General features: G+C 50.4%; 8 protein-coding genes, 2 long non-coding RNA genes and 1 other non-coding gene across 14 annotated transcripts; 2 read left to right on the top strand and 9 right to left on the bottom strand.

Annotated features, from left to right (window-relative positions):
• Nucleotides 1-4,146: 4,146 nt before the first annotated feature.
• GPN2 (GPN-loop GTPase 2) lies at nucleotides 4,147-15,462 on the bottom strand. Its single transcript, XM_014854961.3, has 5 exons — nucleotides 15,052-15,462; nucleotides 14,321-14,477; nucleotides 11,767-11,927; nucleotides 10,040-10,170; nucleotides 4,147-6,701 (listed from the first exon to the last, which is right to left on the bottom strand). Exons 1-5 carry the CDS (start codon nucleotides 15,460-15,462, stop codon nucleotides 6,629-6,631), a joined length of 933 nt encoding a protein of 310 aa, XP_014710447.1. The 3' UTR covers nucleotides 4,147-6,628.
• An 860-nt stretch (nucleotides 15,463-16,322) lies between these two features.
• Nucleotides 16,323-23,281, bottom strand: GPATCH3 (G-patch domain containing 3). The gene is made up of 7 exons (XM_070510628.1): nucleotides 22,706-23,281; nucleotides 20,868-21,292; nucleotides 18,689-18,863; nucleotides 18,290-18,349; nucleotides 17,574-17,695; nucleotides 17,314-17,441; nucleotides 16,323-16,539 (listed from the first exon to the last, which is right to left on the bottom strand). Exons 1-7 carry the CDS (start codon nucleotides 23,145-23,147, stop codon nucleotides 16,323-16,325), a joined length of 1,569 nt encoding a protein of 522 aa, XP_070366729.1. The 5' UTR covers nucleotides 23,148-23,281.
• Nucleotides 23,282-25,438: 2,157 nt separating this feature from the next.
• Nucleotides 25,439-31,550, bottom strand: LOC139045341 (uncharacterized). The gene is made up of 3 exons (XR_011503528.1): nucleotides 31,217-31,550; nucleotides 27,979-30,869; nucleotides 25,439-27,240 (listed from the first exon to the last, which is right to left on the bottom strand). It is a non-coding gene; the product is annotated as an uncharacterized lncRNA (long non-coding RNA).
• A 4,354-nt stretch (nucleotides 31,551-35,904) lies between these two features.
• NR0B2 (nuclear receptor subfamily 0 group B member 2) lies at nucleotides 35,905-38,423 on the bottom strand. The gene is made up of 2 exons (XM_014854958.3): nucleotides 37,829-38,423; nucleotides 35,905-36,929 (listed from the first exon to the last, which is right to left on the bottom strand). Exons 1-2 carry the CDS (start codon nucleotides 38,367-38,369, stop codon nucleotides 36,631-36,633), a joined length of 840 nt encoding a protein of 279 aa, XP_014710444.1. The 5' UTR covers nucleotides 38,370-38,423; the 3' UTR covers nucleotides 35,905-36,630.
• Nucleotides 38,424-40,483: 2,060 nt separating this feature from the next.
• On the bottom strand, nucleotides 40,484-48,027 carry LOC106839908 (uncharacterized). The gene is made up of 4 exons (XR_011503527.1): nucleotides 47,885-48,027; nucleotides 47,065-47,184; nucleotides 44,381-44,549; nucleotides 40,484-42,593 (listed from the first exon to the last, which is right to left on the bottom strand). It is a non-coding gene; the product is annotated as an uncharacterized protein (transcript).
• A 67-nt stretch (nucleotides 48,028-48,094) lies between these two features.
• Nucleotides 48,095-60,740, top strand: NUDC (nuclear distribution C, dynein complex regulator). Of its 2 annotated transcripts, XM_014854957.3 has the most exons (9): nucleotides 48,095-48,353; nucleotides 50,639-50,716; nucleotides 57,294-57,497; nucleotides 57,587-57,652; nucleotides 58,443-58,562; nucleotides 58,637-58,831; nucleotides 59,711-59,794; nucleotides 59,889-60,007; nucleotides 60,470-60,740. In XM_014854957.3, exons 1-9 carry the CDS (start codon nucleotides 48,273-48,275, stop codon nucleotides 60,519-60,521), a joined length of 999 nt encoding a protein of 332 aa, XP_014710443.1. In that variant the 5' UTR covers nucleotides 48,095-48,272; the 3' UTR covers nucleotides 60,522-60,740. The 2 variants fall into 2 exon arrangements, with proteins under 2 accessions (XP_014710443.1, XP_070366728.1); XM_070510627.1 differs by lacking the exons at nucleotides 48,095-48,353; nucleotides 50,639-50,716 and adding an exon at nucleotides 56,639-56,802.
• On the bottom strand, nucleotides 60,738-71,042 carry KDF1 (keratinocyte differentiation factor 1). Of its 2 annotated transcripts, none has more exons than XM_014854956.3 (4): nucleotides 70,649-71,042; nucleotides 64,389-65,459; nucleotides 63,870-63,944; nucleotides 60,738-63,316 (listed from the first exon to the last, which is right to left on the bottom strand). In XM_014854956.3, the coding sequence occupies exons 2-4, from the start codon at nucleotides 65,425-65,427 to the stop codon at nucleotides 63,234-63,236; spliced, it is 1,197 nt and encodes a 398-aa protein (XP_014710442.1). In that variant the 5' UTR covers nucleotides 65,428-65,459; nucleotides 70,649-71,042; the 3' UTR covers nucleotides 60,738-63,233. The 2 variants fall into 2 exon arrangements, with proteins under 2 accessions (XP_014710442.1, XP_014710441.1); XM_014854955.3 differs by having other exon boundaries at nucleotides 70,588-70,675.
• A 21,725-nt stretch (nucleotides 71,043-92,767) lies between these two features.
• Nucleotides 92,768-98,899, top strand: TRNP1 (TMF1 regulated nuclear protein 1). 2 transcript variants are annotated; one of them, XM_044770127.2, is made up of 3 exons: nucleotides 92,768-93,754; nucleotides 97,885-98,039; nucleotides 98,119-98,899. In XM_044770127.2, exon 1 carries the CDS (start codon nucleotides 92,922-92,924, stop codon nucleotides 93,594-93,596), a length of 675 nt encoding a protein of 224 aa, XP_044626062.1. In that variant the 5' UTR covers nucleotides 92,768-92,921; the 3' UTR covers nucleotides 93,597-93,754; nucleotides 97,885-98,039; nucleotides 98,119-98,899. The 2 variants fall into 2 exon arrangements, with proteins under 2 accessions (XP_044626062.1, XP_044626061.1); XM_044770126.2 differs by lacking the exon at nucleotides 97,885-98,039.
• Nucleotides 98,900-102,309: 3,410 nt separating this feature from the next.
• TENT5B (terminal nucleotidyltransferase 5B) lies at nucleotides 102,310-109,476 on the bottom strand. Its single transcript, XM_014854954.3, has 2 exons — nucleotides 108,984-109,476; nucleotides 102,310-104,220 (listed from the first exon to the last, which is right to left on the bottom strand). Exons 1-2 carry the CDS (start codon nucleotides 109,242-109,244, stop codon nucleotides 103,201-103,203), a joined length of 1,281 nt encoding a protein of 426 aa, XP_014710440.2. The 5' UTR covers nucleotides 109,245-109,476; the 3' UTR covers nucleotides 102,310-103,200.
• Nucleotides 109,477-128,779: 19,303 nt separating this feature from the next.
• Nucleotides 128,780-138,234, bottom strand: LOC123285760 (uncharacterized). Its single transcript, XR_011503526.1, has 3 exons — nucleotides 138,117-138,234; nucleotides 135,088-135,213; nucleotides 128,780-129,881 (listed from the first exon to the last, which is right to left on the bottom strand). It is a non-coding gene; the product is annotated as an uncharacterized lncRNA (long non-coding RNA).
• Nucleotides 138,235-165,864: 27,630 nt separating this feature from the next.
• SLC9A1 (solute carrier family 9 member A1) lies at nucleotides 165,865-214,869 on the bottom strand. The gene is made up of 12 exons (XM_044770129.2): nucleotides 213,756-214,869; nucleotides 178,685-179,145; nucleotides 175,376-175,626; nucleotides 174,205-174,422; nucleotides 172,973-173,175; nucleotides 171,295-171,384; nucleotides 170,746-170,816; nucleotides 170,455-170,628; nucleotides 170,070-170,184; nucleotides 169,813-169,914; nucleotides 168,370-168,442; nucleotides 165,865-167,729 (listed from the first exon to the last, which is right to left on the bottom strand). The coding sequence occupies exons 1-12, from the start codon at nucleotides 214,102-214,104 to the stop codon at nucleotides 167,392-167,394; spliced, it is 2,445 nt and encodes an 814-aa protein (XP_044626064.1). The 5' UTR covers nucleotides 214,105-214,869; the 3' UTR covers nucleotides 165,865-167,391.
• Nucleotides 214,870-216,716: the final 1,847 nt, after the last annotated feature.

Genomic DNA, 216,716 nt, shown 5'->3' with positions numbered 1-216,716 from the left:
TGGGTTTCAAGGTTCCAAACCAGGCAGACTCTGGGCTAGGCCAAGTGACTTCCCCTGGGCTTTGGAAGTGACCCGGTTTCTCTTACCAGACAGGTCTGGTGACTTTCTCTTAATGGGGTAGGTCCTGGGAAAAGAACTTCTTTCTTTTCTCTCAGCCTCTGACTTTTGCCTACTCCCTCTACACCACCCATGGGTGCCCTATATGGGGAAAGAAATGAGCTACCCTGAGGTAGTATGTTGGTGTTGACACATTTCAAAAGCAGATGCTGTGGACTGGCATATCACCAAGTCAGACGGTTAGATGTGAGCTGACTTAGCCACCAGCTCCTGACCATAAAGGTCCCAGACTTTTTTCTATGATCAGATATCTATATCAGATATCTATATCAGATATATCAGATTTATATATCAGATATCTATATATCATGTATATATATATATATATATATATATATATATATATGTAAATCTCTCTAAAGCTTTTAACTGTTAACTAGGATGGGGTCTCAGTGAGCAATTTTGCCATCTTTTCCTGGCCTAAATTTGACATTTAAAAATTTTCAGTCCTACGGCTAATGGGTATGGAATTTCTTTTGGGGTGATAAATGTTCTGGATTTACATAGTGGTGATAGTCACACAACTTTGAGACTATACTAAAAAACCACTGAACTGTACGCTTTAGAAGGATGAATTTTATGGTATGTGAATGTCTCAATTTAAATCTTTTTTTTTTTTAAGGAAGATTAGCCCTGAGCTAACTACTGCCAATCCTCCTCTTTTTGCTGAGGAAAACTGGCCCTGAGCTAACATCCATGCCCATCTTCCTCTACTTTTTTTATATGAGGGAAGCCTAGCACAGCATGGGTTTTACCAAGTGGTGCTATGTCTACATCTGGCATCCGAAACGGCGAACCCCGGACCACTGAGAAGTGGAATGTGTGAACTTAACCAGTGCGCCACCAGGCCGGCCCCTTATTTTCATTTATTTTTATTTTTTTAAAGATTTTATTTTTTTCCTTTTTCTCCCCAAAGCCCCCTGGTACATAGTTATATATTCTTCGTTGTGGATCCTTCTAGTTGTGGCATGTGGGACGCTGCCTCAGCGTGGTTTGATGAGCAGTGCCATGTCCACGCCGAGGATTCGAACCAATGAAACACTGGGCCTCCTGCAGCGGAGCGTGCAAACTTAACCACTCAGTCACGGGGCCAGCCCCGGCCCCTTAGTTTTAAAAACATCTTTCCAAATGCCTGGCAACCAGGTTTAGTGTGAGGTCCTCTATTGTGGAAATGGAAATACAGCTGCTTCTAGGATGAGGCAGGGGTGTCTGGACAGAGATTGGACTCACAAAGATTCAAGTAAGCCCAGCACTATCCTTATTGCACTGCCAGATTATCCCCCAGGAAACGGAGGCCCAGGGCTTGCAAAGATCTTCCTCTCCCAAGAATTTGAGTGGTATGGGGAATATGTGCAATCTAAAATTTTTTGGAGAAAAAAATCTTCTTCTTTCTCTTATATGTCGCTACTTCAAGAGAGCAGAGTCCAAATTGGCTCTGTAGATCCACAGGAGTAGGTGATGGAGGGCAAGGCCTTGGGGCAAGGTGCCTTCTCAGAACCCTAGGGAGGCCAAGGCATTGGGGTCAGGCAGACCACTGTGGCTCCTTCCAGAAAGGCAAGATACTGCTAGACACACACACACATCCAATGTCTAAATATCCAATGCCTGAAAAGGACAACCCGATTTCAGAGGCTTGCACCAAAATTGCTCTTCTGACCAACAGTACCCTTCCTGCTTCTTCCTAGAGAACAGAGTACAGTAACGATAGCAGCTGGCATGCTGCTATGTGCCAGGCTGTTTCATACCTTAGTCCTCACTGCAATACATATTATCCTCTTTGTTTTGCATATGAGGAGACTGAGGCTCAGAGCAGCTAAATAACCTAATAAGTGAGGTTATACAACTACTTACATGCCCCAAGGAGTGGAATGGGTCTGACTCCACGGCCTCTGATTTTTAAACTACAGCAGCTGTTTTCAAACTGTTCGGAGGGTTCCCTAGAAGCTGCCATGGGGCAGGAGCCCAGTGGTCAGGGTTTCCCCTATTTCTACACACGTTGGCTAAAATAGCCACATATATGTCTGTTTTGTATATTGGAGTTTCATGAGTTAAAAATAAGTTTGAAAAGAACCACATTATGCTATGCTGCCCTGCTCCTATCTTGGACTTTCTAAGAATCAAGAACGTCTTCTTACTCTACTCTCAGCCTAACATACCCCCACCCCAGGGCTTGGCAGAAAGGAATTGTCTTAAATGAGAAAAGACTGTGTTGTGGACCAATTTCCTGGCTCGTTCACCAAGTTAAGTTTTCCTAAACCTGGTTACGGCCTTTGTTCCTTTTCAGTTCTCCACCCTGTTTATAGGGTCTACCCCACCCCCCACCTCTGCTGTGTGTGTGGTGTGAGGAAGGCAGGTTTCTGCAGACTAGATCACCCTCCTCTCAGAACTGCCCCCCAACACTACCTACCCACTGAGTCAGGATCTAGGAATGTCTGTGGGGGCAGCAGACAGGTAGGTCACCCTGGGGGTGTCAGAGGCTGATTCATCTCTCATCTCCACCCAATCTTCTCCCTACTGCTCTCTGGGATATTTAACTCTTCATCTGTCTAAAGATAAAAGGAAAATCTCAGACTCGGAAAGCATGGAGTCTTCAATCTGTGGCTAGGGACAGTATTTAATACATCAGATGATGCTATTCAATAAATATTTGTTGAAAGAGAAGGAAGGAAGGAAAGGAGGAAGACAGACACATTTTCCCCCTTTCTTCCTCTAGAAGTTAACCTGAAATTCCTTGTCTGCCTGTAAAGGGAACTGATTTTTAAAAAGTGCAGAATAAATTATGTCACAACTGGTATGACATGAGTTGGGAGAAATCTGACCTATGTCTCAATATTCCTTCTTTGCTGTTTCTATTATTCCACAAAGCAATGTGGAGACTCCAGGATTACTTATAGGAAGAGGTGACAGTCCAATGTTAAGGGGAGCTGTATTTGCAGAGCAAGCACACTGCTTGAGAGTTTATGTTTATTTGGGATGGATTGAAGAGGCGTCTCATCTCCCTCTACAATTGCTTCAGGGTTTTGGATGGGGAGAAAAAATTAAAACTTCGCTCTATATTCTAGGGTGGAGCATTTTACCGATATAGTTGCGCCCCAGTCCATCCCCTCAGTCTTAAGCCACCTGGACACCTGGGCTTCTGGGGCTGTCCAAAGTTGGCTCCCTGGCAGGAAATGGGGGACGCAGTGGGTTGGAAATGACACATATGGCTTGCCCTATCCTCAGCAGGCCCGATGCTATTGAGATATGTGCTAATCTGGGACTCTTCATTCTAAAGGGGACAGGAAGAGGAGGTGTGCAGCCCAGACCAGGCTCAGTAAGGGCTCCACATACAGGGGCAAGAGAGAAGGAAAGCGAAGGAAAAGGAGGGGGCTACTCAGCTTGCTAGAGAATTTCCGTCCTGGAGTCTGGGGCAGTTGGGCCTCTCTTTCCAAAAACAGGGTGGGCCTCAGTAGTGCTGGAATGGGTCGGAAGTCACTCCCCTCCCCCTCTCAGGAGCCTTGAGAAAGGGCAGAGAATCTCTAAGATCGACCTTTCCACAGACCTAATGGGATCAGGCTTCCTATTCTCAGCCAACTGTGGGTGAGCATTGCTAATTCAGAAACAGCTGAGAGCAGACTGGCTGTGCTTCAGCTCTGCGGGCTTTAGGGCGTCACCCTCACTCCTAAGCCTCTTGTCTGGGCTGGAAGCCTTTCCAGTTAGCTGTGGGCGCTGATAAGTCCCAAATGCTTTCTTCCAATTGTTGGGGTTCCCCAATTCAGAGCCAGGAAACACATACACCCTAATGTCAGTGGTTAGCAGAGATGACCAAGAAGGTCCTTTCTAAGACAGAGATGGTTTCTTCCCTCTAGAAGTTGTTCACGATTGCAAAGTGGTGTCTGGAAGTGAGATAAGCACTATCAGACAGCATCCATGAAATGGAAAGTGGCACTTTTCTGGAAGGTATTTTGGCAATATGAATCCAGAAAGTGGAAAACGTTGGCTACTTCATTTCTACGATTTTATCACGAAAGTCAGAGACTCAGACAAAGATTTAGGTACAAACATGTTAATCACAGCATTATTTACAATAGTAAAAAACTGGTAATAACTTATAGACTAACCATGGGAGTTGGGAAATGTAAATAATGTTATAGCCATACCATGGAATAGCATCATGTCGACATTACAAAGGCCTTTATATATTTATAATTACATGAAACAGTGTTAACTGGAAAACAGGTTACAAAGAAATTATAACACATCCCACTTACATAAATGCTAGCTATCCTTGTGTATGTATAGAAAAATAAGACTGAAATACACAAAATACACTTATAGTTGGATAATTTATTATAGATATATTTTTGATTATTTCTGTGTTGTGGGATTATGAGTGACTTTTTTTTATTTTCTAAGTTTTTTACTTTTCTATTTTTATCAGAAAAGAAAGAAAAATCTTAGGATGGTTGCCATATGCCAGCCACATTGGAAGATGGTCTTTCTCTCACCCTACACATTTCACGCTGAGCAGACCTTACCTGGAATCCAGAGGTCTCCTCCTTTCTGCATTGTGCTGTCCCCTCCCCAGTGTGACAGGGGAATAGGAAGTCATTTTGCTATTAGTGGGAGGTAGACAGAAGCTACATTTACTGGAGGAGAAAACACCCTTGCTGTCACACCAAGGCCTGAAAATAAAGTTCTGGATTATTCCCATCCTACTCCACTCATGACTGCAGAGAATAAATACTGAGGTGCTTGGATATGAGGCCATAAAGTTCTCAATGACGCCTGCCTTCCATCTGGTTTGCTGTGGTGAGAGCTGGCGTCTCTGTGATGGGGTAAGCATCAAAACTCATGACCACAGCTACTGGTACTATTTTCAAAAGCACAGCACCCACCTTCACACCCTAACTGATGAGGGATTCGTCCAGCAGCCTGGATGTCAGGATTCCTGGGCTCTAGGCCCCACAGGTGACTCATAGCCAGCCCCAGGCTGTGCCTCCTGGCCTCAGTTTCCCTGGCTTGCTGTGTTGATACTCTCCACCTACTGTACAGGGTGTTAATAGGGGTGAGGTGCTTTGAACTCAGATGAAAGAGGCTGAGGAAACAGCACCCGGTTATTAACCCCTGTATGGCCAGGCGTGGGAGCGGAGGTCGGCTGCTTTCATACTCTTCCAGCCACAGGAGCCTCCTTACAGTCCCTCATTCTTCCACCGTCTGCTTTGGCTGCCAAAACTGGAAACCAAAGCTCAGTCACCCCCATCTCAATGTCACTTCAGAATAGATTTTCCTAAAATGAATTCTCCAACTGCCCAAACCACCAGTAACCTATCTTCCCTTGATTTATGATTCAGTAACATTCTACAGGTATCTAAATTCTTTCTTCCAGTTGTGTACAAATGCTGTGGGAGAAGTGCTGTGACTTTCCACCACTAAGTATTCGCAATTAACAAGTCAGCAAAGTGGACGATGACAAAGACAGGCTGAACGAAGTTCAAATTCTTCATCTTTCTATTTCCTCAAGTAAAGTGGGGCTTCGTAATATTCCCCATCTTGTGTGTCTCTCTAGGAGTTGCTGTGAGAACCACGAGGATCATGTGTGTAGAAACACTTTATAAAATGCCAAGCTTTTTGCGTGTGTTAACAGGACCCAGTGTCTGCAAATCAGACTTCTGGCACAATGGCCATCATCCCCTTCTGCCTTCCGGGTACAACTGCCAAAAAATAAGCCTAGGATGCCACCTATTGGTTGAAAATACAAATTACACTTAACCAGTTGCAAGAAGAGCAAAGGAAGCATACACCAGTATTTCCCAACTTCAGGCCATCAGGATTTTTGCCACACCCCTCAAAATGTCATATTATATACTTAATATTTTTCTTTAAACAACTCACTTTGTATAAATTATTTCATTTTTAAAGTAAACTCTTAATCACTACTATAAATGGAAAACAAGTTTACACTTGCAAAAAGTAGAATAAATCCATGAAATAAATACAATGAAAACAGAACATTAAGATCTAGCTAGGAAGGACTGCCTGTGAAAGCTCAGGCTTGAAGCTCACTGTTAAAAGTGAAGATCAACAAAAGCACATGACTGGAGACTGAGAGTCTGTCAGTCCTCTAGTATGATCTTGTGCTTTGAGGGAAACACTGCCCTGTATGAAGAAATAGGATTCTTCTGAGGGAAGGTCACATTTCCTTGTTCTGCCCCAACTCTCTGGGTGTGGATGGTTGAAGAAAGTTTGGAAGCCACAAAAAGTAGAAAATAAACTCTTGTATTGTAGCACATTCCATCAGAGCCCAAGCAGGGCCAGTGCTGAATTCCTGGCAGCAGTGCCCAGAGCTCATGAGCACTGAGGGTGTAGAGGGCACTCTGCTCTGGGCCATGTCTGGCTTTTGGCCAGAAGTCCTCTGCAAGGCTGAGTGCTCTCGGATCTGCAGCCTGCTGAGCTGTCTGCTGCTGGCTGGGAGCTGCCACTTTCCCCAGTGCTGGGTTATGTGTCTTGTTTTCCACAACCCAGCCTGTTGCTACAGCTGCATGGCTTCCTGCTCCACTGACTGATCTGAGGGTGCCAGGTACTTCTCCTGGATGCCCAGGGTGCTGAGGGAGGGTGCGTCAAGGTTGATAGCAAAGCAAGGACAGGGAACTGGTCTGGGCAGGATCTAACTTTTATTTATTTTATTTTATTGTTTTTTAAGGTTGGCACCTGAGCTAACAACTGTTGCCAATCTTTTTGGTTTTTTTCCTGCTTTTTTCTCCCCAAATCCCCCCAGTACATAGTTGTATATTTTAGTTGTAGGTCCTTCTAGTTGCGGCATGTGGGACACCGCCTCAACATGGCCTAATGAGCGGTGCCATGTCCGTGCCCAGGATCCGAACCCTGGGCCGCCAAAGCAGAGCACGCAAACCCAACCACTAGGCCACGGATCTAACCTTTATGGATGTGCCCACTCCAACAATGTCTGGTAGATTCCCTTCATCCCTCTCCCTTCCTCATAATTACAGCTTAGGCAACAGGACCCATTTGGGTCTGAGAAGCCCCTCTGAGCATCCAGACCCAAATGTTCCTGTATTTGCCTGTTTCCCACAATGCTGAGGATCAAAAGACCAGACAGTGCTCTATATTATAGCACATGCTCTAGAGCCAGACCATGGGGGTTTAAATCTTGATTTTGCCACTTCCTTTTTCTCATCTGTAAAAATAAGAGTTGTGAGGACCAAATGAGACAATACAAAATGCTTAGCACAGCACCTGGCACACACTAGGTGCTCAGTAAGTGTTTGTGACTTTTCTTCTGCCCAGGGAGGGAAATCACGGGAGCCCAAAGAAAACGACTAATTTTTGTGTGGGCCACAGGGTGCCTTCTACTTCTCTCGGGACAGGAGGAAAGTGGAGCAGGAAGGACACAAATCAGATTCACGAAGGAAAGGACCGTGACACTGCTGAAGGAGCCCTGTGAGGCTGGCTGGCCTGAGGTCTGGGTGTGCGGTCTGACTAGAAGATGGGGGTTACCATGGCAAGGCTGGCCACCATGGCTGTTCTGCTAGATGACTCCAGCGTCAGAAATTGAGATCCTACAACCGGGGAGACCAAGGTTTGAACTATTCTTCCAACACATCTGGGGAGAGGGACCTTGGACCTGTCACTCTTAGAGCCCCAACTGCCTCATCTATAAAAGGGGACTGAATGAGAATTAAATGAGATCCTGCAAGTGACGTACCTAACCCACCAAAAGATGTTCAGGTTACGGACCTTTCTTTACCATTTCTTATGGATCCATCTATCAAAATCCATCTCACCGCTGCTCAAACTGACTCTGAACCCATGCTCCCTCGCCTTCACTTTTCCTCAGGAGCTAATGCCCCGTTCCTGTGCAAGTTGGCCCTGAGGATCACTCAGGACCAGTGGAATCCATCTTGCTTGACATGCAACAATCTCAAATCCGCCTTGCCTCTGGCCTGAAGCCCGCGTTCCTGAGCAGAGCCCATGAAACCCTGCATTCTATCTCTACTCATCTGTCTCGCACTTCTGGTTCCCCAGGCAGCCCTGTCCTGCCCAGAAGTCATGCCATTCTACTTGCAACCCCTCAGACAAGTCTTAACCTTGAACCCCCTCACCTTTGTAAATACTGTTCTTTTTGCCCTGATTCCCTTTCTCTCTTAATCAGCCTGGCTAACCCTCCTTTAAGAGGGTGCAACTCAAGTGCTACCGCCTCTATGAAGCTTTCCTTACCCACTCCCTCCTCAGCAGAGCTGACTTTTCTCTTCTTTCTACCAATCCCTATTGTCTTATACATAGAGTGAGGCTGAACCTTAAGGGAACTAGGTGGGGCGAGGGGCAGAATCTAAAATCAGCACAAATGTATATGGTTACAAATATCCTTGAAAATTCCTCAACTCATTTATTAAATACAGTATACATGGTTTTATGAATAGAATCCTGTATACTATGAATGAATGCATAAAGTAACATACAGTGTGCAAAATATCAGCACTATTAAAACTGCCCTTCCCTTTCTGCTGAGCACATGCAGTTGAATTTGCCAACATTAACTGAATGTGTAAGGCAGTTCCTCAACCCCTTCATCAGGCACCGCACACTCTTCTGCCATCATTTATAACTTGTCTGTTCCCCTGTGAGCTTTTGTTTCCCACATGTGAAAGGGCCTGACACAAATCACTAAGTGCTGGCTGGAATTATTTTCCTCCATACCCCAGACTCTGGAGCCCCCCTTGTCTCCAGGATCCTGTGTAGATGCCAAATCTCTGAAACCGGCCTAGAGGGCCTGGACTTTCCTGTCCTGCCTCACATGTGGCCTCTGTGATCCGAGGGACACGTGGCCTTAGCTCCACCCACCCGGGTCACTAAGCCAGCTCCAGTTCGGAAGGTCTGAAGGTCTGCCTCCTGAACAGCTCTGGTTGTCCCATGGCCCCCTCAAACACAGCACATGTGCCAGCTTGCACCCCCTTCCACCCATGTGACAAACCTGCCCCCTTGTCTCTGTTTTCTTGCCTCAGTGATTAGCACAACCACTCATACTACTGCCTAAGCTAGAAACCTGGGAGTCTGAATTCTGCTCCATCTATCCCAAAACTATCTGGTCACCAACTCTGCTAGTCTATCTCCTTAATATTTTTCCAATCTACACTCTTTCTATTCTCACTACCATGTTCCTCCCTTCTCACCTAGAGACTGTAAAAACCCTCCTGCCCTTAATCATATCCTTTAAATGCATTTTCCACACTTGGAGGAGCTTTTCAAAAATGTGTTTCTGGGGCCAGCCCTGGTGGCCTAGTGGTTAAGTTCAGCACGCTCTACTTTGGTGGCCCAGGTTTGGTTCCCAGGTGTGGACCTACACTGCTCTGTTAGTGGCCATGCTGAGCTGGTGGCCCACATACTAAAATATAGAAGACTGGCATGGATGTTAGCTCAGGGCAAATCTTCCTCACCAAAAAAAAAAACACAACAAAAAACCCCAAAAAAACACATCTGATTGTGTCACAACCTGCTCAACAATACTCTGCTGGTTCCCACTGCCCACCTATGAGCTCAAGTCCACAATCCTTAGCGGGGCACTCAAGCCCTCCATCGCCAGCCCTGTTTACTTCCCTTATATACCTGCATCTCTCTTTCCCCTTCACACTCAAGACACCAGGCAATTGAAACTGAACCCGTCGCATCTCTCTCAAATGACCAATGCCCTTTTATTTCTGGGCCTCTGTATTTGTTGCTCTTTCTGATCAATATCCTCCCTTGCCCTCAGGTACAACCAACCCTGAAGACTTCTAAGGGACCAGCCTTTGCAGATGAAAGACAGTCACCAGGGAGCACAACTGTTCAACATGAAATCAGTCATCTACAAGGGTAGATGTGGCCACTCCTAAACCCCAAGTCTCCCCCTCTTGGCTGTGGCTGGGAGGCTAGAGAGCAAGGATACGAGGAGAAATGGAAGTCAGCTCCCATTGCAGCAGACATCATGGCCTCCAGGCTTCGCTGCTCTTGGACCCCAAAGCAGTAGCCATTGGCTTTATCCACAGCCTGCAGGACCTGCTGGATACTCTCCTTGTCCTAGGTGGGGAGGAGAAAAACAGCTCTGTGAGTGAAACAGAGGTATGTGGAATTGAGGTTGTACCAAACTGCTTTTAGTCTCCAAACAGCTCCCTGATCTTGCCTCATGAAGCCTCTGTGCATGCAGCTTCCTTGGCCTGGAGTAGTTCTCCATGTCCTTTAGGGCCTGGCTACATCCTACCCTTCCTGACCCCCTGTCCCCCAACCACACATCAGAACAGATAAGCTCTTCTATGCACACCCATTGTCCCCTGGGTTTATCCCTATTGTAGCCGTGATCCTACTATCTCACTAACTATTATTAAGTTATTAACTCATCTGCCTCCCCGACTCGACTCTGTACCCTCTGAGGTCAGAGACTCATTTGTCGAGGTAGCCCCAGTGCCCGCCACGGAACTTTGCTAACAGCAGGCACCCAATAAATATGCATGTAACCTCTTTGCTCATCCACATCAAAGTGATAAGAACAGTCCATATCTCACACAATGGGAAGAAGACAACAAAATAATGTATGGACAGTTCTTGGCACAGTGCCCAGCAGAGAAAGCCTTCAAAAAATGGTAGTAGTTGGGGCCGGCCCCATGGCTGAGTGGTTGGGTTCACATGCTCCACTTCGGCGGCCCAGGGTTTCACCGGTTCGGATCCTGGGCGCGGACATGGCACCACTCATCAGGCCGTGCTGAACATCCCACATTCCACAACTAGAAGGACCCACAACTGAAAATATGCAACTATGTATTGGGGGATTTTGGGGAGAAAAAAGAAAAATAAAATCTTAGCAAAAAAAAGAAATGGTAGTTGTTATGATTAATATTACAGAATTCATTCTTTCATTTTAGAGGAGAAAAGTGTGGCATTAAAAAGGGAAGAGGGGCTGGCCCGGTGGTGCAGTGGTTAAGTTCGCACATTCCGCTTCTTGGCGGCCCGGGGTTCGCCGGTTTGGATCCCAGGTGTGGACATGGCACTGCTTGGCACGCCACGCTGTGGTAGGCATCCCACATAGAAGGTGGAGGAGGATGGGCACAGATGTTGGCTCGGGGCCGGACTTCCTCAGCAAAAAGAGGAGGACTGGCAGTAGTTAGCTCAGGGCTAAGCTTCCTCAAAAAAAAAAAAAAAAAAGGGAAGAGACAAGTTTGCTCCAGTCCACCCACTGCAGAAAGGACTCTAACATGCACCTGCGTCTCCCAGGTTACCCTCGCAGGATGCAAGGTGGGAGGCACAAGGGTTGGGTACTAGTTTGCAAAGTCAACAGGCAGTTGCCTATCTTAAAGGAACCTGAGAGACTTGTCCCTGGCCTTGATCAAGTCCCTTGCTGGTGACTTTCTGAACTCATTCATTTCCACACTGAGGAGGGAACATGTGTAGAGAGAACCCAGCAATACAGAATAGGTAAGGCCAAATTGTGGTCCACCTTCCTTACTGGAATCCTGCCCACCAGAGCTCCTGGTCCTGAAACCAAGGGGACCCAATGATAGTCAAGCCCAGGAGAAAGACCACTGTTTGAGCCCACAAAGCCTCCCGTAGCCTTGGCTTGGTGAGTTCCCAGGTACTGTCAGAGCCTGCAGCCAAAGGAAGAGGCCTCTTAGTCCCCAGTACCTGGATGTTGAGAGGGATGAAGGAGACCAGGCTGTAGTCTTCGATGAGCTGTACCAGTTTCTCATTGAGTTGACGGTAGTGGCGGAAGAAAGGGTCAGAAGCCAGGTGGTCAAGCAGGTAGGAGAGGTCTAGGACCTCTGTGTAGTAGTCCAGGTTGAAGGCTAAGGAGAGAAACCGATGCTCAGGAGCAGCTGGCATGAGGCTAAAGACCTGAAGACAGAGACCATATTTTCCTTCTTTCTTCTTTTGCCTTCATTCACTCATTCATTCAACAAATATTTTTTGAGACGGTGAAATGAAGTTACTAAGAAGAAAATACTTGATTCTGCCATTTACTAGCTATATGGGCAGGTACCCACCTCATGGGGCTCTTGTGAGGATTAAATGCTATAAACCCCAGTGCCTGATACAGAGAAGTCCTTGACCAATGGTAGTAAACAATGATATCGAACATGTAGCAAGAACACTGCTGGGTCCCCACCTTATGAAGCTCAGCCAGGCAGTACCCCCAGGACCTGGCACACACACTGTAAAGACTCTGTAAATGCTGGTCATATTGAATGAACGCTACATTCTAGCAGGGTGGCCTCTTGGGTAAATCACTTTCCCTTTCTGGGCCAGTTCCTTCTTAACATAAAACGAGGAGACCCAGACTAGATGACTCAGAGGTTCCTGACTCAGTTCTATGAATACAAACTTCCCACTAAAAACCGAAAGTTGGCCTCTCTGCACTGTCAATTTCTGCCTGGGAAACTCAAGTGGGTGGGCTACTCAGCAGGTCTGTTCCAAAGTGAGGGCATCAGGCTGTCAGAGATCAACTCACTTCCTGCCTCCTGTGTTCTTATCAGCTCTAATTAGAAACTGACATCCTGGGGCCAGCCTTGTGGCCGAGTGGTTAAGTTCACACGCTCCGCTTCGGTGGCCCAGGGTTTCGCTGGTTTGGATCCTGGGCGCAGACATGGCACCGCTCATCATGCTGAGGCAGTGTCCCACATGCCACAACTAGAAGGACCCACACCTAAAAATATACAACTATGTACCGGGGGGCTTTGGGGAGAAAAATGAAAAATAAAATCTCTAAAAAAAAGAAAGAAAGAAAGAAAGAAAGAAACTGACATCCTGTACCTACAAGGAAGAATGTCCTGGGCATTCCAACAAACTTCTTGGATTGCCTGACGGGTACACTTCTCCCTAAGAACTAAGAAACTGAGCCAGGCACACTTGGGTTTAGATTTCGTCTCAGCTAACACATCAGCTGTGTGACTGACCTTGGACTATTCAGGTAATGTCTCTGGGCCTCAACTGCCTCATCTGGTTTACATCTCAGGCTCCTGCGAGGATGACTGGCAAGAGTCAGAGCTGGAAACGTCGAGGACCACCATGTAGCCATCTGGGCTGGAGGCTGTGAAGGGGGACAGGGGCTTGGGAGGACTGCACATCTGGACCTAGATAAAATGGGGCTTCTGGGCTTGTCAAGAGATGGACCAGAACTTTGGGCTGACACGGCCCCTCCAAGTCCTGACTGGCAGCCAGTTGGCCTCTTTGGACAAGTCTCCTGTCATGTTACTCTCCCAACAACCTCCCTCCTGCTCACTGCTGGTCATTTCTGCTTTTCTTTTCTAGGTTCCTTTGTGGCTGGAGATGCTATTTAGGGAACTGATGCTCCCAGCTCAGCAAAGCACTAATTTTGCATGAAAAAATGCTGGCCATTGGGCCCCTAGGCAACTCTCCTGCCTTGCACCAGCCTGATTCCCCCTCAGTCTTCCTCACTCAACAAATGGCATCCTTATCTGTCCACTGGCTCAGTCAGAAACCTGAGAGTCATCCTTAATTCCTGTCTCCTCACCCAATCCACAAACAAATCCTATTTCTTGAGTAAGTTTTCAATCTATCTACTTCTCCTCATTTCCACTATGACTGCTTGGGCTGCTGCAAAAACCTAAAGGATCTCTGTTTTCATTCTTACCCCTTTTAATTCATTCTCCACAAAGCAGCCAGAATGACTTTTTCAGTTCATGCTATTCTCTTGCTTAATATTCATCAATGGTTTTCCTCTGTCTTTCAACAGTACAGGTTCTGGCCCCCACCCACCTCTCTGACCTCATTTCCTACCACCCTTCCCCTGCCCACTAACTCAGCTACTTTGGGTTCCACCCCGCCCCTGCCTTTTCCTTGAACCCAGAAAGCTCTTTCCCTAAGGGCCTTTACCTCTACTGGTCCCTCTGCCTAGAATAGTTCTCCTGGCTCCTTCTAACCATTTGGGTCTTAGCTCAGACGGCATTGCTCACTCCCCTGACTCCCAACCACTCACTGTGCCATCACTTTCATTCCTTTGTAATACATATCACCATCTGTAGCTCCGTTGTCCCCCAAACCCAGAACAGTATCTGGCACAGAATGGCACAAAATAAATGGGCAAGGGTCAGGAACTATCTGTGGCTACTATCACCAGGCCATGCATGGTCCCTGGAGGCTGCATCCTTCAGCTGAGATCTCTGCTTCACTCCGCCCAGCCACTGCCCTGTCCTTGTCTGCCCAGAACAGGAGCTCTTACCCAGCTTCCCATAGTGCTCAATGAGGTCCATCTTGGAGAGAACGTTGACGTGCGGCAGCTCCACGTGCAGCATGGTGGCCAGGGAGGTACACAGTACTGAAATGAACTTGGCTGGGTCTGTGCAGTAGTGAGAATCCACGAGATGGACGGCAGTCAGCTGGGAAGCGAAGAAGAGACAAGGTGAGAGTGGCCTGGAGAGGCAGGGAACATCAGGGCCTATGTCTCCCCCATCACACTGGAGACTTCCGAGGACAGAGTGCAAGCTTTCCCCATTAGTTGCCTCCTGCTTCTGTTTCATAGCCGCACTCATTTCTTTCTCCCAAGAGATGATGGGACATTTTTTTCTTACAACATGCCTTGCACTGAGCCTCCCAGTGGGCAAGCGGTTCAATTCCCACTGCACCTGACTCTATTCTTTCACTTATTTTTGCCCATCAAGTCACAACAATCATCATGCCACTTTCCACATAACCCTTTCCATACTTCTCATAATCCCAAATTGGATACTAGCACGTCCATTTTACAGATGAGAACACTGAGGTTCAGAGAAATAACCTGATTTACCCAAGACCACACAGCGAGTCAGTAGCAGAGGCAGAATTCAAATTCACACCTGTTTTACTCCAAAGCGACTCAACCCTACCTCGCTGTGTGACTTGGGGCCGTGGCATCTGTTCTCTCTGTCTCAGTTCCTCCACCTGCAAAATGGGCCTACCAGACCCAAGACGCACCCTGAGGTCCCACTGTGCCATCTGCGAGAAGATGCTGCGCAGGGCGCCGTGATGCGTGCAGAGCTCCACCTGGCCAGGGCAGTCAAAGAGGAAGTAGTGGCCGCGGAGGGGGTCGAGCTTGGCTCGCAGCCAGTCTAGGTTGGCCTCCAGGTACTCCATGCAGTAGAGCAGGCCGCCGTTGGGCCCCAGCCGCAGCGCGTCCATCACGTCACTCAGCCCCACCAGCTCGCCCACGTCCACGGCGCACTCGTACGGCAGCCCCTCGTTAGCCGGGTCCAGGTTCACCACCGCCACGCGCCGGCCCAGCGCGCGCAGGAACTCACTCATGCCCAGGCAGTACGTGGTCTTCCCCGAGCCCGGCGGGCCGATGACCACCTGCCCGAAGGCCGTGGTCGGAGCGGCCCCCGCCATGGGCGGCACGCGGACCCACGCGAGTTCAGCGGGGAAACGGTGGGCAGCAACACGCAAGCCGAGTGCGAGGGACTTCCGGGGGGCCGGCAGCGAGGCCCGGGGTCGCCTAAGAAGGAACAGCTAGAACCGGAGCGACGCGAGAAGGACGGACCCGATACTGAAGGGACCAGGACCGACTTCCGGACGACGCCGGAAACGAAGTCCCGCCCCCGCAGTGCCGACGCGGGCGGCCGCCGAGGGGCGTGGCACCGCGGGACTCCCCCAGAGAGGGAGGGGCCAGATGTGGGGACCTTCTCCTGGGATTTCCTCGACTTTCCTCCCGGCCCAAAACAGAAGAGACAGAAAAACCCAGTCAAACCTTTACTCTCCCGTTAGGTCGCAGACCCGACCACCTCCCGCGGACTCTCCGGACGCAGCCGGGTAAGGGTAGAGGCGTGGGAGGTCACGCCCCAAGACCGTCTCTTCCCAGCCCCACAAACCCTCTCCTCTCCCAGGTCTCTTCCTCCCACTTTCTGGCCTTCATAGTGACCCGCCAATGAAGGTTGTGCTGATAGCCTCAGTCAGTCCAGCCTTTCAAGGTACTGGGGGAGGCAACGGGCAGGTCTAAACAGGAACTAAGGTTAGGAGACCAAGGAGGAGAGGTCATTAAGCCCTAATATCAAAAGGGAGGAGGATAGCGGGGCTTTTTGTAAAAACACCCTTGAGGTAGAGAGCCTGAAGGCAAGTTCAGAACAAAGCACCCTGAACAAGTTGTGCAGATTGCTACTCCCAGAGTTCTTTCTACTCCGGAGGGAGTCCCGGCAGGGGGCTGCCACTGCAGCTATGAGTGACCCTGACTAAGGAAGCCCCTGAATCTGTCATCACTCGGGCTCTGAGTTGGTGTCCAAGGCACAGCTGGAACCTCTCACAAAGGCCATGTCTGTCCGAAGCTTCATGCTGGTGGGTGGCTGGCGGCGGAGCAGCAGCTCCCCCTGGTCCTGGGGTAGGGGTTCATCGTAGATGGTGGAGATGAGCCCCAAGCCGATTCCGCGGGGCCTCTTCAGTTGCACAAATGGCTGTAGCTTCTCTCCATGATACCTGGATTACAAAGGGTTCTCAGTGAGAGGGCTACTCTCTCTCAAACCCCAGTGAAGGGGTTGGGAAAGAACAGGGAAGTAGCTACTACATACTTGGTTTGTCTCAAAGACAGAGCTTTAAATCTGGATCTTTGCTCTCCAGCCCCCTTATCTATCCATTGACAGTGCCAGCAACCAGGAACCTCACATACTGCTTTCATTTCATTTATTTATTTATTTATTTTTGAGGAAGATTAGCCCTGAGCTAACATCTGCTGCCAGTCCTCCTCTTCTTGCTGAGGAAGACTGGCCCTGAGCTAACATCCGTGCCCATCTTCCTCTACTTTATATGTAGGACGTCTACCACAGCCTGGCTTGCCAAGCGGTGGCATGTCCGCACTCGGGATCCGAACCAGCTAACCGGGGCCGCAGAAGAAGAATGTGTGAACTTAACCACTGCGCCACCCAGCCGGCCCCTGCTTTCATTTTAAATAGAACACAACGTTTAGAACAACTGTCACCACTCTGTGACTCACAGTCACTCCCTAATGGCAATCATCAAGTTCAAACTCCCAAGACTAGGGAGAATGACTCCCTCAGGAAATCCATGGTCCTCTTAAGCCTTGGGGCTTGGTCTAAAAAAATATTAGTGCCAGACCTACTTTTTCTTTCTAACTCTGCTTTGAAGTTCATCCCCTGAGTCCCTAGCACCAATCCCAAAACCAGAGGGAAGGGGGAAAGAGTACAGCTGAAAGGCTAGCCTGAGCCCCAAGGGAAGTCCCTCAGCCATACTCACCCCAATCCACGCTTGCATCTGGGGTGCTGGCCGTCACTATCCAAGGCCTCGGGCACCCCTGAGCCCCGGCTTCCCAGACCCTGGCCCTCAGCCCAGCCCTGCTGCTCCATCACCTTTCGCCCAATGCCCTGCAGAGGAAAGGGAGAAGACTCAAGAGATGGGGCTCCTGCAGGGGTGGGGGGTAGAGGGAAGAAGAGAAGGAATGGGGGTAGAGAAGGAAAAGAGATGGGTCAATGGGCTGGACAATGGACAGTGCTCACCTTGGTGTGGCGCTCAAAGGTGCCCACCTGGCGTTCGACGACAGAGCCGTCCTCCTGGCCATCACGGAGTCTCTGTTCCAGACGCATCTGGACAGAGTCTCGAGCATCCTTGTCTCCAGCATCTGAGGAAGCAGAGCCCAGTTTGCAGAAGGGTCTCTCTCAGCAGAAGCGGGGAAAATCAGGTTTCTAAGACCTCCTCACAAGATTTACGTATTCATCTTTACTGTAGTTTATGACTTTATTATTATCTCTCTCATTAGACTGGGTGCTCCCCAAGAGTAGGAACCATGGCTCTCCCATCTTACAGATAAGGAAATTGTGGTGCAGAAAAATCATAGAGCCAACAAATGACAGAATTAGAACCCAGGTCTTCCCCTCCCACCCCACCCCAACTCAGGTCATTTTTGACTCCAGAATCTAAACTCTTAACCAGAGCATGAACTCCTGCCCCTCCCACTCTACTAGAGCCTGCCTAGCAGAACCAGAGCTCCCTGAGGGCTGTCCCCAGTGAACCTTCACAAAGAGAGGGACAAGGCTCTGCCCACAACCAGCACTCAATGCACTCAACTAGAGATTTCTAAGGGGAATGTTCTCAGTGGGCTACGCTAAGGGAACCGGTCCCCTGTCTCAGCCTCTGCTAAGTAGGTCTGGTGAAGTGTCACTGCAAGTCCGGGCACCACTTCCACCTCCCCGTACTGCAAACCCTGGCCCAGTACCTCTGTCGTAGTACACACTCATGTCCACATCCCAGTCATCGGCTGTCTGTTCATCAAAGTCTGCAGAAACGAAAGCATCAGGCAGAGTGAGCTAAGGACTCAGTTCTGTTGAGAGTTAAATCTGGGCTTAGGCATATGTTCTACAACTTGGGGCTTTTGATTGTATTTTTAAGTCTCCTCTGGGAGGGTCATTCAGAATTTACAGGAGGGCATTTTCTCTGCACTCCACTGATCCCCCTCCCCTAAAAAGGATGACTGGTCTTTCATATACAATCAAGGTAAGTCTCTTCCCTAGCCCTTTATTCGGACTCACTGCCAGGGAACCCACCACGTGGAACAGAAAGCCCTCAGCGAATGCAGCCAGCATCACTCCTGCCCTTGCCTGGGTGCCAGCATTACCTCCTTCTTCCTCCTGCCAGAACTGGGCATCAGTGTAGAACACCAGGCCGGAGCCACCCTTCTCCCACTTGAGCTCGATCTCCTCCTCAAAGAGCCGCTCCGTGGTACGCTCCTGCCCGGTCACGTCCTCATGCAGTGCTTCATGCCGCTCCCACTCCTCACCCCGGTCATCGTCCTGAGAGAAGGTGGGGAGAGGTGACCTGCCTGTCTAGCTTCCTGACCTCATGCCCACAAGGAGGACAGCTCAGGGCACAGGAGGCCTGTGAGATGGGCCCTCAGCTCCACTCCTCCAAATTTCTCTGAGAAGCAGCACATATTTGGCCCTCGAGGCCTTAACCAACACATCTCTGCATCCCGTTTCTCAACATACTTGGTTCCTTCTCCTTATAAGCCTGATTCACTCTTATCTCCTTGCTTTTGGCCATGTTGTTCCCCCTGCCTGCAATATCTTCCCTCCTCTCCCACCACCTTCTCTTGTTCACTTGGTTAAATTCTTCCTCATCCCTCAAGTTCTACAGCCTACATGAAGCCCCCCCACACTAAGGCCCACAGCACTCTCGCTGGTCTCTGAACTTCTCAGTGCTAATCACATTGTTGAGGCCTTTGTATGGGATGTCACAAAGAAAGAAGGGACAAGAACTAATACCTATTGTCTACTGTGCGTCAGGCCCTTCACATAACTCAGCTCCTTTAATCACCCCAACAACTTGTGAGGTACTATTATTCTCATTCTACAGATGAAGAAACCTGGGTTCAGGGGCCAGCCCAGGGGCGCAGCAGTTAAGTGCACACGTTCCACTTCGGCAGCCCGGGGTTTGCTGGTTCAGATCCCAGGTGCGGACATGCCACCGCTTGGCAAGCCAGGCGGTGGCAGGCGTCCCACATATCACGTAGAGGAAGATGGGCACGGATGTTAGCTCAGGGCCAGTCTTCCTCAGCAACAAGAGGTGGATTGGCAGCACATGTTAGCTCAGGGCTAATCTTCCTCAAAAAAAAAAAAAGAAGCAGAAACCTGGGTTCAGAGGAGTAAAGAGATTTGCTCAAGACAGTCCACCAAGAGAGTGGCAGAGCTAGCATTACAACCCAGTTTGCCACATGCTGGTTCTCTCTCTGTTCAGGGAGATTTAAGGCTCTTTGAGGGCAGGAAATGAGTTTCAGAATGTCTTTGGAATCCTGCGCCAGCCCCTATGTTTACTCCTGCTTGACTGGACTTGTCAAATGATAGGATGACTCTTGGCTTGAAATCCTGGGGGCCCCGTCCTGTTTAAACTTCAAGAGCCCTAAGAAATCACTGCTGCAAAGCAGGTATTGAAGAAAAGTCAGGACAGCACCAGACTAAGGTTGTGGTCCAGATGTGTTAGCAACTCTTGGCCGGGAGCTTTGAAGACATAGGTGAATTACTTTTTACCCAATGTATACATAAAAAAAGTTTCCCAACAAATCACATCTCTCCTGATTTTATGGATGAACAACCAGGTATGGGGAAACAGGTGGAAGAAATGTTTACAGCCATGAGTTGCTGAACGGGGATACACCCTGAGAAACGTGTCATTAGGTGATTTTGTCATTGTATAAACATCACAGAATGTACTGGCACAAACCTAGATGGTATAGCCTACTACACACCCAGGCTATATGGTACTAATCTTAGGGGACCACTCTTGTATATGTGGTCCCTTGTTGACTGAAATGTCCTTATGTGGCTCCTGACTATATTTCACTGATAGAGTGGAGGCTAGTGTTCAATCCACAGACTCAAAGTCAAAAAATAGAAGGGACTTCTCAGCCACATAATGAAAGCACACAGAGGTTAGACAAGCAGTGAAGAGGACTGGATTCACATCCCAGCGCGGCCTCTACTTTCTTAGATTATCTTATCTCATGGTTGGCAGATTTTCATCTATGAAAAAGACCTTCCTTACATTCCTTCTAAAGGAATGAAAAGAAGACCCCTTTGAGAATCTTCTGATAAAAGTTCTGGCCCCTCTCCCCAAAGAAAAATGCATATTTGCACGTGCTAATGCAGTTTTACATCCTATGTCAGGGAGTTTTAACTCTTTGGAACTCTCCTGGGGACCCCAGGTTTAGAACTCTTGTAATATACAATTGAAGAGTGGTATTATTAATACTTTGGCCTCTCTAAGTTGCCAGCAAGGACAGGGTGGCTCACTGTACTCACATCATCTGAGTGTGACTCTTCTTCCTCCTCCTTTTCCCCTTCCTCCTCAGGCTCTCCACGGGGGCTGGCTGGTATGTCTGCCAGGCAGGTTCCCTGGGGTATTTCCTCACCCTCGGCGGTATACACAAGTTCTTCCTGCTCTACAGTCTCTGAATCCTCATACCTGAAGGGTACATTGCCATAGCGCCGGGAGGAACCTGTCTTAGGGAACTGGAGCTGCAGCTGGGTGATGATCCGAGGGGGTAGGCGGCAGGCCCGGATCAACTCCAAAAAAACCCCCAGGGGAGTTCCCACATTCCCATTGGGCATCAGCACTGGTGGGTTCAGCTCTGGCAGTTGCCTCAGGTCGGCCAGAGTGAAGGCTTCACTCTTGGCCTTCCGACTCTGCAGTTCCTTCCGGGTCTTGAAGGGAAAGGAGCCCAAACCTTGGGAAGCAAGAGAAAAGAATGGCTCTTCAAACCCAGAAGCCTCCGCCAACACTTGAGCCAGAAATTGGTCAAGGTTTAAATCCTTTAGCTTAATGCTGTTCCTGCCTTTCACACTTCTCCAGAGCCCCTTCTTCCAGTCCCTGACTAGAGCACCTAGTAATTTCATGCTATTTCTCATCATCTCAGCTGAGCACACAAGTTTCTTCCGGATCTGGTTCTTACAACCTTTTCATTCTCAACTGCCATCAACCCTCACCCCCTGCACACTCTTGTACCACGTGCTCCAACCACAGCAAACAATTTAACATGCCCTGAAAGTTTCATGGGCTTTCACATCTCTCTGTGTCTTTGAAAATGCCATTACTTTGAACACTATTCTTCCCTACAAATTCCTGTTTATCTTTCAAGATCCCGATGACATGCCACATTTCCTGATCCCTCTAGGAAATGGGTTTCTCCCTCTGTCATCTCACAGCACTTGGTGAAAAAGAGAATAGGCTCTGGAGCAAAATGCCTGGGTTTGTATGGTGACTCTGCCACTTACTAGCTCTGTAACCTTGGGCAAGTAACGTAACTTCTGCATCCCTCAGTTTCCTCCCTATAAAATGGGTAAGAATAGCTCCTACCTTATAGGACTGTTGTAAGGAGTCAATAAGGAAATGAAAAGCTTAGAACAGTGCCTAGTAGATACATAGGAAGTGCTTATAAATGTTAACAATTAGAATGGCATCTCTGTGACAATTACCTCTTTACAAATCTGTCGTCTTCTCTGGATTCTGAGCACAGACTGTCCAACTGTTCTCTGCATGTAAGCTAGAGTCACACTAGGTCTAGCAATACAAGCTAGATTTGTTGAAAGAATGAATGAAGAGGGCTCTGCACTGTTTCCTGTTCTCCATCAAAGTGATTTCCCATGAAAATGGGAGTTCTGAGAAAAGATAAAGTCTCTTCATTTGCACCTTGCTAAGAGAGAAGTGAGTGGGGAGCAATAAAGAGAGTGCAATAAAGACAGACAATAAGACTACACGAAATCGGAATATAATGATGTACACCTGAAATTTATATAATGTTATAAACCAATGTTACCGCAATTAAAAAAAAAGACAATAAGAGTTTTAGAAACTTGATTTCCTATTTTCCCTTTGTGTCAGTGCAAAATGAACCCCTCAGATAGACAAAAGAGTCTCAGACGGGATCTAATAAAGTTGGAAAATAGACCATCATCCGAATAGGCCTCTTTTTGGTTTGTTTTTCCCTGAGGTAAACTAACGTGCAAGTTGAGCCTGAAGCTCTATCCATAAATGTCCTAAACTCCTAAAGAGTCGTAAGCAGAGACGTGACTTATTATCATCCCTCAGGAGAGGTGCCTCTGTTCCAGGGCCCGGAGGCCCAGTCTATCATCTTTCTCACCCGTAGCTGATGCCTCAGTAGGTAGCCGAAGTCTGCGGATGAAACAACGACCGGGCAACCAAGTCCCCTGAGAATCCAGCCAACGGCGGCCGGAGTACATGCGAAGAAGCCTCTGGGCTTGAGCCGCCCCCGGTACCGAGATGACGCAGCAGCAGGTGCGGGTCTGGGCGGGAGCCGAGTCCCGAGTGGAGAGAGCGCGGGCATCGGTGACTGAAGTCTCAGCGAGAACCTGGCCGGTAGGAGTTAGAGCAGAGTCAGGAGCAGCCTGGGGAGGGGCCCGCTCAGGCCGATGCCGGTAGTGGAAACAGAGGAAGCCACAGCCGCGCTGTTCCCGAAATTGGCTAAAGTAGCTCCGTAGCTGGGCCGAGCGCAACTCCGAAGGGATACCGCTCACTATTAAGTAAACTGGCGCTTCCTTCTCTGCCTCGCTGGGCACCGCCATCTTGGATTATCACATGATCAGCTGGAACCAATTCTCGCGAGAACAGCGCGAGCAGCCCCGAGTTGTCTGTGTTGCAATAGTACTTTTTAACCCGCAGGTAGTCCGCTGGGAGTCTGAATGTGGAAATGGGAGCTGGGGAGGTCTGGGAGAAGTCGTTCCAGTCCCTTTCCCACAGAGAGAAGTCGGCGATAATGGAAAAACTCACCTGAGAAATGGGGTTACAGAGTTTTCATAAGGCTCTAGTGAGGATCTAATTAGAAGCCTGCGGGAGGGGCAGTTTTTAAGATTTTTACTTGTTGGGGCTCTCCTAAATCTAATCTCAGTTCTTTCTCAGTTCAGAGCCTTTCAGTCGTTCATCCATTTATTTTTACAAAACATATTGGTGAACTCCCACAAACTAGTAAGAAAAAGATAAACAATCCAATTGAAAAGTGGGCCGAAGACACTTCACAGAAGAGAAAAAAGTCCAATTAACAATGAAAGATGCTCAATCTCATTAATAATCAAGGAAATGCAGTGAGACCCACTTCACATCCACCAGATTGGCAAACATTTTGAAGTCCTCAAAAGTTGGTGACGATGTGGAGCGACTGGAGCTCCCAAATACCGTTGATAGAAGTGTAAACTGGTACTTGGGGAAACAATTCGGCATCACCCAGTAGTGTGAAACTACACTTACCTTTTGACCCAGCAATTCCACTTCTGGGTATCTACTTTAAAGAAATTCTTGCATGCGTTTATCAGGAAATGTATTGACAATGTTGACCTTTACCTAAGCCCTGTGATCCTGAAAAACAGCCAAAGTTAGGAAACGCCTCCCGCCTTTGGTGTTCTGGAACACAGATTATTGTAAAGAAACACACTCCGTGATATGACTTAGATAAAACTTATGGGTGCCCCCTTGTTTACCTATGACAAGGCTAGACACAGACTTTAAATTCCACTTCTCTGCCTCAAAAACGCTTGGATGAATTGCTTGGCCCAATGATCATTCAGAACAAAATGCTTGTTAACCAAAGTTTGGTTAAGCTTTCTTTCCCCCAGTTCCCTGAACTTTGCATCCCTGGCCCCTGACTTGCGCCAGCACAAACCCCTCCTTAATAGCCCCTCCTGAGAACAGGCTGGCTTCAGGAGAAAATGTTCTCTGATCTCTCCCATCATGCCACTCCTGGTCATCCCACTTTCTCACACTCAACTCTTTTTGCCTAACCCTTGAGACACGTGCAGATCCTATGGTCAGAGCGTTCTCCCGTTGCAACAGCTTCCGTCTCCCTATTGCAATAGTTCCTTTCCTCCCTTGCAACAGTCATTTCAAATAAAGTCTCTCTTCACTAAGTCCAGATTTGCTTTTTATTTGACAGTATATACAAATATTCATAGCTGCAGTGTTTGTAAGAGAAAAAAATTGGCATTTAGTACTATTACTCAGGTACATGGAGTTGATTGAAAATAAGCAAGTCAGAAAACAGAATTATTCCATTTATATAAAGTTCAAAAATACAAACTAAAAAATATTTTTAGGGGTACATAAATAAGTATGCTTTAAAACCATAAAGAAAAGTAAAAAAATGATTAACCCAAAATTCAGGGTAGTCATTACCTTTGGGAAGAGGTGATAGATTTAGAAAGGACCTCAAAGTTGATGGTAATAATGATATATAGAACAATGATGAGGGTTTATTGTGCTGTTATTCTTTACGTATTTTTTATAAATATTTTGTTTTACTCACTATTTAACAAAAAAATCTTAAAAGAGAAAACATATCTCAAAAAGCAACAAAGGAAGTGGTTACTTTGTGGTGATCACAAATATACACCTATTTGAGAAATAAAAAAATAAAAACATGTCTAACAAGTGTCCGGGTAATTGTGGATAGGGACAATGTTATATCTGGATTTTAAAATCTGCTGATGAAACTGTAGATTGGTACAACCACTTTGGAAAACTCGCAAGATCTATCAAGTTGAGCACACATTCTACAAATCGGTAATTCCAGTTGTTATATAACAACACATCTGCAAGCCTCTGTGTACCAAAAGATGTGTGCAAGAATAATCCCAGCAATGTTATTTGATGATCCAAATGTTCATCAGCAGTATAATGCATAAATGAATTGTAGTATGATGGGATACTTTACAACAATGAAAATGAAAGGGCTACTGCTGCACAGAGCAACAGAATGAATCTCAGATGTAGTGTTGCCAGACCCTGGTTACCCGCCTGGGGCTCCGGGCTGAGAAAGTGGGTCCTTGGGCACCTGCAGGAACGAATTCAGATGAGAGTCACAGAATAAAGTGCAAAACAGTTTTATTAAGCAATTAAGCAAGACTTAGGTAAGGGAAAGGGACAGGCTGCAGAGAGCCTGGGCTGTCTCAGAAAGTAGAGAAAGCAGCCTTGAGCTGGGTTGAAGGGGAATTTTTATGGGACCTCGAAGGGAAGTGGCTGCAGCAGTTGGGGATTGGACTTCAGGATGTGATCAGCAGGTTGATTGGTTCTGGAACTGCATGCTCAGTTTGTGGTCCCTCTACAAACCGAGTAGTTTGCAGCAGGCATGGGTGGGCTACTGACTTGCCCTCAGTTACAGGATGTGTAGCCGACTTCAGGTGGATGTGGCTTCCTGTATGTGCAGACTTGTCTCACCTAGGGCCCCACCTAACCCTCCAAGACCCCTGTCTCATTCCCCTCCTCAGAGATTTTCACTCCCTTAACCTTAAGGGGTGTTGGGGGCCGGAGGTCAGGCTTCTGTAACTGCTTCAAGCTGAGGTGGGGCGTTGACCCTATTTACTGGAGGGAGTGGAAATCTCTGGCAGCCTGATCTAAGGGTCCCGGTGGTGGGCTAGGGGCACTGGGGGAGACCAGTTGAAATCCGTGCATGGCCATCAGCTCAACATGGAACCGTTTCAGACTGGAGGAGACAAATCTGACAAGAAGATTTAATAGGCAGGGACCAAAAAGAAGGAGAATGAGAATGGCTACCAGGGGTCCCAGAAAAAGAAGGAGCCAGGTAAGGATAGCCTCCTTTATTGTATTCCAGACAGAGGAGGCTGTGGTGTCTTTGCCAAACGAGTGGAGCCATTCAGTCTGTTTGAACATCTCCTTGATGTTTACCTCAACCTGGCCAGTAGTATTGATCCAAGTGAAGCAGGAGGTGTTGGTGACTGCACAGACTCCTCCGTGTTTCCCCAGCAGGTAATCCAGAGCCAAGTGGTTGCAGCGACCGCCCGGAGGCAGTTGGGCCATCCGGAGGCTACCTCATCCAATTGTTTTGATAGGTAGGCTACAGGCCTGGATATGGACCCCAGTCCCTGGGTTACGACAACCAGGGCCACCCCTTGCTTTTTAGCCACATGAAGTGTAAGAGGCTTTTTCAGATTCAGGAGGCCCAATCTGCAAAAAACAGGATGTGTGGCCAACTTCAGGCAGTTGTGGCTTCCTGTGTGTGCAGACTTCTCTCACCTAGGGCCCCACCTAACCAGCAAGATCCCTGTCTCATTCCCCACCTAAGAGAGGGGCTTGGCTGAGCCTTGTTTTGAGTTCCTGAAAGGACTTTTGGCCTTGGGGGTCCCAGTTTAGGGCTCTCTTTAATCCCCTTTTAAAGCCTCATATAGGGACTTGGTTATAAGACTAAACCCAGGGATCCAGATTTGACAAAACTCGGCCATTCCCAGGAATTCTCTAAGCTCTTTTTTTGCATGAGGCTTCTAGAAAGCGAGGAGGACCCCTTTTCTATTTACTATTAAGGCTCTGGATCCAGGGGTGAGGGTGTAGCTTAGGTACTGGACTTGTTGGGAGGAGATCTGGGCTTTCGTTGGAGAGGCTCGGTAGCCTCACTCCACCAGAAAATTTAGAACTTGGACTGAATTATTATTAGCATCCTCTTTGCTGTAGCTGGATAATAATAGGTCGTCCACGTACTGGAGAAGTGACCCATTGACCAATTGGAGGTCTCGCAACTCCTTGGCTAATGCTTTTCCAAAAAGATGGGGCCTATCTCTAAATCTCTGAGGAAGTACAGTCCAGGTGTATGGGTGGTGGCCTTGGTGTCAGGATCAGTCCACTCGAAGACAAAGAGGTACTGGGAGTCTGAGTGTACTAGGATGCAGAAGAAAGCAGCTTTAAGATCCAGTACAGTAAACCAAGAAGCATTTCCCAGAATCTGAGTTAAGAGGGTATAAGGGTTGGGGACAATGGGATGGATTGGGACCACGGCCTTATTTACTGCCCTTAAATCTTGTACAAACCAATAGTCTCCGTTGGGCTTTTGTATGGGAAGGAAGGAGGTGTTACAAGGAGACTGGCATGGTCTCAACAGGCCAAACTTCAGGAACTTAGTTACTAGGAGTTTTATTCCCTTTGGGGCCTCAGGCCTCAAAGGGTATTGCTTTTTCCAAGGGTAAAGGGTGTTGGGCTTTAAGGATATCTTTACTGGGGAAACATTAATGGCCCTTCACGGGGTCTCGGTGTCCCAGATGGATGGGTTGACTTTAGAGGCTATGTGCTCAGGGATTGAGATGGGTGTCCCTGTGGCACTCAGATGAAGGACCAAGAGCAAAGAGTTAGTCTCCTGGGGTGGACCCATCGTGATGTTGCTTCCCAGCTTAAACAGGAGGTCTCTTCCTAGTAGGGGAGTAGGGTGCTCAGGGAGGAAAAGAAGCCTGTGAACTACCATAGATAAGCCTATGAAGCAGGTAAGGGGTTGAGTAAATTTCCTGAGTCTCGTGTGACCATCTATCCCAGTTACGGGGCAAGAGTCGAGGGACAATGGACATGGAGCTTGGGTCAGGACAGAGTAGGTGGCTCCCCTACCCAATAAGAAAGAAACAGTCTTACCTGCCACGTCAAAGGTTACCCGAGGCTCCTGTGGTGTGATGACGAGCCGTTCAGCGGAAGCCTTAAGGGGTCTTGGACCCCATCAATCGTCTTCATGAGACAGTAGGATTCGGAATGTTCCCGGCCCTGGAGAGGACTGGGGGCAGTCCTTCCTCCAGTGGCCCACATGTCCACAGAGCAGACAAGGTGTGGTGGGCATGGACTTAGTCTGAGGACACTCCTGCTTTCAGTGTCTCTCCTGTCCACAGAGGCGACAGTTTCCTCGCTTAGAGCTCTGGCAAGGCAGTGGCTCTGACCAGGGCTTCCCTGGTGCTGCCCTTGCCTTAGGGTCTTTCACCTGGTAACCCTGACGTGGCTTGGCGCCCAAAGCTGCGGCCAACAATTGGACCTTATATTTAGTTCTCCAAGACTTCTCTGCCTCCTCTGCCCAGTCCTGATTGTTAAACACTCCGAAGGCCATGTCTATCAACTGATTCATGGGTGTCTGGGGTCCCAGAGCAGCTTTTTGAAATTTTCTCCTGATGTCTGGGGCTGACTGAGTTATGAAATGCATCTCTAACAGAGTCTCCCTTCAGGTGACTCAGGGGCAGTATTAGTATACTTCTTTAAACCTTCTACCAATCTCTGGTGAAACAGGTGGGATTTTTGTTTTTTCCTTGGGTTATCTCCCGGATCCTGTCATAACTGATGGGTTTCACTACAGGCTTTTCATCTCTTCAATCAAACAAGTAATGCGGCGGTTTCTCCTTTCTAGGTCTCTACTTCCTTTCTGGTAATTCCAATGGGGGTCCTGATCTGGAACAGATTCACCTCCCACTCAGTGGACAAGATGTCCAGGGCCATGGGCTGCCTGTGAGTCGGCATATTGCCAGGCTGATCTGCGGATTCTTTGTTTTTCTTCCACCGTGCAACAGGTGGATAAGATGACATGTATGTCAGCCCAGGTTAGGCTGAACAAGAGAGTTAGACCCTCAAATTCTTTAACAAAGTGGGAGGGATCCTCTGAAAATCTACCAAGCTTGTCTCAGCAGGCAGTTAGGTCAGCCATGGAGAAGGGCACATGGACCCGCGTAATTTCTCCCTTGGGATTAGGGACCTCATGCAAGGAGAGGACTTCACCTTCTCCAGGCTGGTAGGTAGTCCCGCTGTGCGTGGTTCCTGCAGAACTACTTGCACTACTGGGGCTATAAGGTGGGGGATGTGAGGGTCCCCCCCGAGAGTCAGACGATGTGGGGGACTCGAGAGGGACCAAAGGTTCCCTCCTGGTTGGGGGTGGGGGTCATCTAGTATGTCTGGCTCACCAGGTGGAGTAGTTATGACCACACATACCGGGGATGTGGCCCTCAATCCAAGGTTTTGGTAGAGGGCCATGAAGGCTTGTACAAATGGGATCTCATTCCATTTTCCTTGTTTCTTACAGAGGAGATCCAATTGTAGAATGGTATTATAGCTTAGGAAGCCATTTAGGGGTCAGAACTCCCAGTCCCCCAACTTACATTGGGGCCCTGCTGTCTTTCAGAAAAATATGAGTTTTCTTTTTGTTAGACCATCTGCTTTAAATTGGTCCCAGTGACCCAAGAGACACCTCAGTGGGGAGTCCCTTGGGATGCTCTCGGTGGCCCCCATGTTTGGTTAGGGTGTCCAGAGGAGACAGGGGTTCTATAGGCTCCTATTGGTGTCCCGGTTCCCGTTCCCACTGCCAGCCCCCTTTCTGATCTTGGTGGCACAGGAGGGAGAGGTGAGCCCACTCCTGAAGGGTGAAAGGGGCTTTTAGTTGGAAAGACTGGAGGTAGGTGTGGATGAGAAAGAGTTGGCTGGATCTGTGAAAAACTCAGATGTCAGGATGTCTGATCTGGCTGAAGAGGTGTTTCAGTAAGCAAGAGAATTTGGTAGGAGAATTGCGAGGTGTCTTGAGACAGCTGCTGTTTTGGCAAAGGCAGCAGTGATGTCCCTGTGGACACTGGAGATCAGAGAGATCCGGGTATGGGAGAAGCGGCTCAGGGTTAGCATAGTGTGGCGCCAGGGACTGGAGGAAAAAGGACCCTTGTTCCCAGGCAGAGTGTGTGTCAAGGAGAGAAGGAAGAGAATGTCCCTTAAGATGAGCAGAGCGAATTAGTTTTACCACTTGTTGAAAGTCCCAGGCCTGGATGTGTGCACTAGGTATGCAGGAGGTGGTGGTAATAAGAAAGAAACAGATTTTCCAAGTCCCGATTACTCCAACCTCTTCTTAAGCAGTGCTGGAGTAAACCACTGAGAGGCCGATATTAATGGGGTTGGCTCAGGTAGCAGAAGGCATATACCTCAGGACAGGCAAGACCTGGGCAGCGGGCGTAAGCACTGTTGCAGAGAAAATAAGGAAATGAGTGGCAGAGAACACAGGGAGGGCTGAGCTGGAGAACAGCTTGGAGCAATCCCGGAGTTTGCCCTAGTTGGAGAGCCCAACAGATGCCCAGGGTGTCAAAGAGGGAGAGGTGTAAGGAGGCCTGATTGTGGGTGATCTATATACCAAAAAAGAGAAGCTGCTGCAGGATGGGAATGTGTGTGCTTTACTGGGTTCCTGCTCGTGGCGTGAAAGTTTTCTTGTGGCTGGCAGGGGCTAAAACCTAACCCCATCCTGTGACCAGCTTATTCTGTCACAGGTGACTTCTTTTAGGTGGCGAGCACCCTTTTAGGTGGCCTTTAACTGCTTGACCTGTGCCCACCCTGTTTGCAGCTTTTGTCCTTTTATCAGACCAGGAAAGGAAATAGGGGAGAAGGAGAGAGACAGAGACAGAGATTAGTTAGTGGTCGCCGCCTCTCTCCAGGGTTGCCTGTACACCGCTGCCATCCGGGTCACCCAGGCGACGATCGGTTAAGTCCCATTGGCAGTGGCTCTGTTTCAGTGGACGCGACTGGAAAGGATAGACAAAACGTGGGAAAGAGAGATCCAGAGAGAGAGATGAAAAGACTTTACACTGTCCTATCCCAAAGGGACTCTGCCCTGCCCGGGGGGGGGGGGGGGGGGGGGGGGCGTGTCACAGGGAGATCCTGGATCCTCTCTGCAAGTAGGTTAGTTTTCCCAAAGGCACATGTGGCCCTTTCGGGAGCAAGAAAACCTGACCGAGTAGGGATCGTCACCCCAGGCCGGGGTTGGAAGGGTGAAGTAATCCCTCCCTCCCAACCAAGAAGTGAGACAAAGGAAAACGGAGGGAAAGTATAGCGGGAAAGTGCTGAGGGACTCCAGAAGAGGCTCACTCACCCGTCGTTGAACCGAAAGTAGACCGAACTATGCTGCTGGCAGACTTCTAGAGATTTTTTTTTCTTTGAGGGTGATGAGTTATCTCTGAGGTCCCCATGATGAGGTCCCATCTGGGTCACCAGAAAGATGTCGCTGGGCCAGGTACCTCACCTGCGGCCCCTGGCTAAGAAAGTGGTTCCTTGGGCACCCACAGGAATGAATTTAGAATGAATTCTGTGAGAGCCACAGAATAAAGTGCAAAACAGTTTTGTTAAGCAATTAAGCAAGACTTAGGTAAGGGAAAGGGACAGGCTGCAGAGAGCCTGGGCTGTCTCAGAAAGTAGAGAAAGCAGCCTTGAGCTGGGTTGAAGGGGACTTTTTATGGGACCTCGAAGGGAAGTGGTCAAAGCAGGGTATTGGACCTCAGGATGTGATCAGCAGGTTGATTGGTTCTGGAACTGCATGCTCAGTTTGTGGTCCCTCTACAAACCGAGTAGTTTGCAGCAGGCATGGGTGGGCTACTGACTTGCCCTCAGTTACAGGATGTGTAGCCGACTTCAGGTGGATGTGGCTTCCTGTATGTGCAGACTTGTCTCACCTAGGGCCCCACCTAACCCTCCAAGACCCCTGTCTCAATAGTATTAAGTGAAAGAAGACAAACACAAAACTGTACATGCTATATGATTCCATTTATATAAAGTTTGACAAGCAATCTCATTTATGATGTTGGAAACAAGAGGCAGTGGTGCCTTTTGGGAAGGAGGGAGAGGGTAGTGATGAGGAGGGTTTCTGGGGTGTTGTTAATGCTCTATTTCTTGAGTAGGGTGGTGGTTACAGGGATGTATTCATTTTGTGATAATTCATTGAGCTGTACATGTATGATTTGTGTACTTCTCTGTACAACATATGCAAAAGGGTTAGTTAAAACTATATTTTTAAAAATCTGAAAATTGAAAAATAAGTGCTTTAGAGCAAACAATGTGGACCAAAATACAGATGATGTGCTCTGGAAAAGCTGTTAGATGACCCAAGAAGTTATGCACTTATGATGGGACACAATTGCCATTTGTGGGACTAAATTACCAGAACCTTCATGATGTGTGATCTGTAGTAGACTCTCAGTAAATTGTCATTGATGGGATGACTATTCCTGGCACTAACATGGGGATAAGGTGCTGGCATGTGGCTGGAACTCTCTCAAGGGAAAGTGGGGCCACTTCCCTGGGGGAACACACAGGCCAGATTTCTCATCAAAAACTTGAACCCAAAGGTAACCAAGACTCCATTTTCACTCTACTTCTACCTTACAATGGGTTGGGGAGGAGAAGTAATGTAGGTGTTGTGATTATTCTCCCGTTTATTGTCCCCGACCTTTAAAGACTCAAGAGAGCATAGTATTTAACAGTGTAGGCCCTAAATTCGGACCACCTGAGTTCAAATCCTGACTCAACTGCTTATTAACTATGTAACCTTAAGCAAGTTACTTAAACTCTCTGTGCTTTGGTTTCTTCATCTATAAAATGGAGATAATGGTAATACTTCCAGCACAGAGTTGTTGTGAGAATTAAATGGCATAATTCATGTACAGTGTTTACAGCATAGCTTTCAATAAATGTTAACTGGTTATTGTTTAGCAGTACCCAGAATGACCAGCCAGGAATGGGTGGTCCCTTTTATTCACTCTGATTCCCTTGAGACCTTAGCCTTGTCGCCTCCACCAGTTTCACTGGGATTGCCTTTCTCTGCTGTCTTGTTCTGTGACGTGGTCCCTGTCTACCTCTCTAGGCCCATCTCTTGCTGACCTGGGCCCCAGTTGCCCCAGACCACTTGCAGTTAAACACCCTTGCTCTCTGACACCCCTGTGCCTTTGCATCCATCAGTCCTTCTGTCTGGAATGCCCATCCCTTGGTTTGCCTGGCAAACCCCTATTCATTCTCTTTAGCAGTCTCTTTAGCATTCTCAAAGCAGTCACCACTTGGCTGAAGCATTTTTCCCACCCTCAGCCAGATTTAATCACTTCATCTTCTGAGCCCCTGCTGCCTGTTGTACGTCCGTCTATCGTGGTTCAGATCACTCTGTGTTACAATTATCTATGTGTCTCTTTCTCTTATACAGACAGGCTGTTCGATGAAGGCAGGGACAGTATCTTATTTGTTATGTGCCCCTTGGTATCCAGCACAGTGTCTGGTACAAGTGGACGTCAAGAGAGATGTTGAATGGGGGCATGAATGGAACGGTGGATGGTGGGTGACGGCTTTTTGCCAGCATCATCGATTCTAGGATACGTGACTGCCTCAAGGGCAGGGTGTGTCAGCACAGAGCACAGCACATGTCAGTGGCCTGACTGCTTAATAAGCAATCAGTGATTTGGCTAATGAGGGTAGAGATAATGATGATAATAAAATGGTACCCGAGGCTGACCCAGAGCCATAGCCATTTTCTTGCTTTCTAGTGAGTCACCCAGGCTAGGCCTGAGGACAGGGATCATGGCTGAGAGGTAGATGGTCAGTAAATAGTGGCTGAGCTGGCTCCAGACAGCCTGATCCTCGCCATGACTCACTCCAGCCTGTGCTGGTGGTGAGAGTTCAGCCTTCACAGTCACATGGGACTGAGTTCAAATCCTAGCACAGATAGTGATCAGTCCAGACCTTGAGTAAATTGCATACCCTGTCTGAGCCAGTTTCCTCCTCTTACCACCTCTGGCTGATGAGACACAGGTCCCATTCCTAAGATTCTGATAATGGAGACATAATACCCCACCTTTGGAAAGCCTGAACTCTCATGGAGAAAACATTATTGCCCTAACTACGTTGTACTCTAATTCTCTTTAGTTTTGCTAGATTTGTCTTTATGTTCCTTGAAGAAGGCTTGGGTAGGGCACAGAGAATGATGCAAGAGATACAGATGAGAAAGAGACAGAAGTGTAGTCCCGGACCAGGGGGAGGGATAGGGAAGAAATTTGCAAGGGAGCAAGGTAGGGCTGATAAGGGAAGCTATGTGGATGATAGAAACATTAGATAAGTTGAGGGAAAAGGCTGGGGTGGGTAGTGGAGAGGAGCCTTTCTAATGGCTGTTCAGGGTTGGAGGAGAGGAGGGGTGAGAGGCAGGAAGACTCTGTCTGAGGGTTCAGAGAGGTGAAGGGTAAACTAATGGGGGCAGTTAGTGAAGGGACATAAAAGATAGAATGACCTGAAATCTCTGAGTCTGCTGGATTTGGCTCCTATGGGGAGATAAGGTGTCTGCTCTTGAAAGAGTTACCTCATACGTCTGCAAGGCGAGATGGGACGGTGTGTGCCAAGGTGCTGGGAAGGGCAGGGCACGGAGAGGTGCCTGGGGGCCTGAGGTGGTCTGGTGCTGGGGGTTTTGGTGGGGAGTGAGGGAGTGGAGGGATGCAAGGCTTATTCTGGGCTCTAAAGGATGCTTCTATTTAGGGGTTTGATTAGATCCCGGATGGGGGGATTTGGTGAGCAGAGCATGGTCTGTCTGAGAGGAGGGTAGATATTGGGGTCACCATGGGGAAAGAGGGTGACTGGTTAGCTGAGACCTCAAATACCAGGCAGTGCAGTTTGGCCTGGATTTGCAGGCTCTGCGTAGACCCTGAAGATGTGCAGACACAGATCTACCTACTCAGGAGGCCACTTTTCCTTTTACTGTGACATACAGAAGATGGAAAACATGCCCTGGTGTGAGGGTGTCCCCTTGGGCACAGGGAAGTCTATGTGAACATCGGCTTGGGTGTGTGTCTCTGTTGTGTGAGTGTGTTTGGGTTCACTGTATGTCACTGAGTGAGAGTATCTGGGCTGTTCATTTCTGTGCCGTGTGTGGGTGGATGGAGGGTCTGTTTTATGAGTCTGTGTGTAGGTGTGTCTGAGTTGTATGTTTTAGTGTGTGTATGAGAGAGTGGTAGGTCTGAGTTGCATGTGTCTTTGTTATGGGGTCCGAGCTGTGTGTTTCTGTCTCATTCTGGATGTCTGAGTGGTGAGTGGGTGATTGGGTAAGGGAATGGGGTGCCCTTGCTGCTAGCACTGGGTCCCATAATGGGTACCTGTCCATTTCAACTGTGGTCCCTATCCTGGGGGCCTTGGAGAGAGGCCTGAATGATGTCTCCTAGACTGTTGTCCCTGAGTGAATGACCTCTCATTGAGCAATAATTAACTTGGCCCCCGTGAGAAGAATCCAAACTGTGGTGATGAAGGGGGTGGGGCCTGGTCGGATGGCTTTATTGCTAGAGAAAGGAGGAGGCCTAAAAGGGGGTCCTGGAGGCACGTGTGTTGTTATCATTCCCTCCTGCCTACCCTGCAGCTGAGTCACCCTGACCTGGGGGATATTCAGAATATTTAACAAACGGTGAGGCAGAGACATCAACCAATCAGAACAGACACAAGCCAGGCACTGAATGGAGCAGCCCTGGAGGGCTTGGCATCACCTCTCTAGTTGCTGGACAATAGGAATGGATTCCGGGAGAAGGGCTGCGACAGAGGGGCAGTGGGAGGGAGCTCTGGGGAGCTCAGGGCAGTGGCTGTCAACTAACTCTCATGAAGATGTTTCAGACTTTACCAGCTGGTGTAGCAGCTGAAACTGGGCCTGGCTTAGCCTCCAAGTAGCTGCCCTGGGTCCCTTGCCCCCTCCCGTTGGGAGAACAATAGACCATCCTCTTCTGTGGGCTGCAAGAATGGGGGAAGTGAATGATCCCAAACTGCAGAAATTCCAATGACCTTGTCTATTTCAATTTGGGAATGGGCTGTTTCATTTTCCTTACTGGCTGTGACCCGACTCTCACTGAGAGGAAGCCCGGGGCAGGAGCTGAGGGAGAGGTCAGTGGGGGATTTAGGGGCAGGGAGAGACACAGCCTGTCCCCAAAGATAAAGGCAAGGAGGTGAGGGGGTCCTGAACTGATACTGTCCCCTGGATTCAGGCCTGTACAAAATAAATCTCATCCCCAGAAATGAAATCATTATGCCATTCTGAAAAATTAATATCCCAGTTTCCCGAGGCCTGGCTCCTGCACCCCTTATGGTTCCTTCCTCTCAGGCTCCCTCTGATAGGGACAGGGTGGGTCCTGGAGGTAAGAGATGGTCCCTTCCTCATGCACAAACTACAGTGTCAGGCTCCAAGTGTGTCACAACTTTTATTACAAAAATCAATAACTTAAGTCAGTTTTGTACAAAGTCCGTAGGATTCCTGGCCTGATGAGCACTCTAAGCTTTCATCCCCATCCCAGGAGGGTACAGGAGTCATGGCCCAGAGGCTCTGGGACCACCAATGGCTGGCCAGACAGCTGGAACACTATGTCCAAACTGAGGGAAGCCAAGATGGGGTATGGCTGAGTGGCTGGGTCAGAGCCAGCTTGTGCCTGGGGAGCCAAGTGCTGTCTGTACAGGTTTGTTTGCCTTCTCTGGGAGCATTGGGTGACCCTTGGGGACAGCCAGGCCAAATCAGTGCTGCCAGCATCTGCCCACCCTACACCTGCTCTCTGCTTGGGCTGGAGCAGGTTGGCTCAGCAAAAGCATGTCCTCGAGGAGGCCAGCGATGTCAATGTCTCCAATGATAGGGCGAAAGAAGAGGTCCCCAAGCAGACTGGGTGGAATGGATTTGAGGGTGGAGGCCGTGAGGAGGACCCGGGCCAAGCGGCCTTGGCCTGCTGGGCACCAGGGCTCCAGGACCTCACACAATGCCTGATGAGCCTCCTGCTGCAGATGCCCGATGTGGGAGGAGGCGTGGAGGCCTGGCACGTCTGTGGGCAGAGAAGGTGAAGAGGGCTGGTGAGTACCCCACTCCCAGACACCACAGGGCAAGACTGGTCAAGACCTGAGGCTTCCATCTTGGCCTTTGAGGCCCCATTACTACCTCCTCCATTTATTTATTTATGTTATTCATCCATCCATTTATGGAGATGCAGTAGAGTAATGATTAAGAGGCAGGCTGCCTGGGTTTGAATCCCATGCTGTATGACATTGGGCAAGTTACTTAATCTCTGTGCCTCAGTTTCCTCATCTGTCAAATGGGGATAGTAATAGTACCAATCTCCTAGATTTGTTAGGAGGTTTAAATGAGCTAGTATATATAAAACCCTTAGAATTGGACCTAACATATGGTGTTATAGGAGTATCAGCTACTATTTTTATAATTAATTACTATAATTTACACATTCCATGAGGGCCCTTTGGTGAAGAATTCTCATCTAGAAGCTCTCCAGATTACAAAGAATACTACCTCTATCTGTTGAGTCTCTCTTCTCCTACCCCACGCTCCTTCATCTTCATTCCTCTTTTCTATGTGGTCTTTCTGAACCCACAGAGTTTTACCTGTGACTGAGGCACAGCTGTGTCTGCCCATATTCCCCTCCCCCACTCCCACCTTCCCTGAGGGTCGGGCCAAATTTCTTGGGCAGAGTGGCAGGGCTAGTCTCTGGAGTGAGTAGACCTGAGTTCCCATCTGTGCTCTCCCCCTACCTGGCTGTGTGACTTTCAGCAAGTCACTTAGCCTCTCTGAGCCTCTTTCATGAGATAACTATTTGGTAATAATGAGAACTCAAAGAGATAACGGATGTCAAGCCTTTGGAAGTTGCCTTCCCTGGCTGGGCCCTGCTCCCCTCCTGCCTTGGTCCCCATCCAGGAGTGCCTAGGAGCTCACCAGGGTCGAAGAGGATGGTCCCTTTCAGGTAGGCATATTCCTTGGGGCCCAGTTCCAGGCTCCAGAAGGACTCCAGGCAGTACTGAAGCCACTGCACCGCAGCCAGCGAGGGCTGGGGCCGATCCAGCAGCTGGCCACTGCCTGCATGGCTGCTGGGCTCCTCCAGCAGGATCTTCTTGAGTATACTTGGAACCGGGGCCTCAGTCACCTCGAAGGTTACAGTGTCTTGGGCCAACCCAAGCAGGAAGAGGGGGGCCCAGCAGCCCCGCAGCAGCTGCCGCTGATCCTGGGGGTGCAGCTGGCAGAAAGGTGGCAAGTTCCTGAGGAAGACCACGGTCTTGGCCAGAACGTCCAAGGCCTCCCGGCAGGTGCGATTGGGAGCACACAGCTGGACGGGTCGGTGCTGCCTGCACAGGCAGTGGCCAGGGACTGGGGGCACAGAGGGCCTGGCCCTGAGGCTGGGGCTCAGAAGTGCATACAGAATGGCCGGGCGGCCTGTGGCACCCTGGCAGGGGCAGATCCCTGACTGGCTGGAGCTCATGGCTGAGGATCTGCTCCTCTTCCTCCCAGCTCTCCCGCCCTCTGCTCTGTGCTGTGGGTGCTATTTATATCTCCACTGGCGGGGAGGAGGGAACAGCCCAACAACCTTGACTCCAGAAGTCATGTTCATTGAAAAAAAAAAGAAACACACACTGACCCTGGCAGGACTAGTGGGGAACTGGCAGGGGAGGGGGCCTTGGGAGCTCCACGTGGCCCTGATATCACTTTAGTCAATGAAGTGGCCTGTGCAGGGCGTGGGGCTGCCTGCCTGCTGGCCCCGCTGCCCCTTATCGGATGACTCAAGTGGATAAACAGGGTCATTAACCCAGGCTGTACCAGGGCACCAAGGCCTCAGGTGCATAATCAGCAGGTGGCTGTGGCAAATGTCCCTATTGGTGCCTGCAGGACTCTTGCTAAGCTGGAAGCCAGCCCCAGAGCTGGACAAGCCTTGAACACAAGGCTCAACCTGGAAGTGCCTTATCACTGGCTTGTTTGCCTAACCTTGGGGCCCTGCTTTGTTGTTGGTAAGGAACAGGCTGCAGGGAAGGGAGCCAAGACCCCAGGGGGCTAGGAGGACTTTGTCCACTGTGCAGTCTAGGAGGCCCCCTTCCTGACTGCAGTTCTGGGGGCCCTGCAGAAATAAGGTCCTTTAGAACTCTCTCCCCAGTATGGATTCCTAGAGCTCCTGAAAGGACATATCAGCTGAGGAGACCTCGCAGAATGATAGTGAAATATGACTGCTGTTTATTGAACACCTACTCTGTGCCAGGCACTTTCCACTCTAACGTTCAGAGTTTCTCTATGGGGCAAGAGTCTTACTTTTTTGAGACTTAAAGAGGTGAAATGACATAGTCACCCACTAAGTCACCCCACTAAGAAGAGACAGAGCCCAGATCTGTCTGGCTCCACAGTCCTTGCTTGTTTCACTGGATCCACTGGCCCAATTGTGCAGCCAGAGCTGTGTGGCCTGGGTTTCCCAGAGCTGGTGAGTACCTGGGCCCCCACCTTGCTGCTGCCCGTTCTGCAGATGCTGCCCACTTATGATCTGAGTCAAAACGTTGCTCTGCCACCAGCCATATGTCTCCTCTGTCCTAGGCATCTGTCTCAGACGGTGGGGTGTGTGTTGTGAGAGCGGGTGACAAGGTCCTTGGCTGTGTCATATCCGTGGACCTTGGCAAGCCCAGCCTGGCAAGCCTTCTGCTACCACACTATTGGGCAGCTGTCACCATCCCTGGCATCTGCTCCTGGCTCTATCGCTTTCCAGTTGTGTGACCTTGGGCTGATCCTCAAATCTCTGTGGGCCTCAGGAGCTTGATCTGGGACAATAATGCCCGCCTATAGGGCTGCTGTGAGGACAAAGTGAGGTCTTGGATGTCAAATTCCAAGCAGTCTCCGGTATACAGTAGGAAGGCTTTGCTCCCACCTTCCCTCTGCCTAAGGAACTAAGCCCCAGTAGAAAACAGGCATGCATCTTTCATTTGATTGTCAATAATCTTAATCCTTGCATTTATAAAGTTCCTTTCATGTCCTTTTATCTCACTGAATTCTCACAGCGTTCCCTCAAAGGAGACTGGAGTAAGACCACCTGGATCCAAATCCTGCTTCATCGCTTTGCTGAGTGACCTTGGGCAACTCACTATATTTCGGTGCCTCAGTTTCCTCATGTTTAAAAGGGTGGTAAGAAAGGCCAGGGGCTGGCCTCGTGGCCGAGTGGTTAGGTTCACGCACTCTGCTGCAGGCGGCCCAGTGTTTTGTTGGTTCGAATCCTGGGCGTGGACATGGCACTGCTCATCAAACCATGCTGAGGCAGCGTCCCACATGCCACAACTAGAAGGACCCACAACAAAGAATATACAACTATGTACCGGGGGGCTTTGGGGAGAAAAAGGAGAAAAATAAAATCTTAAAAAAAAAAAGCCTCTCCTTTAAAGAAAAAAAAAAAGAAAGGCCAATAGTGGATATTGGTTTTATGGGGTATGAAGCTTATACAATTTGGAGGGCCTTCTTTAAGAATAGAAAATCAGGTATGAAAGTGAATACTTAAAATGAAAAAACAAATCTCTACAAATCATAAACTAAAATAAGCTGACAGAAAACACAAACATCACAAACCCAGGAAAATAACAAGGTACATTTACTGATCAATTGCCTAACAATATTTGCCTACATGTTTTAGCTGCACACTCTTTGCTCATCTCTTCCCATGTCAATGATACTTATTTTGAAACCATTACAAACACAGAAAGTTTACAGGTACAGTACAGGAAACTTGTTTAACCTTGAACCATTTGAGAGTAAATTTCCAACCTGAAGCTCCACAACCCCCAAATACTTTAGTGTGTAATTTCTACAAACAAGGACATTCTCCTATATAATCACAATACAGTGTATAACCATCAGCATCAGGAAATTAACGTGGAACAAAATCAGGAAATTTACAGCTAATCTCAGACCCTATTTAAGTTTCACCAAATGCTTCAGTGAGTGATGGTGGGAGGGCACAGTCCAGAATCTCACATTGCACTTCTTTATCATGTCTCTTTAGTCTTTGCCAGTCAGGAAAGCGTCCTTGGTCTTCCCTTGCCTTTCACGACCTTGGCACTTTTGGAGAATTGTTATTTTGTAGTATGGCTCTCAATTTGGGTTTGTCGGAGGCTCCCTTGTGATTACTCAGGCTACGCATCTTTAGCAGGAATATCACAGAAGTGATACTGTGTTCTTGATACATCCTATCAGGTAGCACACATTTCCATTTGTCCCATGGTTCACTTTGGTCACTTGATTAGGGTGATGTCTGCCAAGCTTCTCCACTATAGTTCATCTTTTCCCCTTTGTAATGAGTCAGTATTTTGTGAGAAGGTATTTTGAACCTTTGTATATATTCCTCCTCACACATTGAATGTATGTATGTATTTAGTTATGAACTCAACGTCTCCTGTTTTATTCAGTGGCTTGTAATCTGTTACTATCGTTATTTTGAGGCTAAGACTGTCACAGATTTGGCTAATAGGAACTCCTTCAAGCCAGCGTCTGTGTTTTTTTTGACACAGCCCATCATTCTTTGAACATCCTTTGTTTTCTGGTATAACAAGATATCACTTCAAAGCCCCTGGAATCAACCAGTACTCCAAGAAGCTACAATAGCATTTAAAAACCATAACTTGCACACTAGAATCATCTTTAGAAACCAAGATTGGCTCATTGCTGTTAGGGTGTCACTACTCCCAGGCCCTCCCAGAGCTAGGGAATGTGCACACACACACGCTTACATTTATATTTATTTCTATATCTATTTATACATAGTACTAAAAAACACGAGTTCAGATCATTATCTGCAGTTCTAAGCCACTAAAACGAGGTTCATTCTAGTTTTCGCCCTTTCTGTATTTATATCTCCTTTCTCTGACACTCGGAAATCTGGCTTCCATTATTCTTAATTCTTTTACTTATTGGATCAAGCCACCATTTGGAACCAATGTCCCATCTCCACTGCTGCCCGCTCCCCTGTGAGATGCCTCCCCACCCCGCTTGGGCTCTGATACCTGTGTCAGGCTGCCCCCTCCCACTCGGGGATACCCTCATCATTCTGCTAGGGCTCTGTCACTCCATGCCAGGTGGCTTCTCTGTGCAGACACCCTCCACACCCTGCTGGCACTCTAACTTCTGCTCTGGGCCACTGAGGCTCCTTCTCTCTTCTGACACATACTTGTACCTTGTTCTGCTAACAGTTTTAGGATTGAAATTTTCAGGAAGAGGAGAAAGTAGAGCTGTTAACAATTTTCAAAAATAAAATTCTACAGTGAGGATACAGTGAGATTCTACTGTGAGAATCTACAGTGAGAATTCTACAGTAAGAATTCAACAGCGAGAATGATTTTGTCTTTCCTCTTGCATGGTTGATCAAAAAAAAGTTTTTATTGGGGCTGGCCCCATAACCTAGAGGTTAAGTTCAGCACGCTCTGCTTCGGTGGCCTGGATTCAGTTCCCGGACGTGGACCCACACCACTTGTCAGCGGCCATGCTGTGCCAGCAACCCACATACAAAATAGAGGAAGATTGGCTCAGATGTTAGCTCAGGGTGAATCTTCCTTAGGAAAAAAAAAGTTCTATTCCTGATAGTCAGGATACATAAACGTGCCACTTCACACATAGATGTATTTGCTACTTGTAGTGCTGCTTATAGGTTTGTAGTAGGAATTTTGATAAATTCTACTTCGTGTAATTCCTATCAAAAAAGAAAAATATGCATAGGACATTTATAATTGCACATCCTGCATATTCCTTATAGAAGAGAACTTCCTTTTTGAGTTGGTGTCAATATGAAATGACAACTTCGTGATGACTGAAAGAATTTTGCACAGATTGGATTCTTGATCCACACAGATCCTTGTTTCTCCCCTACCACCCACATACTTCCAGGTATCCTGGGAATAATTCATACTGGGAAGTGGGTTAGAGCGGGAAGAAACAGTGCTCTTAACCAACTGTAGTTTAAAAATTTTATTTTTACAAATTAAAAAGAAAAACTATATACATGTTTGACCCTAAGAAGACATTGCTGGGCCTCTCCCAGGGCCTTGGATGGTCCCAGGCAAGTGCAAGGCCCCAGAATTCGAGCTTCATTAGCTTCACAGAAAATCTCCCTCTAATAGTGCCTTTCCTGGGTATTTGTGAGGCTCAAATGAGGTGTTTGTGAGAACACAAAGCACCTGGCACATAGCAAGTGCTCCATAAAAGAGGGCAATTGTCCCTATTATTGTTGCTGCTTTTACTCTCATTTCCTAGAAGAGGAGGTTGAGGAGGAGGAGACCCAGAGAAGGGAGCAGACTCCTCTGTGGGGGTCATGGTAAAGCTGGGTCCCTGGGTTTTAAATCTTGTGTTTTTTTTGCACTGTGGGGAACTGTGTTTTCTGAGCCCCATGTGTGACCTGAAGGCCAGGGTGCTAGTCCTGAAGGCCTTGGAGGGGGAGGAAAGGCCTCAGCTGGGATCTCTATAGCCTAGAGCCTGACTGCGGCCATTCACTCAGAAAAATACGATGTCTCTGTGGGAGAAGATGGTCCATCAGCTGCCCTCTGTCCAGGCCTAAAGTCTAAAGGGGAAGACAAAGGTCATCCTCAGGAGTCCCCAGTCTGAAGGGGAGACACAGCCCTGCCCTTGGGAACCCTGAATCTAATTGGGGTGACACAGGCCAGCCCTGAGGAGGCTCCATTCTGAGGACGGAGTGACAACCCCACTCTCAGTAGCTCTAACAGGGGAGCCAGGATGCCACATCAGTGGTGGGCAGGAATGCTAAAATGGAGCGGTGGGCTGAGCAGCTTGAATTTGGAAGGCTTTCTGGAGAAGTTCATGACAATCCTCTCCCGTCTGTACAGCACTCTATGGTTTACAAAGTACTTTCACAAAAATTATTTCGGTTAATCCTCATGCAACAAGGAGACGAGGGTGTTACTGTCCAAGCAGGAACAGCAAACGTCATCATCCTGAGAATGATGACAGCAACATTTCCTGAGCACCTGCTGTGTGTCGGGCACTGGGCTGGGCATTATCTGCAAAATTCAAGGGCACCCTACAAGATAATGTATGTGAAAATGCTCTGCAATCCTATGACCAGGGTGCACGTGTTTGCTCTTGTGTACTGAGGTCTCAAACTAATTGAGGGGGCAGCTGGGAGATCCTGGGGTGCAGGGGGCCTGGGTTAAGTATTGGAACTGGGAGTCAGAGAGCCAGTACTAGGCACCTTCTCATTCCCTGAACACATCATGCACCTTTGTGCCTCCCAGCTTTTGTCCATTCTGTTCCCCAGCATGGGATGCCATTCCCTTACCCTGTCTGCTTGGGAAGCTCCTGGTCACCCTTCATGGTCTAGCTCAAACATCACTGCTCTAGCACAGGCTTCCCATCCTCCCATCTCTGCCTCTTTGGAAGAATAAATTGATCCCTCCCTGAGTTTCCCAGTCACTTAGTCCACACCCCTTACAGGGTGCTTAGCATGTGGTGCAATCACCCACTTACCTGCCATTGGTGGTGTTCAAATGTAGATGGGATCAGAGGTCCTTAGGGGAGGCTGATTGGTCACCAAGAGGCCTTCCAGGGTGACATTTATTATCTTAGTGAATTCACCAGGGTCCAGGATCAGGCCTTGGTTTCTCAGGGAGGCGTCACATCAAACAAGCGTCTGGGACTGATGTATAAAATCAGAATGCCAATTCAGGGAGGCAGAACTCTAAGGTGAAGTGGGTAAGTCTGCAGGCTCTGGAGTTGGGCTTCATGGGTTTGAATCCTGGCTCTACCCTTTCAGCTGTGTGACCTCGGGCACAAGACTTCACTTCTCTGTCCCTGTTTTCTCATCTCCCAAATGGGGACAATAACATAGGAGCACTATTTTAAGTCAAATAATGTTTGTAAAATGTTTGGTACAGTACTGGACACTTAATAAGAAGTCAATAAATTTTACCAATATTTATTGATAAGTTATATAATAAGATTCAATAGTATCAGGCAAAGACCATTTGTTCATTCCCCAAATAGTTATTGAGATTCTACAACATTTGAGACTCTGAGCTGAATGCTTGGATGAACCAGACAAGTGCTATCTTTCATGAAGTTTATATTCCAGTGATAGGATATGGATGTAGAACCAAAATTTCTTCTTTTTCTTTTTTTTTGCTGAGGAAGATTAGCCCTGAGCTAACATCTGTGCCAATCTTCCTCCACGTTATATATGGGTTGCCACCACAGCATGGCTGATGAGTGGTCTAGGTCTGTGCCGGGATCTGAACCTGTGAACCCAGGCCACTGAAGTGGAGCATGCCAAACTCAACCACTATGTCATGCGGCCGGCCTCAAGAACCAAAATTTCTTGATCACATATTTCAGTTGTAGTAAGTAACTACAGAGGATGAGCACAAGGCACTTTGAAAGCAAAAATCAAGGAGATGGAGGATTACTCTGTATATCAGGGTCGTAAAGGCCCCACAGAGGAAGGGACATTTGGGTTGACACTTGATGGATGAAATGGAGTTGGCTGCCAAAGGCCTAGGAACTAGGACAGGGCATTTGAGGAAGTGAAATCAGCCCGTCAGGAGGGAGCCTGGTGAGTGAAGGCAAGTGTGGGACAAGATGAGGCTGGAGAAGTGGGCAGGGCCTTGATGGTGTTACTCCTGAGAGGCCATGGTTGGGAATTTGGAATTTATCCTGAATGCAATGGCAATCCATGAAGGGCTACTTTTAAGCAAGGGAGTAACAAGACCTGGCTTATCCTTTAGAAGGATTGCTCTGGCTGCTGGGTGGAGGATGGACTACAAAGGGCCAAAAAAGGAGATAAGGAGACCAGCTAGGAAGCTGTGGGAGTAGTCTGAGCAAGAGATGATGCTGGAGTAGTAACGGCACCTTGCTTCACATGGCAAGGTGAGAGGGGACAGACTCAGGATATATTGTGGAGGAGCCCTGACAGTACTTACCAATGGATTAGATGAGACTAGATTTTGGCTTGTGCAAACAGGTACATGAGTGGAGGTTTGGGCTTTGGCAAATTGCTGCTTAAAGGAGCCATTTAACTCAATGGGGATGACTTTGGGAAGAATTAATTTGTGTGTGCGTGGGGAGTATTAATGTTGGCCACGTTAGTTTTCTTTTAAGTAATAATTCTTGAATATAATCAAATATCTAGTCAGAGTTCAAATTTCAAATTGTCTCATAAAGTCAAATTTTTTATTGTGGTGGAATATATATAACATTAAATTTACCATTTAACCATTCTTTAGTGTATAGTTCAGTGGCATTAAATACATTCACATTGTTGTGCAGCCATCACAACCATCCTCCACCAGAACTTTTTCATCTTCCCAAAGCCAGGTGAGTTTTGAGATATCTGTTCAGGAGGTAGGTGGATAGATGTACCTGGAGCTCAGGAGAGGTCTGGGCTAGAGATGCCATGAGATCACCTACAGAGAAGGTGCAGAGGGAGAGGAAAAGAGGAGAGAGCAAAGGACGGAGCCCCCAACATTTACAAGTCTGGGTAGGACAGGATGTGAGAAGGTGTTAGTGAGGGGGGAAGAAAACCAGGGAAGAGTGGTGACACAGAAGCTCCATTAGTTTGCTAGGGCTGCCATAACAAAATACCATAGCCTGTGGGACTTCAACAACAGAAATTAATTTTCTCACAGTTCTGGAGGCTGGAAGTCCAAGATCAAGGCGCTGGCAGGTTTGCTTTCTCCTGAGGCCTCTCTCTTTGGGTTGCAGACAGCTGCCTCGCACGGCCTTTCTTCTGTGCTCACAAATCCCTGGTGGCTCTTCCTCTTCTCATAAGGACACTAGTCATATTGGATTAGGGCCCCACCCTTATGAATTCATTTAACCTTATTTACCTCTTTAAATGGCCCTATCTCCAAAAAGAGCCACATTGGGGGTTAAGGCTTCAACTTACAAATTTTGGGGGAACACAGTTCTGTCCATAACAGAAGCCTAAGAAAAAAATTGTTTCCAGGAGGAAGAAGGGGTCTACTGTGTCAAATGCAGCTGAGAAGTTGAGTAAGATAACAGTGGTCCTTTGACCTTGGTCAGAGTCTTTTTTTTTTTTTTAGGAAGATTAGCTCTGAGCTAACATCTGCCACCAATCCTCCTCTTTTTGCTGAGGAAGACTGGTCTGAGCTAACATCCGTGCCCATCTTCCTCTACTTTATATGTGGGACACTTACCATAGCATGGCTTGCCAAGTGGTGCCATGTCCGCCCAGGATCCAAACTGGCGAAGCCTGGGTTGCCAAAGCGGAACGTGTGAACTTAACCACTGCACCACCAGGACGGCCCCATCAGAGTCTTTAAGAAAAGATTAATTAGAGTAAATTGAGGAGAGATGGAAGGTGAGGAAGTGGAGAAACAAGCATAGCAATCTTTTCAAACTTTGTTGAGAATGAGAACTGAAAACTGGGATGGTAGGAGGAGCAAGTAGGGGCACAAAATAGTAAAAAAAAAAAAAAAAAAAAGTGACATTAAAGCTTGTTTGTAAATTGAAGAGAATGATCCAGGAGAAATCTGTGATGCAGGAGATTAAAAAAAGAAAATCACAAGAGTAGAATCCCTGAAAAGACAAAGATGATGGAATTCACTACAAAAGGGGAGGGCTTGGCTTTAGATAGCTGGGACCTGTCCCCCACATTACCAGGAGTCCAATACAGTACTCATCACATAATTAGCGGGGCCCAGTGCAAAATGAAAATGTGGGTCTCTTGTTCAAAAATTATTAAGAATTTCAGGACTGCAGCAGAAGAGCATTAAACCAAGCACAGAGCCCTTCTAAGCACGGGGCCCGGGCCACAGCACAGTTTGTATGCCCAACAAGCCGGCCTCGGTCCAGTCTGTGATGCTGACATTGCTAGGCTGTCCTTTGGGGCAAGTGTCTTCTCTCGGGCCTCTACTGCCTCATGAACGGATTGGAAGAGATGACTAAGGACACTTTCAGCTTCACCGTTCTACAAACTGAGAGCTCACTCTTAGGGAGCAGGAACAAAGTTTATACCTTTGTAACTTCCAATCCCGCCAGATTTGAGCCCACGGCTTTCTAGAAGGCTCTAAAGCATCCGGTGACCATAGCAACTCACGCCAAACTCCGGAGCCCTCGGCTCCTCCCACAGCTCCACGGATACGCTCGTTGATTGGCTCAGCACATCGACCAATGGCCGGTGAAGCGGGCTGTTTGCCGCGCGGTCAATGGCCGCTGGCCGGGAGGGAGGCGGGAAGAGAGGGCGAAAGGCGGAGCTGGGCGGCGGCGCGCGTGCGTGTTTCCGGCTCCGCTGCGGAAGGCGGAGGACCGGAGCCGTTGGGCCGGACGCGACCCGCAGGAGCAGGGAGAACGCGGGACGCGAGTGCAGAGCTCAGATCTCGGAGCGTGCCTAGTGGCCGGCGCGATGGGCGGAGAGCAGGAGGAGGAGCGGTTCGATGGCATGTTGCTGGCCATGGCGCAGCAGCACGAGGGCGGCGTACAGGAGGTAACGGCCCGCGCGGCGTCGGCCCGGCCTCGTCCGGCGGCGCCCGCCCACTCGGGCGGCCCTAGCCACGCTCCCTTCGCCCTAATCTGCCTTCGAGGGCCGAGATCCATTCCTGGGCCTCGCAGGCTTCTGGGATCCTGCCACGTTCTCACCGCACTCCAGCTTCCGGTCTGGGTTCCGCGCTGCACGTTTTGCATCCTTAGTATCAGTCTTGGGCCCCCGGCGCCCCTCAGTAGTAGTTCCTGTCTTAGCAACTCTGGCGTCCCTGAACCCGCCCCTGAAAAAACCTCAGAGCCTTAGGACACACACCCGGCCCCCTGTCCTTCCGGCTGTTTCCCCTCTCATGGCCGCCCCCGAAGAGCGTCCCTTACGACGAACCATCCCAGACATTGGGATTTGCATCTACCAAGACTTGGAGCGAACCGAAGAATGTGTGCAGTGTCTGGGGGGGTGGTGGGGGGGGGTGGGGCATGATGTTAGCACGTGGTCTTTTTAGGCCTTGAATGGGGGAATGGGAGCCTCAGTTCACACTTAGTTTCTACTACCTACCAGCTTGGGACCTCTCCACATCTCCAAGCTCTAGTTTCTTTGTCTTTGAGACAGAGCTAGAGATCCGTATTTCTTGAGTCTTTTTAGGACAGTAGTCTCTTGAAAAACAGTGAGGAATTCTCGGTAATCAGGTGTGTTCGTTCAACAAGTGTTTGTTGAGTGATTGATGTGTACCAGACACTGGACCCGGTGTCTGGGGAGACAGACATGAGCAGAAACGTGTCCTTGCCCTCATGGAGCTTACGAAGGGCTTTTCAAAAGCATAATTCATGCATAGTGACCAGACACTATAATATACATAGTGTGTGAATGGTAATGACCAACCGGTATAGATTCTGGAGTTGGTTTTTTGGATCAGAAACATAGAAGGTTATAGATAGAAAAGCCTATCAAGATAAGTCTAGAACTGTCATTCTATAAAGAATTGAAGGAATTTTCCCAAGATCATCCAATAGTCTCCTGACGTAGAGGGGACCGGACTCCTTAGGCCAGCATGCTTTCTACAGTCAATTGCTGATTCTGTGTCTTGCTGGGGACAAGTTTTTTTTTTTTTTTTTTTTTTAAAAATTATTTTATTGAGGTCATAATGCTTTATAACGTGAAATTTCAGGTGTACATTATTATTTGTGAGTTTCTGTATAGACTGCATCGTGCTCATCACCAATAGTCTAATTTTTATTGGGGACAAGTTTTTATTGAGCTTTTTATTCCCATGCTCTCACTCAGGTATCTGTGGTGAACGAGGACTCCTAAGCCCTTTAGGGTGGGAAGAGTGTTACTAATTTGCAAGTGTGAAAGGCTCCCTCTTCTATCCCCCTAAATTGTTGACACAAAACTGGGTTTGGGAGTGAGTTCATTTTTGAGTCAATTGAAAAAGTGTCTAGAAGCAGGAATTCAAACCATTGAGAGAGAAGTTCTAGCATCAGATTTAGAACCACTCACTTGGGCAAAGAAAAAGGTTTATATATGCTAACCCTAGGTCACCACTACATCTTTTCATTCAGCACAGATTCTACTGAGCACGTACTCTGAGCCAGATCAGGTGCCAGGCAGTGGGGGAGTAGACAGAATAAGCCTACATGTGAGGAGTTCCCTCTCTGGCAGGGGGTCTCTTGCTTTGGGCCAGATACTGCTAAGGGCATCACCTCCATTACCTTGTCAGATCCGCACAAGATCCCTAGAAATAGGTCCTGCTGCTATTCTTGTTTTACAGAGTTAAGAAACTTCCCCAAGGTCGCAGGGCTGATGTTCATCAGTCTGGTACTCAAACTCATGCTCTCCACCGCTTGGCTACACTGGTACCCAGCCAGAGTTAGTTGGTCTTAACCTTTGAAGTGGCTTCATTTGCCCCCCTCCTCCCAGCTCTGCCCTAGTAATTCAGCCAGTGCCCCTCTCAATGGGCGTTTTACTATCTGGAGAGGAAAGCTGGACCCAGGTGTTTCAAGCCCTGGATGCAGAGGAGTGGTCCACATCCTCAGGCTGCTTCTAGTGAAACACACACATACAAACAAGAAGTGAGAAATCTTCCTTTCAGGCGATGTAGATAAAGTTAGGTTAGGCTTTCTGGCCGAAGTGACTAAAGTAGGGGCTGTTGGGGAGGATGTTTCTTCACTTGGGAGTTGGGAGGCTCAGGGGTGAAACAGTCACGTCCCAAGTTTCTCCCTAGGCTTCTATGCAGTTGAGGGGCTCCGAATATGACATCTCTACAGCATCGTTCTTTGTCTTCTGTCTTTTAGCTTGTGAACACTTTCTTCAGCTTCCTTAGACGCAAAACGGACTTTTTCGTTGGAGGAGAAGAGGGAATGGCAGAGAAGGTGAGTTTTGGGAGCCACTGTCCCTTGGGCAGCTCTGTTTTTTCAGAAGAAAAGCTCACCTGGCCTTTCTTTGGCATAATGGTAACCTTCGGCAGAAGCAGAATGCTGGGGGTGAGGAGTGGGGAAGGGAAGCAAGCTGCATTTATTGAAGCCCCTCCTCCTGCTATGTCTTTATCTACCGTGTTTTCCATGACCCTTTAGAAGTTTGAGAGGGGCAGGTGTTACTATCCCCATTTTACAAACGAGTAACTGGCTCAGGGGTGTTTGGCACTTTGTCCCAAGTCTTGAGCTGAGTTGTGGGAGAGCCAGGGTTGGAAGAGCCTATTGTAAAACTGCCTTTTGGCCCTGAAACCAGGATTCTTGGTTCCTTTTCCATTGAGGTGGTTTTATCTGATTACCTAGCTGGGAGATGAGAGTGGGAAAATGTTAGAAATTAAGCTTAGAAGACAGAAATACAGGAAAGCTCAAAGCCAGCCAATCCCAGTCTTGCCAGATGCTGTGATCCAATGTTCAAGGATTTGGGAATGGTGTTTTGTGGTACAGGTTCTGAGACCTTGAACTTCCTTCTGTGTACATAGGTTGTAATTACATTTTGTCTGTGTGTGTGAGAGGAAGATTCACCCTGAGCTAACATCTGTTGCCAATCCTCCTCTTCTTTCTTTTTTTTTTTTGGCTTGAGGAAGATTAACCCTGAGCTAATATCTGCCACTCTTCCTCCACTTTGTACGTGGGATGCCTCTACAGCATGGCTGACGGGTAGAGTAGGTCTGTACCTGGGATCCGAACCTGTGAACCCAGGTCGCTGAAGCGGAGTACACAGAACTTTAATCACTTGGCCGTGGGACCAGCCCTATAATTACATTTTTGAAGATTGGTAAATCATGAAGGTGTTACTTCACTGAACTATGATTTTATTTTATTTATTTATTTTTTGGTGAGGAAGATTGGCCCTGAGCTAACATCTATTGCCAATCCTCCTCTTTTTGCATGAGGGAGATTGTCTCTGAGCTAACATCTGTACCAATCTTCCTCCATTTTATATGTGGGATGCCACCACAGCATGGCTTGTTGAGCAGTGTGCAGGTCCGTGCCCAGGATCCAAACCTGGGAATCCCGGGCCACTGAAGTGGAGCACACAAACTCAACCACTATGCCACTAGGCTGGCCCCTAAACTGTGATTTTTATAACTTGAGATTTGTTTTCACTTAAACATAGTAAACATAGAGAAACAGTCACAAAAAGGAGACATTTTGCAAACCTGCTTTCTGTGGCTTTGGGGTCCAAGAAGTTGGTATGCTGTATGGTATGGTTGGTATGCTGTATGGTATGGTTGGTATGTCTGACGATCTGAGGCTACTGTGTCATAGACACATCAGCCTGGGAGTAGGAGTCTCAGGTTCTTGGTCTAACTGTGTGGCCGCCTTGATTTCCTACCAATTCTCTGGTCCTTTTAGTCTTCACATCTGTAAAATGGAAGAAGGTGGTTCACTGACCCGTAGGACCCCTTCTGGCTCAAATATTCTTTCTGTATTAGCATTAGCACCTCCTGTTTTTCTGTGAGCCAGACTACCTTATACTTATACTACCTTATACTTATATCAGCAGTCATCATTCATTCATTCAACGAATATTTGTTGAACACTTAACACTTTGCCTGTGGTAGGTACTCAGCCATGCCCTTTGGGATTACCGAGGTGAATACAGACATGGTCTTTGTTTTCATGCACCTTACAGGGTAGCACACCCCTAAAAAAAACAATGAAGAAGTCATGAATGTTAGGGCAGAAGCCCTGGGAACAAAATGATGGCGATTAACCTAAGTTGGGGACTCAAGGAAGACTTCATGAGGAAGTGATCCTTGAGGTGTGAAGGATGAGTAAGGTAGCTGGAAGAAGAGAGAGAGATGAATAATAAGAAGTGGTGTCAGGGCTGGCCCTGTGGCATAGTGGTTAAGTTCAGTGTGCTCCACTTTGGTGGCCCAGGTTCCTGGGTTCAAATCCTTAGTGTAGACCTACACCACTTGTCAGCCATGCTGTGGTGGCAACTCACATACAGTATAGAGGAAGATTGGCACAGATGTTAGCTCAGGGCTAATATTCTTGAAGCAGAAAAAGAGGAAGATTGGGAGCAGATGTTAGCTCAGGGTGAATCTTCCTCAGCAAAAAAAAAAAAAATGCAGTGTCTCAGAAGCATCTTGGGGATGATGGTAGCTGCCATATATTGGATGTTGCTGGTCCCTTCGTAGACCTGGTCATGCTCTTTGGCTGTTTGTTTTCTTAGTCAGTTCTTTCCCAGGAAGTTGGTCACTCTCAGGGAGGCAGAAACCTGTCCAGCCTTCCCACCTGATCTCTAGTTGTAACACAGCAACTCCTTTGTGTTGAGTACCTACCGTGTGCAGGGCCACCAGATACATCATTTCCAAGTGCAGCGGTTAAGAGCAAGGGCTCTGGAGTCCATGGAGCAGATGTGAGTTCGAATCCTGGTCTCCCCCAACTTCCAGCTTGACAGCTGTGTGGTATTGGGTGAATCACTTGCTCTCAGCCTCATCTTTCGTACCTGTAAGGGGGATAATCCTTCCCTCAAGGGGCTGTTGTGAGGATAAAAAGAGGCGATGTAGATGAAGTGTCTGGCATATGAGAATACAAGTTCATGATCCCTTTTTTGAACCTCTTGGGGCCAGATATGTTTTGGGATTTAGAATTCTTTGGATTTTAGGAGGCACTGCAGTGCATATACCGTACATTACATACAATACTCCAATCCAGGGGTCAAGAGCAGCATCCTGTAATGAAACATTAATATTTCTGCAGAGAAACATCTATCAGTAGTCATACCAAGAGGGATATATGAAGACTAATACCTTCATGCTACAAACTTATGAGGTACAAAAACACTTTTAAAGCCAGCCGTGATGGCTTAGGGGTTAAAGTTCAGCACTCACAGCTTTGGCAGCCCAGGTTCATTTCCCAGTCGTGGAACCACGGCACCACCTGTCAGTTGCCTTGCTGTGGCAGCAGCTCACATAGAAGAACTAGAATGACTTACAACTAGGAAATACAACCATGCGCTGGGGCTTTGGGGAGGAAAAAAAAGATTGGCAACAGATCTTAGCTCAGGGTGAATCTTTCCCTGCGAAAAGCAAAATAAAACACACTTTACAGACTTTTAGTTTTTATGGCTTTTGGGGCTAGGAATTATGATAAGGGATTGTGGATGTGAGTAAAACCATAATGTTCAAATCAGTATGTTATTGACATAGAAAGAGACGAATGGACCAGTGATGCAGAATAGAAAACCCAGAAAAAGTCTCGCGTATGTGAGGATTTAATATGTGTCTAATGTGGTCATTCAGTTCAGTAGGCAGAGGATGATTTAGTAAGTCATGTTGCTACAACTGGCTATTTGTCTATAAAAAACCAGAAGTGTACTATGTGTTTTACTCATATGTAAGAATAAATTGCAGATCAAGAAGAGTCTTGTAAGGAAAGCTGGAAAACTATATATAATGTTTGTTTGGAGGAGGCCTTGCAAGATTAGAAATGTGGAAACTATAAAAGAAAAGGTAGCTGTTTGCTTCTTCAAACATTGAAAACTCATGTATGGTAAAAGAGACCTAATGACATATAAAGTCAATTGAAAAACAATAGAGTTGGAAAAAATGTGCAATGCAGAGGACAGGTAAAATCTAATAGCTAATTTAATATTTATTTAATATTAATTTAATATAAATAGCTAATGTAATATTCAAGAACTCTTGTAAGTTGACCAGAAAAGGATAAACAGAAAAATGGGCAAGTCCCAGAAGAGCAAATCGAAACAGCGTGTGAAAAGATGCTCAAATTCACTAGTAATCAAGGGAATGTAGGAGAGCAAAATAGTGAGGTGCCCTTTTTTTCCTGTCAAACTGACAAAATGTAAAAAAAACCCACTGCTTACAGGGGTGTAGAAAAAAAGATACTCTTTAGACATTGCTGGTAAAAGTGAATTATTTAGCTCTTTAAAAACTTACTACTCATCATCACTAATCAGAGAAATGCAAATCAAAACCACAGTGAGATATCACCTCGCTCTCATTAGTATGGCTTCTGTCAAAAAACCCAGAAAACACCAAGTGTTGGAGAGGATGTGGAGAAATTGGAATGCTTGTGCACTGTTGGTGGGAATGTAAAATGGTGCAGCTGCTGTGGAGAATAGTATGGTGCTTCCTCAAAAAGTAGAAAATAGAATCACCATATGAGCCAGCAATCTCACTTCTGGGTATATTTCCAAAAGAACTGAAAGTAGAGTCTTGAAGAGAGGGTTGTACCCCTGTGTTCATAAGCACCACTATTCACAATAGCTAAAAGGTGGAAGCAACTCAATCGTCCGTTGACTCAGATGAGTAAACAAAATGTTGTATATACATATAATGGAATATTATTCAGCCTTTTAAAGGAAGACAGACACAAAAAAGAGCACATATTGCATGATTCCACTTACATGAAGTTTTAGAACAGGAGTGTGTCATCTCTCAGATGTGTTGGGGCTCTGCCCCACCCCCCCAGTGGTCAGGTTCATGACCTCATGCCTTTGGATTCCCCTTACATAGCTCTCCGGGTCTTCCCTGGCCAGGCTGGTGGGAACCACTCTTTACTCCCCTGTCACCCAGCCTAGGTCAGGGAAAGCCTGTGTTTAGGTATGCCCACCGAGCAGTCTGGGGCCTGTCTTCTAGAACTGGCCCAGCCCTCCTCACCCGGTCACCACCCTGCTGGGCTGTGGTTCCCAAAGACGTGTCCAGTGGTAGCCTGCTGGTTGGGACCTCGTAGGCTACAGACCCTCAGGGGTGTCTGCCTGGGACTGGGCCTGGGTAAAGCTGGTGGGAGGAGACTGGGAGGAGGTGTCAGAGGCCACTGTGATTGGATTTGACTCTGTCTGGTGGTTCAGCTGTGCCCTCACGTTACCTCCAGGAGCTGGGAAGGAACAGGACAAATGGGATGTAACATGATTCACTGGAGCTGGGAGAGGGTAGGGCACTGCTCCCGCCTCCCTTTGGCCACTGGTTGGCAAAGGGCTTGAGTTCAAGGTCTTCCTGATTAGGTACTTGGGACCAAGGCCCTGTGGTGAAACAGCTTCTGCTGGTGTAATTGTCTCATGATTGATTCTTTCTATTGACAGCAGAATGGCCTTCAGGTGGCCCATTTCTGTCTCACACACACCCCATTTTGTTAACTCATTTGGTTTAGGGGGTGTTTTTGATGCCATTTAACCTTGCAGGGTATGGAGCTACTGCAGTGTGGCATGAGGTTAGGAGTTTGGGGGTAGCAGGAGGAATTGGCATCAAATGAATGAGAAGCCACAGGGCATTTGGTAGAACCTTAGGTCTGGGAGCCCCTGGGTGGCCTCAGTGACCCTGAGCCCCATGTGGGCCCCTCACCTCTTGCAGACCCCTCCCCACTCCAGCCCTGGCTCAGAGATCCTTAAAAGATGGCTTATTGACCACTGATCACTTGGTGGGTACCTTATGAGACGTCCTCCAGGTGTGGGGGTCAACAAAAGAGTTGGGTTTTCTAAGTTGAGTATGTTCCTGGGCCTGCTGAAGGTGAAGAGGTGAAACTCAAGAGACACTTCAGCTGGTCCCGGAGGATAAGTAGGAGTTTGCCAGGTGTTCTGGGAGTAGGGACAAGCACATTCTAGGCAAAGAATAGCTTACGCAAGACTGCTTTTAGAAATAATAAAATGGAAGCACAGAGACATGACTTCAGGGTCATCACACAGGTAGAAGGAGTAGGCCAGGAACTCAAATCTAGGTATGACTCTTAAGTATGCATGAGAATTGGCCGGGGACTTGTTAAAGATACAAATTGCAGCCCCGCCCCTGCCCCCATCCCCCGCCTTGGGTAGCAGGGAGGCCAGCCAGCAGGATGTGGGTTGGAAGGTATAGTGGGAGAGAAAGATTTGAAATTGATAGGTCGCAGGCTGAGCAGAGGAAGAGACTAGTCTCTTCCCTCAAGAAAGCGCTCTCTGGTTTCCTGCAAATGTGGCAGTTCTGAGCATGGTGCTGTGTGCTGCATGGCTGGGGCTGCGGTCAGGAGACAGGTACACACAGGTAAGGGAGATCAGTCAGGGGAGCAGGTCAGTGTGGGCCTGCGAGCTGAAGAAACACTTCTCAGAGAGGCTGAGGCTAGAGTTCCACTTCTAACAGCCTCACTCTGTAGTGAAGGACTTTCAGAGCACTTACTGTTCGATCTTCACATTGATGAGGAATCTGAGGCTCTTACAGGTTAAGTAATTTGCCCAAAATTCAATAGCTAGTGTGTGACAAAGCCTGGATTAGATCTCAAGTTGTCCAACTTCAGTGTTCGCACTTAGTCACTACACTGTGATTTTTTTTAAAGTAACCACTGTTTATTGAGGCAGGTACTTTGCAGGTATTCTCATTACAACTCCATGAGATGGGTGTGTATTACTCCTATTTTATAGATGAGGAAACTGAGGTTCTGAGTGCAGTGCCTTACCAGATCGAGATGGGACTGGACTCCAGGCCTTGGGACGCTGTCCCCTGCCCTGATGCCTCATCACCTTCTCTTCCTTCCCCAGCTCATCACACAGACCTTCAGCCACCATAACCAGCTGGCACAGAAGGCTCGACGGGAGAAGAGAGCTCGGCAGGAGACTGAGCGGCGGGAGAAGGCAGAGCGAGCAGCCAGGCTGGCCAAGGAGGCCAAGTCAGAGACCTCTGGGCCCCAGATCAAGGAGCTGACGGATGAGGAGGCAGAGAGGCTGCAGCTGGAGATTGACCAGGTAAGAGTGGGCTTCCTTCCCCTGCCCCCGACTCCCATTGGCACTGGAAATGGGAACCCTCTTTCCAACTGCTGTGCCCTTTGCCACAGAAAAAAGATGCAGAGAATCAGGAGGCCCAGCTCAAGAATGGCAGCCTTGGCTCATCAGGGAAGCAGGTGAGATGGGCTTGGGGTGCTCGGGATTAGCTGGGGGCTTGGGAACTTCCGGGGACTCTGCAGCCTTTCCCTTTCTCTGGAATGCCCTCTCCTATACAGCCCCCTGCCCCCCCAGCTTTGAGGATCCTCTCCATACTTCAAGATCCTACTCAGAGACACTGGACCAAAGGATCTGGGTTAAAAAACCCAAAACCCACTGGCCTTAAGCCTTGGCAGGAAAGCCTAAAAGCCAGAGAGGGTTGTGCCAGTACAGGTACCAGTCTGGTGGGCTGGGGTCTGTGGGCCCCGCCTGGCCGTTTATGGCGGACTACTCTGACACATCTGGAGGGCGTGCCCCACAGGGCTCCTCCCACTGACTCAAGTCCAGCTTCCCAAGCAATCCTTGGGACATTTATTTAACTCTCCACAGGGTCTGGTCTGATACTAGGGGTCTCAACTCTGTAGACACAGAAAAAGGATATTGATCATTTGGCAGCCTGGTTTTATTTTAGGACAACCCTGCTCACGGCCACTTTGTGACCTGCTCTGTGCTGGGCTTTCTTCCAGAGTTCCTTGACTTGGACCCCCAGCTGGATCTCATGGGTCTCTGACTGTCACAGTCCCCTAGCTGGGTCCATTGTCATAGGCTATAACAGTCCGAGCTCCTCTCAGGCAGAGATCAGAGCCAGGTTTAACCACTGGCTCCCATCGAGTGGCGGAGACCAGGTCCTTTTCATTTTGTGGCTCTCTGCCCAGTGGGGTTCAGTCTGTTTTTGTGAAGTAAGTAGCTGAGCTCCCCAACTGTGAGCAGGAGGCGGAGGAGGACGAAGAAGAGGAAGACGAGAAAGATAAAGGGAAACTGAAGCCCAACCTTGGCAACGGGGCAGACCTGCCCAATTACCGCTGGACCCAGACCTTATCAGAGCTGGATGTGAGTGGCAAGGGCCGGGGCGAAGGTTAGGGAGCCAGCCTGGGGCCCCTCCTGACTGCCCCTGCTCCATGCAGCTGGCAGTGCCCTTCCGTGTGAACTTCCGGCTGAAGGGGAAGGACGTGGTGGTGGATATCCAGCGGCGGCACCTCCGGGTGGGGCTCAAGGGACAGCCAGCGATCATTGACGGGGAGCTCTACAACGAGGTGAAGGTGGAAGAGAGCTCGTGGCTCATTGAAGATGGCAAGGTGGTGACGGTGCATCTGGAGAAGGTATGAGAGCCCTGGCCTCCTGGCCTGTATCTTGATGGAGGAAGAGGGGAGGGCGTCTGCTCATCACTTGGGGACCATGCTGGGGGCATATCTTATTTAATCCCCACAACAAGACTTTTTAAAGTAGGTCTGTCCCATTTTAGAGTCAGGAAAAGGGCAGCTCAGAGATTGCCCAGGCTCCTGCCTTTAGGAAGGAGTAGAGTCAGGATCAAAACAGTCTTTGGTACCAAACCCTCTTCGTTTCCATTATATTTGTACATGCATTCACTTCAGCAGATGTCTGAATACCTACTATGTGCCAGAGACTGTTCTAAGTGCTGGGGAGAGAACAATGAACAAAACGTACAAAACTCTGTGCCCTGAGGAAGCCTACATTTTCTCCCTCACAGAGAGATGGGACAAGGACACCAGTAAATAAATGTGGTCTCTGAGGTGCCAAGGGTCCAAGGAAGGCTCCCTGTAGCACAGGAGGCCCATCCCAGCCTAGCTGACGGCGGGGCTGCCTCTCTCTCATCCCTCCATGCCTGTGCATTTGCTTTTCCTTCCAACTGGCATGTCCTTCCTTGCTTTTTAATTAGGTATCTGACCTGTCACTTCAGGCCCAGCCCAGGTGTCACTCTAACTTCTCTCCCTCCATCCTGGGTGAATATGTTCCTCTGCACTTTATGTTTCCCCTTATGCTGATCTGCACTGTCCCCCAGCTCCTGGGGAGAGCAGAGGTCCTTACTCGTCTGTACCCCAGGTTCCAGCATAGGCCTGCTTGGGTCACCGCTGCAGGACGTGGATGGGAGAGAATTTGGTTCTGGAAGGGTTGGCAGTTGTTCCTGGGGCAGAGTGAGCTACCTCCGATCCCCCAGTGGTTCTCTTTCTTCCTCAAAGATCAACAAGATGGAATGGTGGAGCCGCTTGGTGTCCAGTGATCCTGAGATTAATACCAAGAAGATCAACCCTGAGAACTCCAAGGTGAGCCCTGCCTGGTTGGGGGAGCTTCAGCTGGGAGGTGAGGGGCCTAGGAGGCCCCAGAGCTTCACCCATCCCTGTCACTGCCTGCCCCCAGCTATCAGACCTGGATAGTGAGACCCGCAGCATGGTGGAAAAGATGATGTATGACCAGAGACAGAAGTCCATGGGGCTGCCCACCTCGGATGAGCAGAAAAAACAGGAGATTCTGAAGAAGTGAGCAGTTTGGGGCAGGGGTAGGGGGGTGGGTTTGGGGACATTGAGTATTGGAGGGCTTGGACCTGGGTGACAACAGCAAGTGGGTCACTGAGCAGGACACAAGGAGCTGCCCTGCCCCTTCCAGGATGAGCCAGCCAAGTTTATGGCTTTATAGCCTTGGCTGGCCTACCCTAATCAGTTGCTGAGGTCATCTTGAGGGCAAGGCCACCTCAGGGTAGGAGGGAAGAGGCAACAGGCGGTCATTGCCACCTACAGGAAAACAGTGCCAGTATTGGCACCTCATCTTGCAGCCTCGGGCGCAAATGGGCCTGAGACCCTGGGGCCCCACCCCTGCCCAGCCTGGCTCCAGGTGCTCAGGGTTCTAAAGAGATTAGACCTCACATGGAGGGGCTGGGAGGAAGGGACTAACTTTGAGGGAGAGGGACAGCCTGTTTGACCTTCTTCCTGTTCCGTCTCCAGGTTCATGGATCAGCATCCAGAGATGGATTTTTCCAAGGCCAAATTCAACTAGCCCGTATTGGCCTCCCTGAACTCTTGATCCTGAGTCCCCGACCATCCACCTTCCTTTCTCACCCTTCCCTGCGACTTGGGGGCTTCAGGGCTGACGCAGGCATGGGACTGGCCCAGGCACACAGGTCCCAAGGCATCATGGGAGAAGGGCTGGGGCCTTGAGGGGTCTTGCCCTCCTCAGTTGGCTTCCTGTTACACATTAAAACTATTTACCCAGGTCTCCCTGTGTCCTCTCTTCCCTCTCGCTTTTCCCTGGGGGATAGGCCTCTTATGGCTGCTGCAGGGATCTAGGGGCTTGGCAGTTAGCCCAGACTCCGCCATGTGACCTAGTGCAGGTCTTTGCCCCTCTATGGGGCCGTTTCTCATTACTTAAAGAGAAGATTGAAACAAGACTTAGTCTGTTATGATTCTGAGCAAAGGTGAGCTTTTCTGGCTACAAGGACCAGAACATATGTCAGATTCTCAAAGGGGCCCGTGACTCAGCAAAGCGTAAGACCAGCTGGACTTGATTCCAGTTTCCTCTGAGAAAACTTCCCCCTGTGGTGGGTCTCTTCTCTGGCCCTGGATCAAGTGTTTCTAAAACTACATACTCTTGTTTCCTTGGAGCAGAGGGCAGCAAAGGCTAGGGGTCTGCCCAGGCCTCACACCTGCTGTGTGTGGTACAGGGTCCTGGCTGGGAGGCAGGGTAAAGTCCACTGGGGCCCTATTGCTTCTGCCTCTGACCTGGAACTCCGCAGATTTTAGGGCTTCTCACAGTCAGCTGTGGAGGCAGTGCCAGGGCTAGAGAAGAGCTTGCCTCAGCCCCAGGGCTGACCTCTGCCGCACTTTGGCCAGAGTGGAGGTCAATGAAAGCAGGGGCCACAGAGGTTATGGTTACAGCCAGAATGGCTAGATTGACTTGCCCAGAGTTCTCTGCTCTGTGGGCTGAGTGCAGCCCCTGAATTTCTGGAACACAGCATGTCCTTTCAGCATTTCAGAACAATTTGTTTAAGGCCTTAGAGAGGCTATGTAGTACCTAGCCTTGTCTGTTTTCCAAAATTGATAAAACTTTTTTTTTGGAAATGCTGGTAGTGATCTAAAAGGCTGAGTTTGGGAAAGGGTGCTGTAGAGCCAAGGCAAGGGTGGAGGGACTATGGTACCACTCTCCTACTCTGTCCAGAGACATTCCTGGGCTGCAGCACCCTGTGGTCATTTTCCCTCTTGGAGAGACCTTGACCTGGACGACAGCAGAGCCTAAGGAAAGGGGCCAGTTTTATCACTGGTGCTGGGCCCTATGGTCCTAGCCCCAAGGGACCATCCTGTGTGTCCAATAGGAAAGTGGGTAAGACAGTTTGTTTAGTTGTCACCTTCCAAAAGTTGCCCATGGGGAGAATAAAAAGGGCTATGGGGCCTGCGGGTGAGGTGGGAGCAGAAAGGGGATCCTGGACACCTTCCAGCTTGTTCATCAGTCAAGAATGGGCTAGTGGGCCTCCTCTGGCCTCACTGCTGAGAGAGGACTGACAGACATTCCCGTGTGAGAGGAGTAGCTAAGTAGGATCTTTCTAAATGCAGCTGAGCTCCAGTGTCCAAACAATGGGACCCTGCTTCTGTGCCAAGCAGGTCAACCCACCAGCTTGGGGGCAGAATTGCCAAGAGGCCAGTTTCCAGGTCCAGAGCCACAGTTCCTAGTTGTGTGACCCACTAAGTTCCTTGACCCCTCTGAGCCCTAGCCTCCCACTCTGTGAAAGAAGAGTGACCCCATGGCAGGGTTCTTGGGAAGGCTAAGAGAACAGTGAACCACAGGGCTGTAAGCACCAGGCAGAGAGGTGGAGGGAGCAGCAGGTCTGAGGCTGGGTGGGGGCGGACAAGTGCTCAGGGCTTTGGGGAAACAGTGGGGATGGCAGAAGCAGGCCAGCCTGCAGGCAGGGAACTGGGGCAGCAGGGGGACTCCAGACCAGCCTGCCCAGAAGAACCTCACAAAGTCAGAAACCACTTGTTAGACCTTTCTCAGGTACAGACACTGTGCTTGGCTCTACCTCCTGGAACTCACAGTGAACCTAAGAGGTGTGCATGATCGCTCTCATTTATGCCTTCTGACAACACTAAGCCAGGCTGGACACTCTATTGTGTCTCCTGCTCCAGGCAGCAGTCAGGCAAATGGGACAGAAAGGACAATATCAGCCGAGATGACCAGGCAGACATCTGTTACCTTTGTACTTGCAACTATGGTCATGTTAGCACGTAGAACATCAGCCAAGAACGAAACTGCTCAACAGAACATAACGTGGAGTGGGCCCTGCCTGCCCCCCAACCCAATCCATTTAAGACAAGCTTCTTTTAGCTGTCACCCCCTTGTCCCATCCTGGGGAAGAGGAATTTTGCATGATTGGTTATGGGGTGTATGTTATGGGTAGCATGTTTTGGGGGAAGTAAAGTTGGGATTCAATCCCAGAAGGTAACTCCTAAGTCTTTGCTTTCTATGATCCAGGCCGCCTGGGCAGGAAGGAACGGCCTAGGCAGAGGTCAGGCCAGCTGGGGATCCAGGGGATGTGGGCACCATGGCCCAGTGAAATGCACATGGTCCAGGAACCAGTCAGCCAAAGTGGGAGGAGCCAGAGTGGGTATTGCTTCTGGGCTCACAGCCAGCCTTCCCCAAAGGGGTCCTGGTCCCCCTCTTCATGCTGTAGGCTGTGCTTCTCTCAGAAGGGGTTGCGGCCACTGGGCCCAGCAGGGGTTAGCAGTACACCTGGAGCAGGGGTGCCCCTGACGAGTCTGTGTCGGTGCCCTGGAAGGACGAGTCATGGCTGGTTGGGTATCCTGAGGGGGAAGGGAGGAGGAAACAGAGGCTCAGAGAGGGGAAGAGGCTCATCCAGGTCCATGGGCAGGGAGAAGCCTGCTGAGAAGGAGCAGAGCAGGACTTGAGCCTGGGTTAGTCTGATCCTGGGTGGGTGACCCACTCAGTTTCTTGACCTCTCTGAGCCCCAGCACTGCTCTCTATAAAAAGGTAATGACCCCACTCCCAGGGGCTTGTGAAAGCCAAGAAGACAGCAGCAGAAACCACACAAGGTGCCTTTTCAGCACCAGCAGATGGCCTCCCGCCCTTCACTTTCCTCCCCAGTGACCTGGGCTTAGAGGCCAGTTCTGGGCAACTGCCCCCTGATGGTTCACGGGCAGCCCCCTGAATCTTTCCAAATGGAAATCTTTAAGCCAGCTTGTGGGACTGGGATGAGGTCTGTGGCTGCCCAGGCTTCTCGTCCCTTTCTGATCCCATCCTCACCCACCCCAGGAGGAAGCTGGGAGAGGGGTATGTGGGGGGCCCCTAGGACAGCTCCCTCTCCTCTCCGCACTCCTCATCAGGTCAGGACCAAACCTGGGGCTCCATAAGGCCTCAGCTTTCTGGCGATGGCATCTGCAGTTGTCTCCTGGGAGATCTGCACTGTGAGTTCTAGGGAGGGAACATGAGGGGGGCCAGTGGTCATTATCACATCCTTTCAACCCTACTCCCCACTTCTGCCCCCAGCCCAATGAGGGAGGGGCCACTTATCCCAGGGCTGGGCTAGAGAAATAATGTTTAAAACAAAGACAGAGACAACTTGTGTTTGTGTGTGTGTGTGCGTGTGGTGAGGTTTTAGTTAGGCCAGGACAGAGGTCCAAATTCATAAGGGTTCCTGGGTCCTGTTAACCAGGCTGGCCTGGAAACTCCTCTGGCAGGTGGTAGCAGGGGATAGAAGGAGCCTATCTAGGGCATGCAGAGGAGTTGAGGAAAAGGAGGAGGAAGAGCAGGGCCTAGCTGAGGGGTGGACCCACAGTAGCCAAAGACCCCAGTGCAACCCTCCCTTGGCTAGAGCCTCCTCCACTTTGCCCCTCAGCCCTATGGGGCCCAACCTACCATCCTGGCTGAGCCCTGAGCCCACCATGGTCTCATGGCCACTGTCAGGAGCAGCAGCAGCTGAGGCAGCAGCCCGGGTTGAGCGCCCCTCTGTGGTCTGCGGGCGGGTGCGACTCTTTCGGGTACTGATGCGAATGATGCCGCGTACCAGGCGGCCTTCAGCATCCTGCTCATCCAGGTGGTAGTCCTGGGTGATGCTGCTGATAAGGTCCGAGATCTTACTGGTCTTCTCCAGGAACACCGTGTCTGATGTGCACTTGGCTAGCTCATCGATCTGGTGTACGCTGAAAAGCTCTGTTAGCTTCTTGAAGATGAGCACATCAATCTCCCGGCTCGACATGGAGCCACTACCTATCTCAGGCAGGTCCAGGTCCGACTCGTGGAAGGAGTAGTACTCCTCGGAGCCTCGGGGGCTGCTGGCAAGGGTGCTAGGCAGGCTGTGCCGCATGGGTGGGGGCTCAGCCAGTGGCTCCTTGCAGCAGGAGTCCACATCAGGGGCCGGGGAGGTGGCTGGGCGGTAGCGATATACAGGGATGCCTTTGAGCTTGACGTCAGGGTAGCTGAAGCTGCTACCCATGGTTGTCTTGAGCCGCTGGCCATCCCGCCGGCTGGGAGGTGCATGGTCGGGGCTGGGGGGCACTCCATTGTGCTCCTTGGCCCAGCTGGCTTCAGCAGCCCCCTCAGGGGAGTCCCCAGCAGACAAGCAGGGGCTGCAGCCCCGCACACAGGCTCCACAGCGCTGGAGGCAACCCCGGCAGTGGCGGAAGCAAAAGGCGGCCCGGCACCAGTCCCACACCCAGGGTCGCCAAAGCAGGCAGCAGGCTGGGGGCTCGGCAGCAGGCTCAGCAGAGCCAGAGATGAAGGTAAGGCTCTCAGGCCCATGGTGGCCAGGGTCCTTAGGGTCTGGCCTACGGGTGCGGCGGCTTGGTGGAGGCTGGGATGGCTCATCATATGTCTCCAGGCACAGCTCTGCTGGCCGCTCCCAGGGTCCCAAGCGTGGGGGCCCAGATGATGGGCGGGGGTGTCCAGGGCGGGGCATGGCTCATTGCATGGTTTGCTGCAGCCAGGCACCTGTCAGGGAGAGGCCAGGAAGGAGTCAGGTTTAGATGTCAGGGGCAAGCTCTTGCGCTGACCTGAGGAGCTTCAGACCTGGTTTCTGAGAGGCCTGTGATGTGGTCAGCCCAAGAATGCCCCGGAACCCTCATCCAGTGTTCCCTCCCTCCCAAAAGAAGAAGTACTCTCTGTGGTCTAACCTACATGTCAAAACCTCCTTGGACTTCACATCCATTGAGTTGGCTACTATTGAAAAAAACAGAAAATGACAAGCTTTAGAGACAATGTGGAAAAGCTGGAAGCCTTGTGCATTGCTGTGGGAATGTAAAATGGTACAGCTGCTGTGGAAAACAGTATGGTGCTTCCTCAAAAAATTAAACATAGAATTAAAAAGGACTGAAAACAGGGACTTGAAGATATTTGTACAGCATGTTCACAGCAGCATTATTCACAATAGGCAAAAGGTGGAAACAACCCAAATGTCCATTGACAAATGAATAAACAAAATAGGCAATGTACATACAGTGGAATATTATTTAGCCCTAAAAATGAAATTGATCAAGCTACAACAATAGATGAGCCTTGAAGACATTATGCTAAGTGAAATAAGCCTGATACAAAAGGACAAATATTGTATGGTCCCACTTCTATGAAATAACTAGAATAGCCAAATTCAGAGATAGAAAGTAGAATGGTGGTTGCCAGGGGCTGGGGGCAGGGGGAACGGGAAGTTAGTATTTAATGCGTAGAGTTCAAGTTTGGGAAGATGAAAAAGTTCCGGAGATGGGTGGTGGTGATGCTTACAAAACAATATGAATGTGTTTAATGCCACAGGACTGTATGGTTAAAATGACTTTTAAAAAAGTTAAAATGGTAAAATTTATGTTATATATATTTTACTACATAAAAAGGAAAATCTCCTGGGATCTCACTTTCTGGGGAATGGTCTGCCCCCCGTTTCTTCCCACTGTGGGTAAGCCCACCCAGCACAGAGCCTCTGAGGCTGTTCAACAAACGCCTTCCCATGTGACTTGCTGCAGAACCTGATCATTGCCACCTTTCCCTTCTTCCCTTCCTCCTTCAAATCAGACGTGAGACTGTAGCAGGTCCCCTGTCAATATGTCAGTGTGGCTCAGCTTTGCTCTCCTAGCAACATTTAACACCAACCACTGCTTTGCTTCCTTTGATTAGATAAGAAAGCCAAGCTACAAAATACATCTTCTTTCCCTTTTTGATTTGGTTACTAGCAAGCTCAGAGCTAAGACTTCATTCATTCCATAAACAATGAGCCTGGCCCTGTGTCAGGCACTGTAGAACCAAAGATGAAAGAACTACAGATCGTTCTTGTGATTCACACATGGTTTTGCAGAGAAAACAGATGCTTAAAAGCTCCTAAGATGGAACATGTAGGATATATGAGGCAATATGGGAATAAATAACTCCACCTCAGAGAGTCAAAGAACATTATGTACTGATGTATTTGGGAGGGTACTTGATCACATACAGGGGGTTGCTGGGCAGTAAGTATCCTTAGCCTAGATTTTCTGAGACACTGATCCCTTCTGATCCCTTATCTTTTTATCCCTGATTTAATGGCACTGGGATACTAGAACTGGTGATGTGTGAGGAACCTGGGACTGGGCATCATGATATCTGTGTTTTAGTCCCAGTTCTGGCCCTAGGAGGCACTGTGCCTTGGGCAAATCAATGCCACCTTCCTAAAGAGGGCTACCATCATCTCTCACACAGATACTGTCAAGGCCCCCATTCAGGCCACCTCCATTCCCTTCTACTTGCTGCAGCCAGTGAGAACTTAAAAAAAAAAAAACGAATCTGGAGAAACCTGGCAGACACCACTTTAATCAAATGATCAAAGTTGACATTACCAATAGTGGGACAATCTGACATCATGTGCCTGCTGATACTGTGCACGAAGGACACATCACTTATGAAGTATTACTGCCAAAATGCATAACCTGAGTGTCATCATGAGGGAATGGCAGACAAGCCCAAGTTGAGGGACACGACAACTAAATGCAAAGTGTGACCCTGGATTGGATCCTAGATCAAGAGGAAAAATTAGAAATTGGATAATTGGTGAAATTTAAAAATAGACTGTATAGGGGCCGGCCCAGTGGCACAGCGGTTAAGTGCACACATTCCGCTTCAGCGGCCCGGGGTTCGCCGGTTCGGATCCCGGGTGTGGACATGGCACTGCTTGGCACGTCATGCTGTGGTAGACATCCCCCATATAAAGTAGAGGAAGATGGGCATGGATGTTAGCTCAGGGCCAGTCTTCCTCAGCAAAAAGAGGAGGACTGGCAGATGTTAACTCAGGACTAATCTTCCTCAAAAAAAAATAGACTGTATATTATTTCATAGTATTATGTCAATGTTAAATTTCCTGAATTTGATTACTAGGGTTATATAAAGTAATGTTCTTACTGTTAGGAAATATACACTGAAGCATTTAGGGGTAAAGGAGCATCACGTCTGCAACCTAATCTCAAAAGGTTCCCCCCAAACCAGAAGGTCTATGTGTGCAGGGAGAGAAAGGGTGGGGGAAAGAATGTCAGCCATGGGGAGTGGGGATGAGGAGGATATAGGAATTCTTTAACTACTCCTGCAACTCTTCAACCCACCACCCCAGCCCCACTCAGCACTCCTTCTCCAAAGACCCTTCAGAACCCCAAGTCAGATAGGAGCCCCTCTCCCCACAGCCTTCTGCTGGGCTTTCTGGCAGCTGAATCAGCCTTGAACCCATTGTTGGAAGCTAAGCCTATATGACCCGGAGGGGCAGGAACTGTGTCTGATTGCTTCCTGCCTCAGCATCTAGAACAGGGTTGGGTACAGTGCTTCAGGGGACTGACACATTCTATGTGACCTCACAGTAGAGCCAGGACCATTGGGTGGAAAGAAAAAGGACTTAGGCTCTAGGCTGACCGGGGTGAGGCGTGGGGTGGGGAGCAGCAGTCTGAGGAGAGGAGGGGTAAAAATGCCCTCTCCAAAGGTGTGCAAACTGAAATTGCTATAGGCCCTCACAACCCAGAGAGGCAAGTGGTTAAAACCTCTGCCTTGGTTTGAGCAACGTAGGGGTGGGTATGGATTCATTCATTCAATCAATTAACAAATATTTACGGAGGGCCTACTGTGTGCTAGACACTATTCTAAATTCAGTGGATACAGTGGTAAAACAGACAAAATTCCCTGACCTCAGGAACTTGCACTCTAGTGAAAGTTAATGTTTGATGGCTTACATTGTTCTAAGTGCTTTAAATGTATTAAACCAATTAATTCTCACAACCCTATTTGTAGCCGTTATTATCAATATTGTTTTTATTATTACTATACTGAGGCACAGAGAGGTTAAATAAGTTGTCCAAAGCCATACATCTATTTGTACCCAAGCAGCCTGGCCCAGACTCTTATCCACTACCCCATCCCATCTATTACTTGGGAGGAAGGGGGAAGTCAAAGCTGCCAGCTGCCAGCTCCACAGACAAGCCTGTGCCTAAGGAGGGACCAAATAGGGAGCCTTGAGTCTTCCAGGCTCAGGCCTTGGATGAGGAGGGTGGATGCATCAACATTGTTTTAACCACACTGAGCCCTGGGGTCCCTGGGGTTTGTAAGAACATCAAGGGGTTACTGATGATAGCCTGGGTCACTGTCTCCTCCTCCGCCTTCAAGGTTTTAGGATTCACTACTATTCATTAAATTAATCCAACAACTATTTACTGAGCACCTACTATGTGCCCAGCACTGTGCTAAATGCTCGCGAAACAGCAGTGAATGGGCCAAAAACAGGCTCCAGCCCAAGAGGGCTTTTGCTTTTTTTTTTAACACTCACAATTGCCCTGTATTAGATCTGCACTTGACAGACCAGGAATCTGAAGCTTAGAGAGGTGAAGTGACTTGACCAGAGACATCTAGCAACGAAGGGACGGAGAAGGATTTGTACTGTGATCCTCCAGACTCCAGAGCCCCTGTACTTTGCTCTGTGCCACACATCTCGAAAGGGGGTGGGATGGAGGGAAGGGGAGCAAGACCTGGGATAAGGACAGCCCCTGGCCTCAGTTTCCCCCTCTCCTCTAGCCCCTGAACCCTCCTGAAGTCAAACTCAGCCTATTTTGTCCAGGCTGTATCTCCCCCTCACTGTTGCTGACCACTCCCCCACTTCCAAAATCTTAGGAACACTGGTCGCTTGGTTTGGTGATGTTCCTATTGTGGCCTGGGGCAAGACTCTTGGCCTCAGTTTTCTCATCTTTAACAAGTGGAGAAATGAGTATCTTCATGGGCCATCCTGGGGTTTAAATGAGATACGGCATGCAGGGGGCTTAGTGGGGTGCCTTGCACCTGGGAGTGGCTAGGTTACTGGGTGCCCCAAGACACTGCAGGTTAGCAGTCAGAAGGTCCCAGGCACCAGGCCCACCCTCCTGGAACTTCTCAGTGATGCCCTCCCCATCCCCGTTGTCCCAGAGAACACGCACAGTTAGGAGTACGTCTCCATACCGCCCCCTCCTCCCAAGGTCCCCAGGACAGGCCCAGCCGCACGAGCCTCTGCCCCACCCCCGTGCCCAGCCGAGTCTTGCACACCCGGCCGGGAGGGGCATCCCAGCCCTGCTCACGAAACAGCCGTCGGGTCTCGCGCCGGGCATCCGTGTACCCTTGACCTCCTGCCCTGAAAGGGGTAACCTGCGACTCCCGCATCCGCAAGCACCTAGTCCCGGGGACAAGGAAGAAACCAGACCCTGGCACTGCCCCTACACCAGCAATGTCCTCGGGGCAAGCACCACCCTCTCCAGCTGCAGGGGCCCTCTGCCCGCGGGCGGACCCAGCCTCTCTCCCGCCCTGATAGCTCCTCAGGGTGAGCACAGCCCACTCCTCAATCCCGACACTGCCCCCGGGCGAGCACGGCTCCCGCCCCAAGCCAGCGCAGCCCTACGGGCAAACCCGGCCCCCCCTCTGCCCGCCGGGCCCAGGCAGCCGCTCGGGCCGCTCCCTGGCCCGGCCCGCGCACCCCGGAAGCGGGAGGGTGGCTCCCGAGGAACTGGTCTCGGGACCCTCCCTCGCTCGGGCGTAGCCTCGGGGGTTTCTCCACACCGATGCCGCCCTGGTTCGCGCCCCCTCGGGCCCGCGCGGGGCTTACCTGTCCCGCCAGGTGAGCTGCCTCCAGCTCGGCCCCTCCCCCCGCCCCCCTCGCCTCTCACCTGGAGAGCAGGTGAGCGTCTCGCGGGAGCACTGCACGGGCCGCCGCTGGGGACACACTTCCTGCCTCCGCGAAGCGCCGCCGCCGCCGCGCACCTGGGCCGAGGCTCCGCCCCGGGCGCTGGGCGGGCACCGCGGCCAGGCTCGGGCTCTCGGCTCGCGGACTCCGAGAGCAGCGCTCGGCCTAGTGTGGGTTAAGTGAGGCCTGGCGAGCAGGTCGGACAGATGCTGCGGCACAGTCTCCTCTTCTGTTCAATGGACAGGTATCCTAGCGGTCTCTGAGCGCCTGGGCAGCGCTTACCAGGCCTTAAAGGCCCAGCTCACAGGGCATGTCTCCTGGGACGCCTTCCCTGACCCCTAGGCCTATCTGGTTTCTGTTATACAGAACAGTTCTCTGAACTTTATCATAATACTCAGCACACTGTTGTTTTCTTGTCATTTGTCTCCTCCTTTAGCCTCTGACCTTGAGGACAGTGTCAGGTCTCATTCCTGGTGCTCCCGGGGCCCAGCGCAGGACCTGGCCCACACTAGGTGCTCAGCAGAGTAGACCGCTGGCTCCGATTTCTTCCTTTCCCCTGAGGCAGAATTGGGGGCCAGGATCCTCTGCTTGCTGGTCCCTTCCCCTTCTCTGTTTGGGGAAATTTGCAGGGAAGACAAGTACCTCTGCCCTGGGGCCTGGGAGTGGGTGGAGGAGGGGGCTGGGCTGTGCGGTCCTGACAGACACATCCCGCATCAGCAGAAGTGACCAAAATGGACCATGATCACCACATCCCATGGGGTCTCTGCCACCTCATTGGGTGGCAAGAAGTTAGGGCTCAGACTGTCCTGGGTTCCCACTCCTCTTAATAACAATAATAGTGCCAATAAACAAGTGACTTAGGGAGTGTCTCCAGGAGCCATGCTAAACCCCTTACTTGCTTAGTATTATTTAATCTTTCCACTAGTCTGTGAGATGGGCCAGGTATTATCATTCCTATTTTACAGATGAGGTTTAGGAAAGGGAAATTACCTTCTCAGGCAATTGGCACAAACCAGTTTCGTGTGACTTTGGGCCAGCATTTTCCTTCTCTAAGCCTCATTTGTAGAAATGATAGTACCTCTCTCCAACTGGGAGAATTATCAGAGATAATGGATGCAAAGTGAGATAAGAGATGATTGGGGCAAGGACTGGTTAAGTGGGAAGAATTCAGTACTGCTTAGCTCCGTCCCCTTCCAGGTAAACCAAAGATACAGGACCTCCTGACCCCAACGCCGCTTTCAGCCTCCGTGCCCACCCCCCCAAGGAGATACTGCCGATTAGGACAGAACCCTTTTGGTCTGCCCTGTTTGGGTTGCCAAGCCCACCCCTTGCCCAGCCAGGGTGGGACACTTCTTGGAAGATGATTCCCACAGCAACTGGGGGATTTTGTTCCCTATCTCACCTCTCAGGGCACCATCATCTCATTCCACAGGTGCCCTACCATGTGTACACAGTAGGTGTTCAATTTCCACCAGAGACCCTCCGTGGCAGCCCTTCCCATCAAATCTTGTCTACCTTCTCACCTGGGGCAAGTGACACACTGTATCTTCATTTGGAGCTCAAAAAGTGAGTCACACTGTGTATAGTTGAACATCTGTGTACCCTAAGACCCAGCAAGTCCATTCCTGGGGTACAGGTACAAGATTGCACACATGCACCAGGTGACATGTGCAAGAAAAAGAATGAAAAACAGCAATATGGCTGGGTCATGGTGACATAATATTGAGCGAAAAAATGCAAGTCCCAGAAGAGTACATATGGAATGGTATCCTTTTTATAAAGTTCAAATACAGCTAGAACTATTATGTTTAGGCATAATATTGGGTTGAGCCATATGAAATTGCTGTTTTTTGACGTGTTTTGACTTATGAAAATGGCAAATTCATAACTTCTGTGTGAAAAAAACTTTTTTTTTAAAAGAGCAAGAGCATGAGGAACACAAAATTCAGAATAGTGATTACCTGGGAGTGGGGTGGGGGAGGGGTCAGGGATGGCGGGAGCCCATAAGTAGATTTAATTTTTAGTAATGTTCTGGTTCTTGAGTTGGATGGTATATTCAAGGACTTTCATTTTATCATGAATGAATAGATGAGAAAATAGAAATGTATGCTCTAACTAAATAATTAAGGGTACTGTTACTTGCAAAGTTTGCAAGGTAGCAAAAATATGAGAGTCTAGAGTCTTATTTAATTTTTCCCCATTTATTTATTCTTTTTTGAAAGATTAAAGTATAACTTATGCACAGTAAAATTCTACTTTTTAGGGTACAGTTCTGTTTTGAAAATTCATACAATTGCATAACCACCACCACAATCAAGATATAGTTCAGTTCCATCACCCCCCAAATACCCCTAATATCCCTGTAGTCAATCCCTCCCCTGAGCCCCAGCCCTTGGCAACCACTGATCTATTTTCTGTCTCCATAGTTTTGCTTTTTCCAGAACATGTTTCCAGAACTTGTAAAAGTGCCAAACTACACTGCAAAATTCTAGTTCTGTGGCACCTAAAATGCTGTAGATTAATAAGTAAGAACATGACGCCCGAAGCAGCTCAGAACTACTTTCTTTACCTAGAAAGAAAAAAAAGGAAGGAAGGAAACTAGGATCTCTGAACCTCTGGCCACATTTTGATGTGTGAGGGAACCTTTTTTTTAGAGCCCCAGCCCTGCCTCTCACCAGCTGTGTGGCCTTGGAGAAGCCACTTCTCTTCTCCCCATCTGTAAAATGGGCTTGATAATATTTCCTCCTCTAGAGTCCTTTGTGGGGTGTTTTGCAAAAGGCACAAGTTAGTTGTTGTAATCACAGCCACCCTGAAACCTCCTTCTCTGACCCTCTCCCTCTCATGCTTGAACACACTGGGTCCTGTTCCCAAGAGCCCTTCCTCCGGCCACAGTGCATATTGAAAAACTCCATCAAAAACCAATGACACTGTAGGTCTACACCCCAAAGAACTGAAAACAGGGATTCAAACGGATACTTAAATGCCAATATTAATTGCAGCATTATTCACAGCATTATTCGTGTCCGTCAACAAATGAAGGGATAAACAAAATATGGCATATACACACAATGGAATATTATTCAGCCATAAAAAGAATGAAGTTCTGATACATGCTACAACATAGTTGAAACTTGAAGACATTTTGCTAAGTGAAATAAGCCAGACACAAAAGGACAATTTTTTTTTTTTTGAGGAAGGCTAGCCCTGAGCTAACATCTGCCACCAATCCTCGTCTTTTTGGTGAGGAATACTGGCCCTGAGCTAACATCCATGCCCACCTTTCTCTACTTTATATGTGGGATGCCTGCCACAGCATGACTTGACAAGCGGTGCGTAGGTCTGCACCCAGGATCCGAACCGGCGAACCCCAGGCTGCCGAAGCAGAAGGTGCGAATTTAACTGCTGCACCAGTGGGCTGGCCCTATAAGGGATAAATATTGTGATTCCACTTATATTAAATATTTAGAGCAGACAAATTCATAGAGACGGAGATTAGAGGTTACCAGGTGCTGGAGAGCGAGGGGAATGGGGAGTTACTGCCTAATGGGTACAGAGTTTCAATTTGGAATATGAAAAATTTTGGAAGTAGATAATGACAGTGGTTGCACAACAGTGTGAATGTAATTAAATGCCACTGAATCGTACACTTAAAAATGGTCACAATGGCAAATTTTGTGTTTACATATATTTTTTGCCACAATTAAAAAAAAATTGATAGCCCTCTTGGAAACAAAACAAAGCACCTTATGGGTCCAGTATTCAGCGTAACAAAGGAAGGAGAGGTCTACCGGAGTGAATTTTCCAGATAACAACCCACCTCTCTTCTGTACTTCCCTTTACAGTTTACAGAGCAAACACTTTAACTTGGTCCTTACAGCAGCCCTGGAGGTAGGCATTGTCATATTCATTTTACAGATGGGGAAACTAAGGCACCTCAAGGTTAGGCCATTTGCCCAAGGCTGTGCTGTGAATGAGTCATGGAGCTGGGTGGGAACCCAGTCCTTCTGGCCCCCAGTACTGTGCTCCTTAATGTGCCCTCTTCCCCACGTTTAAGCTGTGTCTGGGCTTCTTTCTGAGCAGAAAGGCCTGCCTTTCTAACCAGAGCCACCTGAGCTCAGTTTTGCCTCTTGGCCACGACTGGAGCTGTTGTCCTGATCCTCTCCTTCCACCAGTGTTGCTCTGCTCTGACTTGTGTTTACTTTTCTGATCTCCTTCATCGGCCACTGTTCAGGTTCCTGGACTGGTGACAGACTGGAGGGAAGAAGGAAGGGTCAAGGATGTCTGGGGTTCTGGCTTGTGCTACTGGATGGATGGAGATGACAGAGGAGGGCAAATTTGGGGTGTAAAAGTATAAACTTGATGTTAGACCTGTTGAATTGGAAAACTTGTGAGACAGCCAAGAAATATCACGATTGTATATGGACGACATTCAGAGTGATATTTAGAAGTTGCAAGACCTGCAGCTTTGGGCATGGAGAGCAGCAGTGGGTCGTGGATCCATGGGTGTCTGCTGATTGCCTCTGGTGTGCTTCTCCCATAGGAGGCACTAGAGGGCAGCATGCAACAGTGGAAATTGCCAGAACTTTGGGGTCACGGGATCTGAGTTGGCGTCCCAGGTGCACTCCTGTTCAGCTGCAGCGTGAACTTCACCTCTTTGAACCTCAGCATTTCTAATCCAAAAACGGGTTTAATGTGAGGTACGATAGTACAATGGTTCAGAGTGTGAACCCTGGAGCCAGAGGGCCTGAATTTGCGCACCAACTCTGCCACTTACTGGCTGTGTGACTTCGGCCAAGTTATTGAACTTCTCTGTGCCTCAGACTCCTTGTCTATAAAGTGAAAGCAGTAATAGTTTCGTGTGATGATTACAACAGAGGCTGGCACATGGTAAGTGCTAAACAGATGTTAATTATTTTATTTTAACCCCTTCTTCCTGACCCTCTCTGACCCTTCAAGCCATTCTGGGGCTAGGACTCTCTGAGGCAAGCCCACTGCCTCTGAGAATAAGCAGGAGAACAAACACTACTGCTGACCATGACCACCTACTACTATGTGTTGGGTATATTAAGGGCCTTATTCCATTTAATCCTCACAATAACTCAGTGAATAGATCCCAAATCCCATTTTATAGCTGAGAAAGCAGAGGCTTGGAGATTTAAGCCACTTGCCCAAGGTCACACAACTAGTAAGTGGCAGAGTCCAGAGCTGAGTCCAAGTTCATTCTGTTCAGAGTCTGAGCTCTGTGTGGTGGCTTCTCTGGGTACCCCAGAAACTGGTGGTTGCCCCAGGCCTCTGCGGAATGGGGGGTTCTTCCCTCAAGAATTCCCTTCTATGGTCAGCTCCAATTCTGCCTACCGTCCCCTCTTTCCTGAATAGAATTTCCTGGAATGTTGAATGGAATAAATGGAATGGAACCAACTGAAAGAGAACCCTGTGGGGTGGAAGAGAACAGAATGGTGGAGGATGAGCAGAATTGGATTGTGGGAGTCGAGGCTGTCTCAGCTCCTCTGATTCGTCAGGTCTGTCTGTATAGGTCAGATAATGGGCCAGTGACCATTCAGAGTTGCCTCTCCCCTTTCCTTCATTGGCCAAAGGATAGTGTGTCCTGGAGGCTGAAGAGAACCAGGGGAGTCTGAGAGTTACCCTGGGCAGTGAGGGGCAGGTGAGCCGGGGTCTGGGCTAGGCCGATGACATGGATAGAGGTGCAGCTGGAGCCCTGGCATTCTAAGGAGCTGGACAGTAGGGGCTTCTGGAACTCTAGGTTGGGCAGTTGGGTGGGAGACCCCAGGTCCATCCACCTGACACTGAGGGATTCTTGGGGCTCCCTGGCTTAGCTAGCCTGGCGCCCAGTTACTGGGATTGGAGGGAGCTGCAGGCTGAGGAGACATCCTGTACCAGGTTGAGGCAGGGTCTGCTTCTTTGGGCCTGAATTTGGTTCCAAGCTCTAGTAGAAGTATTTCCTGCAGAATCCTTGTGCTGAAAGAACCTTCAACTCCTTCAGTTTACTGGTGAGGAAATGAGGCCACCAAAGGGAATAGCCTTAGCTGAGGTCACATAGTGACCTGGAGGAGGTGGACCTCTGCTCCTTCACCTTGCTTTGTGTGGTGTCAAGATAGGCCTGGGTTAAAATCCTGCCTTTTTACCACTTAGTGGCTTTTTTTTTTTTTTAAAGATTGGCACCTAGGCTAACAACTGTTGCCAATCTTCTTTTTTTTTTAAGGATTGGCACCTGGGCTAACAACTGTTGCCGATCTTTTTTTTTTTTTCCTGCTTTATCTCCCCAAACCCCCGCTGTACACAGTTGTATATCTTAGTTGCAGTTCCTTCTAGTTGTGGGATGTGGGACGCCACCTCAACGTGGCCTGACGAGCGGTGCCATGTCCACGCCCAGGATCTGAACCCTGGGCTGCCGCAGCAGAGTGCGAACTTAACCACTCGGCCACACAGCTGGCCCCCCTAGTGGCTTTGTGAGTTGGGCAAGCGACTTAGCCTCTCTGGGCTTTGGTTTCCACATCAGGAAAATCCATTTATTCATTCAGCCCTTCTCTTGCCTATCCTCCACCTCACCCCCAGTACTGCTCCCTCATTCTCTCTCTCTCTCTCTCTCACACACACACACACACACACACACACACACACACACACACACAGAGGCATGGACACACATTTCCAATGCTGCATCTTCTGGTCACTCACAAGGACCAGTAGACAGCTCTGGCTACTGAATACCGCCCCCACTTTCTGGTCCTCCCTGCCAGCCAATCTTAACCCCCTTTTAAGCCTTTCCAGAGAGCCCCAAGCTATAAAGTTTTATCTCTCAGTTAACTCAGAAAGCTGTCTGAGCCTGTCTGATGGCCTTGACTTCCTATGCTGCTTTCCCTGTCCCCAGATGGGAGCTCCCAGAGGGCAAAGTCAGGTGTGACTCCTCTCTGAGTCCCCAGCTCAGGGCAGGGTCTAAAGGCTACGGCTGGGGGTATTTGTGGAAGGAGTAAGTGAAAGAAGCCCCCAAAAGCCCTCCCCTTTCTCAGGAACCCTTGACCACCCACCACCTTCACCCTCCCAAACCATTGATGTGGCAGAAAGAGCCCTGGAGTGGGGGATCACACAGACCTAGGATGGAATCCCAGCCCCGCCTCTTCCTGACTGTGAACTGGGGGAATGACCTCGCTTCTCCAAGCCTCACTTTCTTCTTCTATAAGTAGCCTACCTCAGGAGGAGACATGTAAGACGGAAACTAAAAGACCTAGATAGAAAGACCTAGAGAAGGAGTCTTCTGGGCAGACTAAACAGTTAGTGTGAAGGCCCTGAGGTAGGAATAAGCTGGGCATGTTCAAGAAACAGAAGGGAAGCCAGTGTTGCTGGAGCGCAGTGAGCAAAGAGAGAGTGATCAGAGATGGGGATGGAGACACGGCAGGCACTGGACCACACAGGGCTTCCAAGGCTGACTGACTAAGGGTCTTGAGCAGGGGGTCGCTTGATCTGACCAATACCCCAACAGCTTCACTCTGGTCGCTGTATGGTGACTGCAGGAGGGTGAGAGTGGAGGCAGGGAGTCCAGTGAAGACCCTGTAGCAATAATCCAGGTGAGAGATGATGGTGGTCTGGACTAGGGTGGTGCCTGGGGACGTGGTGAGAAGTGGTTGGATGCATGATATATTCTGGTGCTGGATCCCACAGGACTGGATGTGGAGGACAAGGGAAGAGAGGACTCAGGATGTGCCTTGTTTTAATTATCTATTGCTGAGAAATAAACTACCCCAAAACTTAGTGCTTAAAACAACGATCATATATTATTTCTAAAAATTCTATAGTTTGGCCAGGGTCAACTGACCAGTTCTGCTGGTTTTGCCTGGGGTCAGTCACGTGTCTGCATTCAGCTTGGAGCAGTAGATGGAGCCGAATTACTGAGATGGCTTCTCCTCCCCAGGTGCCCCCTTCACCTGGCCTCTCATTCAGAAGTCTAGCTGACCTTCTTTACAGCGTGGCAGCTGGCTTCCAAGAGAATAGGCCCCAATGTGCAAGTGCCTATTGAGTCTCTGCTTGCTTCATGATTCTTGATGTCCCCTTGGTCAAAGCAAGTCATATAGCCAAGCCCAGAGTCGACAGGGGAGGGAACACACAAGGGCCCGGATATTGGAGGCCTGGTTCGTTGAGCCTGGCAGTGTAACAGTTTAGCATACTCCTCTGGGACTGTAGTCTGAAGAAATGGGTGAACTTCAAAGGTAGAGGGGAGAGGGCAGGGTTTGCTGGAGGTTGTGGGAGGGTGGTTCTGTGTCCTACTCCAGGACCTTCCAAGTGAGACACTGAGGAAGACAGCGGGCTTGGGAGAGCCAGCAGCAGTAGAGACACAAAGTCCCTGGCAAGTTTGGTGAGGCAGGAGTGGGGAAAGGGACGGGGTAGGAATCATGGCAGAGAAACTGAAAAGTCTCCAGGCCATTCTCTCACTCACCTGGCATCACTGCGACTCTACTCTGTGCCTCGTCCTGGTTTGAGCTGCAGACCCAGAGAGGAATAAGCCTTGGCATGTGACCTTGGGGAACTCACGGTGTGCACGGTAGACAGACCATACCCACAGGTACCAACACAGGGTGAGAGGTGACAGCGTAGTGCTGCAGTGGAAGGCTGTCCAGGGCCCTTTGGCATCCCAGGGGAGGGATTCCAGGAGTGGTCCCCAATGGAGGAGTACAGAAAAATAAATAGTTGGTCAGACAAGATGGAGGAGCTGGAGCAGGTAGCGGCCAGCCTGGGCCCCAGCCTGGGCCGGCTGCCTTCCCGCCCTAGCAGTGAAGGGGTAAAAGCAGACCCACAAGTGGCTCTGGGAAGACCATCTGCAGACATTATTCTTCCCATTTTATGGATGGTCAAACTGAAGCTCAGAGTGGGGAAGTCATTCTATCCAGATCTGGCTCCTCACATCCTGGGCTTCTTTCCACTCTGTTCAGTTCTTGCCAAAATCTAAGGGAAGGCAGGGGAGGGGAGGGCTCTCTCCTGGGCTCGCAGGGCTGCACCTAGAGCCTGGGGTGGGAGCTGCTGTGAGGTGCCCCTCCCTATGTCCTGGATTGGTGCCACCTCCCTTAAGGAAGGCAGAGCCCTGTGAAGAGACATAAAGGGAGGTGGTAACATGGACTGGGGATGGGCCATGACCCAGACTTGGAGCCCCAAGTCTGAGCACTGAACAGAGAACCCCAAACTTGCCCTCAGGCCCCCTCTATGGAGTCCAGCCCTCTTGACTGAGGGACCCCCCTACCTGAGGGAGTCAGGGGAACATAGGTGTGAGGGATGAAGGATGGAGGGGAACTGTGTAGAGGTCAGAGGTCAAGGCCAAGGGAGAACATGAGGTACCTCTGGCTAGATCTGGGCCAAGTTTCCTGTCAAGTGGGGAAGGGTGAGGGGTTGCCAGATTTAGCTCTGGGGGCTCAGGTGGGGGCATGGGAGGGAGGCTGGGAGCTTAGACCCTGGCCCAGTTCAGCCTCAGCCTATGTGACCTGGAGTTTGTCCCACTCTTCTAGGCCTGTGCTGAGGGTCCCCAGAACTCTGCCAAATGGAGCCACCAGCACAAGAGCTCAATAATCCATGAGCCAGCTGAGCTCTGGCCTCCCCTGGGAAGGAAGGGCAGCCCCACATCTGACCCAGCCAGAGCCCTCTGTTCCCTCCTCCCAGCTTGTCTGGGGGTGGGCTTGGGGACGGCTGCTGAGTCCAGGCCTCTAGGTCTCGGAGGGAGGGCGAGATGGAGGGAGGGGGAAGGGAGGTTCTGGCATCTGATGAACTCGCAGCAAAAGCCTCTTTTCCTTGGAACTACAGTGCTCTGTAGCAGGGCTGGAAGCCAGCTGGAGAGAGACTGGGGGCGGCGAGGGGGAGGGAGGTTGGGAGGAAGGGAAGGCAGAATCGGAGAAAGACTTGGAGAGGGAGGTGGAGTCAGACTTAGAGAGTCCGAAAGAGACAGAGGGGAGAAAAAAGCAGAAGCAGGTGTAGTGGGTATGAATATGGGTGCACACATTCAGGTAGGGAAGAAATAGGCTATTTTAAAAAATTCACTCAAGAGCCCTCATTCCATCTGTCTGGTGGGAAATCCAGTCTCCATCGTTATTTGGCTTTCTCAACCCATGACAGCCCTTAGAGTTGGGCCAAGGCCCAAAGGTGTTACAGAACCAGACACAGACAAGGTCCTTCAGTCTGGTCACCAAGCCTCCCTGGTCACCCCACCAGCATGATCCCATCAGGTCAGGAACCATGCCATTCAGTGCCAGCCATGCTTGGGGCATGGAATTTCTGATGACCTGGGAGCCACTCGATGTGGGGTCTAGTCTTCTGAATGCCACTTGTCCCCTTGAACCCAGGGCCTAGATCCATCCATTCTCTGGGATTGGGGAGTCTGAGCTGCCACCCCTACCCTGCATCTAAGAGGTTGGGGAAGAGCCTCCCACTCTGGTCCTTAGAAGTCCCACGCAGTTGTCTGTCCCACAGCTATACCCCTGTGTCCCTCTGGCCCCAGGCTGGGGATCTGTACCTTAGCAGATTCCCTGTTCCTCAGCATCTTACAGTCGAGTAGCTAGAACCAGCCCAGCAGTCCCCCTGGGATCTGGAGTCTTCAGACCCAGCTAGAGAGCCCCAGGGAGGATCTCCAGAACCCCTACCAGGCACCCCCGTGGTGGTGGGGGGATGGCAGACAGCCAGAGCATCCTGAGTGAGCAGGAGGGACTTGATCCAGAGCCAGACAGTCATTAAATTAGTCAATGAACATTTACGGTGTGCCTGCAGTGGGCCAGGCCCTACCCTGGTCTACATGACCGGTCCTTACACATTTTATTGTAAAAATCTTATTATGAAATATCTCATACATGTAGAAGAATATGCGTGTATACAAACATATAAAATATTTATACATATATCAAAGAGTAAAGATAAAATGAACACCCAGGCATCTAGTTTAATGGGACATTTCAGTCCCTTTGAAGCCCTCTGTATGGCTCTCCTCTGTTGCCTCCCCTTTCTTCATCCTCCCAGAGAAGAACACCATCCTGAAAATGGTGTTAATCCTTCCCTTAATGTTGTTAATCATTTAGGCTAATTTATCTGTTGGGCACAGAAAGCACAGCACCTAAAACCTACAATACTTTTAGGGGCCCACAAAAATGTTTTAATTTCTTTTTAAAATCAGAGATGATAGAATAAATAAACAGGAGAGAAGAGAGCAATTTTCCTTGCAGAATTCCAAATATATGTAGATACTCCCCCTTCCAGGAGGGGGCGCTTTATCAGGTTAATGGTGCTTTTTACCTAGTTTGCTAAGAATTTTTAACATAAAAGATTATTGAATTATCAAGATACATTTTCTGTCTAAATTGAAATGTCCACTTGGCTTTTCTCCTCTAGCATATTAATATGATTAATTATACTAGTAGATTTTCCCAATGTTGAATCAACCTTAAATCAACTCAAGTTGGTCCGTGAATTATTTTTTAAATACATTGCTAAATTTGCTTGCTAATATTTTGTTTAGGGCATTTACATCTATGTTCTTTTTTTTTTTTGGTGAGGAAAATTTGCCTGAGCTAATATCTGTGCCAATCTCCCTCTATTTTTTTTTTTTTTTTGTATGTGGGACGCTGCCACAACATGGCTCGATGAGCGGTATGTTTGTCCACACCTAGGCGTCAAACCTGCGAACCCAGGGCCACCAAAGCAGAGTGTATGAACTTAACCACTCTGCCACCAGGCCAGCCCCTACATCTATGTTCTTAAGTAATATTGTTCTGTAATTTTTCTTTCTCATACAGTCCTTGAGTGTTTTTGATATAAATTTTTATCCTTCCAGAAATTTGTCTATTTTACCTTTAAGTTTTTTGTCATAAAATTGTTTATAATTTTCTCCTATTATCTTTTAAATCTCTGCTACAGCTGTAGTTTGGTAGTGCAGTTCTCCAAACGTAACATTGTTTATTTGTGCCACCTCCCTTGTTTTTTTTCGTGGTCAGTCTTGCGAGGAGTTTCTCAATTTCTTTCCCGTGTCATTGAGGAATTAGATTCAGCTGGAAGTAAGAGACTCCACGCAGCAGCTCACTGCTCTGCCAACCCCAGAGTGAGGCCCTTGTCTTAAGGTCCTTGATGGCATCCACCACATCCACGTTTCTGACAGCAGCATAGAGAAAAGGAGAAAGAAAAGGGCAAAGGTTGTGGACCACTTCTCCCTGGCTGCTTAACATCGGAGTGCCCCAGCCTCACTTCTTGTTTCTCTCCTCTCCTCTGCCTTCTCTCATCCTATGGTCACCTCATCCACTTAAATACTGCATATGTGCTGAAAATTCCAAATTCACATCTGCAGCCTCGTCCTCTCTCCTGAGCTCCAGACACATAAATTCAACTGGCACTTAAAATTTCTGCTTGAATGTCTACTTAATAGGCATTCAAAATCAACATGGCCAAAATTTAACTCCCTAGAAAAGATAAATCCAACAAAATGCTGGAGCCCCAAATAGTCCCTTTCTTCTGAATGCTCCATGATTGCAGCTTGCAATTTGATTGCAGCTTGGCTTCCCCTCCCCAAATAGAACAGTCTGCGACTCCTAGCACTCCATCCTTTAATGGATCTCAACCAGCATTTTAAAAAAAAGAAAATCAAATAGCATAGAATAGATTATACCAGGAAATATCAATGTGCCACACCTGTAATTAGGATGAATATTGCTTGTGAAACTTTTATCTGTGTACTGGGTCCTGTTGTAAAATGTCTTATCATAGGTTGAAGTTAAAACATTTTGACTGGTCTATGTCTTGGTTTTCAACAGGTGCTTCAGGGCAAACACTGGCTCCAAGGCTCATTTCCTCCCAAGGAATTGCCCTTTCTTGTCATTTCTGGCCTCTCTTATTTCTCTTACTTTGTAGAAGCTCATTGATGCCTTACAAAAGATAATTTTTAAAATTTAACCATCTTTTTAGTTGTATATTTTATTTGTGGGTCCTTCTAGTTGTGGCATGTGGGATGCCGCCTCAACATGGCTTGATGAGTGGCGCCATGTCCGTGCCCAGGATCTGAACCAGTGAAACCCTGGGCCGCCAAAGCAGAGCGCAAGTGCCAAACCACTTGGCCACGGGGCGGCCCCCTAACCATCAGGGTTTCTTTGTTTTTTTTTTTTTTTTGAGAAAGATTAGCCCTGAGCTAACATCTGCTGCCAATCCTCCTCTTTTTGCTGAGGAAGACTGGCCCTGAGCTAACATCCGTGCCCATGTTCCTCTACTTTATATGTGGGATGCCTACCACAGCATGGCTTGCCAAGTGGTGCCGTGTCCGCACTGGGATTCGAACAGGTAAACCCCGGGCTGCCGAAGTGGAACGTGCAAACTTAACCTCTGCGCCACAGGGCGGGCCCCCAAACCATCGGTTTTAAAATGCTATATATGGAGAAGTGTTTCTCTGCTCTCCTCTTCTGCCATTTTGCTGGAAATGGAACTCTCTTCCTGTGGTTCTGTCCCATCTCATTCCATCACCACAGACATTATATTCCAGCTTCACTTGCCTCCCTTGTGTTCCCCAAATGCGCCAAACTCTCTTCTGCAAAGAATCTTTGTGCTTCCTGTTCCTTCCTGGATTGCTTTTCTCTGGCATTTCTAAGCCTGGTTCCTTTGCATCCTTCACGCCTTTTTCCTCAATCAGGATTTGTTCAGTTATAAGTGAAAGAAAACCCAGCTCAAAATAGCTTAAGGTAGGGCCAGCCTGGTGGCTGAGTGGTCAAGTTCATGCGCTCCGCTTCAGTGGCCCAGGGTTTCATGACTTCCACTCCTGGGTGCGGACATGGCACCGCTCATTAAGCCATGCTGAGGCAGCATCCCACGTGCCACAACTAGAAGGACCCACAACTAAAAATACACAACTATGTACCGGGGGAGCTTTGGGAGAAAAAAGAAAGATAAAATCTTAAAAAAAATAGCTTAAGGAAAAACAGGAGAATTTATTGGCTCACTTAACTGAAAAATCCAAGGGTAGCACTACCTTCAGATAGAGCAGGAGTCAGATGCTCAAGTGATTTCCTCACACATCAGGTCTCTGTTTCTGGGCTATCCTGCCAGGTAGCACGCAGGCACTTCTTTTGTTTATAATCTACGTGGTCAACAATTCCTGGGCAAAGAAAGTTTCTCTTTCCTGCTAGTTCTAGCAAACGTCCTAGTATTGAGTTTCATTGGTCAGGCCAGGATCACAAGCCCAGTCCTGGAAATGGACTGGGGTCAGCCCCACAAAAACCATGCATTGAGCACGTAGGAGAAGTGGTTCCCCCTAAAATGTAAAGGCATTGTTATCAAAAGTAGGACAAATGGATGATGCCCATTCCGTCATCCTGGACTTCTCTAAAGTACATCCCCTCGGTTACTCCCTATCGCATCACCCTGTTCACTTCCTTCACAGCACGTACGTGACCCGATCTGAAACGATCCCGTTGTGTTGATTTTTTATGGCCTTCCTCTCTGCCTCTGGATGGAGAGTGCTTGGGGGCAGGGACCTTGCCTGTCTTGATCCCCACAAGTGCTGTGTCCCCAGCACTTAGAACAGCATCTGGCACAAGCCTTAATAAAGGCTTGTGGCAGGAAGGAGCTTGCTGGAGAGCCCGTCCTCTCTTGCCTTCTTGAGAATCTCCCATTTGAGGTGATGGCTCCGTGCCAGACAGCATAGTTCCCTCTCTGCTGGATCGCTCCCAGCAGCCTACAAAGGTGCTCCTCGGGGCTCCCATCTCACAGAGCCCCTGTCAATCCCACTTTCTTGCAAGATACCACCCCTTTATCTGCATCTTTTCAAAACAAAACTTCACACAACAGTGGTCTACATTTGCCATGATTGCCTCCTCCCTCTCAATTTATGGTTCAGCCACTTCCTTGTTTTCCCCCTTTATCGCCAACCACCCATGTTCGGGTTCCTTGGCTGGTTCCTCCCCATCATCCTGACTTCTAAAAGTGGTGTCTCAGGCCTCTGTCCACTTCTCTTCTCTATTAACACTTTCTCCTGAGGCCATTCATCCTCAGGATAAAGTCCTGCGGCTTTAAGTACCATCTATACATTGATGACTCCCCAGATTTAAGTCTCCAGCCCTGACTCTCCAGTCCTGACTTCCAGAAGCATCTATATACCTGCCTACGTATCATGGATATCCAACTGGGGTGTTGTGAAATAATGGGAAATATGTGTATTAGTCTCTGCCCCCATCTCCTGTCTAATTTCCTAAATGATAGAAGCACTAGGAGCATCTTTTTTGGGGGGTGGGGTGAGGTGGAGATTAGCCCTGAGCTAACATCTGCTGCCAATCCTCCTCTTTTTGCTGAGGAAGACTGGCCCTGAGCTCACATCCATGCCCATCTTCCTCTACTTTATATGTGGGATGCCTGCCATAGAATCTAAGGAGGGGTCATGGGAACCTCTGATTTATAACCAAGCTGGACAGAAGTTGTGGGTAACCTGGAGACCTGCTACTTGCGATTGGGGTCTGAAGTGGGGAGCAGTCGTGTGGGAATGAACCCTTAACCTCTGTGGTCTGCGCTAGCTCCGGTTAGCGTCAGAATTGAACTGAATTGCAGGACACCCAGCTGGTGTCGGAGAATTGGTAGGTATGGGAAAAACACACACACATTTGGTGACCAGAAGTGTCAGAAGTGAAGTATTCTGTGAGTAGAGTATTCAAAATAGAGAAGAAAAACAGAAAATAGTTTCCAAAATCTGTCCAAACCAAAATTCTTTCCAAAAGTTTACCTATCCCCTATGCATGTAGACCTTTACTAGAAATATGTTTTTTCCTCTCTGTATCATATTTTTATTGAGTTTTGCCTTTCCATATAGACTGATACTCAATACACATGATTTTACGAGTTAGATATTCATTTTCCAGTGCACAGTAACTCCAACCATCTTATCTGAATGCTATGTAGATCCCAGTTATTTCAAATAATTTTTCCACCTTTAAAACTAAATGTACACCCTCTGTAAAGTATAATATTTCTTAGTTGGACTAAAAAATGGGGTGATATAATGGCCTATTACTGTAGATCCTTTTTGTTCTTATTTTTTTAATGAAGCGATTATCATTTAGGAAAAAAAACCTCCTGACCTTGATTTCTCCACTAAACCTGTGCCTCCCTTGGTCTTTCCCCTCTCAGTCAAGGGCACCCCAATCCGTCCTGCTGCTCCATCCGCAAACCCAGAGGGCATTCTCTCACCCCCACACTAATCCATCCACAAGTCCTCTCGGTTCACCACCAAATAAAAATCAAATCTATCCCCCCTCCCACCTCTTGCCATTACTCCTGGCCTAGCCACCGTCCTCTCTCAGCTGGATTACTGCAGTAATCTCCTAACTGCTCTCCCTCTTTCCCTCTTTCTCCCTTTCAGTTCATTCTCAACACAGCAAATAGCACGATCTTTTAAAAACAAATCAGATCACGTTGATCCCCTCTTAAACCTTTCAAATGCATCCCTTGCACTTAGAGTAAAATCCAAAATCCTCATCCTGGCCTCCAAGCCCAGCCTGCTCCTCTGACCTCAGGTCTCCCCATTTCCCTGCTGGCTTACCAGGCACCAAACACACTGATTTTTCTGTCTCGGGACCTTTGCACATACTATTTTTTCTGCTGGGAAATTTCTCTCTCCAATTCCACATGACTGACTCTTGCTCATCTTTCAGGTCTCAGCTTAAATGTCACCTCCTAAGGAGATGCCCTCCTCAGCTCCTCTTTCTATCATGTCACCAGTTTATTCCTTGCTCATGGTTTCTAAGAAAGCACTATGGCATTGTGGTTGAAAACTGGCTCTGGAGGCAGACTGCCTGAGTATTGAATCCCAGCTCAGTTACTCCTTGACTGTGTGACCTTGGCCACATTTACTTGACCACTCTGTCCTTCAGTGTCCTCATCTGTAAAATGGGTATGCTAATAATAGTACCTCATAGGATCAGTACCTGGTACAGAGTAAGCACTAAGTAAATAGTAGCAGGTATTTTATTATTCCTTCATGGCACATTTCTTAGGATTTAATTATTTTGATTTCTGAAATGTAAGCTTCGAGGGACAGGGCTTGTGCTGCTTTTATTTACTGCTGTGCCCCCTTGCTCCTGGCACAGTGGCTGGTACAGAGTAAGTGCTTAATTATGCTGTGGAATGAATGCATGAAAACAGACATGCTCTCACCCCTTTTGGAGCTTACAATCTAGAGATCACAGAGTCTTACCTTGTCCTACTTACCCTTTAACGCCTGGCCACTTTAGACATGTCAAAACCGGGACCCATGAAGGTTGGGGTGATTTGAGCAAAGCTTCAAGGGGGAAGGGGCATTACTCTTTCCAACTTCCAGAGACAAGTAAAATTTCTACTTGTCAGAAATGTGATGAAGTGCTGAAAGCATGTGGAACCTGCTACATCCATTGTGAACACAAGTCACAGCCTTTTATTCCAGGAATGATAACCAGGGCAAAATTTTCATCACAAGAGAAATTAAAAACAAAGAAAACCTGTGGGCTCTCCAGATGGAGCAGCAGGATGGACTGCAGTGCTGCTGACTGAGATGACGCTGCCACTGCTGTTATGTCTTCCTAGGAAAGATATCTAGTCCCCTGGCCAAATAATTGCCACCCCCTAAACATTTTGTTCATGCCCATTTAGGAATCCAGAGACCTCGTTTTACAAATGTAGGAACAGAAGCTTAGAGAGAAGGAACTTGCTCGAGTCCACATAATGAATTAAACCCAAGTCTACTTGTAGCACAAGATTTCTTTAAGCTCTGATTAATATAAAAGCTTTTAATATGAGAATGGAGTTCTCATGGAGGTGAGGAGGAGAGGGGAGAAGGAGGAGAAAGACTAGAAGGAAGAGGAAGAGTGTTGAACCAGGTGCCCATTGGCAGCCAGGGGCACTGACAGGCGTATGGGGCGACCAGAGACCTTGGGGGAAGGGCAGGGCAGTCTGCTGGGGAAAGAGGAGATGGAGGCTGGGGCTTAGTTAGGTTATTTTCAGAGCTGCTATCTTTGTCTGCATCTGCTGAATTATTAAACAACATTGCATCCTAGAGGGTGCCAGGCCAGGGTGCCAGGAAGAGACTGAAAGGGAGGGGTTAGATCTCTTAGCAAGACCTTGAGCCTTCTAGGCTGGGATAGAAGTAGACCCCTCAGGCCTTGACCTCCTGTCCCACCCCACTCTCAGCTGATGGAGAGATCCTGCTTTGGGCCACAGCCGCACACACCATTCCCTCTGTAAGGCTCCGTCTCCACTGGCTGCTGTCCTGGGAGGACAGGGCAGGTGATGGACAGGACTCTGGAACCACGGTCCCCCTGGGCTGCCTTTTCTTTTTCAGGGTCTCTGACTCAGACCACAGACAGATCTGACCAGTGTATGAGACGTTGGACAAATCCTTGCATCTTTCTGTGTCCTTGTGAATGCCACAGGTATTGGCAGTTCCATTTCTCAGACCCTGAAATTCACAGAGAAAAAGTGCGTTTCTCAGGGTTGCACAGCTAGGAAAGGACTGAGCTTCAATTCAGACTCATCTCTCTAATTCCAGATGTTTTCCTCTCTGTATCCTTTTTTATATTTTAAATATTTCCTCTCTTTCCCATCTTTCCTACAAAAGGAATGTATAACTTTTATAAAGATCAGAGGGGCCGGCCCCATGGCCAAGTGGTTGAGTTCGTGCACTCTGCTTTGGCAGCCCAGGGTTTTGCTGGTTCAGATCCTGGGCGTGGACATGGCCACATCAGGCCATGCTGAGGCAGCATCCCACATGCCACAGCTCGAAGGACCCACAACTAAAATATACAACTATGTAATGGGGGGGGTTTGGGGGAGAAAAAGCAGAAAAAAAAAAGATTGGCAACAGTTGTTAGCTCAGGTTCCAATCTTAGGAAAAAAAAGTAAAGGTCAGAAAAAAACAATAATCATTATCATTTAAAAATGTATTCCCTAATTCCAAATGTTGTGCTTCATGGGTTGGCTGTGCCCTATGAGTTGTCCGTGGCCCCCGTCCACTCCCGGAGTGCGGAGCTCAGGCCAATTAAGGAAGCCTGGAAGGAAGCTGGCAGATGCTAAACTTCTCTCACCTCTGGTCCTGTGCACACGATGTTCCCATCCTGAATCCTTCTCCCTTCCTGTCCCCCGACCATCTGTGCACCCCTCGCTTGGATTCATCCTTCAGGTCTCAGTTTAAATACCATCTCCTGCAAGGAAGTCTCCCCGATTGCCTCCCCACCCAGCTGGGCACAGTATCTGCTCTGTTCCCGTAGCCTCAGTGTTACCCCCATCCCTGGAGATACCTCACTGAACTGTCATTACTGTCTGTGTCCCCCTAGACTATGCGCTTCTCGAGGGCAGAGCCCCATCTGATCGTTGCTGTACCTCCAGCAGCCAGCCCAACAGAGGAGATAATGATCAAATTTGTTGAATGAGTGAAATAAAGAAAGAAGGAATAAATGAATGAATGGAGAAGGAGGCTTCTCCATTTGCATCAAGCTCTATCCTTGCATTATTTTTCCATTCAAACAAACGTTTATTGAGTGCCTCATGAGGCCAGGCACTCAACCACAGGAGATTCTAATGATAAGCAAAATCAATCAAGGGAGAGAGACTCTTAAATAACAATAAACAACTACATATATATCTGTAACTTGTGAGAAATGCCATCAAGGATAGAAACAGGGGACATACCAGAGAATAACAGGGAGCTGAGGGACGACTTTGGGATGGGTCAGATCTGTGTTTGAATTCTGCCTTGGCCACTTATCTGCTGTATGACCTTGGGCAAGCCTCTTCACTTCTGTGGGCTTTGGTTTCTCATCAGGAAAAGGCTGCTGATGCCCCTCTTTAGGTATTCTGTGAGGAAATAGAGAACATTCATCCATTCAGTGAAGATAGGTTGAGGGGCAGGTCCCGTGGATGAATGGTTAAGTTGGTGTACTCTGCTTCAGAGGCCCAGGGTTTCACGGGTTTGGATCCTGTGCGCGGACATGGTACCATTCATCAAGCTATGCTGAGGCGGGGTCCCAAATAGCAGAGCCAGAAGGACCCGCAACTAGAATATATAACTATGTACTGGGCGGCTTTGGGGAGAAGATGGAAAAAAAAAAAAAAGATTGGCAACAGATGTTAGCTCAGGGCCAATCTTTAAAAACCTAAAAGAAAAAAGAAGATTGAGTATCTCCTCCTATTCACAGAAATGACTTGCCCAAGGTCATCCAGTGCGTGTAGGATTTGAACTCGGATCTGGCTGGTTCTCTGGAGCTGGCTGATGGAGGGGGGGGGGGGCGGGCGGTGGTAAGTCCTGGTCTTGTTCCCCTTGATTCATCCCCCAGAAGCTGGGAGCAGTGATCTACCTGTTGCAGGCAAAACACCTGTCAGTCTCCCCACAGGAAAGGGAGGAGCTGGACTTCTGCACAGAGAAAGACACGAGGTTTGATGACACAAAGGAGACATTCAAAGGAATGACACCATTCAGCAGAGCTTCCTCCTTGTGGGGGGCAAGCTGGTAACTCCTGAGCCTCTGTCATCCCCATCGAGTCCCTCTGACTCCCTGAGTCCCCGTCCCTCTCACTGAGCCTCCCTTCTCCCCCTGTGAGCCTCCTCTAGCACCAACGCGTCCACTAACCCCTCCCCCTCACTGAGCCCATCACGTTCCTTCAGTGAACCCCTCTTCTTGCCCTCACTGAGCCCGTCCTCTGACTGAGCCACTCCCCTTCCCCGCCACTGAGCCTCCACTACTGCTCACTGCTCACCCTCCCACTCACTCCCGCATTCTAATTCCTCCTCCCTTCCTCTGCGCTGAGGCTGGCGCCCCCTCATGGACCTCTCCCTCCTCTGAGTCTCTTCTGAGAGCTCCCTCCCAGGAGCCGAGCTGTCTCGCCCACGAGTCCCCATCACTCAATCTAAGGCACCTGAAAGCACTTAGAGCACCTGGGGGGAGGGACTCCATCGTCCTCCTCCTCCACATCAAGGGAGTGCAGCTCCTCCATCAGTCTCCTTTTCAGGCTAGTCGCACTGACCACACCTTTGGCAAGTCCCCCTGAGCCCAGGGTTTGCTGCAGTTCTTCCCAGTCGGTCTCAGAGCTGGTTTCTGACCCTCCAGCCCCTGCCCCCGCCCACCACAGAGACTTCCCAACTCTGATGGCACCTTCCGTGGGATGGAAACTGAGGCAGGGCCATGGCTGCTGGGCCAGTGTTTGGAGGGTATGGCAGCGTCACTTCTGCTTTGAAGAAAATGGGCAGGGCTCAGTCCTATCAGTTTGCCAGGATGACTAAAGTCCTGTTACGGAGGGCCTCTCAGTGACAGTGAGGAGACCCAGGTATCTGAGCTCCCAGGGGGCATGAATGGCTGAGTTGGTCCCACTCAATGGTCCAGATTCAGCAACCGACTGGCCATGTGACCTCGGGCAAGGCACCACTGCACCTTCTGGGTCTGCTTACCCCCCTGTGCAAAGGGTATGGGGACACCTACTGGGAGGAGAAAACAGGAGCAGGGGCGTGGAAAGAACTGCACACCGCCGGGTCCGGGGCCCCTTTTGGGGGCCACCAACGTTTGCGAAAGCCGCGCTAGGCTCAGCGGCAGCGCTGTGGTTTGTTCTGCAAGCGAAGGGCCTGCCTGGCGGGCAACCAACGCGGCCAGATCTCCGCCGGGACGCCAGTCGCCCTTCTGGGTTAACCCCTCCACTGAGTCAGGGAGGTTGGAGAAGAGGTCCTAGCGAGGCTTGTGGCCCAGGAGACTACGCAGAACCGATTCGGCCAAGGGGCAGCGTGCGGTACGGGAAGGAGCACCGCGCAAGGAGTCAAGTCTCCTGAGTTTCTAGTTCAGACTCTCAATGTCACATAGTTTGGCCTCAGGCAAAATCTTCCTCCACCGAGAGCCCATGATTTCTAAGTAGCAGCTACCAGAGCTTATGACTCAGCGATCAGACCAGAGAAGATGCAGTCGTCTTCCTACCCCAAATTTGGAGCAAGGGGGATGAGGACCTGATGGCCTAGCAGGGCAAAGTGGGACGAAAGACCAAGGACCTGAACGGTTTGGGCGAGTCCTGAACGGGCGGGGTAGGGGAGGCGGGTTCCAGCATACTAGTCTCTGATAGGCTGTGCTGTCCATCGCTCGGCCTCGTGTTCTATAAGACGCACCGGCGGAAGGCACCGCGCTGGCGTAGGGGCTGCGGCCGCATCTCTCTCCGGTGCGCGGCGTCCATCCTCCATCGTGCCCCGCGCGGGGGTAGCCGGCGAGACCCGCGGACTGACCGCTGCAGACCGCCGGGGGGCGGGGGATGCCGGGCTGCCGCATCAGCGCCTGCGGCCCGGGGGCCCAGGAAGGGACGGCAGAGCCGGGGTCCCCACCGCCGCCGCCCCGGGAGCCCTTGTCGTCCCCTCAGCCCCCGCCCCCAACTCTGACCTTGCCCCCGACCCTGGCTCAGGCCTCGCCGCTGCCGGAGGCGGCCCCGGCGTCGGCGGTCTCTGCCGAAGGGCAGGAGCTGCAGCGCTGGCGCCAGGGCGCTAGTGGGGGTGCGGGGGGCACCGGCGGCCCGGGCGCGGCGGCAGCCGGGGCTGCGGGGCGCGCCCTGGAGCTGGCCGAAGCGCGGCGGCGACTGCTGGAGGTGGAGGGCCGCCGGCGCCTGGTGTCGGAGCTGGAGAGCCGCGTGCTGCAGCTGCACCGCGTCTTCCTGGCGGCCGAGCTGCGCCTGGCGCACCGCGCCGAGAGCCTGGGCCGCCTGGGCGGCGGTGTGGCGCAGGCCGAGCTCTACCTGGCGGCGCACGGGTCGCGCCTCAAGAAGGGCCAGCGCCGCGGCCGCCGCGCCCGCCCGCCCGCGCTGCTCGCCTCGGCGCTCGGCCTGGGCGGCTGCGTGCCCTGGGGCGCCGGGCGCCTGCGGCGAGGCCACGGCCCCGAGCCCGACTCGCCCTTCCGCCGAAGCCCTCCCCGCGGCCCCGCTTCTCCCCAGCGCTGACCTAGCGCCGGGACTCCTGACCACCCCGACAGGCCATCGCCAAGGTGCTGACCGACGGATTGAGGACACTGGCTGGATGTCACCGACGCGGATGGACGGACTGACCGACCACAGGAAGAGACAGTCGGGGGGCCGGGGGCCCAGTAAAGGAGGTTGAGGTGCGGTCTTAGGGGCTGGTGCATCCGCGGGGCGGGGTGGTGCAGGGGCCGGGTCTCCCTTCGCTGGGGCTTCTGGAATCTGCTGGGTCCCTAATACAGCGGTCCACTTTCTGCTGCCGCCTCCCCTAGATCACCTGGGGAGTGAGGTGGTACCACCAAGCCCCCGTTATAGAGTTGGACAAATTGAGCGTGGATCACAGCGTGGGGTTGGCGGCGAACTTTTACGAGTCGGAGTCTGCTGTATTGACGCAGCACCCCTAGCTTCATCTCCACCTGCCATGCCTCTCCTGGACCCTTGGGGCTGTAAGAAGAATCTTGCCCTTGAGGCTGCTGCGTTCCGGCACCGCCCAGCTCCACACCTTGGGGAGGACAGAATAATGAGGCCCTGGCCTGGGATGGGGGCTGGCACAGCGATGTACCACTGAGTTTTCCTCTCCTAAGCCCCCGTGTCTCATTTCGGGAGATGGAGACCCAGAAAGATTGAGGATTTATTCCCATCACATTTATACTTAGGTCCTTCCACTTCTAGGAGATGGATCTTTTCTCATACCCTCCTGTAGCTTGGCTAAGATAATCGGGGTGGGGTGTTTGGTAACTGCCTAAGGCCTCACCTGCTCTCCTAGGAGCCCCCCTCCCAGCCTGTGTCTAAGATGGCTCTGCAGGGATGGAGCCAGGTGACATTCTTTAACAGGCCCCAAGGGGGCAGGTATGTCGTGGGATGCTAGAAAGGGAGGCCTTAAAGGGCCAGACCTGTAATGAGATCAGCCTCTCTTCCAGCCACATGCCCTTCAGGCCCCCCATGCCCCTGCCCCCACTCAGCTGTGAGTGGCCTGGCTGCTGCTTTGCTGCTCACCAGCTGAGTTGACTGCAGCCTCACTTGTCAGTCTGTGAAGTGGGTGTCTTCACCTTCTGGAAGGGCTGTAGTGAGGTTAACACAGGGCAGAGCTCCGTCTTCTTCCCCTCTAAGTCATGGAATAATGTTTTACTCTCTTAAATCGCACCTCGAAAGAGGCACTGCTTTTACTGGTGGAGCCGGGAGCTAATTTAAAGGCCTCACTTTATGGAGTGGCAAGGTCACATGTCAGCAAGGGGCAGAGCTAGGTCCAGGGCCTGTATGTGTCCTTCCCATTGTGTCTCTTCCTTGCCCAGAGGCAGGGGCTAGAGAGAGCTGGTGTGCCTGTCTGCTGTGTGACCTAGAACAACTCTGCCCCTTCTTTGCGCTGGTTTCCTCAGTCCCTCTCTGAACAGAGCTGTCCCTCCTCATGTCAGGGCTTGGGGATGGGGAGAAGAGCGTAGGATGAGAACGTCAGAGTTATGGGAATCTGGTTTAATCCTGGAGTCCTGAGGATCAGGTGCTTTGCTCAAAGGCAGAGCCCCAGGGGCCCTCACCTGACCCTCTCCCACCAGCCCTTCCTCTCCCCAGGTAGGCCTTCGTGAACCCATTCTTCGCTGGGGAAGGGAGGTTCAAGAGGAGGTCTCAGGGGCTCTGAGAGAGCTTGGGGGCCAGGAGAGCAGTGAGGGGCCCTGGCATCCTCTGACCTGCCCAGAGAGGAGGTACTTCACTAAGCTACTTGGGTCATTTGGGGTCTAGAGGCCCAGAGAGGACAAAGACTTCCTGGAGGTGACACAGAGAGGAGCTCAGGCCACGGCGCTGGGCTGCAGCCAGGACTGTTTGCTTTCTGGATTACACGGGAGACGGCGCTTGGTCCAGAAAAGCTTTCAGCTAATGGTGTAAAGTGCTCTGTGCTGTCACAATTTTGTCTTTCCTTTCTCTGGGATTTATTGGTAATCAGCTTTGTCCTGATTTGGAGGGGGTGGGGGCGGTAGAGAATTAGAGATGGCTCTTGCTGGAGAAAGTGGCGATGTGTGTAGGAAATGGAGATTGGTCCCAGTGTCACAGGCAGCTCTGTCCCCTCCCTCCACTTCCATATGTCCCACTGCTTCTCACCAAGGGCCTTGGCCAGGGCACACAGCACTCAGTGACTTGAACTCCAGCTCTTGGTTCAGTGCTCTGCCCACTACCCCTCAGCCAACTAATAAAAGTCATCTTCTCACCTCTGCCTGGCCCACCCAGAGCCCCTTCTAGGAGGCTCCATTTTCTCAATGAATAAACTGATATCTACTCAGTGCAGGGCCTCCAGAAACGGCACTGAGTCAGAGGGTCTCTGCTTTTAAGACCTGGGCAGTTGATGTTGTTGGAGGGCTATTTTTAGGCCTTCACAAATAACTATAGCCCCTGGTCAGGAGACTGACCCTCCCCCCCCCCCATAACTTCCTGAACACTTTCTTGATGGCCCCCAGCCCTGGGGACTGGACAGAGTACAGGGGATCTTGAGGGACTTATGCACTGAGGACATTGATGGCCATCAGTGTGTGAATCTGGGATCTCAGCAAAGAGAAATGAAGAGAACAGGAGCCTTTCTCCAGGCCAGTGCCTGAGGCTGGGAGACCACTTTAGGCTTCTAATCTGGGACGTGCCCCTCCCCGGGAAAAACTTCTCTCTTTTGGCTGGCCCCAGCCAAGTGAGGGCGTCTCTGGGCGGCGCCACCAGAGGGCAGTGTGGGGCTGCATCCTGGGATGTGGGGGCGTGGCCTGGAGCAGGCTTTGTCCCCGCCCCCAAACAGCTCCTTACCCGGGCCTTGAGCTTTGAGGGTCTGGCAGAGAGAGCGAGTAGTGGAGGTCACTTAGAGAGGGGACACAAAGGAAGCCCTGGGGTTGGGCCGGGCCCTGGACCTCAGGGGAAAAGTACATCAGGAAAGACCTTCCTGGAAAGAGAGGTGGCCCTGTTGGTGGTCACTGTCTCAGTAAAAGCCCGCAGTCATTTCGCCCCTTTGGGTGTATTATATCGATAATTGATCACAACACCCCGTGCCGCCGCCTCCTGGGGACCAAGGTGGCTTCCTAGAGATTAGACTGAAGCAACAGGTGGAGGCTAGGGCGTTCCAAGCCTGCAGTGGGCAGTCTCTAGGAGGCTCCCTTCCCCTGACAGCCATATCCCTCCAGAAGCACGCAGGGGTCCCAGGCTTCTCAGAGCTGAAGGAGAGGCTGCCTGTTTTACAGCCAGCGGGGAGGAGGTACCTAGGAAAGCAAGGAGATCCTCAGGCCTATTTCCTGCACCCTGGCCAGGAATGATGGGGGAAGGGAATATTTGGTTCAGGAATAATATATTAACTACCTCCTCTGCCAGGCATTGTGCTAAGCACTCAACCCATTATCTGTTTCAGCCTTTCCAGCTATGCAAAATCCTCATTTCTGTGGTTGAGGAAACTGAGAGTCAGGGAGGGCAGGTGACTTGCCCAAGTACATAGAACCTTTAAGTGGAGGATCCCTTAAACATTAGGTTATATGGCTTTTCATTCATCAGGCTAATGAGGGCTCCATTTGGGGGGATTTCTGGGCTCTTTAAGTCTGGACACAGTGACCCCTGGTCCTTGGTTCTAGGGAAGGATGTGATGAGACACTGGAGGGATGGCAGAAGGTCCTCCCCACAAAGTCTGGGCACACCCCCAGAAGCTGGATCCCCATTCTGGTTGTCTGGGCTCCAGAGGGTGAGTGAGGCTGAGTCAGCACACTGGCTTCAGGCAAGGGCAGGCCAAGGATGCTCAGGGCCTGGACTTGCCTGGGAAGGCTCCCTCCTCTCCCTGCACACCTGGGCTGGAATGTTTGGTGCCAAGGAGAGCAGAGAGCATGGAATGGCAGAGGAGGAGGGTGACAGGCTCTGTGGTAGGGCAGAAAGTGCCCCTGACTTGGAATGGAGTCCTGGCCTGAAACTTCTCAGCTGGGTACCTTGGGCAAATGGCTTCCCTTCTCTGAGCCAGTTTCTTTTGTGTGTTTGTGTGTGTATGGGAGTTAGGGAAGAGATAACTTCTAAGTATTAAACGACAGGTCATACTAAGTGCCTAGCACATAGTGGAGATCTGTAAAGGTTTGATGGAGCCAATCTAGCTAGCCCAGGAGAGACTGCCAGGACAGAGTCCACGGTAGTGTGGGCCTTTGCTTCTCCAGAGCATCGCCATATCAGGAATCCCTGGAACGGTCTCCCTTCTCCCCACTACGGTCCCTGGGGAACTCCATAAGGGGAGAGGTGGAGGAGGGGGCAGGCTTTTCATCCCAGGAACATTCCATTCCAGCTGCTCAGACCAGTGGGGATCCCAGCCAAGGACAAAGGCCCAAGGGAACCTCTGCTTGCCCCAGGAGCCCACACCCCTTCCAGGGCAGGAGTCAGTGGAGCCCTGTTCCGTAATACCGCCCTACACCTTCTCTCCACAATAGGCCTCTTAAGGAGGTAGATGTTGAAGGGTTTGGGTGGGACTGGGTGGCTGTGGGAAAGAGGTAATTAAAGCTCTTGAAATTATTCTTTCCAGCTCCTCCCAGCTCCTCTGAGCCTTCACTCTGTGGATCTGGACTCCTGGATTCTGCTCCTTCCCTGAGCACCCGCTGCCGGGAGACTTCTCCAGTCTACCGGATACAACCTCGGAGCCCTCCTCACTCCCAGGAGCCCTTCACGTTACAGTGGCAAGGGGCTGGATTCTGGGGAAGTGGCCTGTACCGTGAATTTCTTTATATATGCCACATTTGACTTTGGCTGACGCTGTACAACTGGAAAGGTTATGACAGGACCCTGGGATGCCATCAGATGATTTAAGAGTGGCACAAACATTCCCAATGTGAAAGTGAAAAGAATTTCTTTTGAAAATGTAGTCATCATTCTTAAACAAGTCACAGGGCAGCTGGGGTCTCCACCCTGGTGGATGCAACTCCTTCTCAGTCTAACAGCGCTGGGAGGCCTGTGTGTGGCAAGACATTGGTCTGAGAAATCCCTTAGTTTCCCGACGCCTCTCCATGTGGGAGTGTGCCTGTGGAGTGTGCCTGTGGAGTGGGAGTGTGCCTCACAAAGATGATCAGCTGCTGGTTCCTGGGGGGGCACACGTTTCTCAGGAAGAGGTAGTGGCAACATAAAAATTCTAAGCAAAGTTTATATGAAAAAAGGAAGCATATTTATTCACATACCCTGATAGTAGAGGGAAGGGGGCCACATTTACTCACACACAACCCAGAACTTGTAGAATTATGCCAAATGAATGCACTCTGAATCAGTCCCCTGATTTACACATTCAGGAAGAATAAATTTCAATGTGAGACCAATGCATGTGGTTTTGAGGTTTACTTTGCAATGTCCCTGCCGCCTTTCCTTCGTGTGTCTGTCATGGCTCTTTAAGTTGGCAGTTGCTTGTTGTGTTTGGCAACCTGGGCCTGTTGCCTGATTTGCAGACTGCTCTCTCCCTGCATCTGGCTCAAAGCTGACCCTCTCCAGGAAGTCTTCTCCGATTAAGGATGTGATAAGGAAGCTGGGGGATGGGATTGCACGTGTGTGACTGTGTGACATGGAGAGAAGTTCTGTATGTTTGTGATAACATGGCAGCAGATGATCCATGGAGGATTGTGTGTGACTGTGCTGGTGACTGTATGGACCTGTTTCACAGTCAGGATCCTAGCAGGAGACAGGGAACACTCAAACTGGGAAGAGGTTTAAAAGGGGACTGTTTCCAAAGATGGGGGCTGGGTTTAAGAAACTAACAAGGGGGCCTGTGCAGTGGCATATCGGTTACATTCACATGCTCCGCTTTGGTGGCCCGCGGTTTGCCGGTTCAGATCCCGGGCACAGACATATGCACCACTTATCAAGCCATGATGTGGCAGGCGCCCCACATATTAAAAAATAGAGGAGAATGGGCACTGATGTTAGTTCAGGGCCACTGTTCCTCAGCAAAAAGAGGAGGATTGGAGGCAGATGTTAGCTCAGGGCTAATCTTCCTTGGAAAAAAAAAAGAAAGAAAGAAAAGAGACTAACAAGGGACCGTGCAGCTTTCTGGGGCTAGCAATAGTGGGAAGCCTTTACAACCACTGGGCCTGAAGGGAGGAGGGGAGGGGAGGTCACAGGGACCTAGAGAGTGCAGCTGTGTGGAGAGGACCCTTGACAGGTTGAGAAATATAGCCAACCATGGCAACTTGGTGTGGAGGGAGGAGGGGGAATAAATACCCCATTCTCTTCCTCCACTCCAGTCTCTGCTAGGGCCTCTCATTGGCTGAACCCAAAGGGAAGGCAGGGAACAAGGGAGCCATTGATGCATGGTCCATAGAGGTCAGCCTCCCCAGGGCACAGAGCATGGAGAAGGGCAGAGAGTGGGACTGAAGGAGCCACCACATCATGTAAATGTCTGGCGGTGTCTTCTGTTCCCCAAAGTTCACAACAATGTTTCTTCTCCCTCTGGAGCTCCCCCCACCCACTCTGGGTCCTAAGGGGTGGGTGGACTGCTCCTTGGAGAGCACTGTGGGGTTGGGGCCGAGGGGCCGGGGCTTTCCTCCCTCAGCCTTCCTCTCTCTGGCTCTGACTCCCACTTCTTGATTCCTGCCTGTCCTGGCGTCTTTGATGGCTGCAGGAATTGTCCATGAGAGAACAATGCCAGCCACTGAGTCAGTGTTTTTCTCACACCCGGAAACACTGCACCACTCCCAAACACACCCACAGACACACCTGCTGCCACCACAGGCCTCTGACATAGTCACCACAAGCCACGGCTGGTGTCAGATGTACATCAATAAAATGCACATCTTGGCACGCTGCTACACTCTGCCATGGTCATACCTAAAATGGCACATGTCACAGTAATACACACTCTTTCACTCTGTCACATACCAAACATGCCCTGTCACATATATGTACAGCAGACATACTGTCATACTCACCCATGTGAAATCAGAGTGTAGAGGTGGGCTGGTGCAGGGGTTACAGCAATGGCTGTGGAGTCAAACTGACTTCTTTGACTTCTCTGGCGTCAGTTTTCTTGTCCATAAAATGGAAATAATACTTGCTCTTCTCTCCGGGAGTTGTTGTGAGGATGAAATGAGAGGTAATGATCAGGAGGACCTTAGCAGAGTGCCTGGTCTGGAATAAAGCGCTCCAGAACTGGTAGCTGTCTTTGGGAGCTCCTGTCTCACACTCTCCCACTTCTCACACTCAGCACATGCGCCTGCACAAGGCCAGACACCCTCAGGCGCACGTGCCCTCCCGCAAACATGCCTGCCAGGAGCACGTGTACGCTAAAAGACAAGTTCCTTCTGCCCAGAAAGCTCTTTCCCCAGACGTCTGCATGGCTTGCTTCCCACTGCCTTTGTCTTTGTTTAATCAAAATTACCCTTTCAATGAGGTCCACCCTGATTTCTTCTTAAAGTTGCAAATCCCAGCACTTCCAATCTCTTAGCCTGTTCATATATTTTTAAGTATTGCTGACCTTCTAAGACAATATAATTTTCTGTCTGACCCATTAGGACATAATCTTCACGAGGATGGGCATCTTGGTCTTTTGTTTGCTGATGTGTTCCCAACCCCTAAAGGGATAGCTGGCACACGGAAGGCTGAATGCAGTGTATGCACACACATACCATGAGTTTCTGGCTTTCTCATCCTCTGAAACAAGCACATCCAGGTGAACCCGCTCCCCACCCCAAGCCTGTGTGCTTACACTGTGAGCATCTCCTTCATGCCCGAATCAGCAGCTGGGACAAACTGAGTTCCTCCTAGGACCCTAGTTGGGTGGGCATGGCCAGGGTGGGGATGGGGGACTATTTTCAGTCACCAAGCAAAGAATGCCTTTCCACTTGCCCTTCCAGCCATTTTGAGCCCAGCAAGGACCCAGTGAGCAGGCAAGGTGGCTGGACTCACCCAGGTGACTTGGGGCTTCCTCTGAGGCCTTGTTTTTTCCACCCTTGCTAGAACCATCAAAGCCAACACTTCAGAGGCCACTAATGAAGCTGCATATGTTAAGAGCTTTGCAATTCCTGGATCAAAGAGGCTGGGTAAACAGTGGGCAGCGACCAGGCCTGTGACTGGCTGATGCCCGGAGGGAACAGCTCCCTGAGGGCTTACAGCTGACATTCACTCCCAGACAGCCTGGTGTGGCCCCAGCTGGGTTTGGAAAGAGGAGACCCTGCCCCTCTGGGGGAGCTGCTTACAGCAAGCTGGTGTGTGCCCGTCAGCACTTGGGGGTAGGAGAGGGGGCAGAGGATTGAAGGAGCCTCTCCCAGCCAGGGAGGCCAAACCTGGGCTCTGGCGGACCCTAGAAGTCCCCCAGTCTCAGCTGCCACTACTGGAGGGATCTCCAGTCTGGATTCACGCCGCTTGTTCTCCACCTGCTTCCTGGGAAGGGATGGGGTGGGGTGGGCAGAGCTGGGGTCCAGCAGACCTCACCAGAATGTGAGGCCAGGTCCAGGGGCATTAGGACTCTAGGCAGGAAACATTGAAATATTTACTCTTTAGCAAGAGACTTGCTGAGGCAATGTGCAGGTGCAAGTCACACGTGTAGACATGAGCTCCTAGCACAGCTGTTGAGCTGGGGCTGGTGTTGAGGGAAGGCGGGGCATTACCCCAGCCCCAGCGCAGGACTCAGACACTAACCCCCCTCCCACAATCTAAGCCAGACTCAGGCTGGCAGAGGCAGCCACAGCCCCCACAGCCATGGAAGTTTCTTCTCCCAGGAGAAAGCATGGTGCTAGTCTCAGTGTAGACGATCTTTATTGGTAGGTGTTAAGAGTGCAAAATAGTAACAAATCCAGAAGGATGGGAAACGAGGCGGGGCACGGCTCCCCTCCCCCAAGTGAGGACTTTGTAACCAGGCTAGTGGGGTGGGAGCACTTGACTGTGGCCACTTTGAACCCAGCACCCCCCAAAGAACAAGCTCCCAGGCAAGGGAGGTCCTTACAACACAGGGGAAGGGAGCAACACCCCAGAAGGGGCATGAGCTGTGACCCACCCCAGGCCACTTTGCCCTTCACTGCACACCTTGACAGCTTGGGACAGGGGTATTATGGGCCTGGGCTAAACCTACCCCTCTCCAAAGCCAGGTATCTGCCTCATGCCTCAGATTCCCTCCTCCCAGTGATTAACCAGGTTGGACCACCAGGCCCTGTTACTGGCCCAGCCCGACCCAAAGTGAGTAGTTCCCATAACATACCACATTTTAGCCATTGTGTGGGCTGCAGGCTCTCGGAGTCTGCTGGGATCACTGCAGGCTGGCCCTAGCCAAGAAGACCCTTTCTAGGCCACAGAAATCAACCCAAGATGATGGGCATTGAGGCTACCACCCCAAACATGCTTTATCTCCTAAAGGCAATTGACCCTCAAGACAAACAGCCCTTGCACCATACAATCATGCTGGTCCAAAAGTGTGGTGCAATAACCGAAGGGTCCGTCTGCAAGAACTCCAGCTTGGCCTTATGCCCACAAGGGCCTCACTTAGGGGAGTCTGGTCTGTTCAGTTGAGGGCTCAACCCTGCAGCAGTGCTGGGCCACCTGGCACAGGATGCCTGTCTCTGGTCATGTCTTCCACCCACTCCTGAAGGCCCCACTCCATCCGGGGAGGCCCCATCCCTTCTGGCCAGGGTCTGAGTCAGTTACATGGCAGCCAGGTGGGATAGGAGTGGGCCCGGGCCAGCAGAGGCTGCACGGGGGTCACGTAGTAATTGACAGTGGCAGGCACAACCCCTTCGGTGCCTGGAGGGCGCCAGGCCAGAGCAGCTGCAGCAGCTGGGCCCTGCTCGGCCAACGCCTGGAGTGCCAGCATGGCGATGAGGTCCAGGGTCTGACGGCGCTCGTGGCTCATGAGACACACGGTGCTCTCGTTGACCACCCGGTGCAGTGTCACCAGGCAGGCATAGCGGCGAGCTGAGTCGGCCCCGCTAAAGTGGGCCTCCAGGTAGCGCTCCAGTGTGCGCTGTTGCTCCACCAGGTCTGGGAAGTCGATGAAGAAGCGAGAGCACATGTAACGTTGCAGGGCACGCACGTCAGTGCAGGGCTGCGGCCGGAAGCCCCGCACCAGGAGGTGGCAGTACTTGAGGAGGCCACCACCGCGGATCTCCTCAGGGCTGCGTGTGGCGATGACACGGTGCCGCAGGTGGGCCAGGGCCTCCTCGAAGTCCCCGTACAGGCTCTCACCTGTCACGGTTGGGTGGAAGGCCTCAGACATGGGTGTGGATGAGCACTGGCCAAAGAGCAGCAGGGAGTCCAGGATGATCTGGAAGGAGTCTACACTGAACTCGAACTGGCGCCTGACTGAGTCCACAAACTTGAGCTCCACGTTCTTGCCACTCTTATTGGACAACGAGATGAGGCTCCAGCGGTCCGTGTCCGTGCACACCTTCACCAGCTTTTGCACATACGCCTCCTTGAGTGTCAGTGGTGTGATCTTGGCCCGGCTCACGCCGGCTGGCAGGAAGTCCAGCAGGCAGGCCAGCACCACCTCCTTGGTCAGCTGGAAGGATGCCTCGCTGCGCAGGTCCACGCGGAACACCAGGTCCAGGTCCTTGTAGCCCAGGCCACTCTCCGGATGCAACACATGGCTGGCAGCTGAGCCGTGCAGTCGCACACCATGCACACGCAGTCCCTGTTCCTCCAGGCGGCTGCGGACAACCTATGGAGGGGACAACAGGAGGGAGAGGAGTCAGGAGCCTGGGCCCCCAGCGTCCACTGTGGGCTTCTATGTAACAATCACAGTAACATAACTCCTGTTAACCACTTACCAGCTGTCGTACTTTTGGAAACTCATTTAACTCTCTAAGCCTTGATTTCCTAAACTGGAGAGTGGCCCAGTTGGAGGAATGACTCAGAGAGACCAGCAATAGTGATAGCAAATAGACACATAGAATTTACTAAATGCCAAGTCCTGATCTAAGCATTTTATATATTAGGATATAAACTCACATAATTCTCACAATAACTCTATGAGATAGGTACTATCATTCCCATTTTACAGATGGCGAAATGAAAGCACAGAGGGGCCCAAGATCACACAGCTGGGAATGCAGAAACCATGTCTTAACTGCTGTGTTCTATTACCTGTCCAAAACTGCAAGTAAAATATGTAGTTTCATGCCAGGCATGATCCTAGCTGCTCAAATGTCTCAGGAATGTAACTGGCAGTTCACATTACTTTACTGCATTAACCCTCAACAACAAGCCTATCACTGAGTATTATTATCCCAATTTACAGATGAGAGACATGAGGCACAGAGAGGTTAAGAAACACATCCAAGGTCAGAGAGCAGCCAGGTGGAGACTAGAGTTCAGGTCAGTTGGATTTTCAAGTCCGTGCGTGCTCTTTTGATTATGACACTCATCTTAATTCATCTTTACAAGGACCCAGTGAGGCAAATATTATACTCATTTTACAGATGAAGAAACTGAGGCTTACCATGGTGAAACACCTAAGGCTCAGAGGGGAAGCCATTCAGAAATGGCAGGACTGGAAGTTAAAACCCAAACTGTTTCTGCTTTTGGGAGAGGAGATGGGTCAAGACCTCAGGAAGCCTCCCAGGCCACGTGGGCAGAGGTGTACAGGCCCCATCCGCCAGCACATGAGCATGATGGGAACCCACAAGTCATCTTGAACCCTTTTCTCTAGCCAGAGGTGTCTCCCTGGACCTAGGACCAGGTGGGGAGAAGAGAGGAGCTGCGCCCTGACATTCAGTTTTCTCAGCAACACAGAGAACTGCACACACCAACCCCGAAAGTGACCAGGCGGCATTCCTTGAGTGATTCCGCAGCCCCACCTTGCTGCAAAGTCAGCACCAGGCCGGGCTGCCCTCCTCGCCTCGCAGGGAATTACTGCAAAGAATGCACCGAAGTGCTGAGGAGGCAAGCTGTAGTGGGGCAATCCGAGGCGGGCGGCTCCTCCAGGAAGGCTTCCGGGAGGAGAACCCTGACTAGGAGAAGGTATTATCATGGCTATGGGGGGGGGGGGTAAACTATTGGCCCTCAGGAACGTGGGGGGGCAACAGGGGAGGGGGATATTCATTAGGCAACTATTGGGTGCCAGGCAGTGGACCTTCTCACCAGAATCTATGGGGGATAGATCTTTATGATCCCAAGTTACAGATGGGGAAACTGAGGCTCACAGGAGTGAAGTCACCTGTCCAAGATCACATAGAGGTGCCTTCAAATCCTGATGTGGCTGACTCCAAAGTCTATCCTCTTTCTACCGCACTGCTGTCCCAGGGTTCAGAAGAAGCAGAGGCCCGAAGCCGGGATTCCAATCCTCCTTCCCTTTCAAAATTTCAAAGTGAGGGTAACCCTCCAGTCACTGAAGCCAAGAGCCAGAGTAGTTGGGGAGCAGGAAGGTGAGCGCTGGGGATGCCTTGGTCAGACAGACAGGGGAGGCTGGAGTAAGGGGCCTGTTGCTGCCGTCCAGCCTGTGGGATTTCTAACCCACACCCTGGCAGCTGGCAGCTGTGCCTATGCAGGCCAAGGAGAGAAGTGGGCTTTGTCTCAAGGACCCTGCCAGACCCGCAGAGCAGTCTAGCCCCCTCCCCAAGGCCCATTACTGCTGACTGAGCCTTACTCAGTGCCAGCTCCTGCTCCCAGGCTAATGCCCACCCCAGGGCATGGCATCTGGCCTGGTGAGTCGGTAGCAGTACCCTTGTTAAACCACCTGCGTCAGGTTGTGGGGCCGGCTGCGTCAGCCAGCCAGAGGCTGTTGTCTCTTTCCCAGGTGTGAATACAGCCAGCTTGGCAGGCGGTCCCCAGATACCGCCACACCCAAGGACTGCAGGGCAGTGTGGAGCCTCCCGAATCAGACTTTCCAGCAACGGAGGGGATTGTGGCTACACCCTCCTTTCTCCTGTGCCAAGGCCCTCCTCAGAACCACTCTGTTCCCAGGCCACTGCTGAAACCAGCAGGGAGATCATAGGTGCTGTCAGCCAGCAGGCTTACAAAACTTGAATCCAGAGCTGCCTAATGCAGGCCCTCTGGCTGCAACTGGAGAGATCAGATTGTCTAATTCAATCCTCTGGGCCCAGAGAGGGCAAAGGATTTATCCAAGTTCACACAGCTAATAAGCATTTCAGTTTAATTAGAATCAGGCCTTCCAGAACTATGGGCAGGGGGGCCTCCTACAGGAGAGTGGGTCCCTCTAGCCCAGGTACAAGAAAGAACCGCATCTCTAGCTGTTCAGAGTGTTGCTGTAGGCGAAGTCTTGTGAGGGTAGAGAGGGAGAAAGACTGCAATTCTTGAACTGTGGAACAACTCAGCACTAGTGAGCAGCCCAAAGTCAACAACCAGCATCCTAAACACACACACACACACACAGCAGCCCCCGCCCCCCGCACACACACACACACACACACACACACACACAGCAGCCCCCGACCCCCGCACACACACACACATATCCAACAGTTTGTGAAGCTGCCAGCTGCAGATTCCTGTCAGGTTATTGACTTTCTTCCCTGTGGAGGCCACCGTGCAGACCAGGTGAAGGCAGCTGTGCCGTGGATTCTGGAACCAGAAAGTGTGTTGGAGAGCACTTCAACCCATCCCCATTGAACAGACGAGGACACTGGGCCCGGCAAGGGGAACTGACAACAGTCCAGGCCCTGAAGCCAGATGTCCTACCTCCCAGCCCAGATCTGAAGCCTCCGCTGCCCCTCCGCACCACAGCCGACAGCTCCCTGTTCTGTCACAGCTCCGAGCCTGGTCTAGGAGGATGTTGTACTATTAGCTGCATTGTAGAGTCAGCTCCTATTGACCTGCAACCTCCCTCACCTGGCTGGGAGCACCTGCAAGGCAGGGAGGCTGAGTCCAAGTGACGTCTATGCCCCTGGTGTCCTGAACGGGGCTTGTCACAGAGCAAGCACCAGTAAAGGTCCCTGGCCCTGTCAGGGACTTCCCCTCTGGGGCACCCCTTGTCCCTACAGAGGGGAACTGCCACACTAGGCTCCACCTCCTCCTCCTCCCATGCCTGAGACAGCAGTCCTGGAGGTACAGCAGTTGAGTCCCCAAGGTTGACCTGACTGCCCTGGAGAGAAAAGCATCAACTGGTTTCCTAATTACCCCATGACAACCAGCAGCCGGCAGCCGAGGAATGCCTCAGTGAGCACCACTGGGGCTGCGGGTGAGTCAGCCCTGGGGAATCTGCCCCCACTTCCTCCCATTCCTTGGGAGGGAGGGCGAGGTAATCCCCCAGCAAGCACCCCTCCCCCTCTGTGGAAGCTAAGGCAGCAGGAGGCAGGGGAACAGCCGGCTTCACCTAGCTTGTATGGCTACCTCCCCAGAAAGAAAGTCCATCTGCTGGCGGAAATATGTGGGAATTGTGGCTGGATTTTTCTGGTTTCTTCTATCAGAAGACTCCCCTAAGGCCTAGAAGTTGAGTCTGGGGAACTGGGGAAGGGGTGGGAAAACCTTGGGCTTGCAGCAGCTGGCTCCTGGGAAGACCCAAGATCCTCTGGGTTTGATTTTTACCTTTTTAGGTAATCTTAGGCAGCTCACTGCCCTCAGCGAGGCAGCTCTTGGGGCCTCAGCTTCCCCAGCTATAAAATGGGTACAATAATTACCAATAATCTCTAGTATTTCAGAGCATGACAGTGCCTGGGATATACAGGTGGAAGAGCAATTTTAGGGTTGCTGAGGGTCAGGTAAAGGGAAGTGGGAGTCTAAGGAAGAGGAGAGGGGTTGCCAGAATTCTCTTCTCCTGCTCCTCAGGCTTGGGGCCTGAGACGTGGGCCAGCCTTTGTTTCCAATCTTGGAGATGGGGAGAAACACCTAAACTGGACACCTGATGTTGCTTTTTGGCGTATGGGCATCAGGTCTGTCCTGGTGCTTAGTTAACCTCTGCCTGCCACAACCCTCAGGGGCTGAGAGTGGGGGAATCCTTGCTGGGATTTCTCGGCTTTTTCGCCCAGCCAGGCGGCTCTTGAGCCTAGGGCTGTGGGAACAAAAGACAGAGTCTGCCCCTAGAACCTCGAGAGAGGGAAGGGGTCCGGGGCGAGGCCCAGGGATGATGATTTGGGGCTGAAAAGAACTATTTTGGACTCTAGCATGAACACCAACCCACCCAGGGCTGCCTGGCATCTTTTCTCCTTACAGGTGGGGCTGTTCTCCCCCCTGCTACTGGATCCCTTCCCATTTTCCTCCCCTCTCCCAGCCAGGACCTGTGTGCACCGTCAAGGGGAATCAGGTCTCCCCAAGGGCGGGGACGGGAAAGTCAAGTCGGGAGAGATTATGAGGTGCAGGGAGAAGGGGTATGGTCTACCATCAATACTGTGCGACTTCGTTACAGTCCCTATCCCTCTCTGAGCCTCATTTCCCTAGCTGTCCAGCGAATTGAACAGACTCCGGGCACTTCTCAGCCACTAGAGCCTCAGAACAGAGGCCCCCGATCCCCGCCCAGCACCCTCTCACCTGCACGATCTGCCGGGGCTGGACGCTCAGCGTGGGGAAGTTGCCGCGCCCGTGAATGGGAATCGGCTCGCTCAGGAGCGCATCCAGCCGCTTCACCTGTGGCCAGCCCAGCCTATTCAGGTGCCGTCCGAGGGAGGCCGAGGAGGCCTCCGGGTCGGGGCCGCCGCCTGCCGGGGCGGCCGTGGCCACCGCCGAGGCCGCAGCTGTCCCCACCTGAGCAGCCGCCCGGTCCGCGTTCTCAGCTCCGCTCTCCGTCGGCATCGTTAGCCCGGCCCCTGGGCCCCGACGGCAGAAACCGTGGGGGTGGTGAAGGGGAGCAGGGCAGGGAGAGCGGCTGGGCCGGGGCCGGGGCCGGGGCCGGGGCCAAGGCGGGGGCGCAGGTACCGGACGGCAGCGACGGCGAGGCGAACCCAGGGAACACCTCCGGCGGCAACGACCAACCGACCCTAAAGCCTGTCGCCCCGGGCCCAGCCGACTCTTATAGGCCGCGGGCGACATGCCCATTGGTCCGGGCAGCTGTCACACAACGGGAACTCCCCGCCTCTCGACGCCCCTGCCATTGGCCAGCAGAGCTTTGCACGTGAGTTATTGGTCGCCAGGGAGATTCCGATTGGCTGGAAGGCACGCCCCTGCCCTGCCCTCCGTCTGAATTCCCTCCTTTGGTCCTTAAAGAACTTCTGCTCACAGTGATTGGCCTGGACGGAGGCAGGGCCTGGAATTAAGGGGACTGCGCCCTCCAGGGGCGAGCGAGAGGGAAGTGACCTGTGGAGTTTGTAGTGCAATCGAACTAAGAACTTCCAGAGTCTGATTTTTGGCTCTGGAAGGAATTTAAAAATCACCTGGCCTGGTCCTGATTATCTTCTATTTTCAGAAACTCAGAGAGATCGCGCCGCTTGTTCAGCTCCACAGAGCGTCCCCCCCCTGCTCTGCGCAATCTTCCAGGGTCGAGAAAAGGTGACAAACTGTCTACCGAGGTAGACACTTTTAAATGCACTTTCTCGATTGGCCCTTGCTAACCGCAGCCTGGCTAGCATTAATGTTCCAGTTTAGGGGAGGGGAAACCGGCTCAGAGAGGAGGGGTGACTCCCTCAAGGTCGTACAGCAAATGAGTCCAGGCCTTGGGGCTGAATCTGGGCTATTGAATCTGTAGGCGCATGCTCTTTCCATTACACCTGCACAGACCCAGGGCCTTTACCGGGCTGGAGGCTGGAGGCTGGAGGGAAGCTGGAACTGGGGGTTGGTATTCCTGACCCAGTGTCTCGGGCCATTCTGCAGCCCCTTCTGGAAGCAGCTTCCCGGGTGACCGGCGAAAGTCTTACCTGAAAGCCTCTTCTCAGCTTTCTCAGGTCCTGTGTGCCCTTAGACAAGTCGCTAAAACTCTCTGAGCCAGTTTCCTCATCTGCCCCAGAGAAGGTCAATAAATATTTTTAAAAATTCGATTTGATTATTCATATTTGTCAAAACATGTTCTATTGAAAGAATGTGTTTACATGTTTTTCTCTCCTGCTTTACAGAGTCTAGAGGGATGAGGCTTATTGTTACTTTCAATCTTTTTTTCTGATTTTAAATATGTGCTTGTAGCAAAATTTTATAAATTGAGTCTGTGTGATTCATCACTGTGAATATTCTCTCGTAAATTAAATATCATTTTCCTAACGCTCCCATTCTGTAAGATAGCTGGGCAAGGAGTTATATGCCCAATGTATGGAAAGAGAAACCAAGACCTAGAAATGGTAAATTACATTCCTAGGTCACCAGCTTACCTCTGACAGACCTCGGACTAGAACCCAGGAGCCTGACTCCCAGACTAGAGCAGCTGCTTCCTCTTTCTGGAGGCCAGCCCAAGCAAGATCCTGCCCTTGTCCCCTCCTTCCATCTTGTCTGGGATCAGGGGCTTCCAGGGAGGGGACCTGCTGCTTACTCCACTGCTTGGCTGTGTGACTTTGGGCAAGTCCCTTGCACTATCCTCAGTGCACTTGCTTGCTGTTTTGTTTTACCTTCTCTTTAAAGACAGGAAATAGATAAGAAACCTTCTTTGGCTGGGTTCAGAGTCTCCAAACCCTTGACCTACCACCTCCACATCCCAGCAGGGAAGGAAAAGAAAGGAAACTAACATTACCTGGATACCTACTATGTACCAGAACACTTTACATACGTGACCTCTAATTCCTAAAAATACACCTCAAGATGTGGGATCATTATCCTCAATTTACAATGAAGAAACCAAGGGTGGTCAAGTGACATGCCTAAGGTCATACAACCACTAATGGGCAGTGTGGGACTTGAATCCAGGTCTGCTGACTCCAGAGCTCTGTTTTTCAACTGCTCCTCTTGGAAGAGTTGGCACAGATCAGAGTTACCTGGTACCACCCATAAGATCCATCCATTCATTCATTCATCAACCAACACATCAACACTAAGCGCCTGCTGTGTACCAAGTGCTGGGCTAAACCCTGAGATATTACAGGTGAAGTCCCTGATCTTCTAGAACTGACATTCTACCATAGAAAGACAATAGTTGAGTAAACAAATAAATAAGACATTTCAGATAGTGCTAAGAAGAAAATAAAACAGGATAATGGGAGAGAGAACAACTCCATGTGCATTCGAGTGTGAAAAAGAGAGAACTACAGAGATCAATGTACATCATTAGATAGTGTGATCATGGAAGGCCTCCCTAAGGAGGTGATATTTCCATTGCATCTGCTGGATCCACTTCTGCCCTATCTCCCCGTGCTTTTCCCTGGACAGCCAGGGCAGCAAAGAAGGTGCCAGGCCACACATTTCTAGACCCCTGCAGGCCCGAGCTGGGAGGGCCTTTGACGATCATTTTGTTCACTCTCTTCCCACTTTAAGATGGGGAAACCGGGGTCCAGAAAGCAGGAGGGATTCACCCCAGGAAGACTGGCTCGGGCTGGAACTCCGCAGGGGCAGGCCTCGTGGGTGCGGCCTGGTGCTGTGCTCCACCCCTCCCCACTTGAATTAAGTTCTTTAAGGAAGGAAACTTAGACACCTCTTTTCCTCTCTCCTTCCTTCTGTCTGGGCCAGGAAGAGCAATCAGTGAATTCACGTGCTGTGAATCACCCTCTACTCCCAAAGATAATGGGTCCAATGTTTGCCCAATCATAGGACCTGAACGTCACTGTAATGGGGGTGGAGGTGACTTGGGGATGTACGAAGAGGAGAGAGAGCAGGGGTGTACCCAGCAGGATTTTTCATTTTCACCAACACCAACTTTTAATTGTCCCAGTGAATGGAGGGGAACAATGGCTGGGGTGCATCCTGAAGAGTCTGCCTGGCTGTCAAATGTTATATATAAACCTTTCCTGCCCTGTATAAGTTTCCCATCTTAATTTTGACTCCAGTTGATGTTAAAAAGGGAGCTTATCCTCTGTGATAACTGAGTTGCAGAGTCATGGGTAAGTCACTATCCCCATCTGGACTTGAGTTTCCTATTCTGTAAAATGGGAGTTAGGCCCTTCCATTCATACCTTCTATGATTTGAGGTGGTGGGAAGGGAGAAGTGGCCCTGGGGTGAGTCTTGGTCCCTACATCAGCCCCTCCTCAGCCCTGGGACTCCAGATAAGAGCATTCTGGGATCAACCCACATCATTGAGCACCCTGTGCCGGGAACCACACTAGGCACTTTCCACACAGTTTCTATTCAATTTTCAGAACATAATCTTTTGGCACAGGAGTGATCTCTCACTTTGAAAGAGAGGAAACTGAGACTCAGAGAAGCTAAGTAATTCGTGCAGGGCCCTACAGTTGGAGAGAGGGGCTTCACACCCAGGTCTGGCTGAATCGGAGGCCCACGCCCTACCCAGGGCCCTGCCTCCAAAGACGATGTGGTTTGTTCAGTTACACGCAGCTGATCCTCCCCTATAGAGAATCACCCACTCCCTCCTAGCCCCTCACGGCCAAGGTAATTTCCTGGACCTTGTCATTACCAATAATTGTGCCCCTACCCTTCCTAATTTCAACATCAAGTATCCCATCCTCTTCATATCACTTTCTGTCTTTTCTGCTCACTCCCGCTAGAACCCTGACTCCAATGGTTCCCTGACCCACGCGGACCTTCAACCCACTGCTCCTCCCCGCTTTTCCCCCACTGTTCCTCACCTCTCTCCTGTCCTGACTTTCCTCCTTAACCAGCTTAGATTCCATGGACTATCATTATAATTACTTCCTTGCATGTACCCTCAACCCCCTTGCTCCTCTCTCATTAAATTGCATTCACCTGGCAACACCACACCCTGGTTAATCCAACTCTGTGCTTGCACCCACACAGTTGACTGAAGCCAGAGAAAGACACAGCCCTGCTGACTGGTCTCACTTCAATGTCACACCCACCGTCCTCCAGGGGGCCCTTAGCGCTGTCTCCTACCATAGGACCCAGTCCTTACACTCTCCCACGGTCCTGTAGACAATTTCTCACCTTCTCCTCCTTCTTCAATCCCTGACAGCTCCTCCCCCAACCCCCTCTCAGCTGATGGCCTTGCTTCCTACTTCATTGAGAGAATAGAAGCAATCAAAGGAGAATTTCCGCAGACTCTCCAGACCTCCCCGGGGCTGTGCCTCATTTTGATCCTCCCTCCCGCTACCTTGGAGGAACCCTGCTTGCCCCTCTCTGCGGCTACCCCTCCACTTATACAACAGAGCCCCTGCCTCTGGCCTGCTCACGGACCTCACTCTGGTCATTTTCCCCTCTGTACTGGACCATTGCAATCAGCATTAAAACATAATTCCTTGAGCCAGCCCTGATGGCCTAGTGGTTAAAGTGCAGGGGACTCCATTTTGGCAGCCCAGGTTCGGTTCCTGGGTGCAGACCCACATCATTTGTCTGTCAGTAGCCGTGCTGCGGCAGCTGCAGCTCACAGAGAAGAGTTAGGAAAATTCCCAACACAACTATGTATTGGGGTTTTGGGGCAGGCGGGAAGAAGGAAAAAGGAGGAAGATTGGCAACAGATGTTAGCTTAGGGTGACTCTTCCCCTGCACAAAACAAAACAAAACACCCCATAATTTCTTGCATCTCAGAAAAACCCACAACAAAACCAAAAACCCTCTCTTGACCTCACATCTCCCTCCCCTCTGCCCCATTTCTCTACACAGCAAAACTCTGTGACAAGGTCTGCACTTGCTGCCTTCACTTGTCCTCTTCTCTCTTGAACACACTTCAGTCAGGATTTGTCCCCACCACTCGACCAAAACGGCTTTTGTCAGGGTCACCTGTGACTTTCGCATTGCTAAATCCAATCATCAGTTTTTCTGGTAATAGCCTCATTGAGATATAATTTACGTAACATACACTTCTCCCATATAAAGTGTACGATTCGATGATGTTTCGTACACTCACAGAGTTGTTCAACCAGCAGCATAACCACTTTTAGAACATTTTCATCACCCCCAAAAGAAACCCTGTACCCTTCAGCAGTCACTCCGCATTTTACCCCAACCCCTCAGCTCACAGCCCTAGGCCACTGCTAATCTACTTTCTGTCTCTATATAGATTGGCCTATTCTGGACGTTTCATAAAAACAGAATCATACAATATGTGGTCTTTTGTGCCTGGCTTCTTTTACTTAGTATAATGTTTTCAAGGTTCATCTACATTGTAGCATGTATTAGTATTTCATTTTTCCTTTTCTTTCTTTTTTTTTTTGCTAGGAAAGATTCACCCTGAGCTAACATCTGTTGCCAATCTTCCTTTTTTTTCCTCCCTAAAGCCCCAGTACATAGTTGTATATTCTAGTTGTAAGTCCTTCTAGCTCTTCTGTGTGAGCTGCCACCACAACATGGCTACTGACAGACGAGTGTTGAGATTCTGTGCCCGGGAACTGAACCCGGGCTGCCAAAGTGGAGCCTGCTGAACTTTAACCACTAGGCCATCAGGGCTGGCTCTCATTTTTTTCTTTATTGACAAATAATATTCCACAGATATATGGATATACCAGATTTTATTTGTCCATTCATCAGTTGATGGACATTTGGGTCATTTCCACTTTTTTCACTATTATGAATGCTGCTATGAATACTCATGTACAAGTATTTTTTTTCTTTTTTGTCAGAGCAGTTTTAGATTCACAGCAAAACTGATATGACGGTTCAGAGATTTCCCATATGGCCTCTGCTCTCACTTATGCATAGTCTCCCCCATTATCAATAAAATCGCACCACACTGGCACATTTGTTACAATTGATGAACCTGCACTCACACATCACAGTCACCCAAAGTCCGTAGTTCACATTACAGTTTACTCTTGGTGTTGTGCGTCTACAAGTTTTTGTGTGGATCAATGTTTTCATTTCTCTTGCACATATACCTAGGAGTGGAATTACTGCTCATAAGGTAACTTTACGTCTAACCATTTGAGGAACTGCCAGACTGTTTTCCAAAGCAGCTGCACCATTTTACATTCTCACCAGCAGTGTATACGGGTTCCAATTTCTCCACATCTTCACCAACACTTGTTCTTATCTGTCTTTTTGATTATACCCATCTTAGTGGGTGTGAAGTGGTATCTCACTGTGGTTTTGCTTTGTTTTGTTTTTGTTTTTCGTTTGGTGAGGAAGATTAGCCCTGAGCTAACATTTGTGCCAATCTTCCTCTACTTAGTGTGTGGGACGCCGCTACAGTAAGTATGGCTTGATGAGCCAGTCCGTGCCTGGGATCCAAACCTGCGAACCCTAGGCCACTGAATTGGAGCATGTGAACTTAACCACTATGCCACCAGGCCGGCTCCTGTGGTTTTGATTTGGATGTCTCTGGTGGCTAATGATGTTGAACATCTCTTCACGTGCTTATTGGCCATCTGTATCTTGGTGAAATGTCTATTCAAATCCTTTGCCCATTTTGTTTTTTTTTGAGGAAGATTAGCCCTGAGCTAACTACTGCCAGTCCTCCTCTTTTTGCTGAGGAAGCCTGGCCCTGAGCTAACATCGTGCCCATCTTCCTCTACTTTATATGTGGGACGCCTACCACAGCATGGCGTGCCAAGCGGTGCCGTGTCCACACCTGGGATCTGAACCGGCGAACCCCGGGCCACTGAGAAGCGGAACGTGTGAACTTAACCGCTGCGCCACCGGGCCGGTCCCAACTTTGCCATTTTTAATTGCATTATTTTTTAAATTATTGTTGAGTTCTGAGAGTTCTTTATATATTCTAGACACAAGTCCCTTATCAGATATACGATCTGCAAAATTTTCTTCCATTCTAATTGTCAATTCTCAATCCCTCTATTTTACTAGACTGATAAATTGCCTGCGACACAGCTGATCATCCCCTCCTCTTGGAAATGCTTTCTTCTCTTGTCTTCTAAGACATCTTGATGTTCTCATTTTTCTCCTATTTCACTGACTGCTATTTTGGGGTTTCCTTCTCATCCCCTGAACCTCTAAGCAGTGAAATGCCCAGGACTCACTCCCTGGTCTCTTCTCTCTTCCATCTACACTCACTCCCTTGGTGATTTCATCAGGCTTTAAATTCCACCTGTGTGCTGGCAAATCTCAAATGTCGATTTTCCAGTCCAGAGCTCTCTCTCGAACTCCAGGCTCATTGATCTAATTTCACTCAACAGCTCTACTTGCATGCTTATAATCTTCTCAAACTTTGCATGTCCACAGCTGAATTCTTGAAGTGAATTGCTCCTCCCACAGCAAAAGGAAACTTCCAGTTCTTGGGCTGAAAGCTGATCATGTTTCACTCCTTTTTCTCTCACATCCCACATCCAATTTGTCAGCAAAGCAAGTCCTGTTGGCCCTACCTTCAGAATTCAGACAGAATCCGACCCCATCTCACCCACACTCCAGCTTACTGCCACCGCCATGGCCATCGCCCGTCTCTCCCGGATTATTGGACCCTCCCCACTGGCCCTCCTGCTATCGCATTTGTCTCCTACAGTCTGTTTTCAATTCAGCAGCCAGAGTGATCCTTCTAAGACACAAGTCAGGTCATGTCATTTTAATGCCTCCACTGCACTTGGAGTAAAAGCCAATCCTTCGAGTCCCCACAAGGCTCCACCCAATCCCCACCTCCATCTCCTCCCGCTCTCCTCTCGCGCACTTGTTGCAGGCACACCGGCCTCCTTCATGTTCCTCTCCCACCTCAGGGCCTTTGCTGTTCTTCTTTCATCTGCCCACACAGTCTTCCCCTCGACAGCCACAGGGCTTCTCCTCCAGTTCCTCCAGCTCTTTTTCTGTAGGTCCTTTTCTCAGTGAGACCCCCTAACTATCAATTAGAATGGCTACCTCCCTCCCCACCCCGGCTCTCCTCTTCTCTGCTTTGTTGTTTCCATAGCACCCAACACCGTCTACACGTCATGTGTTCATTGCCTGGTTTCCTGTTGGAACAGAAGCTCCAGGAGGGCAGGGATTTTGTCTGTTTTGTTTTCTGTGTGCCTTGGCTTCTGGAACTGTGTTGACAATTACTCAGTGCTCAATAACTATTCGTGGGATGAGCGAAGGGATACTTGGGGAACGGAGGAAGGAGCACTGTTCTAGAAGCAGAACTTGCAGGGAGTGGCGCAATGTGGCCACAGCCAGATCCCTGAGGTGGGACTTTGAACTGAGTCCTCCCCAAGGTCATTAAAAGTTGCTTCCTGTTTTCCAGCTAAGGAAGCCCCGTGGAGTGGGAGCCAAAAGCTTGAGTTCCTGTTCCATCTCGGCCTCTTATTGGCTGTGTGCCCTGGGTGCAAATCACTCCTCTTCGCGAGCCTTGGTTCCTCATCTGTTCATTGGGGTGTCATCATCTTCTTGCAGGGCTGGCATAAAAGAGCCAGTGTGTGAGCGGCGCCCCCCCATGTAATCAGCACCCAGTGCACACTTGCTCCCCCCAGAAACAGTGCTAATTCAGAGCAAGTTTCAGACAGATGTGTTTTGGGGGGGAGGTGGGGAGGAAGGAGGAAGAGAGAGTGAGACCATAGAGGAAGACGAGGCCCTGGGAGAGAAGCAGGAGGGCTGAGGGCTGGACCCTGAAGGACCAGGAGAAGCGCCAGAGGCAGAGGGGTGAGCAGGAGACCCTCCGACCTCACTTGTCCCATCCCTGTCCCTGAGCTCTTTGGAGCCTGGCCAACCCCATGTGGAGGCAGGTGGAGATTGATGATTAAGCTCATTTCATGGGTGAGGAAACTGAGGTGAAGAAGGCGGCGATAGGTGTCTGTCTCTTCTTCCCCTGCCAGACTGGAAGCTCCTAGGGTTTAAAGTCTGCTCATTCAGACCCACCATTTCTGTCTCCTCAGGGCCAATGTCGCTGACTGAAAACAGGAGTGGGTGCTCATCGGTGGGCTCCCAGCCTCAGCACGCCCCACCCCCGCTTTTATAACAAATGTCTTGCAATACCGTCTTCCCTGTAATGGAATGCAAGTCGTAGGTAATATATCCTATCTATGCGCTCCTGATTTTGAAAAAGAAAATCAAGAGAATGCCCTAACTGAAACATAAAGAAGAAATAAAAGGAAAGTAGGAAAGTAATCTCTCTTTTCTTTCAGTCTGTAAATACGCAGGCAGATTCTCGTAGAACAGGGCTTCTCAACGGGAACGAGCATAGGAGTCACCTGAGATTTTGTTAAAATGCAGATTCTGAATCGGCGGGTCTGGGGAAGGACCGAGGGGCTGCATCTCTAACCGGCCCAGGTGTTGCCTAGCTGCTGCTCCGCAGGCGGAGGAGGGACGCATTCCGTTCCCTCGGCCCACGCACCGGCCCGCCCTGCAGGACTCTCCACCCAGAGCCGCCCCCTCCCCAGGTCCGAGCAAGGGGAAGCCCCGCTCGGGCCCCACCCTGAGCGCTGCCCACGAAAGCGCCCGCCCTGCTGCCCAGCCTCATTCCTAGCACCCATGTGGCTGGGCTCCCGCTGCCGAGACAGCACTTCCCACGGGAGGAGCCCGCCGAGGGGAATGGGCCGCGGGGGATGGAGAGTCCCCTCCCCGCCCCGGGAATTGACGTCCGAGGGGGCGGAGCCTCTGTGCCCCGGTCCTGCCAGCCCCACCCTCTTCCCTGTCGCAGCTTGTGTCAGCGCGCAGATCGCTTGCCCCGCCCGCCCTTGCATCCCCTTCTCCCATTCCTCTCTCATTCTCTTTGCCCTCAGTCTGGGCTAGGCCCCTGTAGAGGGCAGTCCAGATCAATCCAGCTGTTCCCTGTCGTGAAGAAACTCTCAGTCTAGGGTCCCGCAGACAAGCAAACAGACAGCTTTTATCTTTAAGCCGGTTTTCTGTCAAGGGAGGGGTGTGGGAAGGAACTCACTCCAGCCTTTTGGGTGCTAGTCAGGGAAGGCTTCCTGGAGGAGGCAGGAGCCCAGCAGGGCATGAAAGCTTTGGAGGGATGCCCTTGACAGCCCCTCTCTCCCAGAGTCCTGGGCCCAGCCAGAGCCTGCTAACTTGGGGCACCAGCTGGGGCATTGCTGCCATGAAGATTCCAGGGGACCCCGTTTTAGAGGCCAGGATAGAGGAAGGAGTCTTGTAGGAAAGAGAGGGCTGGATTTGGAGCCCAGCTTTGCCACTAACCTGTTGTGTGCCTCCCAGGGCAAGCCCTTTTCCTGTCTGGACCGCCACAAAGGGATGGCATCTGAGGATCCCTTAGGCCATTCCAGCTCAAAAGCCCGAGATTCCATGGTGGTCAATGAGGAAGATTTGTCCAACTCTGAGGTGGGGAGGCTCTGAGGAGGCCTCCCACCTGACAGGTAGGCCAGACCAGACTCTCTGGTCTCTGCTGGAAGGTAAATTCATAACAATGGCAGTAACAACTGCCCCTCCCTCCTATGAGGCCTGAACTCTACAGTTTACAAAGCACTCTTCTTGCCACCATCTCATTTGATCCTCACAAATTTGGCGTTATTGCCATTTGACAGATGAGAAAACTGAGGCCCAGAGAGGTGAGTCACCAGTACAAGGTCCCAGAACTAAGAGGACATCCCAGGACTGGAACCTGGTATCCCATACATGTTTTAGGAAAAGATTCCTGGGTCTCCTGGGTCTGAATTATCCAGAAAGTACAACCCGTCCAACCCTTGAACATGGGACCCTCAATTTCCATCGAGATCCTTAACTTTGGATATTAGAGCTAGAAGGTAAAATCTCTCACAACTGGGGAAACTGAGGCCCAGAGAGGGGAAGGGTCTTTCCCCAGCCCATAAGGTCCTGGCCTCCACCCCCTAGGCTCTCTGTTGAAGTTCTTGGGGCTTTCGCAGTTCCCTCTCCCCTTGGGGGCCTAGAGGCCTGTGTTTGGGGGACAGTGTGGAGGGAAGGTTTAGGGCAAGCATCCTTCAAATCAAAGAGGGAGCCCAGCAGGGGCGAGGAAGGGCCAGGGGCTTAGAAAGCATACTTTGTTTTAGGCCTTATTTCCTAAGATGAGGATGTGTCACTAAAGGAAGGAAGAGACTGGGGGGGGGGGGGCACTTAATTTGGTTTTATTTTTCTCTGATTTCTTCCCAGGTGGGAGCTTAAGCCCCAAATGCGGAGGTGAATGGTGCTGAGCCAACCCCACTCCAGGCCTGCTCCCCTTTTGGCTCAAGAGCCAGGCTTGTCATGACTCTGGGGCTGAGCCGGGGCCTGTGTCAGTGTACACCGAGATTGTGTTTTCTGTGGCCCCATCAGTGCCCAACCCAGAACCAAGGTGGGGCTCTGTCTGGGCCTGGGTGGAGATCCTTGTCACTGGGCTCAGGCCTCGTTTATAGCCAAGGTCAGGGCTCATCCTTGGGACCAGGAACAGGGAAAAGCAGCCCTTTGTCCCTCCCAGGACAGACTCAGCCTAGGATTCCAACTCCAGGAGGGTGAGTCAGGCAGCCTGGCTGTGGGCCCACAGGCCTTAAGCTCCTGGGCTGGAACAGAGGTTCTGGTGAAGGTGATGTCCCTGAGCTGATGCCCAGGGTCTCTCGTCCACCACTGGGTGTGTCTTGAGGGAAGATGACCTCCCAACTCCACTTATATCCCCCAACCAGACAACCTGCCCACCAGGACTCTAAGGACACAGTCAGCCGTCTCCTTCCATTGGCCCTGCTCCAGGCTCTGGAGCTTACAAAGGCAAGTGGTGGGAGTCAGGTTCTCTAACTGTCCTCAGGGCTCTGTCCAGAGATATGCTTGTGAACTGGCTAGCTGGGAAAAATAACCAAAAGCCCTCTGCTGTAGTTGATTTCAAGCTACCCATGTGATGTCACTGGTGTGAAGCTGAGAAGAGATTCACGGAATCAGCTCTCACAAGGAAGTAGGCGCCAGCTCCAGCACACCACCGGCTCTGTCCCAGGACAGTCCCATTGCCTTCCACTGGGCCCATGTAGGGGCTGGGGTCCTGCTAGCTCGAGAGGTCAGGGTGCCCTCGAGGATTTCCTATCCTGTCCTTGTGCCTGTGTATTGGTGAAGGTGATGGTGATTATGACTGTGGCCGTAGTTGACATTGTGATTGTGATGGCTGAGGCTTCAGCTGCTACCATTGGCCTCTTCTCAGTGACAGGGGAGGGGCCAGTCAAGGAAGTACCTCTGTCCCCCTAGGGAAACTGCCTGGAGGTGCCCAGGAGCATGAGAGTTGATTAGGACCTGGCTTCCTCAGGGCTGTGTCCTGGCTCTATCCAGGACACTGAAAACCTGATGTGGCCTAACAGACACATGTCCTGCCACTCTCCCCCTGTGCAGTGATGACCTAGCCTCACACCTCATTGAGGAAGCCCTCACCTTACCACCGCTGTGCACCTATCTGTGCTGTGCCCATCTTCCTCTTCCTGATTCATACCTGAGGACGAGTCCCTTCTCCTCTCAAAGCACAGCCCTCAGTGATTTTATTCCATTGCCTGGAATAAAATGCCAGTTCTTTACTCGGCTGACTTTAACCTCATCTCCTCCTCCCACCCCCAGCTCCTTATGCTCCAGCCTCACTGGCCATGTTTTTGTCCCATAAGCACAACAAGCTTGTTCCAGTCTCAGGATCTTGGAGCCCACAAACGCCCCAGATCTCTGCACGCCTTGGTGCTCATCCTCCCAGCTTCAGCTCAAAGAGTCCTTCCCTGACCTTCCCCTCTTAATGGGCTCCCCAGTTCCTCTCCATCTCATCCTCCTGGTGTTTCCTGCCCCACAGTTACCTTGTCTACCCACATGTTACTGGTTTGAACATCTTTCCACTAGATTGTAAGCTCCGTGGGGCAGGGACCTCATTCTCTGCTCTATCTGGTACCTAGTTGGAGCCAAATAAATGGATATGGAAAAATGAATAGATGCCTGTGCTTCTTTCCTCTTTGTTCTCCCTGGGCCATTGATAACATCTTGTTTGAATGTCCAGGCTTGGCTTCTGCTCTACATCAGGCCATAAAGGGAAGGGGCAGTGTCCCATCTACTTTTGGCCAAAGGGTGAAAAATGGACCAGTGTCCTCCAGGGGCCCTGTGGTGGTGGCAGCAGAAGTAGGTGAGTGATTGCAAGGGGCTTTGGGTCTGGCTGGTGTTGAAAGGTCCAGCTGCCTCCAACTTTGGTTTGGTTTTAATAAAGAAGGCAGCATCTCCTCTCAGCTTCTTTATTCCATTGTCACCACCAGGCTTCCTTACTGAGTGGGCTTTTGTTTTTTGGGACCCTTGCATCCAAACTCCCTTTCTCTTTAGGGGGAAGCCCCCACTGTGAGTCTTGATGGACATCATGGCCCCATCACCTCCTACTGAAGATGAAAGGGACCATAGACCCCTCCTTCCACTCCTGGCACACAGGACAGGGGCACACAACCTGGGCTTGGCCAAGAGGATGCTTCAGCCCAGGACTTTGAATCCTGAGTGAGTGAGGCAAAGATAGAAGGGTTTAGAATTCACTCAGAAAGGTGCCCCTTGGTAGCTTTGGTCAACGTGGTGCCTGATGGTGAAAGTTGTGTTCGGGTGTCTTGTGGTGGAGCTTGGTCTGTCCAGTGCTTTCGCTTCCTTGGTTCCTACCCTTTATCTGAGCTTGGATCTCCAAGCTTTATGTCCATTCTGGGAGCTCCCCATATCTTCCTTCTCTTCATAAGTCAGCCAGAATCAGATTCTATTGCTTGCACCTCAGAAATCTTGTTACCATCTACCTCCATCACCAGACATTGTCATTATCACCATTTCCATCAATCCCAAGCTCAAACGCCCATCAAACCAGCCCCATAGTCCTCACCAGACACCATCACCATCCCTGTCACCATATTTGTTACCTCAAGCACCAACTGCTTTAACCATCTTCAGGCTATCGAACTGTATTGTCAGAGTTCAGTGCAGGAAATGGAAGCCCCCTTGGTGTTTTTAGCAGGAAGGTATTTAATATAGGACAATCATTAGAGAGGCTGAATGAGGTAAGCCTCCAGGAATGACTCCCAGAACTAATATACAGAACTGAGTCGCCAAGAGAGCCTCTACCTCTGGAGCTGTGAATTCAAGAACACAACCCCAGAGCTTCAATCCAGGGATCAGGAAGCTGCATTTAAGAAGCCCCTACCACCACTTTCACCACTGCCACTGCCTCTGGGCAAGCGAGAAGCCGGAGACCTAGTTCTGGAATAGTGGAGACCCAATACTAGACTGATGCTGCCGCAAAACCTTGTGTTCCCACGACGTTGCTGGCTGGCAGAAACAGCCAAAAGGGGGCTAGAAATAATAATAGTGAACAGTAATAATAGCAGCAACAACCAATACTTCTATAATGCTTTTTATGTGCTAGGCACTGTTCTATGCTTATCCCTATTTCATAAATGAGAAAATGAAGCTGAGAAAGGATTGTGCCTCACTTTTCCTTCCTCAGCTTGCTCAAGTGGGTCTGAACTGGTGGAGCCTTTTCCACATGCGAATGCTGCCAGGGAGGGAAATGTAGTTGTTAGCTTTCCAACTTCCCCATCTAGGAAGGTAGATGGAGGCTGAGAGCGCCCAGCTGCAGGGTCTACCCCATAAATCATCACTACCACTGTTGCCTCTCCATCAGCACTATGATCTGCCACCATCGTTAACCATCAGCTTAACCACCATCAAGTCAATTACCAGCCTCGTCACCTCTTCCACCAACATCAAGATCTGACAGAGCCATCACCTTTTCCGTCACTTGACAACGTCACCATCAATGTCATTACCACCACTGCCATGATTATCCCCATTACCTCCATCCCCAGCGGCAGGGCGGTGTCCAGCGGCCAGTGAGGTCACTTCTTCGCCTTGGCACTCCCAGAGGTAATTGCTTAATGAGATGGTTGTGGCGCTGAGCTATTAGTTACCCTGCACAACTAGGAAATCTTCCCAGGCTCTGACGAGGTCTGACGAGGTGGGTGTGAGGGTCCAAGACAGACCTCTGGGAGGCCATTTTGTCCATCCCCCTGCCTCTGTGGTGGAGAAAAGCAAGACAGTATAGTGGTTAAGAGTACTGGTAGTCGGCTTAGGTCAGTTTAGGTGAGGGACTTCACCTTTCTGGGTCTCAGTTTCCTCCTCTGTAAAATGGGAACTATGAGAGCTCTCTTATCGAAGACTCTGGGGATTAGAGGTAATATAAATAAAGAACCTGGCACGGTGCCCACTGCCCAGGAGGCTGTCGAATGGAAGTCACTAATATCTTTTATTTCTTTTATCAAACACTTGGTGGACAGATTTTTGGGACGCCTCTCCCTGGTCTAACAGGCACATCTAGCAAGCAAGCTGCACGGGCTTGAAGTCAGAACAATGACATCTGTGCTGTACTGTGGAGCAGCCGTGCAGGCCACATTCAGCCTGTGGAAGTGACCTTGCAGCCCCACACCTCGTGACTGAAGACGCCAGCTGGACAGATCCACCGCAGAAAAGGAAAGGGGGACCTCGCTCGCACATTCCCAGCTGCATTTCTTAGCGATTGAGGGAATAATTAACGACCTTGGTCCATGCCTCCCTCCACATGTAGATAACGTCAGCATCTCTGAACTTGTTTGATGTACAATCAAAATATTCTTGTTTATGTTACCTTCAATGTATAATCTAGAGGAAAACCCCAGATGTACTCTATCCCTTTTTTAGAAGATCTAGTTGTAAGTTTTTTTTCTTTTCCTCTTCACTCCACGTGCACTGTTTGTGGAAGAGATCTAAGCTGCACCTAGACTCACTCCCTCGGAGCGCGTCCATCGGAGCACTCTGCTGAACTGTTACCCAGGGTTCGAGCTCCTCGCGCTGATTATTGAACAAACTCCTTCACTAACGTCACCCAGACTCTATTTCAGTTGACAACTTAGATGGAGCTCACTTGGTGCCAGGCACTCTTCTGAGCACTTTACATGTTTCAATTCATTAACTGAAACCTCCTTAGAGCCCTAAGAGATAGATACTACTATTGCTCCCATTCGAGATGAGGAAACTGAGGCACAGACAGGTTAAGTAGCTTACCCACAGCTACACAGCCAGTTAGTGATGGAGCTGGCATGTTAACACAGGGAGTCCAGCTCAAGTCTCAGTACTTGACCTTGATGCTCTTTGGCAGCAGTGTTCCCCCCTGTTCTACAAAGCTCCCCTTCCTGCCCTTCCAGGTTGGAAAAGACTCTGCTCTTTTTGTCCAGCAATGGGAAAGGGGCCTGTGGAAGTCACTGTGTCTGGTCTCTGGTCTTGGGACAGAAATGCCCCCATTCACCTTGTCCAGGGCCTCCCATCCCCCACAGCCAGGAAGTCTTTCCTGTTGTCTGACTTGAATCTGGGCCAAGGCAGCAGTTCCCAGGGAGGAGACTCCACAGCTGGGATACCTTGTGAGGGGGACCTCGGGAGATGTGGTGGAGGAGGAAGGGATCTTGACCCTGGGCTCTGAGAGAGTGGAAGCGCAGGGGTTCTGGGCACTTCAGTTGGGGCAGAGCCCTGGGGCCGGCCTCCCTATTAGCTGCTCTCCCCAGGATCTTGTTTTCCCCACCCGTCCCTCCACGACTGCACCAGGGGCCTCTCACGCCCTCACCGAGCCTCCAGGCCCCTCACCAAGCCCCCCTCCCAGCCTTCTGCGTTCCTCACCCAGACCCGGCCACGTTCTCTTTGTCCCCTTTCTCGATCCCCATCTCCTTTGCCCTCTCAGTGTCTGACATCATTGCCGGCTCCCTGGATACTGTGACTCCGTTTCCTTCCGTCCAGGCTCCCCTCCCCCTCTGCAGCCCTCTTGGGCTCTTCTCCCTCTTACTCCATCATGGGGGTGCTCCTCGTGGAGCTGGCACCAGACCCTAGGGCCTGGGTGTCTCAGTCACACTACAACCTTGGCATGTCCCCAATCCACCACATCTTCTCTCCCCAATTTGACCTCTGTCTTAGCCAGGGGCCCAAACCAGAAAGAAAGCTGGGAGTCTCCCTAGATTTGCCCCTTTCTCCTCCCCCTACACTCTATCCTGGCCATCGAACAATTAGTGAGCGCTTACTGCATACCAGGCTGAGGAGCACTCAGAGTCGAGGCTGACCAAGGTGGGTTCCTGGACTTATGAAAACAGCCCTGAAGTTCCCACAAATATGGAGGATGGAGAAGAGCTTTGTAATAAGTCTAGATTTTCCACAGTTAAGAGGGGTGAGGAGCGCCTCTTTGGAGGTTGTATGAAGGGGCTGCTCATGCACCACCCAGACCCCCTTCAGGACTGAGGAGCTCATTCCTGCAGTAGCTACCTACAAGATTATGTCCCTCCCACGGGGTAGCCCATATTCAGTGACAAGTCACCAGAGAGTTGGCCTCAGTTTGGGTCAATTCCAAAGGGCTGTCCCAGTTCCCAAGCTCCCTGAGGGATAGGCTGAGGCCTCTGCTGCAGCTGCACCTCAGGCCACTTGGGTTTCCTCACTCCCTTCCAGGGGTCAGGCCTGAGAGCAGCTCCAACAAGCCTCCTGCACAAAAATATCGAAAATCTCATCTCAGCGTCTGTCTGCTTCAGGGAACCCAAGCCCAGACTGGACACTACCGTCCCCGAGACACCCACCCAGCCATGCTCAGACTCCTGCTTGGCACCCACGGGGGATTCCTGAGGGTCAGACTTCTCCTTCTACAGCTGTCCTGAGGCCAAGCATCATTTCACACCTGTATGTTTGTTGAATGACTGAATGAAAGAAATGTAGCACTTGCTAGGGCTCCAGCCCTCATCTGCTGGCTCCATGCCCAGCGCCTTTTCTCTCCTGCCAGGTTTTTGGTGAGGATGAAAGGAGATAGGGGTTATGCAGGGGTTTTGCAAGTGGCAAAATAGAGTTCAGAGGCTGGTGGTTCTGGGGTCAGTACCAAACAATAGCTCAACAGACTGAACTCAGAACCAACACAGCCTCCAGCCTGCTCTGCCCACAAGGTGGGCATGCTGCCAAGCCAGCCTGGCATAGCCTCCCCTAGGGAGCAACCCTCCCCCACTCACAGCCCGGCCCCCTGGAGCCCAAGCTTGGAACAGCTCTGTCCAGAGGGTAGGCCCAGGCTGGTGCCCACAGGGAAGGAATGGTACACCCTGCCCTTCAGACCCTGGGGGGTGAGCCAGCCCCCACCCTTCAGGAGATGCAAAGCAGCTGTGTCAAGGGAACATAGGAGTCCACACAGGCCCACTCCCTTCCCTGGCAGCCCCACAGGCCTCACTCCAGGGGGGGACCCTTTGGCAGAGCTCTCCTTCTCCCAGGCCAGCTTGGGTGGAGAAGGAATCAGCTGGACATGCTGGCCTCCTGGTTCCTGCACCCCACCTCATCGGTGCCCTTGGCCCCATGCCTATGCTGTCCTGAGACTCAGGGTCTCCATCCAAGGCAATGGGGTGAGAGTTTTCCTTGGCCGCTGCTGTGCGGGTCTGTTGAGATTAAATTAGGGCCCCTTGTGATTCTCTCTCCTAGTCCCCCTGTATTTTTCTCTTCTAGCCCATAATCCAGTTTCTAACTATATATTTATTTGTGCGGCAACGACGTGATGTCTGAAGCTCTCTGGGTGCAGGGACGGTGCCTGCCTCATTCCAGGAGATTCCCAGGACCCAGCACTGTGCTGGTTTACACACGAGGCACTCAGGAAATGTTGAAGAGCGAATGAATGAATGAATGAAAGCACTTCAGAAACTATAAAGCAGGAGTGACGGGAAAGGTTGGACTGTAGTCATTGTAGAATACCCACTGTCTACACAGGCAGAGGAAGCAACACAGCCGGAGTCGAGCCAGCACTTGGCTGTGGCTGGGTGGGGTGTCTTCTGAACAGCCTCCTCCTCACCCCGCTCCACCTCTCACCCAGGACTCGGTAAGACCAAAAATAACAATAATAACAACAGCCGTTTCATCGATGTGACCTCATTTAATCTGCACAAGAAAATCACGAGGTGAGTACTATCATTATTGCCACAATGATTTGGATGTAAATATAAAGATTTGGAAGCAGAGGCTCAGAGAGTTTAAGGAATTTATCCAAAGTAAATAAGTGGTGGGGCTGGGATTCAAACCCAGGTCTGTCTGAGGTCATGGTCCACCAGAGTCAGCAAAGACAGTCTCCCGCCCCTCTCCTCACCTTTGAACTTCTAAATCTTCCCCATCCCCATTTTGCCTTCTCTAGTCTCCCTGTTCCATCCTCAGCCACTTTGAGCAGGCACCACTCAGAGCCTCAGTTTACCTGTCTGTAAAATGGACACATTAACCCCTGCCCATTTTGTAGTGAAGGTCCATGAGGACAAGGACGCTGTCTATAAACTGTTAAGGGCTGGGCAAGGTGAGGTGGAGGGAGTGGAAGACACTGCAGGGATCTGCCCGAGGCCACCCCGAGTGGCAGGTGAACAGGTCTCTGCCTCCCAGCCCGGGGTTCTGGCTGGGCACTGTGGGTGAGTGGGTGAGTCAGTGTGGTGTATGTGAGGGTGTGGATGAGTGTGAGTGTAGACCTGCCTCCAGGGAACTCTTGGAAGAAAAGGCCCTTCTGCTTCCAATTTTAAGGCTTCCAGTTTATTAAATAAAAGTGTGAAAAGGGCTGCATAATATATGGTATATTTCAAATGTTTACATTTAACAAATGAGCGCTTTTAACACATACAAATACAATGCAATATAATTGTGCTATTCACAAGATAATTACAGGATTTATAGAAAATATTAATTCATAGTGCACTGCAGGAGGTGTGGTTGGGTAATGAGACACAAGTTTAGAGTTGCCTAATTAGCGGCTCTGGGCCTCACTCCTATTGTGTACCTTTGTCACTATGTATTATATCCACTTTGGGGCATCCTGGTGACCTGGAAGGCCTTACTCCATCTGGCCCCCTGCCTCAGCCCCCTCTCTGCCTTCTTCACTGCTCCTTGAACCAAGACAAGCACAATCTTGCCCCAGGGCATTTGCACTTGCTGTCCCCTCTGCCTGGGACCCTCTTCCCTCAGATGTCTTCATGGCTTATTCCCACCATATCTTCTGATCTCTATTCAAAGGTCCCTTCCCAGAAGGCCTTCCTGCACCATCCTATTTCAAATTGCAAACCATTTCCACATTCCTTGTTCCCCTTCCCGTCTTAATTTTTCTCCCTAGGAGAACTTTTCAACATCTCACACACATACACACACACACACACACACACTCACACAGACTATATTGGTTTATTGTCTGTTGCAACCCCACGGCTTCTAACAGCTGGAACATAGTGGATGCTTAATAAACATTTGCTGGAGGAAAGAATGAATTTCTGGTTACACTAAACGTCTCTATCCAGCGCCCTCCGTGTGAGGGGGCTCACCCAGTTCTTTGACTTGGTGCCGTGCCTTGCAGGATGAAGCTCCGCTGTCTCATGGGGGTTGGATGCTTGGAGCCCAAGGGGTCTCCTGGTGCTGCCATCTCAGAGGCGCTGATTTAAACCAACTGGGCACGGTGGTCCCTCCATGGAGTAGTGGTTAAGTTCACGCTTTCTGCTTTGGCGGTCCAGGGTTCACAGATTCCAATCCCTGGTTCGGACCTTCGCACTACTCATCAAGCCATGCTGTGGCAGCGTCCCATATATAAAGTAGAGGAAGACTGGCACAGATGTTAGCTTAGGGTCAATCTTCCTCACAAAAAGAAAAAAAAATTATAAATAAATCAATCAATAAACCAATCCAGCACAGTGGTCCCTCCAGCTCTGTCTCAGGCCATCATTCTCAGGCCACTTCTGGAGCCCCGCTACTGGGCCCTGGTGGCCATCCCCCTAAAGTGTGTCTGGGTGGAGAAGTAAACAATTAGGGAGACCTGAAGGTCTCATAAAGGCCACAGTAGTGTGCCAGGCCCTGCGTCTCATTTCATCCTCATCTTTCCCCCATTTTGTGGATGAGGTATCTGAGGGACAGTCAAGGGAAGGATTTGTTTTTAATGACTCACTTGAATTCCCTGCAGACCTCTCTTCCTCCCTCTAGGTTCCTCCTCGAGGCTTAGAATTCGCAGTGCGCACCATGCAGGTTCCCCTCGCCAGGCACTTGCTCAAGCCGTGACCTCTATCTGGAGCACCTTTCCCCTTCCTTCCTTTATAGGTCTCGCGGCGTGTTGTCCTTCCCCAGGAAGCCTGCCCTGAGGCCCTGGGCCAGGTTGGGTACCTCTCTGGGCTCCTGAAGCTCCTGTGCCTCCCTCTGGCAAAGCACTGAGGGAAGGGGCGGTGTGGGGGGGGGTGGGCAGGATCCATGTCTAGCTTTTACAGTCTGCCTTCCTCATTAGGCTGTCAGCGCCTTGAGGACACGGACGTTTTTGGCTTTTAAAAAATCTTATATTCATTCACTGATGTATTAGTTCGTTCACAAATGTTTATTGAGCACCTATTCTGTGTTCTGAGATCAATTTTGGACTCTGGAGATGCAAGAGTGAAGAAAACAGACTAGGTCTCTGCTCTCAGGAAGCCCACAGTCTTGGTGGGAGATAAATGCTTAACAAGTAAGTCAGGCCATACAAACGGTGATCAGTGCTGGGGAGGGGATTAGCGGGGACTGAGACAGAGGACTGCAGGAGATCCCAGTGCCCAGTGTAAGGTCTGGCACAGAATCGGCGCCAAAAACATATTTGAATTTGAGCTGGAAGGCCCCAAGGCCAAATGGCTGTTAAGGGGCAAGACGAACTGCCTCACCGACCCTCTCCTGTACAGAGATAAGCTCTTCTGGTCCACTCCCTTGCCGTGTGACCTTGGAAAAACAACTTCACTTCTCCATGCCTCAGTTTCGTCATTTGTAAAATGGTATCACCTGCCTTTTAAGGCTGTTGCAAAATTAAGTGTGCTAAAGCCCTGAAAACAGCTGAGCACAGAGCCTGGCCTACATTCAGTATTCAATGAATGGAAGGGGGAAGATGAGGACGAAGAGGACGGAGGCCAGGAAATTTGGGCGACTGTTGGCCTGGTTCCCTCCGCCCTTGGAATCTGGGTTCCACTCAGCCTGGGTAAGCAATTTCAGAAATGGCCACAAGGTGGCGCCCGAATCCCAGTTATTCGGGAGTCAGCAACTCAGCAGATGAAGCTGTTTAGGGAGGCAGGGGCCAGAGAAGCAGCTGGGCTCCTGGTGGCTTGGGATGGGTTGGGGCTGGGGCCCGAATCTGCAGCTATTTGAAATCCAGCCTCTTCCAACCTCTGTCTCCCTTCGGTTTTTCTCATGGGGTTTCCCTGTCAGTCTTCAGGCACCTAGCACCCCCCTGCCCCCCCACCCCCCAGCACTGGAGCTCAAGGCTTCTGCTAAGTAGGCCCCGCTCCTCGCCCGCCCAATGATGGGCACCCCGGCCCCTCAAGCCATCTCCCCTTCCTCTTCTCATTCATGAGCCAGGCAGGGGGACGTAACTGAACACTTCCCGTGGGCCTTGCAGGATGGGGAGCCAGTCTCCTGGGGGTGGGGTAGGAGACGGGACTAGAAACTAAAAGAGGGAAATAGAAAACATGCAGGAGTTCCTTAAGACTTCCTTCCCATCTGTATGTTCAGTATATAGGGAATACTATCCTCATTTCCCAGATGCAGAAACTGAGGCTCAGAGTGTTGGGCCAGTGCATGAATGGCCCTTTCTGTATATCGGGCTCCCTCACCAACAATGAGGTGTGGTCCCAACTAAGTACATTTGTAAATTCATTCAACAGCATCTACCAAGCTCTGTAGATCCAGCGAGAATCAGACCTGGCCCCTGCCCTCGGAAGCTGGCAGTCTAGAGGGAGAGGCTGGCGAGGAGCAGACAGGGCAGCTTGTCCTTGAAGTCTGTGCTGTGCACAGTGGGGACCCAGAGGGTGCAGTTGCTGGTGCTGCCTGAACAAGTTGGGGGGCAGGAAGGGAAGGAAGGTGTGAGAGGCTTTGTAGATTCCTTGGGGACCAAGGACCAAGGAGCTGCTCAAATATAATTTTCAAGAAAGTGAAGTCATGACCCTCATAGAAATTTAAAAAATGTGAACACATGGCAAAGATTTTCCTTAACTCTTTAACTGCCAAGGAACCAGCAAAATGTTAAAACTAGTGCAAATGAGAATTTGGACAAAATCCCTTTGTGGGGTTATGAACAGGAATCATTTGCACTATGATCTGTTTCACACACATTACCTCTATCCCTACAGAGTTATAAAGTCAAAGACAATCAATAGCACATACCCCTAAAGAATCAGATCATCATCAGAGGACACCTCGCTGATACCCAGCCTTCCTCTGAAAGGACACCCAGGAATCTCTTTTGCCTTTTCCAAGCCTTTGATATGTTTTCTTGATTGACCTTCAGAAGGATCAGGATAAACCAGGTAGCAGCTGTTCCTGAGGGAGCAGGTCATCTGTAGAGAGGCTGGTCCCCGTCCTTCCATCATCCCCTTCCGCATCCAGGTGACAAACTTCCAACTCTAGCAGGAGCTGGCCAAAGTCAGTGCCCGCCAGCAGGTGGCGTGGAGGCAAATTCTCAGCAGCACCACAGGGAATTCTGGGGCCGGAGCTGAGCGAGCTCACCCGGAATCGTGCATTCAGTCATTCACTGACTCAGTCATATTTTGATTCAACAAACATGTAGCCAGGCCCACAAATCATGTTCCTGAGGTTCTCCAGACAGAGACTGATGTGTGTCAAAGAATTAGTCCTTGCCTTTGCTTGCCTGGCTTTGCTGCCAGGACTCAGAGCCACCTGAAATTCTGAAGTCTCAGGGCCTCGCTCCGCTTCACCATTGCCCTGCCTACCAGTGTGCCCACTCCTCCGGGAAAATTCACCTTTCAAAGGCTGAATAAAAGGCTTTATCTCCTTTTATGCTCTTATTATTCCCATTTCCCAGGGGAGAAAGCAGACTCCTCTTCTGGGGCCGTTCTGGCTGTGCGGGAAGGCCGTGCCTCCATCCCTCGAGGCCCAAGAATGGCTGAGATGCCACCCCAGGCCTGACCATTTCTCTGGCCTTCCTAGAAGCTCACAGAGCCTGGAGCGTAAAAGGCACCTCCCCAGCCCTTCCCAGGGGTCTTAAAAGTTCTCCGGAATGGGGGCTGGCCCCGTGGCCAAGTGGTTAAGTTCGCGCGCTCCGCTGCAGGCGGCCCAGTGTTTCGTTGGTTCGAATCCTGGGCGTGGACATGGCACTGCTCATCAAACCACGCTGAGGCAGCGTCCCACATACCACAACTAGAAGGACCCACAACGAAGAATATACAACTATGTACCAGAGGGGCTTTGGGGAGGAAAAGGAAAAAAATAAAATCTTTAAAAAAAAAAAAAAAAGTTCTCCGGAATGTAGTGGGAATAACTACAAACTCAGTGCAAGAGACAAAGAGCTCCCAAGTGACCTCGCTTCCCTCCTCAGCTGTAACCTACGCTCAAGGGTAGAGGCAGCCAGCCCAGGGATGGAGGTGGGCAGGCAGGGTCCTGAGGGCCATTGTGGCAGTGAGGTCTGCACTGGGGCATGAGAGTGGTGATGCGGTTGTGGCGTGGGGCCACTGGAGGGCACATCAGTCCCACTGGGGTCCTGCCCTGGCTCCTAGGCCCGTCCTTGAATGCTGGGTCCAGGACAGTGGAAGCAAACCTTCCTCCTGTCATGGGAGGTGGGAAGTGAGTTAGGGTGAGGGTCCCTGCCCTCACCCCCACACCATCTCTGAAACAGAGGTCCCCACGGTGCTATAGTCAAGCCCCTCAGGAATTTCCTGAAAGAGGAATCGTTGAGAGAAAAGAGTGGGACTATATGGAAGGGGATCCTGGGGGAAAAGGCCTTGGTTTCTGAGCACCTTGGGCAGTGAGGTATGGTGGAAAGAAGCTGAGATGATGGAGGGAAGAGCACGTGGAGACTTAGAAGGCAGAAGAGGGAGGAAGAATCACAAAAGCCTCAGAGGCCGGGGGGAATGGCAAGCCCAGACGGGCCAGGAGAAGTCCCCACACTATCGGCACAACCTGAATCTCCCTTTCTTTCCCAGGAAGCATGCGACCTGACTCAGCATCCCAGGAGGACAGCCTATACCAACAGCCTGGAATTCTTTGTTCTAACAAGTTGGGACATCCTTCGGTTGTTCCTTCAGGATGGGTCCCTGGGTGTTTTGCGAAGACAATATTTCATTTCCTCAGATATTCTCTGAGAAACTGCTGGAATTTCTGGTGTGGGGAAGCCTGTGCGGTTGAGAACTGGGCACCCTTCAGTGGCTAAACCAGTTTTTCTGGTTTCCTCTTTCACGAGGAACAACTAACCAGGATGGCCTCCTTTGGACTGGTAGACACTCTGGGATCCCTGGACTTACCTTAGGAAGCGAAAAGACGGCCCTCTCACTGTCACTAGGATGGGCACTCAGAAATCCTGGTATTGTGACTAACAGAGGAATTGTGAATTTATTTTGGTTCTCACGATCATGAAGCAGGACATATCCTAAAAGGACATGGAAATTAGCAGCTGTTTCCAATGGTTTGGGCTCCTTCCCTCAGTTCCCAAAGGAGCTTCCCTTCGTCTTCTCTCTGATATAGGATAAGTCAGCGGAGTCTGCACGGCGGCCTTTGGTGCCTGAGGTTCCACTGAAGCAAGTCTGGGCCACACAGTCTTATCCTGTCATCTGCTTTCTGCAGATGTTCCATGCCAGCACATTCTCATCCTCAGCTATATTTTTAATCTATTTCTAGGTCACAGACTACCCCTAAACTTAGCAGCTGAAAACCATAAACACTTATTCTCTCACACAGCTCCTGTGGCTCAGGAATCCAGGGGCAGCTTAGCTGCTGGTTCTGACTCAGGGTCTCATGAAGTTATGGGAAGATGTCAGTTGGGACTGCAGTCACTTGAAGGTTTGATTGGGGCTGGAGGACCCTTTCCCACAGTGGCTCACTCACATAGTTAGCAAGCTGGTGCTGATGGTTGGCAGGCGGACTCGGCTCCTCACCTTGCAGGCTTCTCCAAGGGCTGCTTGGGTCTCCTCACAACATGGCGGCTGGCTTCCCCCAGAGTAAGTGAGCCATCTGGGAGAGTGAGGCTGAAGCTGTGATGTCTTTAATGACACAGCCTAGAAAATCACATGCCATCTCTCCTGCTGTATCCTACCAGTCTCCCAGGCCAGCTCTATTTAATGTGGGAGGGGACTACACAAGGGCATGACTACCAGGAGGTGGGGATTGCTGGGGCCATCTTGGAAGCTGGCTACCACACCAACCTTCAGGTAAATCTTCAGAAATGTGAACCTCATACTTTAAGGTTTCCTTGCCTCCCAGAACCACTTAAGTGATCTTAAGCATCTTTTCCCTCCCACAGTGGACTCTGTCTGAAGAGCGATGAAGATGACACCCAGTGCAGGCCCCACCAACTTCCCATCAGCTTGCTTCCTCCTGTGCCCCTCACTAATCTCCCCCCTCCTGCATCTCAGCAGTGAGTTCCAGCTGCAGCACAAATTGTCTTTCCCAGGCTGCCACAGCTCTGCCAACAATAGCTTCAGCTTTGGCATATCATGCTTTCCTCAGGAAACAGACGAGATGCGCCTATTTCTTAGGGACAGCCCAGTTTGGGACCATAGGGACAACCTCAGACCCGCTGACTCTGTTCCTATCTCACTCTACCAGCCCTCCGCAGTTAAGGTGCTTCTGGAGGCCAGGAACAGAAGCCACCTCAGCCCCAAAATGGAATTTAGTGGAAGGATGCCAGAGTGTGTCACAAGATGGAGGGAAGCTGAAGAACCAAGATCCAGGAAGCTCGGGACCAGGCAGTCTCGTAACCTGAACAACAGGGGGCCATGGGGTGTCACTGTGGAACACAGCCATCATCAGACACAGTACCAAAGACCCCTGCTTCTGCTTCAATTTCCTGGCAGAGAGAATCTGATTGGTCCAGCTGGAGTCAGGTTCCCACCTCTGATCCAATCAGCAAGGGCCAGGGAAGGGGTGGAATCCCAGCCATGGAGGCGTACGATGGAGCAGGTCCTAGGGTGGGTATTACTGTGAGGGCCAAGACTCACTAAGGGACATCTATTCAGGGAAGAGGTTTGTTCTGTGCAGAAATAAAGTATTAGGGAGCTCCAAGATTACATTACATCCCCTTCCCCTTTCTAGAATCTTCCTGGAACTCTGAAAGCCACTCACTTATTCGAGAAGCTTTCCTCTCACCTATTCTTTCCCTCTGAATATCCTCCCCAGAAACTGGCACCCACTTATGGGCTTCAAATTCACTTCAAAATGTGGTTCAAAGACCACTTACTTCAGAATTATCTGGAAAGCTTGTGAAAAATCCAGGTTCTAGGGATTGGGCCCAGGAATCTGTATTTAAACCCACTCCACAGCTGATCCTAACACACAGCAAAGGGTGAGTAACACCACCTTCAAGAGCTTTGTGTGCAGCCTCATTCCAGCCCTAACCATCTCCTGGATCTTGTCCCAGCACTCTCCAGGGACCCTCTTGTCCCTCTCCTAGCAGGAGCACAGCCCCCTGGGACACACATCTTTTGTTCTGACCTGGTAGGGTCTTTTCTTTTCTTTTTTTCCCTTCGTTTTCCTTCTGTTCTGATTCTCTCCAATACTTGTTTTAAATTTAATTTTATCATTTAAAAATCATCTGTATTTAAATAAACAACCTAAAACACTTTTTTAGAGCTAGCTAATGAATAACAAAATAAGAGAATGAATTTCAATCGTCCCTAATCCTAGGGGGTTATTAGCCCCTGTGCAGATGGGCCTAATGAGCACTGCACTCAAATTTTTAATTACCCCTAATGAGCTTTCAAAATTCACAGGGCATAATAGGGTGAGGTTGATTGTTACCCAAATGGCCCAATGAATCAAGCCTCCTGCTATCTACACTCTCCCATGTTGACTCTGGGCTTCATCGTGTGACTTGATTTGGCCAGTGGAGTATGAGTGATCATGACACAAACAGAGACCTTAGAAGCGCTGGTGCTTTGGGGCTTTCTCTTGGAACCACCATGTAAGGAAAGTAGCGTGGACTATCTTCCTTGAGGATGAAAGACCACATGGAGAGGGAGGCCATCTCTGGATCCAAGGTGACTGCTCTAGCTTTTTCTATCTTCCCACCAGCAAGAAGAAAAGAGGGAGGGGAGGGCATGCCCAATCTTTTTAAGGGCAAACCTCCAAAGAGGCACACACCACTTCTCCTCACATTCCTTTGGATAGAACTTGGGCACATGGCTTCAGCCAGTTGCAAAGGAGACTGGGAAATGTAATTTCTAGCCACGTAGCATGTGCCCAGCTAAAACATGACTGTTCTTTCTATTAAAGAAAGGAGAAACTGAATATTTGAGAATAACTAGCAGTCAATGCCATAGTCTGCCTCCAGGGTGAATATTCTCATCAATAAATGAATATCCCAGAAACTAGGTGTTTTTATTTCTCATTGTAAATCAATAATGGGCATCAAGCTTTTATGTATAAATTGGTCAGGATGCTCTACGTTGCAAGCTACAAAACATGCAACTAAAAGTTGTCTGAAGAGTTGGGAGTTTTATTATCTTAAGAGGTCTTGAGGTTGACCGTTTTTGAATCAACACTTCTTTCCGTCCTCCCATCTTCCGTGTCTTCACGGTTGAAAGACGGCTACAGTGGATCCAAGCATCACATCCACAGATAAAAACAGTAACAGCCATCACGTAGCGAGTGCTCACCATGCGCCAGAACTGTCTAAGCCTTTTAGATGCATTCACGCACCTGATCTTCACAGCCACCCTAAGAGGAGGGTACCACTATTATTTTCATTTTGCAGAGGAGGAACATGAGGTGGAAAGATGAAGTAACTCCCTCAAGACCACAGCTAATCAGACGCACGGCAGTGCTTTTAACCCCAACTCTGGAACCCCCACTTTTACGGACTCAGCTGCTCTGGCTCAGACAACAATGCGCGAAAAGAAGTGTGTGGCAGGACTTACCCTAAAATGGCTGCTTCGTCTTTTTATTCGAGAGGCAAATCCTTCCCAGAAGCCCCTAGGAGACTTCCCTTCTGTCTCATTGGCCAGAACAGGGTCACATGTCTACCCCAACCCAATCACAGCGAGGGGAGTGGGAATATATAATTATTTCTGACCAATCACCATCCCCTTGGGGTGGGCCCACTGCCCATTCGCCTGACGAACACAGGCTTCTTTTAGCGAGGCAGCGGGGGATGAAGTCTCCCGTGGTGGTGGAGCCTGGGCTTAGCTGGGGGCTCCCAGCTCACGGGGCTTGAAGTAAGCTTGGCTCAGACCCCGTCCCTCACCCGTCGCAAGACTCCCGCAGTTTCTCAGGCTTGTAATTGTGTGGCCCTGGTTTCCTGCTTCTGCTGAATTCTTGCAGCTGTTCCCTTTCTTTCTGCCCTGGAATTGAGTCAAATGTAGAATGCAGCCCATTCCTCCTCCCAAGAAACCATGAATACCAGCCTGCCCTGTGAGCAGAATTTCACTCAGGATGTGTGGTCTCTGGAAGTTACAGCGCGGCTCAGCACACAGCTGAAAGTGGCACTGGGACATTCCTGTCCTTAAAAGCTGTGCCCACCAGGGGTTCCTCCCTCATCCTTCACCCCAACTCCCACCCCCTCCCAGCGGCCCATGCGGGCTGCCTGCTCCCATCTGCTGGCTCTCTTCCACCTCCCCTCCTTCCCCCACAGCCCCGGGGGCTTCCTGTTCTCATTCCTGACACCAAGCAGTTTGAGCAGTTCAGCCCTCCGCTGCCCCTCCTTCTCCTCCCAAACTGGCTGCCAGGCTGCGTCTGCCAGGCCAAACCCAAGAAGGGGCCTCAGAACAAAAGGGCCTTTTATTTAACGAAGCAGGATCTACTCTCCTGAGAAGGAAACTTGGTTTTAAGTAACAACAGACCCCCTCTGGACTCCTGTAGGTGCACTGGAATTCAACTATCAGAATAAATTGACAGCCAAGATGGCCCTCCCCGCGCCCCCCCCCCCCCAATCAGGGCCTATCTGAGCGCCCTCAAAGTTCATGGTGCTGGACACCATCAGTTTTCCAGAAACAGAGGAGGTAAAATCAAACTGTGTTAGAAAGATACTGTCCTCCTAGAGTTTTCTAAGCCCCTGTCCCCAAAACTGGTGGCTCTGGATGCCTCTAGGTGTTACCCCACCTGGCCAGCAGGGTCTCTGCCTCTGAGGCTGGAAAGGCTCAATGATGCCTTTTTCCTAAGGAGTCACTGTTGTAAGCAACTTTGAGAACTGAAGAAGAGGGAGGGATCCCCTGCCCTGCTTTTGCAGAAGGTCCAGCACCCCCACCAATGTCCCTAGGCTCATCTCAGGACCAGGATAGCTCAGAATGGAAGCCCAGGGGCCGGCCCGTGGCCAAGTGGTTAAGGTCGCGCACTCCGCCTGGGGGCCCAGGGATTTGCTGGTTCGGATCCTGGGTGCAGACGTGGCACCGCTCATCAAGCCATGCTGAGGCGGTGTCCCACATGCCACAGCTAGAAGGACCCACAACTAAAATATACAACTATGTACTGGGGGGATTTGGGGAGAAAAAAGCAGAAAGAAAAAAAAAAGGAGATCTGCAACAGTTGTTAGCTCAGGTGCCAATCTTTAAAAAAAAAAGAATGGAAGCCCAGTCCCCACCCCAGCCCACAAGGAGGCAGAGTGTCGCTAGGGTCCTGTGTGCCCCCACACGATCTCTGAGGGATGTGGACGTTTGGAAGCACCCAGGTCTTGGCTATCTCCTGTCTGCCCTCAGGATTTGCTCAGATAAGAAGCATGGCCTCACCCAGCTTGGGGCTCAGCCTCAGTCATCCTCATGCACAGGTCTGCACTGGGCATTTCCATGACTCTCCTGCCTGGGCCCTCTGTTCAAGGGCTTGGCCACAGGCAGGACTAGAGCCTGGTCATGGAGAGAGCCGCATCGTTCTGGTTGTCCCAAGGGCAGTGAGGAAGGAGGGGTGTATAGGTGAAAGGAAAGGGGGAAGGATATGGAGCTGGCTGGGAGACGTGAGAACCCCCAGTGTAAGGACGGCCTCAGGGCTTTTAAGAACTGGAGCGTCTCTTGTGCTGCTTTCTGATGTGTGTTCTGTCTTTAGGAAAAGTCCCACTCACACAACAGCCTGTACCCACGGTTGCTCTGGGAGCAAGGAAAAATATTCTCCATCCCTCGTCTCTCATTTGGGTCCATTCCAGGGAGAAATAAAGGCAACAGCTGCAAGAAATCAGCAGAAGCAGGCCAGTGGCCATGAGAACATGAGCCCTGAGAACCGGCAGAAATCTCCAGGAGGTCTTTGCATAGCTGAGGTCACAGCTGGGGTTTGCACACAGCCTGTGTCAATCTCCAGGGGCAGAGACCGCACTTGGAGACTGGGTTGCATCTTTGGGGCAGACAGTTATCCCTCTTCCGTGCCGGGATTCTCAGTGTGGTCCCTGGACCCGCAGCATCAGCAGCATCTGGAAACCTAGGAGAATGCAATTCTTGACCCCATCACAGACCTACCTAATCCAGCCTGGGGTGGGGCCCAGAAATCTGTGTTCTAACAAACTCTCCTGGTGATTCTGATGCGCCTGGAGTTTGAGAGGCCCTAGTCCATGGTAACAGAGACCTGATTTTGTTCAAATGTTGTTTAACTAGGGCGTTCCCATTCCTCTCTGCCAATTAGTCTTTTAGGGACGGGTTTGGGCCCCTGTTCTGATCAATGAGACTGAAGGGGGTTCTGGAAAGATCCCCCCTCCCCCTCATAAAACAAAAAAGACAGCTGAGAAGTCTTGTGCTGTCCTCTCACCTTTGGACACTGTCAGAGGTCGTGTAGCAGAGGGGTTAAAAGTGAGGGCTCCACAGTCAGGCTGCTGGGGGGTGTGTCCTAGAGTGGAGGGCACAGGGAAGAATGGGACAAAATAATTCTAGTAACAGCTGCTAACATGGACCAAGGGCTTTCCCTACGCCGGGTGCCGTTCTAAACACTTAGCATATTTCACCCTCCTAACAGTTCTATGAGGTATGTTCTGTTATTCCCATTTTATAGATAAGGAAACTGAGGCACAGAGAGGTTTAAATAACTTGCCCAAAGTCACACAACTAATATTTGGAGGCCAGGATTCAGACCCAGGCAGCTGGGGACGGGCCTCGAAGGCCACGCTGGAGACCGTGGCCTTTTCCTGAGAGCAGGGGGTGGGTAACTGTTGAAAGGTTTTCAGCACGAAGTGGCAGCTCTGACTTGCCTCTTAAAAGTCACTGAAATGCTTCGCTCATAAAATCCTCTGGGTGGTTGGGGACAAGCCAGACGCACTTGCCCAGCCGGTTCTTCAGCCTCTCTCACTTGTCTCTGAGACATCACCCCCATGAGCAAACCCAGAGGCTTGAGTGACTGGGCCCAGGGTGACTCAGATGCTGACGGGCGTGGAAGAACCACAAATCCCCTTCACCCTCTGGGGAAAAACAAACAGCATCAGATCACTATGATATTAGTTACACAGAAGAATGGAAAGGTGATCTTCGGAGAGTAGGATTGTAGGTGGTTTTTTTTAATCGAATTTTTACATTTTCTACCAGTTCACCATGCATCACTTGTTATTTAAAAGCCAATTGTATTACGTATAAAAAGAAAGAAGAGGGGCCGGTCCTCAGCCCTCTCCGGGGTGGCTGGCTTCTGCTGGTACCAGCTTTAGCCGAAATAGTCATAACGATAGCTCACACTTGGAGACTGTTGACAGCACGCCTGCCACTTTGAGTGCTTTATGTGACATGTATGAACTCGTTTAATCCTCCTCACCAGCTTGGCCAAGGTCGTGAAGCTGAGGAGCGGCAGGCGAGAGTCCAGCCTCTCCACTATGTGCTATGCTGCTTTTCTGGAAGTTGTTTCCAAGCCCTGTGGATGAAAGGCCTGTCCTTGCCTCGCTCCCTCCACAGTGAAAACAGCCTCCATTCTGTGCCAGGCGGGAGCTCTCAGGTGAGGGGTTGGGAGACTGGGGGGAAATAGAGGAGACTGGACAGGGGTATCCAGAAGTGTCTGAATCCTTGGAAGGCCCAGACGAAAACTCACTCTTCTTGCACGTGTTGGTCCGCAGAACCATCAGCCTGGACCCCAGGCTCCTGGGACTTTCATGGTACAAGGGGGTAGAAAAGGGTGGCTATTTGAGGGCTGTAGACATCTGAGCATTGTGGTTAAATATTTGTGGCTTCAAATCCCAGTTCTGCCACTTACCAGGTGTGAGACCTTTGGCAATTACCTTCCCTCTGTGAGTCTCAGTTTCTTCATCGCTAAAGTAAAGATCTTGGCAGTTGTCAGCGTCAAATGGCGTAATATATGTAAAGTTCTTAGCACGGTGCCTGGCACATGGTAAGCACTTATTAAGTGATGGTTATTCTCATTACTATTCAACGATCATTTATTGAGCACCTACCTTGTGCCCCGCACTGTGCCAATAGTAGACCGCCCTGGAGGTGCGAGAGCCCAGCAATTGCACCTCCAGGCTCCAAACACCCACAACATATGAATTCTGCAGAAGCAAGAAGCCAGAGCCAGAAACCCAGGCTCCCAGGGCGCAGGATGGAGTCTGAGAGAAACCTACCTCAGTCTCATGGAGCAACCCTGCTGATACCTGGTTGATAGACATCAGGGCAGCACGAACCCTGTCTTCCTTGCTGGCAGACGCCTGACTTTGTCAAGGTTTTGGGGGCAATGTACCAAGGTCTGGGGGGTAAATTGTGTCTGGTCTGGTCTGCATTAAGTATAGTTTTCCTATTCCTGTTGTCAGCAAAGATCTTGCTCAGAGTCACGCAGGGAGTAAGCGGGCAAGACTAATCTTTCAATCTGTGTGCTTTAGGGCTGGGTGTGTGACCCCACTCTGGCAAACAAGGACTAGGAGGACCTACCTCACAAGATTGTTGGAAGGATTAAATTCACATAAAGTGCTTAGAACAGTGAGTGGGATTCAGTATTCAGTAAGTATACAGTTGACATTAGCTGATTTTATTTTTCACTTCCACCACCCTCCCCCTCTGTTTCAGCTACTTTGGACACTCTTTCTGTGTCTTCAGTCATCATTTACAAACACTTAAATAAATATCTACGTATTCCCACCTCCTTTGCAGCAGATCTAACCATACAACTAAGTTGTGGCCAATGGAATGTAAGTAGAAGTGGTATGTGCAACTTCCAGGAATTGCCCTCAAATGGAGAGATTGTGCCTTTCTCCTCCCCTTTGTCTCTTTCCTGCTAAATGAAATTTAGGAATGGTGGCTGGAGCTGGAGCAGCCATTTTGGACCATGAGGCAAAAGCTGAATGTGGAGGATTTTGAAGCAACAAGATAGGAAATGTCCAAATCCCTAACAATTGTGGTACCAACATACCAGCCTGGACTGCATTCCTGGACACTCACATGAGAAAAATAAACATCTATTTTGTTTAGGCCCCTATTGTTTTGGGTTTCCATCACTCATAGCTGAAATGAATCCAAACTAATTCAGGGACAGAACTTGGATTTGGACCCAGGCTTGCCTGATCCTGAGGCACTCACTCCACCAGTGTAGATGGCAGACCACCTGAATCAGAATCATGGGTAGTGATCTTGTTTAAAATGCGTATTCCAGAGTCCCACCTCAGCTCTGCTGATTTAGACTCTCCAGGGGCCAGCCCAGTGGCACAGTGGTTAAGTGCACACGTTCCACTTCGGTGGCCCAGGGTTGGTGGGTTTGGCTCCCAGGTGCAGACATGGCACCGCTTGGCAAGCCATGCTGTAGTAGGCATCCCACATATAAAATAGAGGAAGATGGACACAGATGTTAGCTCAGGGCCAGTCTTCCTCCAAAAAAAAAGAAAAAGACTCTCCAGAGTTGGGGCCTGGACAGTTCTAGTCTAAGCAAGCTGCCCACCCAGAGGGTTCTGATGCACACTCAAGTCTGAGAACACAGCATGTCATCCTATTTCCTCTTGTAAGACTTAAGAAAAATCAAGCATCCGTTCTGATCCGTTGGGTTGAATGAGAGCTAGGTAGAACTCAAGAGCCTAACATAACAGGGGATTTTGAAGAGGCAAGGAGGGTTTGTGGGCAGAGGTGGAGAGTCTGGGGCCTTGGATAATCTACAGCCATCCCCCGAGGCAAGTGCTGTGCAGCCCTCTCCCAGGAGGTGGCTCTGTCACTGGGGGTCATGGGTGGCCTAGAGGATCAGCTGCCTCCACACCCCTGCCCTCACACATGGCAGTTGCTCCAAAGCTGAAATCATCTGAGGCCCGGAGTGTCTGTAACATGTCGAGCTTCCCTTATGGAGCCTGGGCTTGTGCCCCAGGAGGCAAATCTCAGCTCAGGAGCCAGGATATTAGTGCAAAGCTGTGCCCCCTTCTGCAAGCTACTATTTTCCTTTTGAGAAATGGCTCAGGCCTTTCATGAGCTGGTGGGCCCCGGGGGAGACTGAAAGCCTGACGTGAGGCACCTGGGGACCATGTGATGCGAGCTGAATGCTATCTGACCTTGCTACAAAGTCAGGTGTGCCCAGCAGCATCTGTCGTCAAGGAGAGAAGGCACTCGTGGGAGAGGGATGGGCCCAAACACGTCCTGAAGCCCAGGCGAGCTGCTGAGCAGGCAGCTCATTTCCCAGAGTCCCTTCTCGGCTTCTAGCTGCCCCTCCCTCCACCCACACCTCAGACTCAGGTCCCTGGGACCAGTTGCACAATGATTGAAAACTGTGCCATGCAAAGAGCTCGGGGGACACTCACAGCAACACTCGTGGACACTGGAACTCACAGGCAGAGTTCCAGCAGGCCCCAGGGCCCTGACAGAGGCTGGAGGCACCATGGGGCAGAGGGACCCTGGTCTCCGCCATGTTCTCCCTTTTCATAGGCGAGTATGAGAATGACCTTGGGGGTGGTGCAGTGAGGCGAAGGAATGCTAAGCAGTCTAAACTTGAACGTCAGCTGTTTGGGAAAGTGCTGGCCTGCAGCCTTGGCCCCTGTGCCTCCACCTCACCCTCATCCCGTGGGAGGCTGAGTTCAGGCACAGCCTCTCCGTCAGGGACAGAGAGCCATCGGTCTGGCTTGCTAGTTGCCAGGCAACCCAGGATGAGCCTTCGAGGTCATTTCTCAGACGATTCTGAGCTCTCCCCACAGCCTGTTAACAGATGGTCTCACAAGCAGCCAGCCCCAGCCAGAAATCGATTGCTGCGGCCGTGCTACCCGTCGCCAGCAGCCACAGTGACGAGAAACCTTTCCAGGGCTTCCAGCACTACATTTTGTTGTTCACTTTGCGTGCAAGGAGAGGCAGCCTGAGGTCAGGCTTTATGTCAGCTCTGGGCAGCGGCTGGTGGTCTCGCCAGGCGGGCAGGGGCTTGGAAGGGGGCAGACTGGAGGATTGGTGACAACGAAGTGCTGTGTGATGGGACTCTCAGCATGTGTCCAAATTGCGAGAGAACGCTTGTGATTGTCCGCCAAAGGGCACCCCTTGAAAGGAGGCTCGTAACAATCAGGGGACACCTGTGGATGTCATCATCTTCCCTTCTCTGTTTTTAGGACCTAGACAAAATTCAAGAAGATATCTCCGCTTCGGTGGGGTATTACTTTTGACACTTCTAATTGCAATGAGACTTACATTTTAGGAGAAGAGATACAGACCATTCATGGGCTTCTCCCTGTCCCATTATCCTGATCTAAGATAATGCCAAGCAACATTTGGCGTTATTCCCTGGGGACAGAATCGGTCATAAGTAGGTCGACTCCTACTCATTTGAGGTAGCACCTGAGGTGACAACCCAGCATTCTTGCTTTATTTGAAGCATAAAAAGCTTCAACTTTTTAATAGAAATGTTAAACAGCAAGCCAGCACTTTTTTTTCCAGGACAAGGACAAATTCCCGTAAGAATTTTGCAAACATCACATGTTCTCTTTCTCCTTGTTGCAATATGTATAATTTATCTTCTGGTATAACTTGCTTAATAGTCACAGTTTGTTAATTCCATCTGCTTCCCAAGAGGAGGACAAATTGTTACATGGCAATGCCTTGGGTTCTGAGAGTCCGCCATAAGCCACAGCTGGTCAAGAACCTAACCAAGGGAGGGGCAGCAGTTTGTCCGCCTGCAATAGATCCTTATTGTGAAGTTGAATTTGCTTTCTCATCCTCTGTCTGCCTCCCTCTGCACCTCCATTCATAAACTGACTGAATGACGCAGTCGAACACAGCATTGCCTCCCGCCGAGAAGCTCATGTTTCTGTGAAGACTGAAGACATACACCAATAGGCCAGTGCCCATGGGATTTACCTGTCTTTCCTTGTACCCATCGCCCAGGACTAGGTGGCCTTAAAGCATGGTGGAATGCCCTATTGCAGGCCCAGTTACGGTGTGAGCTGAGAGACACCACCTCGTGAGACCCACTGGTCTGCAGATTATGGAGTATGCTCTGAACCAGTAACAACCTGTGATGCTAGTTCTCCTGGAGTCAAATATGTGGGTGTGGGAGCCAGTGCCGGGATGTTGGAGTGGTACATACTTAGTACTCAGGGGAGAACTGGGTCTTGCAAGAGATGCTAAAATGACTCCTCTGAAGTGGAAGCCGAGACTGTCACTGGCCACTGAGAAAACAGTTAATAAGGTGAGTTATCATGTTGGCTGGGGTGTTGACCTTGACCATCAAAAGGAAATGGAGGCTGCTATAAAGCAGAGTCAAGGAGGACTCTGGAGATGCCCGGGTGTAGTGGGGTCATCTGGGAGGGCTCCTTGTTCCTCCAGGCCCAGGGAAGAGAGTAAACGGAGGCGTTTCACGCTGCATGGGCCAGCATACACTCACTGGTTGTGATTGTTCAAGAATAAAGGTTTGAGTGGTGAATGAATCCTCCGGCTGAGGTGCTGTCTGAAGGCAAATGACTGTGAAATAGGGAGTGCCAGAGAGAAATACTGCCCTTAGAGGACCACAGGATCGGAAGCCCCGTGGTGGGTGTGCGGAGGATGGTGGGGGCTAGAGCAGGACAGGGAGAGGGAGCCTGGCCAGACCAGTCCAGCTCCTCCTAGAGTAACCTGTGACCCCGTGTCTTTCCAGGCTCTCCTCCGTCCTTCTCTAGCCCCTGGTGCCCAGCTCTCTCTTCCTGTAGGGAAGGACAGGGGCCACTGGCCCTAGAGCATAGTTTGATCTGGTTTCCTCCTTCCCTTTCAGACGTGGTACTTAGTGATGTGCCAGAATTTGGGTCTGACATCTGACCTCCTGAGTTCCAGTCCCAGTATAATTACTTACTAAGTGTGTGCGTGTGTGTGTGCATGTGTGTGAGAGAGTGGGTTCCTACATGCAAGTTACTTAGCTTTTCTGTGACCTCAATTTCCTCCCCTATATAGGGGGGAAAAGTATCCAACTCTTTCTTTTCTTTTCTTCTTTTTTTTTGAGGAAGATTAGCCCTGAGCTAACATCTGTTGCCAATCCTCCTCTTTTTGCTGAGGATTGAGCTAATATCCATGCCCATCTTCCTCTACTTTTTTATATGTGGGATGCCTGCCACAGCATAGCTTGACAAGCAGTGCATAGGTCCGCACCCAGGATCCGAACCGGCGAACCCCAGGTCGCTGAAGTGGAACGTGTGAACTTAACTGCTGCCCTACCTGGCTGGCCCCAAAAGTGTCTAACTCTTATGAGGTGTCAAAATTAAATGTAGAACTAAAACCACAAAGCTTCTAGAAGAAAACGTAGGAGAAAAGCTTGGCAACCTGGAAGTAGGCAAAGGTTTCTTAGATTGGACACAGAAAGCAATAACTATTAAAAAATGATAACTTAGATTTCATTACAATTCAAAATTTCTGCTTGTCAAAAGTCATCATTAAGAAAATACATATGGGACTGGCCCTGTGGCCAAGTGGTTAAGATGGTGCACTCTGCTTTGGTGGCCCAGGGTTTCACCAGTTCAGTTCCTGAATGTGGACCTGACACTGCTCATCAAGACATGCTGAGGTGGCATCCCACATAACAGAACTAGAAGGACCTACAACTAGAATATACAACTATTATGGGGGGCTTTGGGGAGAAGAAGGAAAAAAAGGAAAGAAAACGAATAGACAAGTTACAGAGTGGAAAAAAATATTCACAAAGCATACATCTTGACAAATGTCTTGTTTCTAGAACATATAAAGAACTTCTAAACCTCAATAATAAAAAGACCAATACCCAATTTTAAAATGGGCCAAAGATTTGAATAGATATTTCACAAAGAAAGATAAGCACATGGCCAATAAGCATAAGACAACATGTTCAACATCATTAGTCGTCAAGGAAATGTAAATCAAAGCCACAGTGAGATGCCACTGCACAACCCATCAGAATGGCTGAAAATGAAAAGACCGCCAACACCAAGAGTTGTCCAGGATGTGGAGCACCTGGAATGCTCTATATTGTTGGTGGGAGGATAAAATGGCTCAGCCACTTTGGGGAAAGGTCTGGCAGTTTCTTATAAAACTAAATATTGGGGCCGGCCCAGTGGCACAGCGGTTAAGTTCACACGTTCTGCTTCTCGGTGGCCTGGTGTTCCCCGGTTGGGATCCCGGGTGCAGACATGGCACCGCTTGGCAAGCCATGCTGTGGTAGGCGTCCCACATATAAAGTAGAGGAAGATGGGCATGGATGTTAGCTCAGGGCCAGCCTTCCTCAGCAAAAAGAGGAGGATTGGCAGCAGTTAGCTCAGGGCTAATCTTCCTCAAAAAAAAAAAAAAAAAAAAAAAACCTAAATATTTACATATCCATGACCAGCAATTCCACTGTAGGTATTTACCAAAGAGAAATGAAAATATGTGCCCACAAAAAGATTTGGACAACAATAGTCAAAGCAGCTTTACTCACAACAGCCCAAAATTGCAAACAGCCCAAGTGTTATCAACTGGACAATGGATTCTGTCGTATTCATACAAGAGAATACTACTCATCAATAAAATAGATGGGACTAGTGATGGGTGCCGCAACATGGATGAATCTCAAAAACATTAGGCTGAGCAAAGAAGACAGACACAAAAGAGCACGTATTGTATGATTCCATTTATATGAAGTTCTAGAACAGGCAAAACCAATCTTCGGTTAAAAAAACACTGTAACAGTGGCTCCCTCAGGATTGGGGACTAAGGTGGCTAAGAATTGACCAGAAAGGAGCATGAAAGAATTTTCAGGGGTGATAGAAATGTTCTTTTTTTTTTTTTAAGATTGGCACCTGAGCTAACAACTGTTGCCAATCTTTTTTTTTTCCTGCTTTTTCTCCCCAAACCGTCCCCTCCCCGAGTACATAGTTGTATATTTTAGTTGCAGGTCCTTCTAGTTGTGCCATGTGGGATGCCACCACAGCATGGCGTGATGAGTGGTGCCATGTCCGTGCCCAGGATCTGAACTGGGAATCCCTGGCCGCCAGAGTGGAGCACGTGAACTTAACCACTCGGCCATGGGGCTGGCCCCCTGGAAGTGTTCTATATATTGATGAGGGTCTGGCTAACATGGTTAGATGCATTTGCCAAAATTCGTCTAATGGTACGCTTAAGATCTGTGCATTTCACTGTGTCTAAATTTTATCTCAAAAGAAAAAAAGAGGGGCCATCCCGGTGAAGCAGCGGTTAAGTTCGCACTTTCCGCTTCAGTGGCCTGGGTTCACTGGTTTGGATCCTGGGTGTGGACCTATGCACTGCTTGTCAGGCCATGCTGTGGCAGGCGTCCCACATATAAAGTAGAGGAAGATGGGCATGGATGTTAGCTCAGGGCCAGGATTGGCAGCAGATGTTAGCTCAGGGCTAATCTTCCTCAAAAAAAAAAAAAAAAAGCAAACAAATATGGAACTCTAGTCATTGCTATTTATGCTGAAACGTTTAGGAATGAACTGTACTGATATCTGAAAATTACTTTTAAATGCATTAAAAATAAGATGCATTGTTATTCACAATAGGCAAAAAGTGGAAGTAATCCAAGCGTCCATTAACAGGTGAATGGATAAACAAAACGCAGTATATATACACAATAAAATATTATTTAGCCTTAAAAGGAAGGAAATTCTGACACATGCTACAATATGGATGAAGCTTGAGGACATTATGGTAAGTGAAATAAGCCAGTCACAAAAGGGCAAAAACCTCTATGATTCCACTCATATGAGGTACTTAGAGTAGTCAAATTCATAGAGACAGAAAGTGGAAGGGTAGTTCTCAGAGGCCAGAGGGACAGAGGGAGGGGAATGAGGAGTTAGTGTTTAATGGGTAGAGTTGCAGTTTTGCAAGATTAAAAGTTCCGGAGATGGATGGTGGTGATGGTTGCACAATAATGTGAATGTACTTAATGCCACAGAACTGTACACTTAAAAGTAGTTAAAATGGTAAAATTTATCTCGTGTATATTCTACCATAACTAAAATAAATAAAATAAGATGCATTGATGGATATATAGAGGGATAGATATATGATAAAGCAAATGCAGCAAAATTTTAACAATTGTAGAATCTAGGTGGTGAGTTTATTCATAGTATAGTTTCTTCGATTTTTCTGTATGTTTGAAATTTCTCATTATAAGATATTAGAAAAAATTAGATATAGAAAAATAGTAAGATTGGGCCTGGCCCCATGGCCGAGTGGTTAAGTTCGCACACTCCACTTCAGCGGCCCAGGGTTTTGCCGGTTCGAATCCTGGGCGCAGACACGGCACCACTCATCAAGCCATGCTGAGGCGATGTCCCACACGCCACAACTAGAAGGACCCACAACGAAAAATACACAACTATATAGTAGGGGGCTTTGGGAAGAAAAAGGAAAAATAAAATCTTAAAAAAAAAAGAAAAATAGTAAGAATGCAAATTAGTACAACATTCCTGGAAAAAAATTCAGCAGCATTTACCAAGAGACTTGCCTCATTAATTTTCCTATTCTAGGGGAATAAGTGGAAATGAGGACAAAGATGTATGTAAAATTGGAATTGTTACTTTAATACTTGGCAGATCTTACCAGGGATGCCTGGAGTTTTCTTCTGGGAAGATACCTGACTGCTGATTCAATGCCCTTATTCATGTGGGGAGCAGACTCTAAGATGGCCCCTAATGATCTCTGCCTCTTGGTATCAAGCCTTTGTGTAATCCCTTCCCCATGAATGTGGGCAGGACATGTGACTTGCTTCTCATCAATAGAATACGGCAAAGGTGATGGAATGTCATCGCCATGATTAGGTTATGCAAGATTGTAACATTTGTCTTGCTAGCAGCCTCTCCCTGTTGCCTTCTTGGCTTGCACCCTTTGATGAAGCAAGTGGCTGTGTTGGAGAGGCCCATGTGGCAAGAGACAGATGGTGGCCTTAGGCCAACAGCCAGCTAGGAACTGAGGCCCACAGTCCAACAACCCCTGAGGAACTGGATTCTGCCAACCACCATGTGAACTTGGATATATATCCTTCTCTAGTTGAGCCTTCAGATGAGACCCTAGCCCTGGCCAACAATTGCAGCCTTCTGAGAGATCATGAAACAGAGCACCCAGCTAAGATGCACCCAGACTCCTAACCCACAGAAATCACGAGATAATAAGTGTGTGTTTTTAAGTTGCTAATTTTGTTGTAATTTGTTACATAGCAATAGAGTACCAGTTATAGAACTATTCAGATATCTGATTTCTTTTTGATTCAGTTTGGAAAGTAATAGTTTTCTAGAAATTTGTCAATTTTGCCTAAATTTTCAAACGTATCAGCATAAAGTTCATAATATCTTATTTCTGTTTAAAAACTTGATTATAAAATATAACACATACAGAAAGGTGCATAAAATAGAAATGTGTAGTATAATGTATAATTATAAAACAAACATCTGTGTAGTCACCACCCAGGTCAAGAAATAGAAAATTGCCAGCACCATGGGAATCCCCAAGCACGCCTTCTCAGTCCCATGCCCTCCTTTCTTCATAGGGGTAATCGTTCTTGTATTTTTATGGTAATCTCTGCCGGCTGTTATAGTTCTTTATAGTTTATCCATTCTTATACGATACAGTTGAGATTTTTCTGTTTTTGGAGTTTATATAAATGGACTCCTTCCCTACATATCTTTTGTGTTTTGCTTCTTTTGCTCAGCATTGCATTTATAACATTAATCCATGTTGCTGTGAAGTTCTGTTTTGTTTATTTTCACTGCTGCTTAATATTCCATGGTATGATTATAAGAAAATTCATTTATCCACTTCACTACTGCTAGGTATTTTGATTGTTTCCAGTTTGGGGCTACATAACTAATTCTCCTCTGGACATTCTTGTCCGTGTCTCTGGTGCATAGTGCGTGTACTCGTTAGGGTATTTTTCCACTATTAGTGTTGCTGGGTCACAGGGTATAAATATTTATACCACTTTCTTGGAAAATGCCAAACTTTCCCCAAAAATAGTTGGGCTAATATTCACCAGCAATGTATGAGCTCCTGTTGCGCCACACCCTTGTCATTACTCAGTGTTGTCACACTTTTTAATTTTACCCAGCTGGCTTGTGTATAATGGTGTTTCATTATAGTTTTTGCACTTCCCTGATTTTTTATGAAGTTAAGCACTTTTCCATATATTTATTGGCCATTTGGATTTTCTTTTTTTGTGAAGTGTTTCTTGAATTTCTTTGCCCATTATTCTGTTGGGTGAGATTGTCTTTTTCTTGTTGATTTCTAGAGTTCTTTGTATATTCGAGATAGGACTTCATTACCAGTTACATGTGTTCAAGCATTACCCCATTGTATGGCTTGCCTTTTCATTCTCTTTATAGAGTTACTGAATTTTTATATCATTAAAGGTATCTATGTTTTCCTTTATGGTCATTCATGGTACCTTGTTCCCTTGTTTGCATGGCTGACAGTTCACATTTGTTAAGACATGATTTGTTGAAATCCTTTGAGGCTTCCGGTGATGGTGGATTCCTTCAGAGGGCATTTGCATTTGCTTCTGTCTGGTGCTAGGGGCATTACAAGCCCAGGATCACTCTAAACTAAATTTCCAGGTGGAATATTTGTAGACTGCGGTAGGTGATATGAATTTGGTATGCAACTCTGCACATGGGGCAGCTTCAGAATGCAACCTCTGAGGGATATGGTTTTTCGTCTCCTGCTCTTTGTGGCACCCTGGCATATTTCCTTGCAGTTCCCTGGGGGTGTGGGATTGGTTTCTTCTGGTTCACTCTTGCACTGAGAGTATGACCCTTTGAGGTCTCTTATCAGATTCTCCTTCTTGGTTAGGTCCTGGGCTTTATGAGACCATCAAAGCTGAAGTCCCTGTGCACCTGGTTGGCAAATGACCCCAGGGGAAACAGCTCCAGACCTTGGCTTACCTCTCTCATTTCACTTTGATTTTGCCTGGTTATTCATTATAAGCTTGTCAGTTTTTTTTAGGAAGATGCTTCCAGAAACTTCACTCCCAAAGACTTATGTACTAAGATGTTAATTGGCAAACTAGTTATAATACATAAAAATTAGGTATAATGGGTAACGTTCAAAAAAGGGGGATAAGTAAACTATAATGTCGAGGATGACAATTACCATTCTCATTTTCTAGAATATCCCCTGTGGCAAAGACTGCTAGATGCCCACCAAATCTATTTTCTCCTTCTTCTGTATTAGTAGTAGAGTTATTTAGCTGCCCAGCTAGAAACTGCACTTCCCAGCCTCCTTTGCGGCTGGGTGAGGCTATGTGATCATAGGTTACTGTCGATGGATGTGAGCAGAAGTGATATGTCACCTCCAAGCACAGGCCTTAAAATTTAGATGTATTCTCCTTTATTTCTGTTTCCCTTCCACTGGGCTAAGCATGGACCATGTTCTGACCATGAAGATGAGGACAACACCTTGGGGATGTCAGAGCAAGAAGATGGAAGGGACCTGGTCACTGAATGACTGCAGGGAGTGCGGAGGGCCCAACAATCTGGACCACTTATCTCGGGATTATTGCATGAGGAAAAACCAAACTCCTGTGAAGTCACTATATTTGGGGATATCTTTGTTATAGCACTTTAGCTGTTTCTCTAACTAATACACACCATGTCATAATGCTCCTATCTCACTGAAGTGTCCAATCCATTGACTTCATTCTTACCTATTTCTTCCAATCTTTACTTCCCTTTGCATCTCTTTTAGATTCCGTGATTTATTATTATAATCACATCCCTCTTTCACTCTATCTTACTTGGCCAAACCTGTCTTTCTCGTGCCTGAGCTCAAGTATCTGAAGGTCACCGACAAGATCATACAACTGGGCTCACTGGTTTCCTGTTCTCAAACATCAAATGGACTTAACGTGGAAAATTCGACTTTTTATAATAAGCACAATTTCCTTCCTCTCCACTTTCTCAAGATGACTGTTTCATTTCCTCTCCTCATTCCTCAAATTCTCTACCTCCTTTCCTAAATTTAATCTCATTGGGTGACCTTGCCTCATCCTTTACCAAGAGAATGAAAGCCTTCCATCGCCCCAGCGCTGTTTCATCTGCCCACGCCCCCCCCTCCCCACCCCCCCCCCCCGCTAAATCTGCAAACACACCTGCATCTGCCTGCCCTGGAGAAGCTGGCCCTGCTTCTCTCAAGGGTGTCTGACTCTGAGTCTCTACCCCTTTTACCTTCTCAAAGTGTTTTCTTCTCGACTGGGTCATTTCCCAGCAGCTTACAAATATCTCTAATAGCTCCTATCCCCCAATGAAACAAAACAAACCTTGGTATTAGTTTTCTATTCTGTGTAACAACCACCACAAACTTAGTAGCTTAAAAACACACAGATTTATTGTGTCACAGTTTCTGTGGGTGAGAAGTCCAGCATGTTTTTGCTGGGCTCTGCCCAGGGTCTCAGCAGGCTGCAAGCAAGATGCTGGCCAAACCTGTGATCTCTTCTGAGGCTTGGGTTCCATTTTCAAGCTCACTACCTGGTGGCAGAGCCCAGCTCCTTGCACTTGTAGGACCAAGGTTCCCACTTTCTTGCTAACGTTGCACTGGGGGCCGCTCTCAGCTCCTAGAGGCCACCAGCTGTTCTCTGCCATGTGGCCTTCTCCACAACACAGCAGTTTGCTCCTTCAAGGCCAGCAGTAGAATCTCTTTCTTTTAACGGCTCACCTGATTAGGTCAGGTCCACCAGGATAATCTACCTTCTCATAAATTCAAAGTTAACTGATTAGGGACTTTAGTTATATCTGCAAAATCCTTTACCTTTGCCGTATAGTGTAACCTAATCACAGGAGTGAAGTCCCATCATACTCAAAGTTTCTGCCCTCACTCAAGGGGAGGAGATTATACAAGGCACATATACCAGGACTCAAGAATCTTGGAGGCCATCCTAGAATTCTGCCTATCACAGCCTATCTTGACTCTCACCTCCTCCAGTTACTGCTTCAAGTCCATTCTGTCTGACACAGCAACCTTAAAAGAGTGGTCTAGACTTGTCTCCATTTCCCATCCACTCCAGTCTGGCTTCCATTCACTGAGATTGGTCTTGTCAAGTTACTGGTATCCATCTTGCCAAATCCATTATGTACTTTTCTTTTGAATTTTTTCTTTGTTTTTTTTTATGACGGAACATTTCAAACGTAAGTAAAATAGATAGAACAATATAATGAATGTCCATCAACTCAAACACCCAGCTCCAATAAACATCAACATGTGGCTAATGTTTCATCTCTACCCCACAGCTTCTCTCCCCTCTATTCTTCTGGGTTATTCTAAAGCAAATCTCAGTTATTTATATCATCAGGAAATAAATCAAGACTTCAGTATGGACATCTAAAAGAAAATGACTTTTTAAAATATGACCACGGTGTCCTTGTCAATAAGAAAATCAACAGGAATTCCTTAATGTCACCTCATGTCAGTCTTCGAATTTCCCTGATGGCTCCATAAATGTCTTTTAGAGCGAGTTAGTTTGAATCGGGATCCAAACAACAGCCATTCACCACATTTGATTGATCTGGTTCTTAAATTTCATTTCATCTACAACAATCCTCTTTTTACTCTTTTTTTGGTCTTGCCACTTATTTTTTGAAGAAATGTGGTCATTGTTCCAGAATTCCTCACTTTCTGATCTGGCTGCTCAAATCCCTCTGGTGATTTTTCACGTGTTCCTCCGTCCAATGGGCCCTTTCCTGTTATCATCAGACTCACGGCTCAGCAGCCTTTCACTCTGCTGCCCACTTTCTCCTCCTCAAGACATTCTCCTCTCCCGGTCTGGACAGTACCACACTCTCCTGACATTTCCGCTTTCTTCCGCTTCTCTGGCCAGTCCTCTTCAGTTTCTTTCACAGTTTGCTCCTCTTCCACCCAACTTTGGAATGATGGTGGCAGCTCAGGTCCCTGGCTGGGCCCTCGTCCCTTCTCTAGCCACACTCTCTCCCTAGGTTAGTTCATCTGGTTCTGTGGCTTTTAATGACATTTAGATACTGTAAGACAGACCATTCTAGCCAAAACCTGTCCTGCAAGCTCCAGACCATTTATGTGGAGATTTACTTGATAGTTCCATTCAGTTCTGTCACTGGCATCTCAAATTAAACACCAGCTAAAGGGAACTAGGGATTTCCTGCTCCCCAAACCTGTTCTCCATCTGAGTGAACGGCAGCACCCCACCCAGTCACTAGAGCCTGGAACCTGGAGTTTCCCTTGATTGCTGCCTTTCCCTCACTTCTCATATGCAGCCTATCTGGGTCTGTCATTATAAGTCTAAATTACACACATCTGCATGAGCACCATCTGCACCCTGGTCCCAGCCACCATCCTCTCTACCTGGGTCACTGCTCCAGTCTCCTTACTTCCTTCTTCCATTCCAGACTCCCTCTGATCAATTCTCCATACGGCCCAAAGTAATCCTTTAAAAGCATAAATCAGATAATGTAACTACCCTGCTTAAATCATGTGAATAATTGCCCAGCGCACTGAAAAAAAGTCACTCCCCACTCTGGCCTATGAAGTCTACGTAACCTGCCGTTGCTTACCTCTCCCATGCTTCTCTCTCCTTTGCTCTCCAACTACAAAAGGCCTTCTCTCAGATTCCCCAAAATGCCATAGTCCTGCCAATCCCTCTGACTGAACGTTCTCCCTGCTACTCATCATGGCTGGTGCCCTCTTTTCCTTCAGCTGCAGCTTAAACAGTGCCTTCTCTAAGAGCCTGTCACTCACCACTGAGTCGAAGGGATTCTCTCGTATTACTCACTCTTTGTCTCCTTCAGTGCACTTAGCACAAATATGCTGATATGCGCACTTGTTTATTATCCATCTGTCCCAGCAGACCATGGTCTGTTTCCCCTTCTCGTGAGTGGTGAACTTACAGAGAACGCAACCCTATTCTAGCTGTATGATTGGGCTGACATTAACCAGCCAGGCTCCCAGGAGCCCTCCCAAGCTGCAGCGAACTCTGGATGCTGCATGGATTAGTTATTCAGGATGTGAACTCCAGGGCTAGTGGCTAGATTTCTTTATATCATTTTTTTAAATGGAGATAAAAGTTATACATAGTAAAATGCACAAATCTTAAGTGTACAATTCAATGAGTTTTGACAACACCCTGCTCAAGATATAGAAGACTTCCATCACCCCCAAAATTTCTGCTTGCCCCCTTCCAGTCAATCCCCAAACGCTATAGGGAACCACTGTGGGTAGCTGGATTTTCATACCCTGTTGAGGGCAGTGCAGTGTTTCTGTAATACTCCAGCCAATCCACATATCTTTTTTTCTTTTTTTAGGAAGATTAGGCCTGAGCTAACATCTGCCACCAATTCTCCACTTTTTGCTGAGGAAGACTGGCCCTGAGCTAACATCCGTGCCCATCTTCTCCATTTTATATGTGGGATGCCTACCACAGCATGGCTTGCCAAGCGGTGCCATGTCCCCGCACCCAGGATCTGAACCAGTAAACCCCTGGCCACCGAAGCAGATTGTGCGAACTTAACCGCTACACCACCTGGCCGACCGTAATCCATGTATCTTGACGCTACTATTTTTACCCATGAGACTCTTTTCTGATATTCAGTGTGCTAACTGGCACTCTAGGGTTGATGGGAAATAAAATAAGCTGAAGCTCTGGTCATGGCCGAGCCTGGAGAATGGCCCTGCTGGCTAAACAAGGGCTGATAACCTCCACCCACTCCTCTCTCAGTGTGAATTTCCAATTGGAGCAACTGTCTGCCCCTGGAGCAGAGCTTAAACTAACACACATCTAATATCACACTGTTTATGCTCAAATTCAGGAACTACAGCAAAGTAGAACCAGTGGAACAGCTAGGCAAAACGGACCCTGGAAGGCTGGCTGGTGGGCCTGGAAAGCCAGCCAGTGGACCAATGGCTGGTGGTCTGCTGAAACAGCAGGCCTGGTTGATGTCCTCTGGGGCACACACCCAGTCCAGCAGACACAGACCACATCAGAACACAGTCTTCTCTGACCACCTGCAACCCAGCTTCAGAGCCACCTCTGACCTCCGCTTCCCCTTCCACAATGCAGGGTGTTATTAGGGACTCCTTTGGCATGTAGAAGGAGAAACAGCTCCAGAGATGCACGACCAAATCTGCCCCTTTCTCTCTTTCTGCAGCCCCCAGACTTTCCACCCTGGACTCAGAGATTCCTGCTCCTGGGTTCAACTCTTGCTGTCCTCCTTCCTGAAGTCCCTCTCGCGTACACCCTGGGGGCTAAGCAGGTGGTTTTCAACTCTCCACAAGTGCCCCCTCCCACCCCCATCCATTCCCTGAGCACAGAGTGCAGCATATAGTGAGACCTCAAAAAGTGTTCCTTAATGTAAAATTGCTCTCCTGGCTCTCACGTTATCCTTATACTGAGCTTATGACATGGGCAGAAATTAGGAAACACACACACACACACACACACACTGGTGCATGCACACCCACACATGTGCTCTGGGCCTATTTGCTGAATTGCATGGGGGCAGCTAAGCCTTAGTTTCCTTACCTGTAAAATGGGCACCGTGTCAGATTGTCTCCATGTGCTAGTACAGGCCCACCCTTCGCCTTTCTTCATTCTGCACTTGTCAGCGGAGGCTGACCTTTCCCAAGGCTTCAGCTCTCACCAAGTTCCAGGACCTTCCCTTGCTCCCCAGGTGGTTAAGGTTCCTGCTGCTAGTCCCAGTGCTTCACTAGCCTCTCTCAGCTCCTTTACCTCTGCCCACCACTTTGTAATAGTCCCTTCATCAATCCCTTTTCAAGCACCCCTTTGAGCATGCCCTCTGTTTCCATCCAGGGCCGTGACTGCTACAATTGGTACCAGAATAGCCCTGGGAAACAAATCCTTGGATGGGACCTGGGTGGGGTTTCTCACACATCTTGATTAGTGCGTGGATAGCCTCCTTGATGGGGGTAATGGACAGTGGTAATCTGTGGCATGCAGTGGCATCACAGTTACTTCGTGACAGGTGGTGGCAAGAGATGGACTGGTAAGATGCTGGGAGATCAAGTAGCTATGACACTTAGTCACTATGGTGACAGTAGTGATTATAGACTGCAGTGGCCTTCTGACTCTACAAGTGATTGCCCTAGGAAATACACACAAAGAAAAAAATGGATTAAAAGCCTTAAGCTGGGCTATACTGGGATATAATTCTCAGTATGGGCCTGGAGGCAATGAGAGGTGATGAGGGTATGTCCTGAGGAAAATCAGCTTTCCTGTGAGGCAGCTGCCCCAAGAGAGATCACTTGAATGGTTGAGAGATCAACTTGAATGGTTTTTATGTGAGGAAAGGCTAGTTTCCTCAGACAAAGCAGGGGGGTTGCTGCCTTCACCAACAAGGAGGATTCAAGGGGTGTTGGGGTTCAAAGTTCTACCCAAATGTCCCCATTCCATGTCTGGGGGTCCCATTCCTTCTTACCCAGTGCTGCTCCCTTAGCACAAGATACTTGGTGGAGTTGCACATTTCATTGGCTTTGCAACCCTGGAAACCTGACAGTCAGCGCCTGGGCTTGGTTCTCTGGTAGCCCCTTGGCTACCAAAGAGCAGATTCCTTCAGAGCCACCCTAGAGGCTTTCTAAACTTCCACCCTTGCACTGAGTCATGAGTTCAAGGCTTTCAGTCTTTTCTGACCCAGAGCGGATCCAATAGAACCACAGACCCATCCTGTGTCTGTACATGAACTGGCAGAATCCCCCTGCTGATTTCCTGACTCATGGAGTGAGCTCTTATCAGAGAAGGGCCCTGAACTGCAACTTCACCACCATCAGAATAGCAAACCAAATGCAATACTACATCCCTAAGGAAATTTCAGAAATTAGTGCTACCATCAAAAATCTGAAATATGTAGAGGTTGTCATTCCTATCAAGACTCGGTTTAACTCACCTATTTGGCTGCTACAGAAACCAGTTGGGTCTTGGGAAACGACTATAGATTACTGTAAAGTTAATTAGGTGTGATGTCAATTGCAGCTGTGGTTCTAGACATGAAATTTTTACTGGAACAAATCCATGCATCTCTTGGTCTGGTGTAAATCTTTGACCCCAAATGCTTTCTTTTCTATTCCACTCGGTACAGATAATCAGAAATAGTTTGCCTTTGTGTAGCGGGGACAGTAGATATCTTTACTACCTTGGGGCTTTGCCTACTTTCCTGATTTCTGTCATAATAGAATGCAAAGGGATACTGATTATCTTGTTAGAGTTCATAACATTATGCTGGCCCATTATATTGATGACATTCTGGTAACTGGGCCTAATGAGCAGGAAATGGCAAGCACTTTAGATTCTTGGTAGAACCTACGTATGCCACAGGAAGGATGATAAATCCCACACAAATTCAGAGGCATGTCATGTCAGTGAGCTTTCTAGGGTATCCAGTGGTCTGGGGCATGTCAGGATCTCTCTTCTAAAATGAGAGACAAGCTGCTGCCCGCTACAAAGAAAGAGGCAAAATGTTTGATGGGACTCTGGATTTTTGAGGTGACATATGCCACATTTGCCAGTGCTGTTCTACCCATTTCCTGGAAAACGCATAAGACTGCAAGTTTTGAGTGAGGCCTGCAGCAACATAAGACTCTGCAGTGGGTCCAGACTGCAGAGCAAGCTGCCCTGTCACATGAGCTTTATGATTTGGAAGTGACTAGGGCAGAAAAAGATGCTGTATGGACAAGCTCCAATAGGAGAGTCACAGTGCAGTTACAGACCCTTAGGGTTTTGGATTAATTCATACTCTCTTCTGCCAATAACTATTCTCCATTTAAAAACAGCTCCTGGCTCACAACTGAACATGGAAGAGGCTGAATGCCTGACTGTGGGACACCAAGTGACCCATGCAACCAGAACTGGATATTATCTGACCCATCAAATCATAAAATTGGACATGCATGGTAGCATTCTATTATTAAAGAGTGTATATGAGATCAGGTCTGAGCAGTCCAGAAGGCACAAGGAAATTGCATGAGCAGGTGGCTCAAATTCCCATGGTATCTACTCTTTTTTTTTTTTTAAAGATTTTTTATTTTTTTCTTTTTCTCCCCAAAGCCCCCCAGTACATAGTTGTATATTCTTTGTTGTGGGTCCTTCTAGTTGTGGCATGTGGGACGCTGCCTCAGCGTGGTTTGATGAGCAGTGCCATGTCCGCGCCCAGGATTCGAACCAACGAAACACTGGGCCGCCTGCAGCGGAGCACGCGAACTTAACCACTCAGCCACGGGGCCAGCCCCCCATGGTATCTACTCTTATTGCTTCACTGCTTCTCCCTCAACTTACACTTGGGGAAGTTGCTATGACCAGTTATCATGGAGGAAAATGCATAGACATGATTTCCAAATGAGTTTGCGTGGTGTGTTAGCACCAGCTACAAATGGACAACTGCTGTATTAGAGCCACACTTAGGGTGTCTCTAAAAGATGATGCTGGAGGGATATGCTTTCAGTGAGCGGAACTCCTGGTTATATTGATTGTCCATTTTGCATGGAAGGAGAGATGACCGCAGGTACAGATCTACACTCATTCACGAGCAGTGGCTAACAAGTTCGTTGGCTGGTCAGGGACTTGAAAATAATAAGATTGGGAGATTGGAGGTAAGGAGGTCTAAGATATAGATATATGGATGGACTGCTTGAAATGGGCACAGGCAGTGAAGCTCTTCTTAACCCACACAAATGCCCTGAGAGGGCATCCATTGCGAAAGAGGCTTTCAATAATCAGATGGACAAGACGACCCACACTGTAGATGACAACTTCTTTCCCCAGCTACCCTGGTTCTTGCTCATGGTCCATATACAAAGTGGCCATGGTGGCAGGGATAGGGGCTAGTCATAGTGTGGTAGGCAGAATAATGATCTCCCAAAGATATCCATGCCCTAATCCTTGGGACCTGTGAATATGTTATATTTTGTATGACAAATGGTGAATTAAGGTAGCAGATAGAATTAAGGTTGCAAATCAGCTGGCCTTAAAAATAGAGAGATTACCCTGAATTACCTGGGTAGGCCCAATGTAATCACAAGGGTCTTTAAATGCAGAAGCAGGGGGCAGAATCATTGTCAGAGTGATGTGATATGAGAAAGAGTTGATCGGCCATGACCGATGTTGAAAATAGGAGGAGGGCACAAGCCAAGGAATACAGGCAGCCCCTAGAAGCTGGAAAAGGCAAGAAAAACAGATTCTCCTTTAGAGACTCCAAAAAGGAATGCAGCCTTGCTGACATCTTGATTTTAACCCAACGAGACTCATTCCAGGCTTCTGATGCCAGAACCGTAAGAGAATAAATTTGAGTGGTTCTAAGCCACTAAGTTTGTGGTAATTTATTACAGCAGCCACGGAAAACTAATACACATAGTCTCAATACATTTCCCTCACCAATCTGATCCAGCATCTGGCACTGCTGAGGGCCCAAGCTGCCAGCAGAAAAGACCAAGCTGAGTTTCCTATATGTTACTATTCCTTGGGGCAATAGTTCTTAAAGGGCGGACGAGGAACCCCTGGGGGTCTCCAAGATTCTTTCAGGGGTTCTATGAGGTCCAATCTATTTTCACACTAAGACATTCTTTGCCTTTTTCACTGTCATTCTTTCATGAGTGTATAGTGGAAGTGCAATTTTCCAGAGGCTACATGCCACGTGTACAACGGACTGAATGCTGAGCAGACTAGAGAACCAAGCTGTCTTCTATTAAGCCAGACTCTAAAGAGATTTGCAAAAATGGCAAATAATGCCATTCTTCTCACAATTTTTGTTTTGAAAAAGTGATTTTTCATTAAAAATATTATATTAACATGTTATGGATTTATTAGTTTTAAATATCTTAAAGCTTTAATTTCTAATCCAGCAAAACAGAGAGATATAACCCACATCAACAAAAACTCTTTGTAATTTTTAAGAGTGTAATTGTTCAATAATTTTTAAGAGTGTAAAGGACTCCTGAGACCAAAAATTTGAGAATGACTGCTCTAGGCAGAACCAGCTAGCTACTTATTTATTGGCAGGGTGACTACACTGACTCCTTTTTTCATGAAGGAAACAGTAGTTCATTACTTCATGGTAATAAATATGTATTCCTGATATGGACTTGCCTTCCCTGCCAGCACCATCATTTCTGAACTTTTTAGAATGTCTTTTTTATCACTATGCTATCCTGCACATTGCCTATCTTCATTTTACGGTAAAGAGCATACAGCAATGGTCTCACCCATGGAATGCACTGGACTTACAATGTGCCCTGTCACTCAGAAGCAGTTGTCTGAATAGAATAGCTCCCAGCTGGGAGGCACCACCCTGCAGGGTTAGGTTATTGACGGCTACTGGATGCAGTACGTGCTTTCAATCAGTGGCCAATATATGGCTCCACCTCTGTCAGCCGGAACACAGAGGCCCAGGGACCAAGAGGTAGAGATGGGAGTGGCTCCTCTATTATTCAAAAAAACCCTACTGGAGGCTTTTTTGCTTTCCATCCCCTCAACTTTGTGTTCAGTGGGTCTGGAGTCTTTACTGCCCAAAGGAGGAATACTTCTTCCAGGGAAAACACAGATGTGGTTCCTTTAAATTGGAAGTTGAGCCTTCCCTCTGGTCATTTTGAGCTCTGGGTGTTGCTTAACCAAAAGGCAGAAAGGGAGTCAGCTGTACCAGACAGGCGACCAAAGTGTTGGCAGGTGGTAAGAGGAATATGGAAGGGAGGGGGAGGAGGATGCCGTGATTGCTAATTTAGGCCTTGTGACCCGCCACAGAAGGCGGGGCTGTAGCAGGTTTTTGTTGTTATTCCTCCCCCGCTGTCTTATTGAAAGAGCCCTGGTGCTAACATTTTAAGATGGGATCCAGGTGAGTATGACTGAAGGATGACAAGGATGTGGTGGAGACGACAAGGATGTTGCGGTTGATGAGACTGTGTTTCCCATTGGGGATGAGCGTTTTTTTTTCCCTTTCATTTTTAAAGAATTGAGGTGAAATTCACATAACATGAAATGAACCATTTTAAAGTGAAAGATCAGTGGCATTTAGTACTTTCACGAGGTTGTGCAACCATCACTATGATCTATTTCCAAAACTTTTTCATCACCCCGAACAGAAATTCTGTAACTATTAAGCAAGAGGGACATGAGTTTTTCATCTGAAGGACAAAAGTAGATGGTGGGGGGCAAAAGGAATGGCTCTGCTCCGATATCCTGTCTCCCCTCACTCCATTTCCTGGAAGGCTGACTTGTGTGGACTGAACTCAGTGAAGTCACTCAGGGACCTTCCCTTTTGACTTTCAGATGGGTTTGGCCAAGGGGAGGCACCAGCAGGATCAAAGTCAGAATACTTATCCCTGGCTCCCTGCCTGGCAGGAGCTGTGTTCTGCTCCCCGTGGCTGCAGTTCCAGCAGGCAGCCCCCCTCCCACAGTAACCGCTCCCTCCTCTTGCTCTTCACGTCTCGGGGCTGTAATGGCTTCCTGGAGTGTGAGCCCCCCGGGTCCCATCCCTCCTAGGCTCCCTTAACCCTGCCCACACCTGTGTAAAGAATCCTGAAGGCTCTTCAGTATCCCTTTGAGTACCATCCGTTTCTTGTTGGGACACCGATTGATACAGGAATGGATGGTGTGGTCCCTCCCTACCGTCCTTTTGGCACTCACCACTTCAGATTTTCTGAGTCAAGCCAGCTCTGTTCACAGGTACCGGTCTGGGCAAAGGAGATGCTTTCCTGGACAATCCAGGTTCCAAGGGTGCCTGGGGTGTGTGCCAAGGCCCCACTGCCCTCTGGTGGGAAGCTCCTGGAAATGCACCTCAGGGATCCAACATCAGCTGGGCACGCGCACTGTACCAGCCCATTACCCACCTGAGCACATTTCATCCAGAGTTTATTGTCCCCACTTAACAGGTGAGAACCTTTCCATGGCCCTTAGTATAAAACAAAATCTTAACCGTGGACTGCAAGGTCCCATCTTTTCTTCCCCTCCTGTCATTCCCTAACCCAGCCATGCCAGCCTTTCCTCACACGTGCAGCTCCCAATTGGAATATTCGGGAACTCCGAAACCTTCCTCACCTGGTTAACCTCAGCTCATTCTCTAGTCCTCTCCTAGGGTATCACTCAGGAAGATCCTCTTCACCACCCATCCCCCCCCCCCACCTTTCATTCACTGTCATTCACAAACACCCTGGGTTTTTCCTGGTCTCTATGAATGTTTGATTAATGCCGCTCTCCCCACTGAAGGCGCCTGAGGGCAGGGAGCATCTTGCTTCACTCACCACTGTATCTCCGGTGCCTGACACACAGTAATCACCACACCAGCAGCTGACATGGATTAGGCATTTCTCTGTGCCAGCCATTGAGCTAAGTCCTTCAGGCCCCCAGGCCACCCTCCTCCCCAAAGTCCCTGGTCCCCAGGAAGCAGCCCTCAACTCTATCAAAAACTCATACCGATTTATTAGAATATGAAAAAGATTCGGTTTCTGTACAGGCGGCAGAGCGGCAGCAGCTGTGGTGGCTTTGAACATGGTTGTCAACATCATCCTCGCATGGTGACTCCTGCCCAAAACAGCACTTGCATGGAGAGGAGGGGAGACAGATGAGCACCCACTGCCCAGTCCACTGGGAAGAGGGACACTCTGACTATTGCACAATCCTGGGGAAGGGAGTGCCCACCAATAGGCCTGGGCCTGGCCATGGTGGCAGCGGGGTGGGAGTGTGTGCCTGTGAGCAAAGGCCTTTGGGGGCCCAGGACCCTGGCCATCCACCAGCCCCAGCTGGGCGGAGGATGCTCAGAGGAGGCCTTCTCCCCCGAGGACTGGGCCCCACAGCAAGCTGGGTGCAGTGTACAGAAGAGGGAGATTCCAGGGGCCAACAGGGGGACGAGGGAAGGGATAGACGAGCAGGGACTGAGGGTCAGGCCCAAGAGCAAAGAAGGCGCCAAGAGGCCCAGCGTCTGAGAGTTAGAGAGAATTATGACTGGGTTGGGGGTCACTTCTGAAATCAGAGCCTTGGGGCCACAGTTAAGAGCCCAAAAGGCAGAGGACCGATTTAGGGGAGAGTGTTGGGCACACAGGCACAAATGAAGAGGGGTAACTCTCTGGAGTAGGAGGGCAGGGCCGGAGCTCTGTCAGCCAGGGGTTTTTAAAATGTTTTAAAAACAGGAATGCCCTCTGTGCAAATAGAATCATACATGGAAGTGTGAACAAACAGAACAGATAAAAAGGCAGCACTTTCTGAAGCCCCTGACAGTCCTCCCCTGACAGCACCCCTGAAGAGCCTGCTGGTCCCTTGGAGCACAGTCTGGAAAGCTGAGTCACGTCACTGTCCAAAGCGCCCCAGCTCCAGACAGAGAAGCTCAGAGATGCCCTCAGCCTGCAGCTCTGAGTAAGGACAGGTCAGGGGGGCTGGCCAGGGTGACAGAGCTGGCAGGAGGAGAGGACTACCATGGGTCACCAATCCCTCCTCCAGTCAGATGCCTGGTCCCCTAGTCTTTCCCCTGTTAATGGAGGGCCTGGCCTAGGCCAAGGGAGGCCTTGGCTCCTTCCCTTCCCAGGTGGGACCAAGGCTGAGCCAGAGGCTCTTTGGTTAGAAACTAAGATTGGTTTGAATGAGGAGAGTGATGGAGTGGGAGGGGGACCTCTGAGGTCTGGGAAACTCAGAGGCCCTAGTCGGGGTATGGGAGAGAGCCTGGATCGGGAAGGGGCAGGGGCTGCCTCACGGCCCAGCAGTTCTGCCTAGAGGACTGGGAAGGCAGTTCTGGTGGGAGGGAGGGCGCTTCCCAGGAGGCAGGGGGAAGCCGTGCTGCAATGGGGGCTGTGGGCCCAGCTGCCATGCGGAGGGGAGAGGGGCAGGGCCAATCCAGGTCAGGCAGGACGAGGGAGCCCTCCATTCCCCCAGCAGCCCCTACTCTGGTGGGAGAGTCTGTGGTAGGATGGGCACTGCCCGCTGGCCGCAGGGCTACTGCCCCTTGGGGATGAAAGGCTCTCCTTCCCCAGGCTCAGGGTGGGGGCCTGGGTCACTGAGGCACCGCTGTATCCTCTGGGAGCTGGGGCTGTCACTTGGCCCAGGTGTGAAGACATCATCGGTGCCTGGGGACGAAGGCTCTTTGGTCCGCATCACAATGCCCCCATCGTCATCATCCTCGTCCTCCTCAGCCAACCTTGGATCCCGGCTCAGCCCCAAGACCTTGCCCTTCAGCTCCTCATTCACCAGGTCCACGGACTCAGGCGACTGCGGGGAGGCTGGGTCGATGGTGATAACAGGCAAGTCGGCCTTTGGCTCATAGGCCAGCGGGTCTGGGGACCAAGAGCAAGGCACAAGCTGGCTTCTACCCCTGAGCCCTGCCCAGCATGCATCTACCTCAGCCCATGCCAGCGACTCCCATGGAAGCTTCCTGTGAGCACAGCAATCCTGAATCAGTCTACGTGGACCTTTATGAGCCCTCATCAGAGAGCTTCTCTTCCCCTTAGCCTGGGGCTCAAAGGGAGGACTGTGTTCCTCTCCTCAGACCTGGGGCTCTCATAGGTGCCCCTCCTCAGACCAAGAATTAGGCCTGAGGTCCTTCCTGAGTTGCTGTCTGCTCCCGGGGCAGACCTAGGAAAGGCCTGCCCTTGTTTCCCCTAAATCTTGGAGATCCCAATGGTACAGACCCCTCCTGCCTCCCTGCCAGGCACTCAGCTCCCTTCAGGCCTCACCGTGAGCCCCAGGTGGAGCACCTCTGTCCCTGAGGACAGCAGGGCCATTCCTCTGCCCCCTTTGGTGAACTCCCAACTCCACCTGATGCAGGAGGAGCTCACGGCTTGGGAGGAGGTGAGGGAGAAACCTGTACTCCCTGCTGACTCTGAGGCCTGTTCCTGTGGGAGCCTCATCAGGAGACGGTGGCACTGAGGGCCAAGTCTCGAGGCCCCTCTCCAGGCACCCTGCGCCCTGCCTTACCTGAGCCGATGCGGGCCCGTGACATGGTGGGCGAGTCCAGCTTGTGGGCAGGCACCGTCAGGTAGTTGTTGATCTGACAGAGAAAGAGCAGACAGGGGTGAGTGCAGGCAGCCTCTCCGGATGGCACCGGAAGCTGGTGGCTATACGCTTCTTTGGCCTGTTCAGAGCGCTCTCTCCCTCTCTGTCAGTTCCTCATCAGGCTCTTCATCTGCCTGTGCCTGCGCTGGTGCCGTGCTGGCACTTCAGGGGATCCTGGGGGCTTGTCCTGGGTTCTCATCAAGCCATGTGTTCTCCTGGGCTGCCTCCCCATGGTGACACTGCCCCAGCTTCCAGCTCCAGTCCACACCTGCCCCTGAGGTCCAGACCCATAAAGAAAGCTCAGGAGCAGACAGCTGGGCCCTGGATGACCCGCAGGCATCACAGTGCAACATGTCGGAACTGAGCTCATCTCCTTATCTTCCCTCAAAACTTTGCTCCCTCCTCGGCATCCCCTATCACAGCCAGCAGTCCCAACTACCCAGAAGGCTAGATAAGACCCCTGACTCCTTTTCCTCTTCCCTCAGCCCCACCTCAAACGGGTGACCAAGTCTCACTAGGTCCCCCTCTGAGATGCCCTGAATCTACCCACTCATCTTCATCTCCCCCATCACTGCTCTAATCTGGGCCACCCCCACCCCTTCCCATGTCACTCCTTTGCTTAGAACCCTTCATGGTTCTCTATGTCCCTGGAATAAAGCCCAAACTCTTACACCATTAACAGGGTTCCTTGAAAGCTGAACCCTGCCAGTGGCTATTTCTAGAATGGGCCACATTCTGTGACTGAGAACTTAGGCACAAGATCTTCCTTCTGCCTGGACCACTGCTCTGCCCACACCCTCTTCTCCCTGGCTCTTGTTCCTAAGCTTAGCCTGACTTCCTTCCCGTTCAAGGTGTCCAGCGCCCCTTGCACTTCCTGCCCTGCATGGGCCACTGCATTAGAAGCTCTGCAAGAGAGGCACTGGGCTGAGTCACCGCCGGATTCACAGGCTACGCTGCTGCTTGGCACTTAGGAAACGCTCAACAAATGTTTCCTGACCAAACGGATGAATGCGTGTGTGCCTTGTTTTGTGACCCTGGGCAGGTCCCTTTCCCCCGGGACCTTAGTGAGAAATCACTAGAAAATGGGAGGTTGGAGAGGGCACACGGATAGACTCTTCTAGCTCAGAAGCCTGAGGATACAATGAGGGGCCCTGACCTCTTCACTGCTCTGAGGTGGGAGGGGGTGAGGAGGTAGCAGCTTTCTGGAACCTGCCCTGGAGCTTCGCCTTTGAAACAAGAGGAAGAAGCCAAAAAACCAGGTCAGAGTGGCTCTATCTTCAAAAGGGCTTGGTGGTGGGGGTGCACGAAGAGGAAGGACCCACATTCCCAGAGAAAGGCAGGAGCGAGTTCCCGTCCCAGACGCACCTTCTGCTCTAGTTGCCGGGCCTTCTGTCTCCGGAGCAGCATCTGGTTCCAGGCCTCCTCGTAGGGGTCTGCCACCAGCGTGTGTCTGTTGTAGGACCGCAGCTGTGAGGGGAACAGCTGTCAGGTGGGGCAGGCCCCAGAACCTGGGCCTAGAGAGGTCGAGGTGGCCCTGGGCACATGGGCAGCAGGGCTGGAGCAGAGACGAGGAAGAGGGGCTCCTCTGCTGGAGAAGGAGCTGGGTGGGAGGGAAGACCCACCCGCTGCCTGGTCTTCTGCAAGTTGTTCCTCAGGATTTTGCGGATCTCCTCCTCCTTGTCCTTGGACAGTGCTGGCAGGATGCGCTCAGCAGGCAGGGACTTGGGGTGGATATTCCTGGGATAACAGGGCACAGGTTAGGTCCCCAAGAAAATTCCTGTGATTCTGGAGCCTGCAGGGCTGGGCCAGAAGGAGGTCACCCCGGGATGGCCCAGGTGGGTGAGCAAAGCCTCAGGTCCTCAGTGTGGCCCTGCAGCTCTCTCACTCGCCCTGACAGGACAACAGAGGGGCCTGTCTCAGTGTCCCCCAAAGGTGGCCTGCTCCTGGATGGTGTCAAGGGGTCAGTGTGTGGGTGCAGAAGCTGCAGGGTTGGCCATTAGCACTCACTGCATGGAGACGGTGGAGACGGCGGAGGGGATCTTGCCCATGCCCCCACTTTCCACCAGCTCAATAGCCTGCTTCATCTCCATCTTGTGGTAGAAGGCGATGAGCTGGGGCTCCTTGGAGCGCTCGCCAGCTATCAGACACTTCTTCACGTACTTCTTATTAAACCGGTTCAGCCTGATGGGAGGAGGGATGAGATGGTTATAACCAGCTCCTTGGGGTGGGGAGACACCCAGGCCCTGGGAGACCCTTACGACCCTCCCTGCCCACCTGCCCACCAGGCCTGCCACCTACTTGTCCTTCCAGTGGTGGTGGCCGTAGTGGCCACAGATGTCCTCGATGCCTGTCAGAAGGTGGTCCAGGAACTGAAACGGGCCCAGGGCCAGGTCAAGCCTTACTACTGGGCTCCTTCCCTACCAAGACTTCTGAATAGGCTCCCCCACCTTCCACCCTACGGCAGCTCTGCCAGCCCAGCCCTGTAGTTCCAGGGACAGCCAGGAGGTGGCGCCTACACCTCACTCATCCTGAACTCCAGCGGCACCACATCAAGCCCTCTGCCACTGGAGCCCCGCTGAGCCTCCCTCTCTGAACCCACCTGTGCCCAATGCCTGGGATGGGTTCCTACTAGAGACAGAGATGGCATGACGCCCCTCCTCAGGCTCCAGGCTGCTCATACCACAGCTCCCTATGCTGTGACCTGGTGACCTCAGGAGGCTGAAAAACCACTTCGGCATTTGGATAAGGGAAGAAGGGCTGGCTGAGGGCATGGACACAAGGCCTAGCTGCTCCCCAGCTCCCTGGGCCTTCTCCCACAACCGAGGGCCCAGGCCCAGCTTCCAGTACCTGCGTGTGGATCTCCTCATTGATGGAGCGCTTCGTTTCTTGCTTTTTCTTCACAGCCAACAGGTCTACCAGGGGGCGAATGGTCATACCCTGGGGGGCAGTTGGGTGTCAGGCACTCCAGTTCTGCTACACTGGCAGGGAGGCCACAGAGCCTTCCTCCCTCCCCCCAGGGCCCCTGAGGCAGGGATGCCTTCTCCTCTGAGGTCCCCCATCTTCTAATCTCCGCGCCAGCACTTATGTAAAGGCCGATCCTTAAGGCCTGCTTCTTCCTGAAGACACAGCTAGAGGTGTAACAGCCCACCCAGTCGAATGACTCTCATTCTGAGCATCTAGCCCAGGGCCAGGGGTCAGAGGGCCTGGATTCAAGTGTGGGCTCCACTACAGATGTGTTCTGCAACCCCAGGGAAGTCAGGACGGCTAACAGAGAGAACCACCTCTGCTCTGTCTCCCTCGCAGGACTGAGACCACGGAGACCTAGTAACAGCAGCAGCAGTTAATTTAGCCGCATACTTGCCATGTGCCATGTGCCAGAGCCAGTTGTGTTTTACAAGTATTAGCTTTTCAATACCCAGAACGGCCCTAAGAGGTAGGTCCTTTCATTGTCCCCATTTTACAGATGAGGAAACTGAGACTCAGAGAGGTAACTTTCTAAGGTCTCACAGAATTAGTAGAGCTATAATCAAACCCAGGCAGGGAGGTCCCTACCTCAACGCTGCCTTCACTGAAAATGGGCTTGACAAACCATTACATATAACACTGCAAAGTCAAGGTGATAAAATATTTTTGAAGATAGAAGTAGGGCAAGAGGACAAAAGAGGCACTCCCCTCTCCTAAAGGACAGAAAATAAGTACCCTCCCAAGAGGTGTCCTCTACATATTTTTCTCCTGAGAAGGCAATGATGTTTCCCACCTAGGGCTCTGCCAGGATTAGAGCCCAGGAAAGACGGAGGGGATGGCAGAGAAACGGAGGCTCAGACAGAGTGTTTCTCACATGCCCAAGGTCACAGGTCAGGTAAGGTGGAGTAATTTACACCATCCCAGGCTGGGCTTCCTTGGAGACTCAGGAGGTTGGGGGTGGGCTCTCAGCTAAGCCTGGGTCATTTAAATGCACAGAAATCGCTGACCACTACACTGGAAGGATTCTTCAGGATCATCTAGTCCAGTCCCCTCACTTCACAGATGGGGAACTGAGAGCCAGGGACAGGAGAAGCGTCTTTCCCAGGGTCACACAGGCAGCAGCAGAGCTTGGACTGACTCCACACCTCCCGCTGCCCAGCTCAGTGACCTTTCCGGTGCCCCTCGTTGTGCTATTGTTCCCATTTTACCGATGCAGAAACTGAGATCGTAAGCTATTAAATCACTTCCCTGATGTCCTACAATGAGCATCGTGGGCCTGCTGACTGTACTCGCTTCTCTTAATGCTTTCTGGGTTCCTAACTAAGCTAGGCAGCATCCTGTTCACTTTACATTCTGCTTGGTCACTTTGCAATGACTCATTATCACAATTCACCCTTTACAATTGAGGAAACTAAAGCCCAGAAAGGGGGCGTGGCTTGCCCAAGGCTGCACAGCAAGTTATTGGTGGAGTTGGGACTAGAACTCCCTCTTAGGTCACGCACTTCCTCTATCCACTGGCAGTCAGGGTCCCCACACAGGGCTGCTCTGCCCTGTCCAGCACCTGTACAAAGACGGTGAAGAAGATGACGGTGATGATGGCAGTGAGGAACAGCTCACACATTGGGAAGTGCTTCTTGTCCAGGAGGTAGCCCAGGGAGAAGGCGATGGCACCTCGTAGGCCCCCATATGCGATGATGAACTGGTCCTTGGGGGTCAGCTTCACGATGCGGAACTTGTTGATGAACCAGGTCAAGCCTAGCACACCTGCCAGGGAAAGGCAAAAAGAGGGGTCAGGCTGTCCCCAGCCTCTCCTGGCTTCCATACCAGTGACTTCTGTCCGCAGGAGCCTCCACTAGTGAGCTTGCCCAGTTCATTCATTTCCCAGGTCCCTCAGCCCAGCATGCTCTGAATCCCTGAATCCAAGAGCTGAGTGGATCCTTAAGGGGGGTCTCCCAACCTGGATGTACTTTAGAGACATCACAGAGGCCTCCAGTGGCCAAAGGTCGGGAGCAGAAAGGGAAAAGAGATAAAATAAGACTGGCCACAGGTTGACACCTATTAAATATGATGGGTACATAGGATCTACTTTTCTATGTGTTTGAAATTTCCCATAATAAAGTCATTAAAAAATGCAGAAGTCTGGGTCCAGCCTCAATCCATGGAACAGAATCTCTGGAGGACAAGGCCCAGGATTAAAGGGTTTTAACACTGTGCACCAATAACTGTGATGCCCAGACAGGTTCAGCGATCATAGATCTAATCTCAGAGAGGAGGTGAGTGAGATCATGAGTGGGGAAGTGATGCAGTCACTGAGGTGAGGCGTGTCTGGAAAGTGTAAGCAGAACCCAAGGGTCCGAGGCCTGGTCCCCGTGTGCAGGCCCAGGCTGGCAGCATAGATTTGGAGGAGCCGCACACAGCTTTGCAAGTGCTCGAGTCATCTGTGCCACGAGACAGCTTAGAGAACACTCACAGACCTGGGCTCTGTGGGCCTTGGTCTCCTCCTTAGAAATTGACAGGCTCAGAATCACAGGGTCCCTGAGGCCCCTCCACTCTGACGCACCACGACTGTCTCCCTACAGATCACAGACTTGCCGCCAGCATGGGCTTCTTTCCCCTCATGGGCCCATCATGGCCTCAGTGTGGCAGAGAGAAGAGGTGGGGAAGCCCCTGCCATCCAGCTGTGCTGGCAGCAGCCAGGAGCCAACCTGGGCCCCTCCATACAACACACTACCCATCCACTCAACACCCACCCCCTAACCCCCCACCCACCCCCACTCAGGCCTGGGGCCTCACCCAGTACTCGGGCGATGAGGCAGAAGATTAGGGTGCTGATGACAAAGGTCCAGTTCCAGTGGTGGGAGCCAGCCACAGTGGAGACGCCGAGGAAGATGAAGATGAGGGTCTCGCTGACACTGCTCCACATCTTCAGGAAATATTTGATGGTCGTGTGGGATTTGTGGGAGATGTTGGCCTCCACGTAGGGGCGCATCACCACTCCCGAGGCAATGAGTCTGGGGTTGGGGAGGAGTGGGTTTCAGGGTTCAGATTCGAGCTGTGCCTTCCCGGAGCCCCGCCACTGCCAGGGAGGCTGACAGGTGCCTGTTTACTGAGCTCCTCTTACAGGTCAGATGCCCACTGCGGGCTTTACACACTTGTTCTCACTCAATCCTCACATCAACCCTACAGGCCTGGGCATATTCCTGCATTTTTCAGATGAGGGATCTGAGACTTGGAGAAATAAAGTTGTCTGCCCACTGTCACACTGGCAGCGAGTGGCAGAGCTAAGACGCAAACTACGGTCTGCCCAAATCCAAAGCCTGTGCCCTCTCCCCGAGGCCACACTGCCTCTCTGCTTACAGGGCATCAATTACACACATCCGTGGCCTTGGGTTTATTCCCCAAGTGTGATGCCCCCTAATGCACAGGAGACCCCACAGAGAGCTCTGTTCCATGCAGCAGCCCAAGCTCTCCCAGCCCAGCGCCCACACCTGGACTCCAGTCCTGCTGGCCTGGCTTCCTCGCTGTCACCCTGAATCCCCTAATCCAGGCCTGCCTCTGCACTTACAACGTCTCCCCTACTGGGAACACCTCTGCGCCTCACTGCCTCTCCACACGCCCGCAACTTCAGGACTCAGCTGAGGCCCCAGGACCTCCAAGACTCCTCACTTCAATGGAGGCCTCGAGCCTCCTTGCTGGGGCTGCTGAGGGGCGCAGTGAATGCGAGTGCCTGCATCCAGCTACAACCCAGGGAGTCCCTTTGAGACAAACGAAGGGAAGAAGTGGCAGGACCGAGATTTTCCAGAACTTTAAACTCAGTGCTTCCAGGGGCAGTCCCAGGCCCTGGAGCATGGTGCTCGAGTCTCATCCCTGGAGCTGGAGGCTGGGCCCTGGGGAGCTCCCTTGTGACCCTACCAGCCTGGGGAATCCAAGTTGGCGGCCTCCCCCACGCTGCGCCCAGACTCACGCCATGATGCCTGACAGGTGGAAGAGCTCGGCTGACAGGTAGGCCATGTAGCTGTAGAGGAAGACGAAGAGCGGCTCGATGACGCGGATGTGGGAGGTGAATCGGGAGGTGAAGGCTGCGATGACCCCGTAGACCACGCCCACAAACACCCCGCCCAAGGACACCACGAAGAAGCTCAGGAAGCCAAGGACAATGTCCACGATGCCCACATGGTCGTAGTTGGCAAACTCCTCAAAGAGATGATACAGGACCTGGAGAGGGTGTGCAGGCTGGTCGGCGGGAGGGCAGAGCCCTGCCCCACAACTCCCTGGGGTCCACCCAGGGTGATCCTGTCCCCTCCATTGACCATGGCCACAAGAAGAGGCCACGTGGTAGCAGAGGAACCCTGGTGCCAAGCAGGTACTCAAAACCACTGGCCTGGGGGCCAGAGGGTCTTGCTCTGGGGCTCCAGGATGCCATGCTGGTGAAGAGCACAGACTCTGAAGCCAAACTGCCTGGGCTGGAATTCCAGCTCTGCCGCTCCCTAGCTGTATACTGGGGAGAATTACTCCATCTCCTTGTGCTTCAATTTTCCTATCCATAAAATGGGGATAATGGTACCCACATTATAGGACTGTTGTGAGGATTAAATTAGTTAATAAAGGAAAGTGCTTAGAGCCATGCCTGTCACAGCTTCAGCTCCTCCTGGCATAACTACGTTTGCCTCTCACTGTTTGACCTTGGGCAGATCACGTCCCTGTCTGGACTTCAGTCTCTCCTTCAGCAAAAAGCAGGGAAAGTTCAGAGAGTGAACTAGAACAGGACTTCTTAACCTCTGAAGCTTTCCGACAATACACACGGCCAGGCCGTACCCGAGCTGGACTCTCTGGAGGCGAGGACCAGAAATCTCGCCAGGTGGCTGTGATGAACAACCAAGTTCAGATACTATGGAACTAGAGGCTCTCTAAGGCCTCCCCACCTCCTGGACTGGGAAATAAATGGTCGTCGTAATAAGTGGCACTTCACACACCGTCAAGCCCTTTGACAATGGTTATCCTGCTTGACACACAACAGCCTCATGAGATAGGCTGGCCAAGGATGCCTAAACTGAGGCTCAGAGTGGTGAAGCAACTCGCCAGAGGGCCCCCAGCTTGGGAGCAGCAGAACTGGGCCCAGAACTTGTTCCCTGACAGCAGTGGGTGGGGCTTCCCAGGCAGGTTCAGCTTCGAGGTTCTGTCCCTGCTTAGGGTTGGCTCCCTGGCTGCCTGGCCTACTCCTAGACAGCTCTGCCAGGAAACCAGCTGGGAGTTTCCGGGCCTGGGGGGTGCTGAGGGAGAGGAGAAGGGGACCTGAGGATCCCTGAGAAGGAATTCTCCAAAGCCCCCTGTAACTGGGCAGCACCTGGAGGCAGGGGGTGGGGTGGGGGTGCTTGCTGCAGGGCAAAGGCCTGAGACCACACAGCTCAGGGGCAGCCGTTACTTTTACTGTCTGGGAAAACAGGGCACTCAAATCCATATCCAGAGCTCTAGAAAAGGCCCAACTTGGGCCAGGCAGGAAGGGGAGATGTTGAGCACTGGCCAGTCCTTGGTGCTGCCTGGACCAGAGTGGTCTGGGAGACAGGGCAGGGCTCCAGCAGTGGACAGCTGAATTCACTCCTGGCCTGAGATTCATAGGTCCTCAGGGCGCACCACCTGGGCCAATGGAGTGGGCACAGACAACAAGGTCCTCCTTCCTAGCCTGGTACTATTGTCACTGGGACGAGAGAGGCAGTGCAGCATGCATAGTGGTAAGTGTCCAGGCTCTGGATTCAGACTGTGTAGATTTAAACTCCAGCTACATCACTTATCAGCTAATATGACCTTGGACGAATTCCTTAACCTCTCAGTGCCTCAGTTTCCTCACCTGGAAAAACTGGGGATAATTACAGTGCCAACTTCATGGAGATTAGATGAGGCAATAAACATTCAGACAGGAAGTGTTCAATGAACACCAGTGAATACTGCCACCATCTTGGGGAGGCATGGCTGTGGGCCCAAGGCGGCTGGACTGAGGTATCCACTTGACACAACCATGCCCCACTGCTCCCCAGTAGTGCCAACCTGTACCCCAACACCCAGATCCACTGGGAGGGCTTCAACTTTGGCACCTACTAGTTTCAGACATTAGTGAGTGTGACTCCTGTAAGAACCGTGGGAGGATGACAGGCTAAGTACTGCAATCCCTGTTACACATGGGGAAACTGAGGCTTGCACGGTAACCCTGGGCAAGAGTTGGTGCTAGAGAAACCAGGACTGTGGCCTGCCTAAGGCCAGGCTACCGCTCTACCAGCCCCACGAGGAGCTGACAAGGGTGTGGGGGAGAGGAACACGAAGAGGAAGCCAAGGCTGCGGGCAGCCGACCACCACTGTCTGTCTCTTCTTTGAGGTGCGGCTTCCTGAGGGGTTGGGGGTGGGGAAAGAGGAGTGCATGTGTAAGTGTGCGCTGGGTGTGCACACGCGTCCTTATGTTTGCCTGTGTATGCAGCTGCTCTCTGAGGGGGCCAGCTAGGAGGGGTATGGAGGTGTTTTCACAACATGATGTGAGTGTGCACATACACGTCTGTTTCCTGAGGAAACTGGCTGGGAGGAAGGACGTGTGCAAGTATATGCAGCACTGCCACGTGCAGACCCTGCGTTGAGGGCATCCGTCCTCACTAGACCCTGGCAGGAAAGCACTAACTATTCTGCCCCTTCGCAGCTGTCAAAGCTGAGGCCCAGAGAGGTAAAGTCACTTACCAGGCCAACTCACTTTACTTATCACTCTCTCGAGGTTTGGGAGGCAAGGTCCGTTTCCACAATTGCTACCCCAAAACTGTGCACAAACCAAACTCTAACTTAAGACACGGCCAACATGAAAGCTGAAATGCCCCTCACAGACTAAATGGTCTGTAAAGGGTAAACTGAGGTACAAAGAGGATAAGTAATTTAACCAAGATCACATCACAATCCAAGTCAGGGACAGAGCATATGACCTGGTAGGGCCAAGAGCTCAGGCCCTGGGGTCAGACAGACCTGGCTTCTATCCTGGTTCTATCAGAATCTAGCAAGTTATTTAACTCCTTTGGGCCTGATTCCTCCTCTGTAAAGTGAGAACAAGCCCGTGCTAAGGTTGCCACGAGGATTAAATGAGATACCCATGTCGAGTGCTCAGCATGACAGCTGGCACAGAGTAAGCAGGAATGGACATCTTCCCTTTCATTACTATTATTAGTGGGTGGATGTGGGATTCACTCTGGACCAGGATTCGGATCTGTGGCCTGTGTGCATGTGGGTGTGGTCCCTGCCCCCTCACCACAGTGACGGCGTCATTGAGCAGGGACTCCCCGAAGACGAGGATATGTAGCAGCTCGTTGATGTGAATTTCCTCAAAGACAGCCAGCACGGCCACGGGGTCCACGGCTGAGATGATGCTGCCGAAGAGTAGGTTGTCCAGGAGTTTAATGTTGCTGATCTGCTCGTCACCCACCAGGCACACGGCATACATGAGGCCGCCCAGGAAGAAGGCGTTCCACAGCGTGCCCACCACGGCGAAGATCAGGATGGTGCCCAGGTTCTCTGTGAACTGCCGCAGTGGCAGGAAGTAGCCTGCATCCAGGATGATGGGCGGCAGCAGGAAGAGGAAGAAGACGTCCGACTGCAGGAAGGGGGGCGTCTCCCCAACGCCCTTGATCAGGCCCCCCACCAGCAGCCCCACCACGATCAGCAGGCAGCTCTCTGGGACGATGCTCGAGATGGTGGGGATCACATGGAAACCTGCGGAGGGCAAGAGAATAGGAGGCTGTGGGCTTGCGTGGAGCCAGGAGAACAGAAGGTTGGGGACAGGGCCGAGGACGAGAAGAGGAGCTGGTGAGAGGGGCACAGGCTTGGCTTTAGATGGCTGCTCTCTTAACTGTCTGAGCCTCAGCTTCCTCACTTGTAAAATGGAAGCGATAATACCAGCTTGACAGGGTTGCTGTATAAACTAAGTGATGATGATGTTTTTAAAGTGCTTTTTTCAAAGGATATACAGATGCTCTGTCACTGTCATAAAATAGTAGAAAGAAGCAGCTCTGGAGGCCTCTAGAAGGCCAGAAACTATACACTGATTACTGAGGCTCCAAGTATCTAAGAGCATTACCTACACCTGAACCCAGGTCACCTTTCCAGGTACAAGATCAGGGAGGCAGATGGGAGCTCAAGACCAGGCATAACGATCTAATAGTTCTGTCTGAGGGAAGACAGCAAGTTCCCCGTCTTGGAAGTGTTCAAGTGGAAGGCAGGCAACTAGCTGGTGGAGAAGTGACACAGGAGACAGAAAGAAGCACAGAAGAATCAAAGACCATCAGTGTAGGAAGGAACTTGGGGCTCATACCACCCCCCACCCGGGGTCTGAAAGTCTGCAGAACACATGCAGCAACCTCCAATCCCGGACCCGCAGGTTTTCTTGCTGAGCCCAGAGAGCTGCTCCAGAAGACAACAGCAATCGATCTGTTTTGCATGTGAGACAAAACCTATTTGCCACCCTGTTTCTAGCCCAATCCCACTCACTTTGAAGATGGGGCAACTGAGGCTCAGAAAGGGGAAGGAACATGCCCAAGGTCATATAGCAAATCCACAGCAGAACCAGGACAGAACCCAGGTCTGACCGTCCCCCCGGCCCGCCCCAGCTCCTATCAAACTCCACAGTTAAGTCAACCCCTCCTGTCCAACCTCCCCGTTAAGGCATGAACAGATCCCTCTGCCTAAGACCCAGCAACCATCTCCCCAAGCCCAGTCCTGGCCGGCAGCAACAGCAGTAGGCCACTCTCTGCAGTGGCCTACCTTGGTGCTCCAAATTCAGAGCTGGGAGGCAGCAAAAATTACCTTCAGAGAGGGCCTCTTTCAATGCCAAGTTTGCTCCCCAAGCTCCCTTTGGTTTTTTTGGTTTGTTTTGGGGTAGCAAGGTGGGTAGAGAAGACCTGGGCATCTAGCTGCATCTTGGTACCATGACCCCCAGGGTCAGCTGGGTTAAGAGGGTATGACATTTTGCTCAAGGTGAAAGCTCTCATTCTCCTCCCTCCCTAGCCTGTAAGCTCTGTGCAGGCAGATTCCATATCGGCTTATATTTATATCCCCAGGACTGGGGACATAGTAGGTGCTCAGCAAGTATCTACTGACTTGAAAAAGCACAGAGCTGGGCATTACGTCCCATGATCCCCAATAACCTATCTGGCCAGGCCTCTGCTCTCATTACCCCTGAGAGCCTGGGGAAGGATAAGGAACATCTGTCTCCATCCTCCAGGCCCTCCTGCTCTCGGGTACCGATCTGAGTGTGCCAGTGTAGCTACAAGTCAAGACTCTCACTCAAAACAGAGCCGTGGCACAGTGCCAACCATCCAGGAGACCCTCAAAACAAATTGGATAAAAATCTTGTTTTATCCTAGGCCAGGAGAGGCCCCCAAAGCCACCATGTACATTCTCCTGACTTCAAAACAGACCTGACCAGAAGTCACCACTTTCGCTGAAAAGCCTTCACCGGGAACCACCAACGTTCAACTGGCTGCTACACTGGGAAGGGCTAGGTCACGCTGAGTCCAAGTCTCTCTGGCTGTATAAGTTAAAGTCCAAAGTTTTAACACTGCCTCTGTCATCTGATCTTGCTCATGTCCCATACTCCCCACTTACATACTCCCATTCCTACATTTCAGCCTTGCCAAATTCTTTGCAATTCCCCTAACTGAGCCACGTCCTCTTCCACCTGCAGACCTTACCTAGTCTAGTTTGTCTCTCCGGAACACCCCTCCTGTACCTCTACCCACACTGTGTGTGGCTGACACCACATCCTCTTCCTGCTTCCTCGTCCGGGGAGTTTCCTGACCACCCTCGTGTACCCAGGTTAGAGCAGCAGTCCTTCTCTGCTGTCCCCCCCACTTTATAACATCTAATCCACAGTCACCGCCCAGATTCCTCTCTCTCCCTGGCAACGAGCAAGGTCAGACAACCCAGGCAGGAGCAGCGTAGACAGGACAATGGCACCACACCTCAGAGATCTGCACTGTCCTGGAGCGTAGACAGGATGGCACAGGGGTTTAGGGGAGCAGAGCTCCTGCAGGCAGGGGCCAGGAAGCAGCTTCTCCAGCTCCAGTCAGCTGACCTCCTCAACACTCTACCCTCGACCTGCCCTGGAGTTGAGCACCAACAGCTGCCTTAGGGGAAGGCAGAGTTTAAAGAGACAGCCCAGGGCAGGTAGATGACAGCTTCCACCTCCACTGAGCATGTTACAATTTAAAAATGCCTCCCCACCCATCTACACCATCAGTCCAGTCCAAAAAGCTTTCCTGGTCTCAGGAAGTGCCAGACAGTACACTTGAGACCCAGAAACAAGTAAACCACAGCCCCTTGGTGGGGGCGAGGTAGCAGGTGTGTGAAACAAGCCAAGAGCAGTAACGTGAAGAATGTTCATTACTCCTGAAGGTGCACCACAAGCCAGACACTGTGCTGGGAGCCTGGCACATATCATCTCTTTAGTCCTCACAACAGCCCTGTGGGATAGGTGCTACCCCCATTTTGCAGAAGAGAAAGCTGGGCTCAGCAAGATTCAGTGGCTTCCCCAGAGTCTAAGGGAGTTCTACTCTAGCTTAGAGCGTCTCAAACCCGCAGCAGAGGGAGCTAACGAATCCTTTACTCCAGCATGAGTATTTTCTCTGAGCCAGGCCAGCCATGAAGGTGGCGCAGGGTCAGAACCTGTGAGGAGCTCGTGGGGATGGCCATGCTTTTCCCAACCTTGCAACCTTCAGGCCATCGAGGCTCCATCACTAGGTGAAGAGACAGCTGGCATTCCTATTTGACAGATGAAAACCTGGCGCACAGAGGAAGTAGGACATGTCCAGGCCACCCAGGATGAGGTCCCGGGCCTCCAGACTCAAATGTAATGCAGTTTCTCCCAAATAAGCCAGCTCCCAGAGCACTGGGGCTGGAACATGTGCCAAGCAGGGCTCCTCAGGTCTCCCTGTGCTGGCCCTGTCTCTCGGCAAGCCCTGACTGGCATGGGAAGGGGAGGGCTGGGCCCAGGCTGGGAGGAAGGTCTGGGATCCACATTTGGCTCCTTGCCCATGGGTAGGCAGCACGTTACTGGAAAGCAGCTTCCCGGGGGGAGGGGGTGGAGTCTGTCATCAGATGCAGCAGCTCATGGAAGGAGAGGCCTGCAAACCTGTTCTTGGCTTGTCCCTCTCCCAAGACCCTGACCCCACCAGTCGTCCCCACCCTGCATCCCTAAAGAGTCCCCTCAAAGTGCAAGAAGTGGGGCCAGCCAGGTGGCGCAACGGTTAAGTTCACACATTCCGCTTCAGCGGCCTGGGGTTCCCAGGTTTGGATCCTGGGTGCGGTCATGGCACCACTTGTCAAGTCATGCTGTGGCAGGCGTTCCACATATAAAGTAGAGGAAGATGGGCACGGATGTGAGCTCAGGGCCAGTCTTCCTCAGCAAAAAGAGGAGGATTGGCGGCAGATGTTAGCTCAGGACTAATCTTCCTCAAAAAAAAATAATAATAAAATAATTAAAAAATAATAAAAATAAAGTAAAATTAAATTTTAGAAAAAGCACAAGAAACTTGCTGACACCAGATGCAGTGAAACGGGCACAGTCAGTGCCCCTGGTCCCCTGATAAAGACCCAGCATTGAGGTGAGATCCCAAGATGCCAGGAAATTAGGCAAAACTTTCAGGGCCTGAACTTGCAGTGGTAATGTCACCAGGACGGAATCAGGGGTGGGGCAGAGGCAGTTAGAATCAGATCCAGAGCCGTGAGAGCTGGAACAGACCTTGGAGATCATCCAAATCCTCCATTACACGGTTAGAGAAACTGAGATGCAAAGAGAACCAGTGACCTGTCAATGGTCACATGACCAGTTCCACCATGAGAACCCATGAAGCTCCAAGTCCAGTGATCTCGCAAGCCACAAGGGCGAGGGCGTCCAGTCTTCCCAGAGCAAGGACACAAGAAGGTGTGGAATTCAACATCTCTGAGCCACAGATACAGTTCCGGGTGGCTCCCCTTTTAGGTGAAGAGGCTGGGGAAGGGGAGAGCTGTTTCTCATTCCGTCCAGTATAGGTGGCAGGTGGGCAACTGAAGGTACTGGGGGACCATACACATGCTCGCCCATACTCTCTCTCTTACACACACACTCATCCACACTCTCTCTCACACACATATCCACAGTCCCACCCTTACACCCACACACACCCACACTCTTGCTCTTACACACGCTCATCCACCCTTGCTCTCTCTGATACACACACACTCTCTTATACACACATGCACACATATATTCACCCACACTCTCACACTCTCTTGACACACATACACATACACAGGCACACTAAACAGACACAACCAAACTTTGAATTAGTCAGTGGTTCCCACCTCCTCTGCAGCTTCTCTGCTCCTCACCATGAGAACATTTTATTTACATCTCCTCAGACTGTCCCCATCTGCTGAGACTGGTGCAGTGGAGCAGGCAGGCAAGGCTGTTTCACATCACCCTTGGTTGCCAGCGTGACCAGACACCCCTGATCCCACTTCCGGCATCTCTCCCCTGGCCTGGGTAGTCAGAGGTGGGTGCCAGGAAGAGAGGCCCCCATGGCCCTCCAGTGCCAGGTCATCAGCGACCCAGGGCCACACGAGGGGCTCCACCGCCCTAGTTCCAGGCCTGAGGACTGCTCTGGGGCTGCAACTCGGCCAGGTCCCAAGGGATTCCTGGTTGCACAATGATTCCATTTCTTTAACTCCCTCTTCAACTGTCCCAGCAACCAGTCTCAACTACAGCAACGAAAGGTAATGCCTCCCAACGAAAGCCTGGCCCTCCACAGTTTACAGCAGTGTGCTCTGACACTTCTGACTCATTTGCACCTCACTCCGGCTCTGGGAGGTCACAATTACCAGCCCCTCATTTTATAGATGGGGAAACTGAGAAAGGTTAAGCAACTTGCTCAGAGTCAAAGAGCTGGTAACTGATTCAAACCCAGGCAGTCTGGCTCCAGAGTCTGTGCTCTTAGCCACTTACCACATTATCCCTGGTTTTATTCTTATTTTGTTTCTATGGGGAGCATCAGCACCCAGGACTGAAGAGGCCCAAAGTGGTTCCCAGACGGCAAGAGGTGGTGCTTCTTTCCTTGAGCTCTTCTCAAGGGAAGTCTCACCACTGCTCCCCTTCACTCTAGTGGCCTAGCGAAGACCTTGGAAAATCCTTCCTATCTTTTAAGCCTGGCCCCTCCAGGAAGCCCTCCCGAGCTAACTCAGCCAGACGGGGTCAGTCTTCTCCACTAAACTTCTAGGGCAGGAGGTGGGAATTCTCAGACTGCTCAGCCCCTGTCTGCCTGATCTGTACTCAGCTCCGGTCTCCAGTGGGGCTGGAGGGTCCTTTGGGGTAGGAGGAGCTCTGGTTCTTCTTGAGTCTGATTCTTCCCAGTGTTGATTCTTCCCACCATCAACGTCAGCCGTGAGGACCAGGGAGAAAGATAAACCAGACTACAAGAGACTCAGCTGCTGCCTCAGCAGGTTCACAGACAGACCAGCAGAGACGAAATCGCATGGCACCAGCCACCCTGCCCTGGGTTCCAATCAGGGTGCAGCCACTGACTAGCTGGGTAAATTACGTTCTATCTCCTATCCTCAGTTTCCCCATCTGTGTAAAAGCCTATTGCAGAGGGTTTCTGGAGTACGAGAGGAGATGATAAGGATAAAGAATGCCACACAATGCTGGCACTCAATGTCAGCAAAAAGCAGTGACTGCCATTATCATCATAATTTCCTTTAAAACCGAAGTATAACATGAATCACTCTACATTTATCATGACCTGTTGGTGTGTATTTGTCCATCACTGGGCTTTAAGCTCCCTAGGCGTGGGAACTTTTTAGAATCATCTGGGTCTCTAGCTTCCAGCATAGAGTAGACATTAGCTATTTGTAAGAACTGAGATGAAGCTGACTTTTAGATGTGAAGTGTGGGAAAAAGGAAGGAGGTGGGGATGGCTTGGAAATTTCAGAGTATCTGAAATGCTCCCAGAGCAGGGATCCTTTGGATTGGTTTTGAAGGATCAAGAGAAGTTTGCCAGAGAGAGAAGCAGAGGAAAAGCCATTCTAGGGTCTGTATCCTTGAAAGAACCCAGCACAAGTACCCTGCACAAAGCAAAGCGATGTACAGGGGATGAATGAATGAAAACAGGAAAGAAAAAGACAAACAGGAAGGCAGACTCACTTCACCAAGCCTTCGCCAATATCCAAATATGAGTGTTGCGGTGAGGAATAAATGAGATGGTGAACGTAAAACACTTAGCACGAGACCTATTATATGTGTCTTTGAGTCTTGGTCCCTCCTCTGGAACTGGGGAGATGATGCCAGGCTGGCTGCATCACTGAGATATTTTACTTAGAGCTCCTGGACCACAGGAGTCACCCGATGAATGACAATTTTTAAAAACCGCAAACCAATAGCGCCCACTCACTAAGACTGTATTTGAACACGAGTCACTTTAAGATACACTCTCCAGCACAGAGAAGGAGAAAAATACTGAGTGGACTCTTAAAGTGTCTGAAGCAAAGTGCTGTGCTGGGGGCTTTTACATATCTCCTCTCCTTTCACCTCATATCCTGACCCCCATTTGACAGAAGAAGAAACCGAGGCTCAGAGATGTGAAGTGACTTACCCAAGGCTACCTAGTTGGAAGATGGCAAAGTCAAAATTAGAACCCAGGGCTCCTAATTGCCAGTTCTTTGTGTCATGCTGCGTCAATGAAAACTAAGTCTGTCAGGATCAACAGGAAGAGAATTCAAGTCTGCAATATGCCTCCCCTGCAGAAACAGCCATAAATAAATCTGTTCCAAGTACCTGGGTAGGAACCATTTCCCATGCCGGGGGAGCCAGTCTCTGTGCCCTCCCCCATCATTCTTCCAAATGGCACCTCTATTTCTTGCTTATTTCACTCCATGTCTCAGGGAGACAGGGTCCCACACTCCAGGAACATCAAGTCTGGGTGGGAAATCAGCTAAAAAGCTGGCAGAGAACCCAGCACCACACGCTGGGCCACCTGAGGCGTGGAAAAAAGAAGGCTGGGCCAGGAAGCCAAAACCCCAGTCTGAGGCCCAGCTCTGCCCTTGAGTAACCACGAGGCTTAGGGCAAATCATTACATCACACACAGGCCTCAGTTTCCTTGTGTGTAGACAAGCGAGAATCACGGGACTGGACAGAAGCACCTTGTATCCTGAGGAGGGGCAGACAAACCCCAGAGATGACTGATGAAGGAGAGGTAAGGACAGAAATGCCACAGAGGCCAGGGAGCCTTGAGAACAATAAGCAGAGTGATGCAGTGACCTCCCAGGCCCTCTCAGAGACCATAGCAGGACAGGCTGCTCCAGAGCAGGTACTCTCTGCTGTGATGAGGATTCCAGGGTCAGGGAGCTGGCTGAGCTCAGGATTAACCCTTAGCACTTAACTTCCATCCCCATCAACCTCTGATCTCCAGTCGCCAGAAGTTCTCAAACCCCATGTCTGCGCAAACAGAGGGGAACTCTTCTTTACCTCGAACTTCTACTCACCTTTCAAAATCCAGCACAGGTGTCACCTCCTCTGAGAAGCCTTCCCCAAACCCCCCAGGCTGAGTCAGGTGCTCCTCCAAACTGAGGAGCCAGGAGCTCTGTAGCTGGTGTTCTAGTTCACTTGACATCCCAGCACATGGCCCCGGGCCCCACAAAGGTGACGCTCAGGAAAAGCAGGTTAAGGGAATGATGGTAGCTTCCTAAAGGACGTGGGATTGAAGTTGGGTCTTGAAGGCAGTGGACTAGTAGGGAAAGAATGTGAACAAATGAATAGAGAATCTTAAAAGCCTTCCCAGGACCCTGAAGCCTTCAGCCAGCCTGGAAATGAGACTGTACAGTGGGGGAGATGCTGGCACACAGCTGGAGCAGGCAGGACATGCAAGGAACTGAGTCAAGGGGCCCAAGCTGAGGCTGCAGTCCTCAGAGGCTCCCCTAACCTTCAGGCCTGGTCCTGAATGCCCCTGACCTGGCCTTGAGCTAGGTTCTACTCCTGCCCTGCCTTTCACTCCCACGAGCCCTCTCCCGGGTCTCAAGACTCATTTCAGTAGCCCCTACCCCACCCTGAGCTGGGGCAGCACCTCTCGGTACCCAGCCCGGCTTCCCCAATCATCTAAGCTCTCCATAAACATTTGTTGAATAAATTTCACTCCGGCAGCTTCTCCCCACCCCCCACAGGAAAGGCGCAGGATTGAGAGTCCCCGTGCGTGAGGTGGAGGATGACTCACACAGGGGAAGGGGGTAGGGACAGGGACCAGGAACTGGCAGTAAACAGCCCATGTGTTGATACGATACAGAGCTCCATCAGGCAACAACAGGGCCTGGCAAGGTGGAGGTCTCCAGGCAGCCCGTAGGGGTGGCAGCTCAGGGGGTGCATAGGACCTGAGGCTCCAAAGCCCCTCCTGGCTGGTCTGGGTCCCTGGCAGGTCACCACATGATATTATACATTAGTTTCTTTTGATTTTTTCAAAATGGAAATATACTGCTTTGGTGATTTTAAATGGAACCCATGGTCATTTATTTTTTTCCAACAGTATACAAGCACATTAAGTAGAAGGAGAATAATCTGCCAGTGATTGTCCCTTGTTCCCTATACCCACTATACAAGCCCCCCAACCCCCAAATCTACACTGTTAACAATTTGATTGCAAACTTCCAAACTTCTATGCATCTATAGTTTTAAAATTTTGTATTAACGGTATATTCTACAGACTGTGCTATAACTGCCTCTATGGGGCAGAGACTGTGCTAAGCACTTCACTGCAGCATCTCATTTAATTCTCTCAACAACCCTAATGCAGTAGGTACTATTATTATCTCCATTTTAAGATACATAAAGAGAAGGTCACTTACATGCCCCAAGGTTACAGGACTACAGAGCAGCATTTCAGACCCAGGCTGACTCCACTCCCCAACCCGGCCCCCTATGGAGAAACCTCACTGTATATATGGCCTTGTCTGTGCCATAATGTATTGGACAGTCCCTCTACAATGGCATTACACCTAAGGCTGGTTTCTCATACTCAGATCCTCCACTAAGAGCCCCAGGCAGGCCTTGCCTCTGTGGCTGGCAGTGGAACCAGAGGGCCTTGGTTTCCACTTTCTCCTAACCCCATGGTACCAGTGGCAGAAAAATCTACATCACATCCCTTGCAAAGAAGGCCCTTCTAGGCTCCCTGAATTTCAACCTTGGAGTGTGGAGGAGATGAAAGCACAAAAGGCTTGAGCTGAAAAGAACCTGGGATTAGTCTGCTCTCAAGCCCCTGTCCCCTTCCTTTCCTGGTGTGCAGCTCCCCAGCTCAGGCTCTCCCCTCCCCATGCCAATCCCCATCCTTGGCCCTGTCTGTGACTCCTGCCAGACGGCTCTCAGGACTCACAGACGCTATCAGGAGCTCCAAGCACCAGTCTGCCCCACACCTGGCATGGGGGAAGAAACAAGAGGCAGGATAAAAGAGGTTCCATTTCCAGAAACTTTAGAGCCATGGGAAAGTTGGATTTTTCTTTTCTTTTCCTTTTGGTGGGGGGTAGGGTATAGTTTGCAAAATGCAAATTCCGGAGAAAACTGAAATTGAGTATACCAAATACCAGTTGTTCTTAGTGTCCCTTCCAGTTGAAAGTCACTTAGCCTAGAAGTGTAACAATGAATTAAATCCACCATATATAGCTGGAACTTGCTCACAGTATCATCGAACTTAGATACAGAGAGGCGGCAGGAGGAGAGCAACACAAAGAGAAATTCTACCATTTCCAGGACAACAGCCCTGCAGAAAGCTAGTCACCGCGTCCCATTTTCAGCTGCTACAGGGGAGGGAGGGGGGCTGCAAAGGGAGGACAAGACTCAGGCAGTGCTGGCGGGTTAGGGAGTGAACAGCTTCTACCCTCTCCCAGCTCAATCAGCTATGGAGTCTATTATGTGCTTCAAAGCGTCTGGGGGTGGTGATGAAGCAGGGGTGTCAGGTACCCTCAAACTGAGCATTTTGGTGACCTCTCAGAAGGACCAGAAAGATATTAATGAAAGAAAATGACCCTCAGAGGACAGAGCTTGGAGTGGGCCCGAGAAGATGGGGATGCTTCCTGGAGGAGTGGGCATGGGGTGACCCTTAGGCTGGTGTGTCTGGGTGCAGATGGGGTGGACCTGCAGAGTGACAAGGGCACAGGAGCTGAACTCCTATTTCCCCAGCCCCAGACCTGCTCTTCCTACAATGCCCCCATCTCCCCAGCATCACTCAGGTGCTCAGGCCCCAAACGCTGACCCCTTTCTTTCCCTCACACCCACATCCAATCCAGAGGCAAACCCTGTTGGCTCTGCTCACTCCCCTCTAGCTCTACTGGCCTCCTGGCTTTTCCTTGAGTGTAAATATGATTCCACCCCAGGGCCTTTGCCCCACATAGGTGGACAGCAGATTCCCTCCCTTCTTTCAGGTCTCTGCTCAAATGCCACCCCCTCAGGGAGGTCTCCCCCTACCCTCTCCATCTGCTTACCCTGCTTCATCTTTCTTTATAGCACTTACCACTTCCTGACAGTCTGTGTGTGCTCACTGATGGTGAACTCCATCAGGGCAGATGGTCACAGTCACTGTAGTATACCTAGCACCTGAACTTGTGCCTGGCACACAGTAGGCTCACAATCAGTATGTGCTCAACGGCCGATCATCTCCTGCCTCAAGGACCTAACAAGGTTGTTGTGAGGATCACATGAGACCACAGACATGAGAGCACTGAGCAAACCGCAAGGCCCTGTCACGGTAGGGTACTGGAGAGCCAGTCCCCCAAGGTACCGCTCACATATCAGCTCCTCTGGCAGCTTTCCCTGAATACACCCCAAGGCAGAAACTAATTTATGGTCCTGCAGAGCCTGGGACACACAGCCCTCCATCAAGAACCCTGTCCTATTCATTGTTCACTCTACAGTACTGAGCACAGAGCCTGGCACATGGCAAGGATCAAGACCTGTTTGCTGAGGCTGCATGACTATTCAAGGGCAGAATTCCTGTCTGATTTAACCTAATCTCCAGTGTTTGGCACTAAGCTCATGTGCACTAAATGCTAGCTGAACTGGGCTGACCCTGAAGGAAGGGTGGGGTTAGGGAGGCACAGCAGGGCCTTCCGGCAAAGCACCAGCATATGGAAAGGCAGGTGTGGGGAGCGAGCATGGTATAGATAGAGGGTTTCTATTGGGTGCAAATGACAGTGAAAGCTGGAGAGGAAATAATTATTCAGACGGTCAAAAGAAGACTCTCCTCTGGTCCTCACTAAAACTGGGGGCAGTAGACAACAGATGATGAAAAATAAGTTCAGGGTAGTCCAAACACTCACCCAAGATCACATGGGGTAGCAGAGTCAAACCTGAGACTGCTGACTCCCAGTCCAGTGCTCACCCAGGGCCAGATCATGAAAGGCCTTAAATATCCTGGAGAAGAAATTCTGGGTCAACCTGGTGAGCCAGGCAGAGCCACCAGAGGGCTCTGACCTGGGGCTGGTATGAAAGTCCTGCTTGCAAGCACCTCAGGGAGGAAGACAAAGGAGATGGTGCTGGTCCCCCAGGCTCAGCACTCTGGGCAGGCAGAGCTGTCCAACCATATAGTCATTAAGTCTAGGCTCCAGGAGCAGCTGGCACTGCCTCCTGCAGATTCCAGCAGGACAGGTAAGCTCTCCTCCATCCTACCTCCAAATGCCTCCCGAGACCAGAAAGCTACATTCAGAGAGAGAAAGGACCTGTGCCAAGCCCAGGCTGGGGATCAGGAGACCTGGGTTCCAGTCCAGGCTCTGCCACCAACTCACTAGGTGCTTTGAACAAGCCCTTGCCTTTCTCTGGCCTCAGTTTGCCCATCCTCAGAGGCCTGTTGACAGCCTTTCCACCTGCGACATCTGACCAATGAGCTCTGCTGATGGACAAAGCTGGTGCTCTGTAATACTCACCATCTCTGCCCATGCCAACAAGCATGGCGTCTGAACCCAGAACAGTCTTCATGCGGAGCAAGATCGCACGAGGCAGCACAGGGCAGCATAAAGAGCCCTGGTCAGCCAACAAGGGAGCTGGGTTCTGTCCCAGTTCTAAACCTGAACTTCTCTGTGATCTCTGGCAAATCAGGGTCCTGCCCTGAACCTCATTTCCTTCCCTCCAGCATGGGGATAAGCAATGCCATGGCACAGGATGCTGTGAGAAAAAGGAGAAAATGAAGATAGAAACATACAAAGGAAGATAAAAACAAACACCCAGCGAGCTGCAGTGAACACTGTGAGAACTCCACTTCCAAGGAAGACACAAGGGGCAGAGGACACATCTTGGATGGAGGGGTGGGATGGCAAGAGGCCTCTCTGCTCCTGGGCTCTTTTCCTCCAGGGCTCTGCCTGCTCTTCAGCCAGAGCCCTGGTTGCCACCTGACTTGAGTTCCACAAGAGCACAGCAGGAATGTTGTGACACCAGAGGGGCTGCGCCCTCCACTGGAGCAGAGGTCACTCACTGCCTGGCTCACTCTGGAGCCTTGGCCCAGCCCTGCAGCCAGGCCCCACTGAGAGGAGGACCCACTGGTCAGGAAGCAGTACGCAATAGAAGCAGCTTCTCCAGGGGCCTGGCAGCCAGCACTTTGATCACTGAGGCAGAGGGACTGGGCCTGGGTTAGGAGGGCTGAGCCAAGGGAGGTAGTCCACACGCAGGGTGGAAGGTTCTGAGTGAGACGGCTGGGAGGGGAGACACTGGAAAACAGAGGTATCGCCTTAGGGTTATGTCCAAAGTTTCAACTCAAACTCAGCCACCAGTCAGGAGAGGCAGAGAGCCCTGTGGTTAAGAGAGAGCATGGTCTTGAGAACCCAGCAGCCTGGTTTCCTGGCTCTGCCACCTACTAGTCATGTCTCCTTGGCAGGTACTCAACCTCTGAGTCTCAGTTTCTTCATCTGAAAAGCAGAGTTCATAATCATTTCTATCTCAAAGGGCTGTGCTGAGGATCCAGTGAGATTATGGATCTGGAGCAAAGGGCTGCCAAAGAAAGCACTCAGCAAAAGGGCATGGTTCCATCTCTGTACCCCCATCCCTGGGCCCAGAGAGGGCCTGTTGGCACCAGAGCACAGCTGCCAGGAGACCAGACCACACTCTGAGGCTGCCTCTCAGAAGCAGAGCCTGGTGTCCTGTCCCTGTCATCATTGGTTCCAGGCTGAGCCTGACTAGCGGGAGTCTCCAGAGGTGCTGAGGGGATGCAGAGGGGAGGCTGTGGGATGGCTGGGGGGAGGCTAAGGGGAGGGTGGGGGATGGCTGGGGGGAGGCTAACGGGAAGCTGGGGGGAGGGTGGGAGAAGGCAGGGGGAAGGCTGAGGGAGGCAGAGGAGAGGCTGAGAGGAGGCTGGGGGAGAGAGAAGCCCTCTGAAGCCCCACTGAACCTGCTCCTTTTCCCCTATAAAATCTGTAAAACTTCCTTCCAGGTACCTGAGTACAGGTTTCAAGAGCTGTGGATGTGGGTGGGCCATGCAGATGCAGGGTCCTTGAAACCTCAGCAGCACAGTCCCTGGGCAGGCTGGTGGCGTGGAGGGGCCAGAGCTCCCCCTTAAACAGGTGCCCCAGGCATCCACCTCCAGGGAAGCCCTGAGAGTCTCCCACACGTTTCCCCTGCAGACAGCCCCCCTGGCTGGGCATCGTGAAGGAGGGCACTCAGAGGGCCTCTCCCTGCCCACCGGGGACAGTTTGTTGCCTCAGGCCTCTAGGAGCCAGGAGATGTACTGAATGGATGGGAGAGTTGAGCATGCTCAGAGGAGGCTGCCCTTTAGAGGACACTGCAGAGAAAAGATGAGGACACGGCCGGCTGCAGGCTTTGGTCCTGGTGCCAGAAAGACCCAGGGCTCCAGGAACAGCAAAGGGAGGTCAGGCCTCTATTGGGGGAGAAAAGGGGTGGCAAAGAGCCACAGGAGGTTAGAGGAGGCAGGACTTTCCCAGACCATTCCAATCCAACCCCTCCATCTTACAGATGCAAAGAACAAGCCCAGAAAGGGACAAGGACCTGGCTGAGGTCACACAGCAAGGTGGTGGCAGAGCCAAGACTCACACTTCAAAGGTGGCCCTTGCTTTGAACACAGTGCCACCCTCCCATCCTACTCCCGTCTTTTCTTTAAACTACCTTTCATCAAGCGCTTTACTCTGATGCTTTGTACACCTTAACTGCATGATCCTCCTAAAAGTTTTCTGATGTAGGTATCAGCATCCTCATTCCGCAGCTGAGGAAACGGAGGCAGGGAGAGGTTAAGGGACTAACCCATGCCCCAAAGCCTGGTCTTTCTGACTCCAGAGCCATAGCCCAACCATGCTACCTCCAGCTCTGAGCCCTGGTTTTGAGTCCTGCGGTGCTGGGAGCAGGGGCCCCAGTTCACTTCCAGCTCTGTCACTCCCTTGCTGGGTGACCTTGGAGGTGGGCCACCCACCACTCTAAACCTCTGGTCCCCTCTAGGACCCCCAGCAGTACCTATATGCCCTGGTTCTGTGTGTGCTCAGCCAGCAGGAGAACCAGGAGCTGTCTGGTAACCTAGTGAAGAGGAATGGAACTCTTGTGAAGGCACCTCCCAGGCCGGAGTCTAGCCTGCGGGGTCCCTGCTTCATGCCTGTGTGCACTGCCTTGGGGGCACACAGTGCAGCCCTCTAGCTGCACACCAGCATGGGAAGGGAGAGTTAACACCAAGCCCTGTGCTTTCTCATTTAGCCTCAGCAGCGCCATAAGGAAGGCACTATTTCCATTTTCCAGAGAAGAAACTGAGGCTCAGAGTTTAAAGAACTTGCCTAAATGTCACACGGCCAGTAAGCAATAAAACTGGTATTTGATCCCAGGACTGACTGACCCAGAGGCCAAGCTCTGCCCTCAAATCAGATAGGAAATGACCTGTAAGTGCTTCCTGGTGTCGCTCTCATCCTCAGGGCACAGGTTCCAGAGGCTGGCTCAGATGTGGCTGTGTAATGACAGCCTGGCCAGAGGCCAGGAGCCCATCAGTGATGAGCAAAGCACAGAGGGGCAAGAGCCCAGACAGGCTGAGAGGCTGCTGGCCTGCCTACTTGCCTGCTGCCAGCCCAGCCCATAGAAGTCACAGCCCCGTGCCCAGGAAGGAGTAAAGAAAGCCTCCATCAGCACCTGCTTCTGCCTGGGCAGGGCCCATCCTATGATTCTGCACATGGCACAAAGGCGGGGACCCCTGTGGTAGCAGAAACTGGGGAAGCAGCCCCCACAGGGCAGGACACAGAGGGCCGGGAGCTCCAGGTGGGGCCCTGGTTCTAATCAGCCCAGGCCAGCTTCCTCATGGGTTGGGGATGTTAATGGTGAGAGCACTCGTGGAGGGCTCCTTAGTCCTCACAACTACCCAGTGAGGGAGGCACTATCATACCCACATATAGAAGAGGAACCTGAGCTTCAGAGAGGCTAGGTATTGCCCAAGCCTCCTAACTGGTAAGTGTCAGGGCCAAACAGGATTCAAACCCAGGAAGCTGACTCCAGACCTGACAGGGGCTCATCCTCCAGGGCATTTCTCAACCAAGTTCCTCATCTGAGCCACAGAGAAAATCTTCTGGATAACTATTTTCTCAATTCCCCAAAGGATGGACCTACCAGAACTGTCTCAGAATGTTCACACTGGGGCCTCAGTATGGCAATAACTATTGTTGTTGTCAATGGAATGGGAAGAACACTGGTCCTGAAAGCCAGTCCCCACACTGCCCTAACTCTAGGCCTCAGGTTTGCTCAGCCATATGAGGGGAGAGGACCAGGTAACCTCAAATGGCTCTTTTACTCTGGCTTCCTGGAATTCAAGGTCGCTCAGTTCCACTACTTTCTGGTGCATGTGACCTTGGGTAAGCTAGTTAACCTCTTCAGACCACAGGGTGCTCATTTATAAAATGGGGACACCTCCACTTGCCTCACAGGGTCACATGAGGCACATCTGAGATGAAGACAGAGGACCCAGCATAGTGCTATGCATAGCAAGGCTCGAGCATGAAGTGGTGGTGCCTCCTATCCTCTGTGCAGGACTTCTGTGGCCATCACCATCACTGCCACTAGGACACGTGTCACTCCACAACCTTGCCCTGAAAGCAGATACCAGGGCTCAGAGCCCCTCCCAAAACCTCACCCTGAACCAACAAGGCATTCCCAGGAGGGCCGTGCCCAGCTGCCTGATATCACTGCCATGGGTCCTTTCATAATGAACTGCGGCCCCGAGAGAGGTGGAAGCCAGAGCACGAGGAGCCATTTCCACCACCGTGTGCCTGGCACTGCCTGCGGTGCCTAAACACCGAGGAACATGGGGCTCACCTGGGCCGGTACTGTGCAAATCTTATCACGCCAAATTCTTCCTGGGGAAGGGCAGGGTAGTGAGGCCCGTCAGGGGTTTGTTTCTGGTTTCTTGACCTCAGCCTAGGCTGTAATCTCACAGGCCTGGGGGACCCCTCTCTATCCTCTTGCAGAAGCTGTGAGGGCAAAGGCACAAGAGATCCGAACACTGAGCTAGAAGACATCTGAGAGACTACTCAGCTCCAGGCCTTCGTCAGGAGCAGGGGTGCTAGCTTGGCTTCTTACGGGGAGGGAGTGAGCTCTGTGGGGCTGGGGGATTGACAGAGGCCCAGGTTTGGGTACGGTTAGCGCAGGGAAGGCATTATGGCCTAGCTAGACTGGGGCAGTGTCTCCCTCCTCATCCAAGCCCCTGCTTCCCTGCCCTCTTGGACCAGGGGATGGTGGGCACAGATCACAGCCTGGAAGTTCTACTTGCCTCAGTGGCCTCAGCCAGGGACCCGTGGGGAGACTCGGCCTGGGAAATTTTCTAGAGTGCCCTTCCTCCCCAGCAGGGAGTCTCAGCAGATAGGAAGTAGGCGGGTCAGAGCGAGGCTCTGGCCTAAGGGAGAGTGGGAATCCTTGGGGTGAGGTGGGAAGCTGCAGCTCGGACGCCTCCCTCGGTTTGGTGCTGGCTCCATCACTTGCTAGCTCTGGTCTTCCCCAGGCGACAGCCTCCGCATGTAAGACAACAGGCTAGGTTAGCCTCTCACAGGCCTCCTCCTCTAGTTCTGACACCCCATGACTTTACGTAATAACCAGCACATATGCATCACTTTCCATTTCGCTTTGTACTTCCCTACACTTTATCGCACTTAAATCTCATGGCAGCCCTCTGAGGGAGGTATCAGTTCTCCTATATTAAAGATGAGAAAACCAAAGCTCAAGGCATTTAGGCCCAAGAATTCACCAGATAGGGCACTAGAGAGCCAGGACTTCCACCCAGGGTTGCAGAGAGAGGACAGCCTTGCCAGGCCAGGGGGCAAGGCCCCAAATGACTGGTTCAGGAGCTCATTCCAGCCTGTTGCTCTCAAAGCTGCTCCTTCAATGCAGACACAGTGACTCTTCAAAGATCAGATTTAATGAAAACAGTTCAGTTGCAAAAGAGTATGGACAGCATGATTATTATTATGAAACCATTTTTATTAAAAAGAACTTCACATAACTGTAGGGAAAAGTCCAGGCAGACACACTGAACTGTGAAGAGTGACAAGCTCTGAGGAGCAGGGGAGTGAAAGAAATTTGACCTGTATGTTTTCTTTATATACTTATGCAGTGTTTGAATTTTTTTCCTTTTTATGAACAAAAAAAATCTGGGAGGAAAATTTTCTGAGCACTTGCTCTAAGTCAAAACTCAGTATTAAACATTTTGCTGTAATAGATTATCTCATTTAATTTTCACAAAAACCCTCTGGAGTACAAGAATGTTCATAGTAGTTTTATTCAAAATTGTCAAAAGAGGAAACCAGCCCAAATGCCCGTCAACAGGAGAATGAACCAACTGTGGAGTACTCATACAAGGCAATGCCGCAGAGCAATAAAGGGGACAAACCTCGGGTACACGAGATGACAAAGAGGAAACTCATGGATACGCTGAGCAAAAGAAGCCAGATACAAAGGAGCACGTTTTCTGATTCCAGTTGTGTGAGGTTAAGAACAGGTACAACCAATTGATAATGATGGAAGTCAGAATAGTGGTTACCTCTGAGGAGTGTGGGCGTACACACTGGGAAGGGCAGGCTTTAGCTGCGTACACAGATGTCCGCTATCTTGACCTGGGTGGTTGTTAACATGGACACAAACATTTGTAAATAACCACTGAGCTCTATACTTTAAGATTGGTGCACTCTATTGTATGTATGTACCGTATGTATGTTATTCCTCAATTAAAGAAAGAGAGGGAAAAAAGGGTTAAAAAAAAACCACATGCAAGGGAGAATTACCTCTAGAAAAATGACACTCACAGGTCAGGTACTCAGCCTAAGGTCATACAGTTGGCAGGCAGTGGAGCTGGGATTCAAAGCCAGGTCTGTTGGACTCTGACGACCTTAAGCCACCAGGCTATACTGATCCCTGACTGTCCCAAAGGATGCCTTGAATCTCAACATCCAGGCCCCTGCACCCAGCCTCACCCCTGGGTTCAGACACGGGGACCTGCGTGCTTCTCACTGCTAATCACTGATCTCTGTGGTTCAGTCATCTGCTCACGCTAAGTGGAGCCTGCCACCCCCCAAAAACCTCAGCACACTGAGAGCTGCTGTTTAACTGGTGAGACCAAAAGAGAGCAGAGGCCAGGCCCACAATTAAAGTTTTGGGCCTGCTGGGAGCTGGGATGGGAGGAGGAGTGCTCTGTGCCAGGAGAGGGTGCCCTGTGTACACCCACTTGCCATAAGAGGCCCTGGCCCACAATGATGGAATTTCAGACGTGGAAGGATAGTTGAGCGGCAGAGCTGGTCCAGTCCTCCGGCTGCCGGGCCACACTAGCTCACACTTTCCCACAAGGATCCCAGCTCCTGTTAACTCAGAAGAGCCAGACCCTGCTAGTCAACCTCACCCCCTTCCCCACCAGGGACCAGGAGCAGAGGAGCTTTGAGGGACTTGGCTCCCCCAGAGTCACCCACACACTGCTTTAAATTCCCAGCCTCCCCAGGCTCCCCTCACCCCGCTCCAAAGGGAGCCACCTCCTGCTGCTTGGCATGGATCCCCTTCCCTGCTGCATCCTCTCCACTCTCCTCCCAACTCCTACACAATCCTTGTCCCAAATCATTTCCTGCAGTTTCCCATCTGATCAGTTTCTTAGGAAGGATAATTACCCATGGAGGGAGGAGGCAGAAAATTCCAAGAACCAAGAACACTGGGAAAAACTTCATCTAGTCCAGTCTCCTTCTGCCAGGAGAGCCTTCGTCCTCAACACAGGCCAGTCATAGTTACACCTCCCCCCACAACCTCTGCAGTTCCTGCCACTACAGGAAAGAGTCCACGCTCCTCTACAATGAATCAGAGGCCTTCCTGATCTGTCCCAACTTAGGTTCGGCCTTGTTGCCACCACATTCTAGGAAGCAGTGCCAGAACCAAGACCCGTCTGCCACCAGGGCCCACGCTGCATTGTGCTGCCTCCCTGTGTCACTTCAGCCTGCTTTGTATTTTAGCTGTTTACATGTCTATCTCCCACACAAAACTGTCAGCGCCGCAAGGGTGGAAACCACCTCCCACATGGCCGTGCCTGACACACAGTAGGTGCTCAGAGGCAAGCTGAAGACAAGGTGGGATGCCCAGGGCAGTCTCCTCACTCTGCAGAAGGAATAGGGGACTGTCCCAGAAGGAATGGTACAGGAAAAAAGGCTCACTTACACCATCACAGAAGAGCTGTGGACTACCGGCTGGGTGACCAGAACTAACCCCAGCTCTACCACTGCCAACTGTGGCCTGTGGGCAAGTCATTTCCGCTCTGGCCTTCTGCTTTCTCCTCTGTGAGACGAGGGGGTTGGGAAAGGCTCCATCACTGTTCACCATTTAGGAGCCCTCACTGGCAGGTGCTCTCCTCAGCATTGTCACTGAACCTCCACGACTCTGCAGCCAGGCTCCACACCGCTGCCAGAGCAAGAGCTGGGATTTAAGCCCAGGCCTTCTCATCCCAACACCTTATCTTTTCCACTACATCTTCTGGATCCTCACTCTATCTCTAGGTTCCCTTCCAACCATAAAGTCTGATTCTCTGATTCTAGGCCTGCCCTTTCTGGGTCTGACAACTCCTCAGGCCACGTGGGACCATAGGGTTCAGCCAGGACAGGCATGTCAGGGCCCTAGTGCTCGGCGGTGCCATGCCTCCCACATGACAGTCTGGTAACTGCCTGCCTGCGGGCACAGGGCTGGGCAGGGGAGAGGGCAGGAGTCCAGCAGAGCCTGGTGCCCCAGTCAGCCCCTCCCCTCCCCACATGCCCTCGTTCCCTCCTGCTCTGCTCCTACTCCCTACTCACCGCTCCCTGGGAACAGCTCTCCCAGGCTAGAGCTTCCATCCCCTTCTGGCCTGGCCAGAGATGCCTGGTAGAAAGCTTCATTCTTGTTGCTCTCACAGACCTGGGCCGAGTAGCTGCAGGCCAGGGACTGGCTTTGCTCAGCTCACTGTGGCCAGCCCTGAGCTGGAGCCAACTCTCCATCTCTGACTCCCAGGCTGCTTTGAACATCCCTCTCCAGGTCAGACCATGTCACCCAGCTCAAAAGCCTCTGATGGCACCACAGAGCACCTAGAATCCAGTGCAATGCCGAACCCAAGGCCCACAGGCCCAACATGATCTGGTCCCTGCCTTCCTCTGCATTCTCACACCACGCCTTCCTCTCTTACTCCACTCCAGGTTCCTCAAACACCCCATCCTTAGAGCCCCTGGTTTTTCAAAGACGGGCTCCTTCTTATCATTCACTCAGCTCAGAAGCTATCTCCTTAGAGAGGCCTTCGCTGACCGTCCAAAGTAGCACATCTCTCTCATATTTATTTTCTTCAGGACACTTATCACTACCTAATATTGTTGTGGTCACTGTCCAACACCGTACACTGGTATGTGAGCCCCCTGATATCAGGAGCCTCCTTGTCTTGCTCCTGGCTGTATCCTCAGCACCCAGAATAGTGTCTGACATGGGGGGCGGGGGGGTGTTGCTGCACATTAGACTGGGTGGCCAAGGAGGCCTCTCTGAAGAGAGGACATTTGATCCAGGGCCTGAATGAGGAAGCTGGCCTGCAGCAGTCTACAGGTAGTCTTCCAGGCTGGGGAGAGCAACTGTGGCTGCCTGTGGAGGAACACGCCTGACAAGGCTCTGCATGTTTGAGGAACTAGGAAGGCTGGTGAGTGGAGGAGGGGAAGGAGCAGCAGGGAGTAAAGTCGAGAGAGGTGTAGGCCACAGCTCTCCTGGATTTTATCCTTTGTTCATCAGAAGGCAACTGAAAGGTTTTTAGCAGGGGAATGCCATATTCTGGTTTACATTTCTAAACAACCCCTCTGAGTGCCCTGTGGAGAGCTGATTACAGGCAGAGGGTAGTGGAGGTGGGAGACCATTCAGGAGGCCACTGGAGTCACCCAGGTTAGAGATGGTCGCGGCTTGGATGTGGAGAGCACAAGTGGAAATAGAGTGAAGGGGCAGCATTCGATCCATGCAGCCATGCTCTCCACCAGCCTGAGAAGCGCGGGCCAACTCCACACCCCTCTGGCTGGAGTTCTAGATGCTCGGGAATCCAGCCTGGTGCACCTACTCAATTTGATTTCTCAATGACCCCAGCCCAGACTTTCCCCACATATAGCTGTCTGGGCCTCCTTTCAGGTGCCCACTCACACCTGCTGCTCAGAGCTTCAGCTGGTGCTGCGACCCTTGCCTGATCTGCCACCTCCTCTCCTCTTAGGAGGGTCTCGTGAAGGTACCTACACAAAGTCCTCTGCTCCCTGTTCATCCCAGCCACATCTCTCCCCTCCCTGAAGTCCTCTGGGCTTTGAGGCAATGGCACAGCAATCATCAAGCACTAAATTATTCCGTTTCACTTTCCCAAGGTAGCTGGAAGCTGGACAAAGGTGGATACCACCTTCGGGGTTGTTGTAACGCTCAGACAATGACGCACTATGCAGAGCCTGCAGCAAAAGGCCAGACAAGTGGTAGGTCTCAATCAATGGTGGCTCCCTTCTCACTGCTAGAATGTGGCAACACCCATCACTGGTGTTCACTGCCCCAAGGGGGGCTCAGCTTTTCTGCCCAGCCAGGCACGTGGGTGTAGCACATTTGGGAGTGAGGTAGAGGGGATAAAGACGGCCCCAGTGGGTTTCAAAAGCAAAGGTCAAATCTATGGCTCTGCATTATTCACATCTCTGTGCCTTTCTCGAGCTCCTCCCTTTACATGAGCTGAGCAAACTCCTGCTTAACCTTCAAGGCTCAGCTCAAAGCTCTGGGAAGGCGTCCCCGATCCACCTCCCACCCTGCTCCTCCCATGCACCCACAGCTCTGCGGGCCCCCACTGTGGCACTTCACAGCATATTGCAAGTGCCTATTTACATGTTGGCCTCTCCCATGAGGCTGGGATTATACTTATTCATCTTTCCAGCTTCAGCACAGCATTTATCAGGCACAAATCAGTGTTTGCTGAGTGTGCGTCTCCTTCTCTCCCCACTAAAGACCAAACTCGGCTCACAGTCTCATTTGCAAGCCCACCCTAGTCCTGATGACATTCAGCCCTATCCCAATGCCCTCCAGCCCACATGCCTAAAATCATCCTCCACTACCAGACTCCTCTCCTCTTCTCTTCCTCCAATGCTATAGGAATAGTGGCAACTTCCATTTCTGAGCACTTACGACGTGCTTGGGGCTTCACAGATACCATCTCCTTTTGACTGGGGAAACTGAGGCTCAGACAGGGTGATGCAGTTACGAAGTGGCAGAACCTTCTGCCCTTGACATTGGCACAGTTCACCTGGCACCTCATCACAGTTGGGCCTATTTTTAAAACCATCATCTGTTCTGCAAAACTTAGTGCTTTTATAGCTACACATCAAGTTGTCATACAAAATCGTGCTTTGCTCATTAAATGCTTCAAGTGATAAGTCTTGCTACTCCAGCTAGGTGGTGAAGTGACTGCTATGTAGGAGAAATAGCATCGGACTTGGAATGGGAAGCCCTGGGTCTGGTTTCAGCTGTACCACAGTCAGGCTATACGACCCCAGGCAAATCACCTGAACTCTCTGGGCCTCAGTTTCCTTCTTTGTGGAAAGGAGAATAACAGCATCTCCCCAAAAGATTTCCTGAAGCATGCTGGAAAGTGCTCTACCCACCTTAGAGGGTGTGCTCATTAAAAGGATAAGTATTATTTATCCATAGCATCCTCACCCCTGCGCTTAGCACAGCACTGGACACACAGCAGGGCATCAGTAAGTCTTGCTGAGTGATTATTCATTCAGCTGCTGGGAGATTCTTCAGGAGTCAGAGAAAACAAGCTCCTATTTCTTTTTTTCCTGATCCTAGAGGGACTCCTAAGTGCCACCATTTACTGTGTGTTCAGAATGTGCCAAACTCTGTGCCACTCATCTTACAAGGGTACTCTCCCTGAATCCTCCCGACAACCCTGCCACGTGCTACCCCATGTTGCATTTGATCAAATTGAGATTCAAAGTGGGGAAATGACTTGCCCAAAGTCACAGTGCTACAAAGTGACAGAGCTGCAATTTAAACCTAGGTCTGTTGAGCTGCAAAGCCTGTGTGTCTAACCACCACGTTTCCAAAGGGAACTGTCCTGGGACACTATTCTGCAATCCAAAGGTCCTGCCCCAAGCAGAAGCTTCTAGCTGTGCCCAGTGAGACCTATTTCACTCAAGCATCTTATTTAAATCTTATTCTTCAAGGCCAGGTTCAACGGTCACCTCCACAAAGCCGCCTCTGATCCTCCCAAGTGGGAAGCTCTTTCTGCCTCTTCTAGACCCTCAGAGAATTCCATCTGCACCTCGAATCACACCCACTTTCTACTGCCTGACAGTTCTGCATCTATATTGCATTTCTCAGACCAGTCCCTGAGCTCCTTAAGAGAGGCAGTTCTCCTGTGTCTTTTTCATTCCACTGGCCAGGCAGATCCGGAAGGGTGGGGTAGGGTGCCTGCTCCTCTCCCCGACTGAGCTGTAACCTGAGTCTTGGGCTGTGCTCAGCTAGATGAGCTGCCCTCCCCTCACGCTGGTATCCTGCCTACCTGGTACAGCATCCAGATTCCCGTGCTCCCTGGCCCAGAACGCAGGAGATAAGATCTCATTCCCCAGTTTGATGGCAAAGATGCTATAAAAAGCACAGCACCCAGGCTCAACATTCTCTTGTGATGGAGTACAAAGGCCTGAGGAATTTGATGGGTCAGAGCAGAAGCCTCTGACCTGGCTCAGAAGTCCCGAGCCTTGCACTTGGTTCTCCTGCAAGGACCTGCATGGCCAAGGCCAAATGGCTTCCCTGCCAGGAACAGCTCTCTGATACACTCTCCAGCCCTTAGGCTTAAAGGGCCCACCAGACAGTAACCAATGCTTAGATACCTGTATCCAGGCCAAAGACCACAGCCCCTTCTCTTGGTCCAGCTCTGACTGCCTAGAAATCCCTGGGTTAGCTAACAGAGAAAGGAAAGTCCTCCATCTGGAGTTAATTCATATGTGGCTCTGGGCACATCCTCTCTGGGCCTCCAGTGGAAAATGAGAGGACCAGATAAAAACATCTCCGTTTCCCCTTTGGGCCTCAGGGCCACAGGCAATAAGGTTCTTTCTACTTCTGATATTCTAGAGGTAGAATAATATTCTCTACTTTCACTCACAAAAACAGGGTGAGAGCAAGAGATGGAGGTCCTCAGCCCAGGGAACAGCAGAGGCCAATCAGGGCTGCCTAGCAGTAGGCCCTCAAAGCCGGTCCCCTTTAGAGGCAATCTCTTGCTTCTGCTACCTCAAAGGTAGCTGCTTTCCCTAATAGAGCCTCAGAGGTGTGTTTGGGCCCTAGCCACTTTACGAAAAAGTTTGGGAGGCCTGACTTATCTCCTGGAGTATGAGCTGGGATCACCTTGGAAACTCAGCAGACCCAGGGTGCAGAAGGCACCTAGCACCTTCCCTGCCTGCACAGGGCAGAAGGAGCCTGCTGCATCTGCTTTGATCCCCAATCCAAAACAGCTTTTCTCTACTTTACAGTCATTTTCCCTTCTCTTTTACAGTAAGGACACAGCTTACTCATTCTGACTGGTTCACTCCCCTTGCCTAGAAGGAGTTCTGCAGTCCCCCAGGTAAACCCCATTCATCCCAGAGTTAAGTACCACTTCATCCAAGGAAAGTCCTTTACACTTCTTCAAACTCTCACAGCACGAAGGGCAGAGCTCTCAACATTTGGGGGACCACAGAGTCCTCTGAGAATCTGTGGCTACTATCGGCCTTCTCCCTCTGATAAAAACACACATATAGAAATGTCTGCAGACTATTTTGGGTGGGCAGCAGGTCCCCCGAACTCCATCACAGACTCAGGAAGAATCTTAGGAACCTAGATCCTAGAAGAATAGCAGGTTATCTAGTTCATTCTCTCACCTAAGCCAGAATTCCTTCCAACAGTAACCCCTCCTAAAGGATGTTCCTCTTCTCCATCTGGCCCACCGCTCAAGATCACCTCTTTCACGAAGCCCTCCCCATCTCTCCTCCTCCTCTCTGATCCCCTCAGAATCCCAACCTGAGCCACACAATTTCCCACCTGTGCTTTCTCCCTTGTGTGTTGTCTTACTTCTCCAGCAAGTGAGCTGGCTCTCCGTGGACCTATTTATTCAACTCCATAATTGTGAGCTGGAGTTGGAGACAACTACAATCCGGTACTTGAGAATTCTGTGCTTTGAAGCCAAGACTCATGACAGCATTGGCCCATCCCCCAAAAGATGGAGCTGTGGAGACACCCTTCCGAGGGCCTCACCAAAGCGGGGGCTCCCCTGGGATGACTGCTGTTCCCACAGAAAGTCCCAGAGAGTCTTTCAACAACTGAAATCCACAGATAGGGAAACTAACGCCCAGCAAGGCAAAATGACTTATGATAGGTCAATAAGCAAGAAACAGGCAGAGCAAGGAAGAGGACTGAGGTCTCTCATTCTCAGCCTAGAGCTCTTTCCCTTCGTACAAATGGCTTTATGAAAACTAAATCTGCCCACACACTCATGTATGCATAAAGAATTTCTGAAAAGATGCACAAGAAAGTTAACAGTGGTAACCTCTGGGTAGGACGACAATGGGGGTGGACAGAGAAGTGAAGAGGGAAACTTTCACTTTTTAATACCCTTTAGTACCGTTAGGTTTTATTTCTGTTTGTTTTGTTTTCTACCATGAATATGTTTTATTTATTCATATTATAAAAATAAATCTGCCACAGAGGGGAGGTTCTGGCCCCAGCCCACCCCCAACATACACATAAAAACAAAGAGAAGCCATAAGTCAACCTGTCCACGTACCACTATAAATTAACGAGATTGCCTTCTTGCAGTTTATGGCCACTGGTCTCATTAATTCATAGTCACAGTGCAGTTGATGGCTTGAGGAATCTTCTCGGGAAAAGCTTAATTCAATTAGGGCTCTTGGCAGCTCCCTGAGGAAGCTCTGGTATCTCACTTTTACTTATAAAAATTGAGGGCAGACCAAACAGAACCAGATTTTCCCAGAGAGAGCCCAACCAGCCCAGAGAGAATGCCCTTGCAGACCCTCCATTAGAGCCAAGCCGAAGGAGGGAGGCAGCTGCGGCAGCACCCCTTACACACAGGCTGACGCCTAAAGCATCACTCTGTGTCGCTTTCTGAGCTCAGTTAAACTCCCTGGCCTAGCATTCGGTCTGGACACCAGCCTCTCCAACCCTTGCTCTCCCTCATCTCTGAGCAGTCAAACTGGTTTCTTGTCTGCCCCAAAGGCTTCACACCGACCCTATCTCAGCATGCACTCACTCATTCTCCAAATACTTAGGAGCCCTTACTCGGTGCCAGGCACAGATAAGAAAGTAAACAAAGGCCCTGTCTTCAATGGGTTTACATTCTTGTGCAAATTGTGTACAGTCAGGTGTCGCATAATGACATTCAGGTTAACAGTGGACCCCACACACGATGGTGAATGGGTGGTGGTCCATAAGATCAGTACCATATAGCCTAGGTGTGTAGGAGGCTATACCATCTAGGTTTGTAAGTACACTCTATGATGTTCGCACAGTGATGAAATCGCCTAACGACGCATTTCTCAGAACATACCCCCGTGGTTTGCGATGCATGACTGTACTAAGAATAGCTCTCTCTGTCCCCCCTGCTTATCTAATTCCTCTCCATCATTCAAGACTGGCTCAAGTTCCACCTCCTCTGAGCAGCCTTCCCTAACCACCTCTGCCCCCAGGGATTGCTTGTTCCCTCTGAACTTTGCCTCTGCCAGGAGTCTGCCCAGCCCTCAGCACAGATCAACCATTTTCTCCTAAGCAGACTGGAAGCTCCTAATGAGCAGGCCCTGGGTTTCACTCTCCTTGGTTCCCCATTGGGCCACAAGCTAAATGCCTGATGGCTGATTTCAGCTGACCTGCCTCTTCGACTCCAACTTGAACAGACGAATTAATTAGCTGCTCTCAGTCCTGGCTGGCCACCACAAAGACACAGCCTTTGTCAGCTTTGCCTGGCACACGGCAAGTTCTATGTAAGTGCTAGCTATTTATTATTTTGGTGAGCTTGTGGGCTCTGCTTGACACACAATCGTGATGTCACCTCTTCACCTTCAGTGGCCTGGCCTCAAACAGGCTGAGCACTATGGGAGGGCCAGTCCGGGCTTAAGGGGAAGTGTCCCCCAAGGGACCAGAAAGGGGGCTTGGGAAGAAATAGGACTTCTCATCCTGAACCTCACTTAGAGTACTTAAGGACAAAGCTTTTCAGAAAAGAGCTTCCTGGGGTAATCTAGGGAACTCCAGATTCTCAGCAAGTCAGCATAAGAACTCAGGGGTCAGGTCTGGCCTAACAGACCCCAAAACTGGTCCTGCATGTTGGATGAGCTTTAAGGGGGAAGGAAACGAAGTCAGTATGATACCAGGGAAGGGGAGCAGCCCACTGATCCTAGCCCAACCCAAAACTTAGTTCAGTTAAAATTAGATTAGCCCATAAGATTAAAAATACCCACATATAATCACGGGCTGCCTTAAAGCATCAGTTGATGTTTATCGGCATCTAAAGAGAGGGTTTGGCCCAATGCGGTGTGCAGACAACCTTGGGTTGAGACATGTCTGACTCAGACATTTGCAGGGGAGTGAGTGCTGCAAAATGAGGCCCACACAGGCGATGGATGACTCAGGAATAACCCAGGTCCTGTGTTTGCTGAGTGAGCCCTCTCTCCCCACCACGGAAGGAAAGGGGGCAGATGAGGGGGAGACCCAAGGAGGGAGGGGCGGAGACAAGCGTGCCCGCTGTGTACAGGCTGGCATTCCCACAGGGAGCCTGGGGCCCCTCGGCTCCAGTCCCCTGCCCTCCGGTGTTTCCGAATGCCTCCACCTCTGAGAAGGGCTACTTGGTTCACAGCGGCACTTGGAGGGGGTCACAGTCTTTTCCCTAAACCCAAGAAATAATCCAGAGAGAGCAGCCAAGACTTGAAATACTAAAAGCTTTAAACCCTTCCCTGTTCAAAATGATTACAGGAAAAATAAAACTTCTGAACTGAAAGGGAGGCAGGGCATGATGATGAAAAGAATGTAGGCTCCGAAGTCAGACAGAACCGGGCTTAAACTCCAACGTTTGCTAGCTGTGCAAGTACCTAACACAGGTTCTGAAACAGGAGCTCAGTAAGTGGCAGCTAATATTTACCAAAACTTACAAATTAGGAAACAGAGGCTCAGAGAGGTTGTGCCTTGCCTAAAGTCACACAGCTAAGCAAAGAGCTAAGACCAGCTCTCAAGTCTCCTGACTTCCCCACTTCCACCCATCCAGCATGTCTTCTGTTGTAATTCACTTCTCTGCCCCTCCTTTCTCCTCCTCAAACACTTCAAGGGAAAAGAAAAGGCCTCCATTTCTAAGGTTTGCTGCTCCAGAGAGAAGGGCTCTGAGAATGACAAGTCCCAAGGCTGTTCAGCCCCCACACCTCTCATAAAAAAACAGATGTCCTCAAAGGGTTGACAACAACTCAGAGCTGAACTGGCCTGGGCTCCAGGCCACCCCAGAAGGCCCTGCTCCTTCAGCCCTTCCCTCCTACAGAGGAACTGGTATCCGTCCTGACAACCATCCAGGTTACCAGTGTAGATGTGCCTGGTCATTTACTTTCATCAAAGCCCCCAGGGATCTCTGGTCCCCTTTATCTTCACAATGACCCAGCACGTCAGCCAGGCAGCAAAGAGGAAAGGGCCTTTGATTAGAAGTCCAGGGATTGTGTTCTTTGCCATTTACTTGCCATGTGACCTCAGATGCCTCGGATATAAAATGGGTACATTAATACCATCTGCTATTCTAACTCCAGGACCATTGAGATGATCAGAATTAAATACTGTATACACAAGTGCTTTGGAAACATTTAAATGACACTACTAATGAGAATTACTACTAAGCTCTGCCTGCCTTACAGGGCTAAAGAAAATTGTGCCACCTACTCCCAGCATAGAGGCTGCCTCTCTGGGGATCCTACTGGGCCCTGAGGGTAACCAAAATCAGCTCAGCAGCCTTCCTGCCCAGCAGCAGGGGATTACACTCACAAGGTTAGCCATCCCCTGTTGGCTAAAGGAAACTACCCTTTACCTGGCACTCCCCTGCCCAAGCAGGGAAGAAGCTCCAGTCAGACCATGGAGAGGGCACCAGCAAAGACACGGCAGGCAGGGTCACTACCCCTGGACAAGGACGCAGGATTCAGTTGCACCCATGCAACTCACAGGAACAGAGGATGGGCCCAAAGCTGGGCACAGAACCCCAACAGCTCTCTCAGGGCACAGAGATGACTCCCACTGTTGACATCTGCCCAGCCCCCAGAGGGAGTCCTAAAATTCCCAAGTGCAGGTGCAGTGAGCTGGGGACCTACTTAGTCAGGGCAGCATGCATCTGCTGAGGGGACTGTGGGGGGCAGGAGATGCAGCTGCACCCCTAAAGGGGGCTATGCCAAGACTCAAACAGAAATAAATAACAATTCGCATCACTGAAGATAACCTTTATGAACTGTTTCCTCATCTGTGAAACAGAGATAGCCTTTATCTCATATGATTTTAGTAGGGATTAAATGAGATTACTTTTATAAAGTGCCTGACACTCCTCTGTAGGTACTCAATAATGGTAATTCTTATTAAAACGCACACACCCCCAACAGAAGAGATGTCACAGGGCAGGCTAGGCCTTATGCCAAGGTTGTGGATAAACAATAAGGGAAACGGGTTCGGGGGACAAGTGAAAGCGACTGCTGTGGGCTGGAGTGGGCTGGGACGACCGCCCAAAGAATCTGAACAGGCCCTGAAAGCTGCCAGAGCAAGCCGGGGACCGTGCTGGGCAGGCCCACATTCCGTCCCTACATCAGTCCTAGAAGTTAGAGATGGTGTCTTCACCTTCCCGATGACGCAAGTCAGGTGCAGAGAAATGAGGTGCCTGGCCCACGGTCACACAGGTACCAAGGGGCAAAGCCCAGGCTTTGTGACCATGTCTTTCCTTTCCACCAAAGCTGGAGGGGTGTGGCTAAACGAGAGGAAAGGCGTGCCTCATGGGTGCTCAGCTGAATGGAGTCCAGGGAATATGACCAGCCAAGGGCCTCTGAGTGCCCTGGCGCTTCTGGAGACATATGTCCTACCTGAAGCCTTCTGCCCAGTTCCCAGGTGACCTCCCCTCCCACTGTCCTACAGTCAGTCAGTTGTTGTCCCAAAGAGAAAAAGGTCACCTCTTTCTTTTTAAAGACTCCCATCTGGGCTTCCTGAGACGTTCCAAGGTGACCTTTAAGTCATTCCTCTCTCCTTCTGAGAAGTAGGAGAGGGAAGCTCTAGTCTTATTTTTACCAGAAACCAGTTGCTGGGTCTGATATCCATGCATGTGTAGTGGGCATAATGACCCCCATCTCCCCAACTCACAGACTTGTTCTAAGGAGGAAATGGCAGGATACGCCTTGCAAAGACCAAAACTAAGAAAAGCTATACGATGTAAGGGACAAGGGAAGGCGTTTTTGTCTCTGGTCAGGAGACACGATGAATACCTGCTTTATGGGCTCCCGGGCCTGTGCCAGGAGTTCCGGGGCAGGGATTTGTTTGCGTTGCAAACAAACGCAGGGGGTGCCAACGGCACGCTGGGTTTCAGTGAGGCTCTCCCTTGGAACCAGCACTGGACTGGGAGACGGGTGAGCTGAAGACAAAGCAGAATTCACGCAGGGTCCAGATCACAAGGTGGGGTAGGAGTGCGGAATGGATCTAACCTAAGGCTTGGGGTCACTCTCACAGTTCTCCCAATAGTCCAAACCTCCTCCATGCCATTAGCCCCTCCCCGTCAAGGAAAAGGCAAGACTCCCTAACTGTCAGAGAGAGCAAAAAGGCCCAGAGAAGGGAAGTGACTTACCTAATGTCATCTACTGAGTCAGCTAGAAGAGAACCCAGAAGCATTTTCCCTAGAACGTCAACTCTAACCCTACCCCTCCCACACCCATCTCCGACAACGTCTACCTGAGGCTCTCAGGATGATTAGGAATGATTAGGAAAAGAATGAGAACTGCACACAGCACTTTCTATTTTTAAAGGAGGGGTACCTTGCAAGGGAAGCAGCTGCCAGAGATGACAGAATGAGGCCTCCAACATAGCTCCAACCCACACTGGGGCACTCAGAGAATAAACAAGACCCCAAACTGAACTCCTAAGTTCTTCAGTATCTGACAGTGCAGAGGGGACATGGCCTCAGCCCCCCATTCCTGTGCCCTAAGTCAGCTGGTGCCATCTCCCCTCCCCCCAGACCAGCTCTGGAGGCAGCTTAAGTGAAAGGAAGAACAAAGTCAGTAGGACACACCCAAAACTCTGAAACCTTAAGGAAGGACACCCCGTGGCAGCCTCGGTTGACAGATTTGGAATTCTTCAGCCTGAGAGGAACGCTGTAGGAGGCTGCGGTAGGGATGCGTTTGCCTTAGGTGGTTAAAACACCAACGGGGCAGCTGCCACTCACTGAATGCTTCCTAGGTACAAAGTCAACTTTATGCGCATTAATTTATGTCGCTGCCACATCAGCAGCACTATAGCTAGATGCTATTATTTCCTCCATTTTATACACAAGGAAACTGAGGCTCAGAGAGGATAAGTGGCAGAGTAGTGGAACCCTCATCTAACATCAATTCTACACTGCAAAGGCAAAGGAAAAAATGGGCTTTCACTATTGCCGCCTGAACTAGGAACTTTGAGATCTTTAAGGCACCCTTCTCTCTACTCTCTTCCCCAAGGTGGCCAGATGCTAGGGGTCCTCTGTTTTCCAAGGCAGAAAAATGCCCTTCCAAGCCAGAGACACAGACTTATGGAGCTACAAAGGCCCTCAGAGATCATATCCAGCCTCCCCAATTTATGATGGGAAACCTGAGGCCCGAGGCTGAATGACTTGTCAGGGTTACCCAAGCCAGGGAATGGCAGAAATGTCAGACCTGGAAGGGGCCACACAGATCAACTGACAGGTGGAGAGGCACGACTGGCCCAAGGTCACAGAGGGAGGTGGGATGACAAGCCAAGTTTCCTAACTTCTAGACTGGTCCATTTGCCATGGCACCATCTCTGTTCTCCAGCTGCCCAGGATCCCTGGCACAGGTTCTGGTGGAGACAAAGCAGGCCAAGGCCGACCCCATTAGAACTAGAGATATCAGGCCTACAGGGAGAAACTCCTGACTGTCCACAGTAGAATCTTTTTGGTGATGCCGTCATCCCACCAGGAGGCACTGAGACCTGCAGTGTGTGTACCAGCCCCAAGGCCCTAACACAATGCCAGATGTAGCTGGGAGGTGAGGGGGTTGGAGAGAGGAGAACAAATTATAGACAGTGCTTGTGAGGTCTCTTCTTGCTCTCACACAGGCAAATGACACATCACGGTCACTTCAGTTTCCCACAACAAATTAAGATAGAGGTTTCATGACTCAATTGATATGGTTAAATTTAGAGATTCTCGCCAGTTTCACAGGTGGAGGAGACCTTCAGAAAATGGCCCCAGTTTGTTCAAGGTCATCTATTTGTCAGAATCAGTACATATGGCTCCCCTTGCCCAGTCCTTGATTTTTTCCAGGAAGTTGGCTGCCATTAGGGTATAGGTGCTGGTGGCCCAGCTCCACACACAGGCCTGTTACTGTTACAGCACTAAAGCCCTGCACCAGGAAGCCAGCTTCTGGATCTGTCAAAACAGAGTGGCCTCCTGCAGCATGTCCCAGAGCCTGCCTCACGACAGCCCGGCTGCTGCATGTCCTTGGGAAAGCTGCGAGGCTTCCTGTCAAGAGTCACAAACTCCCCAAACCCAAGCCAGCAGAGTCCCAGGCCCTCATGCCTTCCACAAGCCGGGGGTAAAAAAAAAAAAGCAAAGGCAGCTTTCAAAGCCCCCCTCCCCAGATGTACTTCCAGGGACTTCTGGGCTATGCAGACTCTGGTGAGCTCCATCCATCACCCAGCAGAAAAGTACTCAGGCCTAGCAGGGAGACCAAGCCTTTGGAAGGGAACTTTTCTGTTTCCTTCTCCTAAAATGAACATTTCAAAGTCTCTTCAGACCAGAACATCCTGAGCCCTTCCACCTGTCTCTCTCCCACTTGGCTGAACGGTAGGCTAACGTGACTGGTCAGCCCAGACAGCACCTTGAGACACAGCCGGGTGCCAATCCGGAGGTGAGCTGGGGCCAGACCAAGCTTCAACCTCCTCCACTCCCTCTCCACCCTCAAACAGACTTCAGAAATTTCCAGGGCTCCTTGTCCCATAAACTGTATAAGGGCTGGTATTGCTGGGCCGGAAACTGACTCAGGGGCTCCTGACCAGCCTGGGCAGGCAAAGCTTACAGATAACATTCTCAGGATAAAGAAGGTGAGAATACAGAGATCCTTCATGTTCCACCACTCTTCTAAGTCTCCATCACACAGGTCCCCCACTATACTCAAACACCTTAGACAGGCCAAGTAGAAATACACTCCATCCTGGAATGCCCTCCCATGAAGCATGTAATTGCACTGGTGCAGTTGACAGAGCCAACTGTGCCGATTGCTGGAAGACACTCTTCTCTCCCTCACACACAGCTGGGTGCCTGACTCCCCTCGGGGTCTGACCCCACCAAAGGAGATGTGCCAGGCCTGGAAGCCTTGCTGAAGGTATCTAGCATCAGAAGCAACCCATGCTCTAATCCTGCTTTCTCCCATGCACAATGCTGGCTCCAATCTTTGGGGGCCTCAGACCACAGAGGCCACAGAGCTCAAGTTTGAAAAGAACCAACATGGCAGAATGGAGGCTGCCTACGTTACTGTCCAGATCCTTATTCCTGAGCAGCCTCAAGTGGTAAGGACAGGACAAGAAGCTCACCGGTTTGGCGGCAGCAGAAGCATTGGAGCAAACTAGACTTACCTATCTTCATGAGGCAAGCCAGAAGGATCCAGAGGGAGATCTCAAAGGGTGTGCGCACGTGTGAGTAGTCAATCCCCAGAACCGGAAAGGCCTTTCGAGTCTTCATGCTATGTTCAGTGACGGAATGGTTAACAGGGCGGCTCTCAGGGGGGGACTCCGGTGGGGCGGTGGTGACATCCCCAATGGAGCGTTCCCGTGGTGGCTCTGAGCCTCGGATGGTGCTGGCAGTAGGGCTGGACTGGAGGTCATGGCTCCTGAGAACAGGGAGCAACCCCACCAAGGCTACCAACACAAGCAACGAAGGGAAGATTCGAGGCGGCGAGAGGCCACAGATGCCAGACCACAGCATTGCGCTGCTCCCTCTGCCCAGTAGGCCTTGACCCTTAGCAAAGTGAGAGTAAGACCAGGGACATAGGTAGCAAGGGGTCAGCAGGTGAGAAGAAAGACTGGAGTGGTCTCTAGGAAAAGTTCATGTTTTAGAGAGGTATTTTGTGGAAGCAGTCCTCTGGGGGGTGGAGGGAGGCTGGTTTCCAGATCTTGAACTCCAAAATGGGGAAGAGGAACAAGGACCCAGGAAGGACCACAGGTGGAGACCAAAAAGTCTGGAACTCCAGGCCTGGGAAAGGGGGAGAGGGAAGGGACTGCGCCCTAGGGACAGAGGAAGGGACAGGATAGACTGGACCCCAAGCAAGGAAAACGAAGAGGGAAGGTTGGGACCCTCGGCTGAGGAAAGTGACTGAAGAGCTGACTCGGCTAAGGGAAGGGGCAGGCAGCCTGGGCTACAGGAAGGGGACCGAAGGGAGTGGGATCCAGACCAGGAAAAGAAGAGAGGGGGGGTGGGAGTCCAGGCTGCGAGGAAAGAGAGGAGCTGGAAAGCGGCCGGGAGCTTCCTCCCCCAGTGAAGGGCCGGGATGCAGGCGCGCCGGGCTGAGATTCCGGGCAAATGGAGGGAGGTGGAAGGCGGAGGCAGGCGGCCTGGAGGGAGGGCACCTCGGCGCGGGCTGGAGGCGGCTCGCGGTGGGCCAGCAGCAACACGCCCTTCCTTGCGGCCCCTGCGCAGCGCTGCGCTCCGCCCCGGCCCAGCTTCAGCTCCTCGGCGTCCAGCTCCAGCTCCAGCTCCAGACGCAGCCCCGTCACCAGCCCCGGCGGCGGCCGACTGATGCCTCGTTGAGCCCGGCGCTGATACTTATAGGCACCAGCGAGCAGCCAGCGCAGCGAGCTAGAGGGACCTGTCAGCGCCCGCGCAGCGCAGCGACCCCTTTCGCCTAGGGGAGGAAGTATCGCGTAGGAAGAGGAAGAGTCAGACACGGAAAAAAAAGTCCTGAATCTACAGAGATTCTAACTAACACAGGCAAAATGTTTTACTATTTACAAAGCGCTTTCGCATCTACATCCACAATCTCATGAAGGCTTCCCGATAATCTTGTGAAAGATGTATTTTCTCATGCGTTTAGTTAACTTGCGACCTTGAGCAAGTTACTTGACCTCTCTGTTCCATAGCTTTCTCATCTGTAAAGTGGAGATAGTATGAGCACCTACATCAGAGGGATACTCTGATGACTAAATGAGATAATCTATGTAAAGTGTGTAGAATGGAGACCGCATGTAGAACCATTATTATGGTTCCAATTTTGCAGATGAGGAAACGGGTGAAGAGAGTTCCTTGGCTACTATTTAAGTAGTTGTATTAGTTTGCTAGGGCTTCTATAAAAAAGTACCACAGCCACCGGCCTGGTGGCACAGTGGTTAAGTGCACGCGTTCCACTTCTTGGCGGCCTGGGGTTTGCAGGTTTGGATCCCAGGTGTGGACATGGCACTACTTGGCAAAAGCCATGCTGTGGTAGGCGTCCCACATATAAAGTGGAGGAAGATGGGCACGGATGGTAGCTCAGGGGCAGTCTTCCTCAGCAAAAAGAGGAGGATTGGTAGCAGATGTTAGCTCAGGGCTAATCTTCCTCAAAAAAAAAAAAAAAAAGTACCACTAACTGGGTGGCTTAAAGAACAGAAGTTTATTTTCTCATTTTCTGGAGGACTGTGAAGGAGAATCTGTTCCATGTCTCTCTCCTAGCTTCTGGTGGCTTGCGAGCAATCTTCAGTGTTCCTTGATTGTGGCAGCACAACTCCAAACTTCGCATGGTGATCTCCCTATGTCTCCGTCTCTGGGTCCCTTTTTATGAGGTCACCAGTCAAACTAGATTAGGGATCCACCGTAATGACCTCATCTGAACTTGATCATCTTCAATAACCCTATTTCCAAATAAGGCCGTACTCATAGGTACTGGGGTTAGAACTTCAACATCTTTTGAGAGGACACGATTCATCCTGTAGCAGTAGTGGAACTCGGATTTGAACACAGTGTTGGTTGGAATTGGTAAGATTCAAGAGGTCATGTCTATATGCTGGAATGATTTGAAAGCTTTTAAAAACTACCATGGCCCAAGACCCACCTTCAGAGATTGGATTCAGTTGCTCTAGGGTAGTGCATGATAGGTATTTTTTCTAAAGTTCCCCAGGTGATTCTAACGTATAACTGGCGTTGACAACTCTTGACATTACATCCCTGTTGTGCAGAATAGTAAATCAAGGCCAAGAAAGTCAAAGGGACTAGCTTGAGATCACAAAATATTTCAAAGGAGTTCAGTTCAGTTTAGCAAATGTTTACTGGGCCTCCTGACAGGTTTTGTGTTGGGCTCTAGCAGCACAGAGCTAAGACATGAGGAAGAAGGAGCTGAGAGTGATTGGGAGGGGACACAACCAGGGCTTTTAGGGTGCTGATAATGTTCTACTGCTTTACCAGGTGGTGGTTACAAGGGTTGCACAGATATGGTTGTTTTGTGATAACTCATCGCATAATCATAATTTGTGCACTTTTCTTGAGAAATGCTATCCTTTCACAAAAAGGTATATTAAAATGATAATAGAGTGATGTGATAACGACTGAAGGTGCCAACACTAAACTGA

This window comes from Equus asinus, chromosome 5 (genome assembly GCF_041296235.1).
Source record: "Equus asinus isolate D_3611 breed Donkey chromosome 5, EquAss-T2T_v2, whole genome shotgun sequence".
Classification (NCBI taxonomy): Eukaryota; Metazoa; Chordata; class Mammalia; order Perissodactyla; family Equidae; genus Equus; species Equus asinus.
Note: the sequence above shows the minus strand (reverse complement) of the source record. Positions and strands in the feature narration are given on the sequence as shown.

Bases quoted from the DNA above. Each gene is read 5' to 3' on its own strand.
- TENT5B (XM_014854954.3), bottom strand. From the start codon at position 109,244: ATGCCGACGGAGAGCGGAGCTGAGAACGCGGACCGGGCGGCTGCTCAG. The intron at 104,221-108,983 runs GTGAGAGGGTGC...TCCCCTCCATAG, and splicing joins AGCCCCGGCAGATCGTGCAG to GTTGTCCGCAGCCGCCTGGA.
- GPN2 (XM_014854961.3), bottom strand. From the start codon at position 15,462: ATGGCGGGGGCCGCTCCGACCACGGCCTTCGGGCAGGTGGTCATCGGC. The intron at 11,928-14,320 runs GTAAGAGCTCCT...TTCTCTCCTTAG, and splicing joins TGAGCACTATGGGAAGCTGG to CCTTCAACCTGGACTACTAC. The intron at 6,702-10,039 runs GTATCCTTGCTC...ACCCTCCCTCAG, and splicing joins GCTGACTTCCATTTCTCCTC to CACCCTGGGCATCCAGGAGA.
- GPATCH3 (XM_070510628.1), bottom strand. From the start codon at position 23,147: ATGGCGGTGCCCAGCGAGGCAGAGAAGGAAGCGCCAGTTTACTTAATA. The intron at 17,696-18,289 runs GTACTGGGCCAG...CTGCTTCCTCAG, and splicing joins GAGTGTGTACTACGACAGAG to ATGCTGGAGACAAGGATGCT. The intron at 17,442-17,573 runs GTGAGCACTGTC...TTTCCTCTGCAG, and splicing joins CCTTTGAGCGCCACACCAAG to GGCATTGGGCGAAAGGTGAT.
- NUDC (XM_014854957.3), top strand. From the start codon at position 48,273: ATGGGCGGAGAGCAGGAGGAGGAGCGGTTCGATGGCATGTTGCTGGCC. The intron at 48,354-50,638 runs GTAACGGCCCGC...TCTGTCTTTTAG, and splicing joins ACGAGGGCGGCGTACAGGAG to CTTGTGAACACTTTCTTCAG. The intron at 50,717-57,293 runs GTGAGTTTTGGG...TTCCTTCCCCAG, and splicing joins AAGAGGGAATGGCAGAGAAG to CTCATCACACAGACCTTCAG.
- SLC9A1 (XM_044770129.2), bottom strand. From the start codon at position 214,104: ATGCTGTGGTCTGGCATCTGTGGCCTCTCGCCGCCTCGAATCTTCCCT. The intron at 170,629-170,745 runs GTAGGTGGCAGG...TCCTCCCATCAG, and splicing joins CACCACCACTGGAAGGACAA to GCTGAACCGGTTTAATAAGA. The intron at 169,915-170,069 runs GTGGGTCTTCCC...TTCCCCTCACAG, and splicing joins TGCAGAAGACCAGGCAGCGG to CTGCGGTCCTACAACAGACA.
- NR0B2 (XM_014854958.3), bottom strand. From the start codon at position 38,369: ATGAGCTCCAGCCAGTCAGGGATCTGCCCCTGCCAGGGTGCCACAGGC. The intron at 36,930-37,828 runs GTGAGCTCCTAG...CTCTGCCCACAG, and splicing joins GACCATCCTCTTCGACCCTG to ACGTGCCAGGCCTCCACGCC.
- KDF1 (XM_014854956.3), bottom strand. From the start codon at position 65,427: ATGCCCCGCCCTGGACACCCCCGCCCATCATCTGGGCCCCCACGCTTG. The intron at 63,945-64,388 runs GTAGGTTGGGCC...TTCCCTCCCTAG, and splicing joins CTCAGGGCTCAGCCAGGATG to AACTCACAGTGCAGATCTCC. The intron at 63,317-63,869 runs GTTTGGTCCTGA...CTTCCCCCTCAG, and splicing joins GAGGCCTTATGGAGCCCCAG to GATACCCAACCAGCCATGAC.
- TRNP1 (XM_044770126.2), top strand. From the start codon at position 92,922: ATGCCGGGCTGCCGCATCAGCGCCTGCGGCCCGGGGGCCCAGGAAGGG.